The sequence below is a fragment of the Sciurus vulgaris genome (assembly GCF_902686455.1).
Source record: "Sciurus vulgaris genome assembly, chromosome: 13".
Lineage (NCBI taxonomy): Eukaryota > Metazoa > Chordata > Mammalia > Rodentia > Sciuridae > Sciurus > Sciurus vulgaris.
This window is the reverse complement of record NC_136474.1, coordinates 83,671,107-83,959,464: the sequence shown is the minus strand read 5'-3', so window position 1 is coordinate 83,959,464 and position 288,358 is coordinate 83,671,107. Positions and strand designations below refer to the sequence as shown.

Genomic DNA, 288,358 nt, shown 5'->3' with positions numbered 1-288,358 from the left:
CTGGTGTGAGATGAAATCTCTGGGTAGTTTTAATTTTCAATTCCCTAATCACTGATGATGTTGAACATATTTTCATATATTTATTGGTCATTGTATTTTTTTGAAAAGATACACATAAGATTTTAAGTGAAAAGTTCTAAAATTTAAAGATAATTTGAGATAGATATTGATAGGATATACTGATCTTATGGGGAAAAATTCTAAAGAACTATATGAATAATTTAGGACAATACAGTGGTATAAATATGCAGAAGGCATTTTGGAAGAAAGCCTCTCCCCAACTTCACCCACAATACACACAAACATGAAAACTATGGCTTATGAGAAAATGAAGCTGAAAAGAAAAACAAAGGAGGTGAAAAAAGTCTTGAAGGATTTTTTTCCAATGAAATAAAAAATTTGTAAATGAAAAAATTCTCAAAAACGTTCACAATATAAATAGAATTTCATCCTTTAGAATAATCACAAAATTGAAGCAATCAAAAGTTCCACATGCTAAAGTAACAATGCCAACGTTAAAGATATTTATTTTTAGTGTACTTTATTTACGCAATTAATGACACAATCATTTGTTTAATTTTTGTTAAATGGCAAATTCTATGAAAGATGGGAAATTGGCCTGTATAGCACAGAGTGAATCTTAATGTAAACTATGGACTGGAGTTAATAATAATATCTCATGTGCATTCAGAAGTATAAAAATATATCTCTTTAATTCAAAATATTAATGATAGGAGAAACTGTGGGAATCTGAGGTGGGAGTGGGGTCAGCCTATAGATCTGGGCCCAAACTGCTTCAATAAATCTATAAATCTACTTAAAAATTAAGCCCACAAATTAGTTGTAGAGAAAACATCATAGAGAAAAGGGAGGCATTGCTGTTTTTAATAAACAGTGAAACATATTTACAATAGAAAGCAAGTGTGAACAGGCTTGTACAGATTTTGGTTTCTTCCCAAAGAACAGAAGTTGGGTGACAGTTTGATGTTAAAGTGGATTAAACATGAGGGAAACACTGACCAGGGTCAATGAGACAGGGAAAGCTTCCCAGGGAGAATTGTCAGGTTGGCTGTGAACAAATTGCTGTTTTCTGTTATCTTTTTTAAAAAACCACTGGTGTACATTAATTACACAGAATGGCAGGTTTCATGGTAGCATAGTCACACATGCATAAAAACATAATTTGATCAATTTCACTCTCCAGCGCCTCCTTCCCCCTTCTCTCCTCCCTCCCCCAGCCCCTTCTCCTACCCTAGGGCTCTCCCTTCTACTGTCATGGAATCCCCTTTTTTCCCTTACTTTTCTCTCTAGTGCCCACATATGAGAGAAAACATGCCACCCTTCTCTCTGAGTCTGACTTATTGTGCTCAACATTAGGATCTCCACTTCCATCCATTTTTCTTGCAAATGACATCATTTTATTCTTCTTTATGGCTGAATGAAACTCCATTGTGTGTATACATATCAAATTTCTTTACTCATTCACCGATTGACAGACACCTCTGTTCCCATAACCTGACAATCCATTGTCTTTTCATTGGTACCCTTCAATTCCATATTCACTCCAGAATCAGGACTTGCCAGCTGTAGCAGATGCATGGCACCACATGATCCCTTTGAGCTTTCATTTTTCATCTTAAATAAACCTCTGATACAATAATAATGGGGTTGCTATGACACTTAAATAAGAAAATATATGTGAAAAATACATTATTATAAAATTAACTCTCATGATTATTAGAAATAAAATAATAAACAGTAATGGCAACTCATGTTTCATTTGGTGACTGTATCAAAGGCCATGACAGATAAGGTGCATAGTTGATGAACATCTATTTGTGTAGCAGCACCAAAAGCAAACAGAGACCCACCAAGAGGCCTTTGGAGAAAGAGTGTAAAGCAGTGGCTGTTGGCTGTATAGCTCTTCCTTGGGCTCTGTGAGCCACGGTCACCTCCTCAGTGAAATTCAACCCAGCCTGCTCCTGGCTCAGGTAACAGTGCCCATTACTGAATCCGGATGTTCAGGATGAAGTCTGTCACAATGAAGGCAATATAGCTGCAATGCAGTTTTGAAAGCTCGTGCAGAATCAGCAAGTGCAAGGGATCCAGAGGTGGAAACAGATGAATGCATCATGCAAACAATATGGTTGGAAAGAGAAAACTACTCTGGAGAAAGGTGTGCAAGAGGAAATGTGAGATAAATAGGGATGCTCGAATTGTGAGGTGCTAGAAATTGCTGAGTAGTTAGTTCCAATGACAAATCATATGACTTTCATTGTCACCAACATAGTTTAAGTCCTTAATTCTTATGCAATTCTTTATTATTAGAGCCTTTAACCACTATCCACTCTATTTTGCTGTGCTTGTCCAACTGTGGAATACCAATACAATATTGTTCTTACCCTGGTTACCCAGCCTGTCTCTTAATGCTCTTTGCCTAACTGCTAATGTATCAAATTTATATTCTTCCCATTTCCCTGGAACCTCTTGAGGATCTCTCACTGATATGTGTTTCTCATAATCTCTCTCATAATTTTACAAATTACCTCTCCTCCTTTTGTTAAAATCCCTGAGTTCAGTAGAGTAGAGGAAAGGGACAGCAGGAGGGAGGTGGGGAGGGTAAGGGGCAGTACTGGAGACTGCATTAGAGCAAATTACAGTCCATGTAGTCAGAATTATGTCAAAATTAATCCAATGCTATGAATAACTAATATGAACCAATTTTAAAAAATGAGAAAAAAATCCTTGGGTTCAATCCCTAGTAATGCAAAAAAAAAAAAAAAAATTATCAAGTAATCAATAGATTCTGTTAATTCATGACCAAAACTCATCCTGACTTCTTCACTCTTTACTGTGAAGGATTCTCTAGTTACTCCCACAAACTTTTCAACCACAGGTGAAAATATTCTCAAAGATAGTATAAGATAGTATCTCTCCCTTAATTGGTTCCTTTTTTTATTGCTTTTTGGTCTATTGTTATTTAGCTATTTAGTGTTTGCACATTATGAAAATATTAACATTACTAGTTCAAGGTTTTTGATACTTTATATCTTTTATGGATTTATTAATGCATTTGCTATATATAATAGTGGAGTTCATTTTGACATCTTTATAAATGGATAGAACATAATTTGCTCCATTCCCATCCTTAGTGTTTCCCCTTTCCTCCCCTCCTCCCTCCTTCTGTTCCCCTTCCTCTACTCTACTGGCCTTGCTTCTATTTATTATTGTTTTCTAATTGATGCATTGTAGTTATACCTAAAAGTGATATACTCCTGCACACGCACATAGCATAATTTGGCCTCTATCATTTTGTAGTTCTTCCTCCTTCCATTCCTCCTCTCTTTCTCTGGATCATCTTCCTCTATTTTACTGTTCTTCTTTCTATTTTCACAAGATTGTCCCTGCACCATTTTTATTATTTATTTCTCTCGGACTTCTGTACATGAAAGAAAACATCTGACCCTTGCCTTTCCAAGTCTGACTTATTTCACTCGGCATGATACTCTCCAGTTCCATCCATTTACCAACAAATGATAAAATTTATTCTTCTTTATGACTGAGTAAAACTCCATTGCCTATCTACACCACATTTTCTTTATTTACTCATCTGTTGACTGGTACCTAGGCTGGTTCCACTCAATTGGTTCTTAATTCAATATTTTAAATGTTTATTATTTCATTTATTGAATATACAGATTTTTATTATGTGATGGGAATGAGGAAATGGAGATATGGTAGAAAAAAAATACATAACTCCCTGTTTTCATGGGACTTACATTTGGTTTCACAACCCTATGTCTTAGGGTTGTGTAGTTGGTAGGTACCTTTAGTATATTTCTGAATAAATCTCTGAGAATCCCAAAATTTTTAAGCCTGCATGTGATCCTGATGTGAAATGTGAGAGTACAAAAAGTAAGTGAAAGACACCATTAGCAAAATGTTCTTTCTCTATCTGGAAAGATACATTTTTTTTTTCAGTCAAATCTATGATCCATGAAAATGTATAAGACAATGAGCATATAATTTTGGAGAATAAATAGTATGTAAACGAATGTTATTGAAGATCAGGTCAAAAGCTTTAAAAGTCTTTAAAAAGAACTCATATTTAGTTTTAATTTTTATGTACTTCATAAATGAATCAGATATCTTCGTTATGCTAGGAAGACAAATTTTTGAATTAATTATATCAGTATCCAATTATACTTTGATTCAACAAATATTTACTGTGTCTCTTGTCTCCTGGCACTGAGCTACGCGCCATGATTCAAGTGGGTGCCTAAGTTAGGCCTCTCCTCTGATGAAGTCTCAGATCCATGATGAATGAGAAGTTTGATATTGAACCGAAAATTCTGAGCACCGCATGCTTTATAGGGACATATGAGGTGCTCATAATCTGTATGTTGATCAACATCTGCTGCACATACTGTGATAAATAAGGGTGTCAACTAAAACTTAGAAGACTTGATTTCTTCCTATGTCTTCAATTTAATATCTAAATGTTCTGGAGGAAAGTCATTTAACTTTGCTAGGCTTTAATTTTCTTGTCTGCACATTGATATGAATGAACTGACTTATTTCAAATGGATCTTTGACTGTCCAAGTTTTTATTTTTCTCCTTCTCGTGTGAAGAATAAAAGTACTTTCATATCAGCAATATTTAGTGAGTGACTTCTATAAGCCAAGCACTCATTTAGGTCAACGAGAGAAAAGCAGTAGCTATGGAGAAGTTTGGCCAAACACAGAGGACACAGCAAGTGGAAAGGCCCTCAGATGAGAATCAGACTAGTTTATTTTCAGACCTGAAAGAAAGCCAGAGAGTCAGGAGAAGAGAGGGTAAAAATGAGGTAGAGGAAGGCAGCAGAGATCGAATCATAGAGCACGCAATGAGAAGTAACTGGAGCAAGGTAAGGAAGGGGAGTCATAGCTAATTTCCATTTGAAACACTAGTGCGGGTGTTCAGGGAGGGGTCTACACCCTGAAGATTGATCAGGAGGCAATTGGCTTTGTCCAAGAAAGTGACTGGTGACGAGTACAAATGAGAAAGAAGAACATGCCCTATGTTTTAGGGTCGTGCAGCTGGTTGGCTTCTTCCATCTTTACTGAGATTAGGGTAAATCCTCTTCTATTTGCACATCTGTCTGCTTTAATGAGGATTTTGAAGATTATCAACAATATTGTTACAGCCATGTTATATTTGAGGAAATGATTAAACTTCTAAATGATCAGTTCAAGTTAACGGGTGGGTTTAAGAATTGGAACTCAGTGGACAAAGTGGGACTAGAAAAATATTTGTGGAAGCATCAGCATAGAATGGTCCTTAGAGCTGTGTCAAGCACGAGGTTGTGGAAGGCAGGGCAGACCACTGGGAGAAGAGATGGTCTGCGATGAGGCTCCAAAGCACTCTGACTTTCAGAGAGGGTAAAACAGCAGAGAGCAGAGAGGAAGCAGTCAGTACTGGAAAGAAAACCCTAATGGAGAATACGGTGTTAAAGAAAGAAAGAGGGTGAGTCAAAAAGAAAGGAGTGGTAAACTGAGTTCACTGAGGTGGTGAAAGATGAGAACCAGAGTGGCCTTTGGTGCCACATGGTTCATTAGTGACATCATTCGATCAGCCTGGAGAAAAAAGAGTATATAAACAAGGGAAAGAAGAAACTTCTGTTTTGGGAAGTTTTTTTTTTTTTTTTGCAAAATAAGAGAGACGGAATGTACAAAAAACTGGAAGAATTTTCGTGTAGATGGGATTAGCAGTTTAAGATGTGGTCATGGATGTGTAATGACAACTGACACTGTGCTATCAAGGTTCCTCAGGGAGAGTGTTGGGATTTGGGCAACCAGGATGGGCATTTTGCTAGGGAAGCATTCGTTTACAAGAGTAGAGCAGAGACATGGAGGAGGGTGCAGTCAAGCAATGCTTATCCAGAGCAGTGAAGGGGTGAGGATGGGTGGGTAATGAGTAGCAGTTGGAGGGTTGAAAGCGTTGACAGTGACAAGAAATTGCTTCTAATCGAGCCAGAGGAATAGGATGAGCGAGGGTAAAAGAAGAAGGTTGGAAACAGAATTTCGAAGGTGGTGCAGTGGTTGGTGACAACAAAGTCAAGCCTATGATCATCTTGTAGTATTGGTCAAAGTGCAGCAGGGAGAGACCAATTGAAGGGAGAGGGCAAGAAGCTGAAGGTCAAGGTGGGCTGAAGAGGTCGCCCACAAGGAAGTTGAAAGCAAAAATAATAGAATAAGAGGAAAAGGAACTGAGACAAAGATGGAGATCTCCATGCTGAAAATCACAGAGAATGAGGGCTAGTGATTGGGAACTCATTATAAAATAGTAACAAAGTAGGAGCAGGGTAGGTGTCTTCTTTTTGTACAAATACTGAAGAGGTAAAGGTTTTAGAAGACAAATTTGGAAAAAATTCATAGGACACATACTACATTTCTAATATGGGAGGTATGTTTGGTCTTAAGAATAAAAATGGTTTGCACTAGAGAGGGACGCCATGGGGATGGAATTCACAGGGTCCCCCAGGGTCCACCCAGGGCAAGACAATGAGGAGCTTTTAGTAGTTTCTGCGATCGATGCAATAAATTATCCCAAACATGTAGCAACTAAAACAACATAAATTTATATTTTCACTATTGTTTTCTTCATTATGGTTTTGTTTTATTTTTACTGGACAAATGATAATTGTATATGTTTGTGGAATAAAAAGTAAATATATTCAATACCTGCATACATTGTGGAATGGTCAAACCAAGCCATTAGACTATATACCACCTCAAAATATTCTTTTTTTTTTTTTGTGGTGAGAATATTTTTAAAAATCTCTTTTAGCTAGTCACTGTACTATGCAATAGAATACCAGTACTTATTAATTGAGTCTTTAAATGTATTAATGTACCCAATGGAAGACTACTAAGCCTTAAAAACAGAAACAAAAATAAAAACCAGGAACTCCCATCATTTGTAACCATGTAAATGAATTTAGGGGATATTGTGCTAAGCGAAAAGAGCCAGGCACAGAGAGATCAATACCATTTATCTCACTAAGATGTAGCACCTACAAAAGTCACATTTATAGAATCAGAGAGTAGAATGTGTTACCAGAGGCTGGAAGGTGGAGGTGAACAGGGGAAGGAGAAATGGTGGCCAATGGTTATGAAGTCACCATTTGATGAATCTAGAGGAGAATCCTTCCTCGTCACTTCCAGATCCTGGTGGCTGCCAACATGCCTTCACCTGTGGCTGCACTGCCCTGCCTCTGCCGCCACATCACCTCTTTATCAAATCTCTCTCTGCCTCATTCCTACAAGGACACCTGTCACTGGGTTTAGGGTCCACTTGAATAGGCCATCCCTACCTCAAGATCCTTAATTACCTCTGCAAAGATTCTACTTCTGAATAAAGTCACAACCACAGATGTTGAAATTAGGACTAGGACAATTTGGGGAGGCAAAACCCAGAAGTGAATTACCAGACTTACTGTGGAACACGTAGAAGTTACTTGTTGATTAGTATAGGTTGATGATGGACAGAATGCTGAAGGGTCAAGAGTGCAACAGAAAGGATTTCATGGGTGGAAGACTGAGAGAGGCAAGTTCACACATTAGCAGGGATTGACATACCAGATGTCTGAGGCCGTGACACTCGGTGAGGAAGTACTGAATGTCCTCTTATAGAAAGCATGACAATAATACTTACTATGGATATGCATTCATTTATTCTATGCCTGGAAATATTCTTAGAACTTCAGACATTTTCTCATATGTTCCTTGCAGTTTTTGATGAGTCCAGATATTATAGATGAGGGAATGGAAAGTCTAGGTCAGAATGAAAATTCTGTGCCATCTGAAATCCAAAGGCCATGACTGAACTGCTATAATATATTGATATTATTCTTTGTGTCACTTGAATTAAATATATTCCTGAATGTGTGATCTCATAATTAAATTGAGATCAGTTCTCCTTAATATATTATTGTTGTGGACAACTAAGTCTAATTGTGGGACATCAAAGAATTAAAAGAAAGCTAAAAAATAATTTTTATTGTCTGAATGGTATCTCGACATATCTTAAACAGTGCAAAAAGAATAAAATATAACTAGATTTCTTAAACTAGTGATTCTGAACCTGAATTATATCCTTTTATCTTTTTAAATATGGAAAGTTAAATTCTACTGAAAAGTAAATCAACAGTCCATTAATATTTTTGGCATCTAATTCTTCAACTAAGTTAGAAAATAAAGCCATATTGAAAGTTAGCTACAGAGGTGAAGTCTAATCCATTAGGCTGATTTATTCTCTTAATTAAACTTGCATTTGAAAGAGTAAGATGTGAGTTTTATTTTACTTTAATATTGCATTTGCATTATTTCATACCCACACTTAGGCTCCACTCATAGCATAAATGTTAATGGTTAAGTTAATATAATTCATATTCTGGGTCAAAAGCTGTAATAATAAAACTGTCTCACACTTTAGATTTTATAAAGGAAGTTAGAAGTCCTCACATCTAACTTCACAACTACTTTTCTAATTCCTTACATACGACTTCTAAAACATTTCCTCAGATTAGAGGTGACCTTCCATTTCTTGCAATTTGTTACCAAACCCATTTTATACACTTACAACATTTTGAAATTTTGGAAAATATTCTGGGCTATGAAATGATTGTGACCCATTGCTGGTGTTCTTCAGCTATTTTCTCTTCAGAACTCAATTCAGGAAGCTTAAAGATGGAATAATCCTTATTATGTGACCTTTGATGATCTAATAGTTTAAACAGATAATTGTTTCATTTTTTGAATTATGATTACAGATGTTTTAACATGAGGATATTCCCTGCACGTTTCAGACCTAGATTTTAAGTTGTAGATATATTCTAATCTTGCAAGGGTTTTCATTCTTTCTTCCATCTTTGATTATATTGTGTGGTCTAGACACTGTGCTAGATATCTTAAAATATGAGTGGTTGATATTTATATAGCATCCTACAAAATGTCATCCTGGGATTAAAACTGATATTTAACATCATGAAAATGTTAAAGACGTTTTAGGTGTAAAAAAAAAAATTAGAGTTTGGGGGCAAAAGAGTAAGCATTTGGTCAATTTAGGAAATGTGGAAGGAATTTAATAGAGAATACATGTTCAGCTCCAAATTTCAGAATCTGAAATCTGCCATCTCTGTTCATCCATGATGTTCGAGACCTTTACTTGGCATAAAAGTTCAACTGAGAAAGAAACTTGTTATATATTTCACTTAGATTCCAAAAATAAAATGAACTGAATAAGTAAAAGATAGACTGAATGAACAAATGAAGGAAAGAATTGGCAAGTTAATGAACTTGCTAAAGTGAATGACCCTGTCCTATACATCAGTAATTTGATAACCCTGGTACCCAGCGTATGGCTCTTCTTTAACTGATAAAGTACTTCAGTACAATGCTCTCTGTAATCTGGGGGACATGTCATGAGATCGTTTATTGTTCTTGCAGGGGTGAGAATTCATTTGCCACCATATTTGTAGAGCGGTAAACAATAAAAGAGAGGCTCTCCAAGCTATAAATGAGTTGCAGCATGAATAGAATGTACAAGGTTAAATTTATTTTGTATCGAACATTATCTGTTGGAGTTGCTTGTTCACACAGGTACAAAAACAGGTCACAAAATACTGAAAAATATACTCTGAGATCTGCACATGAAAGATTGAAAGAGGCAAAATACGGTAGTGGTCCCGGCTTTTAAGTATCTCATTCGTGTGCCTGCCAGAGGCTCTGCCTCTTCTTAAGAAAGGTCTCTTGACACATTCCTGATGGTAGAAGATAAAATGTTACTTTCCAAAAACATGCACATATGTTTTCCTGGAAGACAATGTAACTATAACCTGGGGTTATGTTCCTTACTTAAAAAAGCCTTTCTTGGCTTCTCTCTGGGAAAATGTTCAAGTTGACAGAGGAATTGGACTTGTATCTCTATTCTGTTACACACACACACACACACACACACACACACACACAAATATATATATATATATATATATATATATATATATATATATATATATATAAAGTTCCATTAATTTATTCTTTCGGCATTTAAAAAAACACTTTGACTATCAACAATAAAGGTGTATGCCAGTGAATCTGAAATATTCAGATCCTTGCTAACAAGATATGCCAATTTATACTATTTTCCCAGCAAAGTTTTTTTCCTTTTTTTATTACAGGTTATTTCCCTATTTTCAACATATTCTTATTTTAGCTGTCTTTCTGCTTTGTCCTTGACACTTTAGATTTCCCTAGTTTTTGTTTTCATTATTAATGTTTGTTTTATGTTTTTGTTTTAGTATATTAATTCAATGCTACAATAAATTAATATCTAAAGACAACCCTTTAAAGATATTTCGGACATATTAATTTCCATGTACTGTAACTGTTGTTCTGGAATCTTTCTTCTCCCCGCCCTGTACCCGCTTTGAAGAAATGGCTGTTTTTCAATGAGGACTCTCTAAAACAAGGAAGTCATTTTCAGCTTTGACTGTCAAATGAGATTTTCTTGTTTGTTGATTTAAATTGGCAGCAGGAAATAAGCTTGAAAAGCTGGCTTTGTCAAGAGAGTGGGGATTTTCTAAATTCTTTAGCATATCAGAACTAAACCCGCTGTCTCCGATAATACAGGTACCTGGGAAAGTATAGAAAAGACTGTTTCTCTCTGACTAGTGCTTGAGGTTTGCCGTCTTAGGGCAGGAAGGACAGTGACTGAGAAGGCAGCAAAGCCCAAACCTGCTCATCTTGATTGGAGAGGCACAGTGATAAAAGAGACAAGTGGCACGAAGCTGGTCCCAACCGAGGCAATGTACTGACAACTCCCTGAATATTAAAAAGTACAAGAGGCTTCAGGGACCTCTGAAGCTAACAGGTGTGATGTCATGTACTCATTAACAAGGATGGCAGTAGCTCCGTTTACTGTATAAAAATGAGCTCAATTAAAAGCAATGTTTAATATAAATGTGTAAGGGATCTTCATAATTCAATTGCAAATGGAATATCAGACTCAGGACTACCAAGCTGTCATCAGGGGACATCTCCCTCTCTCGCCCTTCAAAAAAGTCCGTTGTCTCTTCAGTTTCTCTCTAACAAGGTTTTCCCTTCATGCATCTGCTCGCACACTGCACATTACGGTTGTCCTGAGGCACTGGCATCAGCATCCACTTTTCTACTTGATTTTCCAGTTTTCCAAATCAGTGCCTATGTTTAAATTCTAATGTTTTTGGTCGGTGTCTGATTTGTCTATTTTAGATCAGAAGTCTGTAGTTGGTCCAATAAGCAGTGGCTGCCGGGTAGAGGAGGCCATAACCTTGTACTATTTTAGAGTCATCAGTAGGACAAGACTTTTATTATGGGAATGTGAGAGAAGAAATGATTGATATTTATAGAATAAGAGGATTTGTAGAAAAATACTCTGTGATTAAATAAGTTTGGGAAATCCTGAGTTAGCCAAGCTTAAGTCTGCTTCTTTATTAGACAACATCTTAGAAGCTTTGATATGTGAATAATCATTGCAAATGTCAAAATGGGTGATGTAATATCCTTAATCAATTTGCCTGAATACCCATTTTTGTTCATTTTAAAAGCATCTCATTGTATATTTTTGGTATCACATTTTAAATTTTATCAATTCATTTTGCAGAGGAATAATGTTTTAAAGAGCACTGTTTTAGTCAGCTTTTTCACTGCTGTGACCAAAAGATCTGAACAGCACAATTATAGAGGAGGAAAGGTTTATTTGAGAGCTTAGTTTCAGAGGTCTTAGTCCATAGAAGGCCAGCTCCATTCCTTGGGGCTCGAGGTGAGGCAAAACATCATGATGGAAGAGTGTGGCAGAGAGAAGCAGCTCGCATCACCAGGAAGCAGAGATAGAGAGAGAGATAGAGTCTCCAACCTCCAGATAGAAAATATATACCCACAGCCATGCCCCAATGAACCACTCCCTCCAGCCACACCCTACCTGCCTCCAGTCACCACTCAGTTAATCCCATCAGGGATCCATTCACTGATTAGGTTCAGACTCAATCATTTCTCCTCTGATCCTTCTTACATCCTCTCACATGTGAGCTTTTGGGGGGCACCTCACATCCAAACCATAACAAGCACCTTCCATTTTCACTGAAATACATATATTTAAATGTAAATATGTAAATTTGTTTGTTAATATATTCAGAATCTATTCAAGCCCCATCGTACAACAAGCCCTGGGGTGATGCCAAGAAGAGGAAGTCTAAAGTTCACTCAGCAAACACACATTAATAGTGGTTATTTTTGAGTGGCACAATCAGGCATAACATTTTTTGTGGGTGTTTGTACAATTTATCAGCATTGTTTCCTTCAGTGAAATATATTATTTATTTGAAAAATTACTAAAATGAATTTCTGAATTAAACCACCCCAGATAAATGAACCCACAGGATGAAAAAAAAAAGAATTCTATTTCCATTGCTTGCTGTGATACTGGCCCATCACAGGCCACTAAGTAGGGACCATAAGTGAATAGACACAAATATCATCAGTTGAGATTTCTAACTGTCTCAGTCAGTTCAGGTTGCTGTAACAGAGTACCATCTGCTAGTGGAGGCACCAGCAGTTTCAGTGTTTGAAGAGGGTCTGCTTCTGGGTTCATGGACACTATCTTCTTATTGTACCTTCCAAGGGGGAGTGAGAGAGAGTACGCTCTCTGAGTTGTTTTGCTTGTTTGTTTTTGTTTTTGTTTTTAACATGGATTCAAATCTCATTTGCAAGAGCTCCACTCTTGCACGCTAATCCACTCCTGATGGCGCTGTGCCTCATTTTCTTCAATGGGAGGTAATAATGCACTCCTCATAAGGTTGTTGAGAGAAGTGTATTTGATAACACATGTGCTAAAATAAATGAAGACCACCCAAATTTATCCAGAGACTGTGATAGCAATGAAGTCAGACACCATCGCTTGTGGTTGGCAGAGACTCAAAAGCAGGCACATTAGTATAAACACTTTGTAGCAGAAAAAGAGATAGATCCCTGGTATGCCTTGATCAAATGGTGTTTGCATGGGAGAGGCGGGAGCAGGCTAACGAGAACAGGGGAATTCCATGTGATAAAGGGAAAAAATTGGTTTTCTCTCAATGGTCCTAGCTTAGAAGCAGAGGTGAAAATTTGAGCAGCTGTAAGTTATTGATCAAGTCCTGAATAGGGGTGATCCTACAGAGAATATGTTTGGTGTTCAGGACTTGTTGCTACAAACCGTGAGTCATGGTTTTAATATATGGTCTGGTCATCGGACGATTGTACATTCAGTCCTTCACATGCGAGCCTAACATCATAAATTACTGTACACTATGCCTAACTGTAGTAAAATCATAAATAATTTTATTATTTTGTTATTACGAGTCATATTATGTCCTGAAATACTTTTTAAATATGACCTGCTATGAGGTAATCCTGTTTATACTACACATTAGCTCCTTCCAACAATACATACATTTAAACACTGCGGTGTCTTAATGAACTATTTTGTCCTAAGTTAAAATAATATTCTAATTAGAAAGAGAAAGTGAGTGAAGCTACTTTTCTCCTCGATATCAGTTTTCCTTTAGTTCTGGGTTTTCATCTTCCTGGAAATAACAGATGATGGCTTTACTTGGAAGTGAAGGAGGTAAATTTAATAAAACTGTTTCTGATAAAAGTCAGGACGTCTTGACAACAAAGGGACAAGGAGTACATGCTGGAGAGAAATCCAGTGTGGCTGGGAGCGCAGACAGCCTGCCCTGGCCTGGCCTAGTTTCCATCCCTGGTGCAAGGTGGACCTGCCAGAGCAGTGAGCCTTTAGAACAGTTAACTATTTCAAACCCTGCATTGTATGCTGTCTGATACAACAAAAGGTATAGAACGTAAAAGAGCAAAATGAAAATACGTGCTACCAATTTAACAAATGGTAATGCTATGCTGTATTGGCTTCAAAAAAAATTCAAAATACAAAGTAAGTTTTCGTTTTTAAAGTATATTTTTTAACTCTTCTCAAACATATTCAGCTTCCTTATATCCAAGATGTACTCACTAATCAAAAAGGAATCATTAATCAGTCTATATGGTATACTTTGCTACATCTTTATACATTCATAATGAATATGAATGTATCATATGTATCAAATGATACATTTGTGTCAAATGATATGAAATATCATTTGTTTACATTAATAGTAAATAACAATAAATATTTCATACTCTGAAATGTTGTTTTCCTCTAGCTTTATTAAGACATAATTAAGAAATACAATTTACAGTTGCATATGTTTATAGTATGCAGTGTGGTGCTTTGATATATGTATATATTGCGAAATGATTATCACAATCAAGATAATTAATGTGTCCCCTCACACAGTTTTCTGTATGTGTGTGTGTGTGTGTGTGTGTGTGTGATGAGAACACTTGAACTGTACTCTCTCAGCCAATGTCAAGTACAAAATACATTGACTGTAATGATCATGCTGCACATCAGATATCCAGGACTAATTCATCTTGTTGAAATTCTGTTCAGTTTGGCCAACACCACTCTATTTCTCCTCACTGGAAACGTCGTTCCACTCACCTCTGTGAGTTCAACAGTTTTTAGATTCTAGATCTCGGTGAGATCTCGCAGCACTTGTTCTTCTGAGTCTGGCTTTTCTACCTCCTGTAGAGTACTGCATGTCCACTGGTGTTGTCACAAATGGTGGATCTCCATCTTTTTTCTGTGACTTGATTATTGTTGCAGGAACACCAGAGTGTCTTTTCAAAAGACTGCTTTCATTTTCTCTGGATGTGTGCCCAGACATGGACTGTTGGATCATATGGTTGTTTTATGTTTAATTTTTCAAGGAACTTCCACACTGTTTTCTGTAAGAATTGTACTCATCACATTCCTAATCATGTGCAGAAGTTCCCTTTTCTCTACTTCCTTTCCAACTACGTCATTGCAGTAGTATCTCATGGTGGTTTAGATTTACATTTCTCTGATGATGAGTGGTGTTAAATATTTTTTCATATATTTTTTGTCCACTTGTATTCTTCTAAAATTTTTTTCACTCAGCTTTAAATTAAATTTTAATATTAAATTTTAAGTTGTTATACAGAAATATAACTAATTTGTCTTAGGTTGTCTATATTCAAGTGATGTTTGAGTGTTGTAAAATATAACTATCTACTTAATAAATTAGTGATGCTTCAAATTTTCACTTTTATGAACAATCTTCCAATGAAAATATTCATATACTTCTCTAGGCATAAGTGGTGGAATTTCTATAGAATGGAATCTTAGAAATGCTAGATGTCATGACTGAATGCATTTTGTCACTATCAGATATTGCCAGAGAACTTTACAAAGTGTTTACATCTGTTCACCTTCATCATCAGTGTATTAGAGACACTAAGGTTCTAGACCCTTGCCAACACTTAGATTAACTTCATATGTTTTGCCAACCCAATGCATGAATAATAGCATATTATTTATTTCACATTTTATCAGTTATAATTTTTAAAAATTATTTTAACTGATATATAGAAAAAAAATTTTTGCATATTTATGAGGTGTCATCTGATATTTCAATTCATTCATGTATTGCTTAATGTCTCAATCAGGTTAAGCATAATTATCTTACCAAGCATGTACGTTTCTTACTCCTATCTGACACTAACCTAGAACCCAGGGACCGACTTTTCCACCTTCCTCCCTTCTCCCTGTCCTCCCCAGCCTTGGTGAGCAACATGTAACTCTCACCTTCAGTTTCAGAGTCTGCATAGGAGTGAAATCACACAGTACTTGTCCTTCACACAGTGCTTGTCCTTCTGTGCCTGTCTTCTTTCACTTAGCATAATGATCCCCAGTTCCAGTCCCATTGTTGCAAATGACAGTATTTCACCCCTTTTTTATGGCTTAATAACTGTTCCATTGTGTATATACACCACTTTTAAAAATCTATCCATTTTTGGGCCCTCAAGTAGTTCACATTTCTTGGAAATAGTACTGGAACACACGTGGAGTGCAGATGTCTCTTTGACAGACTGATTTCATTTTCTTTGGATATATACCCAATCATGGGTATGTATGGATCACACAGTTGTTCTATTTTAAACATTTGAGGAAACACCGTACTGTTTTCCCTAATGGGTGCACCAATTTACAGTCCCGTTAACAGTGTGTAAGGGTTTCCTTCTCTCTGTATCCTCCCCAGGACAGGTCTTTTGTCTTTTTGATAGTAAACATTCTTACTAGAGTGAAGGTACATCTCATTGTGGTCTTGATATTCATTTCTTGATGATAGTGATGTTGGCCAGTAATAACTGTTGAATATTCATATGTCTTCTTTCAGGAAATGTCTCCTTAGGTCTATTGCCCACTGATCTATCTACTACTGAGTTTTTGAAGTTCCTTATATATTCCTTTCATATATATTCCTTATATGTAACCTTTTGTCAGAAGCATAGTTTTCGAGAATTTTCTTCCATGCTGTAAGTCTCTTTTTCATCCTGTTGATTGCTTCCTTTGCTGTACAGAAGTTTTAATTTGATGTAATCCAATTTTTCTTCTATTTTTGCCTTTGTTTCTTGTGTTTTGAGATCTTGTCCAAGAAAATCCTTGCCTGTTCCAATGTCAAGAAGCATTTCCCTTGTGTCTTTTTTCCAGTAGTTTCATAGTTTCAGTTCTGCAATTACGTCTTACATATGGTTTGAACTGCTTTCTATAACTAGTGAGAGATAAGGGCCTACTTTAATTCATTTAATTCATTTACATGTGGTACAATTTTCCCAGCACCATTTTTTGAAAAGACTATCTTTTCTCCAATGCTTGTTCTTACCACCATTATCAGAAATCACTTTGCCTTATGTGTATGTTCACTTCAAGACTCTTCATTCTGTTCCATTGGTCTATGATCTGTATACAAGTCAATACCATGCTGTTTGGATGACTGCAAATTTGTCACGTATTTTGAATTCAAGCTATGTAGTACCCCCTGCTTTGTTCTTTATGCACAAAGTGGCTTTAGCTATTAGGCTTTTTTGGGGTCCCACATAAATTTTAGGATTATTTTTTCTAATTCTATGAAAAATGTCTTTGGGGTTTTAATAGGGATTGCATTAAATCTGTAGGTTTCTTTACAAAGTATAAACATTATAACAATAATGATCCTTCCAATTTATGAATATGAGATTCCTTTTCAATTTTTAGGTCCTCTTCATAGGTTTTCATTGTAGACATCTTTTACCTCTTTGGTGAAATTTACTCCCAGGTATTTTGTGTAGCTGTTGTAAATGAGATTGTTTTCTTGATTTTTATTTCAGAGAATTGGCTATTGGAGTAGAGCAATGCTACTGTTTTGGATATGTTCATTTTGTATCCTGCCACTTTGCTGAATTTGTGAGTTCTAATAGTTTTTTTGGTGGAATATTTGAAGTTTCCCATATATGAAGCTATGCATTTTTTCCATCTTCCCCCCCAAGTTGGCTTTGAATAGCTTCCTTTCCCCTAAGGCTGGTATTAGAGCTGTTTCTTTTGTTTTTGCCTGCTTTGAGGAAGCTTTCTGTTATCTCCAGTCTATGACCTATGGACTCTCATTGACACATGTGTCCACTTTCCTCCCTTTATGTCATCACCCTTTACTGTCCTCCCCACCCACTGCTCACGCTGGCTAATCTACCCAACACAGTGATAGCTTTTGTCTTATTATAATGGACTTTATTATGTTGAGGTGTGTTTTATATGTTTCTTCTATAGCTAACTTGTTCAGAATGTACTATCATGAAGGGATATTGAACTGTATCAATGCCTTCCCTGCATTTGAGGTGATCACAAGGTTTTTGGCATTCATTATGTTGATTCATTATTTATTGATTGGCATATGTTGAAACATCATTGTTTGCCTTGGATGAAGACCACTTGATCATGATAAAAAATGTTTTAAAGGGGCTGTTAGATTTGGCTTGTCAGTGTTTTACTGAGGATTTTCGTGCCTACATTCATCAAGGACATTGGCATGGAGTTCTCCTTTTTGCCATGTCTTCGTTTGGTGTTAGTGTCAAGGTAATGTTGGTCTCAAATAATGAGGTCAGAAGAATTCCCTTTTCATCAATTTTTTAGAATAACTTAAGAAGAGGAAAGTTATTGGTTTCTCCTCCTCTTGCTCCTAATCTTTCTTCTTATTATTTTATTTTAAAGAGGGGGAGTGGGGTGTGAGGGAATGAAATAAGTCTAATTGTGAGATTTCCATGTATGAATGTATCACAATGAATCCCATTGTTAGGTAAGATTATGACTGATCAATAAAAATTTTAAAATAAATAAATAGGAGAAGAAGGAGGAGGAGAGAGGAGAAGAAGAAGAGAAGGAGGAGGAGGAAGAGGAAGAATTAGTATTAGTTCTCTTTTAAATATTTTGCGGCATTCAAAGGGAAGTCATCTGGTTTTGTGCTTTTCTTTGAGAGGAGACATTGCTGATTCAAGCTTGTCACTTGTTATTGAGCTGTTCAGGTCCTCTAATTCCTCAAGATTCAATCTTGGCAAGGTGTATGTGTCCAGAAATTTGTCCATTCTTTCTTAATTATTAAATTTGTTGGTATATAGTTGTTCATAATATTCTCTAATGGTTCTGTATATTTCCATGGTGTCTGTTATAATGCCTCCTTTCGACACTGAATTTATTGAGCTGAGTTTTCTTCTTATTTTTCTTAATTAGTTAAGGGTTTGTCAATTTTGTTTATCTTCAGGAAGAACCAGATCTTCATTTCATTGAACTTTTAGGTAATAATAATAATGATAATAATTCTATTTCATTTATTTCTGCTCTGATACTATTTGTTTCCTTCTACTAATTAGGGGTTTGCGTTGTTCTTATTTTTCTAGTGCCTTGAGGTGACTTGATAGGTTGTTTGAGATCTTTTTGCTTTTGTGGTATAAATATTGATTGTGTCAACTTCTCCCTTAATACTGCTTTTGTTGTCCTAAGGTTTTGGTATGTTGTATTTCTTTTTCATTTGTTTCTAGAAATGTTTTAATTTCCTTCTTTATTTCTTCTTTGATTAATTGGTTGCTCAAGAGTAAGTTGTCTGATTTCCATGTATTTGTAGAATTTCCAATTTTTTTATTTTTGGTGATTTCTAGTTTAATTGCACTGTGGTCAGGAAATGTTATAATTTTATTTAAAAAAAAATAGTTATGACTTGTTTTGCATCCTATAATATGATCTATCCCAGGGAATGTTCCATGTGTTTTTAAGAATGTGTAGTCTGCAGTTGGATGGAATGTTCTACAGACCCATTTGGTCTAGGGTGCTATTTAAATCTGTTATTACTTTGCTGATCTTCTGTCTCCATAATCTGTCCATTGCTTAAAGTGGGGTACTAAAGTGTGCTACAATTATTGTATTGGAGTCTATCTCTCTATATAAATCAATTCCTATTTTTCTCATATTCATGGGTGCTTCTATATTGGCTGCATATATATTTAAAAATGTTATTTTTTTCTTGCATATTGACCCCTTTATCATTATATAATAACATTCCTTATCTTTTCTTATTACTTTTGATTTTAAATCTGTTTTATGTGATGTAAATTTGGCTAGTCTTGCTTTCTTTTGGATTCTGTTTGCATGGAATATCTTATTCTACCACTTCACTTGAAATCTATGTGTGTTCTTAGAGGTGAAATGAGTTTTTAGTAAACAACTAAATCTTTTTTCTCTAAATTACAATCTTTTAAAAACAATTTTCTCTTTCTCTTTTTTTACAATGAATCATTCACATATTTTAATCTTCAAATTCACTCTTTCTTTCCTCTGCCATAGCTATTCTCTCTTTAAGATCAACCAGTTGCTTTTCACTGGTTATTATCTTGTTCGGTCCTGAAACTTTTATTTGGTTCTTATTTGCATCTTCTAGTTTTCTGACTTTTTGTATTTCAAGATTGTTCGTAGTAGCTTATTACATAGTTGCTTACTTAATGATGGCTTCTTTGAAATTATTTGAAAACTCCAACATTTGTGTGATTTCATTGTTGCCAACTGTCAGTTGTAGTTTTTCATGTATTGGGAATTTTCCTGGGTTTTCATGTGATGAGTAATGTGGGGCTGCATGCTGTACATTTTGCTTATATATTTTAAAACTGATCCTTATTTAAATCTTCCTTTTGAGCAGGTAGTCACCTTATTAGGTTCAGAAGTCCTGGCTCATCTGTGTGGGCTGAAGCTCAATTGCCATCCTGGTTTGCAACTCTGCAATGCTTTCACCATCTGCTTCGATTGTGTACTACCCAGAAGATGGCACTCCAAGCCACAGTCTCCTTTATGCAGGCTTGGGTGTGGGTCTGTTGAAACCAGAGTCTGTTAATAAGTTCCACCAGGGAAGGATACCTCTGTTACAGTGGGAAGGGATGAGCATCCTTCCAACCGCTGGATTTGTGGTCAAGAGTCACTCACTTGATGGGTCAGGCAAATGGAGGTCAGGGGTCCACCCCCAGCCTCTGTGGAGAAAGCTGTGTGCTAGTCACTGCATCAGGGGAATGAGAGAGTAAAAATCAGTTATGATGATTCATGGTCTGTTGAGATAAGAGATTGGCCTAACCTTTTTCAAGGTGTTTGCCTCAGTAACAGAAGGGGATAGCCTACTGATGTACTCTTTACTTGGTGTTTTGTCCAAAGAATGGCTTTATTTTTTGTTAGTCATTTTTACTGATGGTTTTTGTTTTGTTTGTTCATTGCTTTTTGGTCTGTGCTGTTGGTTAGTTTCCCTGGTGTGTGCTTCTCTAGCATTTGGTCTGGGATATTCAAGAAGCAAATGGAAAAGTAGAAAGCCCAACCAACTCCCTGGGTTGTCAACTCCTGAGATCACTAGCCAATCACCCTTGTTTTGCTCCTTTCTGAATCTTCTGATAGGTGATATCTATATCTACATCAATATCTATATTTGTATCTATGTCTATATCTGTATCTATATCTATATGTCACCCCTGGGAATTTTTTGGTGGAGGCAGTGTCAGCAGGATAAGGTAAAATGTAATGTCTTTCCCTCCTCTTGTCTTTCTCATTCATCATTTGCTTTTTATGTACTATTTCAATGCACAAAGGTATGTGTTTTGCATGTAGAATAAAACTGCACTTTTCTCTACCTAGAATCTCTCTATTCATCTTCCCCAGTTTCTTTCCACAAATTATGGAGAAGAATGTGAGAATTTGCTCATTCAAATAAAGAGTTGATAGCAGTTTAAAATCAAAGAGCTTTGGGAAGCTTTGTTACTTTCACTGTCATTCTGAGCTTCCTTGTTAAATGTCTTAAATTGGATTCCAGAGATTTCTTGATCCTATTCTCCAAAATCAAATAACCATTGAAATGACAAACTGCATACTTGTGGTGAAGGACCTCCTGCTGAAACATTATTTAGCATGCTGTTCTTCATACTCTAGGAGCCCAGAATCAATTTATTTAGGTCATACTCACAATCTGAGCTGTGATTCACTTTCCAGGTAAATTGAAAGGTAATGATCATGTTTTGTCACTGGTTGATGAACAATCCTATTGTTACATATAAAAGAAGAAACTGAATAAATGATATGTCTGAACGTTTTGTCATAGAATATTGAATACTTCTCCCCAAACCATATCTGCATTCTCTGTAGTCACAGAATCAATTCTACATAATGCTGCTGTTTCACTTTTCTGGAAACCGAGAGTCACAAATTCTTTGCACTCTAGGAAATTACAATTTTAAGTATGTGATAAGTTTTATTTTAGTTGCTGGACCAAATGTCATTTAAATATGTTTGATATTGAATGGATGGATGACAATAACATCTTAGGAGATTATAAAATGATAATAAGCAAGATTGGAACATTAAAGATGAGTTCTCTTAAAACTTGTTTCCAGTTGTAATAAAGAGAAATTAAGGAATTTCAAATGATATGTATATAGAATCTTGAATTTTGATTGCCTCATAAAAGGCAAATGACTAACTTCAGGTGTGTCAGAATTTTTTCTATGATTTTCCACTTCAAGGAGCTTCAAAAAATGTGCATTCACTTTCAATAGCTTTGTTTCTGAATTCTCACTTTTTACATGGCTTTGTAATGCAGCTTGTATGGGATTAGTGACTGGAAAGCAGATAGCACAAATGTGATTTATGGTCTCTGGAATCCAGGATAGTATGTCTTATGAAATATTAGCAAACCTACTTAAATACCAAAAACTAAGAGCTGATACAAATCCCTTACACAGGCTGTTTACTATGCATATGAATATATTCAAACAGCACAGGAACTCTGAGCCACATGTTGTAAGACTATCCATATGGTCTCCCTGCAAACACATCTTGCAACAAGTGAACTTTGGAGGCCTGAGAATCCTTGATTCAAGTAGAGCCACTGCATAGAAACATGTATTTTGTAGACTCTATCTTATACTGTATGAGAGTGCCTGAAGGGGTAGGTGGTGCTTAATTTCTGCCCATCTTTATACACTAAAACTGGGAGACTTGATGAACTGAGTCTGCCCAGAGAAGATGCCTATTTGTAATACCCTCTTAACCATTTAGAGACTAAGGGTAAGTCTGGATTTAGGGTACAGTTTTGACAAGCACTTTTTCCCAGGTTTAGTACACACCAGTACCTTCACTGTTATAACACTCCTTTAACCCTGCATACATTTGCAACTGCAAGTCCATATACTTTGATAACTTTATTTTTCTTTGCAATTTTAATTTCTGAAGAATTTTCTGAAATCCTTTACAATAATTGCTCAAGCTCTCTCTAACAAATAGAGAAGAGAAATCACAGACCTGGCCTCTGGATGACAAAGTGCATGTTTGTTTTGTAGTTTGAGTTTTATGATAGCCACCCACATTTCAGTTATAATTAGATTACTCGTTTAATTAAAAGTACAATAAAGCTCGATTTATTCAACATACAAGTAATAGAATCTGCACTAGGAATTAGGAATTATGACCCAGTTCTGACTTTGGTACGTGTGACATTGGTTAAATTGCTTACTTAGTCAGACATTGAGCTGTTGCTGCTGTTTTTTAATCTGTATAATGGGAATTTTTACCAAAGAATAAGAGATTTATAGGCAGAATGTGAGTTGGACTAACTTTATTTTTGTTTTTGAACCAGGAAATTCTAAGAATCAATGTACTTTTTTGTTTCTGACCTGAACAGTTCTGGGACAGAGCATACTTTTCCGATGTGCTAAATATTGGGACTAGCAAAACAACCTAGACAATTTCCTGAAGGAAATATATACTTAAGCAATATAAAACTACAAACCAGATAAAGTAACTTGCTTATCAATACAAAGAGCTTGCTTCACAAAACACACTTCTGTGTGCCTAAAATACAAAGCCATCACAACATAAACTCTTCAGAATCCCCACGAGTCCTCTGCCTTGCAAGACGTTACATTCACTTGTCTTGGACCTGTACTTCTGTAAATATCTTCTGCTGCTCCCTCTGAGGCTGTTAAGACTTTGTGCAGTGTGCAGTGAGCTCCTTCCTAATGAGCAAGCCTACTGAGTCAGCTACCCTACTTCAACAGGGTTTCTGATGTTTTGGGGGCAGTTGATGGTGGAAGTTGGGAGAACAGACCTGGAGAATTAAAGATTGATCATCAGTCTTTTTCACACTCAATAAAAGACCTTTGCAATATAATTGCTTAATTTAGTTTTTTGGTATTTTTTTCTTCCTTTAGGCCTTGGCAAAAGAAATAAAAATTGTAACTATTCACATATTCATACTAGAAAACTTCTTAGGAAAAGCATTCACTCCTCCTAGTCTCCGCATTTTCATTCAAATGAGAACCAAGAGAAGTCTAAAGGGGGATATTTGTCCAAATTGATTTGATAATTCATAATTTATTAATTTTCTTGCTTCTATGGTCAAGCAATCATGATTACTTGTACTCTTATAAAAAATATGTTACCCAAATAACTCTGATGGAGTCACAAAAGACTAGCTTCTGGAGCCAAAAAAAGAAAAGGGTAAAGTCATGAAAGCTTGTGTTTGTTTGCTCTGATGTACTCATTATTTCTCCATGTAAAAAAGATGACATTTAATTTAACAACATGATGGGTAGGCAACATGCAATCCCTGCATTTGCAGAATAGATAAAACAAACTTGTTTTTTTACCACTTTTATTAGCAAACTGTTTATTTGATAATGGATGCCAGATTAGAGAATTAATCCAGTCAAGTACATAGAGTGTTGACATCTCACTGTCGTTACTGGTACAGACTATTAAATGGCCAATATATCTATATGTGACACTAGGGGAATAGGTCTATGTTGCTGAGCTGCAAGCTGCTGCTTTAAAAATCCAGTGGCTCAAAAGACTATGATTTTGGACTTTCAGTTAGTTTGAAAAGAAAAAGAAGGAGGAGGAGGAGGAGGAGAAAAGAAGAAGAAGAAGAAAAAGAAGAAGAAGAAGGAGGAGGAAGAGGAGGAGGAGGAGGAGGAGGAGGAGAAAGAGGAAGAGGAGGAGGAGAGGAAGAAGAAGAAGAAAATCCTTGGGAGAAGGAAGTTCTGCATCTGGTCCTCAATCTACTGGTAACTGACCATGTGACTTTGCTGGGACTTCCCATTTTAAGGACCCCTTGGTCTTGTTTATAAAACTCATATCTTTGCAGACATCTGTGTTTACTTATCATCAATATCCTTAGATGAGCTAATAAAATTCCTTCTCCCAACAAGATGACCTTCCTCTCAGATTCTGGGGCTTGGCATCTTTCACCCTCATCCCCAAAGAGTGGTTATATATTAAGGACTCTCTGAGCAGAGTATATAAACATGACAAAATATAAGACATGCATATAAATAAATACAACTGATTCTCATTATTGCAAATTCTATATCTGAAAATGTGCCAACTTGCTTACATTTATTTTTAACCCCCAAATTAATACTTACGGTACTTTTCCTGGAAGTGCACAAAAGCAACAAATACTTAGGTCTCCTGACCCACAGGCTCCCAGCCAGGTGGAACAAGGTGATGCTCTGCCTTCTTGTTTCAGAGCTCACACTGTTAGCAAGCATCCTATTCAGGGGCTATTAGTGCTAGATTTTTCTGATCTTGTGTCTTTTGTTTGTGTTTTGACTGTTTAAAACAACCTCAGCGCATAGAACTGAAGTGATACTTACTGTGGTTCACCTCAAGAAGTCTGTGATATGCCTTCAGGAGCAAATCCATATGTTAGATAAGCTTCCCTCTGGCATGGATTATAGTGCTGTTAGTCATGAGTTCAGTGTGAATGTATAAACATGACAAATTTTAAAAATTATCTCTTTAAAGAAACCCACATAAAACAAAGTTATGTATCGATTAGTTGATGAAGATATTGGGACCAGAAACTCCCAGGAACCTAATACTGTATTTTCCTTAAAAATTATGGTTCAGTATTCACTATTTTTTTCACAGTTACACATATAGAAGATCAAGTTGTACGTGTGTGTGTGTGTGTGTGTGTGTGTGTGTTTCTTTAAAGGAGATCCCTAAATTATTAAAAATTTTCCTCCAGGTCCTTGGGGAAGTATGAAAAGAAGTTAGGAAATTTCATGTATAACATTTATGGTATGACATCCAAATAGGAGTTTCTATCTACTCAAATCTTATTCTGAATTTATTTATTTACGTTCAGCAAATGGGATATGTAATGTATGCAGTCGTTAGATGGCATGATGTGCAATTGTAGGTGACGCTCTTCATTAGGTGTGAATGTATGCTAAATGGCATGAGAAAGCAGAATGTGGGGCATGGTGGTTGATACTGAATAATGTATAGCAAACAGTCAAGTGACAATGTTCCTGATTTTATGTATGAAAAGATTTCCACAAGAGCTTCTGTGCTAGTACCAGAAGAGGGTGCACACCTGTTTAGACCTTTGACATGTATTTATATCAGTAATCTGGGTCTAGGTATGGTATTTAACTTCCTAATGAGATTTCTGTGTGAGATTCCTAAAATTTATGAGGTTTGTGCAATTTCCAAAGTTAATATTTAAACATCATGAAATTGTACTAAGCACAGAAAAGTTTGGGATCTGAATTTGAGATCTGTGATCCAAACATCCTTCTGCATAGCCAATAACCTAGAAATATCCTGTCTACCCTAGAAGATGATTTAAGGAGAAAACCAGCTTGGAGAAAGTAGGAACAAGCTATTGGGATAGAAAGACATTACCAACAATTTCATCTCCCTAAATGGATTGAAAGTTTGCATGATTCCACGTTTCCATCTCTGCTTACATTCACACATATTTGAGAGTCTTAGTTGGGGTTCATAAAATTTCACTTTTTTCATCGTTTTTGTCTATTGATATTGTTCTATAATCAATTTAATTATCTTGTTGAATTCAAGGCAGTTCCTTAGATTTGTACCCATACTAGACTGAGCCAGATATTTAAAACAGTCCATAAATCTTTAATAGTAAAGGTCTGGTTATTTAAGACAGTGGACAGTATCCCTTATAATGAAAGTAGGTTTTTATATGCTTTGCATTTATTGCCAGCTGTCAGATTATGTGTCATTGGATATAAGCACGCTTGAGTTCTTGTTTGATTTTACCAAGCTTTTTAATAAAAAGCTTGTTTCCATGTCTTCAGCATTGTATGAGTGGGTATCCGTTTTATCATGACACCTTTGGCATTACATTTTTAAAAGTCAAGTAGGTTATCCTAATTTAATAATTCTGAAACAGTTTAATCCCTCTTTAGTAAAGTACTTTTACATTTTGTATGTAAATGATCTTGGTTTTAAATGTAGATCAATTTTTTAAGGAATGTTGAACTAAAACATTCTTGGGATTGGTATCCTAGAATACAGATTAAGCATTTAAACTTGAAACACCAGAACTTAGATTAAAATGAAAACTTTCAATAATTATGTCACTCCTCTCCAATTTCTTCAATTAACACTCATTACAAAGTCTTAGGCAGGCAACACATTAACCCTGGAGTGCATGTGATGGACAGTAAATGGCTCTCCACAAAAGCTGCATGGGAGCATCACAGTCATCTCCAACCAGTATTAGCATCACATGGAAAATACAGTTTGGGGAAGAGTTACCAATATCTAACAAGTTCTGATGTCATTAAAATGTCAGCTCATGGTAAATGTTGGTGCTTCAATTTTTTTCAGAAGGAATTTTTTGTTATGATGTCAAGGAGACAATGATGTGATTAGGAGGAGACTAAAGTCCCAGTTTCTATCCGTGTATGTCTGACAATTTATTTCACATATTCACACTTTTGGTTCTTCCTTGCTATGGCTGGAAAGATTGTGCTTCCTCAAATATTCATGTTTATATTTAACTCCCAGGGCAATCTTATTAAGAGGTGTGGCCTTCAAGAGTGATTAAGTCACAGGAGTTCTGCCCTCAAGAATAGGCTGAGCACTCTTATAAAATGGTTGAAGGGAGTACTCTCTTGCCTTTCCATCCCTTTTCCCATGTGAGGACACAGCATGTCTCTCCTCCGCATTAACAAGGCTCCATCTTGGAAGTGGACAATGGGCCCTTACTATTCACTGAGCCTGCCAGCACCTTGATCTTGGACTCCCAGCCTCCAGAACTGTGATAAATTTGTTTTCTTTATAAAATACATAGTCTTGGGTATTTTGTTATATCAGCATAACTGGACTAAGGCACTCTTCTATTTTTTTTAAAAAGGTGATAGTGTTTCACAAAGTTGTTAAAATATTGTGTAGATAATTGGTTTCTGAACACAATTGCTTCTTGATATTAGCCTTTTCCTGTTATTCATGTATACTCAAAAGTCCTCCAACATCTACTTTGAGATTTGAGACAAATAAGATTATCAAATCAATGGATGACTGGATAAAGAAAATGTGATATATATATATCGATATATATATATATCGATCTATATATATATATGATGGAGTTTTACTCAACCATAAGAAGAGTGAAATTATGTCATTTTCTGGCAAATGGATGGAACTGGAGAGTATCATGCTCAGTAAAAGAAGCCAGACTTAGAAAGTCAAGGGTCAAATGTTTTCTCTCACATGTAGAAGCTAGAGGGAAGAAAAGAATGAGAGAGGAGAGAGAAGGGGGGAGTGTTGCATAAAAATAGAGGAAACAGATTGAGGAGAGAGAAGAGAAGGGAAGGGAAGCACACTGTGGAATGAAATAGAGCAAATTATGTTCTGCGATATATGAATACATCACAATGCATCCCAGTATTATATATAATTATAACACAGTAATAAAAATACAACAAAGAATTTTCAATAAATCAGGATTGATTACTATTGTTCTTCATGTAGTACTAAGAGGCAGTAAATACATCATTTTCTAGGATAATTTTGAATCTTTATTCTTAAACTGGAGGTTAAATTTGATGACCCTTGCTGAAAGATAATAAACAAAATATATCCAAGCATAGGTTAATGATGGGCAAAACTTGCTGTCTGGCTTTGAGTTTCTTCATGTCAATGAAGATTGATTCAAAAAAGATGCCTTTAAACATGGTCATCAGTTCAAAGATATGGTCACCGGTTCAATAACATCCAAAATTTTCTTTTCATTTATGCAGATTTTTCCAACTTATGCATCCTTTTACAAATATGACTTACAGACATCCAGCTAATACTTCTAGAAGACATGGCAAAATACTGTAATTCAGATTCTTTCAAAAACAACTAAAAACTGTCATTATTATTAAATTTGTTTTGTTTATTGTTGACTAAATTGCATGACATTTTATCAGCAAATAATAACATCTGTAATCTAAAGAGCCAGATATGTCTGAAAATGCAGAAATCCTGCCATTTGACTAAATGCAAATAGCAATTTTCACAATTTTCTCTCAACTACATCCCTACCCACTGCTAGCTCCACTGCATTAGAATACAGAAGATCTGCACCTCTTCAGTAGATTAGGGTTCACATTTCCATTTATCATTTTTCTGTCCTTGCAACACAATGATATGGGGCAAACTTCATCCATAGATTGAGAAAACACAGCATAACTTAGGTGATAATGTTCAGGGTTCGGATGCCACTCATGAAGTGTCTTTGATTTTGATGATCAGATGTACAATAGAATCTAGTAAATGATAGCTGTGTTGTAATGTTCTTAGGTATTGGGTATTTTAAAAGTTGTACTCATGTTACATATTAAACATGTAACGGCATGAGGAAATTTATAAAGCATTTGTGAGATCATTTTTGTGTCAAATTCACTTAAATTGAAAAGTTATAATTTTCATACATTTTTATGGTCTGAAATGAAATAAAAGAAGCTCTGACATGATAAAAAAAGACAAAATATTTAAAGAAGATATCAGAGGTTTTAATTTTTATTTCCAGAAGGAAAGTTTAAATGAATGTGAAGAGCACTCTATGTTAACACATGTTGTCATGACCCCTCACCAAAGGCATACATAGATGTCTTTCACTGTTACTATACAGAATTTTAAAAATTTCTCCAGTGGTGTAGTTTGTTGTAACATGATTAAAATTGATAAAGCCCCATCTTAGGGGGAAATGTAGTGACAGTAAATACTTAAGGTGCTGGATGACCTTAGGAAACCAGTAAACACAAGATATTCAGTGATTTTCAAGAGTTTACAGCATAAGCCATATTGTTATAAAGTTCATGAAATTATAACCAAAGCTTTCAAAACTTTAAAGAGGATAAGCTGTCATTCATATGACCCTGAGAATTGCATCCCTTCTTGAGTCGATTTACAGGGTTTTCAACTTAACTGGAGTTTTTCAAGGATGGATGATATAATTATTGACTATTAAAAACAATGTAATTGAGTTAACTATAAAAGAAATGAAGCACAGTTAAAGAACCGCTTTAAAATATCAGTCTCCTAATTTGTAGGTCAGTTAGCAGAAAAGGAAAAAAGTAAGAGGGAGTAGAAGAAAAACAAAACCTGAATTATTAGAACCACTGTCATTATATGTCCATACTTACAGAAGGTGTACTTGTGAAAAAATTGTACACTGCACCAATTGGAAAGCAACTCTGAGTTTCACTTAGCACTGCAGGAATCTATCAAGACCTATCAAGGAAACGCCTGCCCAGAATAGCTGCTTTCATTGAGCTTATTTGAAAAGACTCTATAAGCACAGGAGGACTTTTTATGATGGTACATGCATTAAATAGCCCTGGGATATTAAGACTTGGTTTTGAGTTCTATTTACCAAAGACTGTAATACAAAAACTGATAGAACTGAAGAAAGAAATAGACTAATTTGCAATATTAGTTGAAAATTTCAATATCCATCTCTCAGAAGTTGATAGAACAAATAGACATAAAATCAATTAGGGTCTAGAAAACCTAAAACACTGTCAACCAAATTGATCTTTGTAATATAATGTCACATCGATAGTGGATTCACAATTTTTTCAACTGTATATGAAACACTTTACCAACTTACCTTATGAAGCCAGCACTACCCTAATATCAAAAGACATCACAAGAAAAGTAAACTGCAGACCATATCCCACCTTAAAACTGACACAGAAACCCTCAACAAATTTTAACAAATCTGCACACATATAAAAATGTATACGCAACTGATAGGTTCAATACTCAAAATTCAAAAACGTATCTCATCAACAATTGAGAAGAAAAACAGATGGTCATTTAAATATAATATTTTAAAAACTTATGCCCTTTCATAAAAAATTGTCCCCTAACTATAAATGTAAAGAGCAACTTTAATATAATAAAGAACATCTATATAAATTACAAATGATATCATATTTACTGATAATAGACTGGATATTTTCCCAAACATTTGGGAACAAGGAAAGAATGTAATATCATATTATTCATATTCAGTATCACACCATGTGCAATTAGGCAAAGAAGAAAACAAAAATCATGTGGAATGGAATGGAATACTGTAGATGACCTGATTAAGTATGAAATCCTAGGACATCTGCACAGACCTTACTATAACCAAGAAAGAGTGCAGCAAAGGTGGCAGAATATAAGATCAGTAAAAAAAAAAAAAAATGTATTTCTATATATTAGTAAAGAACAATTAAAACTTGAAATTTATTAGTATACTTTAAATTTTCACCAAAATAAAAGTGACTTGTAAATATGGAATAGTAGGATATATAAGAGAAAGCTACAAAACTTTACCTATTAAAGATCAAATAAGTGGAGATATGTTCATGTTCAAGATGTGATGTTATTAAGACGTCAGTTCTCAAATTCATCTATTACTTTAATACATTCCTAATCAAAATTCTAGCAGGTCTCATAGGCAGAAATCAACATGTTGATACTAAAATTCGTATTTAAAGATCAAAGAACCTGAAAAGCTTAAACAATTCTGAAAAAAGAAAACAAAGTCGGAGAACTCACCTTTCCTGATTTTAAGGTCACGAAAAAACTACAGCGTTAAAGACACTGTAATACTTGCAGAAGGAGGGGCATATAGATCAATAAATCAAAATCAAGTTTCCAGAAATAGGTCCACGGATATATAAAGCCAATTGCTTTTTGACAAAAATGCAAAAACGATTCAATGGAAAAAATACAATCTTTTAACACATAATGGTGCAACAATTTGAAATTCATATACGACTTATGAATCTAAAATACATATCGCCTCATATATAAAAATTAATCCAAAGTGGATCAAAAACCTGTCTGTGAAAATGACACACATCTCCATCAAGTAAAACCTAAAACTCCCTGATTTCTAGAGGAAAATATAGAAGAAAATCATGTTGACCCCATGTTAAGCAAACGTTTCTTAGATTCAACACCAAAGGACAATCCTTAGAGGAAAAATCTTTTACGATACTTTTTGTTGAATAAAAATCTTCAGAATTAATAAGGAAGTGAAGAACATAGGTCTTCAAGTCCCAGAAATAAGCCTCTCGTTGTGTGAGCTCCTGTTTAGTGGCCACGTCACACCTATTCGTCAGTCCCAGGACTGCATTCTCTCAAGGGAATCCACTATCTCACCAGGTTGCTCAAGCTTCTGAAGTTTAACTTGAGAGCTTGTCCCTTTCACCAAACTCCACGATCTCTTCCTCAGTCACCTGTTACACCGTCTCCTCTGTCAAAGCCACTCATTTTTGTATTTCTGTTCCTATCTCAGCTCTTCCAGAAGAACTTCTTTACCAATTCCACCTTGACCCAAGGGTGCCATGTTTTGGGCTGCATTATGGCCATCTAAAAAATTCACATGAGAACCCCGCCTGACCCCAAAACTGGTGGTAGAGCCGGCTGGTCGCTGTCGCAGAGCGAGCTGGTGGGTGAGTCAGGCCGCCTGCACCGTGGAGGTAGCAGGCGGGCACCCAACCCACCTGCCTTGTGGAGCTAGGCAGCTGGCAGCCAACCCACCCAACCACCATGCCAAGGTCTGTTGCCATCGGGAGCAAGCCGCCAGACCAGCCAGCCCGCCTGCATCGCGGAGCTAGCCAGAGGCTTCTTTACAGGCTGGTGCAGGCATTTTGAATTATTCCTGAGGGCATGGTCTTCATCATTGGAAGGGCAGCTCCCTTCCTGAGACACCTATATGAGGCTAGAGGACCTTTGACAAGACTCAGGAGTCAAGAAGAGGAGGTATTGAGAGACTCGGGACCAACTCAGAGCCACCAAGTGAGTCTCTCCCACTGGTCAGGCTCCCTGGATGGGGCAGTAGTCCCAAAATGCAGGGAACTTTGTGGAGTATAGTGGCCCAGTGAGACTCCCCTCCTGGAGCCAAGAACCCAGTCAACCTGTAATATTGCAGAGGAGGGCCACACAGTGAGAGGCTTAGACGTAGAGTGGGGGTCCGTGGCCCAGGCAGTAGCTCTGGTCCCCAGGGAATGTGGAGGAGGAGGGCTTCTCAGAGAGGGAGTCGCTCACAGGGACAGGCTCCCCAGGAAAGAGGGTACATCAAGACCCCTGGGAAGATCACAGAGGAGGGCTTCCCAGTTCAGGTGGTAGTTCTGGACTGAAGGCAACTGCTCAGAGGAGAGCTGCCCAGCGAAACTTCCCCACTGGGTGAGTCTTCCGCACTGGGCAAGGCTTTCCCACAGGGCAGTAGAACCAGAGAGACAGGCCCAGATCAGACGTGCCCCAGTCTGCAGTCTAGTCCCCCTTTGGCTGACCATCAGTCAACAAGTGGAGGCCTTTGCCCACTGACAGGGAATATACCCCACCTGAAGGCCACCACCCCTAGAGGGGCAACATCCTAGTGGAGCACCACATTATCAAGTTCCTCCAAGATTCAGGCTATTGAAGGCTAAGAGGTGAGTTATTGGAAATCTATAGAGAAAATATTTGTCAATAGAGGAAATCTGCAATATCCCAGAGTTTCACTACTAGAGGGGTAGATACCTGAGCAATATGAGAAAACAAGGGAAGAAAATATCCCAAACAAACCTGGACGGTATAGCAATAAAATCCAATGACAGCATGTCAGAAAAAATGTCAGAAAGGGAGTACAGAATGCACATAATTAAAACAATCAGGGAAGCAAACAAGGAGATGAAAGAGCAAATGCAGGCATTGAATGATAAGGTGAAAGAGCAAATGCAGGCATTGAATGATTGCACCAAATGACAGTGAAAAGAGCAAATACAGGAAGCAAAGATCACTTCAATAAAGAGTTAGAGACATTGAAAAAATAAAACAAACAAAAGTCCTTGAAATGAAGAAAATAAACCAAATTGAGAACTCCATAGAAAGCATAACCAATAGGGTAGAACACCTGGAAGACAGAACCTCAGATGTTGAAGACAAAATATTTAATCTTGAAAACAAAGTTGAGCAAACAGAGAAGATGGTAAGAAATCATGAACAGAATCTACAAGAATTATGGGATATCATGAAAAAGCCAAATTTAAGAATTATTGGGATTGAGGAAGGCTTAGAGAAACAAACCAAAGGAATGAACAATCCATGCAATGAAATAATACCAGAAAATATCCCAAATCTGAAGAATGAAATGGAAAATCAAGTTCAAGAGGCTTATAGGACTCCAAATACACAAAATTACAACAGACCCACACCAAGGCACATTATTATAAAAATACCTAAAATACAAAATAAAGAGAATTTTAAAGGCTGCGAGAGAAAAGAATCAAATTACATTCAGGGGGAAACCAATATGGATATCAGCAGATCTTTCAACCAGACCCTAAAAGCTAGAAGGGCCTGGAACAACATTTACCAAGCCCTGAAAGAAAACGGATGCCAACCAAGAATCTTATACCCAGCAAAACTTACCTTCAGATTCATCGACAAAATAAAATCCTTCCATAATAAACAAAAGCTAAAAGAATTTACAAAAAGAAAGCCTGTGTTACAGAACATTCTCAGCAAAATATTCCATGAGGAAGAGATGAAAAACAATGATGTAAATCAGCAAAGGGAGGAACTACCCTAAAGGAACAGCCAAATAAAGGAGAAACAAAGTCATGTCAAAAAAAAAAAAAAAAAAATGAGCCAAATGATTGGGAATACAAACCATATCTCAATAATAACCCTGAATGTTAATGGCCTGAACTCATCAATCAAAAGACATAGACAGGCAGATTGGATTAAAAAGAAAGATCCAACAATTTGCTGCCTGTAAGACACTCATCTCATAGAAAGAGATACCCATAGACTAAAGGTGAAAGGATGGGGAAAAACATACCATGCACACGGACACAGCAAAAAAGCTGGAGTATCCATCCTCATTTCAGATAATGTGGACTTCAAGCCAAAACTAGTTAGAAGGGATAAAGAAGGACACTACATACTGCTTAAGGGAAGCATAAATCAGCAAGACATAACAATCATAAATATCTATGCCCCAAACATTGGCTCATCCATGTACATCAAACAAATCCTTCTCAATTCCAGAAATCAAATAGACCACAACACAATAATACTAGGTGATTTTAACACACCTCTCTTACTGCTGGATAGATCGTCCAAACAAAAATTGAACAAAGAATCTATAGATCTCAAAGACACAATCAATAATTTAGACTTAATGGGCATTTATAGAATATCACATCCAACAAAGAATGGATAAACTTTCTTCTCAGTAGCACATAGATCCTTCTCTAAAATAGACCATACTCTATGCCACATAGCTAATGTTAGCAAGTACAAGAAGATAGAGATACTACCTTGTATTCTATCAGATCAAAATGGAAATACATGACAGAGTAAAAGCCAAAAATTACTCCAACACCTGGAGATTAAATAATACGCTTGTATGATGAATGGATAACAGAAGACAGCATGAAGGATTAAAAAATTCTTAGGGGTAAATGAGAACAAAGAAATATCATATCCAAATCTCTGGGACACTATGAAAGCAGTACTTAGAAGAAAATTTATTTTATGGAGCGCATTTAATAAAAGAAGAAAAAAATCAATGAATAAATGACCTAACACTACAGTTCAAAGCCCTAGAAAAAGAAGAGCAGACGAACACCAACAGTAGTAGAAGACAGGAAATAGTTAAACTCAGAGCTGAAATCAATGAAATTGAAACAAAAGAAACATTACAAAAAATTGACAAAATAAATAGTTGGTTCTTTGAAAAAATAAACAAAATTGATAAACCCTTAGCCACACTAACAAAGAGAAGGAGAGAGAGAAAACCCAAATTACTAAAATTCAGACTGAACAAGGAAATATCACAACAGACAGGATTGGAATACAAAACATAATTAGAAGCTATTTTGAAAATCTATACTGCAACAAAATAGAAAATCTCAAAGACATCAACAGGTTTCTAGAGACATATGAATTACCTAAACCGAACCAGGAGGATATACACAATTTAAATAGAACAATTTCAAGTAATGAAGTAGAAGAGGTCATCAAAAGCCTACCAACAAAGAAAAGTCCGGGACCAGATGGGTTCTCAGCCGAATTCTACAAAACCTTTAAAGAAGAACTCATTCAAATACTTCTCAAAGTATTTCATGAAATAGAAGAGGAGGGAACCCTCCCAAACACATTCTATGAAGCCAATATCACCCTGATACCTAAATCAGACAAAGACACATCAAGGAAAGAAAATTTCAGAATATTGATGCAATGAATATTGATGCAAAAATTCTCAACAAAATTTTAGCAAATCATGTTCAAAAATATATTAAAAAGATAGTGCACCATGATCAAGTGGGTTTTATCCCAAGTATGCAAGGTTGGTTCAACATTCAGAAATTAATAAATGTAATTCACCATATCAACAGACTTAAAGTAAAAAAATCCCATGATTATTTCCATAGATGCAGAAAAAGCATTTGATAAAATACAGCATCCCTTCATGCTCAAAACACTAGAAAAAATTGGGGTAGTGGGAACATTCCTTAACATTGTAAAGGCCATCTATGCTAAGCCCATGGCCAATATCATTCTAAATGGTGAAAAACTGAAATCATTCCCCCTAAAAACTGGAAAAAAAGCAGGATGCCCTCTTTCACTGCTTCTATTCAATATTGTCCTCAAAACTCTAGCCAGAGCAATTAGACAGACCAAGTAAATTAAAGGGATACAGATAGGAAAAGAAGAACTCAAACTATCCCTATTTGCTGATGACATGATTATATATTTAGAGGAACTGGGAAATTCCACCAGAAAACTTTTAGAACTCATAAGTGAATTCAGTAAAGTAGCAGGATATAAGATCAATGCTTACAAATCTAATGCATTTTTATACATAAGTGATGAATCTTCAGAAAGAGAAGTTAGGAAAACTACCCCATTCACAATAGCCTTGAAAAAAATAAAATACTTGGGAATCAATCTAGCAAAAGAGGTGAAAGACCTCTACAATGAGAACTACAGAACACTAAAGAAATTAAAGAAAAACTTAGAAGATGGAAAGATCTCCCATGTTCTTGGATAGGCAGAACTAATATTGTCAAAATGGCCATACTACCAAAATTGCTATACAGATTCAATGCAATTCCAATTAAAATCCTAATGATGTACCTACAGAAATAGAGCAAGCAATTATGAAATTCATCTGGAAGAATAAGAAACTCACAATAGATAAAGCAATCCTTAGCAGGAAGAGTGAAACAGGGGTATCACAATACCACAACTTCAACTATACTACAAAGCAACAGTAACAAAAACAGCATGGTATTGGCACCAAAATAGACAGGTAGATCAATGGTATAGAATAGAGGACACGGATTCAAACCCAAACAAATACAATTTTCTCATACTAGACAAGGTGCCGAAAATAGGCAATGGAGAAAAGATAGCCTCTTCAACAAATGGTGCTGGGAAAACTGAAAATCCATATGCAGCAGAATGAAACTAAACTCCTACCTCTCACCCTGCACAAAACTCAACTCAAAATGGGTCAAGGACCTTGGAATCAGACCAGAGACCCTGCATCTTTCAGAAGAAAAAGTAGGTCCAAATCTTCATCATGGTGGCTTAGGATCAGACTTCCTTAACAGGACTCCCATAGCACAAGAAATAAAAGGAAGAATCAACAACTGGGATAGATTCAAACTAAATCACTTTCTCTCAGCAAAGGAAACTATAAGCAATGTGAAGAGAGAACCTACAGAGTGGGAGAAAATCTTTGCCACTCACACTTCAGATAGAGCACTGATTTGCAGAATCTATAAAGAACTCAAAAATCTCTACACCAAGAATACAAATAACCCAATCAACAAATGGGCTAAGGATATGAACTTCACAGAAGAAGATCTACAAGCAATCAACTGATATATGAAAAAATGTTCAACATCTTTAGTAATAAGAGAAATGCAAATCAAAAGTACCCTAAGATTCCATCTCACCCCAATTAGAATGGCAATTATCAAGAATACTAGCAACAATAAGTGTTGGCAAGGTTGTGGGGGAAAAGGTACACTCATACATTGCTGTTGTGGCTGCAAATTAGTGCAGCCACTCTGGAAAGCAGTGTGGAGATTCCTCAGAAAACTTCGTATGGTCCCACCATTTGACCCAGCTATCCCACTCCTTGGCCTATACCCAAAGGACTTAAAATTAGCATACTACAAAGATACAGCCACTTCAATGTTCATAGCCGCTAAATTCACAATAGCCAGATTGTGGAACCAACCTAGATGCCCTTCAATTGATGAATGGATAAGGAAACTGTGGTATATATGTATACAATGGAATATTACTCAGCCATAAAGAATGATAAAATTATGGCATTTGCAGGCAAATGGATGAAATTGGAGAATATCATGCTAAGTGAGATAAGCCAATCTCAAAAAACCAAAGGACGAATGATCTTGCTGATAAGTAGATGATGACACATAATGGGGGGTGGGAGTGGGGCAAGAATGGAGGAAGGAGGGACTGTATAGAGGAAAAAGAGGGGTGGGAGGGGTGTGGGGGAAGAAAAAATAACAGAATGAGTCAAAAACTATTACGCTAAATAAATGTATGATTACACAAATGGTATGCCTCTACTTCATGTACAAACTGAGAAACAAGATGTATCCCATTTTTTTACAATAAAAATGAATTTAAAAAAAATTCACATGAATTAGTATCATCCCCCCACACACACACCTCAGAATGTGACCGTATTTGGAAAGAGGGTTTTTACAGACCCACAGATAGAGTCTTTCTTAACTAAATTAAAATAGGGTCATTAGGAATGTCCTCAATCCAATATGACTAGGGTCTTTATAAAAGAAGAAATTTGGACATGGACATACAGAGAAAGAAGATGATGTGAAGACACAGGGAGAAGATAGTCATCTGCAATCCAAAGAGAAAGGCCTGGAACAGATGGTTCCTTCACAGCCCTGGTAAGGAATGAATGCTGCCAACACGTCATCTCAGACTTTCAGCCTCCAGAAATTTGGGAAAACAACTCTCTGTGGTTAAGACATTCAGTCGGTGGTACTTTGCTACGGGATCTTAGCCAAGTACAGTGCCACAAGCCATTACCAGCTCCTGTTCTACCTCTCTGTTCTCAGTCTTTGCATTGAACAGGCTGTAATGCAATCGCTTGCTCAAATTGTCTTTGCTCTTTGGGGTATGCATTCCATTAAGACAGTTCACGCTTGTCCTTTTCATAGTCGTATCCTCAGGTTCTAACTCAGTACCATAAGTTCTCAAAACAAGAGCAATGTGCTCATTGCAAAAGGACAGTATTTAGTAATTTTAACACAAAATCTGAACAGTGCCAAATAAGCAGAAAAACAAAAAAGACAGCCATAAAGCATATATAAGCAACATGCTAGCATAAGAATAGTTTGGGTGCCTTATGTATACCAGGGAATTCAAAAACATTGCCATTTTTTTTGCTTTAGAGAAAACAATAGAACATCCAGGCATGGTGGTGCATGCCTGTAATCCCAGCTTCTAGGGAGGCTGAAGCAGAAGGATGGAAAGTTCAAAGTCAGCCTCAGCAACCTAAGGAGGCCCTAAGCAATTGAGTGAAAACCTGTCTCAAAAAATAAAAACACAAAAATGGCTGGGAGTGTGGCCCCATGATTAAGCACCCCTGGGTTCAATCCCTGGTACCAAAAATAAATAAATAAATAAATAAATAAATAAATAAATAAATAAATAAATAAATAAATAAATAAATAAATAAATGCAATAGAAGCTCCATAAATTACCCAAGAGCACTCAGATGTACACCACAGAATTTTGTTTCCAACCATATAAGGCAGGGGTTATCAAACTGCTCTTTAGAGAACCAAATCATGATTATTTTAGCCTTTGCAAGTCAGACAACTTCTGTTATAAATAAACATAATGTCCTCATAATGGAAAAGCAGTCAGAGTCCATGTACAAAGGAATAGGGGTGAATGTGTTGTAATAAAGCTTTATTTGCAAAAACAGGTATTGGACTTGATTTGGTAGTGGTTTGTCAAGACATGATCTGAAGTTTTTTTCTCTTAAATATGCAATAGTACACATCTTGACAAAACAATTCAAATTTGAAATGCAAGCTTTGTTTTCCTTTGTAAATCCAGCACAAGAATTCCAATTAAGAATTGTTTGTCTATGTATTTTTAACACAGGATGATGTATCTCTCACTGTGATGCTTTAATTAGTATACAATTCACGCCTGGTTAAATGTAAATGAAGTGCTTACTTCATGATTATTTAAAACTCTGTTGTATCATGAACAGTTATTAAAAGCCTCATTGACATGATTGCTTATTTTGTTTTAAAATTTATTGTCAAGATGCAAATTGGCAGGTTTTACCCATTTTTTTCCCTCTGAATACCAATAATTCTACGGCATGGAAGAAAAATGCCAACTAGAATATCTTGTTTGAGGCTTTTATTATGAAAATTGGTACAATAATTCTAATACATTAGTTTATGTATTCATTGAGCAATGTACAGGACATGCTGGAAAACTATTTAGCCCTCTGTGATCCCAGCTCCACACCCAGTTGGTCTTTTCAGTGGGGCTAGGAGCACACTCTTAGTATTTCTACAAAGTGTTTTACTCCATGCATAGACTTTTATTTTTGATTTTTATTTAAGGTTTTCTGAAAAGCATGACTGACAAAGTGATTGTTCCCTTTCTACTGGGAAAGGGAATCCTGAAATCTTCAAAAATACTTTGTTTAATTTAACTAAGCAACTTTAGCAAACACATGTCTGCTTTCATTCGGCAACATTCATACAATGATCACTGAATGCTCATACAAAAGCTGGGAATGTAGCTCCTCAGTGGTACGGTACCTGCCTAGCATGTGTAGGGTCTGGGTTTGATCCTCAGCACTACAGAAATAAAAATTTTAAAGTATCTAGGTAAATGCTTTCCAATGTGCCTTTTCCTTAAAAGTCTTGTAGGATTTTTGGTTTGTTTTTATTTTTTCACAAAGGATTCCTGGTGTTCATAAATGAAGACTATGATTCAGTATGTATGATGTGAGGCTAGGGAACTGTATTTTAAATTAGAGGTCAGCAATCTAAAACTAAATTTTACATTCAGATACTTTATGTGAACATCACAATTTAGAAAACATCTTCTGATTTCATTTTGTTGATATCATACATTGGTTTTGGTTTTTTAGCCTTTATTTTGTTTATTTCTGTTCTGATCTTTATTTTCTTTCCTTCTGCTAATTTTGGACACAGTTCATTCTTGTTTTTGAGTCCCAGATGGCACAACATCAGGGTTGAGACCTTTCTTCTTTTTTGATGTTTCATTGCTTTAAACTTCTCTGTTAGAAATGCTTTTGTTGAAATTATGGCATTTGCAGGCAAATGGATGAAATTGGAGAATATCATGCTAAGTGAGATAAGCCAATCTCAAAAAACCAAAGGACAAATGATCTCACTGATAAGCGGATGATGACACATAATGGGGGGTGGGAGGGGGCAAGAATGGAGGAAGGAGGGACTGTATAGAGGGAAAAGAGGGGTGGGACGGGTGGGGGGGGAAGGAAAAAATAACAGAATGAATCAAAAACTATTACTTTATGTAAATGTATGACTACACAAATGGTATGCCTCTACTTCATGTACAACCAGAGAAACAACATGTATCCCATTTGTTTACAATAAAAATAAATTTAAAAAAAAAGAAATGCTTTTGTTGTAGCCATAAGTTTTGGTAAGTTGTCTTACCAATTTCATTTATGTCAAGAAATATTTCTCATCTTTCTTTTAAATTTTTCATTGACCAATGGGTATGTTGGTCAGTTTACATTTATTTGTAAAGTTTCCAAAGCTGCTCCTTATGTTGATTTATAGATTTTTTTTTAATATTGTGGTGGAAGATACTCGATATGATTTCCATCTTAAATTTATTAAGACTTGTTTTATGGTCTAAGATATGATCAGTCCTTGAGAATGTTCCATGTGTGATTGAGAAGAACGTGTTTTACACAACTGTTGGAATGATGGAGTGTTACAGATGCATCAACAGAGAGATTAGTGATTTATTTTCTCCAGAGCACTCATTCAATTTTGCTAACCACACAGATATGATAAGAAATAATAAAAAACTCTACAAAGAGATAAGCAGACCAAAATGTTATAATTAAAATATAGAAATGACTGTATTAATAGAAGAAATTAATAAAATCTATACATTGTTGAAATCTAACATTTATAAATATTTTTGGTGCATTTCAATTATACAGATCAGTGGGTTTCATTGTGGCATAGTCACCCAAACAGAGAAACACAAGTTGATCAATTTCACTACACAAGACCCCCAACCCTTTCCTCCCTTTCCCTATCCCCCTCCTCTAGCTTAATGGTCAAACTTCTATTTTCATGGTATTTCCTTTTTCCCTCTGACTTCCACATATGAGGGCAAATGTGATATTTTTCTCTCTGAATCTGATTTATTTTGCTCAAATTATGGTCTCCAGTTCCACCGATTTTCCTGTAAATGACATAATTGTATTCTTTTATACAGCTGAATAAAACCCAATCAGGTACGTACACCACATTTTCTTTATCTGTTTCATCTGTTGACGTGCACCTAGATTGATTCCCTATCTTGGCTGTTATGAAAAGTGCTGCTATAAACATAGGTATGCCTGTTTGGATAAACACAAACGAGTGGTATAACTGAATCATATGGTAGTTCTGTTTTAAGCTTTTCGAGGAACCACCATAAAGATTTCCAACATGGCTATACTAATTTACATTCTCACCGACCTTTGTATAAGAGTTCCTTTCCCGCGCATTCTTGCCAGCATTATTTGTACTCTTGTTGATAGCTCTCCTAACTGGAGTAAGATGAGGTCTCAGTGTAGTTTTGAATTGCATTTCCTTGATGGTTAAAGATGTTGAACGATTTTCCATTAGCTTTTGGCCATTTTCATTTCTTTTGAGAAGTGTCTGTTCAGTTCATTTGCGCATTTCTTGATCTTTTATTGATAAGTTTTTATTTATTTATTTATTCATTCATTCATTTATTTATTTATTCTCAACTCCCAGAACAATTCACAGCAGCCAAGAGATAGAAAACAAAATGCCTATCACAGATGAATGGATCAACAAATCATGTTACACACACGATGACGGGCTATAGTGTAGCTGTAAAAAGGAATGGAGTAATGATACCTGCTACAAGGTGGAGCAACCTTGAAAACATTAGGCTAAACAAATAAGGCAGGCATACAGAGTCACACACTATTTGATTCTATGCGTGTAAAATATACAGAATAGGAAAACCCACACAAGCAGAAAGCAGATTGGTGCTTGCAAGGAGTGGAGGAGTAACTACCTACCTAAGAGATACGTTTTTGACAGGGAGCAATGAAAATATTTTGGAAATAGAGGTATTGATTGCACAGTGTTGTGAGTGTACTAAATGCCACTCAATTGTTCACTTTAAAATGATAATTTTATGATGTGGGCTCCCCTAAAAACCAAATTTTCATGCAAATAACTAGAGTTTTGATTCCAACAATCATTAATGGAAAGAAACTTAAAACAAGATTGTGGGTAAAAGCAATTCTTTCAGAAATTGAAAGCAGAACTACCGCCTTTTCATTTCATTCAAGGTCAAGACTCTCAACGTAATATGGAAATGTGCAGGTGGCATAAATTTTTACAATTTTAAAATGAAAATACTGGCAGAGGGCAATTGTCTAACTGTTCCTGTCAGGAGTATTACAGCTGTTCTCTCCTTTCCATTTCTCATACAAATAGAAATTACTAGATTCTCCCCCATCCCAGTTCTCAACTAAGAATCATAGGGCTTTCCCAATTCTTTATTAAGAATCAAAGAGAAAAGAATTTGAAATGGCCAAATGGTCTTAAATTTCACACCAAAATGAAATATCAAATGAACTTTCTTTTCCCTAAAAACTGAAGACACAGACAAGTACTAAAGGGGGGAAATAGCATCTGTAATAAGAAAAGGGCACAAATTTAGAGGGCTCAATGAATAACAAGCAGAAGCTGGTATTCTTGTGATTACACATAGCATTTTCTAACCTCAAGGCAGCTCTGGCTACTCTTTTCAAGAAGTACTCAAAGGAAGGCAGTGATGAACTAAAGAAAACCACATGTTTTAACAAAAGTAAAAGTAGAAATTTATTTATTTGATGGCGACATACATTCAGATGTTAATAGAGATAAAAAATTTATAGTAAAGAACCAACCTCCTCCAGTCAAGGACGAGTTCATTTACGATGAACACACACTTTGGTAATTTAGTTGATGAATTGTCTAATGGAAACTTTGGTCTATTTTTGAATATTCCCTACTGATTTCCTACCTGCCCTGAGATCAGTAAGAAAATATTTTATAAATCACATTTCATGAAAAAATTTTTGTTAAGAACCAACAAGAAAAAAACTCAACAAATTTTTTCCTCTCAATAACATTTTCCATGTTTATTTTCAATTACTTACAAGTAAATGTTAAAAAATAATGAAATGGGCAGTTTTATAAATATTAGAAAATTAATCCTCTTTAAATATCTAATAATAATAATGCACAATATCTTTCTTGAATAGTTCTATAGTTTAAAAATGATGGGTAAATATAAAGAGCTAAATGTATTTAAAATTTATGTTATAGTTTTTAAAATATGCTATAGTTCTATACTCCAAATGAAATTTTTATTTAAAACTCAAAATGGCTTTTAGGCAGACATTTTATTAAGGCAATTAATCTGGTTGTTTTACTTGTGCATCGAATGTTTTGCAATTGAGTAGTTACTATAATTATGCCATTATAATAATTATGCAATTACTCTATGTAATTATATCATTTAATTATATAAGTATGCTTACAGGGATTAGTTATATAATTAGAACATATAATTACATGGTAAAATAGAAAACTATGTTATAAAACACATGAAGATGGATATATTGGACTATTCTACAGTATAATATTAAAAAATATTTGGATGGTTTATCCTGTGTAAATTTCTTAGAATTTTTAAAAGTATTTTGAAACACTTTTCATAAAATCTCTGTTGCCTTGATTCAGATTCTGCGTTCAACTTGGCCAACTGTTTTAGTTATGCCCTCTTTTGCAAAACAATCCAATCCAGTGTTATTGTACAAAGTAAGAAATTGCCATGTTTCTTACTCTATTTTCATTCTTTTTTTTTTTATTTCTATCTATTGAAAACCATCACTTGACATTGACATTCCTGATTCCACTACAAAGACGCAAGCTTTGTATCTCCTTTTGCATATTTGTAACTATCTTCTCTAACTTAAGAAACCCGACTCACTATTCTCAACATATTCACTTAGTCCCTCATCTCTAATGTGGTCACTTACTCCTTTCTTGGCCTCCGTGATCTGGTGGGGTTTTGCCCATTTCTTCGGTGTAAAATTTCTTTTCTTCCATCTGAACTAATCAGTAATAATTAAGTGGAGATATCTGATACTAAAGACTTCATTCTGTATCCTAATTTTATCTGCTACTTCATTAAAGTGCATTTACTGGCTAATAGTTCATCAAAGAATCTTGCTTGAAAATTTTGTTATGATGACTCTCAAATTATGATTTGTATAATTCTCATTTCTTCTACATTTCATAATTAGCATTTTAAGAAAGCCTTTTCTTATTCATCCATTACTTTACATATTTGCATCAGTATAAATTTATATATTACTTAATACTGCTAAATATTCAATGTCATAAAATCCATCAAAATTATTATTTATTTTGATGCTCAGATTATTTCAAATTTGATTAGTGGACTTATTCAGGTTGAGTTCTATTATTTCAACGGTTTTCTATCAGTTTGGGGGCATTTGCTTCATTTCTGCCACAATACAATGTTCCATACTCATCTTGTACTTTGCCAACCATCCCCTAGAATCAGTCACTTTTCAAGGGAACTCTGTTTTCTCTTCACAGAGAATGGTATTTGGAAACTGTTAGGTATACTCATTGTTCCAGGGATGTTGTATTCTCAAGCTATCTCAATACACAAACCCAAGAAAAACACACACCCAGACAAAATCTAGACAAACACAAATACATATGCACTAACACATTAAGTATACATTATATATATACTTATTTCTGTATCTATCTGTATGTATTGAAAAACATGAACTGAGTGTGTTTCACTGATACATTTTACATGCCAACTGATTCTTCCAATTTAAATTCCAAACATCAAAGTTCAGTCTTGTTTTCTCATTTTCATATTTCTAAGCCCCTTCTCCAACTTAAGAAACCTCTCTTTCTTCAATATATTGATTAATTTGCTCAATCTTTGTATTTAATTTATTTTGATTTCTGACTTCGCCCAGACCCTGTTCTGATCAGCTGCTATTACCCCCACTGGATGACCAACTTCCGAGCTGATATTAATAATAATAATACTTTAATAATAATAATTTCTATTAAATTTTTATGGTTATGCATAGTAGTTGGATTCATCCCGACAAACTCAGACATGCATGGAAATGAATTTCAACTCATGTTTTTAGGTGGGCCCCAGCTCCATCTTGAAGTTTCTCCCTTTGGCCACCTTTCCCTCTCAGCTCTGGTTCTGCTGGCCCACTCCTCCAGCACCTGTCTTCCTCCAGGGAGCTTGAAGCTGATGGGCCACTGCCTACCTCAGCTCTCCTTCTCTCACAGTTCCTGACCACGTCTGGGCTCTTTCTAAGGAATGTTTAAATAAGAATGTACATCACAATAATGCATAGATGCCAGACGTCAAAAGTTAGGGAAAATGTCAGTTTAATTTATTTATCAAAGAATGCAACATTAGGAGATTGCAAGATGGTGGAGTAGAGGGAGGAGGCACTGTCCCCTGGCTCTGCCGTCTGGAACTAGAGGGACAGGAAAATGGCTTCATAATGAGGTGGGAATCTGAAGAATACCATTATTTTTGTTGTTTGATATTGGGGGTTGCTGCCGTTGTGCTCTAGTTGTTTGCTTGTTTTATTACTTTTACTCTCCCCTTCTTTCCCTCTAATAGAAAAATACGTTGTTCTCTGTCTTCTGCTTCTTCACTTCTTCCTCCCTTAAGACCGTCATGTACTACCTCGATTCACTTTCTCTCCTCTCACCTTCGGAATATTCCAGTGACCCCCAATTCTTTACTATTAACTGCATTTTTAACATCCATTTAGTCCAACATTTTAAGCCTTTTTAATCCCCATCATAGCAGCTCCCCAAGAGTGAATCAAAGCAGCAAGTCAACACCGGCAATAGAGTCCACAAGGCTGAGAAGAGTAAGGAACTCCTTCACTTGAAACAGGTGATTTGAGCTCTGGGATTAGGAGCCTGGCTGACTTTGGGGGTGCCCATGGAGGGAGGCTGAGACTAATTAAATTCAGACCAACACACTGACACAGGCACCAACTTCTTTAACAAGACCCCTAATGTCAACAAGAAAACCAAGAATCAATAAGTGGACAGTACCAAATAAAAAACTTCTGCCCCAGTAAGAATGTGAAGAGAGAGCCTACAGGGTGGGAGAAAATCTGTACTCACTACTCCTCCAACAGAGGATTATTGTCCAGAAGGCATAAAGAATTCAAATAACACCAAAAACAAATGACCAAATCAATAAATGGACAAAAGAACTAAATAGACATTTCTCAAAAGAAGAAATAGAAATGACCAACAAATATATGAAGAAATGCTCAACAAATTACAAAGATTTCATCTCACTTCATTTGGAATGGCAGTTCATCAAGAATACAAACAATGCTGGCAAAGGGGAAAAAGTATGCTAATACATTGTTGGCATAATGCAAATTATCACAATCACATTGGAAAGCAGTATGGAGCCACCTCAAAAGACCAGGAACAAAGCCACTGTATGACCCAGCTATTCCACCCCTTGTTATTTATCCAAAAAACTAAAATAAGCATAGAGTAGTGATATATCCACATCAATGTTTACAGCAGCACGATTCACCATAGCCAAATTATAAAACCAACCTGGTGCCCATCAACAGATGAATGGATAAGGAAAATGTGATATTTTTATTTTATAAATAACTATACATATGTAGATGGATAGATAGGTAGATAGATTGATTGATCATAGGTGTGTGCACACGCATACACACACACACACACACACACACACACACACACACTGGAGTTTTACTCAGTCAAAAAGAAGAATTATGGCATTTGTCAGTAAATGGATAGAACTGGAAGAACTTCATGCTAAAGTAAAATAAGCCAGACTCAGAAAGTCAAGGGCTGAATATTTTCACTCATATTCAGAAGTTAGAGCAAAATAAGGGCTAAAAAAGGGAGGGGGTGGGGGACAGAAAGATAGTAGAATGAAATAGACGATATTACCCTATGTACATGTATGGTTACATGACTGATGTGAATCTACATTGTGTACAACCATAGAAATGAAAAGTTGTATCCCATTTGTGTACAATGAATCAAAAGGCAGTCTGTAAAAAAAATTTTTAATTAACTAAATAAATAAATAAATGAAAAGAAAGAAAATCAATGGTGTAGAGGAAGGTATTGAGGGAAAGGAGGAGGTATGAGTAAAGGGAGGAGCCGGGGAAGGACATTGACCAAACATGGTATGTACATACACGCACGTACCACAGAGGATTCCACCTGTGTGTACACTCACTGCATGCCCATGTAGAAAACAACAGATAAACATGGGAAGACCAGTAAAATAGAGGAAAGGGAACAAGGAAGGGACAAGGGGAGGGAAAAAGGAAGTACTGGGAACGGAATGGAATTGATTATATTCCAAGCATGTCTAATTCGGTCAAAATGAGCCCTGCTATTATGCTTAACTCTAATGCACTAATAAGAACATAAAAACAAATATCACATTAAATTTTCAACACTTCCTATGAAGGAAATGTTACATGTATTTCAGTTCATACTATTAATAAATATGTATTTTACATATTAATGGAATAATAATGATGGAATAATTGTGGTCAAAATATTCTTTATTGTCATGGCAACTTTTGGAGGTGGTGTGCTTGCCTTGATGAGAACTTGATAAAATTATTTTTTACATCCAAGCATCTCCTTGAAATTTTGCCTCCATATATAAAAATTAAGAAAATACAAGCTTAAATACTTAAAACTTCAGAGATAATATTCAGTTCTTTATTCTTCATTTAAAATTTAATAAATTATTTCAAGCATACTAACCCCAATATATGCTACCAAAGCTGTGCATCTATAAAAATTTCTAGATGGATTACTAATTTTTTTTCTTTTTTTTAAATTTATTTTTACTGTAAACAAATGGGATACATGTTGTTTCTGTTTGTACATGGAGTAACAGCATACCATTTGCATATTCATAAATTTACATAGAGTAATGATGTTTGATTCATTCCATTATTTTTTTCCTTCCCCCCCCCCCACCCCTCCCACCTCTCTTTTCCCTCTATACAGTCCCTCCTTCCTCCATTCTTGTCCCCCTCCCACCCCCCATTGTGTCATCATTCGCTTATCAGTGAGATCATTCCTACTTTGGATTTTTGAGATTGGCTTATCTCACTTAACATGATATTCTCCAATTTCATCCATTTGCCTGCAAATGCCATAATTTTATTATTCTTTATAGCTGAGTAATATTCCATGGTATGTGTGTATATATATATATATATATATATATATATATATATATATATATATATATAAATATATCACAGTTTCTTTATCCATTCAATCCATTCATCAATCGAAGGGCATCTAGGTTGGTTCCATAGTCTGGCTATTGTGAATTGAGCCGCTATGAACATTGATGTGGCTGTATCTCTGTAGTATGCTGATTTTAAGTCCTTTGGGTATAGGCTGAGGAGTGGGATAGCTGGGTCAAATGGTAGGTCCATTCCAAGTTTTCTAAGGAATCTCCACACTGCTTTCCAGAGTGGCTGCACTAATTTGCAGTCCCACCAGCAATGTATGAGTGTACCTTTTTCCCACATCCTCTCCAATACCTATTGTTGCTTGTGTTCTTGATAATCACCATTCTAATTGGGGTGAGATGGAATCTTAGAGTAGTTTTGATTTGCATTTCTCTTATTACTAGAGATGTTGAACATTTTTTCATGTATCTGTTGATTGCTTGTACATCTTCTTCTGTGAAGTATCTGTTCAATTCCTTAGCCCATTTGTTGATTGGGTTATTTGCATTCTTGGTGTAGAGTTTTTGAGTTCTTTATATATTCTGGAAATTAGTGCTCTATCTGAAGTATGAGAGGCAAAGATATTCTTCCACTCTGTAGGCTCTCTCTTCGCATTGCTGATAGTTTCCTTTGCTGAGAGAAAGCTTTTTAGTTTGAATCTATCCCAGTTGTTGATTCTTGCTTTTATTTCTTGTGCTATGGGAGTCCTGTTGAGGAAGTCTGATCCTAAGCCAACAAGGTAAAGATTTGGACCTACTTTTTCTTCTATAAGATGCAGGGTCTATGGTCTGATTTCAAGGTCCTTGACCCATTGTGAGTTGAGTTTTGTGCAGGGTGAGAGATAGGGGTTTACTTTCATTCTGTTGCATATGGATTTCCAGTTTTCCCAGCACCATTTGTTGAAGAGGCTATCTTTTCTCCATTGCATATTTTTGGCACCTTTCTCTAGTATGAGAAAATTGTATTTATTTGGGTTTGTGTCCATGTCCTCTATTCTGTACCATTGATCTACCTTTCTATTTTGGTACCAATACCATGCTGTTTTTGTTACTATTGCTTTGTAGTATAGTTGAAGTTGTGGTATTGTGATACCCCCTGTTTCACTCTTCCTGCTAAGGATTGCTTTAGCTATTCTGGGTTTCTTATTCTTCCAGATGAATTTCATGATTGCTTGCTCTATTTCTCTGAGGTACGTCATTGGGATTGTAATTGGAATTGCATTGAATCTGTATAGTACTTTTGTTAGTATGGCCATTTTGACAATATTAATTCTGCCTATCCAAGATCATGGGAGATCTTTCCATCTTCTAAGGTCTTCCTTAATTTCTTTCTTCAGTGTTTTGTAGTTTTTATTGTAGAGATCTTTTACCTCTTTGGTTAGATTGATACCCAAGTATTTTTTTTTTTTTTTTTTGAGGCTATTGCAAATGGAGTTGTTTTCCTCATTTCTCTTTCAGCTGTTTCATCGCTTGCGTATAAAAATGCTTTAGATTTATTGCTGTTGATTTTATAGCCTGCTATTTTGCTGATTTCATTGATGAGGTCTAGAAGTTTTCTGGAGGAGGTTATTGGATCCTCTAAATATAGAATCATGTCATCCGCAAATAGTGACAGCTTAAGTTCCTCTTTTCCTATTCGTATCCCTTTAATTTCTTTAGTCTGCCTAATTGCTCTGGCTAGAGTTTCGAGGACAATGTTGAATAGAAGTGGTGAAAGAGGACATCCCTGTCTTGTTCCCATTTTTAAAGGGAATGGTTTCAGTTTTTCTCCATTAACAATGATGTTGGCTATGGGCTTAGCATAAATAGCCTTTACAATGTTCAGGTATGTTCCTACTATCCCTATTTTTTCTAGTGTTTTCAGCATGAAGGGGTGTTGTATATTGTCAAATGCTTTTTCTTGGTTAGCAACCATGTTCTTTCAGAGCTTGAAATATGTTGGTCCAGGCCCTTCTAGCTTTTAGAGTCTGGGTTGAGAAGTCTGCTGCTATCCGTATTGGTCTCCCCCTATATGTAATCTGATGCTTTTCTCTCGTGGCCTTCAAAATCCTCTTTATTTTGAATGTTAGGCATTTTCATTATAATGTGGCTTGGTATGGATCTGTTGTGATTCTGTGCATTTTGGTGTTCTGTAAGCCTCTTGTATTTGATTTTCCATTTCATTCTTCAGGTTGGGGGAATTTTCTGATATTATTTCATTGAATAGGTTGTTCATTCCTTTGGTTCGTATCTCTGTGCCTTCCTCAATCCCAATAATTCTTAAATTTGGTCTTTTCATGATGTCCCATAGTTCTTGGAGATTCTGTTCATGATTTCTTACCATCTTCTCTGTTTGTGCGACTTTATTTTCAAGATTAAATATTTTGTCTTCATTGTCTGAGGTTCTGTCTTCCAAGTGGTCTAGTCTGGTGGTGATGCTTTCCATTGAGTTTTTTATTTGGTTTATTGTCTCCTTCATTTCAAGGATTTCCGTTTGGTTTTTTTTTGAGAATCTCTATCTTTTTGTTGAAATGATCTTTTGCTTCCTGCAGGTGCTCTTTCAGCTTATTGGTATTATCATTCATTGCCTCCATTTGCTCTCTTATCTCATCCTTTGCTTCGCGAATCATCTTAATCATGTATAATCTGAAGTCCTTTTCTGACATTTCTTCTAACATACTGTCATTGGATTCTATTACTATAGAATCTAGATTTGTTTGGATCATTTTCTTCCCTTGTTTTTTCATGTTGTTCATGTATCTTCCCCTCTAGCGCTGCAGATCTGGGGTATTGCAGATTTCCCCCTATAGGCTTATAGTGGCCCTATAGGTTTGCAAAACCCTGTCTTTAAGGGGAGATCAATATTAGCAGTGCCCAATTCAGACACTATGCAATCCTAGACCAAATAGCCCCTATGGGGACAATAACATCATGTAAATAAGGGAGAAAGCAACTCTGAGGGAACAGGTAAACAGAAGGAAAAGAAAGCAAGAAACGTAAAGAAATAAAAACTTAATTTTTTTTAAAAAAGGAGAAAAAAAGAAAATCTACTGTATAATAGTCATATACTAATGAAACCTCTCAGTGTTCAGTAGCCCGATGCATGAGAGGTACCTGACAATGAGCTTCAAGCCTCCAGCAGACATCCCAGAATGGGATTTGCCCCACCTGAAGATCGGAACTACGGCTTCCAGGATTATCCAAGATGGCTGCTCTGGCTTCCAAATGTGTTGGCAAATGGGGAGCTGAAGCTCAGGGGTGGACGTGGTCAGCTGGAGGTCCTGGAAACAGGATGCAGTTGGTCCAGCAGTGGTCCTAGAGGTTGGGTGTGTTTGGTGTGGTTGTGGGATCCAGGAGGCCGGGTGCAATCAGTTGGACTGGGTTCCCGGTGATAGGGCACAGTCAGTTGGTCTGGGGGTCCTGGCAGCAGGGAGCAGTCAGTTGATGTGAGGGCCCCAGAGGCAGGGAGTGATCGGTTGGGTTGAGGGATACTGGAGACAGGACTCAGTCAGTCCGGTCAGGGGTCCTACAGGGCCTGACTGTTGTCTCAGATTACAAATTTTTGAAAAACTTTATCTTGCAATCCTCCCTAAAATATTGCAACATCCTGCAGTGGTGATTCACTAATTCTATGCATGTTAATTAACATTCATGATTAAGTTCTAAATTACAAGTTTATCCTTAAACTTTTTATCATTTATTTCTTGAGAATAAGGAATTTCTCCTGTACAACCACAATCAATTCATCATGTGCAAGAATTTTAGAAATAATAAATTACCTGATATGCAATCTATGTCCAAATTCTGACTTCTATGAGAATTTTGTTTTTTAATTTTCTTTATTTTTAAAATTAAAATTTAATTTATTATGACTGATACACATAAACATAAAGGTTGTCCATGATACCCAATACTCTCTTCTTCAACCTGCCTTCCTTCCTTCCTTTCTGCCTTTTTCCTTTCTCTTTCTTAACCCAGTATCCACTTAAGGAGCACACAATGCATGAGACAACATGTCCCTTTGGTCTCCTTGGATCTAGAAGAATCCCTGCCACCCCCTCACATTATTCATCAGCTCAGGCCAATTGTCTTGCAGGCTATGCCTCAGATTGAGCTGGTCTAATGGTTTTCTCGTGATGAGATCCACACTAAGCATCAGCTCAAGGAAGACTACTGTGTGCCCTTTGACTTCTCAGGGAGAGGCACGAAACAACTTGTCCTTTTAATGGTGAAGTCACATTTGATCATTGGTTAAGGTGGTATGAGAGGTCGGTCTTTTTCTTCTTCACTGTACAAACACTCTGTCCTTTATCTTTCGCAAGCATCTATAGGCCAATTCTTTAATATTGTACCAATTTCCCTGCCTCTATGGAGAGATCACTGAAATATGATTCTCTCTGAAGAATTGGAGAACTGAAAAAATAATTCAAATTTCAACAATATGCCTATGCCATGTATATAATGCATCTCAAAACTGTATTCAATAGATTAAAATAAAAATTTTTCATATTTTTGGATCATTATTAGCTGCTAAACTTTCTGTTGTAGATAAATATGTTTTATTCCAATGATTTATGCCATGAACATCCTACCTTAGTTTTCCCCCTTATTTCTTTGTAACTAGAAAATTGTAAATGTAATAAGAACTTGGGTTCGTTTTGAGTAGGGTATTCCAATTTTACTTCTAAATAACTTTGAAGTTGCTTATTTGGGAATCTATATAACGCGCAAGGCAGATCACATCTGTTAGCCTTACAAGATTCTCGTGATAGAGATCAAGTGGGTGTATCTCTTTTGTCTGAGTATTCCCCACACACGTGTTATTGAGATGTGTGAATGCGTGCTATTATACAAACATGCTGATTGAGTTAGATTTAATTTCTAGCTCTGATTCAGACAGCTGTATGATCTTCTTACTATTTTTGAACTTCAGTTTCTTTACTGATAAAAATGAGGAATAATACAGATTATCTCACTTAGTCGTTGCAAGAATCTAACTTATTTTATGTGTTGTGACAAGCATAATCTAAATGCTCAATAGATAGTGTATCTTATAACTAAAACATCCAGAATGGTTGCAATCAACAGTTATAAAAGCATGAATTTAGGTAGATAAAAGGTAAAAAAAAAAAATTACTAAACAAATGAAATTGAGAAGGTATAATTAGCAACCACTTTATCAGGATTGAGAAAAGACATGTTATCAACATTAAATTAATTCCACAAAATAGTTCAATCAGCAGTCAGAAATATCAAAAGCATTTATTTAGGTCATTAATGCAGCACCTTCAAACAGGTGACTCAAATTGAAATGTTTCCTATAATCTTAGGAAATAGCTCTTATTAACATTTCATTATATGTCAGATTTTGAGTGGGAAAAATTGTATTCATCTCAGGCAGAATTAAATAAGAAGGCATAAGAAACTAAATACTGAATTGGTAGTTATTTCTCAGATTTTTGTTAATGCTGCAATTAAAATTTATTTCAAATATTTTTATGATAGATGATAAAATAATTGAATTATTACAGTTAACGACAGAAACCAAGACTAGTAAAGTGACTAGTGACAACATTGGAACTGTACATAAATTGTGCATGTATACATAAATTTATCCCCTGCTTATCTAGAATAATTTATATGTGAGAGGAATGTCAAAGTTCATCATTTACAAGGTCCACTGCATTGTCACTAGAGGTCTATTAACAAACCCACTTAACCCCTCAAATTGTGGTAATCAAACTTTCCTGCCTACAGGAGATTTTACATTGAATGAAAATAAGGGGAAATCCATAGAGATGGGTATAAATTACTGTAGCAAAAATTGACAATTCACCACTGATGGAATGAAAAGAAAGAAAACTACTAAAAGTCAAGTTGAGATTGCCAAAATGAGTTAAGGAGAGTAAGTTGCAATGTAAAATAAAAGTTATAAATTGAATTAGGTAAACAGAGCTCTTGCACCCAGCTATCTGATATTCGTGGTTGTTTTCTTTGTTCACATACTGTAGACAAAGATGAGCAAACATACCATTTCCTAATGTGTCAGCGCTACTCCCCGATCAGCTTAGGTATCGCGTAGTCATGTAGGCATTATTTTTATTTTATATTTTTTTATTTTATTGTAAACAAATGGGATACATGTTGTTTCTCTGTTTGTACATGGCATAAAGGCATACCATTTGTGTAATTATAGATTTACATAGAGTAATGTTTGATTCATTCTGTTATTTTTTCCCTTCCCACCACCACTCCCACCCCTCTTTTCCCTCTATACAGTGATTCCTTCCTCCATACTTGCCCCCCTCCCTAACCCTAACTCTAACCCTAACACTAACCCTTTCCTCCCCCTATTATGTGTCATCATCCACTTATTAGTGATATCATTTGTCCTTTGGCTTTATGAGATTCGTTATCTCACTTAGCATGATATTCTCCAATTTCATCCATTTGCCTGCAAATGCCATAATTTTATCATTCTTTATGGCTGAGTAATATTCCATTGTATATATATATACCACAGTTTCTTTATCCACTTATCAATTGAAGGTCATCTAGGTTGGTTCCACAATCTGGCTATTGTGAATTGAGCAGCTATGAACATTGATGTGGCTGTATCTCTGTAGTATGCTGATTTTAAGTCCTTTGGGGATAGGCCAAGGAGTGGGATAGCTGGGTCAAATGGTGGTTCCATTCCAAGTTTTCTAAGGAATCTCCACACTGCTTTCCAGAGTGGCTGCACTAATTTGCAGTCCCACCAGCAATGGATGAGTGTACCTTTCTCTCCACATCCTCGCCAACACCTGTTGTTGCTCGTATTCTTGATAATCACCATTCTAATTGGGGTGAGATGGAATCTTAGAGTAGTTTTGATTTGCATTTCTCTTATTACTAGAGATATTGAACATTTTTCCATATGTTTGTTGATTGCTTGTAGATCTTCTTCTGTGAAGTGTCTATTCATTTTCTTAGCCCATTTGTCCGATGGATTATTTGAATTCTTGGAGTAGAGTTTTTTGAGTTCTTTATAGATTCTGGAGATTAGTGCTCTTTCTGAAGTATGATTGGCAAAGATATTCTCCCACTCTGTAGGCTCTTTCTTCGCATTGCTGATAGTTTCCTTTGCTGAGAGAAAGCTTTTTAGTTTGAATCTATCCCAGTAACTGATTCTTGCTTTTATTTCTTGTGCTATGGGAGTCCTGTTAAGGAAGTCTGGTCCTAAGCTGACATGTTGAAGATGTGGACCTACTTTTTCTTCTATAATCTGCAGGGTCTCTGGTCTGATTCTGAGGTCCTTAATCCATTGTGAGTTGAGTTTCGTGCATGGTGAGAGATATGGGTTTAGTTTCATTCTGTTGCATATGGATTTCCAATTCTCCCAGCACCATTTGTTGAAGAGGCTATCTTTTCTCCATTGCATATTTTTGGCACCTTTCTCTAGTATGAGAAAATTGTATTTATTTGGGTTTGTGTCCATGTCCTCTATTCTGTACCATTGATCTACCTTTCTATTTTGGTACCAATACCATGCTGTTTTTGTTACTATTGCTTTGTAGTATAGTTGAAGTTGTGGTATTGTGATACCCCTGTTTCACTCTTCCTGCTAAGGATTGCTTTAGCTATTCTGGGTTTCTTATTCTTCCAGATGAATTTCATAATTGCTTGCTCTATTTCTGTAAGGTACGTCATTGGGATTTTAATTGGAATTGCATTGAATTTGTATAGCACTTTAGGTAGTATGGCCATTTTGACAATATTAATTCTTCCTATCCAAGAACATGGAAGATCTTTCCATCTTCTAAGGTTTTCTTTAATTTCTTTCTTTAGCGTTGTGTAGTTCTCATTGTAGAGGTCTTTCCCCTCTTTTATGAGATTGATTCCCAAGTATTTTATTTTTTTCGAGGCTATTGTGAATGGGGTAGTTTTCCTAATTTCTCCTTCTAAAGATTCATCACTTATGTATAAAAATGCATTGGATTTATGAGCATTGATCTTGTAACCTGCTACTTTACTGAATTCACTTATGAGTTCTAAGAGTTTTCTGGTGGAATTTCCAGGTTCCTTTAAATATATAATCATGTCATCAGCGAACAGAGATAGTTTGAGTTCTTCTTTTCCAATTCGTATCCCTTTAATTTCTTTGGTTTGTCTAATTGCTCTGGCTAGAGTCTCAAGAACGATGTTGAATAGAAGTGGTGAAAGAGGGCATCCCTGCTTTTTTCCAGTTTTTAGGGGGAATACTTTCAGTTTTTCACCATTTAGAATGATATTAGCCATGGGCTTAGCATAAATGGCCTTTACAATGTTAAGGAATGTTCCCACTATCCCTTATTTTCTAGTGTCTTGAGCATGAAGGGGTGCTGTATTTTATCAAATGCTTTTTCTGCATCTATTGAAATAATCATGTGATTCTTGACTTTAAGTCTATTGATATGGTGAATGACATTTATTGATTTCCTGATGTTAAACCAACCTTGCATCCCTGGGATGAAACCCACTTGATCATGGTGCACTATCTTTTTAATATGTTTTTGTATGCGATTTGCTAAAATTTTGTTGGGAATTTTTGCGTCAATGTTCATTAAGGATATAGGTCTGAAATTTTCTTTCCTCGATGTGTCTCTGTCTGGTTTAGGTATCAGGGTGATATTGGCTTCATAGAATGAGTTTGGGAGGGTTCCCTCCTCTTCTATTTTATGGAATACTTTGAGAAGTATTGGAATGAGCTCTTCTTTAAAGGTTTTGTAAAACTCGGCTGAGAACCCATCTGGCCCCAGACTTTTCTTTGTTGGTAGGCTTTTGATGACTTCTTCTATTTCAGTACTTGAAATTGGTCTATTTAAATTGTGTATGTCCTCCTCGTTCAGTTTAGGCAATTCATATGTCTCTAGAAACCTGTTCATGTCTTCAAAATTTTCTATTTTCTTGGAGTATAGTTTTTCAAAATAGCTTCTAATTAAGTTTTGTATTTCACTCGTGTCTGTTGTGATGTTTCCTTGTTCATTCCGAATTTTAAGGATTTGGGTTTTCTCTTGACTTCTCTTTGTTAGTGTGGCTAAAGGTTTATCAATTTTGTTTATTTTTTCGAAGAACCAACTATTTATTTTGTCAATTTTTTGTATTGTTTCTTTTGTTTCAATTTCATTGATTTCAGATCTCAGTTTAACTATTTCCTGTCTTCTACTACTTTTGTTCTGGTCTGCTCTTCTTTTTCTAGGGCTTTGAGCTGTAGTGTTAGGTCGTTTATTTGTTGAGTTTTACTTCTTTTATTAAATGCGCTCCATGAAATAAATTTCCCTCTAAGTACTGCTTTCATAGTGTCCCAGAGATTTTGATATGATGTTTCTTTGTTCTCATTTACCTCTAAGAATTTTTTAATTTCCTTCCTAATATCTTCTGTTATCCATTCATCATATAATAGCATATTGTTTAATCTCCAGATGTTGGAATAGTTTCTGTGTTTTAGTCTTTCATTTATTTCTAACTTCAATCCATTATGATCTGATATAATACATGGTAGTGTCTCTATCTTCTTGTATTTGCTAACATTAGCTTTGTGGCCTAATATATGGTCTATTTTAGAGAAGGATCCATGTGCTGCTGACAAGAAAGTGTATTCGCTCCTGGTTGGATGGTATATTCTATAAATGTCCGTTAAGTCTAAATTATTGATTGTGTTATTGAGATCTATGGTTTCTTTGTTCAATTTTTGTTTGGAAGATCTGTCCAGTGGTGAGAGAGGCGTGTTAAAATCACCTAGTATTATTGTGTTATGTTCTATTTGGTTTCTGAAATTGAGAAGGATTTGTTTGACATACATGGATGAGCCACTGTTTGGGGCATAGATGTTTATGATTGTTATATCTTGCTGATTTATGCTTCCCTTAAGCAGTATGAAATGACCTTCTTTATCCCTTCTGACTAACTTTGGCTTGAAGTCCACATTATCGGAAATGAGGATGGATACCCCAGCTTTTTTGCTGAGTCCATGTGCATGGTATGTTTTTCCCCATCCTTTCACCTTTAGTCTATGGGTATCTATTTCTATGAGGTGAGTCTCTTGCAGGCAACATATTGTTGGATCTTTCTTTTTAATCCAATCTGCCAGTCTATGTCTTTTGATTGATGAATTCAGGCCTTTAACATTCAGGGTTATTATTGAGATATGATTTGGTTTCCCGGTCATTTGGTTCATTTTTTAAATTTTATTTATTTATTTATTTGTTTGACACAACTTGGTTCCTCCTTTCTTTGACAATTCCTTTAGGACAATTCCCCCCTTTGCTGACTTGCTTCTTTGTTTTTCATCTCTTCCTCATGGAATATTTTGCTGAGAATGTTCTGTAATGCTGGCTTTCTTTTTGTAAATTCTTTTAGCTTTTGTTTATCATGGAAGGATTTTATTTCATCGTCAAATTTGAAGGTTAGTTTTGCTGGGTATAAGATTCTTGGTTGGCATCCATTTTCTTTCAGGGCTTGAAAAATGTTGTTCCAGGCCCTTCTAGCTTTTAGGGTCTGGATTGATAAATCTGCTGATATCCGTATTGGTTTCCCCCTGAAAGTAGTTTGGTTCTTTTCTCTCACAGCCTTTAAAATTCTGTTTTTATTTTGTATGTTAGGTATTTTCATTACAAAGTGCCTTGGTGTGGGTCTGTTGTAATTTTGTGTATTTGGAGTCCTATAAGCCTCTTGAACTTGATTTTCCATTTCATTCTTCAGATTTGGGAAATTTTCTGATATTATTTCATTGAATAGATTGTTCATTCCTTTGGTTTTTTTCTCTAAGCCTTCCTCAATCCCAATAATTCTTAAATTTGGCCTTTTCATGATATCCCGTAGTTCTTGTAGATTCTGTTCATGATTTCTTACCATCTTCTCTGTTTGTTCAACTTTGTTTTCAAGGTTAAATATTTTGTCTTCAATGTCTGAGGTTCTGTCTTCCAGGTGTTCTATCCTACTGGATATGCTTTCTATGGAGTTCTTAATTTGGTTTATTGTTTCCTTCATGTCAAGGATTTCTGTTTGGTTTTTTTTCAATATCTCTAACTCTTTATTGAAATGATCTTTTGCTTCCTGTATTTGCTCTTTTAACTGTCGATTGGTGCGATCATTCAATGCCTGCATTTGCTCTTTCATCTCATCATTCAGTGTGTGCATTTGCTCTTTCATCTCATCGTTTGCTTCCCTGATCATTTTCATTATGTACATTCTAAACTCCTTTTCTGTCATTTCTTCTGCCATGCTGTCATTGGGTTTTATTGATGTAACATCTAGATTTTTTTGCAGCATTTTCTTCTCTTGTTTTCTCATATTGTTCAGGTATCAGTGGATCCCTGAGGTATTGCAGATTTCCTCTATTGACTTACAATGTCCCTGAAGATTTCTATATATATCCCCTCTTAGCCTTCAGTAGGCTGAAGTCTTGGAGGAAGTTGATAATGCGGTGCTCCACAAGGAAGCTGCCTCTCTAGGAGTGGTGGCCTTCAGGTGGGGTATATTCCCTGCTAGTGGGCAGAGGTGCCTCCATTTGTTGACCAATGGTCATCCAAAGGGGAACTAGGCTGCGGGCTGAGGCAAGGCCTGTTTGGGCCTGTGTCTCTGGTTTTACCGTCCTTGTGGGGAAACCTCACCCGGTAGGGAAGACTCACCCGGTGGGGAGGTCTCGCTGGTCAGTTCCCTCCTAGAGGTTCCCCTCAATTTACAGATACCACCTGGGCTGGGCTGCCTTCCTCTGCAAAGTTCCCAGGTGCCTGGCCCTACCTCCTGGGCCTGGGAGCCTCACCCTTCCTAGATGAATCTCCTTATGCTGCCCCTCCTCAGAGAATCTGCCTGCAGTCCTGGAACCTTTGCTCCGCCCCTAAGCGTGTCTCTGTGGGGCTCTTCCACCAAGAAGCCTCCTAGATCCTGGGACCCTGCTCTGCACCTAATCACCTGGCTATGCAGCCCCTCCTCTGGGCATCCACCTGGGGCCCCGTACAATCGCTCTGAGTCCCAGAGACCCGCCACACGCATTTTCCTCCAGACAGCCGCCCAGTATTCCGGTGCGGTCACTAGGAGTCCAAGCAACTCACTGTGTGCCTCCTCCTCCCACCAACCACCCGTAGCCCTGGGCAATCAATCACTCCAAGTCGAAGTGACCCTCCCCGTTCCTCCTCCTCCTCCAGGTAACCCCCTGGGTGTTCAGGAGCGGTCGCTCTGAGTGGCTCTGAATCCACGTGACCCGCTGCACGCGTCCTCTGGGCAACCGCCCGGAGCTCTGGTGTGGCCACTCGAGACCAAGTGACCCACCGCGCTCCTCCTCCAGGCAGCCCCCCTGTGTTCAGGAGTGGTTGCTTTAAGTTCAAACAACTCACCAATCACCTCCTCCTCTGAGCAGCCGCCTGGAGCTCTAATGCAGTCACTGCGAGACCAAACGACCCGCTGCGCTCCTCCTCCTCCTCCTCTTCGTCCTCAGGGCAGGCTCTGGTGTTCAGAAGCAGTCACTCTGAGTCCAAACAGTTCACCACGCAGCCCCTCCTCTGGCAAGCGCCAGTAGCTCTGGTGCAGTCACTCCGAATCCAAGCGGCCGTGCTCCTCCTTCTCCTCCTCAGGGCCGGCCCTGGTGTTCTGAGTCCACACAGCTCTCCTCACCGCTCCTCCCCTGGGCAGCCACCAGAGCCCCAGTGGTTGCTCCGAGTCCCAGTGCTCTGCTAAGCGGCCTCCTCTACGACGCTCCCAGTTGTCCGAGTTCACTGCTCTAGCGGGGGGAGGGGTGTCTCACCTGCATCTCTACTTCACAAAGTTCCCTGCGTTCTGGGACGACCGTCACATCCGGGACCCCTCCCCAAAGGGAGAGACTCACCCGGCTGCTTTGAGTTGGTCCCAAGTCTCTCAATATCTCCTCTTTTGAATCCTGAGTCCTGGAGCAACATGAAATGCAGCCACCCTCTAGGCCGCCATCTTGAAACTCCCATTATTTTTAATTAAATAATTTTACCCACTTTGACTTTATTTCAAAAGTGCTTTATCATTATCAATCAATAAAGGGGAAATGAGCATAGGATCACCATACTACTGCCTATACTACAGAATTAATTACTAAAATAACAACATTTTCATTTTTTATGAATTTAATGGGAAAATCTCAATATCTCTAGATTGTTCACTTGAGCAGAACATCTTTTTAATCTCTTAATTTAAACAAAGTCCTATGACTATTTGTAGTCATCATATAGAAAGTATGCAAAGGAGCTCACACAAACTTTTTTTCAAATTGCTTATTTTTCCTCCATTTTTTTCAGGTTCAAAATTTGAGGTTTTTTTTATTTTAAACAAAATATAGAATAAAATAGAGGAAAATCAAAAGTCAATGTTTGTAAGGAAGATATCAGGAATCCTAATGCAAGGAGGTACACAATACTGGTAGATTCATTCAGTGTGGAACTGGCTAAGCTGAAACTCTTTCAGCATTTCCATTTCTTTAGAGTTCATCTGTGGCACCTGGAAGGAACAGGCAGCAGGTGCGCACTCTGCCGCCACCCACACCGGTCACTGCTGCTGATCTGGTTCACCCTGTGCCTGGGGGCGGCAACCAGATGAGAGTCCTTCCAGCTCCCAGCTATTTTTTTCTTGCAGATTCTGAGAGTCCTGGTCTGGATGCTCAGGGCTGCTCTGTGGTGAGCAGTGCTAGTTTCTATATCATCTGCAGTACAAAGCTGATAGCAGTGCCGGGCAGATGTGGGTTCCAAGTAGATGTCATGATTCCAGTTTTCCTGGGTGGAGTCCCGTTTGCCCTGCTCTGGCACAGTCTATATCGTCTTTCCTTCCTGTTACCAGCTCTGCTGACTTTAAGCCAAATGCTAGAAACATCTGCTGTAACAGGCCACTTAACTGTTTCAGCCCTTGTGTAAGTTCTAATCATTACAACCAATGCCTTCTTCCATATCACTGACCATCATTAATTGATGAAGGTTAGAGTCACTTCAGTAGACTCTAAGGTTAACGGTACCAAAGACATTGTTGGTATTGTTCTCTGTTTTTTTTTCAGCGACTACAGAACTTGTGGGTATGTGTAGGTTTCAAATAAATATGCAATATGGTGGGATGATTGTGGCCTCTCTGGGCACCTTGGGGATGAATAAAGAGAAGAGATTTTGAACTACCAGGAAGGAGAGAAGAATACACTTGTTATGGACCATAGTGTTACATTGTCCTTGCCATGATAATGCCAACCCTCATCAACGTCTAAGTCTGCACAATTGAGTATTTAGCAGTTGACCACATACAGGTATAGAAAGCAGAAATGGGATCAGTGTGAATTAAGATGTTCAGTAAACCTACAATACACATCGGGTTTCAAAAATTTGTTTAATCAAAGTAAAAGACTAAATTAATAATTTCCATATTGATTATTGAGCATATTGGATTAAATAAAATATATTATTTAAGTTTATTTCTCAAGTTCCTTTTTACTTTATCATGTAGTTACTAGGAAATTGAAATTAAATATTTGGTTAACATTTCTATTCAACAATACTTGTTTAAGAAGTTCTTTCGTAGACATTGTAAAATCATTGCAAATCACAATGGTGTCATTTGTCAACAGGTAAAATTTGATGTTTTATAGGCATGATCACATTTAATATGCACAATAGTCCTTGGGTATTGCTACTATTTACTAGGCACCCTGAAAGGTACATATATTGTAAAATAAAAACTCCTTGCAGTTGGGAGTGATATCTTTAAACAATTTCACAGTTGAGTTTTCCAGGAAAAGTAGCATTTCTTTCTGTAAAACACTAAAAAAATAGATTTTCGCAAGTATTAAGAAGTTTTCAGTGCCCAGGATTCTTTAAGTAAGGTTATCACATTCAAATTTGCTTTTAGCTATAATGATTTATTTCAATGTATCTCTGGAAATTGTCTTAAAATATCAAATTCTCACTGTCTCCTAACATCACAAAAGATCTATAGAAAAATTTGTCTTTGATTGCATCCTAAAGGACATTCATATATACTCATTTATAATCATATATTCATTTTGTAATCTACATTTTATAATTTCAAAATACGCACACATCATTCTGACAACTCAGTGGATGGCTTTAGAATTATGTTTTGAATATAAGCTGATCATATGGACAAGAGGCTAATGAAAGTTTTATAATTTTTACTTTATCTGTTTGCCAAATGTGTATCTAATGGTGATTAATAATTTCTAGGTAAAACTTCAACTTCCTCAGTACCTTCAGGGTTCTTATTTTTCTCAGATCTTATTTGAATTTACAAAGAAAGACTAATGTTTGAAATGCACTTTTTTTTTTTTAGAAAAATTCGTGGATGTTTGAATTGCATTTTGAAGCTTGTTCTTGAAATCTAAATATGTCATTCTCTCTGAAGCAGGTATTGCCACAGAGGAACTAGTCTTCCCATGAGATACACAAATTTATGAACTTAAATAATACATTCTTCTAGAAATAGCATTTTATGTAAATGTTGCTTGCTAAAACTATAGAATTAAAGATGAGTAAAATAAAATTCTCAGATGTTTGGATCAGTTGAGATGAGTCAGACTTTTTATAGAGGAAAAAGTAGGATTTATCAAATAAACTCATGTCTGTATGTGTATGTACAAGTATATATGGAACTATAGATTCAGGAACCACAAGCATTTACAAAGCAATTAAATTTGTGCAAGTAGACCTATCCACCAGTGAGCATAGCATATGTATTATGAAAAAGGAGTGGAGGGGTTAGCTGGGTGGAGCAGATGGTGATCACTTTTGATCTCTTCTGAGAGTCACCAAAATATCTTGTAAATTTTAAACCGCTTTCAGATCTTTAAAATCAAACCAACTGCAAAGAAATGTAAGATAATGTATACTTTTAAGACTGCTTTAATCCAGTATGCATAAATATCCTATTTGCATTACTCTATTATTAGATACAAATGGAGGCCCTTATTTATGCAATTTTGAAATAAGGTCCGATTTGGTTTGTTATTTTAGGAAATATTTATTACCAGTTACTTCACACTCCAGTATCTGATAGTATAAAACTGAAATTGTGTTGAATAAATAAAACTGTTTTCCTAATTTTCCCCAATTAATCTGAATTTAAACATGTTTGTATAAGTTAAGTAAGTAATCAGATAAGAAAAGGTATATGTTTTCTTACTTTTTTGCAGCTGGTATGATTTTACAGATCTAAAACTGGTTCAAATTTTTAAGGTATTTTGGTCACACTTAGAGGAGATCAGAAAGAATCATGACCATCTGCTTCACCCAGACAACCCATTCATTCCATTTTCATGACACATATGCCATGCTCATCAGTGGATAGGACTGCTTGCATGAATTTAATTACCATATCAATGCCTATAGTTCCCAAATCTGTGGCTCTGTATATACATGTACGCATACATATGTACATAAAAGGAGTATTACTTGCCTGCCCAACAGGTACTACAAATTAATCTGACTGAAGCTGTATTGCAATTTTAATCTCTTCACCCCAAACCTTTGAGTGATTCTTCTTCATGTTGCTTCTCTTCACTCAGCAGTGTTGAAAACAAGCAAACAAACAAACACAGGATGAATGGACTTCCTTTGGCAAACTCTCTTCAACTGTATGCCATGTCCTCTTTGTTTATACATAAGGTATACCGTTATGTAAACGTGGGTATCATATTAATTTTTAAGCTCATATTGAAAAATGCAATGCCGGAGGGCTCAACTACCCTGTCTTACTATTGTGTGACCACCATGCCCAAGTGATAAACCAGAGAAAGTTCTAGACATGTAGACGCCCTAATTTAAAGAATGATTGAAACGCTGTCTGGACATCCAAACTGCAAAATCAAAATGACCTGCATTAAAGCAATAGATGCCTGAAATAGACAAGAAACTGTTGGGAGTTATTGAGAAAGTGTTGAGTGCCCAGTCAGACTTCATCTGCCTGTCAGTCATGCTATGTCCATCTGCTGTTGGAAGCCCAGTCTACCCCATGGCCAAGCTCTCTTGGGCAACACAAGTCCAAAAGTAAGTAAGAACAGTATCATTAACTACTAGCTGACCTCTCTTCTCCCTGATCTTTTATGCTAAATTATGTGGTGTATTTAGTTATATATAATTGTTTGATTACTGTATTTCTTATTTATGTGTTAAGGAAAAGTGAAAGTGATTCTAAGTTCGACTTGTCTTGAGAGATACAAGACCTTTTCTCCCTCTACCTCTTCAGACATAAAGATTCTGTGGCAAAGCAAGCATCAGATCCTTTGCATGGATTGTACTGTCTTTCATCCAAAATAGCACTCGAGTTAGAAAGTGAATCGTTCATAACTTTTCTTATCCTCTCATGCTCCACATAAACAGCTAGTGTGATTAATTAGACTTGGAATTCTTTCATTGTTCACCATCCACTTGGTCACTCCCTTGGGAAAGGTCATCATTCTCCTACACCAAGACATTACAGTTCATAAATGGCCTCTGCCTCCAGTCTTGTCCATCTAATTCATTTTCAACCCTAACCAGAACGAAAATTCTGAGAGAGTTCTTACCATCACTTTACCCATGAACTCTTTAATTTCAGCCTATTGTCTTATGGAGGAAAGCACATTTTTAGTATGACTCAAAAATCCTCAAATGATTTGACCACCATGGTCCTCAGCAGCGTTATCCCCTACCATAGCCAGGGCTCCTGCTGAATCTGTCCCCAGCATCCTTAACTACTGGTATCCCCTCCCATCCTCTACCCTCCAGCCTGCTTCACAATCCCCAGCAAGCACCCAGCTGAATCCCACTTACCCTTTGGGACTCATTTCGAATGGCCCTGTCTTAAATAAGAAGCAATCCCAGAATCCCCTTGCACATGTTTCTCCCCACTCCCACACTCAGGCTGGATAAGATACTTTGACACATGCCAAACATACAGGAGCACTCTATGTTCCCATGAATAACACTTGCTGCACCATGTATACCACCGTGATCTGCTTGCTTCTTTATACACATGGTAAGTGCCTTGAAAAACAGTGGTTATGACTCATTCCTCAGAATCTCTCTCAATGACCATCATGGTACCTTAGTAAATGGATATCATTTTACAATATGAAAAAAAACTAAAAATTTATTAATTTTTAAATTTTTTGATTGACACATACTCTGTACACATATTTGATTCCTGCACAGACTGGGTAGTGATCAGTTCTGGGAAATTATCATAATTAGCACCACCAACTTACATGATTTCTTTATCTGAGTACATACAAATTCCTATCTTGTATTTTGAGATGTACAATGCACTATTGTTAATTATAGTCACCCCACTGTGCCATAGAACACCAGAACTTATCCACTTATCCCTCCTATGAGACAATATATATATATATATATATATATATATATATATATATATATATATATTTTTGTGTATGTGTGTGTGTGTGTGTGTGTGTGTGTGTTATCTTTATTTTTTGGTACTGGGGATTGAACCCAGGGGCACTTAACCACTGAGCCAGATCCCAGCCCTTTTTTGTATTTTGTTTAAAACAGGGTCTCGCTGAGTTGCTTAGGGCCTTGCTAAATTATTGAGGCTGGCTTTGAACTCAAGATCCTCCTGCCTCTGCCTCCTGAGCACTGGGCTTACAGGTGTGCTCCACGATGCCTGGCTTGAGAATATTTTACTGATTGCCCAACCTGCCCCTTTCTGCACTCCCATATTCTTCCCAATGTCTGGTAACCTAGTCTACTCTGAATTCCTATGAGATCAAAAGACAAAGAGTAGAACTACCAGAACATAAAACAATCTGCCTACCAGGTATAAACTCAATACTTATTTTTAATGCATGGAAATACAATTCCATCTCACTTATTTCCTAGAACAAAGAATTAATCCACTTTAAAGGATTTTTAAAAATAATTTGTCAATGGTATTCTCTCGGGCTGAAATTAGGTCATCCTCCCTCCGCCTGTTGTTTCACATTTGAGCCACCAAATAGTTTACATTTCTCAATGTCCACTTCAAATGCTATATTTTGTGAAGTTTACTATAACCTTTGAGTCAATCTTTCTTTCTTTTTCTTTTTTTTTTTGCACTAGAATTACAAACAGCTTATACCTAGCTGGTACTGTAGCCTTTCATTATGTAGTCAGATTCTGGTCATAGCGTGGTGTGGACTGCCCGGATATACGTGCTCTTGGCTGTTACTTACCCATCATCCAGACTCCCAGTGCTTCACTCAGGATCCTTGCTGTGATATTTGTTTATAAATGACATTCTGGATTGAATGACATTGGAGTACTAGTTAGTATCATACTGATGAGCATAAAGTAGAATTCCATCTTATAAAAGTCCTTATTGTGTGTTACTCAGGGGAATAATTATCATTTAAGCCAACAATTTCTTTACCATATACTTGTCAGATGGCTGCAGGCCATCGGTTAGTTCCCAAGGGGTCACGAAGCTCTGCTTTGACCATCTCCTCTGCTGCTCTCCTTTTTCTATTGGAGGAATGGACTCCTGCAGATCTTAATTTTGCCAACTTGGATGTGCTCTCTGTATTTCTTTGCAAACAAACCTTGAAACTTCCTGCATTCCAAGGAATTTGTCCATTTCTTCTGATCTGGCATGAAGATGTTCTTAATATGCCCTCATTGTCCTTTAGGTGTTTGTAGAATTTTTATTGATGTCGCCTTCCTGGATTCCAATACTGCTTATTTATGTTTTCTCTCTCTCTCTCTTTTTTTTTTCTCTGATCAGTCCAAGTATAAGTTTATCAATTGTAATGGTATTTTCAATGAACCAGCTTCCTTCATTGATCTTTTTCAGTGGCTTTTGGTATTTTCTATTTTATTGATTCCTATTCTAATGTTTATCTTCTCCTTTATTCTGCTTACTCGATATTTCTTTGTTTTATGGATTTCTCGATTATCTTAAAGGTACAAATGAGGTTATTTATTTGAGACTTTTCTTCTCTTGAGTATAAACGTTTTGTGCTTTGAATTTTTCTGAGTAGTGGCATTCCACAAATTTTGATATGTAGTATTTTCATTTTCTTCCAATTTAAAAGCTTCAAATTCCTCTTTTGATTCCCTCTTTGAAGGAGGGTTTATCTGAAGCATACGGGGTGGCTGCTGAATATTCAATTATTTTGTAGTTATCTTTATATCATTGATCTTTAATGTAACTTCATTTGCATAGAGAACAGCCTTTGTATTATTTGAATCCATTTAAGCTTACTGAGACTTGGTTTATGCCCAGCATATGGCCAATCTTCATAAACATTTCAAGTGCACTTGGAAAGGACGTGCACTCTGCTGTCATGGGCAGAGTGATCCAGAGCTTCCACATAAGGTAAGCCAGACTCTCGTGGGGTTCAGTCTCTATATACTAACTGATTCTCCAATCATTTCATGAATTATTAAAAGAGGGACATTGAATTCTTTCTTAGTTGCTTCTTGTGTTCTGTAGCTCTATTATTAAACATATAAATGTTTCTCACTGTTATATTCACTTGATAAGTTAACCCCTTTATCATCATTAAATGATCACATTTATTCCTTTAAAAAATTCTTGTCTAAAATTGACTTTGTATTAATGCAGTTATTTCAGATTTCTTTTGATTAGTGTTAGCCTGGTATGTCCTACACCATCATTTTACCTTTAATCTATTAACATCTTTTATGTTTAAACAGGTTTTTTTTTTTTTTTGAAGACAGCACATAGTTGGTTCTGATATTTTAATCCATTCTGAAAATTTCTAATTTTCAAATTGAAGTGTTGAAATACTGACATTCTCTATGATTATTAGTACAGTTGAGTTTAAATGTGCTGTCTTGCTATTGTTTTATATTTGGCCCAATTTTCTTTGGTGCTTTTTTTCCTTCTTCTTTTGGAATCAGTTCTGAAAGAAAAACTAATCAAATCTCAGTTCTATATCCAATGGAAACATGTTTTGATAATGAGGGTAAATCAAAGACTTTTTAAAATAATTAAAAATTAAGAGAATTTTTCACAAAATTACATTATGAGAAATGCAATAAAGATTTTCTAGGATGAAGGGAAATAACACATGATTTAAGCATATATTCAAGAAGAATTTAAAACATTGGAATGTTGAATATTTAAGTAAATATTTTCTCTTAAGTTCCTAAAGTCTACTCTGTTTTAATTTCAAAAATATAACACTGTATTTGGAGTTTAACATACGTAGAATTAACAGTGGGGAATAAATGAAATTATTTTGTTGTGAAGTTGCATACCTCTGTAATAAAGATGTACTCTCTAATCCAGAAACTATAATTATAATAAGCCAGGACAAATTCAGACACTTCACAAAGAATAATAAAGAAATGATCACTAAAAAGTACCGAGCATCGTTAGTTATTAGGAAAATGAATGTTAAAATTACTATGGGATTTGATGTTATACCCTCTAGAAAGCCTTAAATTAAAAATACTGTTCGGGGTTCCTTTTTTTGACTAGCATAATGTACTAGGACATGTCTATACCAGCCCATGTGAAACAATGAATAAACAAGACAAAATATTAAACCGTGGTGTTTCAAGACAGTAAACTCTAGGCAGCAAAGGACAGTGATCACCAAAGACAAATAAGATGAGCCCTATGATTGTGGAAAGGTACTCACCATAGGGAATTTCATGGACTGGGGGAGGGTCAAATTAGGAGGAAGACAGAACTCCACAAGTGAGAAGATAATGAAGACAATACAGACAAGCCCAGGTGACTCTATCAAGAGCCTGAATGAATGGTAAGATGACATCAAATGGTCCAACGTCTGTGTAACTGGAAGACTCCAGGGGAAGCGAGCTTGAAATAAAATATGCTCAAGGAGAAAGCAGGAGATTAAGGACAGTTATTTTATTACTGGAGAAATCTGAACACTTTCAAAGTAAAAATTTAATATGATTATTAGTATGGGTTGATTTAAATATGCTACCTTACTATTTGTTTTATATCTGTCCTGTTACAATTTCTCATTTTAAAAATAATATTGTGGATTAACTATTGTTAAGTGTCCCACTTATGTAAATTATTGTGCCTAGAGAGCTCATACATATAATATTCCCGCAAGTATTTAATTTACACACTTAGTTCTATGAAGAGGGATTTGTTCATCAAAAGTAAACACTAACTCAAATAGCAATGCATACTGAAGGTTATAACCAAATTAATGATGTTTTAATGGTTTTTAATGTTTGCTCATGTTCAGGTAATCATTTCTGTATTTGTTAATGTTAGAATTCCTGATCTCACATTACTACCTATCAGAGGACCCAGACTTCCTAATGATTCCTTTTTATGTTAACAAGAACATCACCTCTCCAGATGAATATAATAAATGCAAATCAAAATCAATAGCAATAAGTACCATTACAAAGAGAATTCGGAAACAGCCCAACCCCTTATGAATGCTAAATTATGGATTTTATTCAGTAATTCAAAAATCCATGTTTGGGTAAATCAAGTGCCTTGGTACTTGTTTTAAGGAGACCTGGGATATGTACTATTATAATGATGAATATCAAATTTTGGGCTTCTAATGCTGTGGAGGCAGCCTTCCTACCCCATACACAAGAATTTTACCCATCCAATCTTGCATTGATTGAGATGTCAGTTTTGTTACTTTACAAAATGAAAGAATCTTACAATTTTCTGATACTTAGAAAATGGAACTTATTTTCAAAAATGCCACCTCCTGAGATTATTCAACTAACTCCAGAAAGTCTTGCCTCAGTGCTAATGCATTTAAACACCTGCTACTTCTGTGTTCGCATTGCTGCAAAGTAAGAGGTGAAGCATAGTTACAAGGACGGGCTAGGTGTGTTTACTAATTAAATAATACGTACGTTGAATCCTTTCAGAATCCAGCTCAAGCCAGCATGCCCGCTGCTTTCAGCCTTTAGCACAGATGCATCCTACAAGCTTTCTGAGCATGATCTTTCCTCTGTCTTCAGTTCTGTGTATGGCAAACCCATTCTTTTCCAAAATCCAATCCACCCAAATTCACACCTCGCCTTTGATTGATTTTCTTCTTGGTTCCCTAATGCTTTCAGCTAGTCATAATTTGTTGCCTTTTAGACTGTGTTCATTACCAATTCCAGGAACTCATTCCTACTAAGCACTCATTTTCATTAATGAATAAATGATTCCTGTTAGGAGGCAAAGAATAATTTGACAATTGTTATTTAATCAATCACATACTGAAATTTTTTCATGAGTTTTGAATGCTACTAGAAAGAGATATACGTTTACACAAATAGTCAGTTAAGTATATTTGGAAGAAGATGAACCTAGAAATGACTTTTTATATGTCCAAATAGCATCCCCTTATTTTTGGTACAGTCTTTTATCTGATTATTTCTGATTTCAAACTTTTTTCATAGATCAAAGTACAAAAAATAAAATGCAAATAGTAGGAAAATGCTCACAGTTGAGAAAATGTGCTTCATGACTGACAAATTGGATACTAAATTCCAAAATAGTTGCCCATAATTTTGAGTATAACTAAATTTGGGACTGTAAGTGGCAATGACACCAGTATAAAATATTTTTATCTTTTCTATTATTTGTATGTGTTTAAAATGCATTCTTGACTAATTTTCATGAATAATGGTTTGAGTGCCAATGGGAAAAGCAGTAAAGATAATTAATATCATTGCTTGACTCTTCAGAGAAGAAAACTATGTTTAAATTAATTCCAAACATCATTTGTTATTTGCATTACAAAGTTCCCTTTAAATGTTGATCATCAATGTATTATTTTAATTTTATTAATTGAAAGTGTGAAACCACTGCAGAAAAATAAAAATAAAAAGAGAATTACACAATAAATTCTTCTCAAAATCAGGAAGTCATGTGTCAACCTGCTAGAACTGCAATGGAGGTCTTTTTCTTGTTTTGTGTTTTGTTTTCTTTTTCTTTTCCTTTTTTTTTTTTTTTTTTCTTTCTCTTTTTGGCTTATAACGAATCACTGAATCAGCTTGCACAGAGAGATGGAGAACTAAACATGTATGTTTATGTGGTGCATACTTGGCAAAATATAATTGAGTAAGTACCCACATAGAACTGTGCACTGAAGGACTGATCTAGTCCAAAGAAGCATTTGGTCCTTTGTCCCAACATCCAAGAGGTGCCCTCTAGGTGCAAAAACATGCCAACTGAGAGCAGCGTCTGTAAACTGGGGCCCTTGGGCTATGCCAGGCAGGACCAGGGTGTTAAGGCTCACAGAGGGGTGATCATGGAAACTCGGCAGGCTTTCCGTCTGTGCCCACATCCTGCACACCCGTGCCACTGAGGGAGGCCTCCCCAGTGTCCTAGACTCTGCTCTTTCTTACGAGTCCTATGCAAAAGATAAAGCAAGTGAGTGTCAGTCCTCCCAGGTCTGGGTTTCCAGCTATTCTGATCTCATTTGCTGGCCCACAAGTAGCAGTTTTAGTCACTGTTTTCTTCCTGGTTTGTATGGCATCGGTGTTGCTCTTCCCTGCCTGAGGTGGAAGAAACAGTCCCACGTCCCTTCGCTGCCTGGGGAGGTTTGGTCCACTCGTGAGTTCAGTTTACTTGGTTAACTTGTGACTTTAGCTCTCTCATGGGCTCCAAAAAAGTTATGATTTCACAGACTTGATTTTTTCTCTCCTTGTTAGCTTGGAAGTGACATTTTCTTGAAGTTCTCTGCATCCTAAGCCCCAGCAGGACACCACGGTATTTTTTATATCTTTGCTTACTCTAGAGTAAGACAGTCTTGTGATGTGGTACAATCAGGTAGAATAAAAGGCCTGTGTTCCTGCTCCTGTCCACGTGGGTGCTGGTAGTGTTGAGCAGGCATTTCCATAAGACAAAGAAGAAAGGATGGTTGTGCACCTGCCCTCATTGTATTTGTAAATGGTAGAACTAGACCATCTGGCCCTAATTTATGATATGTCACCAGGTCGAATTAGACTAACAAGCACATAATATCTTAAACTTTGATGGACAGAAATGTTATCTATTTAATTGCTGATTATGTGATGGCATGAAATAATAAGAAATAAAAGCAAATGAAAGAATGCCCACATTTCTTTTTCTACTCTATTTATGGAATTACAGTTTCCTGTTGGGATTGTGCTCATTGCTTCTCTTTCCCACGCTGCCTATAGACATCTGAAGACTATTAAGCTCTTTACCTGCTGTTTTCAGGTTGTGACAGTCCCTGAGAAGTTGACAATGACTGTGCTCATGTTGGCCTTCTCAAAAAATGCTCAGTTTTCTGCTTGGAATAAACTTCGTTTGATAAGTCAAACCCAGGAGAGTGGGGATGAAAAGTTAAGTCATATTCTTCCTTTCTCTCAAGAAAGAACAAAATGTCTGGCTTACGTAAGCATTTAATAATGAATGACTGAATGGATAGCTTCTGCTTATGACTGTTAATTGGGATCCACACATTTTAAAATTAATGAAGTTCTCCTCTAGCCCCAGACATTAGCAATAGCTAATTGCCACACTTAGGTTCATGTTCATCTTTTTTTCCCTTTTTTAATTGTTTCTTGAGTGGGGAACTGGAAGAAGATATCATAGGGATAATTATCTAGATAGAACTTAACTATTCTAACATTTTATCTAAAAATTCTATAGTTTATTATGATTTTAGGACCTAATTCAAGTGTTTTTCATTTAGCTATGTGTTTTCTACAATCTGTGGCCACATAGTCCACTTTTGTGATTTACAAAATGCATGGTAATAAGGAAGTCATGTAACTTTTTCTTTTGAAATTAATGTGATACCATTACTGTTCCTATTTAACTTTTTTGTGTGTCAGAATGGAAAGTAATTTTAAATACAAAAATTTTTCCTTGTTCTTAAACAGTGAATTTATTCATTGTGATTCTGACTCCCTCTAAATTGTGGGATCCTGTGGACCATATTAGGACAAAGATTACTGTCTCTGCTCAGAGCCTAGTGTGTAGTGGGTACTTTCTAAATTGTTGATAAAATAGATTAAATATTTATAATAATTTAAGGGACACCATTATAACAAGTAGAATAATATTCAGAATAATAGATTTGTAACCCATTTGGAATTTCTTATCAAATTAAGTGAAGAACCATAAATATGGTGAAAATCTGTACATGCAGCTATTTAAATAAAAGGGGTGGAGTAGTCCTTACTTCCTTGAGCCAGTATATTCTAATTCCTAGCAATGTGAGCTATGAGAAGTTATTTGTGCCTATAAAATAGAAGTAATATGTGTATCATGTATAACGTTATAAACTTATAAATCTTAAAAGATATAGTCTGCATTAATCGCTCATAAATATGTTTATATATTCATTAAAATAACTTTGTGCTATTTTATGCTTATCCTATAGTTCCTACAATAGGCTTGCTATAGAATAGTTGCTTTTTAGATGTTTTGATTCCCTTTTCTTTTTATTCAGGTATTTAAAATAACTGGGAATTTTGTATACTACATATTCTAAAAATAGCAAACTTCAGATACTAAATACATTTTTATCATGTTTAATTAGTGAATTTAAATAATCAAGAAAAATCACTGGGCTATTAGTATTATTATTAAATAATAATCTAAATGGTAATTTAACCTCAACATAAAATAATGCAACTTTTAATATAAAACACTTTTAATAAACCATGGAAAGCAAGAGTATAAGAACATCTTTCTTAAACTCTTACCCACCTTTCAGATTTTATCTTGTATTTAATATTCCATTCTATTACCTTCAAGGTGCCCATGACCCTAGAGTAACCGGCACTTTTCGGCTTCCCTTTCTTTGTTGAAGTGTAAACTTTGGGAGAACAGGGTCTATTCATCACTGGCTTGTCAGTCCTCAGCACAGTATCAGACACACATTAGATCAGCACAAGTGCATTTATTCAACAAGTATTTATTGATTTCAAATGTGACTTCAAAACATTTTTTAAGTTCACATTTTTTATTTTAAATAGCACCCATATTATTGATACTATTTCATCTTGATGCCAAAAAAATTACCATTCTTGATTCTAAGGTCATGCTATCAATGCTAATTTCCTATCATGAACTTGTTTCCCAAGTTCCAAAAAGGAAAAAAAATGCATTATTGTTAAGAATTTGAAGTATTCCATTTTCTTGAGAAGTATATTTATTATTGAAAAATGTCATGTTTTTAATGCATTTAACATTTTTGTTTGGGGAAGTAGATGATGGAAGAAGAATTATGATCCACAAAAGATTTGAGTCTACTACTGCAATGATATGATGGGTTTAAATTTTAAATTAATGACTTAGTTTATTAGGGACTTAGTTCACTCGATATGAATCGGAAACTTGTTTAAAAATGGAAAATAAAGACGGGTACAGTGCACACACCTGTAATCCCAATTACATGGGAGGCTGAGGCAGGAGGATCTATAGTTCAAGTCCAGCTTGGGCAACTTAGCAAGACCCTGTCTCAAAATAAAAAACAAAAAGTAGCAAGGATATAGTTCAGTGTTAGAGCAGCCTGGGTCTAACTGGGGACACTGGGAACACCAGTGTCACAAAGAAAGAAGAAAAATAAAATAGTAACCCGTATCTAAAGATGAATATAGAAATACAAAAGTCATAGACACTTAGGTTTAGCCCCTTCTTTATATTTTTTCATAAGTTCAGTATATTTTTGCAGCTGTTCCTCAAAATATTTTAATAAGGGTATAATTCTAGTACCAGTAATATTCTTTAAATGATTATAGCTTCATGTTCCTTGAAAGTAATTGATTAAGGCTCCATCAGTAGTATTAATTGCTTTTTTAAAAAGAATTTTTATTTTTGGCCCTTATTATGCAAAAAAGTAAATGATATATATATATATATATATATATATATGTCTGTGTGTGTTTATATATAGGCATGAGTGTATATAATATTTTATTTTTAAATATTTTGTTAATCACAAGGTATTTCTCATGAAATTCATTTTCAATTTACTCATTTTAAAAAATCACTTTATCCATAGACACTAATATCATAATAATTATAAATAAAGGAGCTCTAGATAAGGTGGCATATTTTCTCTGAAAGCAGATTGTATTTTGCTATAAAAACATGACAACAGTATGGTTCTAATTACCTTCTATATTTTAGAGAGTGGCAGCCGGCCAATGAACTGCATTTTTTTTCCTCCTAAAAGGATATAACCAAATAAATAGTAGATGAAGCTTTTGTTGACTCTTGGGTATGCAAATTAAGCATGCTATTTAACAAGTTATTTTGTCATCCTGATGAGTGGAAACATTGATTTGCAAGACTAATTATACTCACTATTTTTAGAACAAGCAAAGGGTTTTGCATTATGTAGTTTTGGTAGGGCATCAGAACTGGACAGGCAGGTTCCCGGCAGGTCAGCCCTCCTCAGAAGATGCCTGGTATGTTTACATAAAACTCATCTTGGTGGAGGAGGTGGAGTTTATAATTCAGTGATTCACTGTGGGGCCATTTTGCATTTTGAAGTCAATTGGAGCTGTCTGCTTAGACACATCATCCCAAATGTCAATGAGGGTCTGCATCTGTAAACAGGCTACTAATTACCAATATATCTTTAGTGGTAGAATAAGTTCAGACCTTTATTAGTTATCTGAAAAGCACAGCATAAAATATTCTTTTGTTGCCCTAGTAAAATGTCTTGTGAATAACTGAGATCCACAGCACAAATGTGTTTTGTGCTCTACAGCTTTGAAGAGAGACCCAAGAGAGGAGTTAGCACTTAGATTCTGAAGTTATCCAGAGAAATAAAGAAATAATCATCTTTTCCAAGGAAAGAGGTGCATAACTACTTTAAATCAAAGTTATATTTTAAGTTTCTGATTTTCAGCAACAGTGAAATTCAGGTTTTTTATGAAATTGGGGAATATATTTTCTAGGCATAACTATTTAAAACTGGTCTCTTTTAAGCACATTTAGAGTAGAAAACTGTGATTTTTAATGTAGTATCAAGAAAAAGTAGCAAATACACATAACATGGTAATAGGTATCCCAATCTCATGTTTGGGGGCATGAGGTCACTCTTCTGCACTGAATTTACTATATAATAGAAAACAGAGTCTATTTTCTCTGCCTCACTGAGAAGTTTGCCAAAAAAAAAATATTTTTTGAATATATATAGAGACAAAGCAGGGCTCCTCATAGGATTAATTCTGGGCAAGGACTACCACAATGCTGTTTAAATGATCTCTTTCCCTGAGAAATCAATTTTCCACTAAAAGAGTTGCTATATTCCTACTGGAGAAGAAGCCAAAGCATGGAAAGAATTATGTATTTGCCTCAGCATTTGCACAGGTCTTTGGAGATTGAACGTCAAGGCACATTCTGGAGTAGACAGCAACATTCTTACTACTGGCAGTGGCTAAGTTTGCAAGACTCAGATAGGCACCATTTATATGAACTATAATGTTAAATTTTTATCCTCCATCTCCTTGTCCCTTTAGTGTTGAGATATATATAGCCACCAAATTTAAGGTCAGGTTTGAAGAAGTAAAACTCCAGTTTAACAGCATCTGTATTATATTATTTTTTCCCCATCTTCAATACCAGTTAAAGACCTATCTTACCTGTATTGTTCAAAGGATGAATTAAACATGATCTCATATGTTACAGAGAAAGGTGAAATAACATTTGCTGAAGATCAAGTTCATGGTCCAGGCACTAAGTTAGGAATTTCATTTGTGTTATTTTCTTTAATCTACATAGCAATTCTGTGAGCTTGAGATTACTGTCCTCACTCTAGGGAAGCTGAGGATTGCAAATGTTAGTAACTCTGTCAGATGTGATGCTCAGCTAACCAGAGGTGGAGCTGGAAGGCAAACCAGATCTGCTTGATTTCAAATCTGTTTGTATTTTATAATCTGATCAAAGGAATTCCAAAATTTTAACTATGGAGGAAAATGTGGTCATCCAGTAAAATTATTCATCTGATACTCAAATTGCTTCTTAATTAGTTATCAGTTGATATTTAAAGATTGCTAATGAGAAACTGCAGCCATTTTATAGAGTCCCAAAATGTCTACAGTTAGTTAGGTACAGTAGCGAATTGCCTGCAATCCCAGCAACTCAGAAGGCTGAGGCAGGAGGATTGCAAAATAATTGAAAGGGCTAACATGTAGCTCAACAGTAAAGCATGCAGGAAGTCTATAGTTGTCCCATCTTAGAAACCAGTCACATATTCATATGCCTATTAAAATTAAAATTAAATTAAATTAAAAGTTTCCCAATCTCACTGATCACAGTCCATGTGCTCAGTAACCATTTGTGGCTATCACAGTGGACTGTGAAGATAATAATACATTTTGGAAATGAAGAACATCCTATTGGACAGTGATGGTCCATAGTGTATGTCTATATAAATACACACAAATATACATGCATATAGAGATACCCTTTGACTTAGGATTCCATCCTGATAAACTCATCATAAGTTGAAAATATCATTAAGTTTAGCATGCATTTGGTAAACCTTATCTACCAAACATCACAGCTCAGCCTAGCCTACCTTAAACATGCTCAGAACACTTACATCAGCCCACAGTCGGGCAAAATTATCTATTTTGTCAAACAGTGCTGAATATCTCACGTGGCTGACTGGGAGCTGTGGCTCACTGCCACTGCCCATCATCACAAGAGAGCATATCCCATATCACTAGCCTAGGAAAAGAATCAAAACTCAAAATCCAAAATGTGGTTTTTACCGAACACATACCACTTTCACACAAAGTTTAAAAAAATTGTAAGTCAAACTATCATAAGTCAGACCACCATAAGTCAGGTACTGTCTGTATGTATGTACAAATACATGTGCATACATGCATACATACATATGTGTATATGTGCATATATAGAAGAAATATATATATATAAATGTACATGTGCATGCACAGATATGTGCATATATATAGAACATATACATATGTTTATATACATATACATATATACATAAATTAACTCACACATAAATACCTAATATGTTACACAAGTTCATGGAGACCTGTTCTGGCTAGGGTCTGAGCACTCTTAAATTCTGTCTATTGATTAACAAACTCACTCCCCATGTCATGACTTTTAAGCTCCTTTTAATACCCCTGTGGCTTGAGAGCACAGTTTGAAGAGGTTGTTCTAGAGAAATTGTTGTCCTCATCATGTAATTGTTATGTGTAATTACAGGTACCAGAGGTGGAATGGATTTCAGAATCATGTCGTTCAACGACCTTGTTTTGCAAAAGAGGAAACTGAAGTCGCTATGACCCTCCAAGTTGAACAGCGTATTTGTTTTTTCCCATTTGTTTATTTCACATCTTCATTCATTACACAGAGAGGAGAAAAGTAAGCTACAGTTCTTTAGTTGAAATCATTAGCTCTGTTAAGAAGACATGTTCCCCTTGAATTTGTATAGATTATTTTTTTGTTATTTATTGTACGTAAATAGAGAATCATCTGCAGATCTACATAGATTTCAGCAGAATCTCAAAGCATTTGGTGACACTTTACATGGTAAGAACTGTGACCTGAAAATGACATGCAGCCCAAGATTCCTACAGAGCGACTGTACTTCAGGCTTTAAGATTTGCCTTGTGTATGCATACTGAGCCCCCAAACCACAGGAAATGGACAGGCATCAGAATTAATTCATCAAGCAGCTCACTCTTACGGGGAACTCTTAATTGAATTGGAAGCGCCACATTAAATTAAAATAAACATTTGCATATTTTATTGAGAGACTATACATTTTGTGGCAAACACTGTAGATATGGTTAAGAACAACTTTGGATTTGAAGAATTAGAATAGATTGTTTTATTTGCTTAAAATAAATGCAACAAGAAAATTGGAAATCCTAAAGCAATTCTTGACAGTGGTTGGAAATGTGCTTGAATTCGTTTGTTCCAATTTCGGTGATGTATAAAGCCCAGAGAACAAAGAATGTGTGAAAACTATGTAGGCTGGACTTCATTCTAATTCCAATCATTGTGGATATGTAATAACTCTTTTTATGTCTCTCAAGCTTAAGTGCTCATAATTTGTCATTTTGATTTTTGTAAGCTTTGGTGGAATTTTGAAATATTGACACAACAAAAATATTGTGCTAACTCTGAAGGTTTTTTGTTATTCCTGACACTATTTAGATCCTTTCTATTTCACATCAAAAGATGGAGACCTGTTTAGTAATTGTCGGTTTCTTTTTTTCAGTTTTAGATAATTACCATTTTTGAATGATTATTCTCCTGTAGGAAATTAAATGCCTTCACATTTTTTCTTTTAAAACACTGCTTTGAAATAATGTCTCATTATGTGAATGGTCTTGAAAAAATAAAGCTACAGAAACACAGAAATGGACATTCCTCACCCAGTATCTTGTAGGGAGCTCTGTGTCTAGTGATGTGATGTAATTGGGAAACCCGTGATAAGCTCCCCAGTACTCTAATACATTTGCCTCATAGCCTGGGAGAAAAAGGCTGCCAAATGATCAGCATCCAAGTGTTTATGCCCTGCTTCCCTTCACACAGTGCTGTGAAATGGCTCTCTCTCTCTAAAAGAAAGTTAACAATTGTCAAATTTCACTGGGACCCAGATGGAAGAAGATGTGAGTCTACACAGGATCATTATCCCACGTTGGGTTAAGCAGAGGACTGGCTTTTTATTAGCTCCGTGGAAGTGGAACCCTCTTGTGTCTGGCAGGGATGGAACTGGGAGAATCCACAGGTCAGTGGCACAGGGATGATTTATCTGTCTTTGAATAAATGACACTTGGATATTTTATCCATTTATCTAATTAATTATTCATATAATCCAATCATGCGGCAGAAATATGTGTATGCGTGTGTGTGTGTGTGTGTGTGTGTGTTTTGCAACCTACATTTTGCTTATATATTACAAACATAGATCGCTTTAAGAAAACAACTAAGCACATCAGGGAATTTTCTATAGAAGTTAAACAGATTCACTGTTTTTAGGTAGGTTTAAATATAATGTCTTATGGCCAGTTGTTGGATTAAAACCCATTACAATTTTATGTAACCTATTCAGTCTCTCACTATGGTACTTAAAGGAAATGTTACTAAGGACCCAATAATCTCAGTGGGATAGCTCCAAGGGATGTAGAAGCTGGTTACAGGTGGGCAAAGACTTCGTGATATCTCACACAATGTCCTCTTCACTAGGCTCCCGAAAATGTCAGTGTCCAATGGGAACAGCTCTCCCCTGCAGCTGTGGGAACCATAATAAATCCCCAGTTCCTTTTGTTGGGGTGTCTCAGGAGATGTACTCTCTCCTCCAGAGTTCTGTAGCTGTGGCTGATTTGGGAATGCTCTCTCTCCTGACTCCTTCCTCTCCTCTGAATGTTTCCTACCAGCATTTCCTGGGAACACGCACCAAAAAAAGAACTGATGCTCAAAACCAGAAGTTTCTGTCCTCCTACCATTAGGATAAAAGGGCAATCAGGAACCCTCAGATCCGACTTTGTTCAGCACTCATCCAAGAATTCCTGTCCCCAACAATTATGTTTGAAAGATGTTCTCAGATTCCTTGGTGGTCAAAGAAAATTAGACAAAACCAAATTGGATGCTAGGCTTTAGAAAATCTATTAGTTGATATTCTGCCAATGTTTTCAAAATATAAACCAAGCCAATTAAATGAGAAAAGCTGTTGAAGCTATTGTCATTTGAGGATCAGGCAAGCTGAGAAATATACCAATTAAAGTGAGGAAAAAAGTTATTCATAATTTGCTAAGTGAAAAATGGTACCTCACTTTTAAATTATTTTATCATTATTTGTAATTTGATGTGACGATAGTGCCTTTAAGATTATTTAATAAACAAAAGTGATATTTTAAAAATATAACTATAATTTGATAAATGCTATATCACTTGTTAGCAAAGAGATTTAGCATTGTTCCCCAAATATGTGAAGTATAGCTAAACTCTCTTTCTTAACCACCTGTTTAACAGGGTCAGACAGGAAGGTGAACGAAGAGGCTTTGGAGTCAGGTCTGGTTTTCATCTCCTCTCACAGCTGGGAAAAGGCCCTGTCACTCACTGCTCTTAGGATCTGAGGCACATAACCTCTTCCAATCAGTTTCCATTTTCATAAAACTGAGATACTAATATCCACTAAGTATTTAAACTGACAGTAGAAAGCACTGGATCTAATAGCATATGAGGAACACTCACAAAATAGTAGATACATTCAGTTTATGTTCTTGTAAGGTAGATTAAGTTCTTTTGAAACACTTTTATTTACTGTGTAATGTTTCTGCATAAAACTACAGAGCCTCTATCTTTTTAGGTGTAATTAAGGCCCCTAATCAGTTGACTGTGAGTTCATCAAAAGAGAGATTATCTTGGACAAGACCTAATGAGATGAGCACTTAGGAGACAAGCTGCAGACCCCACTGCTGTCCTGGATAAAGCAGAGCCATACCGTTTACTACATCACAGAGGTGGCCTGGAGGACACTGAATGGTGGCCTCAGACCTTCCCATGGGTCATTCTGCTCATAGCAAGAACTCAGGAACTTTAGTTCCACACCAGCAATCTGATGGAGCTCAAGAGAAAACCCAGAACCCCAGATCAGACCACAGCCCTCGTCAGAACCCTGACTACTGCTCTCCAAATCCTGGGCAGCTGTGTTGTCCCTGGACTTTGAGAAGCTGTGAGTTAAGAAACGGTGGTTGTGTTAAGCCCCTAAATTTGTGGTAATGCAGCAGTAGAAAATGAATCTACCTTTATACTCTGGTTCACACAAGTTTTACAATCGTTCTCTAGGTCTTTTTTTTTTTTTTAATCATATTTTTAGTTGTAAATGGACAGAATGCTTTTATTTTATCTATTTATTTTTATGTGGTGCTGACGATCTAGCCCAGTGCCTCACATGTGCTAGGCAATCGCTCTGCCACTGAGCCACAGCCCCAGTCCCTCTAGGTCTTTTTTATTTTAGGCTGATGCCTGTATGAAGAAATGCCAGCTTTATGCTCTGTGTAGACTTTATCTCTTCTGACTATGAAAGTAAAGCAGAGTAATTTGGGACATGAATGTACTTTGGAGTTAAAAAGAAAAAAAAATATGAAGCTGTAAAGGCAGTAGCCAACTTACTAATGTTGAACCACAATTTGGTGGAACATTGTCAATAATAATGGTAAGAACAATATTGATAATATTAATGGCAATCATTTCACACTTATTAGGTGATGCACTTAATAAGTAAATGTTTAGTTTAAACTTTACATCGTTTCATTATTGCCATTTAACAGAGGAGGAAATACCCTTAGGAAAAAAACAGAGTGACTTGCTGAAATTCAGTCACTAAATAGTGGAAGCTGGTGTTAATAAAGACTGCCTCACCTGGGCATGGTGTGCACACCTGTAATCCCAGAGGGTTGGGAGGCAGGAGGATCTCAAGTTCAAAGTCAGCCTCAGCAACTTAGTGAAGCCCTAGGCAACTGAGTGAGACCCTGTCTCAAAATGAAAATGAAAAGGGCTGAGGCTGGAAATGTGGTTCAGTAGTTAAGCACTGGGTTCAAGTCCTGGTATCAAAAAAAATTTAAAGACATTAAAAAGGCTGCCTACCCTCACTCCAGAGACTCGATTTTGATCACTGCCTCTTATCACATTTTGTGATTTTTTTTTTTTTAATGAAGAGCTGTTTTTAAAAATATGGAACCAGGAAGATTAATACATTTGGAATAATAGAAATCATTCAAAGATCATCAAATTTAATATTCTTAAATGTCCGAGAACATGGTGCATTTATATTCGGGCCAAACTTGAATATATATCAGTCAGTTACCTTAATGCTTCCAAGATACCAAACTGTCTACAGATATAAGCCTGGAAATCTTAATTTGTAATGAAATTCACTATGCTACTAAATAAAGTGAAGTAGGGGTCCTATAGATCAGTATAGCCTAATAGCATTTCACAGAGAACTTAAATCATCATTATACAAATTAGTGATATGAATCTTAAGAGACAAAGGGACATGCTCAAGATTAGCTAATTTTCCTTTTCAATTAACGCTGCCCTCCAGAAACAACAACAAAAAAATTGTAGCAATGTAGATGAAGTCATGAGACTGGAAGTCTTCTCATTGCCCTTGAAGTGCCTGCAGGTGCTTTTCTTGAAGATGTAATGTATGTGCTTTGCAGACTCATGGGATGTGTAAAATCAGGTTCAGGTGGGCATCAAATATAACCAGGAGAAAGAGTGAAACATCAACAAGATTAACAAAATAAAGTAAACATACAAAAAATACCAGGTATTTTCCATAGGATATATGTTTTCAGATCCATACCCATTGAATTTACAAATTTAGCCAAATTATAGAGCCCACATATAATGAAATCTTTTTTAATGATTTTACACAGCAATGTAGAGCGTTCCTTGTATTCTAACACTCTTTAAGTGTTCTTGGAATTTTCTTATCAATTCCAGTTACTTCCATGATAATATTTCCCATATCACAGCTTTTGTTATATATGTTCCAGAACACATTCGTTTATCTATGCACAGTTTCTCTCCAGCCCCCTGACAATCCATCAAAAAATAATCACCAGGGGCAGGTGGTATTCAAGCCGATTCTAATATACCCATCCACTGTATCTTTTTGCATGCTGTGTACTTTGATGGATATGCATAAAGTGCAATATTATGAATATCTGTTCAATAGGTCAGGTATTGACTACAAGTCATAGCAAGCAAGTGTTAAATCCATCCTGATAATTTTTCTGCTCAGATCAATGGGCATGGGCTTAAAAACAGTAATCAATAATAGTGACAGATTTCAATGGTATTGCTGGGAATTTATATTAATACAAACAGCACCCACCTTATACTTGACCCTGTGGCTTAGGAGGCAGATAATCGATACCCTTATATCCCTGCTTGGATTAAATTCTCTTCTTTGAATATGCTAATTAAAAGTCAACCATAGGGCTAACATTTTCTGCATAATTAAGATAATTTTATAAGGTAAAGTAATTTTTAACATAGCAAGCACTTTTGTTGGAAAATTAGTACCAAACTGAAGAACACTCGAACACCCAATTGCCAATAACATTCTTGATCACAAGGGTTGCTTATTGCAACTCAAGAAGTCAACATGGTAATTCATAATTGTTCCTGCTTTGTGTTGCTATTATTAATAAGAGAGTGCTGTGTGGTATTTGTGTGTGTGTGTGTGTGTGTGTGTGTGTGTGTATGCATGTATGTTGAGATACTAGCCCAAAATGTGGAATATTCTGAGATGTTCTTAAACTTGGATAATGTGTAGCTAGAAAAGCAATTTAAGGGAATGGAACGCATTACTTAACATCAGCACAGCTTTCGACGTGACTCAAACTTAATGATTTTTTTTTTTTTTTTTTGAGAGGAGAAATAAAAGGGTTGAACTCCATCAGATGTCTACTCAATTTCACACTGTAGAAAGTGTTTTAAAAGAAAATTTACTGTGGGTGTTGGAAAAGTAATGACTCTGAAACTACAGGACTATTGTCCTTTAAGATGTGCATTAATAATTTGGCCTTGACTTTAGCAAAAAAAATCAGTGAAAATATGGGGAGGGGTCCACTTGAACAGAAATAAACATCCACACCTAGGAGAAATGAGAAAAACAGACAGTTAAGATAGGCCAAAGGAAGAATTAAATATTGTCACAGATGCTGAAAGAAACCCAGAGAGTCCATGACATAAATGAGAATTAAAAACAATCCGCCCTAGTCTTTCCTGGATTTCCCAGTGGACGAGGACCCTTGAAAAATCACTTATTATTTTAAATGTGTACTCACTGACATCCCAACCTTTTCCTGCCTTTCATCCTGGCTGCATTCTCTTTCTTTTTTGCAAGTGAGTTCCAAACTATAAACTCAGTCTTATTTATTTTCAGAATAGTGTCTTCTATCTCTCCTTAATAGAGGATCTTGAGAAGTGCCAGGACCATCAATTTGCAATCCGTGTGCAACTGTGGGAGCGCCATCTGCAATCTCCTGGGAGTCGCTCGCTCAGTATTAATGGACAACAGCTAAATAAGAGGTGAAATAAAAATCTTCGCCAGAACCAAAATCTATAACTGTAATCACAATCGTCATGACTTTAAAATTTTGATGTGCAACTATAAATTGTGAGATAAAACTAAATAATGAAAGTGGGAAAATCTTAGAAATAAAGTAGAAATTGACACTTAAATGTCCTATAAGATGCTGTCACTGAATTCTCTAGAGTCTCCCCTCCAGAACCCTGGTTTCCACATCTGTGGATCCAAACAAATGAGGAGCAAAACTATTTGGGAAAAAAAATAGTGCATCTACAGTGAACATGTGCAGACTTTTTTTCTTGTCATTATTGCCTAAAAAATGCAAAGTAATGTGTACTCTCTAATATTTTAACTACTTATTCTTGGCTATTCTTCCCTGGCAATCATTTTTCCCCTAATAAAAATTAATTACAAAACTATTAGAAAGGATGTGTCAATGACTGGAATTTTTTTGCAGTGACAATTCTGTGTTCATATCAATTCCCATTTCTTCCCCTACAATAATGAAATATGTATTTTTATTCATTTATTCTTTTAAAATATTTTAATTACCCAATATATACCATGTAATATGATAGGCCTTGGAAAATAGAAGATTATGACCAGGAGTTGAAAAGCCAAAGAAGAGAAAATTCACAAAAAATATATTTGTAGTGAAATAAAATAATTGTAATAGATTGGTAAGGGGGTTGAAAGAAAAGTGGCTTTTGGGTTTAATGTGCAGAATGGGACAGGTACAACAAAATGAGTTTCGAAACTCTTAGCTGAACTTGAAAGCTTGAGTGTTGTATCAATAGATTCTGAAACATAAATCTATACTATTTATCTCAAACCAGTTACCCTACCTTGAAACATGGAATGCTTAATTTAGAGAAAAATTAATTCTGATTTTATTTTTGTCCCAAAGTAGCAGAAAGAGAAGGATCATGAATGTTTTAGTAATAATAGAAAAGCTTAGTTAGTGTTTTGCACATGTTAATGAAATTTTGCCTGTGTTTAGTTAATTCCTGGAAATGATCAAGCAATTTATTGTCGTTGGATTTATTGGGTTGCTTCTGGAACATTTTTCTATTTGTGAGCTGTAATATTTCCACCTCTTTCCCAGGATCTCGCAGGACAATACTATCTTTACAGAGTTGCTTTTCTTCTTCCTTTTCTACTGAGTGTGAGTAGAAATCAGCCAGTTAGCCTGGATGGCTGCTTCGCTTCCTCTGGACCACAGGCAGACCCACCAGGGGCTCTTCTGAGAGCGCAGCAGGGAGCACCTCCTGGGCCTGATTGACAGAGGGGATAAAGTGAATGGCCCTCTCCAGCACTTCTTTCACAGTAGTGGAGGCCAGACTGGAGGTCTTTCAGAGTAGATCCTCTTGCCAGAGATCATTTTCTGCATGAAGGGAAGCGCTCTTTCTGATATTCGAGGGGGATGAGGAAGGGTTAGGTTTCTGACGTAAACTTGGACTACGGCTTTTGGGCTTTCAAATGTCAAATTTTAAAATGTACGCTTTCCTTTCCCCGAACTTCTTATCCTTTCCTTTTGAAGTTTTATGTCCCATTGTTCTCTTTTTAATCATTTGACTATCAGGATCTACAGTATTTGCTGTATTATATTTTACATTAAAACACTTCACTAACGGTAACATGTATAGGTTCCTACACTAAATTACATCCCCAGTTTTGTTTTTGTTTTGTTTGTCGTTTTTGAGATAGGGTCTCCCTAAGTTGCCCAGGTTGGCCTCAAACTTACAATCCTCCTGCCTCAGCCTCCCAAGTTCCTGGAATAACAGGCATACACCACCAACCCAGCTCCAAACTCTTTAAAGTTCTATGAATCAAACATGTGACTTAAAGAGGGACCAAATCTTCACTCTCTGCTTCAACTTTCTAATTTTCTAAATCAGGTGCACACTAGAGGAGTCCAGAGCCAACACCAATAAACAGAAATGCCTTGGCTTACCCTCACCAATGCCACTGTACCACGTGACCAAGGCTTACAAAGTCAGGATTCCTCCTTGGACATTCCTTCAGGGATAACTGGAAAGACACTCCATTTCCAAGATAGAAAGCTCTAGATACTCCCATCTGTATGAAATATGAATAGAGTGACCACAAAAATTAAAGGATTCTTGTGTGATGTAGGGTTTTTTCCCCTTGCTTTTTGTAGTTTCTATTTGTTGTTTGTTCGTTCCTTCTTGCAGTTTTGGTCTAACTCTGAGGTCCTGTCTACAAGCCTGTCAGTTCCCCTTCTTGACATTCAGTCAAGGCCACATCCCCATCCAACTTCTGCATCTTCCCAGGGTCAGGTACAAGACCTGGAGGGACAGCCACCGAGCCCCACTGAAGTTATTCCAAGTCTCCAAACCTAAACCCATGTTCCTGCTTATCCTTTCCTTCCAGCAGAATCCACAGTAAAGAGACTTGCCCACAGTTCTCTTCCCTCCCTCTGCATCCTGATCAACCAAGCGCCTCCCTGGGTGGCCCTGGCTAGCCTGCTGTGTTCTCTCGAGGCAGGGAGGAAGACTAAACTCTAAAACTCTCTCTAGCTTCTGGTTTCTTTTCCTGGATCTGCCTCTGATCTCACTATACCTTATACAAGGTAATGTAGTTAAAACAACATGTTGAATTTTCTGTAGTGCTTTATTTGATAATGGCAAAAGGACTATCGGCATATATGGAAACAAGGTAGACAGGGCTAAAAATAGACTTCCTGTGCAAGACTAAAGGATGTCAAAGTTCGACAAGAACTTTCACAAGTGTCTGACAGCTTGTGGACTAAGAGTGCCATCTGGTGGGAAAATTAAATAAACACAAGGAAGATTTCCAAGTACATATTTGTGTGGTGTTCTATTTTAGGAAAGGCGTAAAGGGATTATTGTAAATTTCCTTGTGAAAATCACGATCAAGTAACACGCAGGTGAACCTGTAGCAACCCAGTTATGCAGAAACCTGTCATCCAATATACATCCAGTATATTCCCACATGTACTAACAAAGTCCACTAATAACTCATACTAGGTACCTCATCGGTCACTTAAGCAAGATAAGTTTAAGAAAATTGCTTCATTTTTCTGTACCTCAGCTAATCAGTATGTAACATCAGTTAATTCTCACATGATAAAACTGGAACAATAATCCGCAATCTTTTTGTGAGTTTTTTTTTTCATATAAAAAAAAGATTATTTCTACCTCATTTAATTTTGCATGTTCAAAGTCCTATAAGTAAAGATATCCCAGTCGACCTCCCTGTGGGTATGCTAGAGTATTTTTAAACCAGTATGAAGGTGTTCTCACAAAAACAGGATATTTTGTTGAAGTAACAAAAAAGAAAGAGAAGAGCGGCAAACTGATGTGCTCTGGCTTGAGCAGGCACTTGGGTAGGTAGGGATCTCAGGGACCCACGTGGTGGCCCCTCCGCGTCCCGGAGTGTATCTGACTGCTTCTTGGGGAGGCAAATGCACTGCCCGGCTAGGTTGCCATGACTCATCCCTTGGGTCCTAGAGAGAGGATTTGGTGTGTAGGAGGTGTAACCCATTCCTAGAATCCCTATTGTCTTCTTAAAACAGGCTTTTTTAGGGTATGATTCACCCACTGGAAAATTCATTCTTTGGGGGTATACATTTCTATCATTTTAACCAACATACACAGTCACGAAACCACCATTACAAATTGGAAATAGTATACTCCCATTATCCAGCATCCCCAGATTTTCTCATGCCCCTGTGATCAATCCCCTCCCCAAAGCCCCCAGCCTCAGGCAACCACCAATATGCTTTGTGGTCCAAACATTTTGTCGTTTCTAATGTGTCAAAGTAGATTCAAATAATCTGTAGCCCTTTGTGTCTTCTTTTGTTTGTGATACTGGGTAAACATTTCATTTACGTTGCTACATGTGTCTGTGTTTTTTTATTCCCCAGTTACTATAATTTTAATATATTTCAGTGAGTTCCCCAAGGTTTTATTTATTTATTTTTTGGCTAAGAGAAAATTTTTAAATTTTATATTTTTTGTAAACCAGTGGGATACATCTTGTTTCTCTGTACATGAAGTGGAGGCGTACCATTTGTATAGTCATACATTTACATAGGATAATGGTGTTTGATTCATTCTGTTATTTTTTCCTTCCCCTCCACCCCTCCCACTCCTCTTTTTCCTCTACACAGTCCCTCTTCCTCTTTTCTTGCCTCCCACCCCCCATTATGTGTCATCATCCGCTTATCAGTGAGATCATTCCTCCCTTGGTTTTTTGAGATTGACTCATCCCACTTAGCATTATATTCTCCAATTTCATTCATTTGCCTGCAAGTGCCATAATTTTATTATTCTTTATGGCTGAGTAATATTCCATTGTATATATATATACAACTGTGGTATATATATATATATATACCACAGTTTCTTTATCCATTCATCAACTGAAGGACATCTAGGTTGGTTCCACAATCTGGCTATGGTGAATTGAGCAGCTATGAACATTGATGTGGCTGTGTCTCTGTAGTATGCTGATTTTAAGTCCTTTGGGTATAGGCCAAGGAGTGGGATAGCTGGGTCAAATGGTGGTTCCATTCCAAGTTTTCTAAGGAATCTCCACACTGCTTTCCAGAGTGGCTGCACTAGTTTGCAACCCCACCAGCAATATATGAGTGTACCTTTTCCCCACATCCTCGCCAACACCTATTGTTGCTTGTATTCTTGATAATTGCCATTCTATGGAATCTTAGGGTAGTTTTGATTTGCATTTCTCTTATTACTAGAGATGTTGAACATTTTTTCATATATCTGTTGATTGCTTGTACATCTTCTTCGGTGGAGTGTCTGTTCATTTCCTTAGCCCATTTGTTGACTGGATTATTTGTATTCTTGGTGTAGAGTCTTCTGAGTTCTTTATAGATTCTGGAAATTAGTGCTCTATCTGAAGTATGAGTGGCAAAGATTTTCTCCCACTCTGCAGGCTCTCTCTTCACATTGCTGATAGTTTCCTTTGCTGAGAGAAAGCTTTTTAGTTTGAATCTATCCCAGTTATTGATTCTTGCTTTTATTTCTTGTGCTATGGGAGTCCTGTTAAGGAAGTCTGATCCTAAGCCGACATGTTGAAGATTTGGACCTACTTTTTCTTCTAGAAGGGTCTCTTGTCTGATTCCAAGGTCCTTGATCCATTTTGAATTGAGTTTTGTGCAGGGTGAGAGATAGGGGTTTAGTTTTATTCTGTTGCATATGGTTTTCCAATTTTCCCAGCACCATTTGTTGAAGAGGCTATCTTTTCTCCATTGCATATTTTTGGCACCTTTGTCTAGTATGAGAAAATTGTATTTATTTGGGTTTGTGTCCGTGTCCTCTATTCTGTAGCATTGATCTACTTGTCTATTTTGGTACTGATACCATGCCGTTTTTGTTACTATTGCTTTGTAGTATAGTTGAAGTTGTGGTATTGCGATACCCTCTGCTTCGCTCTTCCTGCTGAGGATTGCTTTAACTATGCTGGGTTTCTTATTCTTCCAGATGAATTTCATGATTGCTTGCTCTATTTCTGTGAGGTATATCATTGGGATTTTAATTGGAAATACATTGAATCTTTTGGCAATATTTGACAATATTAATTCTGCCTATCCAAGAACAGAGGAGATCTTTCCATCTTCTAAGGTCTTCTTTAATTTCTTTCTTTAGTGTTCTGTAGTTCTCATTGTAGAGGTCTTTCACCTCTTTTGTGAGATTGATTCCCAAGTATTTTATTTTTTTCAAGGCTATTGTGAATGGGGTAGTTTTCCTAACTTCTCTTTCTGAAGATTCATCACTTATGTATAAAAATGCATTGGATTTATGAGCATTGATCTTATATCCTGCAACTTTACTGAATTCACTTATGATTTCTAAAAGCTTTCTGGTGGAATTTCCTGGTTCCTCTAAATATATAATCATGTCATCAGCAAATAGGGATATTTTGAGTTCTTCTTTTCCAATATATTCATATCCCTTTAATTTCTTTGGTCTGTCTAATTCCTCTGGCTAGAGTTTTGAGGACAATGTTGTATAGAAGTGGTGAAAGAGGGCATCCCTGCCTTGTTCCAGTCTTTAGGGGGAATGATTTCAGTTTTTCACCATTTAGAATGATATTGGCCATGGGCTTAGTATAGATGACCTTTACAATGTTAAGGAATGTTCCCACTATCCTTATTTTTTCTAGTGTTTTGAGCATGAAGGGATGCTGTATTTTATCAAATACTTTTTCTGCATCTATCAAAATAATCATGTGATTCTTGACTTTAAGTCTGTTGATATGGTGAATGACATTTATTGATTTCCAGATGTTGAACCAACCTTGCATTCCTGGGATAAAACCCATTTGATCTTGGTGCACTATCTTTTTAATATATTTTTGTATGCGATTTGCTAAAATTTTTTTGAGAATTTTTGTGTTGATGTTCATTGTGGTTTGTTATTTTCATTGCTAAATAGTACTCCATTGTGCTATTGTGCTCCATTCTCACAAATCATTTATCCAGTCAATGCTTGATGAATAGTTTGCTTTCATTTGGGGGCTGTTCTTAAGAAAGCTGCTAAACACAATTATATACATGTTTTTTGTGGACATAACATTCCCATTTGACTTGAGTTCATATTTAGAGGTAGGATTAAGTCCTATCTGATTTTAAAATAGAAAAACCACCCAAATGTTTGCCAAAGTGATTGATCTTTGTATCACCATTAACAATCTTTGAGAGTCCCTGATGCTTCATATCTTCATCCGCACTTGATAGAGTCCGTTTCTATTTTTAGTTATCATCCTAATAAATCTGTGGCATTTTCCCCACTTTGGTTTACTTTGCTGCTCCTGCCGCCTGTCTCTTGTTTGGCCTGCAATGCTAATAGGATAAGTTGATTGCATTGTTTTTAGGTCTTCTTTATCCTTATTGATATCCCCTCTACTTATTGAGTAAATGATGTGGTCTTAAACTTCAATCATATAAAGGTTTAATTCTTCACCTTTTATAATTGTCATTGTATTTGGATGTTCCATTTCTAGGTGAACACACACCCAGAAAAATATTTGCTTGGTGAGTTAACCTGTTACCGTTTCATTATCACTCTTCTGTTTAACTTAAACCGACCTGTGCCTTTATATTTAAACTGACGCGTCTTTTAATTCTGTTTCATGATCTTTGTCTCTTTTCTGAGTCCTTGAGAATACTGACACTGAATGTAATTGTTGATGTGTTGTGTTTAAAAGGACCACACGCTAGGTTTTTTTCTACAATGTGTTTTAACTCCTTTTCTATTCTTTTCTTTCTTCCTTTTTTAGAATCAGGAATGTAGGTTTTTTCCAAAATTCCACTTATCTCTACTGGTGGTTATTGGCTATATGTCTTTTAAAAATGATCAGTGGTTATTTTAAGATTTACAACATAAATTCAGTGATATCACCTAATAACCGACCTTATTTAAGTTGCCCTAGTTTGAAAGACTTGAACAGATATTCCTCAAATGAAGACACTAAGACAGCAGCAGAGATATGGGAAAAAAATGCTGAAAATATCTGATCATCAAGGAAATGTGAATTAAAACCACGGTGAGGTATCATCTCATACCTGCTAGATTGGCTACTATGGAAAAGAGTAAAGATAAGTGTTGGTGAAGATGTGGAGAAAGGGAGACTTTGAACCCTGTGTGCTTTGGATGGGAATGTAAATTAGAACCGCCATTTTGGAAAACAGTATGGAAGTCCCTCAAAAAATTAAAACCAGAACTATGAATGATTCGGCAGTCCCCTAGGGAGCAAATCCTCAATGGAAAGGAAAAAAAGTATGTTGGAGAGCTATGAACATCCCATGATTACTGCAGCATTATCCACAATCATCACAGAGCCAGCCTAAGTGCCCATCAGTGGGAGGATAAATAGAGAAAATGCACTGCAATTGGCCTTTAAAAAGAAGGAAGTCCCGTCATTTACAACAACCTGGATGAATGTGTGGGGCATTTTGTGAAATAACCCAAGTACAGATCACAAGCTGCATGATTTCCCTCATATGTGGAATCTAAAAAATTGAATTTATAGAAGTAGAGAACAGAACTGAGGTTACCTGGGACTAGGGAGTAAAGGTAAAGAGATGTTGGTTAAAGAATACAAAATTTCCATTAGAAGGAATAAGTTTAAGAGATCTATTGTACAATGCAGTGATTGTAGTTAGTAAAAATTTGTCTTCTTGAAAATTGCTAAAAGACTAGATTTTAACTGTTCTCATTATAAAATGACATAAGTATTTGAGGTAATACATATGTTAATGAGCTGCATGAGCTATTTCACTATCTACTATCTAGCTCTCTCTCTACAAATATTTCAAAACATCATGCTGTTCATGTTATATACAAATTTTCAATTAAAAATGTATAAAAACAAATTTCCCCCAATTGACTCCTTTATTAAAGATACATTTAAAATGTGTACATTGCATTTGGTTTTTATGTTTTTTTACTCTAGGATGCACAGTTTAAACACTTTTTTTTTTTTTTTTTGCTTATTTAGTAATTCTTCATTGTCATTGAAGACTGTTATATTCCTGAAAACTCTTGAATCTCCATAATCTCAAAATTTCTAGACGGCTTAGCTGGGAAAGCATCTCTTTGCTGCTTTGTAATCTGTTTTGACAATTATTAAATTCACACGAACTAAAATATGACATGAAAACAAAAATCTTCTGTTAAATAAACTTTTATAACTCTACCATAAAGGGTAGGCAAAACAATATTGAATATTGTCTACACATCAAAAGCTCAGAGGCTTACAAGTCAAATGTACAGCAGTGGCCGTTGATGCCCACCTACACCTATGCCCCTCAGACGTTCTCCTCCAGGGAGTCCTGGCCCAACTTCTTGTTGACAATAGCCCCATCTCTCAAGGGATTTGCTTGGTTCCCGGAGGGTGACTTGTGTATACAGCAGGCCTGAGGCACAAAGGAATGAGCAAGCTCCAGTGCAGCCAGGAAACAATCATTGTTGGCTCAGTGTGGCCCAGCAGGATGAAACACTGTTCAACCCCTTGACAGCTGGCTTGGTAAGGCACCCTTCCTGGCTGCCTGCTCTTCCTTAGTAGACTCCCTCATACCTGTACAGGTATTCCCTGCCACTCCCAGAGATGTTTAAATACTGTTCTCATGGTCTGTTTCTAGAGGACCTACATAATTTATATACTCTCCAGCACCACCTGAATGGCTTTAAAAATAGTTATGCTTATATAGCACAAACATGAATCGTCTCAGATCTTTAAACCTTTTTTCAAAAGCAGTTAATAAAATATAAATTAAAAATCCTTACGTGAGTCTCCTGAGACACCCAAAATAAATTCCTTCATGTAAATAATTGATGCACTATTTACTTTCATTTTCTTGAAAGGAAAAGCAACTCAAACTAAATTTTTTGTTATTATGATGTTCAAACATGATTAAAAGTGTCATATTTTATAATTTTTAAAGGTAAACAACCAAACCCAATTTATACATTCTGCTATAATTTGAAGTTACTGTGGAAAAACATGAGGGATTAATTATAGTATCGAGCAGTATAATTTAAATAAGGCAAATAGGGTGTAAAAAGCATGAAATAGGAAAATAGGAAATTAGGTGGAAAAAATAAAGAACTCATTAGTTAACCAAAGTAAAGGCACATATTACAGTTTTACATTTAAAATCAATAATTTTGACTCTCTATAAATTGTGGCTCTCAATTGATTTCACCTCTCTCTAAGGGGTATGGCAAAACTCTAATAAATGGTTACTCAAATGACATGTTCTAATAATAGTGTGGAGGAGAGGTGGGCACACCACGCCCTGGGGCATCCAGCTTACGACCTGTTCCACAGACAGTTTTACTACGACACAGCCATACCCTTTTGGTTTCACAGTGTGTATAGCTCTCTTTACAAAAGCACCGAATATTTACCATCTACCCTTTATCAAAGAGCTTGCTGACCTTTGGTTTAGCCAAAAAAATGTATAAGGTGTTTCTAAGGACAAGTATTAGAAAATTCTTGAAGAGGCCACATGACTGTGCACCCTGGGATACATCTTTTCATGTCCTTGGCACAACTCCTCAGTCACCAAGTGCTCCTTCAGTGGGTCTGCCTCAAGTGTTCTCTGATGAGACCCATGTAACCAATTTTTGGCAAAAACAACCATCGATGTGAGACTGTGTCTTTCAGTGTGCCATGTCATATGTTTGGAATCTCTTATTTCTACGATGTTAAATTTGATCGCACAACGAAGGAGAATTTTTCAGGTTTCTTCACTGTGCAGGAAGGTGGGGAAAGGCTTTGAGGCTGTGGAAAGACCCCGTTTTCAGGGTCTTTTTGGTCACTGACGCTCGCATCCCTTGTGTGGCCGGCAGCAGTTACTCTAGGCTTTGCTTAAAGTTGACTCTATTTCTCTGAGTTCTTTTAATGTTAGAAAACAAAGTCCTTTTACTTCTCTTTCAATCTTTCACTTGATCAGAAGGGACTCATGCAGATTTATTTTATTCTACTGAAGATCGTCTTAAAATATCTCTTTTGTTACTCAAATTGTCTCGGTTTTGGACATTGTCCTTTCCTGTGGGTTAGGAAGTTCCTGCTTTCCTTCAATACGACCTGCCTGTCCTTCTTCCTCCTCCTCTGACTTCTGCCTTTGTCTACTTCCTCACTAGTACCACAAGTAATAGTACCACGAGTTTTTCCTGGATTACAATTATATTTTCCTTGATCAAGCCCTACAATTAGCCATTTCTCCACGAATCCCTTGTTTCTTTTTTAGAACAATGGCACAGTTATGCATTGCTTAACATATTGTAAGAAATGGATTTCTTCATTATTTTTCTTCATTTTATCCCAATAATGAGCTTGCTTTCATATTTAATAATTTACATATTTTAACACATAAGGTAAAATAATTTTGTAGAAGTTAGTTAAACCTGAATTAAAGAGAATTACCTGCCATCTGCTCTCTATAATTTCAATTACCTTATAAAATGTCAACAAACTTTTATTTTACCTTTCTCTAAGACATATCTTAGTTCAAATGTCTTTTTGGAATTTTGAAATGTTTTATCTTGTTTGAAATTGAAGTTTTAATAGTGGTTATGTTGAATTGACTATTGAATATTTAGAGAAGAACTCAAATTATATTTGATATTTTTACTCCCATTAGCATTCTTTCGAACAAAATGACTAGTTTAACATTGATAAAATGTCAGTTTTATCCAAATAGAATTAAATGTCCTTTTAAAATTATAATGGCTTGATCAACAGTTCTCAAGCCCAACTATTTTGTTGACTTCATGAACTTCAGTTTATAACTCTGAACTGGTGGAAGAAAGAGGAGAGGAGGAGCAGGAGGAAGAGGAGGAGATTCCAATTTTATTTACTTAAATAGGAAGTTACATAATTTAAATTGACTTAAGGAAAAATTGTGTTCCCATTTAAACTCTTCTAACAGCAGAATATTTAAGCTTTCTCATTTGCATGATTAAGGAAGTCTTTCTCTTGTTATCAAGTATGATTTTGTGCATTGCTTAGGTATTTTTAGGGAAAAATTAAAATCTTGAAATTTTAAGATAGAAATGCCTTTTCTGTGAAACAGTAGCTTTATATCCAGAGGCTTTACACTTGAACATTTTCTAACAAAATATTACTTTAATAATTATTCTTCAGGATTTTAGAAGAAAATTTTCCTAAAGAAAAATTTAGCTGCTTTTTATTCATTATGATGATATAAGAAGTCAGTGAACCTACAAAGAGCTTTTGTAGAAAGACATATCTAATTTAGGATACATACATAATGTTTATATACAAATACAAGTGTATATAATATATGCCTATGTTCATATGTATGCATAAGTCTATTACCTGGACATGTGCATATATGTAGATTTGTATTTGAAAAGATTACAAAAGCACTATCTCCATTTATAGTTAGAGACATGAAAATGCAATAAATTCCTCTAGATAAATTTTATAGGGTAAGTATGATATGATTTAAGGTGAAAGTAATGTGGTCTCATAGTACTTTCTGCTGTGTGCAGAGTCTAGTGAGGAAATTAATATATAACTGTGCAAACTTCTATTCCAGAATAAAAATTTAAGAGAACAATTTTATGTATGACATACAAATGCTGCATAACTTTGCTCTTTTCCAAATTTGCTTTTAGTACGTATATTTTAAGGGAAAAAAACTGTAATTTGACTTCACCATGCATTGAAGAATCCTCTTTTAGAAAGTGGTTATTTTAATATCCTGAATATATAGCAAGGGATTCCCACTGCTAAACTTACAATGTACCTTAACCCTGCTTTCCCAGCATGGGGTCAACGAAATTCATTTAGCTACCTTTTTGCAAAAATCTGTTTTAAAGCCAGCCAAATACCTCTAGTAATTATTAATAAGAGCATACTATTTTTGCTCAGCTAGATCAATGCTTCTGGGGAATTTAAAGGTCCTTTTGAGAAGTTGCTAAAGCTATGATAGTTTTGTTAGTTTTTAAATAAAATGTACTTTAAAGAAATGCTTAGTAAGTTCATTTCTTAGCAAGCATAATCAAGTTAATTTCAGCCATTCTTAAATTTCACAGTAACTATTGTTTTATGAGTTTATAATGATCTGAACTGTTTCAAATTCTTAAAAGTTTTGGTGTAAAACTGACAAGATCTGCATCTACACAGAACACCAGAACTCACTCCTTTTGTCACCCCACCCCTGACTGACTCTCCCCCTTGCCCCTTCTCCTTGCACTCCTCAGTCACTAGTTACTCTCAACTGGGAATTCTAGATCAACAGCAGGGCAAATAGTCAACAGCAATGCTTTCTAAATCTCAAAGGGTGAGAAGAGAGGATTTAAGGATTTTGAATGCACTCAAATGATAAGATGGTGGCTAAGCTAATCACCCTGAGTTGCTCACTACCCAGTGTCTACATGAATCATATCATCGCCTCATCAATTAGCAAAAATATAGTAAGATTTAAATCTCAAAGGGACGGAGAAAGAATTTATATGTTTTCTGAAGTCAACTCTTTAAGCAAAAGGTCAGGATAGAGGCAGAAAAAAATCCCGTGTATATTTGTTCATGCTGAGAGGGATTTAAGTCTGCCTTGGTAAGGTTTATGGTGTCGTGGGTACCACTGTCTTTTTCAAGAAGACAGTAAGTAAATCATTGCATAGGATTTCCTCAGGAGTCTCTGATTTGGAGTTCACAGCACCTGTATGATGAGTCAGAGCACCTGAGAGATTGGCAGTTCTATTGCTGCCCTGGAGATGAGATCCACCATCACCATCAGCAATCCCTGGTAAAGGGAGTTATGGGCGGAGTCGTTACATTTAGAGAATTGAAATGTTTGACTGAACTCTGATAATTAAATATTTGGCAGCCTACAACAAAATTCATATATCACTGCCTTGCCTTTTGGTGACATCTGCTGGCACATTCATGAAAATATACTGAAATTTGGGTAGTTTTGGAAAATTACTGAAAAAAGAGACAGGGGTCCACTCTCAGTCATGAGAGAGTAACTGGGTTGTACCTGCCCTGTAGTTGTAAGCAATTAAAGACAGACAACTGCTTATGAGGCAAGAGTTTTCTGACATTGAAGGAAAGGTAGTGCAAGATGGCTTCTGGGGAGAAGGCAGGATGTGCAGCTCATGTGCCCCTTTCTGACTGGACACAGGCAAGCTGCTGTGCCAGGAGGTGCAGCCATACTGGATGGGGTCTTGCTGGACTAAGGAGGCCCAGTGGACGCTCTGACTTCTGAACAGACGGGACTTGGACAATGTATCAGAGAAGCACCAGCTGTGCAGAGAGAGACTCTGTGAGTCAGCGTGGACTCACTGTGGGATTCTGGGGCAGGTTGTACATGCCCCTGGGAGACCCTGTGAGTCTGTGCAGGGCAGCTGCCAAGAGTCGGGCTGGAATTTCCAGTCCCGGAAGTGTGACTAAGTGTTGCAGAACACCTCAGGCAATTCAGCTGAAATTCCCCAAAGGAAAAGCTTTAGAACAAAGGAGAAGGCTTTAAAATAAAGGATGCATTGCCTAGGATTAAGCTAAAACTGATGTTATCCACCATAACAAAGAATAAAACCAAGCTTAATGAGCTCATATATAATTCCAGTAGTTGAAGTGCCTGCCAGAACAAAACCCAGCACCCCAAGCGGAGATGAGGTAACTCATTCTGCTCATACCTCCAAGGTCCTAAGAATTCAAATTCACTGATGAGGATTGTGGTTTAGAATGAAAACTATTTGAACCAGGCTGATTATACCCTCTCAGAGCAATAAAATCTGTAAAAGATGAAGAGCCCAAGATCAGCTCATCCAACTGTCCAAGCCCAGTGAGTGGTATGCAAGATGCCTTAATTCCACCAGATGCAGCTACAGTAATCTTTGGGGAATGAGGATGGAGTTCTAAAGGCCAAAGATGCAAGGGGGTTATGGAGATGGAGATGCTGCATTGGAGATGAGGATGTGGGTCGAGTTATAATTTGGGAAGTGTACTTAAGGTGATTAACTGGCAGACTCAGTTCCTTTCTAAAATGCAATACTGAGATGAATTTAAGGAGCAGATGGCAATGCTGTCCTTGCCCTTTTCCCCAGGAATGTTGTCTAAGATTGCTGCTTGCCCAATTTTAATTGGCCAGGCTAAATGACAGCTCTTTAGATTGCCTGGAAGGAAGCTGGAAGCCTGGAAGTTAAAACGAGGCTGACTCCCTGCCATGATGTGGTGGTGTCTGATTTCTTCAGGGGTACAGAGGCACAAAGGACTCTACAGGATGTGTGAGAGTCCCATGCTAGCGCTTCACCAGGTCTTTACAGAGCAACTAAGATCTTCTTTTCAGTTCCAAACTGGAGTGCCGTCAGGTATGGTTTGCACTCTCTGGATGGAACTCAGTATTCATTTACTGTATTCCCACAGGGATGTTTGAATTTAGGGGCTTGTTGACATAATTAAGAGAGGATGGACTTGGAAATGATAACCATTAAAGGCCAATGATCGTATTACATTGATGGCATCATAATAAGTGCCTCCTTCTCAGGGGAATAAGTAGGACTTAGAATTATAGCCACTTATTGGACAGCAAAAGGCTGGATGGTACATCCAGCTAAAATTCAAGGCACATTGAAAGTTCTGGGGATTTCATGGGTTGGAACCTTTGGCAGCAAGGACCCAGAGTATGACTTTGGCAGCTGTATTTTATAAATGAGAAAACTGATATTTATTTAGGTGGTGCTGGGGAGAGAAGTTTTACCACTAAGCCACATCCCCAGCAATTTTTAGTTTTAGTTTTTATTTGGAGTCAGTCTCACTAAGTTGCCGAGGATCTCACTAAGTTGCTGAGGCTGGCTTTGAACTTGCAAAAACCGATAGTTAAATAGTTACATTTGCAGAGATCTCTAGAGGCTGAAGAGAAAATAAGATTCAAGTTTTCTTACTGTCAGTTTAGCTTTTCCTGTTCCATATCAAAATGAGCTTTATTTCTGTTGTGAAAGCTTTCAATCACAGAGAAGATAATTTAACAAATGCCCATTCACCAAGTCGTTCAGATAAATAAACCTTAAATTTTTTTTTTTTTTTGTATTTTCCTCCTTCCCAGGAATGAAATTGTTAATCCTGAAACTGGTATACAGATGATCCCCAAATTATGATGGTTTGACTTATGATTTTTTTGACTTGACAATGATGTGAAAACAATATGTGTTCATAGAAACTATACTTTGAATTTTGATCTTTTCCTGGGTTAGTGATATGCAGTATAATACACTCTCATTGTGCGGTAGGTAGGTCATGGATCACAGTCAAACACCTGATACTCAACGCTTCATTATGAAATAGGCTTTATGTTAGATGACTTTACCTAACTCCAGCTAAAGTAAGTGTTCTGAGTATGTTTAAGGTGGGCTAGGTAAAGCTAAATTGCTTGGTAGATTAGATGGGTTAGATGCTTTTTCTAAAAAAAAATTTTTTTAAATTTTTTACAGACTGCATCCCAACTCATTTTAAATCATGATATTTTCAACTTATGATAGGTCTGTCCAGATAACCCCATCACAAGTGAAGGAGCCTCTGAATATCTTACTTGCCCATAATTTTGCCTTCTATTATATAGGCATGAGTTCTCACTTTCAAGTCATCTGATAATTTATTGATCCACTCCTGTGCTTTGATCACTTAAGTTTACAGTAAGTATTGATAACCCATAGGAAAAGTCTTTCATTATACTGGTGCATCAAAATGACTTGGTTATTCCTGAATTTTTATTATTTCATAGTAAGTTTGACAACAGGCTGTAATATTCCAAATAAACAAAACAAAACAAAACAAAAAAAAAAAAAAACCTGTTGAAGCTGGGCACAGTGGCAAACACCTAATCTCAGTGACTTAGAAGGCTGAGGCAAGAGGATTACCAAGTTCGAGGCCAGCCTCAGTAACTTAGTGAGACCCTAGGCAACTTAGTGAGACACTGCTTCAAAATAAAAAACAAAAATGACTGAGGATATAGCTCAGTGGTAAAGTACCCCTGGGTTAACTTTTCAGAACCAAAATAAATAAATATAAAAACACCTGTTGAGAATTTTATCAAAATTGCTTTCCATTTACAGGTTAAGAGAGAATTCTGTTTTTGATAGTGAGTTTGGTCTAGATAAGAATACTCTGCTGAATGTGACTTGAAGACATTTTGTGTAGGATTCATACTTTAAGGTCTGTAAAAGAGTATGGTACAAAGTGTAATTTTACATTACTGTTTTGATCTGGTTTTATTGCAACAATGAAAATAAATACACAAAATGGTTTGGGATGTCCCATTTTTCCTAATTCTGTGATAAATTCATCTGTATAAGTTTGGGATTATCCAGTCCCTGGGGGCATATAAAACCCATCTGTAAAACCAGCAGGACTTGATATATAGCCTTCCTGTCAGCAGCAAAGTTCCTGAATCGATTCCTTTAATGCTTTCACTTTCTTCTAATTTTCTATTTCTTCTTGAAAATATTATGGTAAGTTGTCTTTTAAAATTACTGACATGACAAAATCACTATAGAGTCTTTTATCTAAGGCACATTTTTCTTGCTAGTATTCATTTGTAGTTCTATATCTCTATCGATCACTTTGTCACAGGTTTGTTTTAATTATTTAAACTGAGGAATACTTATTTGGTAAAAGAGTTTCAAAGCTTTAAATACTAAACTTGCCTAAACAACAAAGAAGTTGAGAATTTTGGAAGTCGATTTTTCATATGAACATTTCATTTGTCAAGACCTGATATTAAGAGATAAATTACACACATTTCAGGTTTCTCCAATTTAAACTCATTCTTCTTACCTTGAAATTAGAAGGAAATTTTTCTAACAAACTCCTCTAACTGTACTTGGCTGAAATTGAAAATTGAACTAAGATAGCTCCCATCAAATCCTTTCAATCAGCTGGTCAAGTGGCTCAGAGAAAGTACAAATAAGGGAGCAGTATCTCAATGAAGACAGTTCTCATATACTCATAACTAAGTAAAAAGAATACTTTCATGTTTTGCATAAAGACATTTTGGTCAATGACAAACTATGTATACAACTGTGTGCTCCTAAAATTGTATTACCGAGTGACATTGTAGTGGTCTTGGTTTGTATAAGTGTACTCTATGATGTGCTAAGTCAGCTTCCCATTACTATAACAAGTACCTGAGATAATCAACTTATAAATAAAAATGGTTTATTTGGGCTCAGAGTTATAGAGGTTTCAGTTCATCACCGGCCCCATTGCTTCAGGTGAAGCAGCACATGATGGTAGAAGCAACACTGTTCACTTCATGGTCAGGAAGTGAAGGAGCTTGAGAAGGTGCTAGGGTCCCACAGTTACCTTCAAGGTACACTGTCAATGACCTGAAGACTTTTCACCAGGTCCCACCTCATAAAAGTTCCACCCCTCCTGAAAGCACCACACTGGGAACCAAGCCTTTACTGGAACCTTGGGAGACAAGATTCAAACTACAGTTGATTGTTCAAACAATGATGGAATCACTTACCAATGCATATTTGGGAACATACCCTTATATGTTAAGTAACAAGTGACTATACATGTATAATGTGTTGGAATTTCCATTCTTGTAATGGAACTGTGTATTTTTGAAGTTGTTTTCCTGGAAATAGGATGATTATATTTTGCCAAATGTGAGGCAAAACAAAATATTTGCTCATGGAAGGAAGACTATTTATCCTAGTTCCATGTCTTTGCTTTATAGGCACATGTTAGTTTTTATCTGCCCTTTTCTGAGATTAGGCATAGTCTTGTAACTTGTTTTGGTCATCAAATGTGAGTGGAAATGATGTGTACCACTTCCAGGGAACCTTAAGGGCCCATGTGTAATTTATCTCTTATCTGATACCACAGTGATCAACAATATTGGAGATGGTAGTTGTCCTTTCAGCTAAGGTCCTAAAATAAAACAATGTACTGAAGATACCCAGATAATATGGAGTGAACATGTGGTATGAGCAAGAAATAACGTTCTGTTGTTGTAATTCAAAATTCGTGGGTTGCTATCGTGGCATCATTTATCCTGACTGGTACGAGGGAGAACCCGGCACAAGATAAAGCTCTACCTAAAAGTCAGCACTATTAAGAAAAAAGTTCAGAAATAGTTTGGACATGAGTGTTTCTCCAAAAGATCATGATTAGATTTTGAGAACTGTAACCTAAGCAGTAGATTAATCCATTGATGGATTAATAATTTGAAAGGACTACTTTACTGGGGTAGGGTGTGACTGGAGTAGGTTTATACTCTCAGGTTCATACTTTTGTCCCTGGTAGTTCATCTCCCTCTGCTTGCCTGCTGCCATGTTCTAAGTACTTTACCTCCACCAAGCCCTTCTGCCCATGATGCTCTGCTTCACCCGGGTTCCAGAGAAATGGAGTTGGCTGACTATGGACTGGATCTCTGAAACCACAAGCCAAAATAAACATTTTCACCTCCTATCAGGTGTTTTTGTCACAGCAACAAAAGCTGACTAACAAAAAACAAATTATAAATGTTTAATAAAATATCACATCTTCTGCATCCAAAATTTGAGATTATGAAACTTAAGTTACTTGTTAGTTAACAATCCTATGGAGACATTGGAAGATGGAATGATGGAATGATGAAGGTAATAGCCTGTAGCCTATCTGAGAGAAATTTCCATATTAATGGTAAAGGCAAATTATACAAGATTAATAAAATAAAAATACAATAAGATGTCAACTAAATTTTGACTCAAAGTATTTTAAAAATCAGATTCATTTATGTAATTCAAAATAAGGAGTACAATAAAGACTAGAACTTTGTTTTATAAGTTCTACTATTGCTTTTTTCAGTGCAATAAAGTATTCAATATGAAATTAATATATTAATTCCTGAAATAGCTGTCACTCCTACTTGCCATATATATCCAGGATCAGATAGTGGTGATGCATTTTCTGTTAGATGATTCCAGGACACCTCTACATCATTTTCCATTTTTTCGACTCTTAAAAGACAAACAACAAAAAACAAAAAACAACAACAACAACAAAACAACTTGGTTCCCTCACAGTTGATGCCTAGTTTCATTCTCTGGTTGTCTGTCTTGTCTGTTCAGGAGAAAAAAATGTGACCCTGAGTTAACCTTACCCGGTGAGTGGAATTTAGTGAGGAGCTAAATCAGCTTTTTTATTTATTTTATTTATTTATTTATTTATTTATTTTTTACTCTTTTTAAGTAACTAGTTTTAAGTTTCCTCAATTTCGTGGATATTAGCATTAGTAGAGTATGAACTCATAAAATAGGCTATCTTTATCCCTTTAACTGAAATAGAAATCATTTATTAGACCTTTAAGTATCCTTAACATGATTTTTGCTTATATTCTAAAGTTTCAAATTACATGCTTCTTTTTGATTAGGGAGAGATACAATCAGCACAGATTCAGCTACCTCCACTCCAGAATGAGTGATTGCCTCTCAACAACCTGTCCTTCAACAAGCATATATTTTCCTGCTTAGACCTATATCCAAATGTCAATCCAAATATCGTAGTAGTATTGATGTATTCAATGCTCAGATAATGAGTGCTTCTGGTCATTTGGATACTTAATTTAGGCCCAAACTAAATATTTTATCTTTCACCAAATGTGCTAGAGAAAAATGAATATAATAAATATATAGTATGAGGACTAATCTTGGCTTAACTATATACTTTGAAAATGTTTAACCATTGTCTTTTTATACTCTTGCATCAACACTTTAATCTCTTGTTTATATTTACATACAGCTACTTTAGTTTACATTCATCTACAAATAAGTAATATTGAAGGGGTTAATTGAGATATCCATTAAAATTTAATGTTAGACAATTTATTCCTTATATTTAATTTAAAAAGCATGACATGTACGAAAATAAAAAGGCTACTTTGAAATATATGTAAATTTATGTATATAGATACAATTACTAAAACCTATTTGAATTTTCGATGGGTTTTCTGGGGATAGGATTTGGTGAAGTCAGGTTTTTCTAGTTAAGTTACTGGCATATAAACCAGTGTTTGAATTTTAACTTCATTTTTAAGCTAAGAATACTACATTGATTTTTTTTTTCAAAATAACAATATTCTGATTACGCCACGGGAAATAATATATCTTGGATAAGTCCATGCACTCGTATTTTTTTAAAGCTACCCTGAAAAGACCAATGGATTAAACTCACATACAGGAGTCATGACCTAGGATGAGAGAATTAATTGAGTGAAAACAAGATCAGAACACCCAAAGCACCAGCTTCAGCCAAGTACTCTGTCTCTAATAGAGCACAGGAGAAAACTGCCTAATGATTGCAAAACCTTGGCAAGGTAGCTGGTTGGAGTGAGTAGTTTTAACATTTTGGTTTTGTTCCCTAGTGATACAACCACCTGAAACCTTGAAATTCAGGATATGACATGACTTTCTTAGGGTCATATGCTATTAATAAAAGAATCAAAAGTTGCTCCTGATTACATGTGACTTTTTGTTTGCCCAATGTATGCAGCGTATATTCTTTGCATTAATATTCTGTATTTCTTCTCCACCATTTATTTTCTTCACAGGAGCAATAGAGGAAATGGCATATTATATAAAGAAATGTAGAGGGCAATTCTAAATTGTACTGTCCTATTGTATTAGGAAAACCTTCAGAGTGCACAGTACTTACCGATACACTGGGCTTTATTTTGCTCCCATGATTTGCCAGAAACAGAATAAAACATTATCCCTGGCCCAAAGAAGTTACTGTCCATTGAGAGAGCCAGATTGCCAAGCATACCATTTCAATGTAATGTTTTCACTACTAATAGTGAACATATTAATTATGTTTTTGACATTCATGACATTGATCTTGATTACAAAATTAATCCCAGAGGTAGTCTCTGTCCTTGCAAGGCTACTAGTCTAGTTCAATGTAAGAAGTATCTAATATTAAAGGAGATATCACTATTTGGGAAAAGTATGAGTCATTGTCTTAATTAGCTTTTTGTCTCTGTGCCTGAAATGCCTGACAAGAACAACTTAGAGGAGGAGAAGTTTGTTTGGGACTCAAATGAACTTTGAGGTCTCAGTCAATGCTGATTCCACTGATCTGGACCCAGTATATCATGGGGTAAGGACCCAACAGAAGAAAGCTGCTCAGCTAATAGTGGGGTCAGGAAGTAGAAAGAACTAGAGAGAGAGAGAGAGAGAAAGAGAGAGAGAGAGGGAGAGAGAGAGATGGGGGGGGGAGAGAAAGGGACAGCAGGAGAAACAAAACTTCCCTGGTACACCCCCAATGACTCACTTCATTCAGCTACATCCCACCTGCCTACAGTTACCACCTGGTCAGTGCATTCATATTAGGACAGACTGATTAGGTTACAGCTCACATAATCTCATCATTTCAACTCTGAATATTCCTGCATTAACAGGAGCTTTAGGGGCCACCTCACATCCAAAGCCTAACAGTCATCCATACCAATGGTGGAAATATATGTGTGAAGACACAGTTAGGAGTCACAGCTCAGATGATTGTTTCCAAATGTCAGTTGAGAAAGAATTTTCTCTTCTGTTGAAGGTAAACATGCTTCAGGAGAATTGTCCAACTGATAATTGTGTGCTGGGCACACTGTACCTTCTTTAGTGAAGAACTGTGTAAGGTTTTATGTGATCTGAAGAAATAGCAGCCTATGAGCATCATTAACCAAGGGCAAATCATTTTACATCATAACAATTGATAGGATACTTAGGAAGATAATCAAGCAGAGCCTTACAGCACATATTTTTTGTCAGCTACATCATACTATCAAGGATTTTTTTTTTTTTTTTTTCAGTGCTGGGAATTGAACCCAGGGCCTCGAGCAAGCTAGACAAATGTTCTACAACTGAGCTGCACCCCCAGCCTATAATAGAGTTTCTAGAGAACCAGAGTTAATACTTTCTTTTTCCACATCTAGGTTGTCAAGGCAACAAATGTAGAAGACCCACTGAGTGATCAGTCATTTTAAATTAAGGAGACACTCTGATACAGATCTCTCTATTTTTCTTTCCTGAAAAGAAACAGAAGATCATGAATTGAAATCCTATTAAATTTTAATTTCACCCCAATTTTTGTGACTTGCTGTTACTTTTGAACTTCAGATCTTCTGCCAAAATAGGTGAGAGGTTTTCTGTGTGACTTTAGTGGTAAAACATAAGATTCTAATAATATTTGTAGCATCCCTCTGTCTGTCTCCCTCTCTCTCTCTTAGCTACTCTCTCCCTTGATTTAGATCTAATGAGTAACTTCAAGCCACTTATTTGTCTCCATATATCTTAGGATTATGATTCTATGGTGAGAGAAAACCTGTATATTAATAATACACAGGAGATTATGAATTTAATTTTAAATAATATAAATTACAAACAGCTTTCTCCTAGACACAATGAAAATGGCATCTGATCTGGTCTTGGGTTCTCTTTTCTTTCTGGAGAGTGGCTATAAACAGTAGTCCCACCCTGATGGGCCTCCAGGGATTTGATGATGGGTGTTTGTGTGCCTTTCACAGGATACTTCTGTATCCTTGTGCATGGTTCTGTGCCTAAGTGTTGAGTTTGTGACCAGGTGTGCATCTCACAGGAGACTTGTTTATACCGGCAGCCACCTTTGTGGCTCTTATCTGACCTGTGTGTAGTTTATTCCTACCAAGATAACTCTGTAGAAGGAAGTCAGGTCTATCAGTCAGGGGACACACAGGCAACAACTCAACAAAACACACAAAATACCAGAAGCAGTGCTTCACTTACAGATCTCAGAAGAGAAGAGCATGCCTCCCAGGACCAACGGGAGGCAGGAGCCATCCAGGACTCGAGCTCCGTCCAAGGTTGAAAAGGAAGGTAGAGACAGGGACCTGTGGTAAGGGTATTGAGCATCTCTTCATGTGTTTATTGGCCATTGATATATCTTGTTTGGATAAATGTCTCTTCAAAAGCCTTGTCCTTTTTTATTTAATTTTGAGTTCTAAAAATGTTTTTGCAAATTCTATATACAAGTCTTTTATCATTGATATGATCTTCAACAATTTCCCTCTTTCCATCAGCCATCTTTTAATTTTTGATCATCTAAATGAACAGAAATTTGTAACTTTGACAAGATCTATATCCATGTTATGTTTGAAATTTTTTTTTTTTTTTTTTTTACTTTTTTTGTACTTCTGGTGTTTTATCGAAGAAAACACAGCCTAACCCAAGGTCGCAGAGGTTTGCTCTTATGTTTTCCTCCTGTGAGAGTTTTAACTCTTACAATTTTAACTTCATTGATCCATCTCGAGTTATTATTTTGTATATGATATGGCATATCCTTTGCATATGAATATCCAATTTTCCCAACATAATTTGTGGAAAAGACTATTCTTTCCCCATTAAATTATCACGGCCCCCTTATCAAAAATCAAGTGGCCGTAAATGTAAGGATTTATTTTTGGACTCTCAGTTCTATTCCATGGGTCTATGTGTCGGAGCTTGTGTTGATCCCATAGTCTCGATTACTCTAGCTTTGGGATAAGTGTTGGATTCAGGAAGTTTGAGTCCTTCTGCTTTTTCTTTTTCATGATTGCTTTGGCTGTTCTGGATCCTTTTGTTTTTTACATGAATTTTAGGACCACATTGTCAAATTTTGCTCCCACCTAAAAAAAAGAAAGACCCCTGAGAGTTTGATGGGTCTGTGTCGTCTCTGCAGATCAATTTGGGGAGCACTGTCCTTTGATTAATCTTAAGTCTTCAAATCACGAGCATGGAGTTATTTCTATTTATTTAGCAATCTCCTTTCAATGGTATTTTACAATTTTCTATGCATTTGTCTTGTACTTCTTTTGTTAAATCTGTTCCTGACAATTTTATTGTTTTTGATGCTATTATCAATGGAATTTTTCCTTAATTTCATTTTAGGATTAATTGCTAACACAAAGAAATCAAATTGGCTTTTGCATTTTAATCTGTTATTGCCTTTCATTACTTTTAAATATTCAGCTTTCTTTTAAACAAATAGTGCCTTTAGTCTCTGAATTCCAAGCTTTCACTTGAGTTAATATAATGCAAAGAACTTAAGTTATTAAGAAGTAAGTAAACACTAGTTTATTTTAATATGATACCCGCAATATTTTTGCATAGTTTTCTTATGCTGATTTTAGATCTTATAAATTATAAATCTTGCACTTTTCCTAGGAAACAGAAACAACTTAAATATCTGTTTTTTGCAATAAATTCTAAAGTGACAGCAAGGTAATTGAAGACTTTTACTTACAAATGATCACTTTTGTTTGCATGTATTTTTGTGGACATTTGGAAGTGTGTGAATCAACTAATAAAAAAAAAATAGCTTTACTTTGTCCCTGCCATATTCCAGGTCCTGGCCTGAACGGTTTCTCGCTCACTGAGGACTCTGCCTTTTATTGCCTTGGGGTTAAGAGAGTAAAAGGTAAGCATGAAATTAAAGCAAAATGATGCAAAATTTCTCCTCTTACCTAAAGGGGAAAATCATAGAAAAGTAATTTCCTTTCAAACTCAAGGGAAACATAGAGTTTTTTTTTTTTTTCTATTTAATAAAGCTCTAAAATACCCTTAGAAATTGGCTTTTTGATGTATTTGTCACAGTATTTTCTGACAGCATTTAATTTTTCATTACAGAGTCATTTTAACAAAAAATTCAGCACTGCTGAATTTTTTATCATAGTAAATCATCTGTTCAAAGAGAAATTTAATTTATAACAGTTATTGAGTGCATTTTCTACAATTAAACAATGATCAATCCAAAGGATTTGAGAGAGGCTGAGTAACATTGATTTTCAAAGTTATCCATAAATTACTAAATGATAGTGTATTTGCTAAAGTTAGCAGTGTTGAATGAGGTTTTTGCACTTTTAATTATGCCAATTATTTCCTGAGATAGGTGATCTGAGAGAGGGAATTAACATAATCTGTGAATTATGCAATACTCCTAGCTCCTGACTAAGCCAAGGATAATTTGGATATGGTTCACGTCTGTTTCTATTTACCTTTAAATGGCCTGAGGGATGGGAATAGAGGATTGAGACTTGGCAATACTGAGTGTACTATCTGTGAAAGATTAAATGTGTCATCAACTATTCCCAAGGGGCTGCAATGGTAAACAGCTCCCAGACAGAATTGCAGAGTCGCCCAGGGAAAATCTGCAAGACAATAGGTCAGTACCAAGAACCATTTCTACCATGAGGTCTCTGCTGCCACAATGATTTGCTCTGTCTGGGATCACAGGAGCGACCTCAGCAAATGTAATATTCACTGTCATGACCAAATGCCATCTTGAAGTCCCCAGTTTGAGGCTGGAAATGTAACTCAATGATAGAGCATTCGCCTGGATAATATCATTCCTTACAGGTTGCAAGGCCCTGGATTTAAAAAAAAAAAAAAAAAGAAGAAGATTCTCATAAATTTCCTCATATATATTCCTTTATATTTTTAAACAGAGGAAGAAGGAATCAAATAAGAATCTTTGTTCTCACACTGGTAGACACTGAGCTCATGGGACATGATGATGCAGACAGACAACGTGACCATGGATCAAGGTAATTCATTTCTAAAATCATTAAAAAATGTATTCATATATAAAGGTGTGTCTGATCCTTCTAGATCAATGCTACATTGTTCAGTAAACTCTAGTCATTGTATGAGAAAAGTGTCTTTCTTTGCACTTAGGAAATAAAATTATAGACCCAGAGTACGATTGAAATGTGCCTCACTTTTTTGTCTTCTAGTTTTATTTGAAATATTTTTTACTCAAATAACAGAGTCATGATGTTTATGCTTCTTTAAATAGCTTCAGATCATGCCTGTATTGACGGTGCCACCTGACAAATTTCAAGCCATACTTCCAGGCCCGCTGAAGTCTATGTGTTTACATTGTGCTGCTTATACAGGTCCTTGCTTGTGGGAAGATAGAATGACAAATCTTAAGATTTACATTAAAAATGCTTTTAAAGCTTGTGTTTACAATCTCTAAAATTATGATATTAAGGACACTATCATGCATTGAGGACTCACTACATTCCAAGTACTGTTTTAAGAACCTAATACATATAAACTAATCCATCAAGTTCTCATACAACCTGTAAGGAATGATATTATCCATGATAGAGATGAAGAAAGGGAATAAGGAGTCATTCCTGCTGAGGTAGAACTGGGATTCAATCCCGGGACGCCTGTGTACAGCATCTGAGACCTTCAGCTCTTTGCTGCATTCTTATCTTCACAAAGTGTGTGGCTATACCTTCTTTAGAAAACAGAATTGACTAAAATAAAATAAATTATGATTTTAAACTGGGGAAAGACTATTGAAAGCTATGTATTATTATTAGCTATTATCATATCACTGACACGTATTTTAATAGGATTTTCATAATAGTTTAGAGTAACTTAAACCCCATTATAAAACCCAACTAGATTATTCACTTCTATCAGAGTGAAAATAACAAAAATATTCATAGCTTTTAAAGGACCTGTAGTCCAAGAAAGTACTTCTAGAATTTATTGAACAAAGCTCATCTAATTACTTTACAATTAAAAACTTGAAGAATTTTAAATATCCAATGAACTATGGAATTTAAGGCATATCCATGTTCTCCATAAATGAATGTATGGATGTGGCTTAGTGGGCTCTCTACTGTATCTATAGAGAATTAAAATAACATGGTAGCATAGCTACTGTTATCTCTTAATCAATGGAGCTTCTTGTGAAGTTTTCCTGCAGGTGAGAGGAGGTTTTTCACACGGAAGTGAAGATGAGGATTTAATAACCACTAGTTATTTTATTTGTGGAAGGAAGACTGTAATGGGGACTTAGAGATAAGGAAGCCTGCATGAGTTTGAAGGAATAAATTTCAATATTCTTGTGAAACATTTATTGAGTTTGTATGCAGCCTCCATGCTGCAAGTTTTGACTAGGAAAAAGCATCAGGGAAGAGGTGCTTGGGTTGAACATTCAAGGATAGGTACACTTTTCACAGAAAGAACCGGATACTTTTCTAATTAGAGCCAACAGTGAAGATAGGGACACTGGCCTGGTTGATGGTCCCGAGCTCCTGATGTGGGCTCAGGGGTGAAGATTCGACACATAGGCCACGGGGAGAGCAAGGCACTGGAAGGGCAGAAAGAACATTAAAATTAATGTCTTAGATGGAGGAATAATGTCAAAGCCAAATACATGGAAGTGAAAATAAATTCTTCCAATCAAAGAGAGTTAAGGTGAAGGAGTTAAAATTTAAGTGCCCATAATTAAAGCACAGAATCTGTAGTCTTAGCAAATGAACTTAGGAAAAGAAACAAAGAGGGACAGGCCTGAGGCCTGAACATGCCTAAAATAAGACTGCCAAATCATCAAAAACTAACTGGCCATGGAGGATAAACAATCTCCACAAGGCCGTGGACCATCTGGTGTCACCCACTTTCCCCCTTCTTCCCTTTTCTTTAAGGTTAACGTGACCGCCTGCTAACCAAAATAAACTGCCCTATCATACTGCTAGAATGTCAATTTGCACGTACTACTTGCTGATGTAATCAATGTAGTCATGTGCCCGCTTATGTTTGAATCAGCCAATTATGTGTACCCGCGCCAAACTCCCTAACTTTTCCTATATAAACCCCTGACTTCTGAGCCTCGTGGTCAACTCCTCTATCTCTTGCGTGAGATACGTGATGGCCCGGAGCTCCGTTATTAAAGTGCCTCATGCTTTTGCATCAAGCCGATCTCTCGTGTTTCCTGGAGCGCGCCATCCTGAGACTCGAGTAAGGGTCTTCCTTTTGGGGGGTCCTACAAAGGACCAACTGGGCCGAACAAGAGCCAGACAGAAAATTGACGACTCCAAGAATGTAAAGCAATATGATTCAGCAAATGAGATTCTAAGCTAGATAGTTTGGAGTCAATCTAATGCCTTGGTGGCTTTCCCCCATCCCATCCCAAAGTCTACAGGACGGTACTGGAAATATTCAAAGAATTATCTTAGACCAGAGTCATCAAATGTCCTTCTCAGAGAATCATCGAGCTACCTCAAGGATGCCATTGTCAAATCAATTTCAAGAGAAGTTTATGTAGCCTTACCAAGAATTTCAAGGACACGTTAGCACTTGTGAAGCCTGAACAAAGCATGGGGAAGTCAGGGACTGTCAGAATGCTCCCCAGGGCCTTTCCTGCTGTTCATGATGCTCTATCACATGAATTAGCTTATGGAGTCTTAAGTCACCTCTGATGCTACATTAATTGCACAAATGGGAGTTTCATCAGTCAGGATACAGCTCACTTTGAACCCCTGTTGCCTGGCACCACAAAGCCCTTATCAACTGTGCCTTTCTTGAATTGTTGTGATAGCCTCTTAAGCTAGTCTTTGGAGCCCAAGCCTTTGTCTAACACATCCTTAAAACTACCATCAAAATCAAAGTCTTTTCTTTCCCTCTATAATAGTCTCATTATATCACTCCCCTCTTTGACTCAATTGAATGGTTTCACATAGAATGCTAAATTTAAGGCCATGTAATTCTCTGGTCACTTGTAGCCGAACTCTGTATCTCCTACTCTACCCTGGCAATAGTAAACTGCTATTTAAAACACTTTCAAATTTCCCAAAACTTTGATTATCATTCCCCCACATTATCTGCCTAATTTATAAGATTTCAGAATTCCAGAACTCCATTTGGATTTTAATTGCAACATGTGTGCCTCTATACGCTGTGCATGGTTTTATAGTAGTACTTTTAACTGAAATATAAAATTTTAAAATTTCTCTCTTTCATTTTCAACTGTTCTGCTTTAACTCAGTGCTAGAGACAGAATCTCTTTGGAGTCATCTCTGTTGGTTAAATTAATGTTATTTATTATGCTGAAATATAAGGCTATGTATTTTGGGAAAATCAACTTAATTATACCTCTAAGAATTTCATGTTAAACCTAGAAGCAAAAAATAGCATTTAAACATATATAATTCCTATAAGTTGTAGAAGGCAAACTCACACATCAGTTCAGGTACAGGGTTCATGCCCAGACACTTACTCAAGAGAACATAGCCAGAGTTCGGGTCTGTGACTGAAATTATTATTTTCTTTTAAAATTTATTTTTTGTTAGAACATTATAGTTATACACAATAACTGGGTTCATTTTGTGAAATTATACATGCATGGAATTTGATTTACTCCATTTCAGTCCCTATTTCCCACCCCTTTCCTTCCCCACTTCCCTCCTCCTATTCTCATTCCTCTATTCTACTGATCTTCCTTCTGCTCATTTATTTATTGCTTTTAAATTGTGCTTTATACTTATACATAAAGGTGTAAGTCACTGTGATATATGTATACATGCATATAGTGTGGTTTTGTTAAATTCATTCTGCGTTTCCTCCCCTTTCCCATCCCTCCTCCCTCCCTCTCAATCTCCTTCTGCTCCACTCACCTTCCCTGTATCATTATGATATCCAGTCACCTTTTCCCTTATTTTGCACTAGCTTCCACATATGAGAAAACATTCGACCCTTGATTTTTCGAGTCTGGCTTATTTCACTTAGCACCATGTTCTCCAGGTCTGTCCATTTACCATTAAATGCCACACTTCCATTCATTTTTATGGCTGAAAAAAACTCCATTGTATATACCACATTTTCTTTATCCAATTTGCATGCTTCTTAAAAACATATTGTGTGATATTATTAACCTGTTTTCTCAAGTTTAGCTAAATTTTCTTCCATAGAGTAAAACTCCATTTTGTATATATACCACAATTTCTTCATTAATTTGTCTGTTGATAGGAACCTAGGCTAATTCTATAATTTGCCTATTGTGAATTGTGCTGCTATAAACATCGGTGTAGCTGTACCACTACAGTATGCTGATTTTTAAAAATATTTTTAGTTGTAGATGGACTCAATACCTTTATTTTATTTATTTATTTTTATGTGGTGCTGAGGATCAAACCCTGTGCCTCATAAATGCAAGGCAAGTGCTCAGTCACTGAGCTACAACCCCATCTCAAGTATGCTGATTTTAATTCTTTTATGTATATATCAAGAAGTGGGATAGCTGGGTCATGTGGGGTTTCACTTCTAGTTTTTTGAGGAATCTCCATACTGCTTTACAGAGTTGTACTAATTTACAGTCCCACCAACAATGTATGAGTGTACATTTCTGCCTATCCAAGAATATGGGAGGTCATTCCATCTTCTGAGGTCTTCAGTTTCTTCAGTGCTCTGTAATTTTCATTGTAGGTATATTTTCCCTCCTTGGTCAGACAAATTATAAAGTAGTTTTTTAAAGTTATTGTGAATGGAATAGTTTTCTTGATTTCTTTCTCAGCAGGATCATTGTTGGAGTATAGGAAAGTAATTTATGAATATCAATTTTATATTCTGGAACTTTACTGAATCCATGTATCAACTCTACAAGTCTTCTCGTGGAGTTTTTTTTTTTTTTTCTTGGTCTTCAAGATACAGGATCACTATCATCGATGATAATTTGACTTCTTCTTTTCCTCTTTGTATTCCTTTAATTTCCTTCTGTTGTCTAATTGCTCTGGCTGGGGTGTCAAGAACTATATTGAAAGGCATGGTGAGAGTGGACATCCTTGTCTTATTCCTGATTTTGGAAAAAGTGAATTTAGTTTTTCTCTATTCAGTATGATGTTGGCTTTAGGTTTTTTATATCTAGACTTTATAATATTGAAGTAAATTCCTTCTATCCCTAGTTTCCGCAGTGTTTCTATCATGAATCAGTGCTGAATTTTATCAAAGGCCCTTTCTCTATTGAGATGATCAATAATAATTCTAATAACCCTCTCGATTTTAGAAGTGTCTGTGGTGATATCATTTTTTCATCTTTCATTTTACTTATTTGGTTCTTCCCTCTTTCTTTTGGTTAGTTTGGTTAAGGGTTTATCAATGTTATTTATCTTATCTAAGAACCAACTTTTTGTTGCATTGATCCATTATATTTTTTATCCTCAGTTCCATTAATTTCAGCACTGATCTTAATTATTTCCTGTCATCTAATGATTTTGGAATTAGTTTGTTCTTCCTTTTCTTGGTCCTCGTGGTGCAACATAACAATATTTATTTTGGATTTTCTTTTTAACCCAGGGGTGCTTTACCACTGAACTATATCCCCAGCACTTTTTATTCTTTATTTTGAGACAGGGTCTCAATAAGTTGCTTGTGTCCTCAATGAATGACTGAGACATATTTTTTGATAAAGAAGTATTTAAATTTATGATAACATTCATGGAATGATAGGCATTCATGCATAATGCATAAGCAAAAAACTGAACCATGTTTCTAAATCTGACAAAATGGACCATATTTGGAACAAACCTCCATCTAGAGTCATAATTCTTAGCAAGGGCTATTGCACTTAGATAATTAAACTGTTCTTCCCCATATTTCACAGAAACAAGTAACAAAATTCCATAGGATAATCAATTGTATGTTTCCTTTGAGAAAAACTTACTTGGTAGAAGAATAATGGAAAAATATCTGTATTCCAATACTTGTTTTTTTAAATATTTAAACTACAGAAAATTGTCAGACATTTAACTTGAATGAATGCAACATAACCCGGGAAACAGAGGGTATGGTGTTCTCTGTGGTGAGAAACTATGGCAGTATTTGTACCTGTAATGATTAGTAAAGATGAAACCTACCACAAACATATAAAAATATTCAATATTCTTAGCAATGGGAAACACTGATCAAAATTACATGGAGATTTCATCTCACTCTAGTCAGCATGACAATCAAGAATTTAATTACTAATGAGACTGACAAGGATGTGGGGGAAAAGGGACTCTGTTGGTGGAATAGTAAATTAGTATAACCACCATGAAGATCAAGATGGAGATTTTTCAAAGGACTAAGAATGCAAACAACACAAGCCCCAGCTATACCACTACTTGGCATTTATCTTAAAGAAATAAAGCCAGCATACTATAGTGATTCATGCATACCATGCTTATAGCAGTACAATTCACAACAGCCAAATTATGGAAGCAAACTAGGTGTCCGTCAACAGATGCATGGATAAAGAAAATGCAGTGTAGACACACAATGGACACACATTCTCAGGAAAACTGAATGGACCTGGAGAACATTATGCTAAGTGAAATAAGCCATCTTGGAAAGTCAAGAGTTGAATGTTTTTTCTCATATGTAGAAGCTAGAATGAAATAAGGAATTAAAAAGTGGGGGAATCTCATGAAAACAGGGGCGATCAGTAGAGCAGACTAAGGAGATCTGGGGAAGTGGACAGGGAGATAATGGAGAGGTGTGAAGGAATGAAACAGACCAAACTGTGACCTGCACATAGATGAATATATCACAATGAATTCCATTATTATGTAAAACTATAATGTACCAATGAAGTAAGAAATCTATCATATGGAACATTATTTTTAATTTAGTATACATGTATGGATGTGTATTATATATATACATAAATATATATAAAATCTCTGGTTTTATTTAATGTAGGAAAATTTTGAATATGAAAAAAAACAAGCAAAATGATTCAAAATTTACAAAACATTTAACTTGATTATTATCCTCACAACAGCCCTGTGAGATATCCCTACTTCAAGAGCAGAAGAAAGAGACCCGCTTCACTCAAATGATTAGACAAGCAGTTCCACTGGCAGACTTGTGTGTGACCGGCAGCAAGGCATTTGGCAAATATTTTGTCATCCACAGTTGGGAAGGAAGCTGACGAGCTTCAAATTTTTGACTTATTGCTGATCAGCAATGTTGGACACATTATTTAAACTCTTGAAGCCTTAGTTCTCTTCATTCATGAAATGAAGTTAATCAATCAGTGATGATCATAAGACTAATGGAGAATTAAATGACCATGCAAATGAAGATGCCTGACATATCATTTGGTACACAGTAAGTGCTCAATTAATGTTAATTATTATCTCAAGAGATGGAAATAAAAATTCTAAGTATATAATCAATATGGAGCTACATGATTCCATCTTGCGAAATATGGAAAATATGCTTTTGAAGGATTATAAAAGGATGACGAGGCTCTGGATATTTACGGACATTAAGATGGTGTTGCAGGACAAAAAAAATGAATTAAATCATTTTAGTACAAGCTAAAGTCACTTCCACGTAAAAATACCAGGATCAAAGACAATTATTCAACCTGTCATTCCTTTTCCTCACTCGCTGCTCCAAAATATAGAACATTTTACCCATTCTAATTGTTGAAAAAAGAAAAACATCTTACATATTATTTTATTTTTGGCAGACAATGAATGTCACCATATGATACTGAAAATAATTTCAATCCATGAAGTTTTTGTTCAAGAAATTCAGGCATGTGAATACATGTGCAGTTACAGAATGTTCACAGTGGAACTTCTCTTTCTACCAAAGAAGGTACTTTTTCTTCCTTACTTTCCTAAGAATACCAAAAAAGTACCTGAAATTTAACAGGTGCTAAGTAATGTTTATTGAATTAATGAAAATTACAATTACATGAGCAAACTTTTATATTTTCTTACAGTGAACTGGATCTCTTTTATCATTTACATTAGCATGGGAAAAAAGAGAATTAAAAGTTCTAAAACAGAATAATGCTTTTAGCATTTTTATCTTAAGCAAAATATTGCTTAAATATATTATTTAAAGTTTACATGTGATATTCAGCTTCACATCGAAGTATCATAAATCCTTTCCAAGTCTTTCTATTTCACCCATTAGATAGTCAACATCTGTTTGTCTTGTGGCAGGATTAGAAAAGACCATTTGAAAAAAATTTGTCTCCACATGGCTGGTAGATTATCATAGCTGTGCCTTCTTCTATCATTTGTGCTCTAATCTTTGGAGCAATCTCTGTGTAAATGCAAATATTATTAAAAAGAAAATTTTCAAGTAAATACTGTTTTTACATTGCAGATAGCTACATAACTATCATTAGCTTCCAGTAAATTGTAGACATTCTGAAGCTGTCAGGGATAATTTTTACAAAGCAGCTTAGTGCAGAAAAAAAGCAATATGTTCTATATTCATACCACAGCTCCCATCATTTCATGATTCACAGTTACCAGACTCATAAAATAAAGCACGTGTGCTGTCATGCATTCAAGAAAGGTATGTGACATTTTCTAATGTTTACATGGCAATTCAATAGAAGAATCTGGGGGAAAGGCAAAACGAAATGGGGGACGGAAAAAGAGAACCGTGTTTTAGCATTATGACTTGCATTATTTGAATCATTATTATGCATCATGAGTTCTTCTACCAGGTCACTGCCTTGCAGCAAAACACAGTTTCTTTGTAAATTTCATGGACAAAAGCTCTGTCTTTTTAATTGTCTTGTTCAGCTCCTAAAACAACACCATGTATGTGACATTGGCTCACATCAGAACATCCTTGGGCTATTATAATAGAGCGGGGACCAACACTTCGAAAGTGGGCAGGAGGGGTGCATTTTACACCTTAACATGCTCCTTTTCTCCAGCTGCTTCTGCCCATAATTTACCTTCAAAATGCTGCAAATGCCACCATCATTTATCTTTCTCATAAGTCTGTCTAATAACACAGAAGCAAACATCTGTGTGTGTGTGTGTGTGTGTGTGCGTGTGTGTGTATGTGTGTGTGTGTGTGTATGTGTGTTTACTGGTTAATGTCTGCAATATTTTAAAAAGTGTTCCATAACCTTCCCTTGCCCTCCATTCAGGACCACATGCAGAACCTAAAGGAGTAGCTCTCTGGTTAGTAGGCTGTGTATCTCTAGGAGCCAACACGCTAAGTTGGTATAAATACGCCTTTCCGTAACTCTCAGCTGGTGGTAACTACCCTAGTGGAAAACCACACTTCCATGTTCAGAAAAAAATTAAGAGCTTCACTGAGTACTTACCTCAAACCATAAAGTATTTCAATAAAGAGGACTACTAGTGGGAAAAACCCAAACAGAACACCCCTATTTTTCTTCTGACTTACAAGCCCAATGAAATTTATGGATGACATAAAAGTTGATCTAAACTCTATGAGATAATTTGTGTTCAATGTTTAAGGCACCTCAAATTACCTAGCCAAGTGGTTGTAATAGCCATCAAATTCAAAAAGTGGTGCTTACAGTATAAAATGAATATATACAATGCAAGCTTAATATAGGCAAAATCTTACAATAAATATGTGGATAAATAACATAAAATGGAGGTGATGTCCTCTTTAATTATTTAAAGTAAAGATGAAACATCCCTATTGTATGATATTCATTGGAAATTTTTCAATATTGTTAACGGAGGTACAATAAATTATCTCTCAGATTCTTGCTCAGATGACCTTATGATAACTATTTCAAATTCAATAATACTTTTCTAAGTACCTCTTCTACTCTCTTTGTAGTTATTTATATTCCCTGATTCTGTCCTGCTAAGCCTTCTATCCAGCTTAGGACAAGGATTCTGTCTTATGCACTTTGTACCCTTAATGCACTACTAAGAATATCCCAAATTATTGACTAGTGAATGAATTAACCAAAGAAAAGAAAACTCTGCTGATTGCACATTAGCCACTCAGATTTTTTTGAAATGACAGATGCATTGAGATTTCTGTTTACCCATTTGAATATTAAGCCACTACCTTGGGACCATATGACCACAATCCACTAACCAAGCAAACAAAACAGACATGTTATTAAAAAGGCAATATTAAATTAAATTTAAAATATCATGCACAAATAAAACAAAGCCCACTTACTTTGTGGAGTCTTTGATCTCTTTCAAAACCTTTTGGGATATGTTTAAATCTTAGTGGGAAGTGCCAGAAGCAGACATTGGTGAACTCAGGCTAAGTCAAAGATAAAAATTTTATAAGTATCCTATAGTCCCACCTAATTCTTCAATAACTTAATTATATCAGAGGTATTTAATTTACTTGATTTAATTTTTAATGTATTTAAAAAGAAGTTTTTAGGGCTTAATACATGTTAGGCACTTGACCCCAGAGATAAAAGAAATAGCTCCTGTCCTCAGAGTGCCCAACCTGGCAGGAGCTATTGTCATCTTTCTCCAAAAGCCTTTCATATTATGAATTTTTATTATTTTCTTATTGATGAAGATCTTTCCCATACTCTGGGCTATCATTTCCTTCAACTGTCTCCAATTATCTATCCCATAACCATTACTTCAAGTATTTCAAACAAATACTATAGAGACAATTTCAGGTTTCAGAAAGCTCTCCTGAATTAAGTAAGAACCATTGATTACAGTACAATTAAAAAGAGAAGAACATAAGTTGACAGAACGTTCTAGGAATCCAAGCAGAAATGGAGGGACTCTAAAGCAACAGCTGGCTGTCCATATTGTTGGGAATTTTCAAATCTCCAAGACCTTTAAGAGCTGTTGGTTAGCATGATGACCAATTCAGGGCTTTCAAGATGCATGCAAGGTTTCTAGCTTGGGTGACTGAATAAAGGGTAAAGGAGAATTTCATTTGGATTAATTTTCAAAGCTAATATTTCAGAGAGGAAGATAGCCTATCAGAGAATGAGTAATAGTAAGCGCAAAAACAAACACTTTTACTTCTGGTTTCCACTTAAAACTGAGGGAGACACAAATATGAAGAAAACAGCAGTCAGAGGAGACAATTCAGAAGACAGGGAAACCCCTTTGTTTACTCTTTTTAGCACGACTCCATACATGGCCAGATCAAGACTGCTGGGCCTTGAAGATCTCAGACTCTTCATTAGTATCTGTTGTGGTTCAGATACGAGCTGTCCCCCCAAAACTCACATGTGAGACAATGTAAGGAGGTTCAGAGGAGAGATGATTGGGTTGTAAGAGCCTTAATCCAATCAGTGAATTAATCCCCTGATAGGGACTGAGTGGTAACTGAAGGGGTGGGTGTGGCTGGAGGAGGTGGGCACAGGGCGTGGCTTTGGATACACATCCGTATCTGGCAGCAGAGTCTCTGTTTCCTGATCTCATGCGAGGTGCTTCCCTCTGTCTCACTCTTCCACCATGCTATCCTGCCTCTCCTCCAGCCCCATGGAATGGGGCCGGCCTTCTATGGACTAAGACCTCTGAAACCGTGAGCCCTAAATAAACTTTTTCTCATCTACAGTTTTGCTGGTCAGGTCATTTAGTCACAGCAGTGAAAAAACTGACTAAAACAATATCTATTTAGTACTTTAATAACTATTTACCTAATATTTTCATATATTTAAAGTCTAGATTATCTTGACCATCCAGAAACCCAACTACATATTCTAAAATACCATAAAAAAGCTAAGAGCAATTACATTTCTCTATATTTAGTGACAGAAAAATCAAGAAAGCAGATTTGTCTTCAAATATTTTTCACTAAAAACGATCATCAATGTAAGTCTTTTGGACCTTTGGCTTATAAGATATAGAACTTATATAAAAAGCATGAAACCCAACTTATTTGAATTCAGGTGAAATAAAATACTTGTGATAATTGTGAAGGAGACGTATAAATTCTCTCAAACTAGGAGATCAGTAATAGAGTCAAGGAATACTCAGCAAAGAAGTATAGATCCTTCATACTAGCTGGGGGAAAAAACCTAAAATAATACTTAGCTCTGAATCAAGCATGAGCTTGAAATGATCCTTTTTCTTTAAAACCTTATAGAAGTAATTTGCTAGTTCCATCTTCTGTTTATCTGTGCCTCAAAACCACAGGTTCCCTGTAATTTTAAAATAAATCAAAGGCTCAATTCCAGCAAGTTATTTTAAATTACATTGGAGAAGTTTCTGAACTTATTAAATTTATTTTAATAAACTCATTTAAATAAATATGTGATTAATTATTATTTTACTAATAGTAGATGTTATCACAAATTCATATGTTTTCTTCTCAACCTGCTTTTATTCCTTACTGTCTGTGGAAGAAGACAAGGCAAATGAATTAGCTTTGGTAAGCTCCAGTTGCCTGCATCTGTAAATATTTGCTAAGTAATTTTACATGAATTTGATTTTTATCCTATACGTGGAACAATTTTTTAAATTATATATAAAGATGTAAGGAGTAGGAGAGATACTGCCAAGTAAAGCCCTTTGCATGTCATCTACATTCTGTATTTTAAAACTAGCGGTGTTGAGCTTCTGCTATAAACCAGGCATGCGGAGTGTTTCCACCACTGATTTCATTTACTCTTATCAGACACCAAGGCATGGAAAAGCCAGATAGTGGCCTGTGTCCATTCTCCTTCTCTCCCTTGGTGATTTCAGCTTGTCTCATGGTCCTAAGGACCATGTACATAGGCTCATCACTCTCATCAGTATTTTCAGCAGAGTCCCCATTTCTGAACCTCAGCCTCATATCGAACTGCCCATTCAGATCTCCACTTTGCCCAATAGACATGCCCCAAACTGATCTCCCGGTATTTCTATATGCAGCTTGTCCCCCACCACACACACAACGTTCCCTATCTCTAACTATGTCAATTCCATCCTTAAGTTGATGAGGCCCAACATATCTCAGTTGTCCTCACCCTTGACCCACCTCTCATGGTTTCTCATCACACAGAAAAGTACACACAACGCTTGTCCATACCTTGCTGTCAATACCTGGCTCACCGAATTTGGGCCACCTCTCTGACTTTATTTCTGACAATTGCCCCTAACTCATCTCCTCTGCAGTCATCTCGTCTATTCCTGCAATTCACCAAGCCCCGTCCTACCATAAGGTTTTTGCAATCACTGCTTCATCTCCCTGGAAAGAACTTCTCCAGGTATTTGTATGGCTTGTTCTTTCACTTCTTTACTTCTCTACGCAAATGTCATGTCATTGAAGAGTTTCCTTGGGCTTTTTACCAAATGTATGAGCTCTTATCATTCCATGTTCTCTAACGTCCCTCAATTTTCTTTATAGGATTGATAGCTACTTAAAACTTATTCTGGTTATGGTCTATAGCACCATGTCAAGTCCACCCTCCTCAATGTAACTTCCATGACGGAGGGAACTTTGTCTTTGGTGATCACTGCATTCAAATCTTGGAACCTGCCCCCCTAAGGATTATATGTTCTCCACTGCCTTATGGTGTGAAGTGTCAAAATCTCAAACAAAATGGAAGTCATCTGATGCACCAGTTGTGTTCTTTTTCAAATCATCTCTTTATAACACTAGCACTTTAATATTTTGGTACTTCTTTTCAAATGTGTAAACTCACATAGTCTTCACTTCTTTCCTTTCTATTCCAATAAAAGCAGAATGGTAGAAGATGGAAAACTCCTACCTTGCTTTCCACCTTAGCCATAGCTTGAAGACATCAACAGAATAGTTTTGTCCCCCGTGTCAAAGTCAATATCATAGAGCTTATCTGGCTGGAAAAGGTATCCAGCTTGCATCTAGTTGCACACATCTAGAAGACCCTAAAAAAGGAATAGCATATCTAATATGTAAATGATGATGTGTGTAAAGTGCACTGCTTCAACATACTCATTATGGGCTAACAAATCCAGGAAGACTACAGAACTCAATACCTGAGCTCCACACAGAAAGGAATATGAAATCTGAAAGTCCAAAGCAAACCTGTTAGCAAGAAGGGAGGGAAGACAAACTCAAAGCTTCTCAAAGAAAGATATGGCTGAGCTATCATTTCTGTGCTGGACACACTTCAGCAGCAAGGTGGAATTAGACTATTAACTTGCAAGCTTTGAGCAAAGGCAGCTGCCCTTTTACAGAGGGGATATTGCTGCCTGCAGCCCGTGGAGCAGAAGCCAGAGCAGAGCTGATAGTTCCAGTCTGAGGAGCTGAGGAGGCTGGGACAGAACAAAGATCCCAGAACGTGACATGAAGTGGGCATTAAGCACTCAAAGAGCAAACCGAGAGCGCTGGTTCAGTCCATTTATAACAGGAAGATAAATGCTTTATTTCCAAACCTTTAGGTGGCATGTGAATAAGAAAAAGAAAAGAATGTTCCCAAAGGTATAATGATTGCTACATAAAAATGTGTCTGGTCTGACAGTGAAGTAGAGATCAGAATACTCAAGTCGAACTTTATGATTGTATTTCTCCTTGGAGGAGATCACAGGATTAACTCCCCATATAATATCACATTTACTAATGAGGAAGATAAAAAACACATACAGACAAGCAGGAAATAATTTCACATTACCCATAAATTTGTGCTTTTTATGTCAAAAATATACTGCAGTTATTCATAGTTACTCACACTTAAAAATTCCCCTTCTGGAATAAGGACTGAACCCAGGGCCCTGTGCGTGCTAGGCAAACAAAGTGCCGCCAAACTGAATTCCCAGCCCCTAGATTATGAGATTACACTGGCCGAATTTGACCACTAAGAGATATTTGTTTGGTCATGGTGTTTTTAATGAGTGGAGAGAATCATGAATTATCAGGTTTCCTGTAGGCCCTGTCACTCTTGGTCCATACTGAACTTGAGTTACTATCTGTCCCCTGCTATCTGATTTTGTGGCACTTTAGTTATCCAGTAGCTTCTGCTTAGAGACCATGGAGGAGAATCACTTTTCCGTGGTGGGGCAAACTGTATTGCCCCATGTTTAATGTAGGGCGTACTTATTTTGCCTTTAAACATTCACAATAAAGCTAGTCATTACTAAGATATCCATCATGTCCCCACTTAAAAACAGAAATCATGTACCTTTTACCAGATGAGGACAGCAGAGCGTTGAAGGGGAATGCCCATCGGTTTGTGTGGATTCCAGATCACAGAGTAGGACCTAGGTGACAAAATAGCGCCAGTTAGCGCTCACGGTCTAACCAAAGGCTCAAAGCCCAGTTTGCTTTACTTTTGTGAACAGTGCCGGAGGTCTTACCTTTCAGTGTTGTGGAGTTAACAGGAACGCTCCGTGGAGAGCAGCAGAACCCCTTCCCAAGCTGCCTAAAATAAAAACTAGGGACATGCACGCTTACATAAATCATCTCTCTTTAAAATCACATAGAGCACTTTTTCCTTGTTATTTCAAAAATTGCTTTTTAAGAATTAATTGCTATACTAGATAATTATAAACCTGACTATAATTACCCTAGTTATAAGAACAATGCACTTTAAAATTTCCTCCCAAGAATCCTCATTGTCTATTCATGATTCATTAAAGCTTTAGGTTCTTAATTAATTCAGGCAGACAGATATAATTTCCAAAATCCTTATAATTTCCAAAGATAGATTTTTAACAAGTTGGCATCAAATTTGGCTATATTACAGAAAAATTAAACTCTCCATTTTATTATATAAGTTTATCCAACTCCAATCAAAGCCAAAGAAATTTTTTGCCAAAAGGTATCATATTAAATTAACAGCATCAAAAGTTTTGAATTGGATATTAATTAAGAAATCTATTTAACTAATGAACTAAAACTTCTTTTGATTTCAAATCATTTCCTGTTTCTTCACATTGATGTTCCAAAGTTTTAGTTTAATATTGAGATTTAGACTTGTTAAAGTCACTTGATAATGTTGATACCTCTTTCCATAATGTATAAAGTCCATTTTAATTAGTATTAATTTAATTATGATTATTTATTATTAATTTTAATTATAATTAATTTATGCAAATAAGATTGTCGTTTCCGTATATCTCCTCATTATAAAATTTGGTTACAGACTAAATTTTGTCTTTCCTTCAATGCCTATTAAAAATGTTTAAAAACAATGCTTGTCTGATTCATTTTTTAAAGGGAAATTAAAGTCAGACCAAAGGGGGCAACTCACATCCACGTGCCTCCGGGGTTTGTGCGTCTCGCAGACATCAGCAATGTCATGGAAGGGAGGACTCCACACACCACACGCCCGGCTGTGGCACCATGAAGAATGGAGTTTGACCCTGGTGGTGGCAAAAGCTGAGATCTTTTATCATCTCAGGAAGTCCCCAAGAACAACAATAATGTTACTTAACTGGTGTATTTCTGGATGTCAGGAAGATGAGTAACTTTGACTAAGGTATTAAATATGTAATAATTTCACATTCTGAGGTACATAAAGCACTGGAGGAAGATTAATCATAAGATAAATTAAATCCCTGCCTTTGAGATTTCACTTATTATTTATCTATGAATTTATTCTAAGAAAATAACACTACCAAAAAATGACAATTTTTTTAACTGAGACTGGAACCCAGGGGCACTTTACCACTGTGGCCCTTGTTTCTATTTTTTAATTTGAGACAGGGTCTCACTAAATTGCTCAGGGCCTCACTTAGTTGTTGAGACTGGCCTCAAACTTGAGTCTGAGCTTCCCCAGTCACTGGGATTTCAGGCACATAGCCACCATGCCTGGCTCCTACATCTCTTTATGTAGGAATTACCCTGATAAAATTTTCTTTATTAATTTTTCAAAAGTATCTTATTAGAGAAGGATGGCAATGTTAGTTAATTTTTCCAGTTCAATTTTATAAGGAATTTTCTATATTTAGGAGTTATCTCTTAACAATTATCCATTGTTTTCCACTGATGAAAATAGGCAAAATAAAATACAGATACATTTGCATGTTAAATATGCAACTGTAAAACATACCTTTCTTTTAGCTTACAATATATTTTTCTCTGACTCATTTGGAATCATCTTCCTCTTAGAAATGCAAACACACATTGATTGATTATAAGTGAATAAATATACCAAGCCTATGATTTTGAAGAATAAATGACATGCAAAATAAGAAAAATATCACATTTTAGTGTGTCAATATAAACAGTTATGAGGTAAAAGGCCACCTTCTTAAAACCATGTTGTTTGAGCTACAGAACATTTAGTCTACTATTTTGTAAACTTAAATACTGTATTGAGTAATCAGAAGATTCTGCTTTTTATGTTTTTAAAGTTTAATTCTAAAATAAAAACCTCTTGATACTCACAAAAATCAAGTATTCAAAAATGTGTGTGTGTGTGTGTGTGTGTGTGTGTGTGTGTGTTGGCGTGGGGGTGTAATATGAATTAAGGTGACTTATATTTCATCATCGCATATCCAAGAAAAAATGAAAACCAGTATTTTTCTGCATCATCCAGCTATCAGACTTTATGCTATTGACCCTGCTGCTGTTAGACTGGAAACCATTCCTAGTGAAGTTCAGACTAAGATAAGGCTCAGCAGCAACAATACTATTTATCTGAAAAAAAAAAATCTAATAGAGAAAATTAAAATAAAGATAGTTGGGATGGAAAGAAAGCAGAGAGAGAGGGAGGGAGGGAGGGAAGGCGGGAGGAAGAAAGGAAGGAAGGAAGGAAGGAAGGAAGGAAGGAAGGAAGGAAGGAAGGAAGGAAGGAAGGAAGGGAGGGAGGGAGGGAGGGAGGGAGGGAGGGAGGGAGGGAGAGAGGGAGGGAGGGAAAAAATGACCTAATTGGAGCAAGTATGTTTATAAAACTGGAATACCAAAGCTATTTTGGAAATAACAACAATGTTAAGCAAATTGGTTGCTTAGAAAGGTAAATATGTAAGCTTGTCAACACTAGTTTTTGTAAATAAATAATATAAAAATTCTGTTTATGATAGTAGAAACTATATAAATTATCAAGAGGGCAATTCTCAGGAAATGTACAGGGACTATACAAAGAAAATCAAACAACTTGAGATAAGGTACTGAATGATAAACTTATAAAATACATTCACAAAATATTTCATATTCATTTGTTTCCTGTTTCAGAATTTTTAATGTATAGATTGCTTACAAGCCATTAAGAAATAGCAAACAACCAATAAAAAAGTATGTAAAACACATGAACAGGCAAGTCATAGTAATTTAATATACATTTGACAGATCAGTGTATTACAAAATTAACATTTTTTCAGGCAACAATGAAACCTTATTTTTGTCTATCTTATTTTTCAAGTGTATAAATATTGACAATATGCAGTTTACACATTATAGAAAAAAGTATCAACTCAAAAATGTTTGAAAGGTAATTGTCAAATTGGAAATGCAGACATTCTCTGACCAACAACCCATTTCCAGGAATACATGCAAGAGATAGTCACACCAAATTGAAAATATTTATAAAGACTTGTGAAATTATGTTTGTTTACACAATGAAAAACTCCAAAATAATTTTAAGAGAATAAATCTGTGTGAACTCATAATATTTCTAAAATATATCATAATGCCAAAAAAATAAAGAAAGCAAACTATGATTATAACATACAATCAATGTATAAATGTTTGATATGTATAAAATTATCTCCCAGAATGTGTAAAATGTGTAATATTATTTGTTTATAAAGAGAATTAAAAACACATGGAACTATATATTTTTATTTTATATTCTAATCCAGTTGAAATGTGTATCTTCCAACATCATTATGTGGATAATTCAATACACCTAATAAATTTAAAATATAGAATAGGGAACAGGTAAGTAGAAATGCCAATTGTATAAAACTGTATTTAGTAAATAAATTTTAACAATAGGATAGATAACTTTGGCGCTTCTTTAGAATTATTTCCTGTTGAAATTTAAATAAAGTTAATCAGAGAGGATTTTTTACTAGAATTTGGAAGAACAGGAAAATGAAACTTTATCTCTGAAGCATAGTGTAATAAAAATTTATAAGATTATAAAGAGAAACCTACCTTTCATCACATTTCACTTCGAGTACATTATCAGTTCCAATATCAAGGATTGCTGCTGCTTTTTTTTTTTTTTTTTTTTTTTTAGCTGAATAGTGACCCTTGGGAAAAATGGAAAAGGTATTGATTCTCCTTAAGGAATCATCTACACACTAGTGCATTTGGAGGCATATACACATAGCTTTGGATGGTTCTGTGGATGTAGACATGTACACATACACACTACCTACACACTACCTATCTGGAGTTTATTTTAAGTTCCTCATCATGGCATTGTAGAGATAAAGAAGGTGGGTAACACCTTTCCCTGGAAAACCCTGTCATAGAACACAATTCTATAGGCAGGGGGAGTGTGCAGGTTCAAGTCCTCTGTGTACACATGAAGTCATGTCACCTGTAAATCAAGTGATGGTATCCTCCAGCTAGAGTTTTTCTTGCTCCGGTACAACTAATTCTCCCATTACAGATACTTTTTTTGTTTAAAAGAGTGAGGCCTGAAAAAAAACGTGTTGATTCTTCCTGTGTCTGCAATTTTTTTTTGTTTTTTTCAGTGTTGGGGATTGAACCCAGGGCCTTGTATTTCCGAGGCAAGCACTCTACCAACTGAGCTATATTCCCAGCCCCACAATTTTTATTTCTGACTTGGATACCAACTTTGACTCACTGTCTTCCAGTGCACTTCTTTTTCCTTGGATCGTTCTGCCTTATGTAAATAATACCAGTAGGATGGCAGCTCAAAAGATAAGCTTGGTCTGGGTTATTTTTAGTTTCCAGAAAAATAACAGATAATATGAGAAACAAAGTACAACAATTAAAAACCCTAGCCATGCATTTATTTCAATGGAAAATATCCAGATTAAATAGGAAAAGTTTTTTTTCAATCTTCATGATGAAATTTCAGCTTATTTGCACACTGTATTTTTTAAATTGTATGTCAAATGATGAGAATCACATTTATAAACAATTTTATAAGCAAATTGTTATTAAGGTTTTTTGTAAATTGCACTAAACACTTCAAAAGTAGGAACGTTTCAAAGAAAACCCTGTGCTGCTAGGTACTTTCCAGGGAGAATTCTGCTGGGATTACTGCTACACCTTCAGGTTAAGAATGTTGCCATGGTAGAAAAGAAGAAAGTGGTCAGGTTTATTTGAAGCATGACTTGGTTTCATAAATGTTTTGATGCTCTACACGGAAGTGGAACATCAAAACTGAGGAAGGCATCAGTGAAGGCATTGTCAATACAGTGTCAGGAACATTTGCCTGAGAATTTAATCTACAAAATGAAGTTTTCTTTTCAACGGATTCCTTTGGTCTTATCTGGAAAGATGAAACATTAATCACAGTTTTATTCTCTTTACTCAATATTAAAATCATTAAATCTTTGAAATATTTACAAGTTGATATTTTTGAGTGAAGTTGAATCTTTTATAGTTATGAGCATATTTTTACTGTTTTCACACATTAAAATAAAATTTTAATCCTGAGTTATTTGTATTGCTTATGTATAGAGCCTATATTTACTGGATAGTTGCTTTTTTCTCTTTTAATATCAATATGTAGATCCAGACTCAGAGATTAATTGAATATATTTAATATAAACATGAAGCTAATAGTCTTTATTTTATCAGATTATCTTGGGAGATTTTTATAAGGTGGAAAAAATCTAGACTTGATACATACTTGCTCAGAAACAAATAATACAGTGTGTGGAAGTGCAGTCATGCCTGTGATTTTTATCCCTGGATATTGCTTATAATGGACTACATGTATGCCACAGGGGTCTGATATGCTCCCCCTATGGGAGAGAATAGGGATGATTAACCCAGCTTCGTCATCAGAATCATTCACCATAACTTCAGATCTTTCTAAACTCAAGTAGTATTAAATAACTGAGTACTATTAAATAACATATTTAAAAATATGTTACCTAATTCCATCTAGCATATGGAAATGATTTCTTGATTTTTCTTACCAGGTAAAAAAAAAATTCCATCTGCTTTTATTACTCTCCAGTCAGTAATTTCATGCATTTTTTTAAAGAAGAATTGTCTCCATGGCAGTAAAACCTGGGGCTATTTCATATGTAAACCTATAGCACATATTTAGAAACTCCACTGTGAATTATATTTCTTGGAAGAGGATAAATAAAAGCAGGTGCTAGACAAGATTATACACTTTTTTGTTCTATAGTAGATTGTGCAGGAAAGGGTTAAATTGCATTTGCTCTCAATTGCCCCCTCCAGATTAAGGTGTATTAGTTCTACAAAAAATGTGTCACAACTTCCATCACTGTGTAGGTAAATGAGAATGTCCCACCAGAAGGGATCTTGAAATCAGACCCCTCCCCTCAGCCTAACATGCTACTGGGAGACGAAAATGACCAGCCCTCAAGATTCAAGATCTGCTTGCGGTGCAAGCACAATGCCCTGGGTTCGATCCCCAGCACCAAAAACAAACAAACAAACAAAAAACACCTAGAGCTATAGGCAGCATTTTGAAGACTATGTAAGCAGTATATAAAGCCTTTTCTAGAAATTGATGGATCAATGTTTTCTAGGATTGTACTTGGAGCAAACCCATTAAAAATGGAGTAAGAGCTGTCATATTTAGTCTGTAAAGAACAAGAAGATGTGAAGTTAGACAAGAGCCGTGAAACCCACAGAAGACCCTTCAGAGAGCACCATGATGAGGACTATCCCCTGAGTTCCCCTGGGAGATCAGAAGAAGCTGAGATTCAAAAGACCACCGAGCTTTTCTCTAAGCAAAGGGGTACAATAAACAATGGAGTATCTGCAAGGGTTCTGAAGTTGAAGACTGGCCCACAATTCTCAACATACAGAATAGCAAGGAATAAGAACAAGTCAAAAGATCTAATGTACAACATAAGAACTGTACTTTATTTATAGGTACGGTCTCAGGATTTGAATTGAACAGACAGTAGTTGTTCTTCCTGTAGAGGAAAATAGGTAACTGTGGGATGGCAGATATGTCAGTGAGTTCCATGGTAGTAATCAATTTACTGTATATATGCATTTTACAACATTGTGTTATATACCTTAAATACACATAATAAAACTTAATTTTACAGAATATTTTATTTATTCTTAAACCATTCTCAGGGCCCCTTAGAGTGTTATTGTGCAGGGTGACAGGCATCAACTATGTGTTCCTTCAGATGCTTCCAGTTTGCTTTGTCTCTACGACAATCATGTCCTTGGGACATTATTCAGGCCCTGCTACCACTGTGGTCACTGTTAGATAGCCATGACCCAACAGAGATGATTCTTCCACTGAAGTCACAGACCTCCCTCCCAAAGGCTATCCTTGCATCTAGAGGCATGACAAGTGTGGGAAGCTGCTGGGAGTCCCAAGAATGCCCAACCATTAGGTCTGGGGAAGTGAGTATCCCATAGTGAAACCCCTGGGCCCTGGGCCCTGGCTGGGAATAATCCATTCCCCTTCCTCTCTGCAGGTGACCGCAGTCTTCAGGAGAGGCCGTGCATCCCAGGGCTTCCAGCACACACCTGGGCTCACACGAGTGGGAAGCAGGTATGTAATGTCCTTCACCCTCCCTCTGCCCTCTACTCTCAGCACTCTCCTCTTCTCTGACCCCCTTCGTTCTCCCTCTGTCCTGCTCCTAGGGATGGCCGACTCTCAAAACAGTACGATACAAGCTCTTGCCTCTAGTTCTGCTCAGAGACCCAAACTAAGAAAATCATTTACTATTAAAATTAAGATTTTAGTCCTAAGAGGACCAAAGCGTGAAGCGAGCCGACACACTTCTACTTCAAGGAGGCGGTTCTGCGGGAATGTGTGGCACCAAGTTCAATTTCCACCCGAGACACCTTCTCCATCAGCTCTCAGTTCCTTGTTGTAGGAATTGTTTTCAGATCACAGAGACTGACTAAACCTCACAGCACTGTCGAGTGATGGACTTAGGAGTTGAATTTAGTTCTCTTTAATTCCATTTTGAATGCTTTCCTACTATGTGAGATTATGATAAAAGATATTCATTAAAGAATGAAGAAATTTTGAAGGCAGAAAGTCAGCTTTTTTCTTCTTTCTCTTTGCAACTCTCCCCTCTTCTTGGCACTGCTTCCCTGCTTAAACCCAAGGCTATATATTTTCTTCACATAGACTGTCTTATGACAGTAGGATTCCAAATAATGGAATGCTATAAATTAATTTTTCATAATAATTTGCATGACATGTCAAAAACGTATTGTCTCAATAGACACCATTTTAAAAGTAAGGCATTGCTCTATGCAGATCTAAATAGAGGACTAGCATCAAGCAATAAAAATTAAAGATAACAATAAGCTGAGTAGGCCATTTTTATGCATTTAGTATCTATAAAAGGCTAATTACTACCATGAATTATGCATCATTAAAATCTCAATGAAAACTAAACAGTTAAAATAAACTTCAGTTTTTCTACTAGCAGAACAGTTTCTCCTCATAAATGTTTAGTTCTTAGTTTTAAAGTTTAAATTTCTACCAGCTATTTCCTTTGATTGCTAGTTAAATTATATTACATCTGATATACAATGTTCTTTTCAATTTTGCATCCAATCTTTTCCCTATCCCCTTTAACCTTGAAACATATGGCCCTAAAATTAACTTTACTTCAAAACACTGCAGCAGTATATCTATCTAATTTTCTGATGGTCAGAAGTTTTCGCTGTAGCAAAGGGCAATATTTAAAAAAAAAAAAAAACAACACATAGGAGTTGAATTGAACTTTGAAAGTTTACTTTTCATGTGAACTTCCATAAGACTGTGCTTGTGAGTTATATTCAAGCAACTTTTCACGTGTGTGTGTCTGTCAGACTGCTTTGTGCTGGGGGCTGCTTGAGGTAGTGTTGAAATGATTCCAATCGAGCATCCGACTTCCTGTGTGCACCAGTGACTCAGGCTAATCCCCTTACAGGAGATTCAGCTCCTAGAAGTTTCCAAAGAATGGAAGAGAACTGCGTAAACCTTGATGTTACACAGAGAACATGTGGCAGCCTCTTTGCTTTTCTCCCAGGGCATCAGCCATTTCGTTTTGATATAGCAAGCATCATATCCAGCAAAATGTAACTTCAGCAGCCTGCATCCTCACTCTTTGCTTACATGTGTCTGTGTTCTCACACTCCTTGGGTGATATGCAAGATACTCATATGTTGGTATTTGCAGTGTGTGTCAAACACTCCCCTGCAAGTTTCATCATATCTAGCCCAGTGGACAGCTGGTTAAAATACCAAGGCTGTCCTAGAAACAGAGATAAAACTGCAAATGACCCCAAATAATGACATAGAACTGAAACAGTTATGTTCGATAGCAGTTTGCATGGGTCAGCACACTTATGTCATTTAGTAGACATTACTGAGCAACTGAGCATTGTGGATAAAGTACAAGAAGATGGGTGTGGTCTCTACTTTGTAGGTCTTATGACCAGTAGGAAAAAATATTAAAGAACAACACAATCATGCATAATTATGATTGTTATGAAGGAAAATGATGTCCCTTTTTAGAGGATCAAAGGCATTCTAGAGGGGGCAGAAGCAATCTCTGGTGAAGGTTTCTTGGAGGAACTGGTTTTTTAAGGTAAGATCTGCTGGCAAGGGTTGCAGGCAGAGGTGGAGAAGGAGCTTATGGGTAGATGCGGAGCTGCTGATGTGACAGTGCCATGCATAAGAAAGCCCAGTGCACCCAGGGAGGAGGAAAGGCCCTGTGTCCAAAGAACAAGGGTGTGAAAAGTTACCTCAGTGGACCAGGGAGCCGAGGGGAGGAGGGGCTGCCTAAAAGACTACATATTTTCATTCATTCCTGTTTTTATACCTTTGGGAACAAAATGATAGGTCCCTTTCAGAATTACTTTGGAGGTTATATTAATCAAGAGTCATTAAGTTTTTGTTGTCAAATTGAACAATCTACATTCAACTCTATCTAAATTAATCTTTCCCTTTTTAGCTCCAAGACAGATTGTTCTTTGAACTTCTTTTACAACACATTTTAGAGACATTGCATTGCAACTGCTTATGAATCCTCTCCTGTTTCCTCTGATATGTCGTCCACATTTCTTTCGCAGCCTCTGCATGGTTTCATTAAGGCGGTGCTCAGCAGATGCCTCCTAGTTGGATGGAATGGAATGTCTGGGAGCTGAGGGCTGTTAGCCAAGTGCTCCTTTCTGTCATTTACTTTTCACTTTCCTGGACTTTCCTTTATTTCCCCTCTGCACTTGAGATGGAAATGGAAAAGTGGGGAATGAAAAGGGGTGAGGGAGGAGTGACAGATTCTACCTACATTTGCAATAAAGGAAGGAAATGAACTTAACTTACACGTCAGAGGTGTTTCCTGATTGCCCTATTTTTCAGAATTATGTTTTGTTGTTTTTATTCTAAACAAAATTTAATTTAATTTCACATAGATATATATTTGTATTTATCTAATGATTTTCATACTGCATATTTTATTGGTGTAGAAGGATGGTCATTTCTGCATCAATAACTGAATATGGTAAAGTGAAATTGGTTAATTAAATAATACTAAATAAGAATCCTACATTCAGTTGCTAGGGAATATAATTTCCTAAGTCAAAATCATTTAACTCACTTTCCTTTATTGATCAGTAAGCAATTTGCATATGATAATACCAATTTGAAAATAAATAGGTATTTTTAAAAAGAAGGAATAAATTAAGACCATTCTCAACATAAATGTAAACTCAAGATTATTCAGTAAGTCTACAATTCAAGAACATCAATTTGAAAAAAATAATCCCTTCTTTAATACCATATTTTAAGGTATCCATGCAATCAACAAGCGACAGCCCCCCAAGATTCAGGGTGGTTGGACAGTCCCACGTTAAGCCCATCCAGACTTCAAGGAGTTGATGAGGGTGATGAGTGTCCAGCATTTTACTCTTAGTATCAAAGGTTCTTCTGATGTAATGCAGAAGAATATCTCCTCCTTGTAGGAGAAAGCATTCTGTTAAGTCCTTCCCATCCTTGGATGGCAACAGATCTACAGAAAAAGAGAGAGAGAAGGTCCATAGGTAGAAAGGCCAAGAAGATCCGCAAGACAGGGTGTTCATCATTGGCAACTAAAGATACTAAAAGATGGTACCAAATGGCAAGTGAAGTGGCATTTCCCCAAATCCTTTTAGTAACCTTCATTCTGTGTCCCAGTGGATAACCATTTTCAATGCTTTTAGATTCAAGTCTTTGGAGCAAGTGGCTTTCAAGTTCTTCAGAAGAAATTTATTTGAGCTCTGATGCTTCAACTTACTTTTAGAAGTAATTTGTAATTGCTTTGCTATATAGGTAGGTCTCATGGAATTCACTTATTAAAAAGAATAAACATGTAACCTTTGTTGATGACATCATACCTGAAGCATAAGCATTTGAGTAATTAGTCATTAAATTCTCAGCATGAGCATCTTTTTTCATGTTTTTCCCAGTTGATTGAAAAATGTGAATAGATTTTTTCCTCCTCTGTTCTTCATGTTAAAAAGGAAACAATTTGTCATTATTAAAAACGCACTGATGACTTTTACTTTTATTTACCGCTTTTGTTGTAATCAGATAGATGAATCTAAGAAAGCCATAATAATTGCAACTCTTCTTTCCATTTTTATGTAACCTCTGGGGGAAAGAAATAAATTGGAGAGAAACATTAATCCTACTCAAATAAGGTAAAAGCAAATGATGCCCTTCTCAGTTGTTAGTTTCATATCAGTTTAGTGTAAAAGATGAGGAGTAAAATAATTTAGAAATATCATGTTAACTCTAAATAACAAAGCCTAAGATCCTTCTACCTAAGATCCTCCTATTTACATGTAATTATCACAATGTCTGCTGCATGTTGAATCCCAAGTGTCACACATATTTTAATCCTTGCAGTAACTCTGTAAGGATTCTTTAATTTATGAAGATAAAGAAGGATAAAAAGGTTAAGTAACAGTAATAACTAATAGCTTCTAAGCTATTTTACTAAGGCCAGGCACTGTTCTTAGCGTCCCACATGCACAATACTGTACAATGGCCACAACATAGGGTTGGAAGGTAGACACCACTCTCATTAACAAAAGTAACATTGCATGGTGGAACTTGGATTTGGACATAGATCCATTTCAATCCAAAGATCATTAGATTATCTTCTTGAAAAAATCAATATTTAAAAATAATACAATCTAAACCCCTCTTCAATAAAAATAATGAATTAATCATTCAATCAAAATAAACAAGGCAGTCAGTATTATTCAATGCTCTGGGGAATTTTTTGGGGGAAAAGGAATTACAAATAATAGTTCATAAATCAAGGTGACTACTCACAGCTATGTATAAAAACATGAAGTAAGCAAAAAATGATTTATGGACAATTTTTGTAGTTTTAATTTTATGAGTATGTAGTGTTAATTGTCTACAGTCCTAATAGATTTTTCTCATGTTAAAATAAGCTCCTTCCCGTTCCAGAACTTGCATGTTAAGATTGTAGCAAGTTTAATTTAATTCATTTTTAAGCATTGAAATAATGTTTAAGCATTTTAAATATTTATGCATGAGAGATAAAAATGTTCTATGATAGTTTTTTTCCATAAAGAGCAAAATCTTAATATTTAAAAATTCATACATAATCATAGAGAACAAATTGCAGTAATATTAGATGATTTACATATCAGGCAGTGTATTTAAATATCCATATTACTCATTGACCCAGTAGACACATATTATGTTAATTCTTTCTATAATTTTTTTCCAGAGGAAATTACTGGTTTTAAATTTATTGCTATAAACAATAAAATAAATTCTAAGGCTACTGAGGTTTTAGTAGTATCCCTTCTTTTAAATAACCAGGGGGAAACCAAATCACAAGAAAAAGTGAATTTTTTAAAAAACCTCCATAGGAAGCAATATCATAGAAACTTAAAAAATAAATTATGTAGTAACCAAAAGATTTTATATAGGCACAAGAATTATACTCCATTAATAGTTTAACTATGAATCAAATCTATAACGTAAAACTATGCTAAATTTACATTTACATTTACTAACGAAATAGTTGCTTAAAATTTACAGGTAAGAAAGACTGCTAATCATTAATAATCATAAAATAAACAACCCTTTATTTGACAACCTGAAGTTTTAAAAATTAGCAAAACCCTACCCAAGGTTTGCACGTTCTTTCTGTCTCTCTCTCTCTCTCTCTCTCTCTCTCTCTCTCTCTCTCTCTCTCTCTCTCTCTCTCTCTCTCTCTCTCCCCCCCATTAATAACAAGTCCCCATTTCTTCTCACAAAGCTGCAACTTACTTTCCAGGCTGCATCCACACTCTTGGGATTCCATGTGCTAAGAAAAATACATCTGCTTCTGAAGAAAACTTGAAGACAGAGAGTTTTCACTCAATGGGAAAGAACTTCATAATTAGAGATTTGTGACTGCTAAAGTTTATAATGCAGACTTTCAAAATCCTTTCTTTGATGGCACAAAATCCTTTATTTGATGGCACAAAAATTTGGGACAAGTTCATTATTTGTAAAATGAGAAGGAACACAATGCCTCTATTTGTTTGGGGAATTCACTGAGAGAGGTTTGCAATGCATTTGTGTTTAAACATCCCTTGCCTTAGTGGTTTTTGAAAGTATGATCTAATGCAAAACAATAGAAAGAGAATATGAATGACAAAACAACTTTTATGCTCAAGGTTGAATATTAAGTAACATTGTAGGGAAGACATGGAAATATGCTTGGGAGAATGAATAATACAAGTCATCTCCTTGAAACATAGGAATTACATTTTGCATTTGTATTGAAAACACTTTTATTTGAAATAATCCAAAAGTATGTCATGATCATTACTTCTCAGTCACATTTTCAGGTGGACATGGTCTCAAGAATTTATTATTCTCAAGTTACCCTTGCAGTTTACTATTGTTAAAGTTAACATTCTTTATTAAACTAGTTTTAAGCATGTTAACAGAAGAGCGTAAAAGATTGATGATTCACATAACAAAAGCATCTGGAATACATTAGGCTCTATCCTCAACAATTAGGTGAAGTTAATTAATTAATTTATAAATTAAATAACTCTAAATGGACTCTAACAGTAACAGAAAAGTGCATTGACAACTTCTAAATCTAACCTGGACTAACCATTGCAACTTTTTTCATTAGGATTTTTACCAGAGACTAACAAACAAAATAAATAAATATACATATATTTGATGATTTGGAAACCACTTCCTCCTTTCCTTTCTTTATTGCTTTCAGTAGAGCTGATCAATGATTGTAGAAGCAGAACAGGGGGAAAACTCCAGGGAGTCTGCAGGAACACTCCTCCTTCAATGGTCACAGAGCATCTTTATTCTCTAATTTTATGTTTTATTGGTTCATAATAGTTATACATAACATTAGGGTTTATTTTGACATAATTATCAATGCTCCAATTAAGTCTCCGGTCCTTACCTTGTCTTCTCCATTCCCTCTCCTCTATTCTACTGATCTATTTCTTTACATTTTCTTTAAAAAAAATTAGCGTCCCATGGATAGACGTGATGAGATTCATTTGTATTATTAATACAAATGTATTAATAATCATTAATTTGTATCATTTGTATAATTAATATTTGTATGTGCACATTGGAAAGTTAGGTCAGACTCATTCCATTGCTTTTCCTTCTTCCCGGCGACCCTCCCTCCCCCTCCCTCCCCCTCCCTCCCCTCCTTCTACTCCCCTGATCTTTTTTTTTTTTTTTTTTTTTTTTTATTGTAAACAAATGGGATACATGTTGTTTCTCTGTTTGTACATGGTGTAAAGGCATACCATTTGTGTAATCATAAATTTACATAGAGCAATGTTGTTTGATTCATTCTGTTATTTTTTCCCTTCCCCCCACCCCTCCCACCCCTCTTTACCCTCTATACAGTAGTTCCTTCCTCCATACTTGCCCCCCTCCCTAACCCTAACTCTAACCCTTCCCTCCCCCCCATTATGTGTCATCCTCCACTTATCAGCGATATCATTCGTCCTTTGGCTTTTTGAGATCGACCTATCTCACTTAGCATGATATTCTCCAATTTCATCCATTTGCCTGCAAATGTCATAATTTTATCATTCTTTATGGCTGAGTAATATTCCATTGTATATACATACCACAGTTTCTTTATCCACTCATCAATTGAAGGGCATCTAGGTTGGTTCCACAGTCTGGCTATTGTGAATTGAGCAGCTATGAACATTGATGTGGCTGTATTTCTGTAGTATGCAGATTTTAAGTCCTTTGGGTATAGGCCAAGGAGTGGGATAGCTGGGTCAAATGGTGGTTCCATTCCAAGTTTTCTAAGGAATCTCCACACTGCTTTCCATAGTGGCTGCACTAATTTGCAGCCCCACCAGCAGTGTATGAGTGTACCTTTCTCCCCACATCCTCGCCAACACCTGTTGTTGCTCGTATTCTTGATAATCGCCATTCTAATTGGGGTGAGATGGAATCTTAGGGTGGTTTTGATTTGCATTTCTCTTATTACTAGAGATGTTGAACATTTTTCCATATGTTTGTTGATTGCTTGTAGATCTTCTTCTGTGAAGTGTCTATTCATTTCCTTAGCCCATTTGTTGACTGGACTATTTGAATTCTTGGAGTAGAGTTTTTTGAGTTCTTTATAGATTCTGGAGATTAGTGCTCTATCTGAAGTATGATTGGCAAAGATATTCTCCCACTCTGTAAGCTCTTTCTTTGCATTGCTGATAGTTTCCTTTGCTGAGAGAAAGCTTTTTAGTTTGAATCTATCCCAGTGGTTGATTCTAGCTTTTATTTCTTGTGCTATGGGAGTCCTGTTAAGGAAGTCTGGTCCTAGACCAACAAGGTGAAGATTTGGACCTACTTTTTCTTCTATAATCTGCAGGGTCTCTGGTCTGATTCCGAGGTCCTTAATCCATTTTGAGTTTAGTTTCGTGCATGGTGAGAGATATGGGTTTAGTTTCATTCTGTTGCATATGGATTTCCAATTCTCCCAGCACCATTTGTTAAGGAGGCTATCTTTTCTCCATTGCATATTTTTGGCCCCTTGGTCTAGTATGAGAAAATTGTATTTATTTGGGTTTGTGTCCGTGTCCTCTATTCTGTACCATTGATCTATCCCCTGATCTTTTTTTTATTTTGAAAAGCATCTTCATCCTAATAGACTCCTGAGTCTGCCAAGGAGGACCATCCCATTACCTTCTTTCAGAACAGAGGGGTCTTCCCCAAGGCTTGGGACACCGGCTCATCTCTGCTAATAAGCCACCCAAAAGTCTGCACCCCCTCCTCAGCTACCAGGGGACCCCCACCTGCCTGGTTCCCTAGCCCTGGCCTCTCACTTGTTCTCCCCCTACATGATTACCACCAGCACCCTAGGTTCCAAAGGACTCAAATGATCCCGATCTGAGGAACTGGATTCAAGCCATAAAGCACACTCCAGCTATCACTCCATTTCTTTCCCCTCACGCCCTAGTTCTTGACAAATGCATTTTTATATACAGACATGCTGAACATGAAACTGAACCCCTCAAGGCCCAAGGGTAAATCATGGTTTTATTTTTACTTTAGCCCTTTCTTTACATTTGTAAAACACACACAATCGAAAATAAAATCTCTCAAGAATTTTCTCTGCATAGCTCATGAAAGCTGTCTTATCTTAGACTTCAGTAGGTGGGACTAAAAAGGGAAAAGAGAGTATAATACCTTCCGCTTAGGATGGATAATCAGAGCACTAAACCTGTAGATTGACTTCATTGAACCCTTATTATATTTTATACATATTCAATGTTTTTCATACCTTGATTTCTCATATAGGTTCTATGAATTAGATGTTGATATTCTCTTCTGTATCACATTTTCCTATAAATTCACTGGGCATTGGAATAAAATCTACTCGTTTTGTGGTATCAAAACAGATAATACCTTTAAAGTGCTTATAGAAATCTTTTAAATCATTCTGCTATCTGGCAAATATGACTGAGAAAATAAAATTAAAACAAACAAAACTCAGCTTTGAAAATGCCACCACTCTAAACAAACACTTTCAGTGACTTTTTTTTTTTTTTTTTTTTTTTTTTAATTTGTTTGGTTTTTGGTTTTTAGTTTAGCTTTTTTTTGCATCTCAAAAGCAGGTTCATTCACTCCCTTGTTACTTTACCTTTTTCTGCTTCCCTGTATCATATTTCATGCAATTTCATCTGCTTAAAGTAAATGCCTTCTTTTCTTCTTTCTTCAAGTCCAAAACCCACATAGAACACATCTTTACATCTTTACTAAGCACTTGTTCAGTGCCAGACATTGTTCTGCATTAGATTTGTATTTGTATTTGAACTCCTTCAATTCTCATTGTAGTCTTATAAGATATGTTGTTATTTGTTCTCTACATTTATAAAGATTAAGAATCAAAGACCCAGAGAGGTTGTGTCACTTCCAGGGCTCATACAGCTAATAAGTGACAGATCTAGGCGTGGGTCCTAGAGTCTAGTTTCCTCAGCACAGTTGTGACTTCTGTCTTCAAAAGTGCAGGTAACAGTCCATCCATATGTCCACATCAGTTTCTACCACCGTGCTGAAATGATCTTTATTTTCCTCTGAATTATTACCCCAAATATTTGTCAATTTTTGTACAGTTTATTAGAAGTTCTGCCTTGAGTTTCCAGAGGAATTAGAAAGCATGCATTTGATATTGCCCTCAAGAAAGTACCACTTAGCAAAAGAGAGCAATGGACAGAAAAAGTTATATTTTAATCATGTGAAAGATGCTACCTTTGTAATACAATTATCATAGATTCTTGCAGAGACATGGGGCAGGATAATGAGGGAGGGTGTCACCAGGTGCCATGAGCACCTTTAGAGGAGAATAAATGCATTGTGGAAGGCCTCCAGAGGCTCTGAAGAGGGTGATAGTGAGCATTTAACTAGTGGATGAAGAAGATGTTCAATGAGAAACCAAATAGATGTCCAAGATTTTGAGATGCCGATTGAGAAAATAAAAGAAAGTCAGGTTAGTATGAGATACTCCAGAAAACCAACAGGGAAAAAATATTCTGGGGCACAGTAAGGGAACTTGAGAGTTTGGTATTCATCTTTAGAGCGACAGGAAACTAAACAAAAGTTGGGGCAGAGGATATGATTACGGTTTCCTTGAGGTCGTGGGAACAACAGTGCCAGGTGACAGGTGAAAGCGTGGTCTGCCTGCAGCTTCGTGCAAGGGTTCTTTATCGTCTATGAGATTAACAGGGATTGTAGAGGCAGAGACCCAGCAAAATTCTGCAAAGTGAATTCCAATGTGTGTGCATGAAATTAAATGTTAATGGCACTATATAATATGAACATGTGAAGTTATAAAGAAGAGTCTCATTTCAGTTCAGAGATATGATAATATGAAGACTAATTTAGAGTTATCGAACTTTTGCTACATAGCAGGTTCTATTCCAAAGACCCTTAAGGGGCATTAAGCCACCTGATCCTCCCAACAATGCTATGAAGTAGGTTATTAGTTACAATGATGCACGGCTGCTTTACCAGATCCCAAAACAAGAGTGACTCAAGCCAACTAGAAAATCTATTTCTCTCTCACACAAAAGTCTGAACTGAGAGGAGACTGACGGCTGTCACACTGTTCGGCTCCATGAAGTTGTCCCAAAAGACCTGGGCTCCTTCCATCTTGTGACTCTGTTGTTTCCTAGATCTGCATTATCTGATAGGCATATGTGAACCACAAATGTAATTCTTAATTTTTCTGTTACTCGCCTTTTTCAAAAGTAAAAAGAAACAGGTGAAATTAATGATATAATTAACTTAACCAGATATATCCCAAATATTATCATCTTAAGTACACATTACATCTCACTAGGATGCTAAATTTCATTAGAAATACTAGGATCATAAAATTTTGGGTGAAAAATAGATATACGAATTGTTTGGAACATACTTAAAAAGTTTTAACAACAACTAAATTGAGTATTAATTTCTAAATTTAAGTTAATTACAACTAAATAAAATTGAAAGTTTGTTTCCTCAGTCATACTAACCATATTTCAAGTATTAATAGCCATGTGTGACCAGTGGCTACTGCACTGGACAGGACAGCTCAAGCGTTTCGCCTCTACCCATGTTTTATCCACAAAGCTATCTCACTAACATGCATCTGAATTCTAGACCAGAGAATGGGATTAATGGGAATAAAGAGCATTTAGCTCACTTTTTAAGGAGGAAGGCATGGATGGAAATCACAGTCACCTTGCTGGGTGGATGTCCTCCTTGCTAGCACTTTGTGGATCGGTGAGGAGAAATAGAACAGAGGAAGGGAGGTTTACCATTACTAAAGCACAGATGAGGAAATGGATATTGGACAAAACAGCAATCCATGCCACATGGAGAGACGCTCATAGGACTGTCCTTCATGTAAGCATCGGGAAGTACAAAAGGTTAAGTCTCTTACCTGCGTTTACACATTAATTCAGTAGTAGTCCTAAATTTCAACATGTTGTTCAACTTAGAAGAAGGTGATAGTCATTGTTATATATTATATTAGTTTTTGTTTTTCCAGTATCAGTACTCCAGCTCTTAGACTATATGACAGGGACAAACGTCATTCAGTTTCTCATACTTGGCATGGCACCTAACATTTGGTTCTTTACACATCAACATGGTGCTTAGCCACATTGTAAAATGCAGAGAACTAACTTATCCCTTTTAGCTAGCTCATACTTATTAGATACTTTTTCCCACCTGATTTCTGATTATCTGTGTTCAAATAAGAGGTAAATGTGAAGACAGAGCAAATAACTAAAGCTTTCAAACATAAAAATAAAGCAACTCAATAAACACCCAGAAGGCATCAATACACGTTTGTTTTGTGAGCTCTGACTTCAACGGCTTTCATAAGTCACTGATCTCTTTGGGGAGAATTTCTTTTTATCTTTGGAAATTTATTTTTTAACAATACCACAAAGCAGGGTATTCAAAAACCACAAAGTACTGAGAAAATAACTCAAGCTTTGTGGAAATATCTAGTGTTTACATTCATGGATTCTTTGATCTTTCACTTCACATTAATTTTTCTGTAGGCATTTTAAAGCTTTTTGTGTACCCATAATGAAAGGAGAAAAAAATCACAATCATATCATATCATCGAAATTGCATTGTCATGCTGTTCTTTTGGTTTGTGTGTCCTGAATACAGACAGGATATCTTTTATTCCCTTGATCTTTAGAGTTACCAAAAAAAAAAAAAAAAAGCCAGTTTTATTTTTGCTTATTTTTTTAATAAATCACATTCACATTATTTAGATCCAAATATCTATCTACATAGTAGAGATTATTTTACATAAAGCTTAGGAAATTTTTCCTATAAGGAACTAATAACTGTCAGGGCAAATATTTAACTCCAGAACAGAAACCAGAACTTCTAACCATAATCACCTCATTTTGCTAAAACAACATGGTAATACTCTTTTTTCCCACTTAAAGACTTTGTAAATAAACTCTAAATAGTCATATCAATATTGATTATTGTTTTCAGGCAATATACGTTTTTAACTTGAAAATAAAATTTTAATACATGAAGCAATACTGATCCTTTCATTTCAGCAGTAATGATTTCAATTACCTGGGTTAGTTGAAGCATTGCTAAATGTCTTTCTACACAGAAGGAACTGAATTTCCATTCACATCTCTTACTGACATGTATTCTCTTACTGACACATGTAATTTTGTCTCCTTTCTCACACATCCCTGTGTTTTTTCAAAGCCTACAGTGTGAAGAAAAATTTTAAGATATGGCCTAAAAGGGACCAATAATTCCAAGTTGAATTCCATAGGTCTCAGTGTAACCTGGTCTCTTAGCATAGACATAAAGCATCTGTGCTAACTAATTGACTGGCAGCGGCCTAGAAAAATCATGGCAAACCTTAACTGATCCCAGTCATATAAACTAAGAAGGCAACTTAGCAGTAACTAGGCCTCTACAACTACTTGTTATAAGAAGACAACTTAATTCAGTACATATATGGAATGGTTTGTAATTAAACCAACAGCATTTTAGAACTGAGGGTTAGCAGAATCTATTAGGTTGGTCATGTAATCTGTATTTAACCTGTCCCTCCCAGACTATCCAGATCATCAAAATTTGAAGCTACTACAAATACTGTAAAGCAGAAAAAAATTTTAATGGCCATAAGGTGAATTTTTTAAAAAAATCATCATTGCAAAAGTAATCACAGAAATACCATATATAAATTCAATAAATTATTATGTAATATTTTAACAATAAGTAAATTAATTTTCAATAAGTTACTAATAACTGGATAATTAGAATTATGAAATATTTTGACCATTAGGTTAGAAAAAAAGAAAAATATTAAACTGAATTGATAGTGTTTTAAAATAAGGAACTCTTTTTGGGAATTATAAATTGGTTCAGTTTTTTATACGGCAATTTCTTATTTTAAAATGAATTTTCTTTTTCTTATTCCAAATTCAAATGTCTTTTTAAGGAGTTATTTTCATCGAAAAACAGTAATTGTGTATATTTATAGGATATTATGTGATGTTTTGATCTGTGTGTACATTATAGAAAAGTTCAATTGAGCTAATTAGCATTTCCATTGCAAATAACAGTACATTCAGTGAACAATATGTAGAGAGTAATTTATAGAAAAAAAAACTGGAATATATGCATTAAATTATCTATTGCCTACAGGGAGGCATTAGAAGATGATAGTGCTAAAAGGGGTATTTCCTTAACCCTGAACCCAAATGGGGTGGGGGAAGGGGAGAGTGGTAACAGGAAGAGAAAAATGGAGAGGAAAAGTACAGAAGCTCACTCCCTTAGCAACAGCTGGAAAGAAAAGCAGACCATATTAAAATGCTGCAGGAGCATCAGAGTCATTGAAAGAGATCAAGCAGTTTAAACCAAATCCTGGACAGAAAGCCATGCCAAGTAGGCAGCTATTTTGTGGAGCCCACAGCTGGCTAGCAACACTTTAAAAAAAATAAATAAATAAACGTGGCATCTATCCAGAAGGAACTTGCTGAAAACCCCTGCACCTCACCAAAAGCAAGTAGAAACCCTGGGGAAGTGCTGGCCTGAACCAGCTCAGCACAGCTTCCAGGAGCCTGTGAAAGACGGAGCATTCACCCACAGTTCATGGAGGGGGAAGCGAGAGCTCAGAACCAGACGGGAAGGCTGTGTCTGCCCCAAGCAGTGGAGGGGGTGGTGACCAATGTGGGGAGCTTGGACATGGGGGGAAAGGCTGTCTCCGCCCCAGCAGTGAGGGGGGCAGCACCTGTGATTTTCTGCAGCAGACAGCAGGAGCTTGGATACCTGCGGAGTGCTGTCTGTCCAGCAAGCAGAGGGGAGCAGCACCTGCAGTTCACAGCCTTGGACAGTGGAAGCCAGAATGCAGGCAATGGTGCGTCTCTTTACGCGGTAGTAGGGACAGTGCCCTGCTGGTCAGTTGGGGGGATGCTTCTATACCACAGACCACCTATGGATAATGCTTGACCACAGGTCCCATGTTTGCAGACAACCACCAGACTTTATGTCACTTTGAAGAGGAACCTATGGAGAAACTGTGGAGAACAGTATCGACAAGTGCTTGGGTTTTCGTAAGATTGAATAGTACGTGACTTTGCTCTGAAGTGGTCATAGCACATAGGTTCAGTGTCTTCTCTCAAAGCTGATACTGGAAACTCTGTTGGACACCTGTTCAGTTCACAAACTGGATATCTGCCCAGCCCCAGGCTCTTAAGAGGAAGAAGATCACTAAGTAGACCCTTGCATCAAAGAAGCAATAATCATCCTAATAGAGGGTAGACATGCAGCAGTGTGAGAAAGCAACTCGGAACAGCCTACAACACTTCCACAACTGACCCCATTGACACCACAGTGGAGGAAATGTCAGAGAAAAAGTTTAGAAAGTTCATAGTAAAAATGTTCAACAAGCTAAAATAAGAGGAGAGGAAGGAACTCAGAGAGAAAATACAGAAAGTAAAAGATCATTTCAATAAAGAAGTAGAGCTCCTACAAAGTAACCAAATGGATATCCTGGAAATGAAAGATTCCATAAATCAAATTTTTAAATTTAAAGAAAAACATCACCAATCAGAATATGCTATCTTGAAGATAGATTTTCAGGCATTGAAGATGAAGTATATATCCTTTAAAATAAAGTTGACAACAAAGAAAAGACGTTAAGAGACTATGACCAAGAATATTCAAAAAATCTGGGAAAACATTGAGACCAAATTTAAGAATCATTGGGGTAAAAGAAAACTTCGAAATACAAAGAAAAGGAATGCACAATATTTTCAGTAAAATTATATGGAAAAATTTCCAAATCTTAAGATGAGATTCTTAAGATAAAAATACAACATGCAGCCAGGTGCAGTGGGGTACACCTTCCAGTGGCTTGGGAAGCTAAAGACAGGAGGATGGAAAGTTCAAACCCAGCCTCAGCAACAGCGAGGCATTAAGCAACTCAGCGAGACCCTGTCTCTAAATGAAATACAAAATAGGGCTGGGGATGTCCCTCAGTGATTGGATGCCCCTGATTTCAATCGCCAGTACCCTCCCACCCCAAATACAAGATACATGTAGAACTTCAAATAGGCAAGAAAAAAAGATTCTCTTTAAGACCTACTATAACGAAAATGCCTAAAATATGCAGAATAAGAACTGAATTTTAAAAGCTGCAAGAGGAAAACAAGTCACATTTAGAGGTAAATCAATTTGTATTTCAACTGATTTCTCAATGCAGATGCTAAAACCCAGGAGGGCTTGGAATAATATATAATAAGCCCTGGAAGAAAACAGGTGTAAACCAAGATTACCATATCCAACGAAATTTTCCTTCAGAACAGAAGATAAAATTAAAATCTCCCATGATAAACAGAAACCGAAAGAATTCATAGACACTAAGCCTGCACTACAGAACATATTTGATAAAATATTTCATGCAGAAGAAATGAAAAATATAAATGAAAACCAGCATAGAGATGAAAGGCACTAGAAGAATAGTTAAAGGAAACCAAGTTTGAATTAAAGCCTTAGAAATAAACTAAAGTGGCATAAAATAAAAATCATCTCTGTATAATAACATTGAATATAAACTGTCTAAACTCTTCAGCTAAAAGATGTATTGGCAGATTGGATTAAAAATGAGACCCAATCACATGTTGTTTACAAGTGACTCACCTTACAAAGACAACCACAAACTGTTGGTGAAAGGATGGGTCAAGTATACACTATGGAAATAGAAATCAAAAACAAGCAGAGGTAGTTATTCTCATCAAATAAAGTATACTTCAAGTCAAAATTAATCAGAAGATACAAAGAAGGTCACTTCATACTAGTTAAGGGAATCTTCCAGCAACAAGATATAATAATTATATGTAATTTATTCCCTAAACACAAAGGTGCATCTACTATGTCAGCAAACCCTTCTCAAAATAAAGACCACAATACATTAATACTGGGTGATTTCAACACATCTCTCTCACAATTAGATAGATCATTCAGACATGAACTAAGTAAAGAATTCGCAGAACTAAACAACACTATTAATCAAATGAACAGACATCTATAGAATATTTCATTCATTGCCAACCGAATTTATGTTCTCAGAGGCATACGGAACTTTCTCTAAAATACTATTTTAGGTCACAAAGCAAATCTGAGCAATTACAAAACAGAGATAACTCCTTATATCCTATCAGATCATAATGGAATGAAATTATAAATTAACGATGAGACAAAAGAGAAACAAATCATTTTAAAATCTGGAGATTAGGCCATACACCTTTGAATGATGAATGCATCATGGAAGAAATCAGGGGAGAAATAGAAAATTTCTCAGAAATTAATGAGAATACAGATAGAATGTATCAAAACTTCTAGGATAGGGGCTATATAGCTCAGTCAGTAGAGCGCTTGCCTTGCAAGCACAAGGCCCTGGGATTGATCCCCAGCACTGCAAAAAAATAAAAATAAAAAACAAGCAAACAAAACAAAAACAAAAACAAAACTTCTAGGATAGAATGAAGGCAGATTTAAGAGGAAAGTTTATAGCACTCAGTTCCTACATTAAAAAATAGAAAGATACCAAATAAATCTAGCTTTACACCTCAAGGACCTTAAAAAAGAACCACTAATAACAAAATCAGTAGAACACAGAAAATAATTAAGATCTGAGCTGAAATTAATAAAATTTGGAATAAAAAATACAAAGGATCAGTGAAACAAAGATTCAGTCCTTTGAAAGAATAAACAAAGTTGATAAACCCTTAACCAAATTAATCAAAAGAAAGAGAAAAAAGATGCAAATTTGTGAAATTAGAGATGAAATAGGAGATATTACCACAGAGACTGCTAAAATCCAAAGGACAATTAGAAACTATTTTGAAAATTTATATACTCCAATAAGCTCGAAAATTTTGCAGATATTGACAAATTCATATAGAAATATGATCTACCCAAATTGAATCATGAGAATATAGAAAACTTAAACAGACCAATATCAGGCTATGAAATTGAAGCAGCTATTAAGAGTTTTCCATCAAAGAAAAGCCCAAGAGCAGATGAATTCTCAGCCACATTCTACCAGATGTTTAAAGAACTAATGCCAATCCCTCTTAAGTTATTCCAAGAAATAGAAAAGGAGGGAACACTGCCAAATTAATTCTATGAATCTGATACTAAAACCAAGACACATCAAGGAAAGAAAACTTCAGGTCAATACTCTTGATGAACATAGATGCAAAATTTGTTAATAAAATATAGGCAAACCACATTCAAAAATAGATTAAGAAGATAATGCACCATTATCAAGTGGGTTTCAACCCACAGATGCAAGTTTGTTTCAATATATGACAATCAATAAGTATAATTCACTACATAAATAGAGTTAAGAACAAGGATTCCATGATTCTACTAATAGATGCAGAAGAAGAATCTGGCAAAGTCCAGCACCCAGGCATGTTAAAAACACTTAGAGAAACTGGTAACAGAAGGAACTTACCTCAACATTGTAAAGACTATGTATGACAAATGCAAGGTCAACATCACACTGAATGGAGAAAAACTGAAAGCATTTCCTCTAAATACAGTAACAGGACAAGGATGTCTTACCACTCCTATTTACCATAGGTCTTGAATCACTAACCAGAAAAATCAGGCAAGATAGGCAAGACAAAGAAATTAAATATATATATAAATAAGAAAAGAGGAGGGCAAATTACCTGTGCTGGTTGATGGATGATATGCTCCAATATTTAGAAGACCCAAAAGACTCCACCAGAACTTTTAAAGCTGATAAACAAATTCAGCAAAAATAACAGGACACAAGATCCATATATGTTAATCAATCATTTTCCTATATTCCAAAGTGATTCTACTGAGAAAGAAAGCAGCACAAGTGTCACATTCACAATAACCTCCGAAAGTAAATAAATAATAAATTTTATTTGGGGATAAATCTAACCAAGGAGGTGAAAGACCTCTTCAGTAAAAACTATGGATCACTGAAGAAAGAAATTTGAGAAGACTTTAGAATATAGAAAGACCTATTCTTGGATAGGCAGAATTAATATTATCAAAATGGCCTTGCTATCCAAGGGATTATACAGATTTATAGCAATGTCCATCAAAATGTCAATGACATTTTTCATAACAACCAGGAAAAAAAAAACAGTTCTAAAATTCACTTGGAAGAATAAGAGATCTAGAATAGCCAAAATCAATGCTGAGCAAGTACAGTGATGCTGGAGAAATCATAATACTGGATCTCAAATTATACTATGCTACAGTTTAATTTGCTACAGTAACAAAAACAGCATAGTACTGGCACCAAAAAAGACATGAAGACCACTGTAATAATTTAGAAGACACAGGGACAAACCTACATAGATACAGTCATTTGATACTTAACAAAGGTGCCAAAAATATGCATTGGAGAAAATATAGTCTTTTTAACAAATGGTAATGGGAAAACTTGTTAGCCATAAGTACAGGAATGAATCTTGATCTCTAGCCCTCATCCTGTACAAAAGACAATTCAAAGTGGATCAAAGAAGTAAGAATTAGATCAGAAACTCTGCAACTGCCAGAAGAAATTGTAGATTCAATACTTCAACATATTGGCCCAAAGATTGACTTCCTTAAAAAGAAACTGTGGTATATATACTTAATGGAATATTATTCAGTCATAAAGAAGAATAAAATTATAGTATTTGCAGGTTAATGGATAGAGTTGGACAATATCATTCTAAGTGAAATAAGCCAATTCCAAAAAACTAAAGGCTGAATGTTTTCTCTGATAAGTGGATGCTGATACATAAAGGTGGGGGCAGGGGAAAAGTGAAGAATGGAGGAACTTTGGCTTGTGTATAAGGAAATGAGGGGAGGGGAGGAGGCAATGGAAGGAAAGATAGAGGAATGAGACCGAACATCATTATCTTATGTACATGTATGATTACACGAATGATGTGAATCTGCATCATGTACAACCAAAGAAATGAAAATTTGGACCCCACTTGTGTACAATGAATCTAAATGCAGTCAGTAAAAATTTTTAAAAAGCACTCCTAAATTGCAAGAAATAAAACCAAGAATCAAGAAGTGGAACAGCATGAAATTAAAGAGCGTCTGCCCAGCAAAGGAAACAAGAGCATGAAGAGAGAGCCTACAGAAGGGGAGAACATCTTTGTCACCTATTCCCCAAATAGGGGATTATATCCAGAATATATAAAGAACTCAAAAAGTTTAATACACACACACACAAAGAAAAACAAATAAGCTAATTAACAAATGGACAAAAGAACTAAAGAGACACTCCTCAAAAGAATACAAATGACCAATAATTATATTTTAAAAATATTCAACATCTCTGGCAATCAGGGAAATTCAAATCAAAACTACATTGAGATTTCATCTCACTCCATTCAGAATGGCAATCACCAAGAATATAATTAATAATAAACGTTGGTGAGGATGTAGGGGAAAAGGTACACTCATACATTGTTAGTGGAACTGCAAATTAGTACAAACACTCTGGAAAGTAGTATGGAGATTCCTCAGGAAACCAAGAATGGAATCACCACATGACTCAGCTCTCCCACTCCTTGATATATATCCAAGAGATCTAAAATCAGCATACTATGGGAATGCAGCGACATCAATGCTTATAGCAGCACAGTTCACAATAGCCAGGCTATGGAATCAGCCCAGGTTCCTATTTACAGACAAAAGGGTAAAGAAAATGTGGTACATATGGAGTTTACTCAGCCATAAAGAAGAATAAAATTATAGCATTTGCTGGTAAATAGATGGAACTGAAGACTATTATGCTAATTGAAATAAGACAGACTAGAGTCAAGGGTTGAATAATTTCTCTCAAATGATGAAGCTAAACCAAAATAAGGAGAATAAAAAAAAGGGGGGGGGGCTGGTTTCCATTTTAATAGAAGAGACATCAATGGAGTAAAGGAAGTAGATTGTCAGGAGGGAGGAGGGACTGAAAAGAGGAGGAATGTTGGCATGAATCTGACCAAACTTTCCTATGTACATATATGAATATACCACAGTTAATAATCGTTATGTATATCCATAATGCACTTCTAAAAAGAAAGTATAAATAAGTAGAACAACGATAAGTAGAGGATTTGGGCCTACTTTTTCTTCTATTAGGTCAGAGTCTCTGATCTACTTCCTAAGTCTTTCTTTGATCCACTTTAAGTTTCATGCAGGATGAGAGATAGGGGTTAATTTCATTTTGTTTCATGCAGATTTCCAATTTTCCCAGCACCATTCATTGAATAGGTTATCTTTTCTCCAGTGAATGTTTTTGGCACATTTGTCTGGTATGAAATAGCTGTATTTATGTGGGTTTGTCTCTGTATCTTCTATTTTCTACCGTGGGTCTACATGTCTGTTTTGGTGCCAATACCATGCCTTTTTTGTACTATGGTTCTGTATGGTTTAAGTTCTGGTATTGTGATGGCTCCTGCTTCACTTTTCTTGCTAAGGATTGCTTTGACTATTCTGGGTTTTTTATTTTTCCAAATGAATTTCATGATAGTTTTTTCTAGTTTTATGAAGAATGTCATTGGGAATTTAATTGGAATTGCATTAAATCTGTATAACATTTTTTGTGGTATGGCCATTTTCACAATATTAATTCTATCTATCCAGGAGCATGGGCAGTCTTTCCATCTTCTAAGATCTTCTTCAATTTCTTTGTTTGGTGTTCTGTAATTTTCATTGTAAAGGTTTTTTACCTCTTTTGTTAGTTTGAGTCCCAAGTTATTTTAATTTTTTGAGGCTACTGTGAATGGGGTAGTTTTCCTAATTTCTCTTTCAGTAGATTCATCACTGATGTATAGGAACATGTTTGATTTATGGGTGTTGATTTTATAACCTTATACTTTGCTGAATTCATTTATGAGTTTTAGAAGTTTTCTGGTGGAACTTTTTTTGCTCTTCTAAATATAGAATCATGTTGTTGGCAAATAGTGATAGTTTGAATTCTTCTTATATATATATATATATATATATATATCCCTTAATTTTTTTCTCCTAATTGCTCTGACTAGAGTTTCAAGGATGATGTTGAATAGAAGTGGTGAAAGGGGTCATCCTTGTCTTGTTCCAGTTTTTACAGAAAAAGCCTTCAATTTTTCTCCATTTAGTATGATGTCAGCCTTGAGTTTAGCATATATAGCCTTTACGATGTTGAGGTATGTTCCTACTATCCCTAGTTTTTCTAGTGTTTTGAACATGAAGAGGTGCTGTATTTTGTCAAATGTTTTTTCTGCATCTATTGAGATGATGATCATATGATTCAACCTTGCATCCCAAATCTTCACAAATCTTCAGCTTAGGATCTGCCTTCTTTAACAAGACTCCTAAGGCACAAGAAGTAAAATCAAGAAGCAATAAATGGGATGGATTCAAACTAAAAAGCTTCTTCTTAGCAAAGGAAACAATCAACAATGTGAAGAGAGAGCCTACAGATTGGGTGAAAATCTTTACCACATACACCTCAGATAGAGCACTAATCTTCAGGATATATAAAGAACTCAAAAAACTTAACACCAAAAAAACCTAATAACCCCCAATCAATAAATGGGCTAAGGAACAGAACAGACACTTCACAGAAGGAATACAATCAATCAATACATATATGAAAAAATGTTCAACATCTTTAGCAATTAGAAAAATTCAAATCAAAGCTACTCTAACATTTCATTTCACCACAGTCAGAATGGCAATTAACAAGAATACAAATAAATGTTGTCAAGGATGTTGGGGAAAAGGTACACTCACACATTGCTGGAGGGACTGCAAATTGGTGCAACCACTATGGAAAGTGGTATGGAGATTCCTCAGAAATTTGACCCAGCTATCCCACTCCTCGGTCTATACCCAAAGGACTTAAAATCAGCATACTACAGAGATACAGCCACATCAATGTTTACAGCAGCTCAATTCACAATAGCTAAACTATGGAACCAACCTAGGTGCCCTTCAACAGATGAATGGATTTAAAAAATGTGATATCTGTATATGATGAACTATTACTCAGCCTTGAGGAAAAATGAAATTATGACATTTGCCAGTAAATGGATGGAGCTGGAGAATATCATGCTAAGCAAAATAAACCAGCCCCAAAAAACCAAAGCCAAATATTTTTTTCCTGATATGCAGATGCTAGGGAAGGATGGAGTTACTTTAGATTAGGTAGAGGGGAGTGAAGGGAGGGGAAGGACTATGGGGTAAGAAGGAGAGTAGAGTAAAACAGACATTATTACCCCTTGTATGTATATAAATATACAACTAGTGGGATTCTGCATCATATACAACTTGAAGAATGAGAAATTATACTCCATTATCCATGATATATCAAAGTACATTCTACTGTCATGTATAACTAAAACAAAGTTTAAAAAATAATATCACATACATGAAAAGATTAGTAGAGGAAAAGGAACAGGGTGAAGGACAAGGGGAGGGAAAGGGGAAGTACAGAGGACTGAATTGGAGTAAATTATATTCTATACTTGTATAATTATGTCAAAATGAATCCAATATTATGTATAACTGACGGGAACTAATAGAAAAAAGAAAAGAAATAGCTGGAATTTTAGAGTGACCAGGCATATTGCAAGCAATGGTGAAATAAGGGATTAACAACTAGGAATTAAGTGAAATTTGTTCTAAACACTTTTCCACTTAATGCCAACAAATAGATCTTCCTTCTTCTCCAAGAACTTCAACATGACCCAAAGTAAGAACACGAAAGTGTTGTTAGGAAATATAAATGATGTGAGAACAAGGTTCAAGATTCTCCACTGGAAAAACTGACCAGCTCCCCAGGTAATTTCTCTAACTCAGTCCCACTATGCACTCAGCACTTCCTGAGTGAACAGATGACACATCCAATTATTACCAGCTACATAAAGGAAACCATCAATAAAAGAGTAGGTCCAAAAGAAACAACCAATTAGACACTGAGGATATGCCGAAGAGAGAAAACTCAAAGACAACCTAGAATTAATATTGCCAAAGAAACAAGTGATAGAATATCCACAAAATGAGAACTACAGGTAAAGCAAATGAAACAGGATAAAATAGCTCTCTGAAAATTTAAAGCATAGTGACAAAGGAATAAAGAACGTCTTTGAGAAAATATTCCAGGAGGTAGGAAAGGAAGACAAACAACTGGAAAAGGAGAAAAATGAGGCAATTATAAGATCAAATTAGGACATTTCAGAATCCAAATGGTGGAAATTACACACAGTGGGATCCACAAAGATGAATTTAACAGATAAATTACAAGAAATTTTTGTATACATATTATCACATGATAAAATGATAATATAATGTTATATTATAGGTAAGACCCCCCAAATCTTTACTGCTGTTGAAAGGAATATAGGATTGATAGGATGAGGAGGGAGAGTGGCAGCAGCAGGGACACGGGGAGTCAGATGATGCCTTCAAATCCTGAGACTGGTCTTTCTGACGTGGGAATCTCTAACCCACCAAAAGATGACTCAGGATGAGAGCACATAACAAATAGAAACTGCTGAGTCACAAAAGTTGCTAGTCAGAAGGTGAAAAAAGGCATGGATTGCAGGAAACAGGAAGTTAATGCCAACATCACTACTTTAGCCAAGGGGTGGGTGTTGAAAATGCAGAGGCACCAGGCACCCAAGGAGTGAATCCACCACAAGGGACATAGAGCCAAGGATGTAACCCACACGCCAATAAAGACCAGGTGAGCACGTTCTTTAGAACTGTGGTGAACACCAGAATAAGGAAGCAGATGACCCAAGGATGGATGTCCGGGAATTCTGCTTTGAGAGTGGGTAGAGTAAGGGTGAAAAACTGCCTCTTGTTTGCCGTATATTTTTCAACACAGGTGCTTGTTATTTTTTAAATATTTACTTCGCCTACTTGTAGGTGAAATTAACATTTTTAAAAGAGTGAAAGGTAACTTCTCTACTGGGAAAAAAAAAAAGACAATAGTTGTTTTCAAATAACTCAGAAGAGAATGAAAGGGAAGGAGAAGAAAACCAATACAGGGCAGGAGGGTGAGTGTGGAGAGCATGTGGTGTTGGGCTGCAAGTAACAGATAATTTGAAAGAGTAATTCTTCAAACAAATAAGAATTTATTTGTTGTACAGTGCATGAAGACCAGAGATAGGCAGTGCAGGGCTGGTGGAGCTGCTTATTATAGAACTCAGAAACCCAGGAAGATTGAGAATTGAGTCTTTCAGTTTCATTATTAAAGGAAAACAAGGTAATTTGAGAAGGGATCATCTTGCAGCACAGAGAGTACCATTTGTTTCAGTCAGCTTTGCCTCTCTGTGAACAAAACACCTGATAAAAACAACTTAGAGGAGGAAAAGTTTATTTTGGCCCATGGTATCAGAAGCCAGTTCCATTGCTCTGGACAAGATAAGGCAGAACATCATGGCAGAGGGTGTGATGAAGGCAAGTCGCTTCCCTCCTGGCAGCAGGAAGCTGAGAGTAGAGGGATCGATCACAGGTTCTAGGCTGGCTGCAGGAATTAGTGAGAGCCTGTCTCAATAAAAACAAAAGCAAGAAGGGTATGTGGTACAGTGGTAGAGTGCCTCTGGGTTCAATCAACAGTACCAGAAAAAAAACGTAAATGGATCTTGATACCAAAAAATTTCTGAATTACTACATGATGAAGTGGCACTTTTATATGATAGGTATTAGAGATGTAAAATTATTTTAAGTGAAAAATACGCTGCCTAGGAAAATTGTCTTATTTTAAAGGAGACAATAAGTTAAATGCTGTTGCTTACGGAAACTTATAATTTATTTTTTAATGATATTCAGGCATAGCAACTATTCCTAGTGTTTGCATTTGAATCTCAGGGGATTATCACAGAATGTGAAAAGGAGAAAAAGAACATCTGGATATCACAATATACACAATAACACAAAATGGCTCATGAATGTTTAATGTGCACATTAATTCACCTACAGATGAGAAAGGCTTGCAAAACAAATGAATAAACTCATAAATAGTCCCTGAATTTATCTATCTGATCCTTTGTAGAAGACAGGAGGTACATTCAGCAAAAAATTTTGCTCTATAAATAAGTGACATTTAAATAGTTTTTTTAAAATTTTAATTAAAAATCATAAATTTACATAGGGCAATGTTGTTTGATTCATTTTGTTATTTTTTTCCCTTCTCCCTCCCCTCCCACCCCTCTTTTCCCTCTATACATTCCTTTCTTCCTCCATTCTTACCACCCTCCTTATCCCTAACCCTAAACCTAACCCTAACCCTAACACTAACCCCTCCTACCCCCCCCATATGTCCTCATCTGCTTATCAGTGAGATCATTCGTCCTTTAGTTTTTTGAGATTGGCTTATCTCACTTAGCATGATATCCGCCAATTTCATCCATTTGCCTGCGAATGCCATGATTTTGTCATTCCTCATGGCTGAGTAATATTCCATTGTACATATATGCCACAGTTTCTTTATCCATTCATCAACTGAAGGGCATCTGGGTTGGTTCCACAATCTGGCTATAGTGAATTGAGCAGCTATGAACATTGATGTGGCTGTATCTCTGTAGTATGCTGATTTTAAGTCCTTTGGGTATAGGCCAAGGAGTGGGATAGCTGGGTCAAATGGTGGTCCCATTCCAAGCTTTCTGAGGAATCTCCATACTGCTTTCCAGAGTGGCTGCACTAGTTTGCAACCCCACCATCAGTGTATGAGTGTACCTTTTTCCCCACATCCTCTCCAACACCTATTGTTGCTTATGTTCTTGATAATCGCCATTCTAATTGGGGTGAGATGAAATCTTAGTGTAGTTTTGATTTGCATTTCTCTTATTACTAGAGATGTTGAACATTTTTTCATATATCTGTTGATTGCTTGTACATCTTCTTCTGTGAAGTGTCTGTTCATTTCTTTAGCCCATTTGTTGATTGGATTATTTGTATTCTTGGTGTAGAGTTTTTTCAGTTCTTTATAGATTTGGGATATTAGTGCTCTATCTGAAGTATGAGTGGCAAAGATATTCTCCCACTCTGTAGGCTCTCTCTTCACATTACTGATAGTTTCCTTTGCTGAGAGAAAGCTTTTTAGTTTGAAACTATCCCAGTTGTTGATTCTTGCTTTTATTTCTTGGGCTATGGGAGTCCTGTTAAGGAAGTCTGCTCCTAAGCCAACAAGTTGAAGGTTTGGACCTACTTTCTCTTCTATAAAATGCAGGGTCTCTGGTCTGATTCCGAGGTCCTTGATCCATTTTGAGTTGAGTTTTGTGCAGGGTGAGAGATACGGGTTTAATTTCATTCTGTTGCATATGGTTTTCTAGTTTTCCCAGCACCATTTGTTGAAGAGGCTATCTTTTCTCCATTGCATATTTTTGGCAACTTTGTCTAGTATGAGAAAATTGTATTTATTTGGGTTTGTGTCCGTGTCCCCTATTCTGTACCATTGATCTACCTGGCTATTTTGGTACCAATACCATGCCGTTTTTGTTACTATTGCTTTGTAATAGAGTTGAAGATCTGGAATTGCCATACCCCCTGCTTCGCTCTTTCTACTGAGAATTGCTTTTAGCTATTCCGGGTTTCTTATTCTTCCAGATAAATTTAATAATTGCTTGCTCTATTTCTGTAAGGTACATCATTGGGATTTTAATTGGAATTACATTGAATCTATATAGCACTTTTGGTAGTATGGCCATTTTGACAATATTAATTCTTCCTATCCATGAACATGGGAGATCTTTCCATCTTCTAAGGTTTTCTTTAATTTCTTTCTTTAGTGTACTGTAGTTCTCATTGTAGAGGTCTTTCATGTCTTTTGTGAGATTGATTCCCAAATATTTTATTTTTTTTGATGCTATTGTGAATGGGGTAGTTTTCCTAATTTCTCTTTCTGAAGATTCATCACTTATGTATAAAAATGCATTGAATTTATGAGCATTGATCTTGTAACCGGCTACTTTACTGAATTCACTTATGAGTTCTAAGAGTTTTCTAGTGGAATTTCCAGGTTCCTCTAAATATATAATCATGTCATCAGCGAACAGGGATAGTTTGAGTTCCTCTTTTCCAATTCATATCCCTTTAATTTCTTTGATTTGTCTAATTGCTCTGGCTAGAGTCTCAAGAGCAATGTTGAATAGAAGTGGTGAAAGAGAGCATCCCTGCCTTGTTCCAGTTTTTAGGGGGAATGCTTTCAGTTTTTCACCATTTAGAATGATATTGGCCATGGGCTTAGCATAGATGGCCTTCACAATGTTAAGGAATGATCCCACTACCCCAATTTTTTCTAGTGTTTTGAGCATGAAGGGATGCTGTATTTTATCGATTGCTTTTTCTGCATCTATTGAAATAATCATGTGATTCTTAACTTTTAGTCTGTTGATATGGTGAATGACATTTATTGATTTCTGGATGTTGAACCAACCTTGCATCCCTGGGTAAAACCCACTTGATCGTGATGCACTATCTTTTTAATATATTTTTGTATGCGATTTGTTAAAATTTTGTTGAGAATTTTTGCGTCAATGTTCATTAAGGATATTGGTCTGAAATCTTCTTTCCTTGATGTATCTCTGTCTGGTTTAGGTATCAGGGTGATATTGGCTTCATAGAATGAGTTTGGGAGGGTTCCCTCCTCTTCTATTTTATGGAATACTTTGAGAAGTATTGGAATGAGCTCTTCTTTAAAAGTTTTGTAGAACTCGGCTGAGAACCCATCTGGTCCCGGACTTTTCTTTGTTGGTAGGCTTTTGATGACCTCTTCTATTTCATTGCTTGAAATTGATTTATTTAAGTTGTTTATGTCCTCCTTGTTCAGTTTAGGTAATTCATATGTCTCTAGAAACTTGTTGATGTCTTCGAGGTTTTCTGTTTTGTTGGAGTATAGATTTTCAAAATAGCTTCTAATTATGTTTTGTATTTCACTCGTGTCTGTTGTGATATTTCCTTGTTCATGCCGAATTTTAGTAATTTGAGTTTTCTCCCTCTTTCTCTTTGTTAGCGTGGCTAAGGGTTTATCAATTTTGTTTATTTTTTCAAAGAACCAACTATTTATTTTGTTAATTTTTCTGATTGTTTCTTTTGTTCCAATTTCGTTGATTTCGGCTCTGATTTTAACTATTTCCTGTCTTCTACTGCTTTTGGTGTTGGTCTGCTCTTCTTTTTCTAGGGCTTTGAGCTTTAGTGTTAAGTTGTTTATTTGTTGATTTCTACTTCTTTTGTTGAATGCGCCCCATGAAATAAATCTTCCTCTCAGTACTGCTTTCATAGTGTCCCAGAGATTTTGATATGAAGTGTCTTTGTTCTCATTTACTTCTAAGAATTTTTTAATTTCCCTCCTGATGTCTTCTGTTATCCATTCATCGTATAATAGTGTATTATTTAATCTCCAAGTATTGGAGAATTTTCTGTTTTTTATTCTGTCATTTATTTCTAATTTCAGTCCATTATGATCTGATAGAGTACAAGGTAGTATCTCTATCTTCTTGTATTTGCTAACAGTAGCTTTGTGGCATAAAACATGGTCTATTTTAGAGAAGGATCCATGTGCTGCTGAGAAGAAAGTGTATTCGTTCTTTCTTGGATGTTATATTCTATATAAGTCGGTTAAGTCTAAATTGTTGATTGTGTTATTGAGATCTATGGTTTCTTTATTCAATTTTTGTTTGGACGATCTATCCAGCAGTGAGAGAGGTGTGTTAAAATCACCTAGTATTATTGTGTTGTGGTCTATTTGATTTCTGGAATTGAGAAGGATTTGTTTGACGTACATGGATGAGCCAATGTTCTGGGCATAGATATTTATGATTGTTATGTCTTGCTGATTTGTGCTTCCCTTAAGCAGTATGTAGTGTCCTTCTTTATCCCTTCTGACTAGTTTTGGCTTGAAGTCCACATTATCTGAAGTGAGGATGGATACTCCAGCTTTTTTGCTGTGTCCGTGTGCATGGTATGTTTTTTCCCATCCTTTCACCTTTAGTCTATGGATATCTCTTTCTATGAGATGGGTCTCTTGCAGGCAGCATATTGTTGGATTTTTCTTTATAATCCAATCTGCCAGTCTATGTCTTTTGATTGATGAGTTCAGGCCATTAACATTCACAGTTATTATTGTGATATGATTTGTATTCCTAGTCATTGAACTCATTTTTGTTTTTTGACATGATTTGGTTTCTCCTTTATTTGGCTATTCCTTTAGGCTAGTTCCTCCCGTTGCTGATTTACATCGTTGTTTTTCATCTCTTCCTCATGGAATATTTTGCTGAGAATGTTCTGTAATGCCGGCTTTCTTTTAGTAAATTCCTTTAGCTTTTGTTTATCATGGAAGGATTTTATCTCATTGTGAAATCTGAAAGTAAGTTTTGCTGGGTATAAAATTCTTGGTTGGCATCCATTTTCTTTCAGGGCTTAGTGAATGTTGTTCCAGGCCCTTCTAGCTTTTAGGGTCTGGATTGAAAAATCTGCTGATATTCTTATTGGTTTCCCCCTGAATGTAATCTGATTCTTTTCTCTCGCGGCCTTTAAAATTCTGTCTTTATTTTGAATGTTAGGTATTTTCATAATAATGTGCCTTGGTGTAGGTCTGTTGTAATTTTGCATATTTGGAGTCCTATAAGCCTCTTGTACTTGGTTTTCCATTTCATTCTTCAGATTTGCAAAACTTTCTGATATTATTTCATTGAATAGATTATTCATTCCTTTGGTTTGTTTCTCTAAGCCTTCCTCAATCCCAATAATTCTTAAATTTGGCCTCTTCATGATATTCCATAATTCTTGTAGATTCTGTTCATGATTTCTTACCATCTTCTCTGTTTGGTCAACCTTGTTTTCAAGATTAAATATTTTGTCTTCAATATCTGAAGTTCTGTCTTCCAGGTCATCTATCCTATTGTTTATGCTTTCTATGGCGTTTTTAACTTGGTTTATTGTTTCCTTCATTTCAAGTATTTCCGTTTGGATTTTTTTCAGTATCTCTAACTCTTTATTGAAATGCTCTTTTGCTTCTGTTATTTGCTCTTTTAACTGTTGATTAGTGCGTTCATTTAATGCCTGCATTTGTTCTTTCATCTCCTCGTTTGCTTCCCTGATTGTTTTAATTATGTACATTCTGAACTCCCTTTTGGACATTTCTTCTGCTGTGCTGTCATTGGGTTTTATTGATATAGTATCTAGGTTTGTTTCGGACATTTTCTTCCCTTGTTTTCTCATATTGGTCAGATGTCAATGGGACTCTGTGATATTGTAGATTTCCTCTATTGGCTTATAGTGACCCTGTAGATTTCCAGTGTATCACCTACCAGCCTTCAGTAGCTAGAAGTCTTGGATTAATTTGATAATGCAGTGCTTCTGAACAACGCTGTCCCTAGCCCGCTACTGGTTCCAGGGAGAGAGACCTGGAGAGGTCTCTTGTTGCCCAGCCCTGGTCCCAGAGGCTGGTTGTAGGTCAGAGGTCTCCACTGGCTTGGGGACTTGTGGCTGGCTCTGTGTAGACAGGCTCTCACTGGGCGGTTTGCCCCGAGAAGTTAGCCTAGAGAGGCGCTTCCCGCCAGATGGGGGCTGGGTTGCTTGGGGAAGTCCCTGGCGCCCTGTGCTGGTCACTGAAGCAACCTGCGGGCGGGCCGCAGCTGGCCAAGGCAGGCCGGAGCTGGCCGCACTGCTTCTGTGCAGAAGGGCTCTCACTGGGGGGCCTGTTCCGAGAGGCTGGAGGATCTGTCCCTGTGGGAGGAGCTTACTGCCAGACTGCACAGAGCTGCCTGGGGGAGACGCTATCTGCCCTGTCCCACTCTAATAAGCCACTCGAATTCTGGCCTGCCACCCAGCTAAGCTTCGCTGAGTGGGGGAGACTCACCCTGTGGTTCTATCTTAGTCTCTCAATGCCTCCCCTTCTTGAATCCTGGGTTCTGGGGCGACTGGAGATGCAGTCACCCTCTAGTCTGCCATCTTGGATTGCCCCGTGGAAAAAGCCTGCAGCTGGAGGGGGACAATGCTGCCTGGAGAGGTCTCTGGCTGCCCAGCCCTGGTCCCAGAAGCCACTTGCGTGTCGAATGTCTCTGCTGGCTTGGGGACTTGTGGCTGGCTCTGCATCAAGAGGCTCTCACTGGGCGGTCTGCCCCGGGAAGCTAGCCTAGAGAGGCGCTTCCCGCCGGAGGGGGCTGGGCTGCTTGGGGGAGTCCCTGGCGCCCTGTGCTGGTCTCTGAAGCAACCTGCGGGTGGGCCGGAGCTCTAGTTTTTTTTTTTTAAATGTTATTTCATTATAATCACTGACCACTGCTATGCTAATAAAAATAAATATTAAATATGGATATTTGCATAATTGAACACTCTTTGAAATGAGATATCAGCTAGATTGTTGTTTGTACATTGGAAGGCTCTGACATCAGAGGTGATATGATCAACCAGAAAAGAGAGAAGATGGCATGTTATCTCTTGTCTGTCTAGTTCTTCTGAGATGGAGTTCTCCTCATCTATTAACTTCCATTCACTTAGTGTCCTGTGTGATTTATGTATACAAGATGTCGGGATCTTGTGTATATACCTCAAACATAGTTCTCTTTGTGAAAGTTTACTCCAGCAAATTAAAGGTTATATTCCTATATTTTGCCATTTACTTAGGTATGTATGCCTCCTGAAGATTTATCATTTGAAGTTCTGTTTACTCCTACAGGACTCTTAAAACCCTCCTGACATCATGAAATAATGAAATAATTTTTTTCTATTTCCTCAGTGTAGACATAGTATGTTTGATGTCATGCTGGGATTTTACCTTCACACACTCATGTATCTTGCCATGTAATTGTTCATACACATTCTGTTTAACTGATTATGCCATCAATCCCTTGAAATATCATGGTGCCTTTCACAGCTTTGTCTGTACTGATATGGCTCAGAGCTGAGAACGAACGGAAAGGTTATTCTGTGGTAACTGAAGTGACACAAACAACGTAAGCAAATTCTGTCCACTTTGCTCAAGATTCATGATGAGGAAACCCCCAAATAAACTTTATGCAAGAAAAGTCAAGAGTATCATACTTAATACTTTATTTCTTACTGGAAAAGAAAATCCATTTTAAAAAATCGAACTTCCAAATCTCTAATTACCAAATGTTATATTATATGGAAAAAATGAGCTGTTAGAAATGTGACCAAGAATAAAATTTCAATAGTATTTCAAATGAAATACTTCAAATATTACTCCCATTTTCTCTAATCTTATTGAGCTTTAGAAAATGGTAGTCATTTCTCTACTCTGAAAGGATTTAATCAACAATAAAATGTCATGCACCACCTTAAAAGCAGTGCTTTAATATTGTCAGAATGATCTTTTTGTTGTAAAATTATGAACATAGAAATGACAGTGGTTAAATTTGCAAAGATTGATACTTTTAAAGACTATTCTAAAATGAAAATAATTCCAAAATTTCAAACCTGTTTATTGTTGTACCATCTTCACAACTGTTAGTGACAACACATTCTCCTTGTCAGCATAAATCCTAGTTTGGGTATCGCCAGAACAGATCTTGATAGAAAAACTTGGAGATAAGAAAGCATTATAGAATTTATCATGAAATCGATTATCTGACTTGCATGTCAGAATTCTCAGAGTTACAGAAAACCGAAGGTCAAATGTTTTCTCTGATTATAAAGAAAATCACTCCAATGTTTACAAAAATAAGAAAGAGTTTAAGATAGATGAAATTTTACTTACTTTAATCAGCTACAGAAAATTTTTATTTATAAAAGTTGACTTAGATATGGGGACATGGCTCAGATGTAGAATACTTGCCTAGCTTGTGAGACCCTGGATTTGATTTCCAGAACAGAAAAAGGGAAAAGAAATAAAATTCACTTAGCAAATAGTTGTGTGCTATTTTCTTTTATTTTTTAGATAAAAGGTCATCATGCTTCATTATAATTCCTCCTAAGAGAAAAGTTCATTTCCCAGTAATGAGAAAGAGACTTGAAAATGTGACAGTAATTTGAAAGTTTATTCATGTATAGAAAATTATAATGAACTTAACTATATAGAATGAAAATGAGAACAAAAAAATTAAAAGAAAACTGAAAAGAGGCCAAATGCAATATTTTGACAATACTACTTACCTGTATTCTACTACTGGATCTACTGGATCTATGATTTGATGTAAAGGCAATAGACTTAAGTTGAAAGCGATAAAAAAAAAAAAAAGAAAGGAAAGAGAAAGGGAGATGAAGGGGAAGAGAAAGAAGAAAAGTGCTATCTGTGCCATCGATTACGTCTTCTTGAGCAAGCATCCACCATCTACTGGGGGCTTTTCAGTTTGAGAAGGGGGCGTAATTTCCTCCTTAACAATGTCATGGCATGGCTCAGGCATTATAATACAAATGACATACAATTGAGATAGAATTTATTATAGGATAATCAAATGAAAAATGTTCTCAACTTTTCAGATATATTTCAGATGAGAAGGAAAATTCTGAGGCAAAAATTAATAAATCTGTTCTTGAGAATGGGTCTAAGGAAGTAGTTTGTTATTACAATGTGAGTAAAATAGATTCTCTTCTTAATTCTTTTTAAAAATTTAAAATTTTTACACACACACACACACACACACACACATATATATTTAGTTGTTCATGGACCTTTATTTTATTCATTTACTTATATGCGGTATAAGAATCCAACCCAGTGCCTCACGCATACTAGGCAAGCTCTCTACCCCTGAGCCACAACCCCAGCCCGATCTTCTTCTTTAATTCTTGAAGGATTATATGTCATTATCCTAAAAAGAAAATTCAAAGTGGAGCACATTTCCTTGCTTCCTTCATTCTGTACTGAAGCCCTTCCAAGAACCCTGATCTTACAGTCACTTCCAATCATCCTACCATAGTTCTTATGACTGGTTTAGTCAGCTTTTTCACTGCTGTGACTAAAAGACCTCACGAATAAGTAGAGGAAGCGAAGTTTATTTTGAGGCTCACAGTTTCAAAGGTCTCAGTCCAGAGAGACCACCTGCATTGCTCTGGGCCCAAACTGAGGCAAAACATCATGGTGGAAGAATATGGTGGAGGAAAGCAGCTCAGGACATGGTCACCAGAAAGGAGAGAAAGAGGGAGAGTGAGAGAGAGAGAGCGCGCGTGCTAGCTCGCCTTAACACAGGCAAAATGTAAACCCCAGGGGCACACCCCAATCAACTCACCTCCTCTGGCCACACCCTGTCTGCCTACTGTCACCACTTAGTTAATCCCTATCAGGAGATTAATGCCCTGATTAGGTTGAGGTTCTCATAGCAATCATTTCACCTCTAAACTTTCTTGCTTTGTCTCACACATGAGCATTTGGGGGACACCTCATATCTAAACCATAACACTGTTTACTTGTAAGCACCTGATGATAGGTAGATAGAAAGATAGAGAGATAGATAGGTAGGTAGGTAGATAGATAGATAGAAGGATAGATAGGTAGGTAGATAGATAGATTGTGTGTGTGTGTGTGTGTGTGTGTGTGTGTGTTAACCACGTCTCCTCTGGCTGCTCTCCGTTTCCTCCATTACTTCCACCTTCCCATCATTCTCACCACTTGATGAACCTGTCAGACTTCCTGTGCAAATTTTCACTTTCACAGAAAATAACAACTGGCATTTTGGAAAGGAAATCAATATGGATATTACATAGTGGAACAGATATTTTCCTCCCTACAAATCATAGATTGTAAAAATAGTGCAATTTTTTTCAAAATCTGAACTAAATAACACAAAATATGCAGGATTCCTTGCTACTACTATAAACCAGAAACACTGTAATCAGTGAAATGGTGAAATTTACATTTATCCTGATTTTCTTTTGATTACCTACTATGTATAATCTTCTAATGTAGAAGTTCCCACCCCATGCTTTGCTCTTAGATCAGTTATAACTTTTTTGTTGGCCAGTCAAGTTTAATCACAAAACATAAAATAATAATTAAAGTAAATAAGATGTAAGGAATTGTGCTACAAATAAACTAGTGGCCATTTTCCTTATATTTAGGAGAGAATGATTTCCATGTATAGATTGTATTTTACATACATATAGGATTAAATCATAACTTATTCTAGCAAAAAAGTGATCCACCTGATTTTATTGATGAATTTCTTGCAATCTAGTGTACTGTCCCTATAAACATTTATTTTCTGTTCTTTAATTTTTTAAAACTGAATCATTTTAAGAATTTTTTCAATATGAAAAAGGCCACATAAGGGTTAATCTTTTTTTTTTTTACAAGTCAATCTATGTTTTTTTTAATTTATTTTTATTGTAAACAAATGGGATACATGTTGAATCTCTGTACATGGAGTAAAGGCATACCATTTGTGTAATCATACATTTACATAGGGTAATGTTGTTTGATTCATTCTGTTATTTTTTCCCTTCCCCCCACCCCTCCCACCCCTCTCTTCCCTCTATACAGTCCCTCCTTCCTCCATTCTTGCCCCCTCGCCCCCCATTATGTGTCATCATCCGCTTATCAGCAAGATCATTCTTCCTTTCGTTTTTTGAGATTGGCTTATCTCACTTAGCATGATATTCTCCAATTTCATCCATTTGCCTGCAAATGCCATAATTTTATTATTCTTTATGGCTGAGTAATATTCTATTGTATAAATATACCACAGTTTCTTTATCCATTCATCAATTGAAGGACATCTAGGTTGGTTCCACAATCTGGCTATGGTGAATTGAGCAGCTATGAACATTATTGTGGCTGCATCTTTGTAGTATTCTGCTTTTAAGTCCTTTGGGTATAGGCCGAGGAGTGGGATAGCTGGGTCAAATGGTGGCTCCACTCCAAGCTTTCTGAGGAATCTCCACACTGCTTTCCAGAGTGGCTGCACTAATTTGCAAGCCCACCAGCAATGTATGAGTGTACCTTTTTCCCCACATCCTTGCCAACACCTATTGTTGCTTGTGTTCTTGATAATCGCCAATCTAATTGGGGTGAGATGAAATCCTAGGGTAGTTTTGATTTGCATTTATCTTATTACTACAGATGTTGAACATTTTTTCATATATCTGTTGATTGCTTGTACATCTTCTTCTGTGAAGTGTCTGTTCACTTCCTTAGCCCATTTGTTGATTGGATTATTTGTATTCTTGGTGTAGAGTTTTTTGAGTTCTTTATAGATTCTGGGGATTAGTGCTCTATCTGAAGTATTTTCCTAAAGAAAAACCATGTCAAATAATCTTCTCTATTAAGAATAGATGTAGATTATCTTTAAACAGTTTAACATTTCTGAGTGTGTCTTTGCTCCTATTCTGACTGTAATACTTTTTTCTCTTTTTCATACCAAGTTAACTTGTTCGTCCTTCAGATTTGGCTGTAATCTCACATTGTGAAGTATTCCTACCTTTCCTGGGATTAATTTTATCTTACCTACTCCTCCCAGGAGACCTTCCAACTTCCTCTTGGAATAATAGAAGCAAAGACAACCAGTAAGGTAACCAAGGGATGGCTCCAACCAGAATATGGTTTTTTCAGGGTTAGGAACAGCAATTATTTTACTATTTATTTCTAGCTTCTAGCCCATACCTACCACATAATAAGGGTTCAATTAACACTCTCTGAAAAGTAAAATTATTTCAATCTTGTAATAGAATTTCTGACAATACAAATCTCTGCTATTCAAATAAGCAGTTTGAGGGACTCCTTCATCATTGGATTTCCGTTCAGATGAATTTTACCTGGGTTCCTCCATCTATCTCAAAGGGAATTTCTCTTCGGCCCCAAATGGTGACCCTAGTACAAATGCAGAGGGGCCCAAATTAATTTGTTAATTAATTTTTTAAATTAACACATGAAAGTTACTTAACTCTGAATCTCAGGACCCACATGTTGACTTGGAATAATGATACTTTCTGGCATAGTTGTTGCAAAAAAAAATTTACAAAACATATTAAAAGGGTTAAGACAAGTGCCAAGGATAAAACATGGAAGAACGACAATAAAAGTTCCCTCCTCCATTTTTTATTTCTTTTCCTGATTGTTGTTCTCACTCAGTCTCTGCTGTGTCCGTGAGTACAAAAGAATTTTGAAAATTAGTCCGGATGTGAGAGTAGGTCAAACCAATTTATAATAAAAGAAAAAGTAATGCACTAGGTTTCTTCACTTAGAAGGGAAGTCAAATTATCGTTTATTTTCATCCCAAAACATAGGACTGTATAATTCTTCCACTTTTTAAAATATCCTGTGACAAATTCCATAAGAAATCTGAATACTCGGTGATTATATAAATCATAAGATAAAAATTCATTTATCTGAATCTTTGCTGTTATTAGTTTTCAATTACATCTCATTATTTTAAAATTATTTCTGCTTAAATAAACTTCACTTTTTAGCAATACTCTGTGTTGTTCCAGTGACTAAATATTTGAAATAAAGGTAGAGCAATTTTCTTAAACACAGAGGAAAAAGACAAAGTAAAATATGCAGAACATACTAAAAATAAAACAGTGATATGTCTATTAATAGTGTAATTGTATATGGTGTCCAATGGATGATGAGAGCTTACAGTTCTTAATATGTTACTGTTCCATACATTTGAAGTCTGTTGGATCCAGTTAGTTCTTTCCATCTGCAATCTCTTCTTTCAATGTGTAATTTGGAAATAAATTTTACAAAAACCTCATTTCCTTTTGCTCATTAAGAATTGGGCATACCTCACACTCATTCATCCATTTCTCCAAAGTATCAATTACTTTCTTTCAGAACTACCTGTTCTCTTATAATTCCATGCATTTCATTTCTCCATGGCTTCAGTTGAAATTTTTTTCTTGCAATCTCATAGCAAAAATCCAATTCTTCAAATTTCCTGCCTAAAGGTTAGATGTGTTATATATTTGGCCACAAAATCACTAATCATTTCTGAAAAGTCAAGCAATAGTTTTAGAACAGAATAATGTGCTTTACTCCACCAAAGGTGCAGGACCTAAGTTACAGTTAATGAAGTCCTTGGGGAAAGTTATTATGAATTATATCATTAACTACATAAAACTAGCTTCACAAAATATAGTCCAAGAGAATTTTCTTTCTATTTTCTTTCTATTGAAATATCGGGGCAAGTGCAGCAAGTATTGAATTTTTGTTTAGAAGTTGATCATGCATTAAAGATAAGAAATAAAATATCTCATAAAATTTATCATTTTGTGGGTTATATTTTAACTGTCCCCCAAAATATACTTATTTAATGGCTCCTAAAATTGTTTTTTGTAAGATTTTCATTTAAGTGATACTTAGAATCAATTACTGTTTCCAGGTTGCTGGTGAACCATCGATTTCTCACTTCTAAATTGCCTCCTGTTGTTCACCAAACCAAGGATGCTTCAGAAAGTTGCTTAAACACTGTCCACAGGGAAGACAGATTTCCACTGACTCCTTTTCTCCTAACAAGCCATGGTGAAACAACATTCTCTGAGTCAAACACAGAAACAGAAGTCATTCTCTGCTCACTACAGAGTAAAATAATAATATTGGTATAACATAAAAACACAAGGAAATCTGGAAAAATAATTCATTTTAAAATTTTTATTTTAGAAGATATTTGCCTTTGAAAGAGAAGAGTGTACCCCTTATTGGCTGTAACCGGAGACTCTCCTATGTTTCTCCTCCAACTCTTGCCCACATTAATGGTCCAACGATTTTTCTAGAACACACATCCTTGCAGCCTCCTGGTTAAGAGGAGGACTATTTCCCTTCTAGGGGGCCTTTCCACCCTCTCACTCCTGCCTGGATCCCCATGTTCACCTTCCACCAGGTAGCCTTGCCCAGTGTGCCAGCAGAGCACACTCCATCCCTGACTCTACTAGGCTGCTTTATACTGGGACATCTGGCCACTGTAAATAGACATTTGCATCTTTGTTGCCCATTCCTAAGTATGAATTTCTGTCCAGTTCCAAGTATAAACTGCCTCCAAGACAGGTACCAGGTCTCTTCACTTATGATAATTATTATTTTTAAATTTATGACTCAATATAGTACCTGTTTCATAAATCTGTTAGAATGAATAACTTACAGCTGTTACCTCTCATCTCTTTTTTATTAACCTTTCTCATGTTCACTTTTATTCTTACTCTTTCTTTACCAATTAATTGAAAAGCCCTGAAAATTTTAAATTCCACCAATAAAGTTTAGAGAAATTTTTGAGAATAATTCTTCAGAAACTATTTTTCTTTATTTTTATAATGCAAATCTAATACCATCTTGAAGAAAAGTAAATTTTATTTCACAAAACTAATTAAAACCAGTAGCTCTCTTATATTATTTCAAGCTTAGAATAATGATTTGTGATTAAGTATAATTTTTTTTCTCTGTATTCATATCATTTCAACAACTGTTTTTCAAAAATCTACTTTAAGTAAAACTTTACTTAAAAAATTTTTACTCATGAGGACCTTTTATCTAGATTTTTCTGCATGTTTTTGTGAAGTAGAATCATAGACACTAATACCTGGAATGGAGGTTATCCAACATCCTAGCGAACACTCCCCAAGAATACACATTATCATTCCAAATGTTCTTATCAGTGTTCATAGACGCTACAAGGGAGGAGGCCTTCTCTGCGCACGCACCCAAACACATCCGCCATTTTCCCCTCAGCAGTAACTTCCAGATGGGACACACCTCCCCAGTTCCTTGGTCATGAAAGATTAACAGTCCCTCTCTCCCCAGGTGGAAAGAAACTGAGTAGTTCCCTGTGCTGCCCTTGTTTCAATGTTGTCTCACACAGGCACAGGCTCAAATAGACGTACTAAGGCTTTATTGCCAATAGGATTAATTAAGCCATAACTCCCAGTACTGCAAAATATCCTTGGAATCAGTTGAAAATTTCTAGTGTCCTTTTTAAATATACATCATCCACCTACAAACTCAAATGAAGATATAAACATCATAGCTATTAGAAAATTGATTACATCTCTCCTGAATTTTTATCCAAATTTAGAAGTAAATTATACTTCCATATGCCAGGAAGTTATACAATTATCTCAATATTTTATGAACAAATTTATTTGTTGAAGTCCTAACACCCGGCACCTTTGAATGTGCCTGTATTTGAAAATGGAATCTTGGCTATTTCAGAGGTAATTCAGATCAAACAAAGTCATTAGCGTGGGTGTTAAACATGTGTAGTTGATGTCCTCATAGGAAGAGGAGATCAGGACACAGAGAGGTGACGATGGGAAGATGTAAAGGGAAATGATCATTTGCACATCAAGGAGAGAGCCCTCCATGAGGCAGCTCTGTGGACACCTCCATCTCCAACTTGCAGCCTCAAGAATTGTAAGAAAATACATTTATGTTGTTTAAACCACCTAGTCTTTGTAAGGATAGCCCTAACCAACTAATATGGGCTTTATTAGACCTTATAGAAATCCAAGGTTTTTCCATTTCAGAAATTCTTTCTTCCTTTGAGATCACATGCACTTTCTTTTTATTTGGGGGTGGGAGTACCCAGGATTGAACTCAGGGTCACTCAGCCACTGAGCCATGTCCCCAGTCCTATTTTGTATTTTATTTAGAGACAGGGTCTCACTGATTTGCTTAGTGCCTCACCTTTGCTGAGGCTGGCTTTGAACTTCAGATCCTCCTGCCTCAGTCTCCCAAGTCCCTGGGATTACAGGCGTGGGCCACCACATCCAGCTATGCCTCTCTTTTTCAACCACACTTTCCCCTCTCTGATAAAGGGTTTAGTGCATCACTGTACTCAACATTGTGTACCTGACTTATGCACAATTCTGTATGTGTTTTCTCCACTTTACATCGATTACCAAATTCCACTTGAATTTGGATTCTACCTTCACTTGTCTCTGGAAGATCGTGTTATGCACACCCTCCTTTCTGAAATACTTCTTTAACTTGTTATGGTTTGTTTATTCTTTGTCCCCACATGGGATCATGTCTTAGAAGTTTGATCCTCAGGCTGGAGGTGCTGGGTGACAGTGTGGGCCTTTAAGAGGCAGGACCTCATGGGAGGCCTTAGCCTCAGTTGAGGACATGCATGCCTCCTGAGGCCCTGCTTATGTCTTCCTAATGGGCTGTGGTCAGAAGCCAGAGTCCAACCCCGCTCAGGCCTGCTGGCTGTTTCTCTACTGATGTGATTTCCTGCCCCTGCGACACCATCCACCTTGAGGTCCTCACAAGAGTTCAAACAATAACTTGCCCTTGAAGCTCCAGAACTAGGAGCTCAATTAACCTCTTGAAGCTAAATAAATTTCTTTATAAAGTTAGTCTGCCTCGGGTGTTTTTCTATCATACTCACTGAAGGATACGGTTACCTACTTGTCCTCTGGCCCTGCCCTAAATGATCCTGCCACCAAAACTCCTCCCATAACTTGGCCCTGCCCCCTGCCCGCCAAAACTCACTAACTCCTCCCGTGCCCTGGATCTGCAGAGGCTGTATATAAAGCCCAGAACCTTGTGGCCAGCAGCCATCTGATCCCTGAAAATGAGCCACTTCAGGTTTTTCCGATTGAGCCCGCCGCTGAATGAAGAGAAACTTGCTGACCCGAGATCTGCTCCGACCTCGGTGGTCTGTGTGCCACGTGCTTGCACTAACGAAACTTGTTTTTTCGAATGCCACGGTCACGTTGCTTTTCTTCCCACCTCTTGAGTCTGACCATTTCCATCTCTACTGAGTAACTCTTTCTCTCCACACGCTTTGACTGGCTCCTTTCCCTTCTCACTTTGACTTCCAAGATGATGATTTCGAAGTTATATTTCTAGTTCGAGTCTTAAACTCATAAAAAAACTAACATTCTAAGTAAAAACTTTTTAAGTCTGGACTCACCACATCCTTCTTGCTCTGTTCCTGCATTCTCTGTCTTCATGAATGACATCACCACATATTCAGTTTCCCAAATGACAAAAGGCAAGTGCCAACCTTTATTCCTCCTTTTTCCAACATTCCCCACCAGTAAGTCTTCTTTGATTTATCTTCCATAATTGTATTTTTTAATACTTCTCTCTGTCACCTTCCCCATTGTCTTGGTTTTAGGCCATCTTGTCTCTTACGTAGCTTTTTAACATGTTCTCCTGATACCATTCATTACAGAGAGACACTGTTCCCATAATAAGTAGCTTGAAGCACTAATCTGACTTTACAGCTATCCTGTCTGAAATCCTTCAGTGGCTCTCCATGGCACTCAAGTTAAGGTCTCAATTACATAAGGTGGTGTGTAAAACCCTTCCTGGATCGTCTGTGCCACCAGAATTAACACTTCTTTCCTCAACCGTTATAGTTTGTGCTCAAGGGAATCTGTTTAACTCAATTTCAAGTTAAAGTCCTGTTCTCTGATTGATGGTCCATTTAACATGAGCCCTTTGCAGTTCTCTGAGTCCTTTGCCTAGCCAGTTGCTACTTCCAGTCATAAATGACACGTTATCATTTTTTGCCACTTTCTTTTGTCATCTAAGACTGAATTAAATTCCCTTGATGTGCAATCCCGTGGAATTTTGTGCTGATGTATTTAATTATTTAGATAAGCAAGCCATCATTTTGTTATGGTGTGATCATTTATCTATCCGTTTCTAGAATGCTTAAGGTGCTTGGTAAATAGTTGTTGAGTGAAATAATTAGTACAACAGTGTTTAAGTTTTGCATCAGAGGATATTTTTAAGCAAAAACATGTGACTTATCTTTCTGACTTTATTTGTCAATATTTCTCTTACATCCAACCCAGAATAATGTTTGGCACATTACATATTTTCAGGGACAATGTAAAATTGATAGAAAAAATTAGCCCTAATCAATATAGTGACATATATAAGTTATCATGTTTAATGTGCTGTTGTGAAACTGATACCTGCTGTTCAGGAATAATGGACAAAATATTCCATGAGAATACTGTGAAAGACTGAAGAAGGCATCATATTCCTCAGACTCTGCACCTGGTGGCATCCCTTTTCAGCTGTTTATTTTCAACTCATGATACTAAATGCATAAATATGAAGAGTTCAGACCTATGTTAGTTGTTTTTTAGTGCCTCTTCAAACCACATTTTCTTTGATTTTAAATCTTATAGCCATAGTCACTTTGAGGTACCAACTGAAATTCTGCTAACTTTTCTACTCTTTTTAACTTTTCTTTTTGGAATGGTTTCAAATGTACAGAAAAGTTGAAAAAAAAATACAAAGATTTCCTATATTCCCTTCATCTTGATTCCCTGGATGTTAACATTTTAATGTGTTTGCTTTAGCACTCCTTAGTATAGCACACATTCACATAGCATACACTATTAATGTATACAATATAGAATAAACTTTTACATAAAATTGTATTTTTTTCCTGAATCATTTGAAAGTGAGTTTCAGATAGGAAGAATTTCCTAAATTCTTCAGTGTGTTATTTAACCACCAAAGAATTATATAAATCAGTATGTAAATAGTTACAGAGATTGATCAAAGCTATAGACCTTGTTCAAATCCTGTCAATGACCTTGCTGACAAGCTTTCTAACATCAGAAATAATAGATCTGTAGATATGTCTGTGTGATATACCTTACATTGTCTCTTTAGTCTCCTTTCATCTGAAACTGTGTTTTTATAATTCAGTTTTAATATTTATCAGCTCATGAGTGGCTGTATGTTAGTTCTCCAAATCTTGGTCATTTCCATATGTTTATGGCCTCTAGACTTTATAGAGACGTAGTGCTACATCTATTCCTATGTACAGTAGTGGATTTACCTGTTTTCAGTCTGCAGTTATTAAACTGTAGTCTTGAACAGCTGCTGCTGTTAGGAGCCAGAAGAGACATTTTCAACCTTAATGTTCTCAGGAGTTACCATGGTGTGGTTTATTTCAAAGTTTGGACTCCAAGTGGTAAATGAATTTTTCAGCAGCCAACTGAAGTTTAAGATGCTGGAGTGTAGAATCCCCATGCCGCAGAAACAGAGATAAAGTAGAAAGAACATTGGCTTAAAAGCAAAGGTACCGCAGATAAACATATGTACTCCTGTTACAGACCAGGACATTACCATTTTTTATTTTGTTTTTCTGAGCTCAGGCAAGGAACATTTTCCCACAGGAATCAGTTGATCTGGAGAGAGCATCTAAGTCTGGATTTAGGGCTCATTAAGTTCTTGTATGTTGCTTATGCATTTGCTCAGAAAATTTGCTCTGGGGTCCTGTAGCTTCATGGGCTCAAAGTAAAAAGAATGTATTTTGGTTAATGGCTATAAGCAGTTGTTTCATGAAAGAAAATTGAAATGCTCCTAAATGAGAACTATGTGAAATCTTTTTCAACAAATTATCAAATCTATGAAATTCTGAACCTAAGAAAAATACAGATATATTAAACAGATGACACAAGGGATGGAAATGTAGCTCAGTGGTAAAGCATTTGCCTAGCATGTACGGGGTCCTGGATCAATCCCCGGTTTTGAAAAAAAAAATTAAGAAAAAATAAAATAAAAGTAGATGATAGAGAAGTAGATAGAAAGATAGTAGATAAATAATAGATAGCTAGATCTCTACTAGAAGGAGTCTCTTAATCTAAGGATTCCATTGACCACATGTATAAAATCACATAGGAATTATTTTGAAAGGAAATATAATTTGCATGTCTTATCTCTTCATGTTTTCTATTTTAGCATAAGTTCATATAGGCCTTTCTCTATAAATCATTAAAAATGGAAAAGTAAATTATTCAATATTTAATTCAGTAATAACAAATATCTATTCTTATGTTCTAGACCACATAATGGTTTATTTCCTATTAAAAAGATGGAATTTATTGCTAAGCTGGCTTTCAGGATTCACGGAAATCAGCTCTTACCCTGATTATCTAAGTTTCCAGAATATGAGATTAATATGGTGTTTCCCAGCCCTAAAGTTTCCATGTTTCATCCTAATAGATCCCTGATCATCATACAAGTTCTTCGGCAGGACTTTAAAATATTCCAAGGCAAATACAAAAAGAGAGGTCATCCTTGAACAGGAATCAGACTCATTATGGTGTTTGGGGATGGTGTCCTACAGAAGAGCTATGGGATCACGGTCTGCCCCCTCCTCTCCATGAGCAAGGCTCCCTGCCTGGCGAGTACTGCAGGTCTCCTCTGATGAGTGAGGCTGTGCAGAGTCCAATCCCGAGGCTCCTCTGGAGGCCACAAGCCAAGGCCCAGAGAGTGCCCTATTCAAGCATGGCAGTGAGTACCCGTGAGAGCTCATCCAGTCATTTTTCAGAAGTGGACTGGGACTAGGCTGGCAGACTTGGGTGAACAGGCCCAATTCTTTCACTAGGTTACTGAGAAATTGAAATTTTAGGTCTGGTTAGCTCAGAGAACATGCAAGAGAGTGTTTTTCTTTTCAATAAAATGGAAATGGGGAATCGAAAGGAGACAAAAAAACGTACTTTTATAAGTGCTTCTGAACCTTGAAACATGCCGAAACTTTTCTGGTAATGGGGTGGGGGATCTAGACAAAGCAACACACCCAGAAATAATGGCTTAACTCAACAAGGCTGATTTTTCACAGTTCTAAAAACCCAGTTCTGCCCAGCCTCCTAGGCAACTCCTCCACAGTGACTCTGCCAAAGAGTAGTTGAGACCCACCACCTCCAACTGCTGCGGCAGGAAGGGAGGAGGAACCATGGATGAGCAGGTGTGGTTCTCGTGGCCAGTGTGGGAGCTGGTGTGCAGCACTTCCACGCCCCGGCCAGGACTGTCCCCGGGAACCTACGCGGATGCCCTCAGCTCTGTGCCACCGCTTGGAGCCAGCAGATCTAACAGACTTCGTGTATACGAGACCTCTCGGTCTTACCAGACAGAATATACTAAGAAGCTTATCTTTTCCAAGGGCCTACATTCATACTTATAAAGTAGGTTTCTAGACAAAGTATTTTGTATCAAATAAAATCACACTTCCCTATCTAGGCTCATAAATGATGATGAATAGTTACCTTAGTATTCCTTTTGTAGATTCCAGTTATGGGATAGGAAAAAAAGCTAATGCAACATGTAATACATATTGCATGATGGATTATAAGTTATGAGATTAATTTGTTATAGAACCAAAAACTACTTTATAAGCATGCATCCATTTTATCACTTCCACATATCATGTTTCATCAGTCCTGTCTTTAAACTCTGTTGCTATTTATCATGTCTTCCATCAAACCTGACAGTAACTTCCTTCCAATAATAAAGGAAAGATCAATGGCGGGCAGTGATTTGGTTCTTGTTGCTAAGGTTAAATATACTAAATTCCAAATAAAAACTAGGAAGGAATAAAACCGAAGTTCAGTACATTTTCTTAATTGAAATTTCTGACTTTTGACTGACTTGACTAGACTTGCTAAAAATAAATCTCAGGATAGAATTCAATTAATAATGTCCTGGAGACATGTGCATTGTATTCTCCTCCTGTGCATAGGCTTTGCCAGTCTTATAAATATTCATTTCTAACTTTTCAGTGCAAAATAATAAGTAGCGTTGAGCCTCTTATATGACTTTGAAAACCCATTTCTCTTAAATGGAGGTATATTCATAACAAACCTGGGCTTTTTATGGTTGGAAACAAAAGCAGCTACCTTTAAAAATCTTGAAAGAATTCAAAGAACTAAGGAGTACCAGCCACATCTGTGAGAAAATGTTTTACCAAACAAAGTAAATATTCAAATAAAAGAAATGTATTGCTTAGCTAAAGGCAGTTTAGAAAAATAAAATACACACCAAAGATGAATACCATAAGGTGTGGCAGCAATCGACTCCAGACTGAGAGGAGAGGAGATGGAGACAGAATGACAAATGGGAGCCCAAAGCCATCAAGGGGGCAGCAACACATGCTGTTGTTGTAAAGCTATTTGCATACCTGAACAATTCAGACTGCTAAGACGGACTTTTTGCAAAATCTTTGAGGGTTTAGAAGTAAGTTTTAAATCTGATTTTTGTTTTTCTTTATCTTTTTTCATTTAAAGAACTTTCAGTGTGAAGTGCTTTATAAAAAATTTAAGGCTTCAATTGCTACAATGAGAATGATAAAGAGGTTTGCCTTCCAAGCGGTACTGAAAAGTAGGCCATTTATTGTTGAAGCAGAACTTCTACTGGACAAATTCAGCCAGTGTGGAACGTTTCTTCTGGCTGTTTCAGTATGCAGAGAGGCTGGGACAGCCTGAGCTGCATTGTCAGCAAGAGAAGTTTTAAGAGTTGAGGGAAGGAGAGGAAGACGGCAGACCTGGTGTGTGCTTGATTCAGGGGGAAAGCAAATGTTCTCTTACCTTTTTGACAAAATTTACAGCTTGGAGCAAGCAGCCTCCTACCCTCCCAGAGAGCCTGGGAGAGAAGGACAATGTCCTCCTAAATCTCACTCCCAAGTGGGGCTCTTAGGTGAAAGGCAGACCTGGGCATGAGGTTGGTAAGAGACTTTTTAAAAGATTTACATCTCAAGGACAGGGAAAGTTCTCTAAGGGAAATGGTCTAAGAGGAGAGTCAGGGCCTGGAATCACGAATAAGTCTTGCCTAAGGTTAGTCCAGCGTAGGGGAATTTCAAGGTCATCTTGGTCGATATCATTGATTAGGAAAATAAAAACTGGAAGAAATAAAAAGCAATTCCGAAAGTTGGCTTTCACACATCTATAAGCCTGGGTTAAGGTGGGATTTGATTCTACCAGCAGCTTTTGTTAGAGGGAATGTTGTAAGGTTTGCTTACTTTCAAGGGATTTGTCCTTATTCAGTCCCTAAAGCTCAGAAAGTCAACAGCTCCAAAGGACATTGTTCTGTGCTGAATATAAAAACTCCAGGCTTTGTGCTCTGTGACAATAATTAGGAATACTCTTAAATTTGACTGGCTGATGGGGCATGAAATTCAATTACTGCTCATTCATGTATTGTTAGAGTTATACAAGTTTGTCCTTTTGTAAAATTTAACAAATGAAAGGGAAATAGAGTGTCTCCTAGTTGAAAGATATAATTGGCATTGTTATTCTGCAATTATAATTACCCTTATATTCCATCACCTTTTGAAGTCTCTTCTCCCAAAAAGAAAATTATAAAATAAGAACAGAACAGAATAAACTGGAAGAATAGTTTGGATCACTTGCATCGATTCAGCAAGTTCTTCAACTTAAGATTTTATGACTTCAACTCTCTAAATAAGCTAGGAACACATTTTGTTATGAGATCAAATCTCATTTAATTATTCTACCAAAGATAGAGCATCTCCTCTGAAATATTGATGTCAATTTTATCATCTTTCCTTAAACCAGAACCTGCCTTCTTGTTAGTTTCTCTGATATCCAAATAACCTCATCTCAGGAGAGATGAAAATTCTGGATCAGTCTTTCCTTGAAACTTTCAATTTCCACATGATGGATTACAGTTATTTTGGAGAATAACTACAATTTTCTTATCAGCTTAGAAAAATATAGAATACATTATTGTATTGTAATTTGATTTTTATAAGCCTTCAATTTCTACATATATTAAAATGCTGGAGCTTAATTTAGCCTTCACTCAGGTTAGTGTGAAGCCGAACATTTTTACTATAACTCTATAATTTGTATTTGTAAGTAGTCATTTAATTTTACTTAGAAAATTTGCTAATATCAAGCATATTGACTATACTGGAGCAACAGAATCTTCCTTACATCCTTATCACTGTATAGGCATAGTCAACAGCAAATAATTTCAATTCGGTGTTATGCTCAAATATTATTTTTTAAATTGAAGCTAAGTATAAATAGTAGATAACTAAAGAGGATGAATAAATATTATCAATTCTATTTTTAACTAAATTATCTAAATTTATCTAGCTTCACCTATTCTGTAGTGTCAGATTTTAGTTTAAGCAATTCCATACCAAAACCTCAGGCAAATCATTTAAATGCAATTGTAATAATCGAGTTAGGAATTATTTCATCTTCCTAAGAAAGGGTAATTGAAATATAGCTAAAATATTCTAATTGCAAACTTTTTTCACATCCCCTGGCTATTGTTTAGATAGGGAATATTTAAATCCTATATGTACCCCCACACTCACACACTTAATTCTTAGAGACAAATTACAAATAGAAATTTTAGTATCTTGAACCTAGTCCTGATTCAAATATAATTGATATAAACATATTTGAGCATTTTGAGAGATCTCCATTACACAGATCCACATTGTTCTGATTCTCACATAGTAACACTCAAACAAAATGCCTTACCAATTTCAATCTGTGCCCTTGCTCCTACAAGACAGTTGCTATCATTGGAAAATAATCTTTATATGTGTTCATATTCCTTACATACCATTTTTTCTTCTCCTCTCCAAAACATGTTTATTTACCAATTGAAAAGCTAACTTTTTAAAAAAAGCAGCAAACTATTAGATCAGAAATTAAAATTACTTTAATCTATCCCAGTGGTTTGAACTAAATGTTAAGTTGAAATACTACATTCAGGGAGAAGAGTGTATATTTTGTTTGTTTGTTTGTTTTTATATTTTAATGTCAACTTTACAAAGCAATCATTCACATCCGAACATTATAAGTGTGTTTTTTTCCATGTGTTTAATAATTACACAAAAATCAAGATATAAAACATTTTTAATTCCTTTGTGTTAGGTAGACATTATTTTTGATGCCCAGGACCAGGAAATAACTAACCTGTTTTCTACCATTATCAATTATAATTGTATATTCTAGAAAAACATATAAATAGAGCCTTGGAATATATGCACTTTGGGGCTGACTTAATTCATTTAGCAAACATTTTTGAGATTCATCCACACTGTTATGTGTATAAGTAGTGCATGGTTTATGACTGAGTAGTATTCCACTGTATCAATAAAATACAGTTTCTTCTTCCATTTATTAGTCTACAAACATTTGAACATTTTCCAGTTGGGGGCAATTATGAATAAGTAGACCACACGCATTTGTGTATAAGTACTGTATGAACACGTGTTTTCATTTCTCTGAAGCAAAGAGCTATAAATGAAATGGTTGGGTCATATGTAGGTGCATATTTTACTTGCAGTTTCTACATTATTTTTCCAAATTGGTTCAACTATTATTTTACACTCTCAGTCGTGAATTAGAGCCAGACATGGTGCTGAGGCTAGAGGATTCCAAGTTTGAGGCCACACACTAGGCAACTTAGCCAGAACTTCTCTTAAAAAAAAAGAAAAAAAAAGGATGTAGAGATGTAGTTCAGTGGTAGAACACCTTTGGGTTCAGTCCTCAGAACTGAAAAAAAAAAAAAAAAAAGAGAGAGAGAGGGAGAGAGAGAGAGAAAGAGAAAACAAGTTAGTAAATTAGAGTTCTAATTACTATACATTTTGCCAATATTTATTGTCAGTCTTTCAATTTTAGTCATTCTAATGGGTGTGTAATGGTAGGTATGTTACATATCATTAAAACTGTGCCAAAAGTGTCAATGTAGCATTGTTACATTGACATTATTTACTTTCCCTATTGAGTAATGATATTGGACACCTTGTCCTAATATATATGCATCTTGCCAATCTGTGTATCTTCCTTTATAAAGTATCTATTCAAATCATTTGTTCATTTTTGTATTTGTTGGATTTTATTTTGTGTTATTGGGCAGTAGGAATATTTGTATGTATTACACTAACTCCTTTGGCAGATATATGCTCTGAAAGTATTTTATCTTAGTGTTGACTAAAATTGTGGTAATTTGTTATAGCGGCAATGTGATACAAATACTTTTGCCTGATTTCTTAATGGAAACACATTCATTTTTGATCATTAAGCCAAACATTAGCTCTAGGGTTTTTTACTCCAGTTTTAGTAGGTGGCAAATGTTCACCTCTTTTCTTTTATTTTTAGTACCTAATAAGATTAAAAGTTTTTAATTTTGGTGAATTTCAAGCAACTTATTTTTTTTCTTCTATAGCTTTGACTTTTTGTATCTTGCCTAAGATTCATTGTCTAACATAAAGCCCAAAAGATGTTCTGCATTCTGTTAGAAACATTAGTTTTGATCCTTACATTCAGGTCTATAATGCATCAAGTTGGTTTTTTAAAATATATTTCCAAATGAAAGTTGAAGCTTATATTTGAATATGAATATAAATTTAACATTAATTTTTTGAAGTTTCAATTCTTCTTTAAATTAAATTGACAACTTTGTTGAAATTCAATTGACTATATATGAGGTTGTATTTTTGTATTCTTTTTTGTAATCACATTTGTGTTCTGTTGATTATGCAGTCTTATATTAATAAAGTTTTATTAACAGAGCTTTATAGAAGATAATCAGATCATAATAATTCTTTTATGTCAAAATTTCATTGACTATGCCAGATTTTTTTTACACTTTCCAACCAATTTTATAAAAAAGTACATCAATTTTTACCCAAATAAGGACTGCTGAATATTTCATTGGAATTGAGTTAAATACATAGATTTATTTGGGGACAATTAAATCTTTATCAATAATTAGTCCTCTAAGTCAAAAACGTAATATAACTTTCAGTTTGTTTAGATCTTCTTTATCTTGTCTCAGCAAAATTTTAGAGTTTGTGTGGAAGAATTGCACATATTATGTTAAATTTATTCCTAAACATTTAATACTTTTACACTATTGAATTTTTTCATTCAGTTACAGGTTGTTATTTACACATAAAAATACAATTTATTTTTATGCATAAACCTTTCATCTTGCCACCTTGCCAGTAACTTTTTCATAGATTTCTCAGCTCTTCTGAAACACAGATATAATTATACATACATTTTATTTGTTTTCATTTCTCAGCTTTTTGCAAAGACTAGGAACTTTAGAACATTATCCAGATGGACCTGATTTGATTAGAAGGCACTTTATAGGAGGGAGGCAGGAAGTCAGAGAGGATAGAAGATGCTAGTCTGCAGTCTCTGAAGATGGATGAAGAGGCCACAAGCCACACAGTGTGGGTGGAATCTAGAAACTGAACCAGGGAACAGATGTCCTCAAGAGCCTTTCAGAGGAACACAGTCCCACAGACCCATGTTATATGTGTGATTTCCTGGGCTGAAAGAGAATAACTGTATTATTTAGCCACTAAAACTGTGGTAATTTGTTATAGCAGCAATGTGATACAAATACTTTTGCCTGATTTCTTAATGGAAACACATTCATTTTTGATCATCAAGCCAAGCATTAGCTCTAGGGTTTTTTACTTCAGTTTTAGTAGGTGGAAAATGTTCTCCTCTTTTCTTAGATTGCTGAGAGCTATTCATGGCAGCCCATTGAATTTTGTCAATAATTTTTCTTCATATTGAGATGATCACATACATTTGCCTCTTTGTCTGTTAATACAGTGAATTGCATTGTTTGATTCTCAAATGTTAAAATGACTACATTTTGGGGAGAAAATTCACTTGTTACTGACATTTCATCTTGTTGCTATTCTGTTGTACATAATTTTCTAGAATGTTCATAATGATATAAGCATCTCTGTTCATTATTGATCTTGGTCTTTTTTTTTTTTTTTTTTTTTTTGTCTTTCTTTTGTTACTGGGGATTGAATCCTGGGCTTCTTTACCACAGTCCTTTCAATTTTTTGAGACAGGTTCTCACTAAGATGCTGAGGGACTTGCCTCCCACCTGGGATTACAGGCATGCCCCCACACCTAGCCTCTTTGCTTTTCATAAAACATCTGTTCTGGCATGTGGGTGGGTAATGTCGACCTCATAAAATTGGTTATTGTGAATCTCTTCTCCTCCATTTTCTGGAAAATTTGTGTACTATTGGCAATGATTCATTCTTTTCGTGATTTTTAAACTTGGTTCTCTTTAGTTATGGATGACAGTAGAATCCATTCTGACATAATTATACAAGCGTGGACTCTATCTTATTCTGATTCAGACCCCAGTACCTCTCCTTCCCCTTCCCCTTCCCCAGTCACTGCTCCCTTCCTTCTGTTGATCTTTCTGCCATTTACCCATCATTATAATTACTTTTAACTATTTCTTGTGCATGAACATGACGGTGAGATTCATTCACTGTGGTGTATTCATATATGTCCACAGGAAAGTTAGGTCAGATTCATTCCACTGTCTTTCCTTTTTATATCACCCCACTCCCTTCTCTTTATTCCCTTTTGTCTAATCCGTGAAACTTCTATTGTTCCCCTCTCCTTATTGTGGGTTAGCTTCTACGTATCAGAGAAGACATTTGACCTTTGGTTTTTGGAGATTGGCTTATTTTACTTAGCATGGTAACCTCCAGATCCATCCATTTACTGGCAAAAATCATAAAGTCATTCTTCTTTATGACTTGGTAATACTCCCTTGTGTATATATACCACAATTTATTTATTCATTCATCTGTGGCAGAGCACCTAGGGTGACTCCATAGCATAGCTGCTGTGAATTATGACACTATAAACATTGATGTGGTCGCATCTCTATAATATGCTGATTTAAAATCCTTGGGATATGTACCCAGAAGTGGGATAACTGTGTCCAATGGTGGTTCCATTCCCATTTTTGGAAGAATTTCCATTGCTTTTCAGAGTGCTGTACCAGTTTGCAATGTCTGAGTGTACTCCTTTCTCCACATCCTCACCAACATTTATTGTTACTTGTATTCTTGATAACTGCCATTCTGGCTAGAGTGAAATGATATCTCAGGGTAGTTATAATTTGCATTTCTCTAGAGATGTTGTTAGAGGTATTGGACATTTTTCCATTATTTGTTGACCATTTGTATTTCTTCTTTTGAGAAGTGTCTCTTTAGTTCCTTTGCCCATTTATTGATTGGGTTATTTGGTTATTATGTTTTTTGGTGTTAAGTTTTTTGAGTTCTTTATATATCCTGAATAATTAATGCCCTATCTGAGGTGCAGGTGGCAAAGAGTTTCTCCCAGTCTATAGTCTCTCTCTTCATGCTCTTGATTTTTTCCTTAGCTGTGAAAAACATGTTTAGCTTGATGCCATCCATTTGTCGATTTTTTAAATTTTACTTCTTGTGCTTTAAGTGTGTCATTAAAGGAAGTCAGTTTCCGAGTCGTTATGTTGGAGTGTTGGCCCTACATTTTCTTCTAGCAGATGAATGGTTTCTGGCCTAATTCCTAGGTCTTTGATGCACTTTGAGTTGAGTTTTGTGCAGGGTGAGAGATAGGAGATAAATTTCATTCTCTTACATATAGATTTCCAATTTTCCCAGCACCATTTGTTGACAAGGTTATCTACTTCAAAGAATTTTTTGGCACTTTTTTCTAGTATGACATAACTGTATTAATGTGGGTTTGTCTCTGTGTCTTATATTCCGTTTTCCTCCATGCCTGTTTTGGTGCCAATACCACGCTATTTTTGTGACTATATCTCTGTAGTAAAATTTATTCTTGCAGGTTCAAAAGAATTTGTGAGTGAATCCATCTAAGTTCAGAAATAGTTGACATATTGATGGCAAAAACAAAACTACTTTATTATTTTTACTTTAATATTCAATTGTTTTTTTAAGCAAACTGGAAGATGAAAAAAAAATTCCCCATATATTATCCATTCTCAATGCTTCTCATTCCCTGTGCAGATTTACATTTGAGTATTATTTTCCTTCTACCTGAAAAATGCTCTTTTCCATTTCTTCAGTGCAATTCAACTTTTGTCTAAAAAGTGTTCAGTGTCCATTCATTTTTGTAGAGGTTATTGCAAAATACAGAATTATAACTAGACAGCTGTTTTTCTTTAGCAGTTTAAAAAATGGTATTTTCAGACATTCACATGTTCTGCTTGTGTGTTGTCAGTCTTAGATCTTCTATATCAAATGTGTTTTTTTCCTCCTGCTGCCCTTGAGATGTATACTATATGCAATATACAATTGTATAATACATGTATATAATATGCAACATACTATTGTTTTACATATTGTGCTTTTAAATTAGCTTGCAGGTGGAGAACAAATAAATTCTTTAATAATCTTTTATGGCCAGAAGGAGAATTATTTTGGGTTCAATTTGTACTTTAAAAAACTTATGACCCATGTTATATTGTGATTCTATGTGAGAAATCTGGCACTTTGCAATAATTTCATTAGATCAACTCTTCAAAGAGAGGTAAATGATAGCTTGGCTTTGTGTTTATTGTGTCCAAAGAGGCACTAATTAACAAATTCAATGATAACATATGAAAAGTGAACACCGCTTATGATTTGGAGTTTTTCTCATATCAGTCTCAAATTTTTCTCACATTCCTCCTGTAGAGAATAAGAATTTTCCTAGAATATAACTTCTCACACTAACAATGTTGGTGTAATCCTCAGTGATTGTACTTCCTAATCTCAGTCTAGTGTTCTGAGACCACCCAAAGAATCCATTCCTCACCTTCCTGACTCATCCTTTTCTTGCCGTGTCACAGTGCTCAAATCCCTCAGGATACTCAAAACTACCTAAAAGTGCAAAGGTAACTTATCTGAAAGTGCAAAGGTAACTTGCCTCACAGTTTGTTTCTCTTCTGGATACCCTTCTCTCCCTCCCCAGGTGAGTCATAATGTTCTCAGCTTATTCACACCTGTAACTCCAACCCCCAGAGAAGGGGCAGTATGCACTAAGCACCTAATCATGATCTGGAATAAAGCCATTATTTGTTTATTCTTAAAGACATTTATATTCCTGAAGCTTCTATAGGACTCGCCAGGTTTAGCTATGAAAACAGTATTGCCAATCATGAAAAAATCCACATTTAATGAATATTCTGTTGATTCAGGTAGTTGGGGCCACAGTGACAGCGTACCAAATTCAGAACTAACTGAATCGGTCCTGCTTAATATCTCAATTCATCACACATCCAAACCCTTAAAAACCAAACTGACAGAAGCAATTGGTTGATTAAAATGAACCCTGTCAAATGAAACTGCTGTCACCTTTGTTAAATCATTTGTATAAGAGTGTTATTTCCAAGCATACCCAGATATTACATAAAGAATGCTAATGACAATAGCTGGCAACTTGAGAACTACTTTTGATTACATTTTTAAGAATGGAATTCCAAAATTTCTGATAATTCAAATGCAGCTTTGAATATATCAGAAGCAATATCTAAATGTAATGTACAAGCCTTGAGTTTTTACTAGTACCTTATTCCAAATATCTATCCTCTTTAAAGACCAAAAGATATAGTTATTTTTAAAGTAAAAAAAATTCACCGAGTGTGTTATATGAAAAGAATATATGACTAAATTTTTCTTGATATTCTTATTTTATTTAGAAGACATAAATAAGAATCTTAGAACATTTTGCCTTCTTTTCATACACTGGAATTCTGCGCAGAAGATGAGGCATAGAGGGCGGTATTGCACTTGCAATCTGAGGCAAGGAGCCTATGGAGGACGAAATTCAAGAAAGGAACTCGGCAGCATGTTTACTTTCTCTCACTGTCTGCCAGATAAGTAAAAAAAATATTTTTAACTATTTCATATTCAAAATGCTGGATTTTTTCTTTTAAAATATTTTATGAATTAACATTTTACGATTACTTCATGTATTATTGGCATATAATCAAATGGATATATGACTCATGCAGGAATTTTTTTGGCAACACAATGAAATCATTAATAGAATTCTTTTGTCGTTAGAAAACTCAAAATCTACTCTAAAAAAATTTCAAGAACACAATACATTATTTTTAACTACAGTCATCATATTATAAAATGATCTCAATACATTCTTCCTGTCTTATTGATACTTTATGCCTTTTGACCAACAATATTCCAGTCCCTCCCTTGCCCACCACCAACCCCTGGTAACTTCTGCTCTGTCCTCTGCTACTACAGAATGCCTTTTTAAGGTGAAAATGATAAGAAGGCAAGAAAATGCAAACATTAATTAGCTTGATTTCACTACTTCTCTGTGTATGTATGTTTTAAAACATCATGTTGTAGATAATACATATATACAATATCAGTTAATTAAAATGATAGATAAAAATTGTAGAAAACAATAAAATTAGGAGGTAAGATTTCCAATGAGTAAGGTGTTACATTTTTAGTTCTAGTGGAGCATGTACTGGTTTATTGAGGTCAAATGTAGAGAGAAATGACTCAGAGAGGATTGGTCAGTGATTCCTATAATAAGATAAATTCTTTTTTATCAACACCCAGAAATACCCAATTCCTTCCTAACACTCATTTTTTGATGCAACTATTTGAACCTAGTTGTCCACTCTGAATGAAAGGTGCGCTCTTAGTCCTGTCCCTTCTCCTTAAATCACAATTCAACCACACTGTTTATATTCAGAATAAATTCCCATCTGTTCCCAAGTCTTTTGGTTCCTGTGACCCACAAATTCTCTTTCTTTGCTGAAATTGAATCATCCTTCCTTTCCTTCTTCCCCAGAGCACGTTCTATTGACAGTGATTTATGAGCATGTGTCACACTTGGCTAAACTCCACTCATTCAGGTTCTGTTTTAAAGCCCAAGAACCAAGGTCAGAAATGCTTCCTCATCCCAGGCTTAAGTAAAATCCCTTCTTAGCCACAGGCCCAGACAAGGCAGGCTTGGCAAAGTACAGCAGAATGTGTGCCTCTCCTGTTTTCACCACCCCTTACTCTTCCTCTGGGGTCACATCTCCAGTAGTCTCTCTTTCCTGCTCCACCAGGTGAGTGGCTTCTCACTCTGGCCTTTACCTGAGATGGTTCTCCTTATGTAAGACAAATATGAAACTTTTTATTTAAACATTTCAAGAATTCAAAGGACCCTATTAAAAATTACATCAGAACCAAGAGGTATGATAATCTCTTCTTATCATAAAGCTATACATCTTAAATATAATCTTAGTAGCCTTTATATATGGTCTCAGAATCCTTGAAAGGGGAAGGCCTAAGAGTCAGACAAACAAATTCTAACCTCACTTCAACTACCTGCAGTGGTATGGTGTGGATATAAAGTATGCCCTAAAGACTCGTGAGTTGAAGGCTTGGTTTCCAATGCAACGAAGTTCAGAGGTAGGGCTTTTGAAAGTTATTGTATCGCGAGAGCAATAACTTCCTCAGTGGATTAATTCATTGAGGGATCCATAATTTAAGTGGACTATTGGGAGGTGTGGACAATGTGGGAGGTAGGACCTAATAGAACGCAGTGGTCATGGGGATGTGCTCTTGGGAACTGTATCTTATCTCTGGCTCCTTACTCTCTCTCCTTTCTCTCTGGCTACCGGGAGATGAGCAGCTTTCTTCTTCCACACCCTTCCACCATACTGTTCTGCCTCACCTCAAGCCAAAGGCAATGTAGCCAGGCAACAGTGGACTGAACCTCTGAAACCATAAGACAAAAAGGAGTCTTTCCTCCTCTAAGTGTCTTTTCTCAGGTATTTGTCACGACAATGAAAAGTTGACAAACACACATAGACTGTGTGATATTTGAAAACTTTCTTAAGAGCACTGTTCATCTACAAAATATGGGCTACGTTATATTTCCAAGATCATTATGAAGACTAAATTTATCACCTACATGCAAGCCGTGGTTATGCAGCTGGTGTGTAATAAAGTCCAGTGCTCTCTCCTGGTCCTCCTCTGCATGCCACAATTTGTGTCCCCTGTTAAACATATCCTTCTCTCTCTCTCTCTCTCTCTCTCTCTCTCTCTCTCTCTCTCTTTTGGTACTGGGGATTGAACTCAGGGCACTCAACACTGAGCCACATCCCCAGCCCTATTTATATTTTATTAAGAGACAGGGTCACGCTGGGTTGCTGTGGGCCTCATTAAGTTGCCGAGGCTGGATTTGAACTTGCAAGCTTTCTGCCTTAGTCTCCTGAGTCACTGGGATTACAGGTGTGCACCACTGTGCCCAGCCCTCTCAAACTCTTATCTACTTTTACAGTTTTCAGGAAATAGCAAAGTACCTGATTCAAGCTCCTCAAAAGCCATAAAATTACTTATAATGATTTCTATTTTACAGATTTTTCTTCATTCCCAAAGTGAGAGATTATTTTTTTTTCCCCATGATTGCTCTGGCTTTTTGTTTGATTTTTAAACTAAATTTAAAATTCTAAGTGATATATAAAAACATAAAAATTGTACATATTGGTAGGTGCCATGTGGTGTTTCCATACATGTATACATTTGTAATAGCTAATGAAGCATAGCTGAGAACTACCTCGCTGGAGGTCACACACTTCTTGACTCTTGGGGGTTGAGGTAGACCTTATATAATGACCAACAGGTGCAGGAGTACAGAGTACTGACCACTTTGCCTCATTTGGGGCAACTCTGAGTCCCCTTGGCCTTTGCTAAGGCTTTTATTGTGACCACATTACCGTTAGTCTTCTTCCTCTGCCCACTCCTCCTTCCTTCACTCCTGACCTCAACAATTTCCCCATGCTCATATTTCTGTTTTGTAGTCTGTTTTCCAGGAAACACAACCTCACACTGAATCTATCCCTGATTTAGTTGAATTTACGAAGTAATTGATGAACATACACTATACATTCTGTCATGTGGGTTACATAAGAAACGTAAGACAGGATTTTCTTCCTCTCAAAAATTTATAAACTTATCGGGGAGATTAAATAATAATAGCCACACCATTCTTTTAATTTTATGTGTTTAAGTGCAGATCTGAATTACAGATCAGAATAAGGCATGCTGTTAGATGGCTAGGATTGCAATTTCTTTTCCATCATTTAGTAGACATTTGACCTCAGGAAAATGACCAACCTCTTTGTGTCTCAGCTCCCTCAACTGTACATTGGGATGATAACTACAACATACCGCTAGGGATTGTGGGGGGATTAAATATATTAAGTTAAAATGTATTTAATCCTGAAACAACTAGAATGGTGTCTTGGTGTGTAGTAAGGGGCCTAGAAATATTTGTCATTGTTGTCGTCCTTATGACAAGAAGTGAATAAGAAAAACTACCAGGCAAGGAGGGTTTGACTAGGATTTGAACGGTAGCCAATAATTATAACTTACACTTTAAAAATGCTATATTGTAAAGCTTTTATACACCTTGTTTTGTTTGATTTTTTTTAATTCGTATTTATTGTAAACAAATGGGATACACCTTGTTTCTCTATTTGTACATGAAGTAGAAGCATACTGTTTTTGTAATCATACATTTACCTAGGGTAATAGTTTTTGATTCACTCTGTTATTATTTTTTCTTCTCCCCCACCCGTCCCACCCCTCTTTTCCCTCTATACAGTCCCTCCTTCCTCCATTCTTGCCCTGCTTCCACCCCCCATTACGTGTCATCATCCACTTATCAGTGAAATCATTCATCATTTGGTTTTTTGAGATTGGCTTATCTCACTTAGCATGACATACTCCAATTTCATCCATTTGCCTGTAAATGTCATAATTTTATTATTTTTTTATGACTGAATAACATTCCATTGTATATATATACCACAGTTTCTTTATCCGTTCATCAATCGAAAGGCATCTAGGCTGGTTCTACAATCTGGCTATGGTGAACTGAGCAGCTATGAACATTGATGTGGCTGTATCTCTGTAGTATGCTGATTTTAAGTCCTTTGGGTATAGGCCAAGGAGTGGGATAGCTGGGTCAAATGGTGGCTCCACTCCAAGCTTTCTGAGGAATCTCCACACTGCTTTCCAGAGTGGCTGCACTAATTTGCAGCCCCACCAGCAATGTATGAGTGTACCTTTTCCCCCACATCCTCACCAACACCTATTATTGCTAGTATTCTTGATAATTGCCATTCCAATTGGGGTGAGATGGAATCTTAGTGTAGTTTTGATTTGCATTTCTCTTATTACTGAAGATGCTGAACATTTTTTTCATATATCTGTTGATTGCTTGTAGATCTTCTGTGAAGTGTCTATTCATTTCCTTAGCCCATTTGTTGGGTTATTTGTATTCTTGGTGTAGAGTTTTTTGAGTTCTTTATATATTCTGCAAATCAGTGCTCTATCTGAAGTAAGAGTGGCAAAGATTTTCTTCCACTCTGTAGGCTCTCTCTTTGTATTGCTGATAGTTTCCTTTGCTGACAGAAAGCGATTTAGTTTGAATCTGACCCAGTTATTAATTCTTGCTTTTATTTCTTGTGCTATGGGACTCATGTTAAGGAAGTCTGATCCTAAGCTGACGTGTTGAAGATTTGGACCTACTTTTTCTTCTGAAAGATGCAGGGTCTCTGATCTGATTCCAAGGTCCTTGATCCATTTTGAGTTGAGTTTTGTGCAGGGTGAGAGATAGGGGTTTAATTTCATTCTGTTGCATATGGAATTCCAGGTTTCCCAGCACCATTTGTTGAAGAGGCTATCTTTTCTCCATTGCATATTTTTGGCACCTTTGTCTAATATGAGAAAATTGTATTTATTTGGGTTTTTGTCCATGTCCTCTATTCTGTACCATTGATCTACCTGTCTATTTTGGTACCAATACCATGCCGTTTTTGTTACTATTGCTTTGTAATAGAGTTGAAGATCTGGTATTGCGATACCCCCTGCTTTGCTCTTTCTACTGAGAATTGCTTTAGCAATTCTTCCAGATGAATTTCATGATTGCTTGCTCTATATCTGTAAGGTACATCATTGGGATTTTAATTGGAATTGCATTGAATCTGTATAGCACTTTAGGTAGTATGGCCATTTTGACAATATTAGTTCTGCCTATCCAAGAACATGGGAGATCTTTCCATCTTCTAAGGTTTTCTTTAATTTCTTTCTTTAGTGTACTGTAGTTCTCATTGTAGAGGTCTTTCACCTCTTTTGTTAGATCAATTTCCAAGTATTTTTATTTTTTTCATGGCTATTGTGAATGGGGTAGTTTTCCTAACTTGTCTTTCTGAAGATTCATCACTTATGTATAAAAATGCATTAGATTTATGAGCATTGGTCTTATATCGTGCTACTTTACTGAATTCACTTAGGAGTTCTAAAAGTTTTCTGGTGGAATTTCCTGGTTCCTCTAAATATATAATCATGTCATCACCAAATAGGGATAGTTTGAGTTCTTCTTTTCCTATTTGGATCCCTTTAATTTCCTTGGTCTGTCTAATTGCTCTGGCTAGAGTTTTGAGGACAATGTTGAATAGAAGTGGTGAAAGAGGACATCCCTGCCTTGTTCCAGTTTTTAGGGGAAATGTTTTCAATTTTTCTCCATTTAAAATGATATTGGCCATGGGCTTAGCATAGATGGCCTTTACAATGTTAAGGAATGATCCCACTAGCCCTATTTTTTCTAGTGTTTTGAGCATGAAGGGGTGCTGTATTTTGTCAAATGCTTTTTCTGCATCTATCGAAATAATCATGTGATTCTTGACTTTAAGTCTGTTGATATGGTGAATGACATTTATTGATTTCCAAATGTTGAACCAACCTTGCATTCCTGGGATAAAACCCACTTGATCATGGTGCACTATCTTTTTAATATATTTTTGTATGCGATTTGCTAAGATTTTGTTGAGAATTTTGCATCAATGTTCATTAAGGATATTGGTCTGAAATTTTCTTTCCTCGATGTGTCTCTGTTTGGTTTAGTTATCAGGGTGATATTGGCTTCATAGAATGAGTTTGGGAGGGTTCCCTCCTCTTCTATTTCATAAAATACTTTAGAAGCATTGGAATGAGCTCTTCTTTAAAAGTTTTGTAGACCTCAGCTGAGAACCCATCTGGTCCTGGACTTTTCTTTGTTGGTAGGCTTTTGATGACGTCTTCTATTTCATTACTTGAAATTGATCTGTTTAAGTTGTGTATGTCCTCCTGGTTCAGTTTAGGTAATTCATATGTCTCTAGAAACCTGTTGATGTCTTTGAGATTTTCTGTTTTGTTGGAGTATAGATTTTCAAAATACCTTCTAATTATGTTTTGTATTTCACTTGTGTCTGTTGTGATATTTCCTTGATCATTCCGAATTTTAATAATTTGGGTGTTCTCTCTCCTTCTCTTTGTTAGTGTGGCTAAGGGTTTATCAATTTTGTTTATGTTTTCAAAGAACCAACTTTTTATTTTGTCAATTTTTTCTATTGTTTCTTTTGTTTCAATTTCATTGATTTCAGCTCTGATTTTAACTATTTCCTGTCTTCTACTACTTTTGGTGTTGCTCTGTTCTTCTTTTTCTAGGGATTTGAACTGTAGTGTTATTTGTTTATTTGTTGATTTTTTTCTTCTTTTATTGAATGCACTCCATGAAATAAATTTTCCTCTAAGTACTGCTTTCATAGTGTCCCAGTGATTTTGATATGATGTTTCTTTGTTCTCATTTACCCCTAAGAATTTTTTAATTTTTTCCTGATGTCTTCTGTTATCCAGTCATCATACAATAGCATATTATTTAATCTCCAGGTGTTGGAGTAGTTTCTGTTTTTTACTCTGTCATTTATTTCTAATTTCAATCCATTATGAAATGATAGAATACAAGGTAGAATCTCTATTTTCTTGTACTTGCTAACATTAGCTTTGTGGTGTAAAATATGGTCTATTTTAGAGAAGGATCCATGTGCTGCTGAGAAGAAAGTGTATTCACTCTTCCTTGGATGGTATATTCTATAAATGTCCATTAAGTCCAAATTATTGTTTGTGTTATTGATATCTATGGTTTCTTTGTTCAATTTTTGTTTGGAGGATCTGTCTAGTGGTGAGAGAGGTGTGTTAAAATCACCTAGTATTATTGTGTTGTGGTCTGTTTGGTTTCTGGAATTGAGAAGGATTTGTTGTTTGACGTAAATGGATGAGCCACTATTTGGGGCATAGATATTTATGATTGTTATGTCTTGCTGATTGATGCTTCCCTTAAGCAGTATGAAATGTCCTTCTTTATCCCTTCTGACTACTTTAGCTTGTAGTCCACATTATCAGATATGAGGATGGATTCTTCGACTTTTTTGCTGTGTCCATGTGCATGGTTTTTGCCCATCCTTTCACCTTTAGTCTGTGGGTATCTCTTTCTATGAGATGAGTCTCTTTGCAGTCAGTAAATTGTTGGATCTTTCTTTTTAATCCAATCTGCCAGTCTATGTCTTTTGATTGATGAATTCAGGCCATTAACATTCAGGGTTATTATTGAGATATGATTTGTATTCCCGGTCATTTGGCTCATTTTTTTTTTCTTTTACACGACTTGGTTTCTCCTTTTTTTGGCTGTTCCTTTAGGGTACTTCCTCCCTTTGCTGATTTACATCATTATTTTTCATCTCTTCCTCGCGGAATATCTTGCTGAGAATGTTCTGCAATGCTGGCTTTCTTTTTGTAAATTCTTTTAGCTTTTGTTTATAATGGAAGTATTTTATTTCATCGTCAAATCTGAAGGTAAGTTTTGCTGGGTATAAGATTCTTGGTTGGCAGCCATTTTCTTTCAGGGCTTGAAAAACGTTGTTCCAGGCCCTCCTAGCTTTTAGGGTCTGGATTTAAAGATCTGCTGATATCCGTATTGGTTTCCCCCTGAATGTAATTTGATTCTTTTCTCGCAGCCTTTAAAATTCTGTCTTTATTTTGTATGTTAGGTATTTTCATTATAATGTGCCTTGGTGTGGGTCTGTTGTAATTTTGTGTATTTGCAGTCCTATAAGCCTCTTGTACTTGATTTTCCATTTCATTCTTCAGATTTGGGAAATTTTCTGATATTATTTCATTGACTAGATTGTTCATTCCTTTGGTTTGTTTCTGTAAGCCTTCCTCAATCCCAATAATTCTTAAATTTGGCCTTTTCATGGATTTAAAATTCTTGGATATTTTGTTCATGATTTCTTACTGTCTTCTCTGTTTGGTCAACTTTGTTTTCAAGATTAAATATTTTTTCTTCAATGTCTGAGGTTCTGTCTTCCAGGTGTTCTACCCTATTGGTTATGCTTTCTCTGGAGCTTTTAATTTGGTTTATTGTTTCCTTCATTTCAAGGATTTCTGTTTGTTTGTTTTTTTTTTTTCAATATCTCTAATTCTTTATTGAAATGATCTTTTGCTTCCTGTATTTGCTCTTTTAACTGTTGATTGGTGTGATCATTCAATGCCTGCATCTGCCCTTTCATCTCATCATTCAATGCCTGCATTTGCTTTTTCATGTCCTTGTTTGCTTCCCTGATCATTTTAATCATGTACATTCTGAACTCCCTTTCTGACATTTCTCCTGCCATGCTGTTATTGGATTTTATTGCTATACCATCTAGGTTTGTTTGGGACATTTTCTTCCCTTGTTTTCTCATATTGTTCAGTTATCTACCCCTCTAGTAGTGAAACTCTGGGATATTGCAGATTTCCTCTATTGTCTCTGTAGATTTCCAATAACTCACCTCTTAGCCTTCAGTAGCCTCAAGTCTTGGAGGAACTTGATAATGCAGTGCTCCACTAGGAAGTTGCCCCTCTAGGGGTGGTGACCTTCAGGTGGGGTATATTCCCTGACAGTGGGCAGAGGCACCTCCACTTGCTGACTGATGGTCAGTCAAAGAGGGACTAGACTGCAGACGGGGGCACGTCTGATCTGGGCCTGTGTCTCTGGTTCTACTGCCCTGTGGGAAAGCCTTGCCCAGGGGGTAAGACTCACCTGGTGGGGAAGTTTTGCTGTGCAGCTCTCTTCCAAGAAGTTCCCTTCAGTCCAGAACTACCACCTGGACTGGGAAGCCCTGCTCTGTGATGTTCCCAGGTGTCTTGATCTACTGCCTGGGCTGAGGAGCCTATCCCTATGAGTGACTCCCTCTCTGAGCAGCCCTCCTCTGCTACATTCCCTGGGGACTGAAGCTACCGCCTGGGCCTCAGACCCTCACTCTGCGTCGAAGCCTCTCGCTGTGCGGCGCTCCTCTGCAATGCTCCTGGTTTACTGGGTACTTGGCTCCAACAGGAGAGTCTCACTGGGCCACTATACTCCACGAGTTCCCTGCGTTTCAGGACTACTGCCCCATCCAGGGAGCCTGACCAGTGGGAGAGACTCACCCGGTGGCTCTGAGTTGGTCTCGAGTCTCTCAATACCTCTTCTTGACTCCTGGGTCTTGTCAAAGGTCCTCTAGCCTCCCGTAGGTGTCTCAGGAAGGGAACTGCCCTTCCAATGATGATGGCCACGCCCTCAGGAATAATTCAAAAAGCCTGCACCAGCCTATAAAGAAGCTTCTGGCTAGTTCTGCGATGCAGGCGGGCTGGTTTGTCTGCCAACTTGCTCCGTGATGGCAACAGACCTCGGTGTGGTGGTCAGCGGGGTCGCTCAGTGATGGCGTCTGTGCTTGGCCTGGTGGTTGGGCAGGTTGGCTGCCGGCTGCCTAGCTCCGCAAGGCAGGCGGGTTGGGTGCCCGCCTGCTACCTCCGCAATGCAGGCAGCCTGACTCACCTGCCAGCTCACTCTGTCTCATTTGATCTTAATATCATGTTGGACTTTTTTTTTTTTTTTTAAAGAAGAAAAAAAATGTAAATGTGCTTGGTACATTTTGTTCTTGAGTGAGATCTGCAGCCTTCCTGTGTAGTTAAAAGACACAAAATAACACACTGGAAAGGCAAATATTAATTTCATTCTGCAAACTGTAAAACTAAAAAACAAAAAGAGCCAAGATGTCTAGCCAATGCCAATTCTTAGTGATATAGTAGGGGTGGGGGGGAAGGTAAAGCATACTAGGGAATATCACTTGAAAGACAAATTTATGCAAGGTACTTGTGGAATCAGGCTAGAAATTGTTAGTGTGACATTTGTTTCACTATAGAAGTTATGATCAGAAGACTGTGGAGAGCTTTGACTCAAAGGCTAAAGAAAATAGGGGAATCATTGAATGTTTTTGAGAAGGAGAAAAATAATAAAATTGTTATTTTATGATAAACTTGTCAGAGTCAGAGATAATAAAATTCTTGCGAACAAAACAACTTGATGAGAATCTCAACTTGGAACACGAGTACCCATTGTTTTGTGTAGATTTCTTCTTTAAATTGTTTGAAAAAGATTTTTGGATTTGCCAAGCAATCATTTCTCCTTGCAGCAAAAACAAAAAACAACAACAGTGCCTATAAATCATTTAGAGCTCTTCCCCGAACAGTGAGGGTTATGAAACCCTAATGCGGCTGCTCAAACCATCTCTGCTTTGTTGAAATAATGACATACGGTGAAGTCATCTCAGGGGCGTTAGAAATTCTCTTCTCTTTTGATTTTCAAAAATTTCTATTCCTATCCCGTAACATTGCATGCAATGGTCTTCTGTTTACCACTTTAAAATAACTTTGTCTAATCACATTAAAGGATTTCACAAATTTGTTCTTTCCTCATTAGACAAACCACAAAGAACAATGAAATCTGTGGTTCATACACTTACTTTAAATACAGTATAAAATATGAACAGGAAGAACAATTTCTAACCTAATGAAATTCTCTGAAAATAAACACGTTTGAAAGTCGCATTCATAAGATGTCATTTAGCGGAGTGACACCCTGAGATTCATAATGAACTCAGGACATATCATTGTATGCCACAGGCACAGATAACCATGAGTTCCCAGGGGAGATCTTTTCCCAGGAATCGACCAATAGAAGTAGAGTCATCCCTGTGTGTTTTGTTTTCTATTAACTGAGAAGAGAAAATAGGATACAGAAAAGAATACAGACTTTTTCCAAAGAGAAAATTCCCCAGTTTTCCTGCCACTAATTCATAAGACAGAAGTAGGAGAACCCACTTCGACACTTTTGGGAGTGCAGTGTCCGCCTACTAGCAAAACAGCCCAATCAAGCCTTTGGGTACTGACTCACCCTCAGCAGCCCTTGGTACTTTGGGGAAGGGACAGTTGGCCCCACATTTGGAGGACAAATCAAGAGACAACTGAGAAAGAGACACAGGTTCACTGTGAATTTGGATAAAACAGAAAACTTCATTAACCTCATAGAAATCCATATCTTTCTTAAAGATTATTCTAAATATTAAATGCAATAGTTTACCACCAATGTAAGTGTATTCATTCACTCATTTATCAATAAAATTAACTAGTAATTAATTATGTTATGAACTGTTCTAGGTGCCATAGCTGTAACAGTTTTTAAAAATTCTTTAGTTTTAATGTATTGGCTATTGAATTACTAATGAATAGCACTCATTCAGTAAATAGCAGTGATAGGTTCTATTTATAATTGCAGAATTATTTTCCTATAATGTCTGCATATACATCGTGAATATACATTTCCTACTGAGAAAATGTAAAATGGTGATTTTGACTTCATAAGTTCAGAGCCACAGATTCAATAAAGGGATAAGTTTGAAATTAAATCATATATATATGTATATACATACACACATACATATAATAGAAGGAATAAATATTGTAGACATTGCCATTTGAAAGATGTTTATGTCCCACACTTTTAAGAGCATCTTAGGACAATAAACTTTTTTTTTTAAGTCCATGCATTTTGTTTTTAAACTGATTTCTCAGATCTGGAAAACAAAACAAAACAAAACAAAACAAAAAAAAAACCCTTGAATTATGTGCCAAACTTAACAAGAAGAATATTATGCTTAATCACTTCTTGATAGTCCCAGAAGTTTGTGTTAATTTTCAGTGTTTTTTTTGACTTTCAAAAAAAGTTTTCATGTATTTATTTTAACCATTAAAGATTAAAAAAAAAAAAAAAAAAGTACAGGGCTGGGGAGATAGCTCAGTTGGTAAAGTGCTTTGCAAGCACAAAGCCCTGGGTTCAAGACCCAGCACCACAAAAAAAAAAAAAAAAAAAAAAGTACAGAGAACATCAAAACAATCACATACTCACTACCCAGATATTAAAATAGTTTTTTCACATTACTTGATAGTACTTTGAACTACAGAACTTCATTTTAATGAAATGCAATTTATCTGTTTTTTTTTCTTTTGCTTCTCTTGATTTTGATATCATACCTAAGAGAACATTGCCTGATTCAAGAATCATAAAAATTACTTCAAAGTTTTATTCTAAGAGTTTTAGCTCTTGTAGTTAGGTCTATAATATAGTCAAAAATAGGCATCCAGCTTTATTCTTTTATATGGACATTCAGTTGTTTCAGCATCATTTGTTGAGGAAAAAGACATTTTTTTCTCCATTTAGTTGCCAAAGCATTGTTTCTGAAAATCAACCATAAATCTAAGGGTTTATCTCTTGGCTTACGATTCTATTTCACTGATCTATGTGTCTATTTCTACGCCAGTACCAGACTGTGTTGATTACTGTAGCTTGCCTTTCCATGTTAATTTTAGGATGTGGTTGCCAATTTGTGCAAACAAACAAACAAACAAAAACCCAGCTGGCATTTTCATAAGGATTGCATTGAATCTATATGTAACATTCTTAGGGAATGTTGCAATCCTATCAATACTGTCTTCCAATCTGTGAAAATGGAATATTTTTCCATTTATTTCAGTCTTTTTACAGTTTTAAAAGAGTTTTATGATTTTTCAGTGTAAAATCTTGCTCTTATTTTGTTAAATCTTGCTCTTACTGTTACGTATTAAAACATCTTTTTAATACAATTTTAAATTGGATCATGTTGTCATTTTGTTTTGCAAGTACTCATTTCTACCTACAGAAGCACAATTTATTTTTCTATTTTGATGTCATCTTCTGCTGCTTTACTAAATTATTTGTCAGTTTTAATAGGTTTGTGGGCACACACACACACACACACAGTAGTTGGTATTTTCTATGTACAAGATAATTTCATATGATTTGTAAATAGCAATAGTTTCACATCCTCCTTTTCAGTCTGTATATAATTATTTATTTATTTATTATTTCCTGTCAAACTGCCCTGATAAGACCCCTCAATACAACGCTAAATACAAGTGGGAGAGTGGACATCTTGGTCTTGTTCCTGATTTACAGTGAAAACATTCAGTCTTTCACCATTTAATGTAATATGATCATGTAATGCATGATCATTATTGGCTTGAGGAAGTTCTTGTCTGTACTTAGCTTGCCAAGCATTTTTATTGTGAAGAAGTGCTGGATTTTGTCAAATGCTTTATTTTCCTCTATCAAGATGATGAAATGGTTTTGTTCTTTTTCTACAAGTAAGGTGTGCTACTTGTTAGATTTTCATACATTAAGCCAACCTTCAACTCTTGGCAAACATCCTAGCTTGCCAGGGTATATGATCATTTTTATATATTACTGGATTCAATTTGCTATTATTTTGTTGAGAATTTTTGTGTTAATACTTTGAAGTGGTACTGGCCTGCTTTTTCTTTTGATATCTCTTACAGTAGTTTTAGTATTGACAGAATACTATCTTCACAAATGAGAAGTCTCCCTTCTGTCATTACTTAGTAGATTTTATGAAAGATTACTATTAATAATTCTGTAAAAGTTTAGTAGAATTCATCAGTGAAACTAGTTGTATTTTCATTATGGGAAGGTTTTTGATAACAATTCAATCTACAAAAAAAAACATCTACTCAGTTTTAATATTTTGGGAGAGGTGAGTTTTGGCAGTTTGTGTCTTTCTAGAAATGTGTTTATCTATGTTTTATGTTATTAAATTTGTTGGCATACAGTTATTCATCATATTTCTTTTTAATTCTTTTTGTCTGTAAATCTGCTGATATATTCTCCATTTCTTTCTTGATTTTGATAGGTTGAGTCATCTCTTTTTTCCCCTTAGTCAGTTGACCTGAAGATCTATCAATTTTGTTAATTTGGGGAGGTTCATTAACTTTCATTACATTTTATTCTCTATTTCACCTGTTTGTTATCTAAACTACATTATTTCCTTCCTTCTCTCTGCATCAATTTATTGTTATTTTTCTTATAATGATAAAAGTTCTAGTTATTGATTTGAAATCTTTTTAATATAGGTGTCAAGTGCTATGAATTTACCTTTAAGCACTAACATAGCTACATTCCTTAAGTTTTGGCATGGTCTGATTTAGCTTCACTCATTTCAGTGTATTTCCTAATTCTCCTGGTGATTTTTCCTTTGATCCACTGGCTATTTAAGAATATAGTGTTTAAATTTCAATTATTTGTCAATTTCCCAAGTTTATTCTCTTACTTACTTTTAATTTCATTCCACTATGGTCACAGAAGATGCAGTGTGTGTGTGTGTGTGTGTGTGTGTGTGTATTACTGGAGATTGGACCAAGAGGTGCTCTACCATTGAGCTACATCCCCAGCCCTTTTTTATTTCATTTTGAAAGAGGGTCTCACTAAGTTGACCAGATTGGCCTTGTGATTCTCCTGCCTTGGCCTCCCGAACAGCACAGAACACATACTTTGAGGATGGTTGGACGGTGAAAATGTCCCCAAATGTCAGGAGACAAATGTCGCTGTGATGCTACTCTCAACTCTACCAGGTAGTTATGCACACCTGTTATCGTCATAGATGTGTACATTATTCTACAGTCTTCTCTATTGCATGGTTTTCTAGAGGAGAAGACAACACAACTTGAAAACTTTTCACCTCCCAGGAATGTTCTCAGGGTATTCCCTGGGCATACACCATGTGACACTAAGCCGAAGACCACAGAGAAATGAAAAGTAGCTTTTCCTCATAAATAGCTAGTAAATTATGTTTACTGTCAACAGGTAACTCTACAGCAAAGTCATGGAAGTTCGTTACAAGTACTCTCTTAATAGAAAGACTTGGGGCAATGCCTGACATACAGTAGGAACTCAGTTTCCATTCTTTATTCTCTTTATTCGTATTATAGCAATTACTACAATATTCTAAGTACATATATATCAGCCAGTGTAAAACAGGGGAGATGGCTTGTGACGACTGATTCAAGTTCATTACTAGAGGGGCAAGATAAATACATCATTCCTGATGTCACTGAATTAGATGTGCATGGTCTAATTTCCCATCTCTACTTGGAGAAGCATATTTTTCATGGGCCATATGATTTCATTTAGCCTTCAAAACAACCCTGCAAGAGTAGCACCATTTTTCTCCAGTTTAAATGGTGCTCAAAGATGAGACTATTCACAAAGACAGTAAATGGCCAAGCTTGAATTAAAATCCCAATTTGCTTCATTCGAAAGCACTTAATGCACTCATTCTTACAGGGGCTCTCACTGCCAGTGTCCTTGTCCGGTAATGGTGTAATGGGAAAGAAATGGCTATGTACATAAGAATGGGTGGTCAGAGTTTCTGACACACGTGAAACCAGACATTTATTCTTTCTGTGGATTCCAGTCACTGCAAATGCCCAAACTGCTTACCCTTAAGGTAGGAGTACCTGGAAAGGTTGGAAAAATTGGCAACTCTCAGAAGTCAGTAATAACAAAAAATTCTGCCTCTATAAACTTTACAATTACTGTTACATAAGGGAAACTTTGATGTTTACAGGGACCTGAAAATCTATGAAGTGAGTAAATAGGACAACTGTAAGAATCTAACCATTTTTCTATGGCTAATGGCTTGTAGAAGTGGAGATATTCACAAATGGAGCATATCGCCCTTTGGTAATGCACTTGGATAGAGCAGGAGGACAAGAAGTAGCAGAAACTGTTGATCACTCTAATGTGGCGAGACTGATAGCTCTCAGACTGAACTTCCGGGAACACTGTGTGATGACACCTCATGAAACCACATTCACAAGGTGACAAATAAATAACATTTACACAATTCCAGGAAAAAGTGCGCATGGGTTTAGTGCAGAGCATGGGGGAAACAGGCTATTCCTAAAACACATCCATTACTGGTGGCATGCAGAACATTTCCATCCACTGCCAAGAATCTTAACTTCTGAAACAATGCCTGGGATAGATAACAGTATTTAAAATGCACATTTTATTTCTAAGTTTATGATTTATTGGTAAGTGTACATTAGTGGCAGAGTGGCCTTTACTTCAACTGCAATACATAGTGGAAACCTCATAAACGCAAAATAGCTACATTTTTTTTCCCTACAAGAATCTTCAGTTCCTTCAGTTGGTAATATCTGAATACTGAAAGAAGTGAGATGGATGTGTCCCTTCCTTAGAGATATTTTGTGTCATTAAAGATTTACTTCCTATGAGTCAGCTTTCTGACCCTCAGTAATCTCATCACATATAAAAATGGATGATTGTGAATCTTATTCTTTATGATGCAATCAATTATTTCCTACTTTGCCACTTTAGACAAAGGGATATCTGAATTAATAGTGGCAAATTTCCAATTACTTGTGTTATGAGTCAATTTTTCCTATTAGACAATAGAAATATGACATAGCTTACATGAAAAAATAGCTTTCCCTTCTAATAGGTACCTGAATTCTACTTGATAAGATTTGATGTTTGTGGTTTCCAGAACAATAAATAAAGAATATAATTGTATAGATTAGGGTCTGCTATGTTTTTGTGGGATAGGTAATGACCTTATTCTGAAAAACATGTTGGTTTTTCAGAAGATTTATAAAAACTAAATTTTAGGAAACATCAATATGCCTTTTAATTCAAAACAGCAGTAAGAAGATTTTGTTTGTCTGGACAGATGTTTCATTTTCTTTCATTAACTGCTCATTAAGCTCCCTTGTATATCATTGATCACATATTTGAGGTTTATTTGGATAAATTTAAAACTCAGTTTCTTTCTTGCTGCTTCTTCCAAATTAATATACTTCCCTACAGAGATAGTATTGTTAATAATCAGGGCTCATATTCAACTAGTTCTTTATTTTCCATGGCAGCGGGGAGACAGTGCTGGGGATCAAACCAGGAACTCTGCACATGGTAGGCCAGCATTTACCACTGAGATACACCCCAACCTCAACTAGTTCTAAAATATCATCTAGGTTGTGAAAATATTCAAAGATGGCCCAATCAAAACAGCATGCATTATTAACAGTAAAATAGTACTAGAAGGTTCCTGAAAGATCTGTCATTGCACAGTCTTATTCCTCCCCCAGGGACCCTGGTCATAATAGTTAGGATTGAAAATACTAGGAGGTAGAAATTGAAATTTCCAAGAACTGAGAAAAGTGTGGAATTGGAGCTGACTGAAATCAGGAGAAAAGGAGTGGAAGAAAACAAAACTCAAGAGTTACATAATCTGAAATATCTCTTGTAATAACTTATTTTTTGCTGTGGTCATTATTGTGTCTAACTTTAAAATCCTGTGGCTAAGGTTATGCCTCCCAGTAGTTATCACATAATTCAGTGGTTATCACATAGTCCATTGAAATTATACCAAAACCTAGTCACAAGGCCATTCTGAGTCCAATCAGGATACAGAAACCAGACCACAGTTTTAAAAGGGAAAGTGAAGTATAAAAAGTTATTAAACTATGATGAAAGAGAAGCTATAAAATGCCAGAGAATTCCATCTAGCACACAAAAGGCTAAGGAAGCTAACCCATGGACGGGGGTTAGGAGTCTTTTCCCATTGTCAGGAACCAGGATTTCCTGGAAAAGGTGTAGTTACAGTCCCCTGGATTCCATAATTGGTTTGTCCAAGCCAGAGCTGGTCTAGAGGAACTGGCCAAGCAGAGGGCAAGTTTTTGGCATATTGGCGAGCCTCGGGTCATAGATACACAGAGAAGTGCACACGCAGGTTATGTGTCTAGGGAGAGCTTGGGCAGGGCCCCACCCAGCTGCTTCGGGGCTGTGAAGCCACTAAAGGATCACAACTTGGGCACAGGCACACCAGCTATCTCCCCACCCATGCTGAAGACCAAGCACACAGCTGTAGGCATCAGCAAGACCGACTCCTTCCATCTGCAAGGTCCTGCCAGGGCCTTCTGAGAAGAAAACTTAACACTGTTCTCATCACCAAGGAGAAATGCTGAAAGGAAGCAGGCTCTTCATCACTGAGCAGGCAGAAACAGTGTTGTTAAAGCTGAGAGGCAATCAATTGATAACTGGCATGTGCATACACACCACACACACACACACACACACACACACAAACACACACACACACACACACACACACACGCTTAAATATTTCTTTCCCAGGGACAGCTTTATATAGAGCTTTTAAAACAATTTTTTATCATTATTTCTTTAAGAATGTATAAGCTCATCTACAAGTAAATAGCACTTACTAATTTTGTGATTTTGACAAAGACACAATTCCTGTGATTTCATCTTTTTCAACTGTTGTGAAGATTATACAGAAAACAGTTGTACAGGGCACAGTCAGAGCCAGAGCCTCAAGGAGCATTGTGTGTCAGCTGTTCCACCAGGTCCCACGTAGCCTCCTTTCTACCCCACTTTCTATCTGAGCCTAGTCATAGAATCTGAAACACATAAGGCAAAGAACATATTTCCCCCCATATTTTTACTATCTCTGATGCATTGTTGACCCAGGGTGGATGAACATGTAAAAAAAAATTGCTTAAAAAAAGAATTGTTTTTGATTGTATTAATATGTTTTAGAAAAGCATCTTATTTGTACATGACTTATTTTATTTCTCTTGATGTTATTTTGCTTAACACACACACACACATTCACACACCTGTGCACGCCATCCAATATACACTTTGTGTATGTCTTGGTTTTGTTATTTTACATTTTGAAGATATTTTTATGAAATGGAATATTTTATCACTGACAAGCTGTGACTTTAGGCTAACAAGTTATGCAGTTCTGCCTACAGGAATGTTCACAATCATCGGATTCTCAGGTCACATCATTATGGGATGGGCCAGGGGGTGGTTTCCGTACCCAAGTATCCTACTCAGGTTTCTGGTAAGCCCATCCCTCTATGACATGTAGTTAATTTGAAATGATTAAATAAAAATGTCAAAGGGAGTCTTTGCCTCCTTTAAAATGCTTCATTGCAGGCTCTGCTCCTGGATTTTTAAAACATTTTATTTCAACTGAATTCCATATGATAAAAAGGCATTAGGAGCTTGTGCCTGTCACTCAAATGTAAGTGTTCAGTTCTCTGGACCAATCTGTCTTCTGAGGCAAATAAGTAAAAAAAAGAAAAAAAAAAAAAAAGAAAAAAAAATGTTACCACATAGAGCATTCATAGAAAAATTTATTTTACAAGAACAAAAATATTATGACATTTTATATCTGGGATAGCTTAGCAATCTAGGTTATGTTGACACATTCAGTTAACTTTAGGAGTCACATTGCATTCACAAAAAACCCCCGATATTTTCCTTGATTAAGGAAAAATATATTTGATTTAACTTTCTGATACTTTTTGAAGAAGATAGTCCATTTGCAAACTCTGCTTTGGTTGGCCCTTTCTAGTCTTTTGGCCAATATCTTGAATGTTCTTGTTTTCTTCTTTGTAGTGTTTGAGTTTCTTTTTCTCACTTTCTCCTCTCAGAATTTTTCTTAGTGGCACGCTTAACTTGTACTTGTTCTTTTTTTCTGCTTATGCTTTTTGACTTGATAGATTCTTTTCATTTTTTCTTTCTTTCTTTTATTTCATTTTTGCTTGCTCAATATATGAAATTGATCTATTTCTTTCTTTTTAATGATGTCTATGTTTCCTGGGGACACTGTAATGAAGACCTGCAGGCGAGTGGCTCACCATAGCAGAAGTTTATTATCGGACAGTTGTGGAGGCTGAGGTTTGGAACTGAGGTGTTGGTGGCCATACTCTCTCAGAGCCCTAGAGGAGAACTCTTTTAGCTTCCAGCGTCACCAGTGATCTTTGACGTTGCTTGGTTTGCAGCCACAGAAGTCTAATCTCTGCCTCCATCATCCATGGCATGCTCCCTCTGTGTCTGTCTTCACCTCGTCTCCCTTTTCTTTTATGGACACCAGTCCACATGTTAGAGAAAAGACAACCTTTTAAATAAATGGTGCAAGAAAAACTGGATATCCGTATCTCGAAGAATGAAACTAGATCCCTATCTCTCATCCTGCCCAAAAGTCAACTCAAAGCAGATCAAAGACCTAGAAATTAAACCAGAAATGCTGCAAATGACAGAAGAAAACAGAGGGTAAATATTCCAATATGTCGGCACAGGCAATGACTCCTCACTAAGACTCCTAAAGCTCTGGAAACAAAACCAAAAATTAATAAATGGGATGGCACCAAGTCAAAAAGCCTCTGCATAACAAAGGGAGTGATTAAGAGCATGAATAGAGATCCTACACAATGGGAGAATACCTTTCTCCATTATACTTGTGACTAAGGATTAATATCTGGAGTATAAAAAGAACTCAAAAAACTTACCATCCAAAAACCAAATAACCCAATCAATAAAAGGGCAAAGGAACTAAAGAGACACATCTCAAAAGAAGAAATATAAATGGCCAACAAATATACGAAAAAAAAGTTTGATCTTTAGCAATCAAGGAAACAAAAATCAAAACTACATAGATTTTAATCTCATTCCAATAAGAATGGCAATCATCATGAATACAAATAACAATAAATGCTGGTGAGGGTGTGAGAGGAAAGAGACACTTATACACTATTGGTAGAACTGAAAATTAGTACAACCACTATGGAAAACAGTTCAGAGGGCCCTCAAAAGACTGGAAATGTAAGTACCATGTAGCCCAGTTACACACTCCTCAGTAAATATTCAAAATAATTAAAGTCAGCATGCTGTAGAGATACATGCATACCCATGTATCTCTATACAGCACAATTCACAAGAGCTAAGTTATGGAACCAGCATAGATGTCCATCAACCAATGAATGGTTAAAGAAAATGTGGTATATATACATAATGGAGTTTTATTCAACCATAAGGCTAAACAAAATTATGTAATTTGCAGGAAAATGGATGGAACTGAAGAGCATTTATGTCAAGTGAAAAAAGCCAGACTCAGAAAGTCAAAGGTCACATTTTTTTTCTTATATGTGGAAGCAAGAGAGAAGAAAATGGGGAAGTGGTGAATTTCATGAAAATAAAAGGGAGACCAGTAGAGTCGAAGAAGGGGTCAGATGGAGGGAGGAGGTGAGAGAAAGGGAAGATATTGGGAAGCAAAATTGACCAAATTTTGTTACAGTGATTCCCATTCTTATATATAATTATAATGAATCAATAAAAATGTTTTTAAAAAAGGAAACCAGTAATATCCTATGAAGGCATCATCCTACTCCAGGATGACTACCTTAATTTAACTATGGAAATTTCATCTTCAATGCTCAAACTTCCAAATAAGGACCCATTCTGAGGTATTGAGAGTTAAAAATTCAACACTGCTTTTTGAGATTCACTGTTTAAACCGTAACAATGTGTTTTTCAGTTTGGAAATTAGTGTTATGATACCAAGTGGAAAAAGTTGGGATGCATTACACTTTACCAACTAAAATAGTAAATGTAGTACAGAAAAGATGGAGCCTTACATGTCTGCATAAATTCACTTTAAAAACCTTCTCAGCCCATTTTCTCAGTTAGACTGATTAACATGGAAAACATAGGTCTTCTACTGAGATAATCTTTCACTTCTCGAGTCTACTTTGTTAAATTAGGCTATCTCTGAAAGTTAATAATTTCACCAAGATATCCTCATTGGTATTCAATGGCCATGTTAGACACTCCATTTTCTGATACTATTATCTCTTTGGTTAATGTTTGAATTTATATTCATATCCTTTTCTCTTAAAAGGATTCTTTAAAGGATTGTATATTTTAATGGTATTTGCAAGTACCAGCACTTTCATTTACTTTTGGCACAGGATTCTTATTATTAGATATTATTAATTCTATTGATGTGATTTCCTTAAGTTTATTTACTGTCTCCTCTTTTTATGGAATATAAAGTCTTATATTTTTTTCTGGCTTAATAGCAATATTTAAAGCTATTATCACACATAGGCTATTTAAAAAGCGAAATGTGTTGCTATTGATGTGCCTATTTGATCTTTATGATTTCAATTTAAAGGATTTTTATAAATTTGTGTGTGTGTATGGTGCTGGGATTGAATCTAGGGTCCCACACATGCTAAGCATATGCACTATGCCACTGAGTGATATCTCAGTCACTATGCAGTTTATATATGTGTCTATATATGTTATCAAATTTAATCAATATTCTTAGCATTTGAAAGAAGACTTCAGAAAGAAATTTATTAAATCAACTATACGAAATAAATTATCCATCTCCTCCATATAGTTGTTTATTATTTTATAGTTGTTTATTATTTGCTTGCTTATATTACATGAAAACAAAAGTAATTAAATCAGAAAAACAATAACAATTGGCAAGTTTGGATCATCTTCTAGTAGGTTTTAGTGCATTTGATACAATGCTATATGGGACTAAAGCACTCAATTATATACTTTTTCAATGTAAAATCATTATTATTAATATGATGTGTATCATTTCATAAATAAGTCATTTATATGTGACTAAGGAAAATATTTTTCATAGTTGTTCTAATCATAGAAGTAATGCACATGAAAATAAAAGAGATATTTAATAAAATGATAAACATAAAAATAAAGATGACCTTTACCTTTCTATCCATCAGTAACTGCTGGTGACATTTTAATGACTTTCCTTCCAAATTACCACAGCAGGAAAATGCTTGTGCAGCATATTTTATCTCAGTATTTTCTTAAATGCTATAACATTTTGAAAACGTTTGTTGAATAGATGTTCTGACATCACATAATGAATTGCTGTACATATATTACAAACAGTGGTATAAATCTAAGTGTTAAAATGAGAAAACATTCCACAATATATTTTAATGCAAAACAATAGCAAATTGCAAAGCGGTATATATGGGAGCTTTGTGTTTTTCCTTAATAAAATTTTAATTTTAGACTAATTGTAGAGTTAGAGAAAAATTGGAGTGAAATGTAGAGAATTCCCACATGACCCAAAACTATTTCTCCTCTTAATAACATCTCACCTTTCTGATACATGTTTCATGTTGACTTTCTGTAGCATTTTATTCGAAGAGCATTTCTTGGTCACATTTAGATATCTGGATTGGGGTTGTTGGGGAGATATTGCTCTGGAGATGGAAAATTACAGTTGTATTGGAGGAATAAATTGTAGAAGTATATTGCACAGCATGGTAACTGCAGTAAATTACACAATACTGCATTCATTTTGTTGTTTTGTCTTATTTCCTTTTTCCTTATTTTCTGATTTTTCTTATCTTTCACTATGTAAACATTTTCCAAAAACCTATTGAGTAACATGAAGCTTCTTATCTGCTAGTTCACTGTTACACACACATCTTTATCTACAACCACGCCTACCTCCACATCTAAGCTACATTTGCATTGCCTAGCTCTGTCTTTAGGCAAACCATGAGCGCTGTATTTTGCTCCTGAAGAAGAGGTGGTTGTTTTCATGAGGTGATAACAGTGGTACTCTACCTAAGTCCTTGAATTCCTGAGAACACCTGTCTATGGCATCACACAATAATCCTAACTTGGTGAGATGCGGTGTCTTGAGTCACAGTATGCCCCATAAAAACTGTCCATCTATTGCATCTTTGCATTTGGCTATTAGTTTTGCAAATTAATAGTCTGAGAAAGCCTGATACCTCTTTCTTGGCAACTAGTCTGTGTTAGTGTGTGTTTATTTGTCTTGGCTTTCTGGTAGTTTTTCCTTTTATTATCCTCAATATTAAACTGTTTCTCCTAGATATATCCAGAAGTCCCTACATATTCCATGTAAATAAAAATATATATTTAAAATGTTTACTTCTGTTTCATTGGCTGTTTTGGTTTTGCCTTGTTATATTTTATAGTCTAACCATGGCCACCAGCTAAATGATGTGTTTTATGCCTCAGAGCAACTGCACTGGCTGCCTGGAAAGGGCCCAACCTTGGGGTAAGCAGCTGGGAAGACAGCTGCCCACTCCAGTTCCCATGAAACGCCATGACGTGTCTGTTTTTCTCTGAAGTGAAGCAATACAGCTGAATTTGTAAAAATACAAGAGTGAAGCTCGAGAGGAAATGTTACATTTTCTGGAGCATTGGATGAAGAGCCACTAATGACTCCATTCTGTTGGTGAAGAGGAAAATACCAGCTCGAGCCAAGAGGCTAACTCTTAACGACTCCACACAAGGGTAAAGTGAACCCGAGAAGGGTGGCGGGTGTGAATCACTGTGGCGCCAACTTCGCTTCCTTTGTGACGCCTTCTGAGAAATCTTCAGGGTCTTGACTTTGTTCTGAAGTAATGGAATTGCATAGTGTGTGGACTGTCTCACGGAGTGAGAAACCCCAGAGTCTAGCTGCGGAGGGTGATAGGCCTGGCTTACAGGCAGACGAGCTGTCCCTCCAGGGAAGCAAGCCTGGTGTGGGAAAGATGTCTGTCGCTCCCGTAGAGCTTCTGCTGGGACTGAGAAGCCACAAGCGGTGGTCAGTGACCAGTCCACACCCTGGCCCTCTGTAGGAGGAATGTCACTGAGAGACATTAAAGGGCTCATGACCGGGAAGGGCAGTTGCTCCATAACCAAAGGGCTCTCTGTGTTGCTGCAGCAGGGCCTTCCCGGCTGAAGTTCACGGTCATGGCAGGACAGGATTTTCCATTCAGAGAATCTGTGAGAAATAGATAAGAACTTAAGGAAAGGGCAATCCTGAGCTATGATGCCCATGGCCGTCTGGATTTTCAGCATAAAACTGAATTATTGGGAACACATGAAAAAAAAATTAAAGAGAGAAAGAATTATATTAAAAAAAAAACAGGAAGTCAAGAAATCTTTTTTTTTTCATTTTTTTAAATTGTAAACAAATGGGATACATGTTGTTTCTCTGTTTGTAAATGGAGTCAAGGCATACCATTTGTGTAATCATAAATTTACATAGGGTAATGTTTGATTCATTCTGTTATTTTTTTCACTCCCCCCCCTCCCACCCCTCTTTCCCTCTATACAGTCCTTCCTTCCTCCATTCTTACCACCCTCCTTAACCCTAACCCTAAACCTAACCCTAACCCTAACCCTAACCCCCCCACCCCCCATTATATGTCCTCATCCGCTTATTAGCGAGATTATTCGTCCTTTAGTTTTTTGAGATTAGGAAGCAAGAAATCTTGTTCAATACCTTTTTTGTTCTGTTTTTCCTTTGAAATCTTTCAAGTCTGACTCCTGAAAATTACTTTGAGCCTTTCATTTAAAATGTAGACATTTATCTACCTTCAGCTTTCTTAAACAAAGCTCTTTCATATGAGGATTGGGGGTAATTAAATATTAGTGTTTTCCATTCAAAGAACAAGTGCCAAAGAGTTATAGTGTAAGTTGTGAAAAGCTAATAACTTTAGTTCTGAACATCTTTTCACTTGTAAAAGGAAGAAGAAATAAAATTTATACTTTATTGCTCCTTCTCATTTGCTAAAGTTTGTAGTGGTATACAGTAAATTTTTTAACAATGTGACATATGAAACAGCATACATTATCATTTTAATATATATTCACATGCCTGATTTACGTAGAGGTGTGTTTAAAATTACATCTCTTGATAACAATGCCACAATTTTTACTTTTGAACTATCTCATTATGTTCTTTTTTAATCTTCCCTAAAAATGTGATATTTTAATTATATGTATTATAAAAGTATTCATGTAGACTTCCATAGATGGTTTTTGAACTTGGATATAAATTCTGAGTTTGGTATTGAGCTGCAGTAAATGGTGATCAGTTCAAAGAATTCTCAAAAGTTTTCAACCCATGAAGACTTGAATAAATACTAAGAACCCCAAAGAATTTTTGTTTATGTGAATTATATCTGTTCTATATACTGTAATAGAAAACTGAGAACTTTTTGAAATATTTATTGTCTCTTAAAATAATAATACGTCCATTATGTTATACAAATAACAGATAACTGTTGAAAGTAATTTTTTAAATAGTGAGAAGAATGCCATTGCTTCACATTTTTGAAGATGAATTTGATGTCTAGCTTTGGAAAAGATATTAGGATTCTGTATCTGCTTCTGCCCTCAATTCATTAGTAACAGGAAGAACATGAGGTCTCATGTAAATATGCAGTTAGAAATAATAGAAAGGTTTAAAGGCTCTTTAAGATAATTATGGATATTCTTTGATACTACTCAAAACTTGACCAAATGATAAAGTTATCTAAAAGGTCATTTGGAGTTTTAATCTGAAACTATCTGAAAGAGTTTTCTGTGCTCTGCACCATAAAAATCCATGGTTCCAGTGTGCACCTTGACTGGATTTTTTACCCAGGTATTGCTTTTTTTATACTTGCAATTGAACTCAGGGGTGCTTTACCACTAAGCCACATCCCTAACCCTTTTATTTTTTGAGACAGGGACTTACTAAGTCACACAGGGCCTCTATAAATTGCCAAGGCTGGCCTCAAATTTATGATCCTCCTGCCTCAGCCTCCTGAGTTTCTGGGATTACAGGCATACACCACCATGTTCAGCCCATGTATGGCTTTGTATCAAGCATTAATTATTCATTTGAAAAATACCAGTTCACTGAGTTATTCTTTAACTGATAATGCAATTTACTACATCACATCAAAATCTCACTTTCATTAATACATCACTGATCTCACTGGAAAATCTCCAAGAACTTGAAGTTGTCAAACTAGTGGCAAATAAAACTTTTCCAAAATTTTAGTTTTTGCCCGAAACTTGAATTCTATCATGGTAGTTTTTCTTTTAGGTGGAAGAGTCACTCTGTTCATTTATGATAAAATGTCTACCAAACACTCAAGTCTAGACAGCCCTAGACCGTCAATCATTCTTTCAAGTACAGTGTTGCACGAGGAAAGCTGGTAGTCCAGCTCACAGGTACACAACAGAGCAAGTGCTTGTCCTTAGAGAAACCCCTGCGGTTGGCAAGCAGCAGAAAAGCTTCGGTGTACTTCCCATTTCAGATATGGCCCACTTAACAGCACGTGTTCAAAGTTCCAAAATGGATAAAATGAACATTTTTCCTGCATCCTCAAAGAATTCCTCAAATAGTAGTGTTTTGTTTGGTGGGGGATAGGGACTGGGAGGGTGTGTGTGTGTGTGAACGTCTTGTTTGCTTTGGTTTGACCTCGAGTCCATGGCTGTGAGGTCTTTTACTCCAGTAGTAGCATTTTGGTGCAACTGTCTTGATTCGTGCTAAGGAACCAGCAGTTTTATTCCCCTTTATCTTTAAATAACAATGCAAATGTGAACACAGTGAAAGGAGCAAATAACTTATTGCTCTTATGGTATTATTATGAAAACAAGTTTGACCTCACAGTCTCCCTGAGAAGACAGAATGAACCCTCAAGGGTGTTTGCAGCACATTCTGGAATCTATGCAATGGATCGTAATACACTCAGTAACTATAAAATATGGACCTGCTGCACTTGGTTGACTTGGTTCATATATATATATATATATATATATATAGAGAGAGAGAGAGAGAGAGAGAGAGAGTACATTATTCTGAAAATTTCCTGTGTCTTCAGTAATTGTATGATATTTTTCAGAATAAAATTGCTGATGTCTCTTTCTCCTAATCTCTTACATGTGCTTTCAATAATTATTGATTACAAAATAATATGTGAACTGAATAACCAATTAAGTGGCCTTCTTTTTTAGCAAAATAATTTGTATTTTTACAAAACTATCTTCTGTGGTATAATTTGCAAACAATAAGAAACACATAATACAGTCTGAGTAATGTATACTTCTGTGTAACTGCTGAAAAAATAAATAAATAGCATTTTTATCACCTCAGAAAGATAGTGTGTGCTCCTTACTCCTAACTCAGGCAAGCAAATATGTGATTTATTTTTCCGTAAACTAGTTTTTCTATTCTCTTCTAGACCATCACATAAATGGAATCTATGTAACTTCACTACAGTTTTAAGAGTTGTCTCTGCTGTGATATATACCAGCAATTGTTTTCTTTTTAATGAAAATGACAATGTCTCTATCTTTACTCCTGTTTGTAAATATTGGATTGTATCCAATGTTTAACCTATTATAAATAAACCATGAGGAAAACTTGTGTCCATGTCTTTAAAGTTTTAATTTCTCTTAAAAAAATATCTAAGAGAGGAATTTCTGGGTCATCTGATAAATGTATGTTTAACTTTATAAGAAACTGTCAAAATGCTTTCCAGAATGGTTATTCCATCCTGCATTTCACCAGTGGTACCTGAGAGTTTTAGTTGCTCCACACACTCACCAACACTGAATGTTGTTACTCTAAATTTAGCCATTTTGTAGATGTAAATATTCAACTGTGACTTAATTTTTGTTTTCCCTATTTGTCAATTTCATTGGAATTTTTTTCATGTGCACATTGTCTATTGCTTATAGATGTTTAATTTTTTTAACATCTAATAACTGTATGTATGTATTGGGTTCAATGTGATATGTTAACATATATTGATATGATATATATATCATTATATATATACATGATATATATTATATATATATATCATATATATATATATATATCACATATTAATCAAACCAGGGTAATTACACTACCACATCCCTAAGTTTGGAGCCTTTGAATTTCTCTCCTCCAGTTCATTATAGAATATGTAATGTGTATTATAAACTACAGTCACCCCACTGTGCTGTGGAACGTGAGAATTTATTCTTTCTATCTAACTGGGCTTTGGTAACTCATGTTTCAATGTGCACTTCGACAAAGCATATACACACTCCTTGTTGGACACAATTTACTTAAAAAGCAACTGAATGTTGAAAGCAAAATGACAATAGCTGAGATGGGGTCTAAAATGTATGAGAGAGATGTATCAAAACAGTAGCAGAAGGACAGTGGTCAGATGTTCTTTATTCCTTATTGTAGATCCAGTGTTCCCTCTTATCCCTTTTATAGTCAATCTTAAAAAATCCTTTGATATTGATTACAGTGCGGGCTGGGGATTGAAAAGTTCTCTTGGTTCTTATTCTTCTTAAAATGTTTTCATTTCACTCTAAGTTTGAAATTGTCTTTTCCCTGCATACAGGAATCCGGATTGTCAGGTTTGTTCATTTGTTTTAATTCATTTTAGATAACTATTAAATGTCACTTTTTTCCTCTGACTGCTTTCAAGTGTATCTGCTATTCTTTGTTTAGAGTTTGACTCACATTTCAACAGGAGTTTGGGTGGTTTATTGGGCTTGGTTTTGATTTTTATTTTGCATTTCCCTGCTTGAGATTTTCTTAGTTTCTTATATACCTACATCATATTTTTCAGCAAATTTTTAAAATATTTGGCTACATATCTTCCTTCATCTTCATTTTTGCACTCTTCTCATTTTCTTCCCTTTTGAGGAAAATTTACGTATGTTAAACCAGGTGATCTTTTCTGCAGGCATTGAATGCTATATGGTATTTCATTTTCTTCAATTCTTTTTTCTCCATTTTCCAGATTGGAAACTTTCTATTTTGGTCTTTTCAAGTTCACTGACTCCTGCCATCTTCAATATGCTGTTACATGCAATGAGTTTTAAATTTCAGTTAGCATGCTTACTCTAAATTTTTCAGTTGTATGCATTTTTTTCTGCTGAGACTTGCTATTTGTTCACTCATTATTACTATATTTTTCCTTAAGTCTTTCACCAAATGTATAATGGCTATCTTGAGTTCAGTTTTGATGAATGGCTTTCATTCTTGACTATAAGTCAAATAGTTCTGTTAATTTGGCCATTTTGACCACTTTCTATTACATACTGAACATTATAGGTGGTATCATATAGATGGTCGGATTCCGTTAATTTTCTCTGGTTTGTGGTCTCACAAGCATTCAATGGCAGGTTGATTCCCGTGAAGTTGTGCATGCTTGTGTTTAGGTCTCATTAGGACAAATTGTGAAAAGTCTGAAGTATTTCCCAAGCCACTTGTTTCAGTCAGCTTTTTTGGTCACTGTGAACAAACCTGACAAGATGATTTAAAGGAGGAAAAGTTTATTTTGGTTCATGATTTCAGAGGTGCAGCCCATGGTTGGCTAACTTCATAGCTCTGGCCCAAGATGAGGCAGAACATCAAAGAAGAGGAAGCGGTGAGAACAGCAGCTCAAAACATGAAGGCCAGGTAGCAGAGAGAGCACAGCTCACTGGGGACAAAAATATAAACCCTAAAGTCACACCCCCAGTGACCCACCTCCTCCAGCCACACCTTTGCCTATAGTTACTGCCCAGTTTATCCATATAAGTGGATTAGTACACTGATTAGGTCGAGGATCTCATAACCCAATCATTTCACCTCTGAAAATTCTTTCATTGTTTCACACACGAGCTTTTGGGGGACACCTCATATCTAAACCATACCAATCTAATTTATTGGAGTTCAACTTCCACATTCTCTCTTCCTTGCAACTTTTTTTAGGGTTTGATTTTGGTCTTTTTAAAGGGTGGTCTTCTTGTCGCAGTTGGATGTTCACAGGTATCAACAAAGTCATTTCAGTCTGGCTGGGTCCAAACTCCGCCATCCCCCAGTACTACTGAACCTCCAGCTTCTCTTTCCCCATCTTTACCTTCAGCAGCCATTCTCTGGCAGTCTCTCAGAGCACGTTTCTGAATATTCACTGCTCAGCTTTAGATAAGACTCAGGTTAATTCACACACAGACCTCGGTGTCCTCTTCCCTGTGTAGATTCCTCTTTTCTTTAAGTCTATCCCAAAGATTCCAGCTGCTTCCACAACCTTAAAATATAACTACCATAAGGTCAGAGAGAATAACCTCTTTGTTCTCTAGCTCCACGTATTGGGTTAGGAAATTGTCACAAACAGAGCTATGTATTAATCGTGGCATTCACCTGGTGAGTTTCTCTTCAATAAGCTATCACTCACTGTCTTGCTTTCCTTCTCCTCCAAAGCCAGGAAACTATTGCCTCGTATAATTTGGCTCTTTTATACAAATTATAGCAGTGGAACCAATCTAGGACCAGTTATTACATCATGGTAAAGATAAAAGTTCCCTGAATCTCTTTCTGGTCTTTCATAAGCACCTTGTAGGAAGTTGGAAGTGGCAGAACAGACCAACAATCTTTCTGTTATCCCAAATTAAAACTTGTATTGTGTATAGTTAATACATGTTTTTAAAAAAAAAAAAAAAATCACAAGATGAGCCAGGCACACAGAGGTGCGTGCCTGTAATCTCAGCTGCTCAGAAGGCTGAGGCAGGAGGATCAAAATTTTAAGACCAGCCTGGGTGACTTAGAGAGACTCTGTCAGGGAAAATATGTTTAAAAATTTAAAAAATAGCTGGGTACTGTTTAAACACCCAGTACAACCAAAAAAAAAAAAAAAAATCTAACAGCTCCTTTGTCCCCTGAAGGACCTTGAGGAAAATGAATTTGTCATTTTAATAAAAATGTATTATGACTTATACACTGTATTTTGGTGTGGGGGGTACCAGGATTGAATTCAGAGGCACTCAACCACTGAGCCACATCTCCAGCCCTATTTTGTATTTTATTTAGAGACAGGGTCTCATTGAGTTGCTTAGCACCTTGCTTTTGCTGAGGCTGGCTTTGAACTTGAGATCCTCCTGTCTCAGCCTCCTGAGCTGCTGGGATTATAGGCGTGTGCCATGGCACCCAGCCTACACTATATTTTTAAATAAAATTTATTTATTTTATTTATTTTTTGGAAATACTTAGGGCATTGACTATTTTCTACGTTCTTTTCATTGGTGCATCTTAGTGGTACATAATGGTGGGATTTATTGTTTCATATTCATATATGCACACAATATAACAATACAATTGGGCTGATACCACTCCTTGGCACTTCCCCCTCCCTGCTTCCCATCCCTTGGTCCCTTTCCTCTATGATCTCCCTTTGATTTTCATGAAATCTGTCCCTACCTTTCTTTTCCTTTTTCCTCTTGAGCTTCTGCATATGAAAAAACATATAACCCTTGACTTTCTGAGTTTGACTTATTTCGCTTAACATGATGGTCTCTAATTCCATCCATTTTCCTGCAAATGATATAATTTCATTCTTCCTTATGGATGAATAAAACTCCATTGTGAATATATACCACATTTTCTTTATCCATTTATCCATTGATGGACACCTAGGTTGGTTCCATAATTTGGCTACCATGCTGCTATAAACATGGATATGCATGTATCATTATAGGATGATGACTTTAATTCTTCAAGATAAATACCAAGGAGTGATATATCTGGGTCAATGTGGTGGTTCCATGCCTAGACTTTTGAGGAACCTCCATACCGATTTCCATTGTGGTTGTACTAATTTACAATCTCACCAACAATGATTTACACATTGTATTAATGTAAACCCAAGCACAATAATTTAATTTAATTTAATAATTTGGTAAAATAATCTCATTAGTCCCTGAAAATGACACTCTGAAACTTGTTTTAGAATACATGTTGTACATAAAGTAATTTAATTTTATCTATTAAATAAAGTTGCCAAAGATCACAGACACAGTTAATTTTCAGAGATTAACTGAATAGAGTTTTGACTTCTTCTCAAGTAAAATTACCAATCGTTTCACCATGAATTTATACAAGTAGAAGCATAAACTCTTAAGAAGGAAAAAACTAGAGGAAGTTAGTGGTCTATTCAGGTAATTGAGAAAATAGTATGATCTAATCCAGATTTTTCAGATTTAGTTCTTCTGAGGCATCAATAAGCAGGAGACTCAATAAAAATAGTAAAGCCCTTCCTCTACTCTGCTTAAGGTAGAATAAAGATTCTTAGTTGCTGAATTTGCAGAATTAGGACTCAGGATGCAGATGCTTAACAGGCCTTCACTATTTTACTGTCACACATAAATTTTAGCTTGTGTCGATGAATATAAATTTCCACTTAATCATATCATCTCAACAACTCTATTTTTATATTTATGTTGGCATTGTTTACATATTCTGCCAAGTGATCGTGGCACTTCAAAATGATATATTGCTGCAACTGCAGTTTGCATTTACTCTTAAAAGTTTGTATTTTTCCCCCAAGAAAAAGTAGCAGTCATCTGATAACCAACATAGATCATAGCCCTTCACATTCATCATACCTTGAAGCTAAACTCATCCATAAATGTATGATCTCTTGAAGCAACTTTATTTAGTAAAAGCTTTTTCATATTGCACTGGCTGATCCTGTGATCAAAACTTTTCATAAACACTTCCAAAATGACAAAAAGAAAATAGTTTGTTATTTTTTCACAGTAAAGTTAAATTTGTGACTCTGTTTCTAAATTTCCTCCCAAAGAAATCTACTTTTTATAGACTCCAGATCATTGGAAAGATCTAGAATGGCAATGGAGGGTCTTCTAAACATGATCCCTCCTCAAATTACACTATGAAACTGTACTTAATGCTCAGTTTATCTGTTAGTAATTACCTGGACAACTACTTGTCACAGCCCTATAATTATGTTAGTGTGTTTAACACGTGTTTTGGCTTAAATCTTAAATTCCCCCCAAGGGTCATGTGCTGAGGCTTATTCCCTGGGTGATGGCACTAATGCGAGTTGGTCAGGCCTTTAAGAGGTAGGCCTACTTGAAGGAAGTAGGTCTCCCAGGACAAGTGTGTGAAGGGCATATCAGGCCCCTGGCCCCTTCTCTCTCCCTGCTTCCTGGCTGCCATGAAGTGAGCACCTTTGTATTCCATGTGCTCCCTGCCACGAAGTTCAGCCTCACCACAGTCAGCTGACCATGGAATGAAACCTTTGAAACCATGAGCCAAAATAAATCTTCCCTCCTTTTATTTTTTATTATTATTATTTTTTTTATTTTGATTCATTGTATACATATGGGGTACAACTTTTGTTTCTCTGGTTGTACACGAAGTAGAGTCACACTGTTTGTGTAATCATACATGTACATAGGGTAATGATGTTTGTCTCATTCTATTATCTTTCCTTTCCCCCTTCCCCTCTCCTCCCTCATTTCTCTCTACAAAATCCATCCTTCCTCTATTCTTCCCTTACCCTTTCCCTGCCCCCCATTATCTATCATCACCCACTTAGAGAAATCATTCAGCCTTTGGGTTTTTTTGGGGGGGATTGGCTTATTTCACTTAGCATGATATTCTCCAACTCCATCCATTCACCTGCAAATGCCATAATTTTATTCTTCTTTATGGCTGAATAATATTTCATTGTGTATATATACCACAGTTTCTTTATCCATTCATCTATTGAAGGGTATCTAGGTTGGTTCCACAATCTAGCTATTGTGAATTGAGCTGCTATAAACATTGATGTGGCTGTGTCACTGTAGTATGCTGATTTTAAGTCCTTTGGGTATAGGCCAAGGAGTGGGATAGCTGGGTCAAGTGGTGGTTCCATTCCAAGTTTTCTAAGGAATCTCCACACTGCTTTCCAGAGTGGCTGCACCAATTTGCAACCCCACCAGCAATGTATGAGTGTACCTTTTCCCCCACATCTTCGCCAACACCTATTGTTGTTTGTATTCTTGATAATAGCCATTCTAATTGGGGTGAGATGAAAGCTTTGGGTAGTTTTGATTTGCATTTCTCTTATTACTAGAGATATTGAACATTTTTTCATACATCTGCTGATTGCTCATAGATCTTCTTCTGTGAAGTGTCTGCACAATTCCCCAGACCATTTGTTGTTGGGTTATTTGTATTCTTTGTAAAGTTTCTTGAGTTTTTTATAAATTCTGGAGATTAGTGCTCTATCTGAAGTACGTGTGGCAAAGATTTTCTCCCACTCTGTAGGCTCTCTCTTCACATTGTTGATTGTTTGCTGAGAAAAAGCTTTTTAGTTTGAATCCATCCCATTTGCTGATTCTTGCCTTTATTTCTTGTGCTATGGGAGTCATGTTAAGGAAGTTTGATCCTAAGCCAAAAAGATGAAGATTTGGACCTATTTTTAATTAGGTGCAGGGTTTCTGGTCTAATTCCTGGGTCCTTGATCTATTTGAGTTGAATTTTGTGCAGGGTGAGAGATAGGGTTTTAATTTCATTTCGCTGCATATAGATTTCCAGTTTTCCCAGCACCATTTGTTGAAGAGGCTATCATTTCTACATTATATGTTTTTGGCACCTTTGTCTAGTATGAGATAACTGTATTTATGTGGGTTTGCCTCTGTGTCCTCTATTCTGTACCATTGTTCTACCTGTCTATCTTGGTGCCAGTACCATGCTGTTTATGTTACTATTACTCTGCAGTATAGTTGAAGGTCTGGTATTGTGATACCTCCTGGTTCGCTCTTCTTGCTAAGGATTGCTTTGGCTATTCTGGGTCTCTTATTCTTCCAAATGAATTTCATTATTGCTTTCTCTATTTCTGTGAAGTACATCATTGAGATTTTAATTGGAATTGCATCTAGTTCATTAGGAATATTTTCTTTCCTTGATGCATCTTTGTCTGCTTTTGGTATGAAGGTGATTCTAGCTTCATAGAATGAGTGTGGAAGGGTTCCCTCCTTTTCTACTTCATGGAATACTTTGAGAAGTATTGGAATGAGCTCTTCTTTGAAGGTCTTCTAGAACTCGACTGAGAACCCATCTGGTCCCAGACTTTTCTTAGTTGGTAGGCTTTTGATGGCTTCTTCTATTTCATTGCTTGAAATTGACCTGTTTAAATTGTGTGTGTCCTCCAGATTCAATTTGGGTGGATCATATGTCTCTAGAAACCTGTCAATGTCTTCAAGATTTTCTATTTTGTTGGAATATAGTTTTTAAAATAGCTTCTAATTATGTTTTGTATGTGTGTCTGTCAATAGTATCTGTCATGATATTTTCTTTTTTACATGAATTTTAGTAATTTGAGTTTCCTCTCTCCTTCTCTTTGTTAGTGTGGCTAAGGGTTTATCAATCTTGCTTATTTTTTCAATGAACCAAAATTTTTTTGTTAATTTTTCAAATTGTGTCTTTTGTTTCAATTCCATTGATTTCAGCTCTGATTTTATTATATCCTGTCTTCTACTACTTTGGTATTAATCTGTTCTTTTTCTAGAGCTTTAAACTATAGTGTTAGGTCATTTATTCGTTGACTTTTTCTTCTTTTATTGAATGCACTCCATGTAATGAATTTTCCTCTTAGTACTGCTTTCATAGCATCCCAGAGATTTTAATATGTTGTATCATTGTTCTTGTTTACTTCTAAGAATTTTTTTAATCTCCTGATGTCTTCTATTACCCATGCATCACTCAGTAGCATATTATTTAGTCTCCAGTTGTTGGAGTAATTTCTGTATTTTATTTTATCATTGATTTCTGATTTTATTCCATTATGATCTGATAGAATACAAGGTACTATCTCTCTCTTTTTGTATTTGTTAACAGTAGCTTTGTGGCATAACAATATGGTCTATTTTAGAGAAGGATCCATGTGCTGCTGAGAAGAAAGTGAATTCACTCATCGACAGATAGAATATTCTATATATGCCTGTTAAGTCTAAATTATTGATTATGTTATTGAGTTCTACGGTTTCTTTGTTCAATTTCTGCTTGGAAAATCTGTCCAGTGGTGAGAGAGCTGTGTTAAGTTGTGGTCTATTTTGTTCCTGGAATTGAGAAGGATTTGTTTGATGTACATGGATGCACCAGTGTTTGAAGCATAAATATTTATGATTATTATGTCTTGCTGATTTATGCTTCCTTTAAGCAGTATGAAATGTCCTTCTTTATACCTTCGAACTAATTTGGCTTGAATTCCACTTTGTCTGATATGAGGAAGGACACTACTGCTTTTTTACTGAGTCTGTGTATGTGGTATGTTTTCCCCATCTTTCACAGTTACTCTGTGGGTATCTTTTTCTATGAGATGATTCTCTTGAAAGCAGCATATTGTTGGGTCTTTCTTTTTAATCCAATCTGCCAGTCTATGTCTTTTGATTAATGAGTTTAGGTCATTAACATTCAGGGTTATTATTGAGATATGACTTGTATTTCCAGTCGTTTTGGTTTATTTATTTATTTTTAACTTGACTTGGTTTCTCCTTTAATTGGTTTTCCTTTAGGGTAGTTCCTCCCTTTGCTGATTTACATTGTTGTATTTTATCTCTTCCTCATGGAATATTTTGCTGAGAATGTTCTGTAGTGCAGGCTTTCTATTTGTAAATTCTTTTAACTTTTGTTTATTATGGAAGGATTTTGTTTCATCATCAAATATGAAGGTAAGTTTTGCTGGGTATAATATTCTTGGTTGGCATTCATTTTCTTTCACAGCTTTCTTTCATGTCTTTTTTAGCTTTTATGGTCTAGAATGAGAAATCTGCTGATATCCATATTGGTTTTCCCCTATATGTAATCTGATGCTTTTCTCTCACCACCTTTAAAATTCTTTATTTTGTATATTATGTATTTTCATTATAATGTGCCTTGATGGGGATCTGTTGTAATTTTATAAATTTGGTGTCCTGTAAGCCTCTCGCATTTGATTTTCCATTTCATTCTTCAGGTTTGGGAAATTTTCTGTATTATTTCATTGAATTGATTTTTTATTCCTTTGGTTTCTGTCTCTGTGTCTTCCTCAATCCCAATAATTCTTAAATTGGGTCTTTTCATGATAGCCCATAATTCTTGTATGTTCCTTTCATGAGTTCTTTTCTGTTTCATCAACTTTATTTTCAAGATTAAATATTTTGTCTTCATTGTCTGAGTTTCTGTCTTCCAAGTGATCTAGTCTGTTACTTATGCTTTCTATTGAGTTTTTAATTTGTTTTACTGTTTCCTTCATTTCAAGTATTTCTGGTTTTTTTTTTTCCAGAATCTCTATCTCTTTATTGAAATAATCCTTTGCTTCCTGTATTTGCTCTTTTAACTGTTGATTGGTGCGATCATTCAATGGCTGCATTTGCTCTCTTACCTCGTCCTTTGCTTTTCCGATCATTTTAATTATGTACATTCCTAACTTCCTTTCGGATATTTCTTCTACATGCTGTCATTGAATTCTATTAATATAGCACCTAGGTTTGTTTGGAACATTTTCTTCCCTTGTTTTTTCATGTTGTTTGTGTATCTTCCCCTCTAGTAGTGCAAATCCAAGGTACTGCAGTTCCCCCTACAGACTTATAGTGTCCCTGCAGGTTTCCAATACCTCACCTTAAAGTGGGAGATCAATATTCAGCAGCACACAATACAAGCAATATGCATCCTTAACCCAAATAGTCCCTATTAAGATTTTAACAGTATTGTTTAATAAACAGATAAAGAGTTTGAATATTATCTACAGCATAAACAATTGGTTTTCAATAAGGACCACAATTTCTAATGGTGGACAAAAAGGTTGGGGAGGGGTGTAGGATGTAATGTCAATGAGATAAGAAGTGAGTCTATAGAGATACTATGTCACAGGAATACTGAAAGTGGAATTAAAAGAAAATGTTTTTTAGCATGAGAAAAGGGAGAAAAAGACTCAAAGGAAACAGATAGATAAGAGGAAAAGAGAGAGAGAGAGAGAAATAATAAAGAAAAATAGAAAAAAATCTGCAATAAAACTATAGTGTACTGTTCAAACCTCCTAGTCTTCAGTAGCCTGATGCCTGAGAGGGACTTGATAATGCAGTGTCCCAAGAAGGGAGCTGCCCCACTAGGGATGGTAACCTCCAGGTTGGGAATAATCCATGATAGCGGCAGAGGCAACCCCACGTGTTGGTAGATGGTCAGTCACAGTGCAGACATTGCGTGGGCGCTAGACCATGGGCTGGGGTGCAGACGCTGCTGGAAACTGCAGGGGCTGGGCTGGGCTGGGTCACTTCCCTCCTTTTTAAATTATTTACCTCAGCTATATTGTCTCTATCACCCATATCTAACACAATGTGATTCTTACATTGTTACTTGATAATATGAAATTTTTTTAAAAATCATTACCGAGTACCTAACACATTTCTAACAATGTTCTGGGCACATTTTAGAACATACTTACTTAAAAACTTTAATATCCAAGGTTTGTGGATAAAGATAGGAAAGATGATATTTCCCTGGGGTAAATAGGAACCCTGAGACCAAGAGGAGGGAGGTTGATAGTCCAGCCTGGGCATGCAGTCTCCTTTGACCGATATCTCCTGAATGAACTCGGGTAAAGCTTATCTGCTAGGAATTGTTGGTTTGGGTTAAACTGCAGGTGACTTGACCTGGCCCCAGGAATGGAGAAACAGATCACTACTTCAAAACAGCACGTGTAACAGTGACCAATCATACCAAATCCTTGCCCTCATTCTACTTGAGGAAGAGAGGTAAGAAATAAACTATATCAGGTGATTTCAGACTGTGAAGTTTTGGTGATTTAAGGAGGTTAGTGATGGGGTAGAGTAGCAATCTTTTATAGAATACTAGAGCAGAGACCAGATTGGAGTGAGAGAGTAAGTCATGTGCGATGGGTGGGGTGAGAGACGTGAGAGAGGTCCAAGAGATGAGAACCCCTGAGGCGGGAGCTTCCTCAGTGTGCTTAGAGAACAACCTCTATAGCCAAACCCACCCCATAGAGATAAGCTGTCACTCCATGTATCACAATCATATCATGATAATATATTTTGAATGGGACCATACTGTGCAAACAGTTTCACTGGTTTTTGACTTAAAATATAGAGTCAGCATTTTTATATCAGTAATATACATTTAATTCACACCTTAAGAGGTCAATACTATTTCTTTTAATTATTCTATTATACTTTATCTAAGCATTGAGAATTTTTTAGACTATTTCCAATTTTTTAATGCAATACCCCAGAAATGACCTGAAATATAAAACTTCCTGACCCAAGAGTCCCCTTTGTTAGAATACATCCCAAGAAACAATCACAAGCAGTGTGCCCATTTAAAGCTCTCAGTATGGACAGCTGAACTGCTTATTTTGGTAACATCTTTTTCCAATTTGTACCACCCAAAGTTAATAGTATTTTGACTTCTACTGACACAACGTGAACTGCTTTTTAAAGAGTTTTACTAACCTACACTTTGACCAGTAGCTGTTAATGAGGATGATTTCCCTACACACTAACCTAAGTGAGTGATATCATTCTCTAGTACTTTTCCCAGTGATTCTGTTTCAATGATTATTAAACACAAATTGAATCAATGTTGTGAAGACACAGAACATTTTTGAAATTAATATAATAAGCAAAAATGAAATGGATCAGATATTTGAGGTTTTCTAATGCTCAGATATTCTTTGGGTTTGGTGTCTAAATTATATATAAATATGTATATGTATATGCTAATTATATATAGTTTATATGTATTAGTTATACACATAAATAATAATCACACAGATGTTTGTGTATTATATATATACAATTTGAATTTATAAGAATTGCATTTGTACTACATCATATACAGATATTGACATCTTCTAAAAAATTATGATTTCCGCACTGCTCTACTAGCTGCTGATTATAATGACTTTTCCTGAAAGAGGCAAGTGTGTAAATTTCAAAGGGCAAAGAATGTATATGTAAAGGATAGTGACATGAACATGAAATTTGTTTGACCTACAATATAAACAGCAACAAACATATCCTAGGTTTTCTGGGACAATCTTGACATACATTTTATATTGCATTTGTCCTATAACCAGAAATATCCTAGAAATGCCAGTATTTCTTCATCGAAATTATGCTTCCCAGCATGTCTCTCACACGTGTTGCACAAAAAACCACTCTCTGCTTATGTGCTCTCACTTTGTGCATAAAGTCATAGCCCTGTGTCTCAAGAGCAATACAGAAGAAAGGAAACATCTGGGATAACCAAGCGCGATCAATGTGCTTTATCATTCTGCCATCATCTTAATATTTTTATGGAAGAACATTTCAAAACAGTTTATTGCAACTGCTTTTGTCTACATGATAGCATTTACTCCAAAGACAAAAACAGCTAACTTTTCAGAAATGAATCTATTCTATAAAAGAGTAAATTAAAAAGTGGTCTAGCACTTATCATGGTGCACTTGAAAGGATGCGGAAGTCTATTTTTAGTATGGCTTTCCTCATCTTCTAATTTTGTATTAATCATAACACTGTTTAGAAAAACAGTAGCTCAACAAGCATTCTGTATGAAAAACCCAGTTTGTTTTATTGTCAACAACAAAGTTTGTTCAATTATAATAAAAAAGTAAACAGGACAAGGAAGTAAACAGTTTTTCATTTGATTGTTTTCCGGGTCCTTATAAATTCCACCTGACCATTTTCTAAATCAAACAGACTTATGAGTCTATAATCTCAGACTTTTGTTTTGGATGTCTCCCATGTGATCTTAGGGATAGAATTTCTAATAAGAGAGAGAATCAGTGAGCAATGACGACTTTGGTCTGCTGGGTCTCATGCTCAGATTATTACTTCACAGCAGGCTGGGACCATTCTCATAATACAGCATAATTAGATTGAGTTTTCCACACAGAGGAGTGTCATACCCAGGACTTCTAAGAACAAAATAGCTACCATTTGTAAAGGCTAAGAAGATGCAAGGCATTGCACTCTATCTATTTATTATACCCAACAACTTTATGATGTAGATACATATTATTGTTCTTGTTTTTCTCGTATGAAATGTGGAACTGGAGAGAGAGGTCAAGCTGCATTCTCAAAGCACCAAATCAGTAATAGAGAAAGCAGAATTCACGCCCATCTGTTCAACTGCATCTCGTTCTCTGTAATATTGGATTGGGGCCTGGTAACAATGGTTCTGTATTCTGTGGTCAGAAGTCTGGGGAAGGCAGAGTGCAGGAAGCCTTTAGGACTTCCTGAGGCTACATCAGCAATAAGGCAGAGAAGTAATAAAACTCTCAAACACCTTGGGGATAGTCAGATCCTTCCCTTGAAAAACACAAAATGTATTAGCCTGAATAGTTTTGAAATCAAAGTACATGTATATTTTCACCTGCTACTCTTATGTTTGATAGGTACATGGAATAAGAAACTAACATGAAACTCTTCAATGATTTTAATACTAATAGTATCAACCAGATTGTGATTCACCTTTATAAAGTCTTAACAGGTGTGCAGGCTGCATTCCTCTCAGCACAGGACCTTGTACTGACCTATATTTCTAAGAATTTTCCTTGTCCTTGAATATTAAAACTTTGCTCTTTCTCTTAGCTTTAAATTTTAAAGGAAGATCCTACAATAAATTAAAGATAAAAGATTATTTTTTCTATCGAGGGTTTACAAAATGATGAAAATGATTGTTAAATCATTTTCTTATTTCATTCATTTTCTTAATTGTTAAATAATTTAAAGATGGTAAAAACAATGATGATAAATCTTAAGTCAAATTAACTCCATCTATTTCACAATCCCAATGTGCTAATAATCATGAACTAATTTCCAATAAACATATAATTAAATCTCAGGAACTTGTCAGAAATGGTCCCCCTAAACCACTGTTTCCTTTGAAAATGTATTTAATCATGTCTTTTTTTTTTTTTTTCTTTATTCTGTTGTGGAGCTTCTTCTCTAGGTCAGTAAAAGATAAAAGGAATAGTAGATGAGACTGGTTCCTTAGAAGTATAAGGCCCTTTAAACACACCCACTCTGAAGCAAAGGTAGAGTTCAGACCAGTGACAGAAGAACTGCAGAGTGGCCTGTCATGTCAATGCAGGACTGTTTTGTGAAATCTTTCAGGAATGGTAATTGTGCAGAAAAGAAAGAAAATTGGTTCCCCACAATGACTGCAAATGAATTTATTAGTGAGCAAAGCAGGAAATGGCCTTTATGATATTAGATATCCAATTCATAATCTATGAATCTTTGCAGAGTTTAATTAGAGCCTTCCTCCTAGGAACCAGTTAATATAGTTGCTCCTCCTGACACCAACTTCAATCACACTCTTAAGTTGGAAGCTTGAGACAGAGCAAAAATTGTGTTCTCTTTTTTTTTTTTTGTTTTTTTTTTTTTTTTTTTTTGTAATTGGGGAAAGATAGAGAACAATCCCAGAATGAGAACCAAAGCCAGATGTCTGTCAAAGGCAGAGAGGAAATCAGGAATAAAACCTAGGAGCAGGACACAGTCGTGCGCTGGAGGCTCTTATACTTGCACTTAAAGGACAAGAACCAACTTTATTCATTAATTTTTTTAACCATGCCCAAGGTTCAGACTTCCATTATAAAGGTACTGTGGAATGTGATTTATGGATTTATGTTATATGCATGTACAAATTTGGCATAATTAATTCCACTATTATGTATGACTATACCACACCAATAAAAATGTAAGATCAAAAGCTAAAGATCATCAAATTTCAGTTGATTTTAAAGATATTTGCTATCAAAAGGTTTTCAGGACTAAAAATTTTATTTCCTTCTCTAAAATACTAAAAATAAAAAATCTCAGTCAGATTAAATAATCAACAACACTTAATGAGCAATTAGAATGATTAGTATTGCATGTATATTATAGAACTATCTTTAAAAATACAACAAGTCTTCTCAAGCCATTACTGCTATTGCATGTAATGTTTTATTTGGTTCCTACAATTTCTTAAACATTTTCATTGATACTTTCTAATCAGAGAAATAATCAACAGTTGCAACCCAGGTGTTCATTTTTCTCCCATGAGTTAAAGAAAGACTTTGAATGTCATTGCGTGCATTCAAATCTCAGTTCTGCCATTTAATAGTTAGCCTCTATAAAGGTCAACTTCTCTATTTCTAAATTGGGAAAATAATAGCACATCAACCTCATAGGGTATAGTCGGTATTAAGGGTAGAATATCATTGAAGCATTTAGGACAGTGATTGTCCCAAATTAAGAGCTAAACATATACGAACCATTATAATTGATAATAAAATGTTACTACAATGTTGACTCTATCTTTTCAGGTCATACATTATAGGCCATAAACATGAGTGGGCGATGTTTTTACATTTCAGATTTCCTACATGCTTCCATAAAACCATGTAAATTTGCACCATCTCTATTTGCTTCTCACAGTGGAAACTGACATCTACCAAACAATTCAATGTTTAGAATGTTGGATGTTAACTCACCCACCAATCCTTGGGTTAGATTTTCTCAAGAATGGAAGTATGTGGCAATACAGTTTAAATATTTGCTTAAGGCTCTTAATTATGCAGAGCAAAGCAAATGCTGTATACAATGGTAGTCTGAAAATAACAATCACTTCATGGTTGAAAGTCCTTTCCCCTGTTCAGTGCAATTTTACTATCTTCTCACATTTTATTTTACTTATTGCAATTTATTCCCAAACTAAATGCATTCTGACTGGTATTCTGTTTTATTCCTATAAGACAAAAGTAAACAACTTTGTCATGAGAGGAAAAACACAGAACTTACTCTCCTGGGTCTCACTCATTCAGGTGCCAATTGATAGTGACAAAGTCATGAGTATTAGTAGTGAAACTATATTCCACAAATATATTCTAAATAGGAGAGAGTTGAAAGATAGCAAAACAAAAGTTGGAAACTAAATGTGAGGAATGCAAAGTACCTAACTGGAAATGATCTCCATATGAGTCAAAACTAATTATTTTCACCCCTAAGAATTGGCACCATGCACCCCATATGTGCAGGTAATATAAACAAACCAGGAGAACAATACAATGCACTCTGACCAGGAGCAGGCTGGGCCTCCACAGGCTCTGGGAAAGAACTCATCATTAGAAAGCAGCTGAGGTGAGGGGCATGCCTACACCCAGGCAGCAGAAGAATCCCTGAAGAACTTCTTTGATTTTTTTTTCTTTAAGTAGAGGTATCCTTGCTCTGTCTCACACTTGATAAATCAGAATTTCTAAGGCACACAATCCTCATATTTATTCCAATGAAAAGAACCCCAGGTTAAGAAATTTCATGGCCAAGGCCTACAGTGTTCATCTAATTATCCAGGTCTGTGATTTTCAAAGCTTGTTTGTTTAGCAATGCAATTTTTTCCCAGGGTACTTTTATGCAGAAACAGCATGTAAGTTGGATGCAAGAACACTCACTTAAAAAATGATTTGTGATCTAAAGGATCAAAAGTTGCCATTGCTTTCTCACACCTTGGTGAATTCTGTGGCCCTCCAGAATCTTCAGGGTCAATGGGACACCACTGTAAATCCATACCCCATAAATCTATGTATAGTATTTCAGCTGCAAATTAACAGATATTTGGGTTTCAGTGTGCTATGCTCGAAGCATAACGGTGGTTCAGAACACTGCCAGCTGTCTCACCCAATGAACCCAATGAAAAGATTTCACTTCAGATTGAATAAATAGAAAAATCTGTATTGTCCCTGAAAACTTGCATTATTTCTGTCTTATTGGTCAATGAATCCTATTATGTGGGGTGATGTGGGGTTGAGGTTTTTTTTTGGAGAAACTTTTGTGCAAATGGAGTCTCTAACCTCAAGGAAGTCAATCTAGTGAGACACAGACAACAAGAAAAGTTAATTTTAAGACAATGCAATGAGTTCAATGCTAGAGATGCATGTAGGTTGCTATGGACACAAGTAGATAAGTTCTATAAGTAATTACATTCCCATTTTCTCCATAGCTACAGCAAGATAAGAGCTAAATTCTATGCTCAATTACAGCAACAGTGTCGAGAGTGGCCAAGGTATGTTTGCTTCTTCTTTACTTCTCAATCCTACTTTATCCATTTTATACTTTGTAATTCATCTTTCATACTGTATATCTTGTTTATGTTAAGTAAAAGATAAGGTTAAAGAACTACACTAAAGTATTTAATGTATAATTTTTTGCCAAATGTCACTTGCTTTTGAAAATTTTTGAATTACAGGCTAAAAAGACAAAATCATGACTATTTCAGTAGTGATATTATATTCCATAAACATACATGCATTCTAAGTAGGGAAGAGTTAAAAGATGGCAAAACAAAGTTGAAAATGAAATGCGAGGCATTATGTACAATTTCTATAATCTGTTCAGTTGGGAGAGTGATAAGTGAAGTGACCTGCAAGCTCATTTCTCTAAAAGGCACAAATCAATTGGTGTAATGAAGCAGAACACACCATGCTCTTCATTACTGATCTCAATTTTAAAGAGACACCTGGATGCTAGTTAGCAGAATGATCCTCAATATCCCAGTACAAACACATTTGCATAATTGCTTATCAGTATCGCAACAGATCTCCTGCTCACCTTATGCATGAAAGACTGGGCAAGGCTGCGGTAAAGGCAAGGCCATGGCAGTATGTGTGGCTCCACACAAGGAGAGATACAGCACGCAATGCGGGTGACATTTTCCTAGGTTGAGCAGGATAACTCTACATATATTGGTGAATACTAGCCCAACCTGCTTCCTGGGTAGTCTGGAAGATGAAACAAATCTAAATGGTCTAAATAAACAGGGACCTCGCAATGTCACCTTCCATTTCCAGAGTATGTTCTATCCTGCTGAGCTCCCTGGAGGTTTAAGCTTAAAAACAGACATCAGCTTTGCCCTTCTTCCCTCAAATTTTGTTCTACAAAGTTGAAAGTTATAACACAGACAATAATATGAGTTTTCCTGTTCTATTTCATTCTGCATTCTCTAGAAGTCAGACATCAGTAAGAGGCTGTCTCTGTAAAGTCATGAATATAATAAACATTAAGAGATCTGAATTCTGTCACTTCCCAACTGAATAAATCTCCTGCAAGATACTCAACTGTTTCATGCCTCAGTTTTCTTACCTATAAAATGGGGAATCTGATGATGCATGTATTAAAGGAATTTAATACATTTAAAAATGTGAAGTGCTTAGAAAGAAACACTCAAAACTTCAGTGCTGTAAAGGGCGTTTTGTTGTTGTTGTTTCTATTGTGCTCCTTGGCTCATTAAGAACAAGACAAAAATGTATCAGCAATACCTGCAAAATGTTTGTCCTGGTTTATATACAACTAAATGACAAAAATCTTCTAGTTGCTGACCCCCCAGTGTTCCTGCCCTGTGCATGCTATTATGTCAATCTAGCATCCTAACTATGAAACAGTTCAACAATCTAACTTTCAGTGAAAGCTGAATGGGTATTTTTCCAGTGATTCAAAGTAATTTTAAAGTTAATTTATAGTATCTCTTAACTGACAGGCTTCTTATTCTATGATAATAAAAACTGTTTGAATAATGGGGGTCTCCATTTCTTCAAAAATAAAATTAGAAGTTCACCACAATAGCCATTAGCATATATGTTTCTTTCCCAGATTTTGATTTCCTTCATTCACTCTGATTCTACAATCCCACTTATGTTTTAGTGTTGTGTGTCCTTGTGTGTACGGTCTCAAATATTTGTGCATGAAAGAAGTTATGAGTAAATAATAAGAAATAAATTTCTTTTGCCCTTTACTAAAACATCCCTTCTTACATCTGAGAAGAAATTAAACCTGTGGATGACCATCCTTGTAATCTCTCTTCCAGCGATTTTGGATTGTATCTTCTCCCTCTCTTGGTAATGTCTGTGATTTGTTCTCACTAAAGGGTCAATAAAGGGAGAGGAGTTAGATGATAAGATAGAGGCAAGAGAAAGAAAACTTTAAAAAATTCAGATGTTGCAAAATCACTACCTAATTGTATGATTTGACTGTTACTCAAGTATGAATTTCAAAATTAAGAAAATAAAAAATACTTCCTCTGATGATTCAAAAATACACATTTCAGTAGCATGTTTAAATTCTAGTTGTAAAAGTACTATCCCTTCATCATTTCTAAGTAATGTTGATGGCAGAAAAAGATTTTACAAATAAAAATCATGCAAAATGATTTCTGAACTCACAGCTCTTTGGGAATTCATCTCTTTGTTAGCTTCCAGGCACTTCACATGATTCCTCAGGAGCAATACTGGGTAAAGGGCTGCTTGTGTTCAGGCTGACTATGTTCATGGATGTGGCAAATGCCAATTTGTCAAATGAATTTCCCATTCAGGCCATCATGCAGTGCGTTAGAGAAGATCTCCCCCCACCACCACCACCAAAAAAAAAAAAAAAAAAAAAGGAGAGAGAGAGAGAGAGAGAGAGATGATTTATGGACTTTTTTTTCACAATAGCACTGGGTTAAATGTCTCCTGCTAAAACCTACAAGAAAAAGGGAGAGAAAAAGACTAAAAGCGGAGTGTTATATCCCTAAGACTTGTTTCTATTCTTAAATTCTGAATATATATATATCAACTCTGGTTTTGTCAGTCCACACCCCCACAACGTTACCCAGGTTGAATAATACTGATGCAGTCTAATTTTCTAAGGGTTTTATTGCAAAGCACACACTCACACATACACAAGTCTGATGGAAAATACCCTCTGGTGCTCAACCCCTGAGACAATTTCCAGTTATCAAGCATGAACTTGCATGAAGAGAGGCATGAAATTTGTTATGAAAGTGGGGCAGAAAAGTGAATTACTGCTCATTCTCTTGTTCCCTCTTTGCCAGGTATAAATACTGGGGATACATGAGTGAACAAAGTGAAAAACTGCTACCATGGATCTTCCTTTCTCATGACGGTAGATGAATGGATGGAGCCTGACAGGCAGGTACTGAGAGGAGGAACACTGAAAGAGAAGCAGTAGCAACTGAAAGGCCCGATCCAACCTGGCATCCCTATAAATACCAGAAAGTGGAGAACAAAAGAAAGACAGGAAGGAGTGGAAGACAGAAGAGCCAGGCTGAGCCTGATCCATCACTAAGAAAAATCAGATGACTGAGCTAAAGGAAAGGGGTGACTGTTCACTGGAGGAATGACAGGAACTGACTTGCCTTTTAAAGAAAAGCTCTGGAGCTAGGAATATCGTTCAGGGGTAGAGCACTTGCTTAGCATGCACAGGGCCTGGGTTCAATTCCCAGCACCTCAGAAGAAATGAATGAATGCTTTTGTTACCTGTGAGAACAGAGCACGGGAAGGAGCGGAAGGCCGGAGAGGAGGACTCAGCTACCATACATGCTGGTGATGGCAGCCTCTCCAGGGTCCTCCCTCAGGAGTGGTGAGTGGGGGATTTTTCATGGATCCGGTATGACCTGTAACGGAGAGAGGCCTACGGCTAATGTCCTCCTGGGCACGGGGCCTGCACGGTGCAGTTGCTGTAAACTGAGCTTGGGAAGTCAGGGGGCGTTGCACATCTCGGGATCTGATCTCCAATTGGGTTACAGACATGCTAATTTGAAGTCTGGAAATTTATTACGTTTGAGTTCAAAATGACAGAATTGGTTTTGAAAAAATGATATTCTAGCCTTAATAAACCATTTTTTCTAACTTGCTTTTTCTGAATTCTTTTCTGATCTTGATAACTCATTAGGAATCATTGATGAATGTTGAGAAAGCTCATATACAAAATATGTTGATTGTATTTAATGTAATTTATATACAGCATTAAAACATGTTTGGTGCAGTACTGGGGATGGAACACAGACCCTCGCACATGCTGGGCACATGCTTTACACTGAGCTACGCTTTCACCCAGAGAGCAGGATGTTTAAGTGTACTTACTGCAGTCATGCTTTCTTACAATCCTCTCATTTTCATCTCCAATTTCTCCTTATCAGTGTTTATTCTCCCTTCTTTGCCTGTGACCAAGGTGTCCAGAAAGTTCCCCTCTGCTGAACTGAACATTAGGCAGCTTTCTTCCTGACGCTGGGTTCCTGAGTTCCCCACACTTTTTTTTTTTTTTTTTTTTTTTTGGCACCAGGGATTGAACCGAGGGGTGCTTATCACAGCCCCTATCATTTTTATTTTTTCAACTTTAAGACAGGGTCTCGCTAAATTGCTTAGGGGCTCACTAAATTGCTGAGGCTGGGTTTGAACTTGCAATCCTCCTGCCTTAATCTCCTGAGCCACAGGTGTGTGCCCCTGTGCCCAACCCTGAGTTCCCTTTTCTTAGAGCATTTAGAAAGATTTCCATTATAAGTTTTTTCTCTTCCCTTAAAAAGGTAAATCTTCTTCCAGCCTCTTATCAATTTTATAACCCAGGAATGTGTTCCTCAAATATCAGAAACCTATCTCTTTCCAATGAAATAGACCAACTTATGCCACATATAGATATGAGTATTCACAGTGAAGCCTACTATTATGTATGATTATAATTCCACCAATAAAATATTTTCAAAGGGTATTGCACAAAATAAAGAATCTTAAAGCTCATGCTTAGAAAAGAAAACAGCAAGTCTCCACCTCCCAGTCTCTGTGGGAGGTGGAGAGCTATAATTGATAAGCAACGATCAGTACACACAGATAGACTCTAACCTTCACAAAGATCAACCTCCCCAATATACTACAGGAATTTTCTACCAACTCACTCCATATTAAAAATTTTCCCACTTTTGTTTCAGCAAAATTGAGTTCAGTCTTTCTTCTAGTACAAAAGTCTTTGAATAAAGTCTTTGCCTTCTAACTTCATCTGATATAACTTTCCTTAGCCCCTGAAGAACTTTTGTATTGACAGAGAAGGCAGAATAAAATACAGGTTAAAATCTGTTCTCTCCTGTTATCCATTGAAGAATTCAGGAAACATCAGCATACTTATTGTCCCCACCCAGACTGCATCCTGGGCTATATTTCTAATACTCGTTTTTCCTTAAAGTTTTAAAACAAAAGGTTGATGGATGCCTTAAGTAGTTTACTACAAAAGATAGTGTCTTATGAGTAGCAACAAAACAGGTTACAGAAAGCATATTAAGTCTGTAGCACAGTACTCAGCCAAGATAAACAACAAGAGTCACATTTAATGTTTCTGTTTCTTGGTTTATTTAGTACTTTTATTCTAAAATATTATATTATCTCATAAGACATTACAGGCCACAAAAATATGAAGAGAGCAAGTAAGAACAGTGAGGACAGCATCTACTCTGTTATCCTCCAATCTATCTTGCTGTTCATGTGTATACGCTCCATACCTTTGATCTTAACACATGACTCTATTGTTTTTGCACATATTATATATTCACTCACATACATATACGCTCTCACACTTGTATCATACATACACGCACATTTGTTTGTATATGTTAAATAGAGCCCCTTTAAAATTAAAAGCATCTTCCTGATCACTGCTTTTCTGCATGTGGAGTTTCCTCCTGCTAAGAGTGGAGACTGAGGGGCTGAGCCCTGGCAGGTGCCTTGGAAACCACCCATAACACATTTCAGACTAAAACTGCCTAGCTAAAGCTAAATAGGTATATTTCCTGCCTTTGTCACACTGTAGCCTGTCTCCTCTCATAAAAGCTGTTCATGCCCCTGAGCCTCCTGAATATGGAGATTTGAGATAGAAACGGTCTCTCAAAAAAACTGAAGGATGAATGATCTCGCTGATAAGCGGATGAGGACATATAATGGGGGGGTAGGAGGGGTTAGCGTTAGGGTTAGGGTTAGGTTTAGGGTTAGGGATAAGGAGGGTGGTAAGAATGGAAGAAAGAAGGACTGTATAAAGGGAAAAGAGAGGTGGGAGGGTGGGGGGAAGGGAAAAAATAACAGAATGAATCGAGCAACATTGCCCTATGTAAATTTATGATTTTTAATGAAAAAAAAAAGTCTAAAACTTTGGCCACTCGGACTTTAGTTTTTGCCTAAAAATGACTTCCCCTAGCACATGCTTGACTTCATTATGCTGTAAGGCATGGTGGGTCCAGAACCTCAACTGGCCCTATACCAGGAGAACCTTTTGGACCCTGACAGGAATCTTAGTTTGCCTAATCATCTGCTCTGATTTCTTGTCAGTTCCCCAAACAACAGATACCTTAATTTTCAATTTGAAATATAGAAAATACATAGAAAGCAGTCTAATAATGTACATTGCTTTATATTCTCCCAGGGATTCTGGCCACGCCATTTAAAGTGTTGATCTCAATGGAGAGATTTGATTATGTAGCCATATATCTTGTAAGAATAAACTATATGCAAATAAAAAACAAAGAAACGGTCTCTGTCTTCCTCAAGGCCCATTTTGAATAACCTGTTTTCTTTATCAACCTTTGTCTCCCAAATTTTAGTGGAGCCAACCAATGGAGTCTTCATTCCCAGTGGTTTATATATGCATTGATATTCATGTGTGTGTAGGTGTATCTGTGTGTGTGTGCATACACACACACAAATAATATACATGTATACATATGTATATATATATATATACACATACACACACAAATTATAATATATATAAATTTTCAAATATGTGCCTAAAAGTGTTTCCTTTTACTTAAAAATTAACACATGATTGAGTATGCAATTTAGAAAATATATTATTAACAAGGGGAATCTTGTTAAGGAAGTCAGGTCCTAAGTGGACATGATAAAGATTTGGGCCTGCTTTTTCTTCTTTTAGGTGCAGGGTCTCTGGTCTAGTACCTAAATCTTTGATCCATTTTGAGTTGAGTTTTGTACAGAGTGAGAGATAGAGGTTTAATTTCATTTTACTGCATATAGATTTCCAGTTTTCCCAGCACCATTTGTTGAATAGGCTATCTTTTCTCCAACATGTTTTTGGCACCTTGTCTAGTATGAGCTAACTGTATTTAGTGAGAGCACCGATACAACATAGCAAAATCTCTGGGACACTATGAAGGCAATGCTAAGAGGAAAGTTCATTGCATTGAGCTCATTCATCAAAAGAATAAAAAGACAACAAATAAATGACCTAACATTACATTTCAAAGTCCTAGAAAAAGAAGAACAAATCAACACCAAAAGCAGTAGAAGACATGAAATAATTAAAATCAGAGCTAAAATCAGGAAATCGAAACAAAAGAAACAATTCAAAAAATTGACAAATAAAAAGTTGATTCTTCATTTTCTGTATTCTTAATGCTCTCCCACGTGCTGCCCCTCAGACTGGGGAGCTGCGGCCCCTCCCAGGCCAGGTCAGTTCTTGGAGAAGGCTCAGGGTGGAGGGCTGAGCCATAGCTGATCTTTATGTGTCCACCAACCAAACCCAAATCTGTGACCCTGATCCCCTTCTTATATAGCGCTCAGAGAGTAAGCCAACATTTCCCCTGCTCTTAGTCCAGGTACCAAGCAACTGGAGACTCCCACTATAGCCAAAACCTGCCAGCATTATCCAAATGAGGCCATCCTAAACTCTGCTCTCAGCCTTTCCTTCCCACAGAAACCCCCAACGGCCAACCCTTTCCTCTCCATTCCTGCCTCCTGACCACACTGGTGTTCCCTGTGGCCCTGCATGAATGGATGACCCCTTCTGGGACCTTTGCGTAGAACCAACTCCATTCTTCCAAGGCCCAATCTTGTCTCCTCCTGTGGCTATGCCAACTTCACCACACCATATCCATCATGGACATTCTTAGAACACAGATACCTTCTTTACAAAGACGGTCTCATGCTTTGTGTTCTGTATTCCCACTTGCTTCATTGTTTTAATATAATTGCATCTAATGAGCATATTCCCTGCCAGTAAATAGAAATATATGTCATTTTTTAATGTCAGCTTTCTATTTTATTTAAATGAATTTTCCATAATTATTTAAATGCCCTTATTATTTAAGGGATGACAAATGAAATTTATTGTTCTTTTATTAAATGTCCAGCAAAGAATTCTGGCCTTGATTCTGTTGTTATGCCAGGCATTTGGTTAGATGTGGGTCATCCCAGGAAAGTCAACTTGATCAGGATTCGGGTTCTAAGGCTAGCCCCAACATGTAAAGTCTGGGTTTGACTTTCAGTGCGCTTACCAGATTGTTTTCTTAGCAGAAATTCCTAAAAACAGAATGCACATGCACACACACAAGTTCAAATTATCATTCAGAAAGATTGTATGCTTTCTGTCTTCTCTCCCCCTTACACCTGACCTAGAAAGTACAGTATGGGGATGCTGATTCATTATGGCAGGGGTTAAGGAAGAATGGAGGAACTCTGGATTGGGCAGAGAGGAGTGAGGGGAAGGAAGGGGGTGTGGGGTGGGAAAGGTGGTAGAATGAGGTGGACATTATTACCCGATGCACATACACGATTGAATGAATGGTGTGACTGCTGTGTACAGCTAGAGAAATGAGAAGCTGTGCTCCATTTGTGTATGATGAGTTGAAATGCATTCTGCTGACATGTATAACTAATCAGAACAAATTTAAAAAAGAAAGAAAAAGTCTCCCGCCTCCACCTACCAAGTTTTTGTTTTTTTTCCAAGTTTGATGAGAACCAGTGTGGATAAGGAAAGAAGTTTATTATTATTACTGTTGCTTACAACAATAATATCTGATATTATTTGAGTGCTTCTTGTGATCCTGGATCTATTGAAAAGTTTGACATTTGTTAATATGGGTGCTATTATTTTTATCTTGTTTCACAGAGGAGGCAGGGAGATGCTGGGTTGTAGCACAAGTTTGCACAAGGGACTGCAGCAAAGCTTGGACTTGAACCCAAGCGGCTAAGTTTGAGTCTGTGATATCAGAACCTACGTCCTACAGCACTGCTTAAAAAAAAAAAAAAAAAGACAAAGCAGTGGAGTTGTCAGTTTTTAAAAGAAAGGGCAAGAAGGACATAATCACCAAATAACTGGGTTTTTAATTTGTTGTTACAAATGCAGAGACTGGTGACTTTCTATATAGAAGAGACTGGGAAAGTCTTAAAACCTAACAGAACTTTTGCCTCTCCAGAGAAAGAACTAAGCCATGGATCAAATGTAAAGAGACACTGGGAGAAAGACCGAGTTGTTCCGTCTTTACCCTATCCATCTGGCTCTTGCTATCAGCCAGTTCCTAACCATCTCTAAGGAAAAAGAATGTGTGGGTGGAACCGATGGGCTCTATGTGTCCTGTAAACATTTTCAAGGAGTGAAAATCCACATATCGTAAATCAACTTTTGACAACAAAATCCTTCTGTTTATTTGGCAGTGTGTTCTACCAGAAATTTTAACCTTCCCAGGACAGCCAAAATCACAACCCTGAAAACCAGAGAGAAAAGTCAATTTGAAAAGCTGTGTTACACTTTCTCCACTTTCTCAGAATTGTCAAATGTGCCTTGTACCCACCTTCAAAAAGCAACTAAACATAGCCATTCGCTTCTATTTCAAACAAGAATATGAATGTATTATTAAAGACTATTTTAAAGATATCAGTTCTAAATCAAGTGACATCTGAGTCACACAGTTTGTGAAATGCATAACCAAGACTTAAGTATTAGGTTTTTTTACCTTAAATGTGGAGCTACTGTGCAAAATGCATTGTCACTCAGAAATATGTACAAGGACTTGATTAGTATTATGGACACCTTAAATAACTGTTTGTTTTTTCTTTATTTATTATCTGGACTTAGAAGGTGTCTTAGTCCATTTTGTGATACCAGAATAAAATACTACAGACTGGGTAATTTACAAACAACAAAAGATGATTTGTCCTGATTCTGGAGGTGTGTACCTGATCAGAGGTTGTACCTGGAGAGGGCCTCTGGCCCTGCCCACCCCCTGCTCGTGCCAAAGACCGAACTCAGCCTCTAGTCCTTTCATATCACCACTGCTCCATTCAAAGGGGTGCAGTCCTCTGACCCAATCACCTCCCAGGAGCCCCACCTCCCAAAGCTGTTGTATTGGGGATTAAGTTTCCAACACATGCTTTTGGGGGAAAACATTCAAACCATAATGGGAGGTGAGGAAAGGACAGTAAATGATCAGCTTGCACTTGGTATTTCATGAGAGAAAAATTTGTCTTACTGTAGTCAGGATCTATGGACTGTGTGTGGTAATCAGTGCGGCAAAAAAATTGTACTACCTGAGAATAGATTAACAAAGGGATTTGAGACTGATCAAAGTGTCAGTCTGCATTCTGGCTTATATATGCTATAAATGTTGGCTATTGTCACTATTATTGTTATTGGAAAAGAAGTCATCGTCCTAGTGAAAAGTAAACTCTTCTGCTTCCTTTCTATTGGCCTCCCTTTCTTCCAAATGGTGAGACAGACCAGGGAAGGCCAGGGCCAAAAGCAGCAGACAGACGTACCATGAGGCCTGGGAAAGGCGGAAGTGACCTGCTTATTCCATTTCCCCAAGAATTTTAAGAATTTTATTCCTGTTATTGTGGTTGTGCATTTCTTGGTTTTGGTTCAGTGATGTGGTTCACTCAATTTGGGGATACAGAGGGTTTGCTTTCATACTGTACCATTTTCTGGAAATTTCCTAAGACATTCTATTTCATTCTTTGTTTTTTTGGTTTCTTCAGAATATTTTCTCCTTGCTCTTCTTCCTGCCTGAGATGTGATGTACTATGGTCTGATAGAGTTTAGATCTTAAAGGCAGCACCTTCTCCATCTCTACTTATGGTTCAGGATCACAGCTTCAACTGTATTCCAAGGTCTTACCCAGTAATGATCAGAGACTTGCAGCATTTTGAAGCATGCTTATGATATTTTGCTTCAATGTTGTAATATTAAAAAATCAAACTAAAAAACAAATAATTCTAACTTAAGAGGCAAGTGGCATTTTTCCAGAGAAGTGACATAACAGAAGTGATATTTAAAGAAGATTAACCTGGCAAACATGTGCAGCAGGGATAGAATCAGAGCAAAAAGGTGAATTTGCCAAGGGCTGTTCCACGCTATAGATATAAGTCGCTTTGGTCTCTGGCTCCGTCTGATGGAGAACATCGAATGCCCTGTTGTTTATCCACTTGCCATTTAAAACATTTCAGTGGTTATAAGAGGAGATGTTTTACTAGGCTTCTCTAAGTTGTGCATCCCGGGAGCCCTACATGATCAAGAGCCAACTCTGGGATTATATGAAGGACAAGTGGAAGACTGTTATTGAGAGAGGTAACTTTATAAAGAAGAAAAGGAACAACTTCTAAAAGCATATTACGGGAAAGAGGCAGGAATCAGTGCTGTGGCACTCCCCCGTCAAACTAAAAAGGTCCAACAAAGTTTTTCCTGTAGGTAGGTCAGTGAGCATCACTAATATTTATCTGGTTTTCTAAAAAGCATTCTAAGTAATTATTGGTTTGACAGGAAAAAAATGTTATTTCCTCACTGAATTAATATTGTCATTATTAGGAAAAACACTCTAAGTATCTATTTTAGACTAAATGTAATAGAAAATGCATCAGAAAATACATAACATTCTGTATCCATTAATCTAGAAATAAAATAATTTAGCAAAATCTCTGATTTCATCCACATTTTCCACCCTTTATATTGAATAGAGTTCTTTTCTCACCTTAAATAACTCTGAGGGATTACAAAACATTATGTGATGAAATCCCTTGGTCTATGTGAGCACAGGCATATCATAAATAAAGTATATGTTTAGTGTTTGAAAAACAAGTTTCTTCCCACTAATGTGATCATAGTAACTGAATCTTGAGATGGATCAAGAAATTCATAGGTATGAATTAAACACAAATGATCAAGGGGAAGTTCTCACCACTCTCAACTAAGATGCATGACAAATTGGCAAATTTTGTGGCCCAAAGCCAGGGAAGTCTATTTTGCAGTATGCAATGAGGACCTACCTCTACAAATTATGCCTGTAATTTGAACAGATAACTCTCTTGGCTTTAGAACATTCCTGAGTCACATTCATTCCAGAATAGTATTTTAGCACTGTGTTTCACCAAACCCTGCCCTTGCTCTGCTCCTATTCCCTCTGCCACACATCAGTAGTGTGAAGTTTAGAGAATAAAATATGTTCTCCTCAGTATTTTTTCCAAATAAGTGCATCACATTGCATTTAAATAAGGCTATATTATGAACTATATCAGATACACAAAATGTAAAAGAATATTAATAACTCTTAGGTATCTACCACAAACCTTGTAATATAAAGCATTAAAAATACAATGAAGGCTTTGGAATTCTTTGGGAGTGTTTCCCTCACTTGCAGTCTGAGGAATGTTCTCTTGATTTTAATAACAGTCCTATATGTATTTACTATGTATAAGTGCACCAGGAGGCAATACGCAATATTGCTTTCCATAATTTACCACTCTACTTTAAAATATCTTTCACATATATCCTTTCATACTTGATGTCTTTGCCATTAAATTCTGGAATTTAGTGCCCCTGGTTCATTCATGTTCACTGAATATGACACTCCTCTCTATTACTATTTTATAATTTATTCTTCCATGCTGCAGCTGATTGACATTTAGGTTGTTTCCAAATTTTTCCTACCAGAAGCAGTATCACTATGAACAATATAGTAAATATCTCTGTCCTTATGAGTGAAAGTGTCAACAGAGCATTGTATTCATTCTAAGTTGTGCTTTTAAAAAATCTTGTCTTCCCCAAAGCCAGAATAAGTCTTTTAATCTGTGGGCTCTAACAATAATAATTGGGAATCTATTTTTCATGATTCAATTTGACAGTATCTCTGTGGAAATTAAATATGGTAGATAGCGATAGAATTGATGACCCCCAAAGTTGCTAAGATCTTCAGTTCTACCAGATATCAAAAGATTGCTTTGTACTTCTTTGAATGAATCTGCACCACGGCTAGAGTACGTGAGAATTCTGGTCTTCCGTGGACTCCATAGCATTCAGTATGGTCACACACTTAACTTAGGGATGTGAACTGTCAACTCATTAATTTTTTCAACCATTGATTAGTCATTGCCTTTTGTGTTTTGTTTCCTCATTTTCTCTTCCACTGTGAAAGATATTTTCCTTTTTCTGGTTAATATACTCTAGCAAAACAAATTAAAGAGGGAGTTTTATTTTAAATATTTATTTGCAAGCTTCACATGATTCATCTAGGTTTAACTTACTATGAATTCTGTTTGGCATTACAATTTTTGAATCTAAGAATTCAAATATTTTTAACTTTATAAAAAAAAAATGTGGTCACTCTTTTTTCAAATATTTCCCCTTCCTCATTCTTTGCATCCGACATTCTGGGAATCTAATAGAACCTAATTATTCTATACTCAATGTTCTTTGACTTCTTTTTTAAATATTTTCACACACACAAAAAAAAATCCTAAGTGAATTTATTTTAAACAAATGAAATTGGTTAAATTTATTTGATTTAAATAGCCACTTATGGGCTGGGATTGTGGCTCAGTGGTGGAACACTTGCCTGGCATGTGTGAGGCACTGGGTTCGATTCTCAGCACCACAGAAAAATAAATAAATAAATAAATAAATATATTGTGTCCATCTACAACTAAAAAAAAAAAATTGATTCTTTTTTTTTTTTTAAAGTAGCCACTTATTATTTCCTTGTTAAAACTTGGGTTTAATATAAGGTTTTAAAAATTGATGATGAAAGTTGAATTTCTGAGCAATTTTTAAATATACTCACAAAATAATTACATGTTGAAATTCTTTACCAAAGAGACTGACCTAAATATAGTGCAGAAAAAGAGTCTATTTTAGCTCAAAGGAAGGAAATGAGTTTAAAATCGGGAAGTTCATTATTAAGTCATTCTCGCAAAGTATATTTAAGCAAAGGTAATGTTAAAAAAGCTACAGAGGGGCAGTGACCTTGTCCAGTGCCTTTTTCTTTTCTTGTGTAGACCCTGCCCTGTTCCCGTCAGCCTCTGGCCCACTGTCTTCTTGAGACCAGCCACCATGCCTTCAATTAAGTTGCAGAGTTCTGATGGGGAGATATTTGAAGTTGATGTAGAAAGTGTCAAACAATTGGTGACAATCAAGACCATGTTGGAAGATTTGGGAATGGATGATGGAGATGATGACCCTGTTCCTCTACCAAATGTTAATGTAGCAATATTAAAAAAGGTCATTCAGTGGTGCACACATCACAAGGAGGACCCGCCTTCTCCTGAGGATGATGAGAACAAAGAAAAGCGAACAGACGATACCCCTTTTTGGGACCAAGAATTCCTGAAAGTTGACCAAGGAACACTTTTTGAACTTATTCTGGCTGCAAACTACGTAGACATCAAAGGTTTGCTTGATGTTACATGCAAAACTGTTGCCAATATGATCAAGGGGAAAACTGAGGAGATTCACAAAACCTTCAATATCAAAAATGACTTTACTAAAGAGGAGGAAGCCCAGGTACTCAAAGAGAACCAGCGGTGTGAAGAGGAGTGAAATGTTGTACCTGATACTGTAACACTATAAGGATTGTTCCAAATACTAGTTGCACTGCTCTGTTTATAATTGTTAATATTGGACAAACAGTAGACAAATGCAGCAGCAAATCAATTGTATTAGCGTAATATTGTCCTTATTGCATGTGTAGTTTGAGTACAGACTCCAAACCTATGGCTGAATTTCTTCTAGTATGAGAGAAAGTTTCTTTTTTCTTTGCTCTGAATAAAACTGAATTGTGGTTCTCTGTAGAAAGTGGCATTGTGGGGCTTTCCCTCTGTTTGTAAAGCAATTTCTGCGTAGTTTATTGTCCAGTTACCTTTACTGAGCTTTTAAAAGTTGGTGTTGTAAATAAACAACTTGCAAAAAGTTTTCTGAAATAGAATTAACAAAATATTATTTTTATTCATGAGTTGGAAACTGGAAAAAGGCCACTTGAAGTAAATGTTTTCAGCTGGGAGTGTTAGGATATCTTCCAGCCTCCTGGACTCAATCGGTACCACTGGGATTGATTAGCCTGTATGTGACAATGTGACAGGGCTCCCTTAATTGGACTGAAGGGCTTGGGTTTTCTTTTTGGGTTTTTTTTTTTTTTAGTCTCGGCTTTGAATATGTTGCCTAGAGACTCAGTTATTACCCAGTTTGTGGATTTTGCTGGGAGAAATGTAACTAGACAGTTTGATAGCTTTTCAATTAAAAAAGACACTTAATTCATGTGGTATGTCATCTTTTTATAACCAGTGTTCCCATGTGGGGGAAACTGTTCATACTACTTGCATGTAAAAAATAATTTAACCTTTAACATTGAAATATGTGGCAAAATCCAGAAAATATTCATCATGAGTGCAAGATACTTTCAATAAAAAGTAAGTTATGTAGTTTAAAAAAAAGCTACAAAAAAATGTATTCTTTACTTAAGTATAGAGTGGGTTTTCTGGGACATAATGATGTCAGTGAGTTTGAACAACCTTGTATATTTGCCTAATTACTAAAGAGTAAACATAAACAACAGGAACTGGAGTCAGAGGAACAGATAAACTGGAATTACTTACTGGAGTCACTTCCCAAAAACCTACCTTCTTATCCCCAGAATTCAGGGCAAGTGAATACATGGGCATGTGCATGTAAAGACTTGATTGATGGAGTTTGACCTGCCCACAAAAGTACATAATGTTTACACAATATAATTAGAAGGGTGCTATATTTATGTCAAGTGTTAAAGATAACCACTTAGCTTAAGTGATCTCTATTTGTTGAGAACCAGTATCTCTGAGACTGGCTAAAGCAACTTCTCAAATTGAGGTTCATGAATTCTCAGAGGTATAATACAACCTTTTATATACTGGATCATCTGGAATAACTTTATGTGTGTATGTGTTGTGCTGGAGATGGGGGAAAAAAGCTACAGAGAAATTTGATTGCTTTTAGTGAATTATAATTTATCTTAGGACATAAAATGGAGAGAAAAGAAACACCTATATTTCTGAAATTTAAAAAAGGATTTACAATCTTGGTTTTCATACTTCATGCATTTATTAAAGAGAAAGTATAGTTTATTTGAAGCATATCCATCTAAATTACTTTTAAAAATGACCTGTTAGAGTGTTAGGGCTGGGGCGGGGGTAGCTCAGTGGTAGAGCACTTCCCAGCTTGTGTGAGGTCCTTGGTGTCTTCCTGGCAATGGAAGGAAGGGAAGGGGTAGGGGGCAGGGAGGGAGGGAAAGGAATGGTAGACTCCATTTTATTTAGTAGTAGTTTAGGTACAGATATTTTTCTCAGCTCTACACAGATAACAGAATATGAGTGGTTACAAAATATGGTGGGATTCCCTTTGGGAGTAGATTTAAATACAGGTAAGCATTTAAGATCACTACTTTTATTTTGTTTTTTGTTTTATGATGAATGCCACTTATTTTATCTTCAAAAAAAAGTGTATCTATATTATATTTCCCTTCCTTGTAGAAAAAATATATTTACAGGTTTAGAAATCTATACTTCCAAGAACTGTTTCTGTGGATGACTCTATCCATTCACTTTATGCAGATATAAAAATAAGAAAATGTAAATAAGATTGAGCGTGTGATCTCTGAGAAATGCAGAACAGGACTTTGAACACTAGCTTTACCATCTATTAGCTGGGAAGTGTTGACCAGTTATTCAGTCGATTTTCGCTTCATTTATTTTACCTGTAATGTCTAGATAACATTAAGACCTTCTAGCATCAGTTACATAGAGAGCACAATGTTATTAGCTACTATTATTATTCCAAGAAGTCAAAACAATAGGAGATCCAAGCTAACAGAATAAATGGTTAAGTGATTTTCTAAGGGATGGCTGTCGCATTTCTGAAAAACCATCTGCTTTATCAGCTAAACTGGAAAGTGGTTTAACTAGAAAGTGTACACGGCCTTGTTCCTTATAGTTTCCTCTGACAGTAATGGAAACCTCTGTGCACGGGAAGTGTTGTGAGGAGGGGAGGGTGGGTGAGGCCTGAACACTCTCAAGAGAGATGAGGAAAATGCACCTTTGATTCTGCTTTTCATAGATGTCCCATCCAGGAGCAGCTTTGAGGCCACTCTGATCCACTGGGCAGATGAAATTACCCGAAATAACAGGAAACTCAATCACTCTCTGCATTTCTGTGTAATTTCCGTTGGTCTCCTTGCAAAGAACTACTTTACTGGTAATCTGAAAAGTTTGGACTTCAAGAGGAAGAGGTAAAAAGTGGTCACGTAAAATTTCTTTGTGGCAACAATACAGGTTTAAACCCTTCTTTTTGCATCTTTTATTCTACAGAAAAAAAAAATCACTGCCACCTTTGATCATTAATTATGGAAACATTTTATTTTATTTTGTCACATGTAAAGTGATACTTTACACACGTAAAGGTGAAGAATGGCTTTTCATTGACTTGCCAAATATAGTCTTCGAAGAAAAGAAAAATCAATACTCAGTGGTGTAGTGAAGTGTTTTTTCTTTTAAATGTTCTACTCTAAGTTATCATTGGCAATTAGACACACTTTGAAAGATCTCAAAAGAAGAATGAATATTTCCGTTTTAGCATTTCCACTTGCTATACTGCCAATTAGAAAAGTGTTAACTCTATACATAATAAGGGAGCACAGCAGGATATTTTTCAGCACCCACCCCCCAAAAAAACGAACAAACTGAATAACATCTACAATGGGATAGCATCTATGGCATTTATTTATTTTTAAGTTTAAATAGTTTGAGTGATATCAAAAAATATAATTTATTTTCCTGAATTTTCTTCCAGAATTTTAAATTGGTGTATTATAATTGTACATATTGGTGGGATTCATTGTAACATATGTGTTCATACATACAATGTAACAGAGTACATCGGCCGATTTCATTCCCCAGTGTATCCCCACTCCTCCCCACTTCTGTTCCCCTGGTTTCCTTTCTGTTTTCATATGCTATCTCCCTCTGTTCTTTCCTTTTTCCTCTCTAACATCTACATATGAGAGAAAACATAACACCCTTGACTTTCTTGAGTTCGGATTATTTTGCCTAACATAATGTTCTCAAATACCATCTGTTTTCCTGCAAGACATAATTTCACCTTTCTTTACGGCTGAATAAAATCCCGTTGTGTATATGTACCACATTTTCTTCATCCACTTCTCCTTTGACGGTCACCTAGGCTGGTTCCACAGTTGGGCTTCTGTAAATTGTGCTGCTATAAACATGCATGTACTTCTATATACTGACTTTAATTTTTTAGGATAAATACTGAAGAGTAGTATAACTGGATCATATGGTAATTCCTTGCCTAAAATTTTTTAAATTTTTTTTTTTTTTTTTTTTAGTTCTAGATGGTCAAGATACCTTTATTTTATATATTTATTTATTTATATGTGGTGATGAGGATCAACCCCAATGAGCGCCTCACACACTGCTAGGCAAGCGCCCCACCACTGCCTAAGCCTTTGAGGGGCCTCTGTACTGACTTCCGAAGCGGTGGTACCAAGAGTGTAAAAGCGTCCCTTTTCCGTCACGTCCTCTCCAGCGTTTATTATTGTCTGTGTCCTTGATGGCTGGCATTCTGACTGGAGCAAGATGAAATCTCAGTGTCATTTTGATCTGCATTTCCCTAACTGCTTAAGTATGTTGAACATTCTTTCTTTATATTTGTTGGCCATTTATAATTTGTCTTTTGAGAAGTTTCTGTTTTGTTCTTTTGCCCATTTGTTAATTGGGTTAATTGTCTTTTTGGCATTAAGTTTTTTGAGTTCTTTATATATTCATGATATTAATTCCCTAAAGAACAGGCGGTAAAGACCTTCTCCCATTCCCTAGGTTCTCTCTTCACATTCTTAATTGTTCCCTTTGCTATGCAGAGCTTTTTAATTCAATGCCATCCCATTTATTAGTTTTTGGTATAATTTCCTGAGTTTTAGGGGTCCTATTGAGAAAGTCATTGTCTGTGCCTGTGTGTTGGAGTGTGACCCTGTGTTTTCTCCTAGGAGTTGCATACTTTCTAATCTAATTCTAGGTCTGTGATCCATTTTGAGTTGACTTTTGTGCAGGGTGTGAGATAAGGGTCTACTTTCATTTTTCTACATATGGATAACCAGCTTTCCCAACACAATATGTTAAAAAGGTTGTCTTTTCTCTAACGTGTTTTTCATTCCATTGTCAAGGATTAGATGACTATTCTGTGTGGGTTTGCCTGTGTCTTCTATTCTGTTCCATTGGTCTATGTGTTTGTTTTTATGCCAGCACCATGCAGTTTTTGTTACTTGGTTCTGTAGTATTAGTTGAACTCCGGTATTGGGAGTATTGTTTTGTAGGCTTAAAATTACTTGGGCTATTCTGAGTCTTTCATTCTTTCAAATGACTTTTGGAACTTTTCTTCTATTCTGTGAATACCATCATTGGTATTTTGATGGGGACTGTATTGAACCTGTATATTGCTTTTGGTAGTATGCTATTCTAACAATATTATGTCTGTCCATCTATGAACATAGGAGGTCTTCCCATCTTCTTGTTTCTCCTTCAATTTCTTTCTCAGTGTCCTATATTTTTCATTGTAGAGGTCTTTTGCCTTCTTGGTTAGATTTATTCCTATGTGGGTATTTTTTAGGCTATTATGAATGGGATTGTGTTCCTCATTTCTTTCTCAGAAGATTCATTATTGGTATATAGGAAAGTTATTGATTTTTGTATGTTGATTTTATAATTTGCTGCTTTGCTGGATTTGTCTATTAGTACTAGAGCTCTTCAGGTGGAGCTTTTTATAAAAAATATTCTAAGTATAGGATGAGGATATCATTTATTTAAAACATAGACAACATATATACACAAATTATTTCCAGGTACAAATTCATATGTCTATAACACAAAAAAGTTCTAACATAATATACACCATACTTAAAGCAACAGTTATCACTAAATAGCTTTGGTTGTAACTTTTATGAGTGTAAATTATAATATACAAGTATACTGTAATATATTTTTATTTTAAAATGTTTCATATTATTTCAGCAATTTAGCCATAAATTTAAAATTTTTCAATAGTTGGTTATATCTTTATGTGTCCTTGACTTATTAAAACTGGTCTCTCTGATAAATTTATTTTGTGTAATGACGTATAAGAAATAGAAAATGCTTTTGGTGGGATATCAGGGTTTTTTTAAGTTCTGGGGATCAGCACAGTACCCTATGTATGCTAGGCAATCCCTCTACCACTAAGTTACACTCCCAGCACTGTGCAATTTCTACAAAATGCCTCTCCAGAAGTGAAAAAATAAATGACAAGAAAATGGTTTTAAGAAAGTAAGCATGACTAATAGTTTCTTTGTTGTTCATCAACATTTTTCATGCCTGAGATTTAGAATCATCTGAAGACATTTAATGCACAGCAAAGATGTGCTCTGAGGTCAAAGTAAATATATAAAAGCAGGGCACAGTAAAGTATTTTCCAGAAATTCGCTATGAGGACCTAATATCCATGAATGTATTCAAATGTTTTTGTAAACATTGATTTTTTGGCTTTTAATAACTTTTGTAATTATACCTTCTTCTACCTGTGCTGAGCTAGGTTTCCTTCTACTTGCCCTGAACTTGTCTTTAAAGTGAAAATGTCACAGAGAGACAAGAGTTCCATCTTTCACTAAATACTATTATACTCACATCTGTATTTAATATAATTATAAATCTTGAAAATTCATTTTTAATGAGCCAAAATTTGTCCAGGGATAAAACTAACTCATGCCTGTAAGGTGTCAGATGAAGTATAGAATTATAAGAGCTGTAAGTTTCTGGATATTATTTTCCAGTCTGACTGGAAGGTGCCCATGGACAGGAACATGTTTTTGTTTTTTGTTTTTTTTTCCAAATACACTATTTAACAAATGCAAGACATTCAATAAAGTACAAATCATTTTATCTTATCAATATCTGGCTCAGACACTCTCCTCAGACCTTTAATCTCCATGCTATTCAATAATTTGCCCCCTTTGTTCCCTCTTTTTGTGTACACACAATTATAAAAATTATAAACATGTCGTAAACTACATGCTAGATACAGGTGTTTCCTGTTTGGATCCTTGAGTATAATAACGATTAAAAACATGAGTACTTAACTTAGACAATTCATTTCTCTAAAATGGAAATAATGTTGATAAATTCATAGTCCAAAGATTCAACTGTGCATAAAAAGCCTTTTGATTTTAAGAGCTCTCTCCAATAAGACTCCTAATTGCTCCTCCATTTCTACAAGATTGGTTCAGTGCTCTTGTGCACGACTAGCTGAACAGCCTCTTGTCTGATGGGCTCAGAGGTGGATCACGTTTCAGCTCTGTGGTGACTCACTCGGAGGAGGCGTTCATGGATTCTCTTAGTTTTGGAGTACACTTGCCCAAGCCACAGAAGAAAGGAAGTCCCTCTCAGGTTTTGGTGTTTCACATCTTATATAAAGTAAATGAAATTAAAACCAATCCTTCTCCATATTCCATCAATATGTCATGTCTAATCACAAAACAGTTGGAGGTGTACTCTTCCTTCCTTTGTTTCCGTCGCTCCTTTCCTCTAGGACTGTCACCAGTTGGACCCAGAAGGTGTGGTGACACAGAACATCACCGTACCTTGCCCTTGAGTTTCACCAGGCTTCCAGTCTGTGGTTATTTCGTGAGCTTGGTTTTAAAGAGTCTGACCATTCAGGCAACACTCTTCCCAAATACGTATATTTTAGGGCCTCTTAGTAGTACAGAGGACATTTCATCTCTGAGACAAATTAGTGTGAGGGAATTTTTTTTCCTTATAATTTTATTTTGCAAAAAGTAAATTATAATGTTTCCTGTCATCAAATTAAAATTTGAAGATATAAGCAAGAAAGGACCTTCTGTCTTTTGTATTTGGAACCATATAAATTTGCTATCACTGGAGGAGATGGGATAGGGTTCCCCTTTCTGGGTTTGTCTACAGGCTAACATAAGGACTGAAAAATGCACAGTTCTGCACTTAAAAGTGAAGAAGCTAACAACCCATTACTTCTGTTTGTCAAAAGTAATTTAAAAGCACTTTGAAGTGTGTATTTATTAGCTTAAGAAGAAACTTGTTAAATTAACATCTTTAAACTACCTTTGAGTTAAAAAAATGTGCTGCTGTTATTTTTGTGCCAATATTTGAATATACATCATTGTGCTTTTTATCAAAATAGGCTTAGGTTTATTTGAGCTCCAGAAGATAGAACTAAGAAAAATAGTTTAGGAGGCTGATTCATTTCTAGGTAAGGAAAATTTAAATCTTCTCAACAATTAATCAGGATCTTGGTGTAGCAATGAATTTCTTGGCAAAAAAGGGATTCAGTGATAGTGAATGATTCATCACCCTCCAGCAGAGACACTGTGTCCTGTGAAATGTTGGATTATAGTACTTCCACCATCAAGGCCAGTAAGAAATTCTGCCATAGTAAACATTTGTGAAAGTGCCATAAACCACTGGTACTGTGAGTAGAATACAAACAACTTTCTGCTCCCATTCTGAGTTCAGTGAGGAAGCAAAAGTCAAAACTTCATGATGACATTATGTATGCATTTGATTTAAACAAATGTAATATTGTGCTTTCATGTGGCACTTCCCAAAACACGCATATATCTAATTCTCTTTAATTCAGAATAATTCAGTTAGTTTCCTAGCCCTTACTTGGATCCCGGATTTTATTATTCCCCAGTGATATTTATATGAATAGAACACAGAATTGGATCTAGACATTCGGCCATTGCTAGCACCTCTGTATAACAGTCCCTCCAGCATATCTAACTGGGGAGTGTCCAGGATGTGGTACTTGGGGCTGAGGGGAAATTTTCTATGCTCTTAGGAAGCAAATAGAGAGGACTTTATGGAAAATTTTACTTCCATCCACCATGACCCCCTTACCTTGCATGTAGCTTGGTGATGACTTCACATAAGGAGTTCACAAAGACATGCTCATCCTTAGCATTGACTTCCCAAATGCATGAATCTCTTCAAAGCAAAAAATTGGTCCTTTTAATAGTAAACAACAGGGGCTGTGGCTGGGGCTCAGTGGCAGAGCACTTGCCTCTCGTGTGTGGGGCACTGGGTTCAATCCCCAGCACCACATAGAAATAAATGAATAAATAAAGATATTGCGTCCATTTACAAGCAAAAAAATACTTAAATATCTCTGATGAATATAGATGCAAAAATCCTTAACAAAATTACAGCAAATCACATATAAAAACATATTAAGAAGATAGTGCACCATGATCGAGTGGGCTTTATCCCTGGGATGCAACTTTGGTTCAACATCCAGAAATCAATCAGTGTAATTCATCACATCAATAGACTTAAGGTTAAGGATCATATGATTATTTCAATTGATGCAGAGAAAGTGTTCAACAAAATACAACACCCCTTCATGCTCAAAACACTAGAAAAAATAGGGATAGTAGGAACATACCTCAACATTGTAAAGGCTATTTATGCTAAGCCCACAGCCAACATCATTGTTTTGTTTGTTTGTTTGTTTGTTTTTAAATTTCAGGTGTCAATAGGCCTTTATTTTATTGGTGTATTTACATGTGGTGCTGAGTCTCGAACCCAGGGTCTTACACATGCCAGGCAAACGCTCTACCGTTGAGCCACTACCCCAGCCCCCAACATCATTGTTAATGGAGAAAAACTGGAAGCATTCCCTTTAAAATCTGGAACAAGACAGGGATGCCCTCTTTCACCACTTGTATTCAACTTTGTCCTTGAAATACTGGCCAGAGAAATTAGACAGACCAAAGAAATTAAAGGGATACGAATAGGAAAAGAGGAACTCAAGCTATCACTATTTGCTGATGACATGATTCTATATTTAGAGAATCCAAAAAACTCCATCAGAAAACTTCTAGACCTCATAAATGAATTCAACAAAATAGCAGGATATAAAATCAACACACATAAATCTAAAGCATTTTTATTCATGAGCCATGAAACAACTGAAAGGGAAATGAGGAAAACAACTCTGTTCACAATAGCCTCAAAAAAAAAAAAAAAAAAAATACTTGGGAATCAATCTAACCAAAGATGTAAAAGATCTCTACAATGAAAACTACAGAACACTAAAGAAAGAAATTGAAGAAGACCTCAGAAGATGAAAATATCTCCCAGGCAGACTTAATATCAAAATAGCCATACCTCCAAAGGTGCTATACAGATTTAATACAATTCCAATTAAAATCCAATGACATTTCCCATAGAAATAGAGAAAGCAATCATGAAATGCATCTGGAAGAACAAAAGACCCAGAATAGTCAAAGTAATCCTGGGCAGGAAGAGTGATGCGGGAAGTATCACAATACCAGACCTTAAACTCTACTATAAAGCAATAGTAACAAAAACAGCATGGTATTGGCACCAAAATAGACAGGTAGACCAATGGTATTGAACAGAAGACATGGAGACATACACACATAAGTACAGTTATCTCATACTAGACAAATGTGCCAAAAAATTACAATGGAGAAAAGATAGCCTCTTCAACAAATGGTGCTGGCAAAACTGGAAATGTGTATGCAGTAAAATGAAATTAAACCTCTCACCCTTTACGAAACTCAACTCAAAATGGATCAAGGATCTAGGAATTAGGCCTGAGACCCTTCACCAAACAGAAGAAAAAGTAGGCCCAAATCTCCATCACATTGACTTAAGATCAGACTTCCTTAACAAGACCCCCATAGTGCAAGAAATAAAAACAAGAATCAATAAATGGGAGAGATTCAAACTAAAAAGCTTTTTCTCAGCAAAGAAAACAATCAATAATGTGAAAAGAGAGCCTACAAAGTGGGAGAAAATCTTTTCCACACACACCTCAGACAGGGCACTGATCTCCAAAATTTATAAAGAACTTACAAAACTTTACACCAAAAATACAAAGAACCCAGTCATTAAATGGGCTAAGGAACTGGGCAGACACTTCACAGAAGATATACAGGTGATCAACAAATATATGAAAAAGTTCTCATCAGCCCTAGTAATTAGAGAAATGCAAATTAAAACCACCCTAAAATTTCATCTAACTCCAATTAGAATGGCTATTATCAAGAACACAAGCAATGATAGGAGTTGGCGAGGATGTGGGGAAAAAGGTACACTCATACTTACTGGTGGGGTTGCAAATTGGTGCAGCCACTCTGGAAAGCAGTATGGAGATTCCTCAGAAAATTTGGAATGGAATCACCATTTGACCCAGCTATCCCACTCCTTGGCCTATACCCAAAGGACTTAAAATCAGCATACTACAGAGATACAGCCACATCAATGTTCATAGCTGCTCAATTCACAATAGCCAGACTGTGGAACCAACCTAGATGCCCTTCAGGTGATGAATGGATAAAGAAACTGTGAGATATATATATATATATATATATATATATATATATATATATATATATATGTGCAATGGAATATTACTCACCCATAAAGAAGAATAAAATTATGGCATTTGCTGGTAAATGGATGCAGTTGGAAAGTATCATGCTAAGTGAAATAGGCCAAGTCCAAAAAAATGAAAGGCTGAATGTTTTCTCTGATAAGGGATGACAACATATAATGAGGGGGGGTTGGTGGCCTGGGGGAAGAGAAGAATGAAGGAACTTTGGATAGTATAGAGGAAAATGGGATGGGAAGGAGTGGGGGAAGGAAAGATAGTAGAATGAGACAGACAGTATTACTCCACGTATATGTATGATTCCATGAATGGTGTGAATCTACATTGTGTACGACCATAGAAATGAAAAGTTGTACCCCATTTGTGTACAAGGAATCAAAATGCAGTCTATAAAAATAAAAAACTTTAATAAAAAATAACTGTCCACAAAATTTTGATCAATCCATGTAAAGATTGAGAAAAAAATGCTTAAAAAATAGTAAGCAACACAGAATGTCAGCAAGAAATGGTCTTCCACTTTGTATATAATTTAACTGTGTGTTTTCACCCCTTCTTGAATCCTTGATGGACTCAGTTTCACTTATTTTCTCCAAATTCACAAGCTGAATCTTCTTTTTGTTTTATAAAGCATGTTTGTAAATTTAGATTTGTAAGAAAACAAACGGAAGTATTATTATAGACCTGGTTGGTGGATCCCTGAGCTATGTGAGCAACTTCTTACAGAGTGCAAGCAAGGTGAGCCTGCACCCATATTCACCTGTTAGACTTCACCTTATTCTCCTCATTGTTTGTATCTTGAGGTGGTATTTCAGCCTCACAGTTCAGTGCTTCATGTCTCCTTGTACTCAAATTATAGACTTCATTGACCCTTAAGCTGAGGCTGAGAGCAACAAATTCTTGGTTTTTTCCTTTAGGTTCTTTTTCACTGAACAGGTATAACTACAGTTCTCTCCCAATGAAAAGAAAAGTTCATATATTTAAAAAGACGATTTGACCTTGACTTGATAAAAAAAACATGTGTTCTATCACAGTTGCTGGTAACTTCATGACAATTATTTTGTGTTTGGGAAAATTTTGCTATTATAAATAATCCAATCTTATGCCCCAGTTATTTGTTGTTGGAGGTTTTCTAGAAGTATTTGATTATATGGAGGCACTCATACATTTAAAAAGTGAAAGTTGTGCAGCCTGTTCCACTGAAATAATTCATTATATTCAATTTGTGGTTCCATTGCCTGTAGCTACATAATTGCTGCTCTTGGCCAAATCCAACTAAGTCTGGCTTTGAGATCTAATAAGATCTAACATAGGGCTGGGGCTGTCGCTCAGTGGTAGAGCACCTGCCTAGCACGTGTGAGGCACTGGGTTCAATCCTCAGCACCACAGAAGATAGAGAAAGTAAAGGTATTGTGTTCATCTTTAAAAAAAGAGCTAATATATGTATGTGTATAGACATGATTTTAATTATACCAAAGTTTGTATATATATATATATATTCATTTATAAAATTTTATTGGGATCATCTTAAACAGGCAAATCTAAAAAACTTCATAAACACAATACGAAAACTGGAAGGAATCCGGATGTCATCTATTATAATGTCATCCTTTTACCAAACAGAAAAATAAGTTAATGTGTGAGGGAGTCACAGCCCCATAGCTAGTTTTTGGAAAATGCCTGCAGCTACGTGTCTATGTACCCGTAAAACATACAGAAATGCTGGAGGTCGACGGCAGCAACTAAGACATTTAAAATACTGACAAAGCGTTACAAAAGGGAGGTGAAACGAGATGGGAAACAAAGAAGGCAAAATTTCATGAGTTTGGAAGGAGGAAAGAAAATTGGAGCCAGAATTGAGGCCATACCAGTACCCGGGAGCTAGGAACAAATCTGAAGAGTTCCAACCTAGAGTTTTTGTGCTGGCTTTTGTGTCCTGCTGAGGAAAGGAGACCTTTCCTACCCAAGTTAGAAAAGATCGAAATGACTGTGTAGAGAAAAAGCTTGGTGCCATGAAAAGCTGCTTTCTCTGTGACAAGGGATTAGAAAAGCACCACTCAGCAAGCAGCTCAGAGAAGTGGCCAGGAGGCAGGCTCTCCAGATGGAGGGGAATAAGAAACAAAACCAAAACCAAAAAAAACACCAAAGCTGAATGGAAACCATGACATTCACGAAGCTACAGGTGTATTATTTGGTAGCAAAATGCCAAACCGAGAAATTATTGTTAAAAACTTGATCCTAATATTGAGCCTTCTAGGGCTTCAGAAGAAGAAAAATAAATGTTTGGATACTTTAGCTGCTCAAGGATTTTGAGACTTCCCCAGATTTTTTTTTTTTTTTTTTAGTTCAAAAGAAAACTATGAAGAATTTTTGCTTCAGCACATGAATGATTAGTGGCTACAGAAGTTGCCATCCCTCATAACTGAAGAAAGCATACAAAACAGTGTCTTCAGACATCAGACAACAGCAGAGGAACTGTCACGGGGCTGGGGCCTTCTGGGAAACTGAGGTACCATGAAGACCTGCCTTCAAACCCCAGTTCGTGCCATTAAGTCAGAAAGATTTCAGACTTGTCCCTCAGAGTAACAGGCATGAGTTTATTGAAGGGATAGGAAAAGGGAAAGGGGACACTCTCAAGGGATAGAGTGGGTCCTCTCAGAGAGGAGAGGAATAGTGTGCTTCTCCTACACTCCATTTTATTGGGGATCCTAGAAAAGTTTCAAGAGAGTTCCACTCTCTGGAAAGCCTCTTGACTTTTAGCTGACAGAGTATGACATGGAACTTTCAAGTCCTCGCTGCCATGACAACTCTCGGTCCCTTCGGCCCACGCCGACTGATTGTCATTGGATCCTCAACGATAAATTCTTAAATTATCCTTCTCTCTCTGAGTTTGGGGTAACTTGGGTTCCTCTTATTGACATTATTTTGGGTCTGCATTTCTCCTGCAGACACATGTAGTTTACTGAGGAATGTGACATACCCTGTTCACGTAAGCGAGGCAGGGCTGCAGGTAGATTGCTTCTTGGAAAAGAAAGCATTTAGGGATCGGCACGGTGGGCCCATTTGATAGAGCGATTTCTTTAACCTTGTGTTCCCACTGTTTGCATCTGTCTGTCCCTATCAGAACCATGATTGAGCCAGGTGTGGTGACGTAATCCCAGCAGCTCCGGAGGCTGAGGCAGGAGGATCACAAGTTCAAGACCAGTCTCAGCAATTTAGCTAGGCCCTAAGCAACTTAGAGAGATCCTGTCTCAAAATAAAAAATAAATAGGGCTGGGGATGTGGCTCAGTGGTTAAGTACCTCTGAGTTCAATCCCTAGTACCAAGGGAACAAAAAGAACTAGGATGAGAGAGAGGAAAAGCAATGCCGGAGTCACTTCCCAGGCTGCATGAGTGAGAAAAAAATGGAAGCAGAGCGCTGTGGTCCTTCAGAAGTAAGGAAGCAGAAGTAAGAGTTCAGGGAGTCCAAGGCGGCTTGGCTCTGTGGGAAAAGAATCTGGGAGGACACAGCCACTCCAGGAGCTCAGAAGGACACCAAGAGGGTGCGCTCAAGGTTGCAACGAACTCCCTTCTGCATCAGTGAAAATCATGGAGTTTAACTCTAGGGAAAGAGCCCAGGTGACCTAGATGACCTAATTTAATGAAGTTTACCCAGGGATGGAAAGTCTGTTTTCACAACCAGAGTAGAAAAAAAATCTTAATACACAGGGAACTGAATGGAGTTCACAGGAGAACAAAATTCATCTTATAGAGGGAATAAATTATACCCACAGTAAAAGCTTCCACTAAGATTTTTTGTAAGCTTAAAAAAGAATCTATCTTTAATGAATCAAACTGAACAGTGATACAAAATGAAATTGAACACTCTGGAAGTCTATAACAAAAATCAGCACTCAAAAATGTAAAAACAAAATGTCTGGCATATAAACAAAACTACCAGGCATACAAAGCAGAAAGAAAACACACCCGAAAGAGAAAACATCTCAGAGGAAACAAAACCAGACATTAAGTGGGGATATAATTTTATAGTAAAAGTTCTTAAAAAAATAAAACTATGATATATGGAAGCGGTTAGCAAAACAATTTTTGTAAAGGGCCGAAGAGTAAATATTTTCTATCTGTGTAGACTAACAGGCAACAATAAATATATTCTGTAAGTATTTATATAATAAGAGATAAAACAAATTTCCACAAAGGTTTTATTGATAGAATTCAAACCAAAACAACCATAATCAAATATCATTTTTTTTCTAATACTCTCTAGCAATATGAAGAATTGAATTCTTTGGGGAGTATAACATTCTACTCAATAGAGCTTCATAGTTAGTGTTCCCTATCACCACAATCAATTGCAAATATGTGCCTTCTGGTAACCCGTAATGAGATTTTGGGTGCATCATCTTGGAAAACATATTTTCACACGGATAGCCACTGCCAAATAGTTATCACTCCATAAGCATAGGATTTAATTGGGCACACACCACTTAAAAGGTATCTATGAAATCTGTTAGCTTCTTCTCTTGATATTAGCCTTTTGGCTTTTCATTTGATGTAGATTCATCATTTCCTACCCATTTGACGGAAGCTCCTTCATGGTGCAGTTAAATGGATTTTAAAATGTGGAAATTTCTTTCGTGTTTAAATCAAGTTTGAAAGTGCTCCCAGAAGTGTAGTCGGAGCTTTGGAAGCACATCCATTACCGATTTGTATGGGAAGGGAGATCTCACTTCTAGTGTTAGCTTTTGATGGCCCAGGAAGGTCATAAAGTAGCTTGACAGCACTTGCAATTTAAGCATTGGCTGTTATCAAAATGACTCGACTGCACTGTGAATTTTGCATGTAAGCATTACTTTTCCTTGTTGTTTTATACTGAATTTATTAAGTACATAATCAAGTATGCAGCAAAAACTAATTTCTATAGTGACTCAGTGTTTGACAATGGAGTGGAAGGGCAGTTCTCTCTCAGGAAAATTTCCATCTGAAGCTGGAGCTAAAATAAAACCACAAGAAAGCTTTTCCACTGCAGAGCCACCTAAGCACAACGTGGAAGGATGTGTCGAGATATTCTGCATCTGTTTCTGACAAAAATTCATGGAACCAGTGACCACCAACAAGGAAGTTCACCCTTGATACTACTAGCTCGATAACACATTATAGATTCAAATATTTATGTAAAAAACTGTTGATAAATAATACAATGAATAACCATAACCTTTCTACATCTTATAATTTCACGAGTTTTTAAGTTGTCCAACTAAGCATTTTTCTGCTCTATAGCTATTTTTACTACTCCAATCAGTTTTAATACTTAGCAGTTCTACGGCAGGTTGTAGAATAGTTTTCTTAACTTCTTTGAAAAGACTGTAACCTATAGTTGTCCCCTGCATACTACTTCTAGAAACCAATTCTTCAGTCACTGCAAACTTGGCATCAACTCCTCAGATTCATAACTAAACAGTTTCAGTTACATTTGTTAAGACATTAAGAGGCTAGGAAAACCACTAAAATTATTTGCTGTTTTCTTAACTGTTGATGTTGCATGTAATGTTTTTAACTCTTAGGCATCTATTCTTGAGAAAAATGTTATCTTTAGCTAGTTGAATTTGTCTGGAAACATTTCTTCAGCTCATGCAATCGAAAGAACTTAATTAATTCATTATCATTAATGGCTTTTCTGCTCAACTAACAAATGAGCCACTCATAAATTTAAAATTTCAGCCTCATTTTCATTTCAGTTTAGCTTGCTTCTGTGAAAAAAATTCTATTATGATGAGATTTTTCATTTTCTTTTTTTTATTAAAAATCATAAATTTACATAGGGCAATGTTGTTTGATTCATTTTGTTGTTTTTTCCCTCCCCCCCACCCCTCCCATCCCTGTTTTCCCTCTATACAGTCCTTCCTTCCTCCATTCTTACCACCCTCCTTATCCCTAACCCTAACCCTAACCCTAACCCTAACGCTAATCCCTCCTACCCCCCATTATATGTCCTCATCCGCTTATCAGCGAGATCATTCGTCCTTTAGTTTTTTGAGATTGACTTATCTCACTTAGCATGATATTCTCCAATTTCATCCATTTGCCTGCAAATGCCATAATTTTATCATTCTTCATGGCGGAGTAATATTCCATTGTATATATATATGCCACAGTTTCTTTATCCACTTATCAACTGAAGGGCATCTAGGTTGGTTCCACAATCTGGATATGGTGAATTGAGCAGCTATGAACATTAATGTGGCTGTATCTCTGTAGTATGCTGATTTTAAGTCCTTTGGGTATAGGCCAAGGAGTGGGATAGCTGGATCAAATGGTGGCTCCATTCCAAGCTTTCTGAGGAATCTCCATACTGCTTTCCAGAGTGGCTGCACTAGTTTGCAACCACACCAGCAATGTATGAGTGTACCTTTTTCCCCACATCCTCTCCAACACCTATTGTTGCTTGTGTTCTTGATAATCGCCATTCTAATTGGGGTGAGATGAAATCTTAGGGTAGTTTTGATTTGCATTTCTCTTATTACTAGAGATGTTGAACATTTTTTCATATATCTGTTGATTGCTTGTAGATCTTCTTCTGTGAAGTGTCTGTTCATTTCCTTAGCCCATTTGTTGACTGGATTATTTGTATTCTTGGTGTAGAGTTTTTTGAGTTCTTTATAGATTTGGGATATTAGCGCTCTATCTGAAGTATGAGTGGCAAAGATATTCTCCCACTCTGTAGGCTTTTTCTTCACATTACTGATAGTTTCCTTTGATGAGAGAAAGCTTTTCAGTTTGAATCTATCCCAGTTATTGATTCTTGCTTTTATTTCTTGGGCTATGGGAGTCCTGTTAAGGAAGTCTGATCCTAAGCCAACAAGGTGAAGATTTGGGCCTACTTTTTCTTCTATAATCTGCAGGGTCTCTGGTCTGATTCCGAGGTCCTTGATCCATTGTGAGTTGAGTTTTGTGTAGCGTGAGAGATAGGGGTTTAATTTCATTCTGTTGCATATGGTTTTCCAGTTTTCCCAGCACCATTTGTTGAAGAGGCTATCTTTTCTCCATTGCATATTTTTGGCCCCTTTGTCTAGTATGAGAAAATTGTATTTATTTGGGTTTGTGTCCATGTCCTCTATTCTGTACCATTGATCTACCTGTCTATTTTGGTACCAATACCATGCCGTTTTTGTTACTATTGCTTTGTAATAGAGTTGATACTCTATTACAGGGATACCCCCTGATTCGCTCTTTCTACTGAGGATTGCTTTAGCTATTCTGGGTTTCTTATTCTTCCAGATGTATTTCATAATTGCTTGCTCTATTTCTGTAAGTTACATCTTTGGGATTTTAATTGGAATTGCATTGAATCTGTATAGCACTTTTGGTAGTATGGCCATTTTGACAATATTAATTCTTCCTATCCAAGAACATGGAAGATCTTTCCATCTTCTAAGGTTTTCTTCAATTTCTTTCTTTAGTGTTCTGTAGTTCTCATTGTAGAGGTCTTTCACCTCTTTTGTGAGATTGATTCCCAAGTATTTTATTTTTTTCGATGCTATTGTGAATGGGGTAGTTTTCCTAATTTCTCTTTCTGAAGATTCATCACTTATGTATAAAAATGCATTCGATTTATGAGCATTGATCTTGTAACCTGCTACTTTACTGAATTCACTTATGAGTTCTAAGAGTTTTCTGTGGAATTTCCAGGTTCCTCTAATATATAATCATGTCATCAGTGAATAGGGATAGTTTGAGTTCTTCTTTTCCAGTGTGTATCAATTTCAAGCAATGTAATAGAAGAGGTCTTCAACAGCCTACCAACAAAGAAAAGTCCGAGACCAGATGGGTTCTCAGCCGAGTTCTACAAAACCTTTAAAGAAGAGCTCATTCCAATATTCCTCAAAGTATTCCATGAAATAGAAGAGGAGGGAACCCTCCCAAACTCATTCTATGAAGCCAATATCACACTGATACCTAAACCAGACAGAGACACATCGAGGAAAGAAAATTTCAGACCAATATCCTTAATGAATATTGACGCAAAAATTCTCAACAAAATTTTAGCAAATCGCATTCAAAAATATATTAAAAAGATAGTGCACCCTGATCAAGTGGGTTTTATCCCAGGAATGCAAGGTTGGTTCAACATCCGGAAATCAATAAATGTCATTCACCATATCAACAGATTTAAAGTTAAGAATCACATGATTATTTCAATAGATGCAGAAAAAGCATTAAATTCTGATAAAATACAGCATCCCTTCATGCTCAAAACACTAGAAAACTTCCCTCTTGTTCCACGTTCTGCATCGACCGTAAGCGACTCAACATCATGCAGATGCCCACACCACAGTCTACTTTTCAGAACTTTATTTTTCTCATCTCTGAAGATGTTCCCCTTTCTTCCTCTTCACTGTAATCATGGCACAACCTGAACAAACTGACAAAATCCTCGCATTCAACATTGCTCTTCCGAGCATCCCTGAGCCTCAGCACCACCTCCTCTTCTAGCCTGCTTCTTCACCTGTCTGCTCTGATGATTCTTAAACTTCAAGGTTTCTGTTCCACGGACTCCTTTACTTTTCTCAGTTTATCAGCCCTTTGCTTTCTCCTTTCCTCAAAGTTCTCTGGCTGATCATTTATTGAAACCCTCAAAAGAAAATGTCTCGCAACTTTCTCTGTATTAATTATTTTTATATTCCCAGACTCCGTCTATTAGCTATGGATTTTCCAGATACGCAATGGAGAAGCTGAGTAATATTTGAATTAGTCACAACACAAGTCTTTCATAATCACCTACCCCAAATAGACCAAATTTGTCTCAGTTTGTCAAGCACAAATTTGTCTAGCACATTCTTTTAGTCCCTGCATGTTCCCTTGACCTAGCGCCTGTTTTAACTCAACACCCCTTTCCACTCCACAGAGAACAAGAAGCCAAAGGATAAGGTCTTCCTTAATTTCCCAACCCACCTGAAAACCTATGTAAATCTTAATTCATCCCATCCTGGCTGTCTGTTATATCAAAAGAGAGTATTCTCCTACAAATCAGAATCCATGTGAGCTTTCTGGATCCTATACGCTCACGGTTCAACAGCCATATACTGAGTATAGTCCCTTTACTTGACTGGCTATTAACAACTCTTTCTCAACTGAATCATTACTATAAATTCTTAAACATAAGCAAGTTTCTCTCATGTAAATGCTTTTAAAAATAATTTTAACAGATTTATTGAGGTCTAATCTACCCCCTATGCATGAGTGAATAATAGCTTTTAGTAGCACAATTGTAAGCATTTTAATAAACACAATTAAAATAATTCATAATCCCAGCAACTTGGGAGGCTGAGGCAGGAGCATCTCAAGTTCAAAGCCAGCCTCATAGGGAGGTCCTCAGCAATTTAGGGAGACCCTGTCTGAAAATAAAAAATAAAAAGGGTTGGGGAAGAGGGGGTGGGGCTCAGAGGTTAAGCCCTCTGAGGTCATTCCCTGGTACAAAAAAAAATTGACTTCTACTTTATTTCTATATTATGACCAATTTTGGAAGAAAATAATAAACAATAAAACTTTTTAAAGACAAATGAGAGTAAACCAAAGATATGTAATAATGAATATTTAGATATACAAAGTGATGAAAGAAAAATTTAAAGAGACTTATCCTACATACTTTCAGAAATTTTTCTGCAAAAGACTTCTAAGACTATGTCCCACTCAACTATGAAGGGGCACTATTATAAATGTCGCTTCTCCATATAAGTTCAATTTTCATTTTGGTCACAGCATTATTTTCTGAATTTAGAATTATTATTCATAATGTATTGCTAATGTATGTGCATGCTAACTTTTGTAGTTCATATACATTTTTGACACACAGTTACAAATAATTCCTCGCACTTCATGTTCCCTCTAGAAACTACAAGTCAGTTTCAACAGCTGCACCTGGAGGTTGGCAACCTCAGTACACCATGCCTGATTACATAGCTCTTCCACTTACTTTATGCAGCTTTGGTATCAGCTTGATGAAATCTGCTCTGCAAGGGAATGTGCAACATACTGGAATGAGAGAGGATGAGGACTATTCTGGGTCTTCAAGGAAGCTGGAAGCAAAAGATCAATTTCTCTCTCCCATGGGTAGCATACAATACATACATTGCATGTAAAGATGGCAACCCAATTAAGTACTATAGTTTAGTTTGATCTAAAATAACTCCTTGAGCTCAAAGAGTTTATATATTGGGGGGCTCTCAGCCATGTCCCAAATGTATGAGAAAAGGGTTAATTGCCAGAGGATGATGTTGACTGTATATCACTCAATTACCAAAAAATTTATCTACTCAATAAACACACAAGAGCCAACACTCTTTTTGAATGAGAGGGGACCTGATGGGTCTGGCCATACCAGCTCTGGCCTCTAACAACAACATGGAGTTGCCCAACTCTCTTTTATTTATAACACACAGGTAAAAGGGGGCCCGAGAAGGGCGGAGCTCTTCTGTGATGGACAGGATAGGGTGGAGTTAGGGGAGCCATTATCTTAGGGGGAAAATTCCAGAAGGAGACAGGGAACCATTCCCATGCAGCACCACATACTCCTGGGCAATCTGGGACAGTCCTCCATGGTAGCTAATTCCTAGAAGTTAGGCATCTGTGTCCTATGTCTCAACCTAGTCTGATTCTGCTAAATAAGGACGGCTTCCCACAAATATCTTTAACTATTCTAATGATTTTAGGGTAAAAACATGTCCTTAATCCTAATCAAAGACTGTCAATGAAATACTGTATTGAGACTAGCAGAAATGATGCATTTATACTAATGGATAGATTAAACTAAGACATCTCATATTCGTGAAAGAAAATAAATCATGAGTAAAGTAATACATTAGTAAAGTGATCATCTTTTATATCTTTAAAGATAATAATCTTAATCACAAAGTTTTTAGCATAGATTGTATATTTATGTTAGTCTAAAATCCTAAGTCATTAAATATTTTTGGAAAATTTCCTAGCTACCTTACAGAGAGGTGAAGTTGGAGATGTTGGATAAGTATGTACTGTTAGAAAACCTAAAATTTTAATCAGCTTTTAAAATTATAGAAGCAATCTTTGTAGCGATATACTTGCAGTTAAGGAACAGGAAGTGAAAAAATATGTATCTTTCAATGAAATATTTTACCAATATATTCTTGGAGAAGCAGGACAAAACTGTTCTTTTAACTCTTCTGTGAGCTTCTGGGAAAAGACGACCCAGTTTCTGAGTCATGTGTATCTGATATTCTGCAGAATGTGATATTAGATGAATGCATAGTGAGAATACTAGTCAGTTCAAATTATAGCAGTGTCAAATTTGTAATTGAAAAATGCATCCACCTGAGAACTTTTGTACCAGCCTTTCCTGTACCAGCCTCTCTCTGATAGAACTGAAGTGATAATAAGACATGGTAATGAATGAAATAGCTGAAAAGGTGTCATGTGAGAAGTATAATCCATAATTTTTATTTTTAATAATTTCAGTTTATTTGAAAATTTTTTCTTGTGGAAATCTGTAGGGTGAAAATTTTCCATAATAAAATTACACTAATAAAATTAATGTAGAGCAATAAAATGTCCTACGCTGCAGATGATCTCTGTGTACTGATATTTGAAGAGTATGTTTTGTTTAAATATTTAATTCAGTTGATCTATGATATTAAACAGATGGGAAATGTACCAAAGATAGGCCATATTAAATGTCCACTTTGAGTTTCAAGAGAGCAGATAAATGTGAGTATTACACATGACATTATAAAGAAGATAAAACTATACAATTCCTTTGCTCTTCAATCTGGGAATACTTAGAGAAATTATCTTAGGGCAATAAAAGAAATACAACCTAAATGGACTTTGTAGGACTGTGTAACTGATGTAATACACCAGTGCAGTTTCTAGAACCATTTTCATATCCTAAGATCAGTGGACTAAAAGTGGTATTCCAACCCAAGGCAAACCAGAAAGTAAATTGATATGACAGTTTACCCAGCATTATCTCAGGGCATCCAAGGGTTCTGTCATTCATTTTATGCCTACAAACAATTCTATTTTCAAACAAAAGTCAAGAGAAAATCTCCACATTTTACTTCACTCTTAGAAAATAAAAGAAAAAGAAAAAAGAAGATGGGGGATATCTTTTCATATAAATAAAGCTATTTTTTATGGACTAGACAAGGAAATAATTTGTAGAAAAAGTTCAGAAAGAAAGAAAGAGAAAGTCATTCCTTTTCTGAAAGAATCTCTTTATATATTCATATAATCTATTCTGGAAAAAATACTAATTATTGGACTTAAACATCAAGATACTTTTAAGAAAAAAAATGCCTATTTAAAAAAATTAAACCACTAATCATTTTCATGACTAATTGTTGATCAGGTAGCTTCAACTAAAAGTAAGTTTGGCTTTTCTAAAATGCCTCGAATGATACAGGTAGCCCTAATTTATTTCTATGAATTGATATACACTTTCCATTGAAGGAACAAACTATAATACATTTGTGTGTTTTCCTGCTATTGGTGTTTCAAGGTTTTTCACCTTGAAACACCAACATATAAAACCTTATATTTCTGTTCTATTATAAAATAAATGCTATCTGAATTTTCTGTATAACATTCTTAAAAATTGCTTATCAAATATTTATTCTTCCCTAAGCACTATATATTTTTCATTTTGATTTTTTACCTTGGAGCTATGTAAAATTAGATCAGATGCTATGTAATCTTTGTACTTTTATTTTCATACTGTATTTCCCAAATCCATCTTTTTCATATAATTCTGTAATTCATGTTTATTCCTGGTAAATATTTCATTGTTTGATATGGACTTTATCCATTCCTTTGTCAAGAATATTTATTTGCTCTTTCATTCTTTTTTTTCTTTTGGCTATCACAAACGATGTTAAGCCATGTGTTATTCTATGTACCTCTTGGTACCTAATATATCTACAATAGATTTACATGAGAAGTACTAGGAACCAAATGGCTGGATTGGGAGACATTTGGACACTTCATTTTCACAAGGTCATGCCAAATCGTTTTCCATGAGCTATAATGAACTGCGTTCCCATCAGTACAGAGTCATTTTCCTTTTTGGTTTGTGGGTATACTTTATGTAGTTAAATTCTGATTGTTTTTAATCAGTTAGGTATGTGTTCAGGAATACTTGTCCAATCTCCAGCTTTTTACTCCACTAAATTTAGCTATTACCATTGATATTTTCCTTCTGATAGTGATCATTCTTTTTAGATTAAGAAATATTCTTCTATTCCTCAAAGTCATGAAAACATTCTTCAATTTTTGTTTCTAAGAATTATTTAAAATCAGACCTTTCCCAGTTATGCTGATGTTATATACATGAACACATATTTGAATATCTTGGAGTTATGTAGCTATCAAAATTCTTGTTCTTTAATTCATGATTAAGTGATTATCCCAGCACAATTGATCAAATGATTCCACCTTCCTTCAGTACTTCCTGGTAATCCTTTTGTCATATATCAGGTTTGTTTAAATGTCTTGGTTGCTTTTTGGATTTTCTATTTTGTTCAATTGGTCTATCTGTCCTCCTTAGGCTAATGTCACATTGCCATATTTTGCAAATCTTTAGTAGTCCAGACTAGCTCAAGTATTCCTCTTCAGGTACAGTGTGCTATTCTTGGTAATTTCAAGATACATTTTGGAATCAGCAGTTCAAATTCTTGAAAATAATTATTAATACTTTTATCAAAACTGTTTAACTTTTAAATTAAATTGATGAGATTTGATAGTTTTGTGATTTTCCTATCCATGAACATATTTATTTCTCCTTTAAAAGTGCTTTTTATTTATTTATTTTTATTTATTTATTTATTTTTTTGTGGTGTCGGGGATTGAACCCAGGGTCTTTCTACCAACAGAGCTATATACCCAGTCCCTGCTTTTAAATTTGAAAAAAAAATTTTAAAGCCAAAATATGAGATAAAAGAAATTTTAAATCTTTTCAATAATACGTTATAATTTGAAACAAAAAGTCTTCATTTCTAGATATTTTATGTTCCTTCTGATATTATAAAGTGGGTAAAGGCAATTGAATTTGTATTTGATATTATATTCATCCAAATTGCTAAAAGTTTCTTATTTTTCCTCTATTTTTGTCTGCAGTATAGTGTTTTTAGGTATACAGTTCTTTCACTTGTGAGTAACAGTTTGGTTTTTTATTTGTCAATATCTATGTTTTCTTTTCCCTTGTTTTTCTGAGGTTGTTATCTTTTTTTTTTTTTTTCTTTTTTTACTGTAAACGAATGGGATACATGTTGTTTCTCTGTACATGGCGTAAAGGCATACCATTTGTGTAATCATAAATTTACATAGGGTAATGTTGTTTGATTCATTCTGTTATTTTTTCCCTTCCCCTCTCCCCTCCCACCCCTCTTTTCCCTCTAAACAGTCCTTCCTTCCTTCATTCTTTCCCCCCTCCCTAACCCTAACCCTAACCCTAACACTAACCCCTCCCACCCCCCATTATGTGTCATCATCTGCTTATCAGATATATCATTCGTCCTTTGGTTTTTTGAGATTGACTAAGGAAACGAAGTTGTTATCTTATTGAGTACAAAAAGGAATTTAAGCAGTGAATGTAAACATCTTTAACAAGATCCTTTTTTTAGGTAATAACTTGTAAAATCTCACAAGTAAAAATGATATGGTTGCTGCGATCTTGTTAGATACTTTTTAACAGGGTAAATTCTTGCGAAGAAGTTTTGATTTTGGATTATGATTGGGTGTTGAATTTTATTGATTTTTCCCGAATTAGTTGAAATATTTTCATTTTCATTTTCTTTGATCTGCTCTTATAAAGATTTACATCATTTTCATCAATAAACTTTCTAAACTGAAATTTCCCATCATGTCTAGGGGTTGCAGGGTAGCCCCCAGTGAAACCTGCCTCCTGGTCCTGACATGCTTGTTTAGGTCACCCCTACCACCACCTTACCACTGTAACCAGGTTTGGTCTAGGTCGCTACCTGAAGGTGAGCGAAGCGATGTGTCGTTTCTGCGACTGTGTTATGACAGACACTGCTTAGCCCACAACCCTACCCCCATCCTCACTCTGGGGGAGACCAGCTGCCATTTGAGCAGCCTTATGGAGAGGTCAGTGTGACAAGAAACTGCAGTTTCCTAGCAACAGTCCCTAAGAAACTGAGGATTCTCAGGAACACACAGCTAGCAAGGCCTCATCCTGAGTGGGTTCCTCAGCCCCAGCCAAGGCTTCCAATGTCTGCAGCCCCAGTTAGCATTCTGACCACACTCACGATGCTCTAAAATTAAGGTTCAATATTAGGTACCATCTTGATCTCTGGTGAAACGAGGGCTAGGATGACCCACCGCAGGCTTCCTTCCCTGCCTCCTCTCCTGTGGATAAACAATCCTCGCCAAGCAATCTCCCTTGTCAAGGGGGACTGGGCACAGCTCCTGCTAATCCCCAGTGGTGGGCTTCAGCTTCCTGCTGGTCCATAGAATTATTCAAATAAGCCCTTCTTGTGGGAACCAGGGATCACCCCACCTCTTGACACCTGGTTGCTTACTGTTTCTGTTCAGCCTCCAGGTGGACCTCCTGGGTAGGGCAGGGTCCTCTCCTGGCCGGAGCCGGTGTGTGACTAGCAGGTTGCTGTCATCTCCTGTCCACAGGAGCCCTGAGTGTTGGACTATTCCCTCAACCTTCCCTCTCTGGGGGGTGAACAGCAGCCACTGAAGCGCGGCCTAGATGGGCCTCCTGACGCTTGGCTCTCGGAAACCGCGGAGAAAATGAATGTCTGCTGTTTTAAGTGAACAGGTTTTGAGGTGATTTGTAGCCGGTGTAGGAAGCATTTCAATTGAATGCACTGCTGAGTTCTGTATGATCTGCCTTTCGAAATGATTTTTATATCCATTTCCACAGATTATGGTGGTGAATAATTTTCTTCCTCACTCCGTACCCATCAGGGTTTGATGCTGTGGTTCTCCCTGACGCATCACGTGCCGCGGAGCAGACGCCATTGTTTCCCTTTCCAGGAAGGCCCTGTGTTTCTCTAGAAAGATCTCTCCCTGGAAAGGAGGGATCATCATATTAAAGTAAAATCATCCGAGCCTCAATGAATTAGGGATTATTTTAATGTCTGTGTTGTTATATTTCTTCCAGAGTTATTTCTGCTAAATTCTGTTTTTCTGCATTTTTCATAATTGTTGAGGTAACATTGCTGTTATTTTATCCTTTCAAACATTTTTATTCTGCTCTCTCCCTCTTTGATTTTCTCTCGGATTGGCTGCCAGATTTGTATCAGTTATGAATTTCTTCAGAGAACCAAATTTCTTTTTTATCATCTTTGCAATGTCTTTCATTTTCATATGGACCACACCCTTCTTTTTATTGCTTCTCCTGTGTTTTTCCTTTAAAAAAAAAAAATGCAGCCACATTCTCAATTTGGAGGTTTCTTGTTAATATTCAGCCTTTCTAACATTAACACTATGTTTCCATGTACCACTTTTACTATGTTCCACAAGTTTTGATGTTTTCTTTTATCATTCAAGTATGATTTTCTTTCATTGTCATTACACTTTCTTCTTTCACCTAATAGTTATTTAAAATTTAGAACATTTCCACTTTCTCTACATATGGAAAAATCAAATGGCTATAAAATCATCTACTCTATAAAGAATAAACAAATCCAGTAACGAGTCTCCATCAGTTGTAATTAGTGTCAAAACTACTGAGTTATAAATCATCCCAACTTCAGCTGCTTAAAATAGAGACAATCTTAATCTCATGAACCAGACTGGCTGATCCAGGTTTTGCAAAGCTGGATCATTTCAATCTGCTTCATATGCCCCTCATCTTCTTCCTAGACCAGAAGACCAGCCCATGAATATTATCCTTTCCCATGACATCACAGAGAAATAAGAGAAGTCTGAGCACAGGCACTTTTTCAATGTCTGCCCATGGTGTATTGACATGTTTCATTGAAGAAAAATTCACACCAGTGAGTCCATAATACAAGCATGAGGAGTATATGTATATTCTGCCTCCAAAAGTAAGGGAAAGCAAACTTTTCAATTATGTCACATACACATAGTAAGTTTGACATCTGAACCAGTTTTAAGTACTGGCACAGAAACCCTGCAGCCATTAAGCAATAACCCCCATCTTTAGCTTCTCCCAGTGCCGGGCAGCCACCATGCTACTTTCAGGCTCTATGGATGTAACTGCCCTGAGTACCTCATACTGGGGGAACCACAGTGTCTGCCCTTTATGACTAGCTTCTTTCACTTAGTATGATGCTTTCAGAATCCATCCCTGTGGGAGCATCTGTCGGGGCTTCGCTTCTTTTTATTCCATTGTATGGATAGACCACATTGTCCTTACTCAGTCATCCATCCGTGGACACTCAGAATGCTCTGCTTGTGGCTCTTGTGACTAAGCTGCCACAAACAGGGTATGCAAATATCCGCTCTGCTCAGATCTTCACTTTCTTTCTTTTCTTTTTGTTTACAAACTACTGAAAATGTAATCATTGGACCATATGGTAACTTTATTTTACTTCTGAGTTTTGGATTTTTCTAAGGAATTCCCATACTGCTTCTCATGGAGGTTATACCCTGTTACATTCCCAACAGTGCACAAAAATTCCAAATTTTCATCCTCACCAACACAAGTATTTTCCAACTTTCAAAATAACAGCCATCCTAATGAGTGTGTGGTGGAAGTGAATACTTTTCATCAACAATTTAATCTACCACAGAAACCATCTGGCTTTGATGAGTTTAGCCATCTTGGTGATTCAAAAATTTCTGGGACTGGTGGTGTACTCATTGGCAAAGCATTGCCTACCATGCACAAGGCACTGGGCTTCATTCCAGCACCAAAAGAAAACCTATATATATTCCGGTGTCCATTTGAGTAATTTACCCTTTGACAGAAAAATATTCATTTCCTGTAATATCTTTATGTTATCATAGAATTGCACCACATCTTCCTAATAATTTCCTAATCTCATTTTCTAGCATTTCTACATCTTTGATAGACATATCATAATCATACATATGTATCGGGTACATTCAAATCATTCAATACTCATATTCAATGGGTAATGATCAAATCAGGGTAATTAGCATCGCTAGCTCCTTGAACATTGATCATTCCTTTGTATTGGTTCTTTTTTCCCAAACTCCTCTCTTTCAGTTCTTTTTAAGATACAGAATAAACTGTGGACAATCGTCACTCTGCCATGCGGTGTAACAGTGGGGTATCTCCCTCCCGCGTAGCTGGCCCTGGTGCCTGCGTCGCCCTCCCTCTTCCTCCTCCATCCACCCTCCCTGACCTCTGCCATCCCTCAGCCCTCTCTGTGGGCAGGCCCTGCCTCCTATCTTTACTTCCTCTTGGTCACAGTCGGGCTCACAAGAGCTTCACTTTTGTCATTTCAAAAAAACCTATCTTTGGATCTTGGCTGTTCAACACTTTTTATTTTCAAGTTCACCAATCTTACTATATTTTAATGGTTTTGACCTGATTTCTATGCAGTCATTTGTTGTTCTTTGTTTTCAAATTTTTATTGAGTGCTTTGTCTTTTTTAAAAAAATGAATGTATTTAACTGTAAATGTTCTTCTGAACTTTCCAGTGTTAAGTGATCCATGCCGTAGTGTCTTCTCTAATCCATTCCTTTCTAGATGATTTTTTTACCCCATTTTTTATTTCCTCATTGCTCCAAGAGTTACATGGGACTGTGACTGTTAAAATCAAAGTTGCTTATGGGCAGCTTTTCATCACTTAATTTTAATTTCAGTGAATCGTGATTAGATGAGGTGTTTTGTTAAGTTTTCTATTATTTTAATTTGTAAAGCTTTATTCTAACACCAGTTCCATGAATATTCCTTGAACATAAAAGGTTGTTTTCTATTCAGGCTTATCTTTGCCTTTTAAAATATGATTACTGATTGCAAGTTTATTGCTTTACCTCATTCCTTAATTTTGTCTACCAGGTCTTTCTAATGTGAGAAGGTTTCTTCAATAATTGTCACCGGAACAAAACTTTCATAGCTATTCCTTTCTTTCTTTTTTTTTTTTTTTTTTGTTTTTAATTTTTGGCTAACTAGTATTTCATTGGAGTGTTCAGGAATATACAGTTTTATCTCCCTCCTAATCTTGCCTTTTTATTAATTGATTTTTTAGTGTTTTCAATATTAAATTTTTTCCTATCACTCTGACGTTGTTTCCTCTTCTGCTTTTGTTTGTCTGAGTTTACCAGGTATCTCTTCATTTGCCACTTTATGGTTAAACTTTCTCCATCATCATGTTCTTAATAAATTTCTCATAGAATGAACAAAGATGAATTCTGTTCTAACACACCGTTTCAGTCTCTAATTTGCAAAAGAAAACCTCATCTGTTCACCTTTAGCCTAATAATGAAAACATTTTGTTCTCTCCATCACTCATTATTTATATTTGTTTTAGCATGATTTTCCTCTTGTTATTATTTATTTTTTGCTGTTAAGAACAAGTTGATATTTGTGGTTAACCTGGAAATAACACTCTATTTTCTATTCTTACTGTGGAGAGTTTCCTTTTCTCTGTTCTAATACATCATGGACACTTGTTGCTTACTATTTCTCTCACATGGATATGTATTTCCCCAAATAAATACTCTATTTACTTTCTTGACCCCAACTATATGAAATCTTCACATTACTTACATGTACCTCTTCATCTCTTTTTCCCACTAGATGACATCTTCAGAAGATCTTTACTCCTGTTTCGCTACCTATATCCTAATCATTGAAATTTCATTGCAGGTAAGCAGCTTCAGCTTTCATTCGTTATTTAAATTTCCCTTACAAAATCTCCCTTCTATTCTGTGTTCCTGTTGAGCAGTTCTACATTTCCATATAGTCTGTCTTGAAGCATTTACAGAGAGAAAGTACACCAGGTTCATTGCTCACCACTCTGCACAGTTTACTCAATTTCTATGTGATTCCCTCATTAAGTTGATTGAGAGTCAAAAGTATTGAATTTTGAGCTGTGGAAAGTCTCACACTAACAATTAAATGATCAGTAATTGGCATGGAACTTTCCATTTATAACTTTGTGGCAGAACTAGTCACAGGATTTAACCCAAATGCAAGTGGGTCAGGTAGCATGGGTCTGTAGGTATTTAGTTAACTGAACCAATGACTACTGCAGCTTAGTAGGGAAACAGAGCTCGTAGCTAGAAAGGAAGAGAAAAGAAATCTCCTCTGATCCTCCATATTTCCATAATTTCTCTCTTACATCATTAGCTTCCGGTTCCAGAAAAAGAACCATTGGAAGTTCTACCATGGTATGAGGGAGGGAATTCTGTACATGTCTTCTGGACAGATGAACACAGCTAGAAGCAGATAACCTCCTAAAATTAGGACAGAAGCTTAAAAGCATAACATAGTAGATTCTAGTCCTGGATGCATGTGCAATCTCCTGAAGGCTTCTAATATATACTTATGCCTGTATCCCACTATCGTTGTCTAATTTATTTGTTATATGATGAAGGTCAGGCAAAGGTTTAGGAAAATATTTTAGGCACACTTTCAACAGAGAATACGTGAGTATCTTATGAAAGTAATCATTAGAGAATGTGAGCCAGTTGTATGGCTGAACCATGAAATTATCCATCAATGTCTTAAAGTATAGGAGATACCCGATCCTGCTCTTACCAGAAAATAGGAGCATAATTCATAACTTCAGACACTCTCAAGTTATGAAGACAAGAAAAAATATATCTACCCTCAAGTATGAACTGCATCTTTCCCCTTTAAAAATTTCAACCAAGCAATATTATTAAGATCTAATTTGCTAGTTCCTTTGCTAATTTATCAAATAAAATATGATCTGTTTCTGCTCTTGACAAACTTAGCAAAGTGCATGTAATAGGTTTAATTCAAGTGCATATTGATGACAAATTCCAGGACATAAAGATTTAAAGAGTTATTAATGCAAACTATGGTCCAAAACACAGCATATTTTATTCAATTTCTACATGATCTGAGTCCTGTATACATAAACCCCAAACAGGTCCCAACACTAGTTTGTGTCTTTTATCTAGAAACTCAAAGAAATTTTCAGAATAATATAAAGCAGCTTAATATATTTTCAAAATTATTTTCCCATTCTATACCTACAGAAAATAAGGACCCAGATATGAAATTATTTTAAAAAATATTTTTTCTTATTAATCTAAAAATGTCTCTCATTTTACCTAGCAAAAAAAGATTTGGGGTTTTATTTCCTAAGGAAAAATTAGTATATATTTCCAACGGATTTATTCTTCTAAATACTAATTCTGAGTAGATTTTCTACTTATTCAAAATTTTTTACTTATTCAAAACACTTTTTAAAATTTACCAATGTACATATTGCCTAGTGCATTTCTTGAAAACTGAAAAACTGATTTGAGGATTTTCCCCTAATGTTCTATTAAATAATGCATTCAAGAATAGATTTTATACTTCAATAACTATTATTATAATCTTAAAATTATGCGACGCACAACAGATTCACATACATGAGCAGAAATTTTTTTAAATGGAAAATTTCAACTTTATCCTGTGACATCAATGCTGTCACTGAAATAGTATTTGAATATTCAACAATTCCCAGTTCTCTTCAGAAAATCACTCCAGGAGCTCAGCTAAAACCAACTTTTATCAACTAAGTATACTGTCTAAACAAGGGTAATACCATATTGAGGTGGTTATGGTTGGGATGTGAGGGGTCCCCCAAAAGCTCACATGTGAGACAATATAAGAAGGTTCAGAGGAAAAATGATTGGATTTTGAGAGTCTTGATCTAATCAGTGAATTAATCCCTGGTGAGATTTACCTGAGCTGTACTGGAGGAGGTAGGGTGTGGCTGGACGAGGTGGGAATCGGTTTGTGACTTTGGGGTATATTTTTGTATCTGGCAAGTAGAGATCTCCCTCTGTTTCCTGAACACCATGATGTAAGCTGCTCCCCTCCACCCCCCTCTCCTGCCATGATGTTCGGCCTCACCTTGGGCCCTGAGGAATGGAGTGGGCCTTGGATGGACTAAGACCTCTGAAACTGTGAGCCCTCAAATGAACCTTTCCTCCTTTAGGGTTGTGCTGGTCGGGTCCTTTAGTCAGAGCAGCCAAAAAGCTGACTAAGATATATGTGCTTTATATTCTCTTGGAAGTACAACTAGTAAATATGTACATATCAGTAGTAAACTCAAGAGATTTCTCCTAATAAATAAATAAAATATTTTATTTTCTAACAAACCACTTTTGGTTTTTGTTTTGTTTTGAGCATAAAAGAGTAGGATTTCATCTAGTGAGAGGAAAAAGAAAAAGCTGCCTCAGGGTGAGGGGGCCCAGTAGGGGTTGTCCAGCACTTTTTAAGTATAAAAACTAACAATCTTAAAACCAGTAAAACGTGTAATCCATGGCTTGTTCCCCCACCTCCAAAAGCAATTCTGAAATGTTAAACTTTAGTTTTAGTTATTCAGGTCTATGAAACCAAATGGAAAGAAAGTATAAAGGCCAGATATGTTTAGCAGTAAAATTTCAAAGTTTCAGTATATGAAATTATGTATTTACTGTTCTTCATATTTTGATTTTAGAAAAATCCTATACTCAGAATGCTAATACATCAAGAAAGAACACAAGCTAATGTGATAAGTCATTTGATTTCCTTGAAAATATTAATTTTGGAACCCTTCATTTCTTTATGTGAAAAATGAAAGTAGAATTCTCATTGAAAGAGATGTATAAACCTGCACGGTGCCTGGTTCACATGAGAAGCTTGTATGCTTGCATTTGATCTCTCCACAGACGGAAGGAAAGCATGACTCAAGGAAACAAGCTCAAAGTCTCACTTTTTTAAGTGTACTGAGCAAGTTCAGTGGATTATCCAATGATGCATTGTGAGTTTTAAGAGAATAGTTTTAGTTGTATGGGAAGTCTAAAATAACATTTGGCAAAAGAATGTACAAAGGATTTAGCTGCCAAATAATTTTGTTTGTCAGAAATCAGATTCTTGTATCTTCTGATCTGTGTTTTATATATGCAATTTTAGTGCTATGCAACTATAGAAAATTACCAATCAAAAGAATGTCAAAATTATGTTTTATTGCTACCATTTTAAGAAAATTAAGTGGAGAGAAATTATTGATTGTGCCAATAAATATTTTTGTTCCTATTTCAAAGTTCATCCTATTCTATGACATTATTATTTCTGTTATTTTATTTTGATAAAATTTGTCAACTTTTTTTTTTGGTTACTATTAGTGTTTATTCCTGATTTTAAACAGAATAAAGAAGAAATAAAACTGTACTACCTTACTATGCTTGTTGATTTGGTTTTATAATTTTTAAGGAGGAGATTATTCAAAAAATGTGGCCTTTCATGTCTGAGAATAACAAAACAATTCTATTTATAATGAATGTAAAAATCATTGAAGAATTAGAGTTAGTGTTTGAAAATTTTTCATTATTTTCCCTTCTACCAATATTATGTCAGAACTGAAGTTGTGAAGAGCAGTGTTACTTAAGATATTTAAATGTACCTTCAAGAAAACTGTGTAATTTTTAATTACTTCTTAAATAATATGCAAAATAATAACTTTAAGTCTTTGATATGGACTCTTCTATGTACTTTACATGCACTATCTCATTTCATTACTTTAACAGTCTTGACAACATTGATTAGGATATTGGTTATTCAATTCAATATTATATTATTCTTTGGTTATCATTATAATACAGTAATGAGTACCCATATTTAGCAATCAAGAATCTTAATCATCTAGTGGTTAAGGATTAAGATCAGGAATCTTAATTACATAGTTGCTCAAAGTTGCATAGCTAAAGGGGTGCGGAAGTTGAACA

The 288,358-nt window shown here is 36.2% G+C and overlaps 1 protein-coding gene across 1 annotated transcript; it reads left to right on the top strand.

Annotated features, from left to right (window-relative positions):
* The first annotated feature begins 252,989 nt into the window (after nt 1–252,989).
* LOC306642829 (S-phase kinase-associated protein 1-like) lies at nt 252,990–253,805 on the top strand. Its single transcript, XM_079108623.1, has one exon. The coding sequence runs from the start codon at nt 253,061–253,063 to the stop codon at nt 253,544–253,546; it is 486 nt and encodes a 161-aa protein (XP_078964749.1). The 5' UTR covers nt 252,990–253,060; the 3' UTR covers nt 253,547–253,805.
* Nucleotides 253,806–288,358: the final 34,553 nt, after the last annotated feature.

Excerpts from the sequence above, each read along its gene's own strand:
- LOC306642829 (XM_079108623.1), top strand. The coding sequence starts at position 253,061 with ATGCCTTCAATTAAGTTGCAGAGTTCTGATGGGGAGATATTTGAAGTT.